This window comes from Tachypleus tridentatus, chromosome 2, assembly GCF_004210375.1.
Source record: "Tachypleus tridentatus isolate NWPU-2018 chromosome 2, ASM421037v1, whole genome shotgun sequence".
In the NCBI taxonomy this organism is placed as follows: domain Eukaryota; kingdom Metazoa; phylum Arthropoda; class Merostomata; order Xiphosura; family Limulidae; genus Tachypleus; species Tachypleus tridentatus.
In genome coordinates, this window is record NC_134826.1 from 34,363,199 (window position 1) to 34,651,556 (window position 288,358).

At 33.0% G+C, this 288,358-nt stretch overlaps 5 protein-coding genes, 1 long non-coding RNA gene and 3 other non-coding genes across 25 annotated transcripts; 3 read left to right on the forward strand and 6 right to left on the reverse strand.

Annotated features, from left to right (window-relative positions):
* The first annotated feature begins 16,161 nt into the window (after positions 1-16,161).
* LOC143240686 (nucleoporin NUP35-like) lies at positions 16,162-65,038 on the forward strand. Of its 7 annotated transcripts, none has more exons than XM_076483587.1 (11): positions 16,162-16,188; positions 20,882-20,994; positions 24,348-24,508; positions 26,563-26,668; positions 32,318-32,351; positions 41,273-41,405; positions 50,328-50,381; positions 52,437-52,506; positions 59,460-59,588; positions 60,520-60,669; positions 64,488-65,038. In XM_076483587.1, exons 2-11 carry the CDS (start codon positions 20,893-20,895, stop codon positions 64,563-64,565), a joined length of 1,017 nt encoding a protein of 338 aa, XP_076339702.1. In that variant the 5' UTR covers positions 16,162-16,188; positions 20,882-20,892; the 3' UTR covers positions 64,566-65,038. The 7 variants fall into 7 exon arrangements, with proteins under 7 accessions (XP_076339702.1, XP_076339676.1, XP_076339666.1 ...); XM_076483561.1 differs by having other exon boundaries at positions 16,175-16,797; positions 41,297-41,405; XM_076483551.1 differs by having other exon boundaries at positions 16,176-16,797.
* Positions 65,039-71,166: 6,128 nt separating this feature from the next.
* Positions 71,167-95,090, forward strand: LOC143240680 (PHD finger protein 13-like). Of its 2 annotated transcripts, XM_076483506.1 has the most exons (5): positions 71,167-71,474; positions 74,301-74,347; positions 78,644-78,742; positions 85,334-85,457; positions 92,242-95,090. In XM_076483506.1, the coding sequence occupies exons 1-5, from the start codon at positions 71,456-71,458 to the stop codon at positions 92,460-92,462; spliced, it is 510 nt and encodes a 169-aa protein (XP_076339621.1). In that variant the 5' UTR covers positions 71,167-71,455; the 3' UTR covers positions 92,463-95,090. The 2 variants fall into 2 exon arrangements, with proteins under 2 accessions (XP_076339621.1, XP_076339631.1); XM_076483516.1 differs by lacking the exon at positions 78,644-78,742 and having other exon boundaries at positions 71,175-71,474.
* An 11,716-nt stretch (positions 95,091-106,806) lies between these two features.
* Positions 106,807-106,994, reverse strand: LOC143245706 (U2 spliceosomal RNA). The gene has a single exon (XR_013025684.1). It is a non-coding gene; the product is annotated as a U2 spliceosomal RNA (small nuclear RNA).
* A 7,490-nt stretch (positions 106,995-114,484) lies between these two features.
* On the reverse strand, positions 114,485-114,676 carry LOC143245671 (U2 spliceosomal RNA). Its single transcript, XR_013025654.1, has one exon. It is a non-coding gene; the product is annotated as a U2 spliceosomal RNA (small nuclear RNA).
* A 13,447-nt stretch (positions 114,677-128,123) lies between these two features.
* On the reverse strand, positions 128,124-128,315 carry LOC143245679 (U2 spliceosomal RNA). The gene has a single exon (XR_013025662.1). It is a non-coding gene; the product is annotated as a U2 spliceosomal RNA (small nuclear RNA).
* A 16,889-nt stretch (positions 128,316-145,204) lies between these two features.
* On the reverse strand, positions 145,205-158,999 carry LOC143240708 (uncharacterized). 2 transcript variants are annotated; one of them, XR_013021895.1, is made up of 4 exons: positions 158,800-158,999; positions 148,863-154,657; positions 148,423-148,745; positions 145,205-146,515 (listed from the first exon to the last, which is right to left on the reverse strand). It is a non-coding gene; the product is annotated as an uncharacterized LOC143240708 (long non-coding RNA). The 2 variants fall into 2 exon arrangements; XR_013021893.1 differs by having other exon boundaries at positions 145,205-148,745.
* A 13,721-nt stretch (positions 159,000-172,720) lies between these two features.
* LOC143240713 (dual specificity testis-specific protein kinase 2-like) lies at positions 172,721-241,319 on the forward strand. Of its 3 annotated transcripts, none has more exons than XM_076483625.1 (12): positions 172,721-173,004; positions 181,461-181,837; positions 198,675-198,796; positions 211,664-211,712; positions 222,254-222,403; positions 224,715-224,800; positions 228,448-228,532; positions 231,058-231,141; positions 233,611-233,697; positions 233,982-234,153; positions 236,931-238,139; positions 238,797-241,319. In XM_076483625.1, exons 2-11 carry the CDS (start codon positions 181,565-181,567, stop codon positions 237,410-237,412), a joined length of 1,590 nt encoding a protein of 529 aa, XP_076339740.1. In that variant the 5' UTR covers positions 172,721-173,004; positions 181,461-181,564; the 3' UTR covers positions 237,413-238,139; positions 238,797-241,319. The 3 variants fall into 3 exon arrangements, with proteins under 3 accessions (XP_076339740.1, XP_076339761.1, XP_076339750.1); XM_076483646.1 differs by lacking the exon at positions 172,721-173,004 and adding an exon at positions 173,106-173,469; XM_076483635.1 differs by lacking the exon at positions 172,721-173,004 and adding an exon at positions 176,406-176,592.
* A 10,762-nt stretch (positions 241,320-252,081) lies between these two features.
* On the reverse strand, positions 252,082-264,140 carry LOC143240723 (molybdate-anion transporter-like). 7 transcript variants are annotated; one of them, XM_076483655.1, is made up of 3 exons: positions 264,022-264,133; positions 258,635-258,728; positions 252,082-255,746 (listed from the first exon to the last, which is right to left on the reverse strand). In XM_076483655.1, exons 2-3 carry the CDS (start codon positions 258,680-258,682, stop codon positions 254,382-254,384), a joined length of 1,413 nt encoding a protein of 470 aa, XP_076339770.1. In that variant the 5' UTR covers positions 258,683-258,728; positions 264,022-264,133; the 3' UTR covers positions 252,082-254,381. The 7 variants fall into 7 exon arrangements, with proteins under 7 accessions (XP_076339770.1, XP_076339777.1, XP_076339786.1 ...); XM_076483662.1 differs by having other exon boundaries at positions 263,841-264,042; XM_076483671.1 differs by lacking the exon at positions 264,022-264,133 and adding an exon at positions 263,497-263,552.
* A 6,009-nt stretch (positions 264,141-270,149) lies between these two features.
* On the reverse strand, positions 270,150-286,237 carry LOC143245470 (uncharacterized). The gene is made up of 5 exons (XM_076491830.1): positions 286,158-286,237; positions 273,867-273,939; positions 272,750-272,905; positions 271,373-271,681; positions 270,150-271,068 (listed from the first exon to the last, which is right to left on the reverse strand). Exons 1-5 carry the CDS (start codon positions 286,235-286,237, stop codon positions 270,583-270,585), a joined length of 1,104 nt encoding a protein of 367 aa, XP_076347945.1. The 3' UTR covers positions 270,150-270,582.
* Between the last annotated feature and the right edge of the window lie 2,121 nt (positions 286,238-288,358).

Sequence of the window (288,358 nt, forward strand, 5' to 3'; positions counted from 1 at the left end):
TAAGTTTTTACATTACTTGCTCAATTAGCACCAAACTAGACACAGTGATACAGCATGACACAGGAAAACTACGAACTCATCACAACTTAACACAGTGATACAAGAAAGATCATAAAGGGGGTTGGGCCCCACCATTTAGTTTCATAGCGATAGAATTCTTGAAATCAGTTCGTCTTTCTTTTTACTATTGGCATTTTTATGCACTTATAATTCACTTTGTTTTTATTTCTTAATTTCCTATTTCTCCAAATCTTTCATCATTGCTACCAATTTAAACTTCAAATATTTATAATGGTACTCATTAATTTTATTATTTATACCCTTAAAAGACAACCTGATTGTTTACTTAAGGACACTTTTTTGCCTATAAAGAATAAACTTATTTTAAGAATTTAATAACTTCTCTTTAAAAATTTTCACGTTTGATCAGTATCTCCATTTAATGTCCCTCGCTGATACAGTAGAAAGTCTACGAATTTGCAACGCTAAAATCAAGGTTTTGATTCCCCTCGCTGGACTCAGCAAATGGTCTGATGTGGCTTTGCTATAAAAAAAGCACACCCACAAATATTTCCATTCAATTCAGTTACCCAATTCACAGAAAATAATTCTTATTCCATAACTTCAAAATCTGCTATTTGGAAATTTGGAACCAAAATATCATTATTCTTTATCTCAAAATGCAACAAAACCTCATTTTTAAAGCATTTGAAAACAACGTAAAAATGCTTCAAAATACTGCAAATGCTTCAATTTGATTTTGATATGTGTCTAATATGGTTTAGTGTTATAAGAAAGGGTAACTGTTACAGCTCAGATTATTGTACATTTTAATAATTTTCAATAAATGAGATTAGAAATCATGACATATTTACTTTATAACGACAGTGAAACTTTATAGGTAAAGATTAATGTAAAACTTATAGATGGGCACACTCGTTGTTTAGAATAGTGTTAATATAAAAATATAAGTTCTATCGTTCGTACAAACTCCCCTCGGTGTCGATTCCTGTACGTGGTAAGAGGACCTCCCAGGGAAGGTTCTGTTCTTTCCTTTAAGGTGATCTTTAACTATCCAAAATGTAAAGAACTGCATTAAGGTTTTCACAATTCCAATTACTGTTATAATTTCACTGGGAATACAGTAAGTACTGTGGTTGAAGAAATTGATCTTGAAGTTGTGATAAAAAATTACTCAAACCATCTAAACGGTGTATTGTAGCTAGTAACAGAGCTAATAGAACTTTAGGAATGATTAATAGAAGTACTGAACACAACACAAGGGATATTATTGTTTCACTGTATAAAACACTCGTAAGGTTTATATATGCAAAAACGGCTCGTTTGGGTTGAGAAAATATTTTACATAGAAGAGCGAACAACGTTTCGACCTTCTTCGGTCATCGTCAGGTTCACATCCATCACAGGTTCTGACGATGACCGAAGAAGGTCGAAACGTTGTTCGCTCTTCTATGTAAAATATTTTCTCAACCCAAACGAGCCGTTTTTGCATATATATTTCTCTTCAAGTGGGTTTTCTCGACATCACTCGTAAGGTTTCTTTTAAATTACTGTGTATTGTTTTTGGCTTCCTTCCTCAAGGACATTGAATATTGGGGAACGTTCAGAAAATAGCCACTAGGATGATATATAAGATGGTGGGATTGTTCTATGAGGAGAGACTGAAATCTCTAAATTTGAATTCTTTAAAAATATAAAGGGTCAGAGCGGATTTGATTGAAGTGGTTAAGATTATTAAATTATTGATAATACAGATCCATCAAACGTTGTTTGTTTTTAACAGTAAAAACAATAGGACAAGGGGGCATAAATTCAAATTTTTGCAACATAAGAGTCATCTGCAGTTTAGACAGTATTACTTTTTAAACAGAGTTTGTTTTGTAATGAGTTGTTTTTAATGGTAGTAGAATAAGAAAATTGAACTGAGTTAAAGAAAAGATTTGATGAATACGTAAATAGTAAATCCTTTTAAAATTTATAGTTTATCTTGCATTTCTGGCCTTTGTATTATTCGGTTGAGCCTAATTAAAATACTTTTTCCCAGTAGATGATCATTATTATTTGCTAGCTTGACCAGTACATATACAATCACATACAGTTATGTGTGTCATAAACCAAAAGTTAGAGTATACAAATGGTTGGATATGTTATACCCAACAATTTATGTTTATATAGTGCATAGAAAGTAAATATTACATTCAATTTTACAAACACCTTTTTCCCTATTATATTAATTTCATCTTTAGTTTTATTTAATATTTGAAAAAGTTGATTTAATCTGAATAAGCTTTCTTTTGTTTTATACCAAACGTTTCACAATATAAATCTAGGAAATATGTAGAAACAACATTTCTTTTTATCTATTTATTAAATATTGAGCAACGTTTACTTTTCTGAAATTTGTATTTGTAGTTTTGTTAAATTTTCTTATGGCTATCTAAAGTTACATAATGTGAGAACATTTAACAATTATGGTTAGAAAAGCGAACTAAAATCAATATGTAAAAAATGAATGTATTTTTTTTCTATATGTCCTCGGTTTCTCATGTCAAATATTTCATATATTTTTAAGAGAAAATAAAAACCTTATTATGATTTACAGATTATTGAATAAAATTAGTCAACTATTAAATTATTTTTGTTTAACCGAATAACATAACAGCTAGAAAAATTAAAGAAATCATAGGAATAATGAAACACAGTCAAAATAATTTCATCTTGAATAAGACTGAAGGATTAGAAAGTCAGAAAGCATAGAGATGAATGATTTTTAAAAATGTAAACTGGGTAGTTACAAAATCAACAGATGTTGTATTCATCGTTTGAATATTTGAAATACTTTAGGAAAAAAAAACTTTTCACAAAATCATCTATACAAAGGCAAATTAAAATCCACACTTATTGAATAAATTTTTGAATTTAATAATTTATCAAAACTTGACAAGAGATAATACATGATTAGGTGATTTTCTTTTATTATTAATATTTTCCTTTTTAAATTTCTCTTTAATAAAGGTTAAAGTCCATGTTTCTTTAAAAACAATAAACAACACTGTTATTATGGATTGTTTTACATCTTTTAGGATCTTTATGTTTTCTATATAGTTACAACAGAGGTTATTGATTGTGAAATTATAACCAGTAATACTGTTTTCTTCTGGTTTTTTTTCTTCAGATCGATATTTTTTTCTTAGAAGTATAGCTATTAAAAAATTAGTTACGAATAAATGTGTTTTCTCGTGATCAGAACACACGTGAAATATTAATTCAAAATGTGCATTTCTTCTTCCTGTTTCAGTGATAAAGAAATGACTTTACAGAATAAAATAGGTGGCTTATCCCCGTTTCAGTCATTAAATAATGACTAAGTGATTCAATGATTAACTGCACATCTATAGATATCCGTAATAACTATAGCTTGAGGCACGACATTCCAGAATGAAAAAATCAGATCGTGTGAACTGCAAAATAAATATATTATAAGCTTCCTTTGTTTCTGTATTCTTCGAAAATACATATGAAATAATCATGTTGTGCCTATCATGAGGATCAAACCCAATTTTTTTATTATTAACAGCTCTTAAAGTTAACACCGAAACACCAGGTGTCAGTTAATATGTTAGTACATATTTCGAAAGCATAAAGCAAGCAACTAAGTTGAGTTAATATGTATATGTAGATCTATATATAAATATACATATAGAGATGTTATCAGTTGAGTTTAAAATTGCAAATCAATTACTCTGAAAGATGAAAAACACGTTAAGGCATTTAAAACATACTGAAAATTCATACAGCGTTTGATTAGCTAGGTTTTAAGAGCAGTCTATATCACCAACTAATGACGAACAGGAAAACAATAGCTTAGTGCAAGTGAGTAGATCGTCAGATTACTCACAGCAACTAATTACTGATAAAGAATAAACATATATGTCAATAGCTTACATTTGAAACAAGTAACAAAGTCCCCGGGTAATAATTATCACTACAAGAACGAGGGAAAATGCAGTTTCTATTCTATGGAAGCACCAATGTTCCGAACTAATAACGCATACAAGATCGCTTAATTCAAAATGTTCTGTCAAATTTATTTAATCACCGTAAAAACTTGCAAACATTAACAAGCGAAAAAGATAAATAATTGCAAAACAAGTGTAGCATAAGAAATGGTTTACATCATTAACAAAGAAATATAGGAGACGTTAAGAGCAAAGTGTTATAAAAATAATTAAAGAACTGGAAGAATATAAGAATTATTAACACAGTTAAAGAACCGGTAAAGTAAATATAATATAAAATTGTATCTCAAGACGGCTGCTATAAGTATTAAAACTTTTATTAATATAAAGCAGAGAACAACGTTTCGAACTTCTTAGGTCATCTTCAGGTTAACAAAGAGAGTTTGCATCTAACCGTTGCCGGGCATATTCTTTAGGGACGAGAGTGTAAATGAGTACGGGAATGGGATTGTAGGGGACGCTGCAGTATATCTTACGTTATTAATTAGTGTCGGTATAAAGGTGTTCCTTTATATTAGTTTAATTTTGGTTTTAGTTGTTGTGTAAGTAGGGCTTCTTTGATTTTGCGTTTGTTTATGTTTGTTTCCCTAATTAGTATATGGGTCTTTTCTATGGTTATGTTGTGTTTATTTGATTTGCAGTGTTCAAAAACGTGTGAAGGCGTTTTTTTTTTTTTTTTTTTGTTCTTTGAATCCAGTTTCCATTTTTCTACTTGTTTCTCCAATATAGAAGTTGTGGCAGTTGTTGCAGTGTATTTTATAAATAATGGTGGTGTTGTGTGTTTCAGTGTAGTTTTTAGAAAATAATATGGACTTTAGTTTTGTACCTGGTTTTTGAATAAATTTGTTGTTTACTGGAATGTTGTGTTTTGTTATTAATAACGTAACATTTTCTGCAGAACTCTCTATAATCCCATTCCCCTACTCGTTTACACTCTCGTCCCTAAGAAATGTGCACGTAACGGTTAGATACAAACTCTTTTTGTTAACCTAAAGAAGGCCTAAGACGTTCGAAACGTTGTTCTCTTCTTTATATTAATAAAAATTTTAATATTCATAGCAGCCGTCTTGAGATACAGTTTTACTTCAAGTGGATTTCTCGTTATCATAAATATAATATAATCAATTAAAAAAGTAACTTAATACAAGAACTATGATCCGTTAGTATACAAGTAACATTATTATATATCTTGAATCCAGAGGTATATTACTAAAATTGTTAGATAATTTGAACCTGATAGTATATAAGTAACGCTGATAGAAAACTTGGATCCAACATTATACAAGTAGTGTTGTCACATAACTCGATCCAGGAGCGTACAAATAACATTGTTACATGAGTGCGGTCAAGCAGTATACAAGTAACATTTGTTGAATAACACGGATCTAGCAGTATACAAGTAACATTTGTTGAATAACACGGATCTAACAGTATACATGTAACATTTGTTAAATAACACGGATCCAGCAGTATACATGTAGCATTGTTAAATAACACGGATCCAGCAGTATACATGTAGCATTGTTAGATAACATCCACTCAGCAGTACACAAGTGACATTGTTATGTAATGTGGATCGAGCAGTATAGAAGTAACATTATTAGTTAATTTGGATCCAAGTAACAATGTGTAAATACTTGCATTCAGCTATATACAAGTAACATTGTCAGATAGCTTTGAACCAGCAGTATACAAAATAAAGTGTTAGATAATCTGAACTCAGTAGTATAAAAGTAAAATTATTAGATATCTTTAATCCAAAAGCATAAAGGTAATATTTTTATATAGCTTAAATCCAGCATCATAAAAAGTACTTACTTAGGAAATTTGGATCGGTAATAATGTAACGAACAGTGGGTCTCTGTTTATATATAAATCAACAGAGAATGTGATATCCCCAGCAAAGTCCATGAAAGATATTTCCTATAAAAGCAACAGGAATACTAAACCCATGAAAGTATAAATATTTTGAAACAAAGCAGTTTTTTTCGTAATTCATAAACGTTACTCTTATATTTCATTTGCAACAAAACTATTTGTTTCGTTATAATGTACTGATTTTGGAACAGGTCACATTGGAGCTTGATGTTAAATGAACTGCTTTATATATGGATTGAAAATGTTATGAAACACAAAAATATTTATACATTATAAACCAAACATTACTGTATACAGAGGGTTATGTAGATACAAACCAAACATTAGTGTATACAGAGGGTTGTGTAGATACAAACCAAACATTAGTGTATACAGAGGGTTGTGTAGATACAAACCAAACATTAGTGTATACAGAGGGTTGTGTAGATACAAACCAAACATTAGTGTATACAGAGGGTTGTGTAGATACAAACCAAACATTAGTGTATGCAGAGGGTGGGGTACGTTATACTCCAGAATTATTGTATACAGAGGGTTGTATAGTTATAAACAGAACATTAATGTATACGGAAGGCTGAGCAAGCTATAAACCAAATATTAGAGTACACAGACGACTGAGTACATTATAAATTAAACATTAGAGTATGCCGAAGATTTTGTATGTTATAAACTAAACGTTAGTGTGTACAGTGGATTATGTACATCCCAAACCACACATTACAGTATACAGAATATTAAATACGTTGTAAAACAGACAATAGAGTATACAAACGGATGAGTACGTTGTGAATGAAGCAATATTCCATCTGGAAAACGACAAAAGTCACGTGAACACTTATTGTTTCCACAATATAACGATTCGCTCACAATAAGTTTCAAGCATCTAGAAAAAGAAATGAGCTTTCCTGCGTTGTCATGAGAAGACATAACAGTTAAGTCATCCATGGATTTCTATCGAATCAGACTGCTGAAACGGCGCTGGAGAGTAACTGTCTTTGTACACTCGACTGAATAAGAGAAGTAAACAAGTAGAAGTGTGTTCTTTACATGACTGCTTTATGATGGAACATTTTACAATGAAAACTATACTGACAAGGTGCACGGCCATCAGATAGCGCATAATGGGACATAGTGGCATGGACTATACTGACGTTGTGAGGCTTCAAAATAGTTTTACTGAAATGTATACTATATTAACCTAATTCTTTTATCATAGTCATTAGAGGTCACCTATCGTAGCTAACGGCTAATATGTAAACTAACAACTACTATTTATATTATATTAAAATTCGTCGGCTGGCCACTCACATTCTTCTATATACACCTCACATTAGAACAAGTTTAGTTTTTTCTACTGTCTCAGATTGTTTAGCTACATTTGTATCTAAAATTTCTCACTATATTATTTAGTTCAATATTTTTTATTGAAAGGGGTCTACATTTACAATACAGTGATGAACACTTTGAAAAAATACATTGGTTAGTAACACTTAACTCACGCCTCATTAAGACTACACAACCATGTTTTCTCTCTCTTGAATTATTTGTTTGCATTCTGTTTGTTGATCTGTACATTATCAATAATCACACGACTTAGGTGTTCTTCAAAAGTTGGGATAGATTTTAAAGGAGCAACGGAAATTTGGTGATTAGGTTTTCAGACCAACTGACAGGTATCAAAAGTCTTACAAAACCGGGAAACATCTTACTTAATTTCTGGCCTAAAACAAAGTCTCATAATTTTGACACACGTTTTGTTTACTCCTAAATTACCTCCCATAGAGAGTCATGGGCTACTTTCAATATTCCAGAACAATACGTTTTGCTGTAACAATTTGATAAACTACAGCCCAGTGCTATAAAACTGGTACAGTTAGTGGTCTCCACTTCCTCATAAGCACACTGTATTTGAAAAAGTAATCATTTGGAACTTGATCCAGTTCATCTTTGTGATCGTATATTTAAATAGTGAAAAGATCTGTAGATATTTTTTTTTATTTATCAATCAGTTTACGTTTAGCAAACGCAACGTCCCCAGCTGAATCAGATCTATCACGTCCATTATTATCACTCGCCAATGAATTGTCAGTAAGAAATTATTCAGAGGATCCCTGTCAGATTTAACGATTATCTGAAACAAATCCGTAATATCATCCTCTGAACATGTTTCAATCATTTATTTCTGGCTTAATTTCTTAGCCTGAACTTTAATCACATTAAACGAGGGAAACAATTCTTGATTCTTCTCAGCAACATCTTCTTTACATGAAACTGAGATCAGCTTGCTAACCTTGGGTTCGGCGACAATTTTTCCCCAGCCAAATCGTTTCCCAAGAATAATGTAGTGTTTCAAATTTCTTTTCATCCAAATAAATTTTAACATCGTCTCTTGTACGGCATTTAAATTTTTTTAATAGGACATAATTGTCTTATTTGTCAAAATTGTTGCCAATATGCACAGAATTATGCCATCCATCAAAATTAATCTATTTTACGTGGGCAAATTCCGTATGATTGTGACTGTCTTGCTTCCGATAACCTCGAAACTCTTGGCGATAAACTCGTATACCAGCTAGCTTGCTTTAAGGATAGCTGCTTTAACTTTATCACAATCCGTACAGTTTTCTAGAGAGAGAGCAGCGTAAGCTTTTTGGGTTTTACCCGTCAAAACACTATGTAATAATAATAACCATTTTTGATGAGCCATTCCATGGTTTGGGCAACATTCTAAGAATGTTAAAAATATTTATCGACTTCATTTTCGTTAACTATTAATACTTTAATACATCGATTGAGATCAAAGTTGAGTCTAATTTTGATTTCTGTCAGCCTAGTTACCTTTTCGGCTTCAACACGGGCTTGTTTGTCTTCGAAATGTCTACTTTTTCTTTCTGCTTCAATACAGACATTCTCTTTCCAGGCTTCGATGTGGGATTGTTCAAGCTCGATTTGTTTGGTTTTGTTTTGAAATTCGCGCAAAGCTACATGAGAGCTATCTGCGCTAGCCATCCTTAATTTAGCAGTGTAACACTAGAGTAAAGGCATCCAGTCATCACCACCCACCGCCAACTGTAGCTGCCTTCCCTCTAGTCTTACACTGCTAAATTAAGGACGGCTAACGCAGATAGCCCTCGTGTAGCTTTGCGCGAAATTCAAAATCAAGCAAACTATTTATTTCGGACAAGTCTCCAATTTAGTGTGTTACGTACATTACGTATCACTATTTCAAATAACCGGAAATATTAATTTTACTTTTGAAGTTAATTAGTATGTATAAAATGTATGATATTTGCAAAACAGATTGATGTATACAGTTTTCTTTTTTAACACAAATATATTTTGGTATACAAACAAAAAATATGATTTACAATAACGGTTATTACTAATAGTCATGACCCCCCTGGTAAAGAGGTAAGTTTACGGATTTGCAACGCTAAAATTGGAGATTCGATTTCCCTCGGTGCACTCATCAGATATGGCTTTGCTATAAAACAAGCAGTTTGTTTGTTGAATTTCGCACAAAGCTACTCGAGGGCTATCTGTGCTAGCCGTCCCTAATTTAGTATTGTAAGAATAGAGGGAAGGCAGCTAGTCATCACCACCCACCGCCAACTCTTGGACTACTTTTTTACCATCGAATAGTCGGAATGACTGTCACATTATAACGCCCCCACGGCTGAAAGGGCGAAATGCTTGGTGCGCTGGGGATGCAAACCCGCGACCCTTAGATTACGAGTCGCACGCTTTAACACGCTTGGCCATGCCAGGCCGTATAAAAATACAGACACACACTAATAGTTATTACAAATGCTGGTTTATATAAACAAGAGTTTCAGAAACTTACAGGGGCCCGGCATTTAAATGAGGGTCCATTTAGTCCTCAGTTTCCTTCTGTGCAATGTCCCCTGTAGATTAGTGATAAGTTTACCGACTCATAAAGCAAAAATTCGAGGTTAAATTCTCCATGGTGAACAGAGCATATATCCAACCAAGTAGCTTTGCGCTTAGAAAAAAAATACACTGTCTCTCTCCAATAGAGGCCTGGCATGGCCAAGCGTGTTAAGGCGTGCTTCTCGTAATCTGAGGGTCGCGGGTTCGCTTTCCCGTCGCGCCAAACATGCGCCATGGGGGCGTTATAATGTGACGGTCAATCCCACTATTCGTTGGTAAAAGAGTAGCCCAAGAGTTGGCGGTGGGTGGTGATGACTAGCTGCCTTCCCTCTATTCTTACACTGCTAAATTAGGAACGGCTAGCACAGATAGCCCTCGAGTAGCTTTGTGCAAAATTCAAAAACAAACAAACAAACTCTCCAATAGCAAAATATTGCTCTGTTAGTCATAAGTACTTACACTTTAGAATTATGTCATTCTAAATATGCATCAGCTGTGAACTGTGCTGAAACCAATAGAAAAGCATTGGCTCACTTATTGAAGTAACTGATAATTACCAGCTCATACAGACTACATCATTCTGTCTCGAGGAGATCAGCTACTTCAATAAACAATATCCTCTGAAAGAGAACCAATAACTTTCTACTGCATTTTGCCATATCTAGGCTGCCTTTTCATCTGAGCAGCAAATAATATTTAGAATTAACACCACCATCAAAAAAAATTGGGACCTGAATACAGCCAGTAAAATCACTATTGCATATCAACAGTGTGTATTTTGTAATGTCTTGGTGTCTCCAATCCTCCAATTAATGTAAGTCAGAAAAATTTCTTGTCTCGAAGCCCTACAGGCCATTAGCTTCAAAAAATAGTAAGAACCACATCTTAATGGTTCATAACAATGGTGCAATATTCTATCCTATACTCGTGACTGCTTGTACAAGCATTACAGACAATGCGAATCTGTACTACATTACTTTCTTTGTGTTTTTTCTGGTAGTTCCTTTGTTCTTTTCGGAGCTTTTGAACATTAATCATGTTATTCTATTACCAGTAAAATCTACTGTTGTATGGCTTAACAGAATTGGCTTTAGCCCCCACTCAGTATCCAACATAAGGACATTCAGTGCATGAACAGGTTATCACCATGCAACAAAATAATCCATAGTTATATCCATGTCATGCGCCTGGATACAGTAGAATGATAGTGTCCAGTATTATTAATACTAAATATACAATCGCTTTCCCTGATTTTTAAAATGTATAAGCCTATTCAATGATGCGTGGCTCACTCAAATGGTGAATTTTCTATACATAGAGATAGTGTAAGTAATGTTTGACTAAACCTTCAGGTACAAGTTGTTTTTAACTTTATCGTGCAGTATCGGCACTTAGAAGTCATGAGCACATAACTAGCATATGCTATCATATGTTCCAGTCCATCCTGCAACAGAGATAACACTGCCCTTATTCCCCTACCTCTGGTACCAGCATTCATCAAGACCTCACAACCCTGTTATAGATGCACCAGTACTGTGGCTATCACAAAAAGATTATTGAGGAACAGAAATGTTTTATACATTTGAAATAAGAATTGGCTTTAGTGAGTGCAGATAATTGTGTAATAATTTTGGAGAAGTTGGGCGTAAAGTATTGATAATACAACATAAGCTAAGGAAACTATGGACTTCTCATTTAGTCACGAGCTGAGGCCAGTCCTTCACCACAGTAATATTTGTAGGATCTACAAAAATTCTCTCTACACATAAGCACACATTTCCAAGGTTTCAATTTTAAAATTATCATTCTTTTGTACTGACGTACCATTATCAGAATTTTAGCATCGTTCTCAAACATGCAGCCAAACACCAAAAGATTGTTGACATAGACCAAGCATATTTTCCGTTGTAGCCATTTCTAAGGAAGTGCTATAAAACAGCAGGAGCATTACGTTAGTTAAAAAGCATCTTGAGTGCTGAAAACCATTTTAATTTTGCTCTTGTCATTTCACTTGGCTTGCCAGAATTAGAATGTGAAATCTAAAGTATTAAACCAATGGCTCCCTCTCAATGGTTCCAAACATTCGTGTGACTATGGGAGTAGAGAAGTATTAATGTGGGTCACTGTAGTCACACCCCTGAAATAAATACAGCATCTTAGCATACCCTCCGTCGTATTGATTATCATCACTGGAGATAATCATGTACTATTTGAACAATATGATAACATCTTTAACATTTACTGTGGTGCAGCACTAGCTACATCCCTAGTGCTCCAGAACAGCCTGCACAGTGGTTATTTTATTGGATACGCATCACCCGTTTATGTGATCACGAGTTGTTTCTCTTAGGTTCAGTTCATTATTTTGTTCCGTACATACAATGATATAGTCAACCAACAGATCACAGAGCTTTTGCCACTGTGCCGAATGAGGATTGATTTTACAATTCTCAATTAGTAACCTAAGACTAGTGAACATTTCAGTGGAAAGTTGGATAATTAAATATTCACAATTATAGTGAAACATTGGGTCCTCATCTATCGTTGGATATGTCGCTTTTCCAGCTAATACTGTCTGTTCTCTGCACAAGAAGCAATGTATTTTGTGCATTGACTATATTACATAGTGCTACTTCTCCATACTTCATCTGTCATAAACCATATCACCTCATTCGTGTACGTGAAGACACTAAGCCCATCCCCGTCACACTCTCATACATTACATTGTCGCTGAGTCTGCTTTCAGGCATTGGATGATTTTCCCGTGGAGACACATCTCAACTATTTCAGAAATAAAACTGGTGGATAATTTCTAGTGTGTATCTATTGCTGGATATCAATGCCAGACACAGGTTACAGATAATTACCTTTTCTCAATGGTTGACTTCAACTAGATGTAATCAGTGTAAACTAGCTAGATTGGTAGTAGTTTCACTCAAAGTGCCTGTTATATTGCTAGATTAACCAGTGATTGGCAGTTTCTGTATCAGCCAAGAACTATATCTCTCACCCTTATATCTACATGAGAATACATCACATCTAACGCAGCCCTGATAGAGCTATGTTAAAATCCAAACTAACAGCAGAAGCTGCCTGCTGAACTCCCAAGTCAATGATAAATCATGAACTGAATTCTATTCATGTTTTTCTGGAGCAGAAGCAACAGGAAACAACACTTGCTGCAACCCTACAGTGTCTGCTGTGCAGTTGATCAATAATGGTAATTTCACCTATCTTTCTGCAAGGCAGGGTACAGGTAGTTCAACTTAGTTCTCCCTTCTGCAGTGATATCCAAGTAGAGACATAATTGGTAATGGCTGTAGCACAAGCAACATGAATGTACCAAGAAAGCTGTCTGTTCACCAGGTACTTTTAAGCTTGTGTCAGAGAACCACTAATTTTCTTAGGTCCTATCACAGCTATATGTGGTTTTGACATAAGCCTTACCAATGAATAAATGGGGTTTCTACTCTAATTTAAGTTCAAAATAAGTTTTAATGCCGCGTGGTATTTATAAACAGCAAAAATAGCTCAGAAACGTCAATATATATCTCAAAATTATTTTAAAAATAGCCAAAACAGCATCACAAACAGCAAAAAATCGTTTAGAGCAGTTCAATATTGCTAAAAAAGTCGAAGATGACAATGATGATTTTCCCATAGATTTACCTTCCAGATCTCTACGAAAAAAAAAAGATACATGGGCTTCAATTAGTAAAACAAACTGTGAAACTGTGAAAGATATCCCATTTATACACTACAAATTGTTCTGTCTCATTCTAACTTTTTGGAGGAACAAAGCTCAGAGTTGTAAAGATATTGTTAAAATTTTAAAAATATTTTAAAATACTGTATATATTAAATTCAAATATCTCTGTCAATTCAACATATCCTTCTCTGTTTAAGCAGACAATAATTATATTTTTTCTGATACCATAAAGTAATTAATAAACATAGTTGAAGATCTGAATATTCCAATGTAACAATACATTGGAATTATTTAATTTTCATCAAGTTTGTTTTTATAAAATCATAAGATATTTTAAAATATTTTGATTCTGTCTTCCATATATATATGAAATCTTTACACACGTAGTACAAATATCTGTTGGTCTGTCTGTTTGTCCGTTATCTAACTACTCCTAGGTCGCTGCGCCAATCTAAAAAAAAATAGTGGGATGATAGTCTAGGAAAGAGGGCAAGTCAATGGGAGTTTACAGCCTCTCCACCTCCATTTATTGCAGTTATTGAGCATTTATTATCTTTGATGTAAGTTAACGTTAACTACCTTCATAGATGGCACTACATTCTTACAAAAATTTATTAAATTTTCTACATCACAAAATACACACCGTGTAGGGGTAGGGCACATATACGTCTTATTTGTCTGAGAAAGTATGTTAGCACTCTCTACTAAAGATGCAATAGAAAAAATGACCGTCACTATTGCAATAGTGCATAAAATTCAAATAAACAAACAGTACATAAACTCAGCTGACGTTCACCAGTCACTATAAGTTTAGTTTGATTTGTTTCTTTTATGATTTCGCGCAAAGCTACACGAGTGCTATCTGCCCTAGTCATCCATAATTTAGCAATGCAAGACTAAAGGGAAAGCAACTATTCATCACCAACTACCAGTAGACTATCTGTGCTCTGCCCACCACTGGTTTTAAAACATGGTTTTTAGCATTGTATGTCCACAGACATGCTGTTGAGATACTGAAGGGTCGCTGGTAAAACAATAGCCCAAGATTTAGCTATTAATAGTGGTGACCAGCTGTTTTCCATCTAGTCTTTCACAGATAGTCCTTGTGTAGCTTTGCGTGAAATTCAAAACAATCAAACAAACCCATTTGCTGAATGCAAATATCCTCGTGTACAATACATTAAATATTATTCAACACAGTCTTTATCATGTATTTTTAAGAAATTCGATATATGAAAAATCTTTTCATAGATTATATTTATTGGATTCAATTTATCAATTGGCTACGATTTCTTAAGATTCGTCCAGATCTTCCTGCTTCAAACTAAATCATCTGTGTCGAAAGCTTGTTAACAGCATGTTTTTAACAATTCCAAATTAGTTAATCAACATCGAAATTAGTTTTGAATATTTCTGTTTCTTCCCATCAAATGGATGAGCATATATATAATTATTAACATTAAATATCAAATAAGTTTTTAAACAGAGCCCTTTTAATATTTTCAAAGTTACTCTTACAGAATATAAAAACAGTTTACTTTCATTTAGATTCCATTGTTCAAAAGACTACTCAAGCTATTTATAATAATATTAAACAATACAACACAGAATGTGTGTTTTCTTAGAGTAAAACCAAACTGGAATATCTGCTATGTCCACCGAGCTCTAAGAAAACACACATTCTGTTTTGTATTGTTTAATATTGTCTTAAATAGCTTGAGCACCAACCGTTGTATTATTTGTTTCCATTAATAGACTTCACTTTGAATTTGTTTCTCAAGCGTGTGAAAATAGTAGCACTTTGTCTTATCGAATTTCTAAGGTTCGCCATTTCAAGCAACATTGTGAAGATTGCTAGATGTTCTCAAGCATTCTTGCCCACACCAAGCTGAGATGTACTAAATATTTTACCTTTGGTAAAGATTACCTATACAGGAACTCCTACATTAAGACGAATGTTAGATCCTTGCTCTTGGATTCCAGAACAACAAGTTGATCTTTTATGGTGGTTACCACTTGGAAAAAAATTGTAATAACTTCCGAATGCGTAATAAAAGAGAGCTTTCACTGTCAGAGGCCCGGCATGGCCAAGCGTGTCGTAATCTGTGGGTCGCGGGTTCGCATCCCCGTCGCGCCAAACATGCTCGCCCTTTCAGCCGTGGAGGTGTTATAATGTTACAGTCAATCCCACTATTCGTTAGTAAAAGAGTAACCCAAGAGTTGGCGGTGGGTGGTGATGACTAGCTGCCTTCCCTCTAGTCTTACACTGCTAAATTAGAGACGACTAGCACAGATAGCCCTCGAGTAGCTTTGTGCGAAATTCAAAAAACAAAACAATTCACTGTCAGTACAAAGGCTGCGTTATAACAAGGTGCAGAATAAGTCTCATGTTTCTTGTACCTTACTATAATAGATATTAAACTAAAGGTCTTCAGTAGCAGAAGAAGCGAAATGATCCTGTTAAAAAATAAATATTTGATAATTGCGTGAAGCTATTCTTTAGACTGAAACTAAAAATATAAATAAATAATTTATAATTTAGATAGCTTTAGAAACGATTTTCAAGTAGAAATAACATTAAACTGTATATTTCAAATAAATCGAAAATAATACTATTTATTCAAATTTGTTTTACTTTCAGAAATTTTATCAAGAGAGGGTAAGACAGAGGTTTGTTTGAAAAAATGTTTCATGTTTGGTTAATCAAACTTATAAGTAGTGAATATTTATTTAAACTCAGAATTGGTTTGTGTTTTAAGTATTTTTATTATTTTCAAATGGCATTATTGAAGGAACTCTAAAATTATTAAATTCTCATAAATGACTATCGTGTTTCACGTTTTCTTATTGAACAGACTATAGCCGGTGAGCGTGAAGGAAGTAGGCTTAGCTCAAAGTTAAATATCGTGGTAGTTTCTCTCATAAATGATTGTTTCTTAGTGTTATAATTGATCTAGAAGTAGTTTAATTTTGAAATATTATGTTTTGTTTTCTTTCGGAATTAGGTTTTCCCTTTGTGGTTGATTTTCCCAATATTGTAAGTTACAAGTGTAAGATAGCTAATTATACTTTTTTGTTTCAGTTTTGTTTACCGTTCATTTATGATAGTTATTTTGTTATTTCTTCTGTCGTTTGGTTCAGTTATGAATTTTTTGTTACTTAAAGTACAACTCATCTTCTACTAGTACTAGGGCATAGGGGGTTTGGGTTATTTTTAAATATGAAAATAACAGTTCATAAACCATTGGACTCCACAGTCGAGAATGAATTATTTGCACTGTAAGTTCAATTATATACTTAATAATTAATTAAAACAATTAAAAATAGTACCTGTTAATTAAAATTTTAACATGCTATCTTGCTATTGGAACAGTTTTAATAAATGCCAGTGATTAATATCAGGTAACCTGAGTCTGTGTAAAACCATTTATTTTTACTGAATTGTATATTATGTATCACATACAGTGACGATAACATTGATTCTAAATTGTTATTCCTGAAGATGTCTCAAATGAAGGCTGGTTAAAAATATCTTTAAAAAAAAAACATTCTTGGATGTAAGAAATTAGTCTCATGAGAGAGTAACTGAGTAACTCAGTGCATTTGGTTAATAAGTAATGATTAATCAGTTAGTAAATTCAACTAATTTATCATTTCTACACATCATTCCTTTGTGCAAAGAGTACCAAGAATTTATAATATGTTAGGAAGATAGTTTTTCTAAATAAAATCTACATTTAGGCTTCTAACCTTAAACCTATTGCATATTTGAAAGAAATTTTGAATTTATAAATATGGTTGAGGGTAAATGCAATAGGAATAGGGGACATAGATTTGGAAGAGTGTATTGTTTTGTTTTTTATTTCATGCAAAGCTACTTGAAAGCTACCTATACTAGCCATTCCTAATTTTGATATGACAGACTAGAGGGAAAGCAAGTAGTCTCACCACTTACCACTAATTCTTGGATTATTTTACCAACAAAAAGTGGGATTGATTGAAACATTATAATGCCCCCATGTCTGCAAGGGGTAGCATGTTCAATGACTAAAGCTGAACTTGTGAGTTGCAGAGGTAAGAGTAGGGACATAGGTTTTGAATGGTAAAACTAGACTTCACCTGTAAATTAAACAATCATATTTTACAAACAGTTTGGTCAGCCTTTTAAGTGAATTAGCTTCAGATGTGTTAAGCATAGTAGGATTGGGATTGTTCAATAGAGAATTGATGAGTACTTGTGCAGTTAAGGTTGTATAATGGTATTTGGTTGTTTGCTGAAATGAATGGAACAACTGCAAGGGGCTATTTGTGCCTCAGAGTTTAGTTTAAATGCTTTCTTACTTTTGTGGATCATCTTTAGAAAGCTTGTTCAAACCCTAAACAGTTTTATACACTTGAATTAAGTAAACTCTAATTTCTGTATCCTCCAAAAAGGAACAGTTGTCCCTACTTAAAGACACTCCTAGTAGTTTCAGTACTTAAATCATGAGTAATTTCAGTTTTCGCATTCTTTTTTAAATGTTGATTACCTGTCTTTAGTAAGGAAACCAAAAGTGCCCAAATCATCCCAGACACTAATTTTTAACTTGAGAGCAAGAGTAATGTATCCTTGCACAAGTGATATAATGCTGAAAGTAGAACTAAGAACTATATGTTGTTTCAGCACAACAAAAGCCCAGCAAAAAGTTCAAGGGTCTTTGAACAATCACATCCATGTCTAATAGATTTATTTAAACATTTATTTGGAACAGTGGTTCTAAACTTTGTTGGAGGTACTGAACCCCAAAAGTTTTGTACTTTCATTCACTGAACCCTTCATAATTGGAAAAATAAAATGATTTTTTTCAAATTCAAAACATAAGTAGATATTTTATTAGTGCACAAAATGAACCATGCAACAGTTTTAAACAGTATCAGTATTCAAAGAACAAAACATGAATTTCACACAAAAACAAAAACATAACCTGATGAATATTTACTGCTTATCAGTGTGGCTTTTGCTGTTGCCTTTCAGAGACAAGTTCAGAAATGTGCAGCTTCACCTTGACAAGTGCCACTCTCATATCATATTTGCAACAAAGTTTGTTCCTTTTCTTCGTTTTTATGTCTACCTCTACCATCCTTGAAAAGGATTGCTCGCAAAGATGCGTTGTAACAAATGGTATGAGTATCTCAAGGGCTTTCTTAGCAATAAGAGGGCATGCTATGATTTGGTGACACCAAAATGTTGAGAGTGTTGTTGTTCTGTAAAGTTGCTGTTGAACCTGGCTCTACTGAAGTTCAATGATTTTGTCGAGGTATTCATCACTGTCGCAAAACTTTAACGTGAACGGCTGTCTCACCCATGCTGGATATGACTCTGGTGGGGAAGTGTTTGTTGAGAGACTTTGCAAGCTCATCTAAGTATATGACAATTGCTTGCTTCAGTTCCCTGGGTACAGAAATGTCTCCGATTTCAGACACATCTTTGATCTTACTTACACAGTCGTCCAGCAGGGGAAAGTTTGCAAGGTTATCATTCTCTGTTCGTTGTTTTCATATTGGTAGCTTTTTTTTGAAAAACCTTTAGGTTTTCTTCCGCTTCGATGATGTTGACTCCACCACCCTGCATCTGTTGATTGAGATGATTGAGAGCATTGAATATATCGGCCAAGTACGCCAAAATGAGAATGAACTCAGATTTTTCGAAGCAATCTGCATGACATTGTTGGTGCTCTCGCAAAAAACAGGGCTAATTACGCATGCATGGCAAAAACACGATTCAGCACCTTTCTCCAGGATAACCACTGAACATTAGAATGGTACAGAAGTACCTCGAATTCAGACCAGTTTCATTGCCCAGCTCTTTGAAGATGCGGTGCTTCAGGGCACTATTTCACACAAAGTTCACACTTCCACTACAAATTTTATTACTTTTGCAAGTGTTGAAGGCAAGGATATTGTTCCCAATGCATGCCTGTGCAGAACACAGTGCATTACAATGATATGTAGTACATCAGCTTTCACCAGTGCACTAAAACCAGAGTTTTGTCCTAGCATGACTGGAGCTCCGTCCAAACAAACTGCAGAAACCATATCCCACAAAAGATCGTTGTCTCTGAAGAAGTCATACACAAGTTTATTCACGTCGACTGCCTTAGTTGTTGTTGTAAGAGGCTTACAAAATAAAAAATCTTTTATCTTGTCGTTCTTTACATCGTGCATGAATACAACAAGCTGGCTTAGATTGGAATCGTTGGTGATCTCATCGAGTTGAAGGCTGAAGTTTGCTAGGCTTGAAATCAGATCTGCAACTACTTGTGCCAAGATGTCATCTATTCTGCTGGTGATGGTATCATTTGAAAGAGGAATTTGGTATAACTTATTTTCAGCAGTTTTTCCCAGCATGATATTTGTCATCTTCAATGCAGCTGGTTTTACCAATGGTGTGTGGTTTGCCCTGCTTTGCGATCGAGTACGCAACTTTGTAGGATGCTGTGAAGATTGGTTTATCAATGGGTACAAAGCCGAGAACAGGCAAAGTAGCCTTTTCATCAAACCTGCCTCTCTTTACCTTGAATTCAGCAAGCGTTGTGTTTTTGTATTTCCCATCTCCATGCAACTTTAATGAGTGTTCTCTTAGTTTTGCTGGTGCTGGACTAGAATTGCTCAACTTGGCATTGCAAATCATGCATTGAGGATGCTGACTCCCATCATGTTCCGTTATACACATGAATCCATATTGTATGTATTTGTCCAACCACTTTCTGTTTTTGCTCAACATAGGGATTGAAAGATTAGGAAAAAAATCACAAATGATGCACGATTACTACAGTCACAAGTTGACTGCTAAGCACACGAAGTTCCCTGGAGCACAGATATGAAGGCCAAGTGATGTGATGTGATCAGCCGCAGCCAATGATGGCCAAGTGGAGCACGACGTCACGAATCATACAAGTGGCGTGAACGGAATGGACACACACAAAGTGTATGTGTCTTGACCTCCATCGAACCCCTGAGACTGACTCACTGAACCCCTGGGGTTTGATTGAACCCAGGTTGAGAACCACTGATTTGGAACTAATTGATTTAAAGTGTCTTGTTGAAGGTCAATTCTTTCACCAGCAAAAAAGAATTAAGTTCAGTTATTAAGCTTCATTAATAAACTTCTCATATTGGTATGCCTTGTGGAAAGTGAGTTTTTGTGTTTAAACACTTTTAAATCATTCTCCAGCTGTCACACTAAGTTTTAGTATTGGCAAATGTCTTCATCAACACGTATAATAATATTGACACCTTACTACATATTCTCCCTTTCTTTCACTTGTATGTTAGAATTGATATATAAAAGAACTAATGTGTATTTTGTTCACTTGTATTCTAGGTGCTAGAACCATGGTTGAGCCAGTGACCTTGGGCTCACCACCATGTAGCCCATCTCCAGGGCAGTCAAATCAGTATTTACCTGCATATTTGATTGGTGATCAGTGTGGAAATGTAAGCCAAGTAAAAAAAATAAATAATTTTCATTGTCTTCACAAAATAAGAGTTTCAAGAAGTTGATCTAAATATTTTTTTCTCTGTGTGATTTGTGGCTAAAGTTTAGGCTGTTTTAGTTATTAAAAATGTGTTTCATCAACAGCAGTCCTAAAATATCATATAATAATGTTATAATATAGTATTACATTTCAAAAAAACTAAATAGTGTTTAACAAATCAGTTTTTGCTATTTTCAAATGGTACCTTCTCAGAGCTTAGCAGCATATCTGATGGGAATAGAGGAATATAATGCTAACAAATTCTGGCTGTAGTACTTGCAATAGGCATAGTACAAGTAGCTTATTTTATGACTTTGTATAACATATCTGTAGAGTTGCCTTGTAAGAAGGAAATAGTAGCTTTTCAAACACATCAGAGACTTCAGGTCAACTGAACCTGGAAAGATAAAGCTTTGGTCAAAATGCTGTTTGTTAGATTTGTTATGTAATCTCAATTCATGTGGTATATAACACCTGTGCTATGGAAATGTAATCTATACATCAATAGTTTGCATGGGAGTACATTATGGTAAGACAGATAATAATTGTAACAAATCTTTCTTTACAAATCCCATACAGTTTTCTAGTGAATATAACATAATAGCATTTTAGTTGCATTTATAGTGTGTACTTCTCTGCTGCAAATGAGACCTTTCACTCAATCCTGAAGCTAGTCGATCAACTTGTCACGCAGCGCATAAAGCTTCAGTTGAAATAAGGTACTACAATAGAATGTTCCAAAATTACTATAATTAAAGTAGCTTTCTAATTAAACTATGCATAAATATATATACCAAATATAAATAATACAGTAGAATGGTCAGAGTTTGAGTTATTGGCATTTCTTGAAATACAGAATGCTATGGAACAAGCATGTCATGTAGGTTTGACATTTGTTTTTATATCTTGGTCAACCATATATGTTGGAGATTTTAAGTTTGTATTCTGGCTTGTTATTAACTATAGTATGATTTTGTAATTAGTTGAACACTTAAACCCATAAAAAAATACAAAGAAGATCAATGGGTTATTTGTAGTGTGAGGGCGTGATGTGGCATAGGCAAGTACAGGTTGAGAATTTATTTAAATATATTCTTTTGAAGATAAGACATTAAAACGTAATTAGTGTAAAAAGTTCAGTTATAAACTACATTTAAAACAATAAAGTTCTTTAATTATATTTTGAATGTAACTAAAAAGTTATGACATGTACACATTGACCAACCTTTTAGCAGCAGGTAAAGATTACACTGTGACAAAATCTTTACTTTGTCTTGTTCCTCGGCAGAACGTGTTATTTCCCAATTGCTTATGCCTAAAGTAAATGGAAAAGACCTATTTTTCTCTTCAAACTTTGCTTTTGTAAAGTGTATTACAAAATCGTGATGGGAGACTAAATTTGGGGGCTGATACATGAAAGTGATTTACATTACAGTCGCAAATCTAAAAGAAAAAATACTCATTTCTGAACATTTTTGTATAACTTTCATATAAATACATGTAAATCTTGATTCTTATGTTTTATTCAAATCTTGTGTAAATGAAAATGTGCAAATTTGCCTGTTTTTTAGGTAGAAAATAGGTTGATTTCTAAATTTCATTATCTAGGTCACAAAATCAAAGTTTGAAGGGAATAATGTCCATTTTCTGTACTTTTACAATATAAGCAATTAAGAAATAACACATACTATTTAGGAACAAAATTTGTGGTACATAGTATAATTGTCTTATTGTGATATAAGTATCACACAAACTACTGATCTATAGATTACAATTTGTATTATAAATGTTATAATTTGTTAAATTCTTAGAGTGGATGAAGAATTGTTGCAAAGAGCCATTACAAATGTCTGTCAGAAGATTGTATATATCTATCTCCTCGTTTACGGTGTTTTGTGAGGCTTTAACTTTGCACAAACACACACATGACTTATGCTATTGACATGTTGAATGCACTGTAGTTTCATTACAATTGTTCATAGTTATGTTGCCAATGTTTATTTTAGTCTTTTATACACAGGTAAAATTTTATTTTCATAGCTGGACTTATTGTAGAAACAACTGTAAGCAGTATTGTTTTGAATTTTGTTTCTTGGTACAAGTTAATAACACTTGTATAGCATTTTTCTTTGTCCCAGGTACATGTCAGAGGAGTTGTTTCTTTAACATGTAATTAGTACCAATACTATCGAGTTCTTACTATGGTGTTATTTAGTGTTTCAGTAATATCTGTGCTTTATTTATTTATTTAGTATGTACTATATTACTGATATTATGTGAAAACATTTTTTGACATTTATGAACACAAGTTACTAAATGTATTTTATTTTTCTCCATTCTTTACAAATGAGAAAATGCTTATGTAGGGAACTATGAAAGTATGCATTAAAATTAAATATGTTCAGATTTTTTTCATTTCATATTTAATCATTGCTAGAGCTGAGTGCTTTAATCAATATAATTGACTATTTTTATGCTGTTTTTTATATCAAGTAATGTCACATAAACTAAGTCATTAACTGAAATTATGATTAAACCAATTGATATAACATGCATTAATCAAAATTTGTTTCTTGTTATCCTAAAGATTGATGAAAATATTTGTCATTTCTCACAAAATTAATCAGCTAATTGAAATTAGTGTTTGTATTTATTACTGTCCTTCATTATTCCAGCAATTTGTTAATCAAAATTTGTTTCTGAATATTGCTCCTTTAGGTTAATTCAAAAACCAGTTATTCAAAGTTAAAATAAGCTACTTAAAGGGCTATTTGTGCTTTGCACAATTGTAGCCTAATAAGTTTTGGGTTTTTTCTACATTTCTTAAGCTTCGGTGATCAGAGTGTTTTAAGGGTCATGGGTTTGATTCCCATTGCAACTAAATTTGCATTTGTTATGGCAAAAATAGTAATGCAATATGCTACTTTCACTAGTTTTGATCTGCTGACTAGAGATAAAGCAACTAGTTGCTAGTTCACCCACAGACTTTTTATGTTTACTTGTATGTACTGAGGTTTGAGGAATGCTGTACTAATCACTTAAGGGGGTTTTCAATAATCAGTTAACAAATACCGCTAACTGCTCAGTCCTAATTATTACAAAATTACTTGTCAATTGATTGTGTTATATTTCAAGCCAGAGTTATTCTGTTTAACTTGAGTGTTTTTCTTCATTTCTGTTTTTTGCATGAAACCATAAAAAGAGTTGTTTGTTTTTTCTTTAGATACTTGTGTCCGTAAAGACAAACATTAGTGTTGATGAAATTGTCTGAGAAAATTTATTTAGTCCTCAATTTATTATATCATATTCTAGACTACACCTAGACTATGGTCAACAGTGGGAACTCCTACAAAAGCACGTGTTAGTACATCATTGTCATCTTCCACACCAGGTATTTACTCTCCTGCCACTGCTAGGACTGGGTTTGGCAAGACTAGCTTATCTATAAGGAACCAGGGAGATATTACAGCAAGGCAAGTTGTGTATAATACATATTAAAACTTTTTATGTCCCGGTCAGTAACCTTAAAATATCACATAATTATTAATGTAGGTCTTGAAAAATATTTTGGAGTCAACTCTAGGCACAAACAAGGTGGGGAAAACATACTATGCACCATGATGAAATTTTTATTTGCCATGTTAACCTGGCTGCTAGGATTTATCGAGGCTTGCAGTGGCTCTAAGTTTACAGGATTGTATCCACGTACCATCTCACACAACCAACAAAAAATATGTGTGAAAACTTTTTTTGAAGTTATAGATTTTTAATTTCACTTGCATAATCCCTAGAACCTCCAAAGTGAATATCAAAAATATATTTTTGTTTTCACTTTTTCCAGTAACTTACTAATTGTAGCTCTTAACATCAACTTATACTGTATAGTATTAGGTTGAGGAATAATTCGTGAGCGTTTTTAAATAATTTCATTCAAGCATTACATGCAAGACTATACAATACTTCAATGCATGAACACATTACACCCAAAACATTTATTATGATACTTTATTTCATGTAATACCTAGGTATATAGTATGCATTGTTTTAAACGAAATTGCAAGAAATTAAATGCGAAAAGCAGATGGTGTCGAAAATGCTCGATTTTGTCCACTTGACATTCCATTTAATGAGCTGAAAATGAAAGCAAAAATTAAAGACATATGAAAATCAAACACATCATCTATTAGAGCAAAAAAATTATCTACCAAATGACATGAAATATTTTTCGAAAGCGTTTTATTTATGAATATATTTTTTTAACTTGAAAAAACGCTCACGAATTATTCCCCAACCCAATATATAGTACACAATGAAATGTTTAAAATTAAGTCACCAGTATAATGTAAATACTTTTTAATATTTGGTGAAATAATCTTAAAACATCTTTTTTCTTGCATATCTTTATGTTTTCACATATATCTTAAATAATTTATTATTCTTTCCTGTCCACTGTTATTTATCACAATGTTAGCAAAGAAACGTCAGCCCTTGGCAAAATGTTGTATCATTCACATATTATTGTACCTTTTGAGAACCAAACATGCATATATAAGAAATTATTAAACATTTGAAATGTGAACTTTAAACAACGACACATAAGTAAAAGATAAAACTAAATACAATGCATTTGTCATGTCTAACTAATGTATTTCTAAGTAAGAAATAATGCTTAAGTGTTCGGGACAAAGCAAGAGCATGTAAAGAGTGGTTTGACTGTTTCTTCATAGAATTCTCTATGTCAATTTTAAAATAACAATTAAAAGAACTTGCTTCAAAAAGTGCACTCTCCATTGGTTAAAAACATCAAACTAAACTAAGTGTAATTGATTGAGAAATCTCCATGTTAGAAAGTATGTGTAGCATCTGTCAAGAGTTTAGGGAAATTTATTTTTCCAAACATGTCTTATGGAGCATGGAGAATGTGTAAACAGAGCATAGTTTCTATATATGGAAGGTCAGTGTGAGTCAAGAACTGTTTAAACATATAAAGACATAAATTTAACATCTTGTGAATTGGCAAATCACAAGAAACTAAAACTTCAAGAATTTTTCTTTAAGGTTTTTTTTAAAATAAGGGAATTAAAACTTAAATAATGTGGAACTTTGATCCTGTGATTGCTTAATTAAATTTTAAATGTGACTAAGTAAAATCTTATGATGTGCAGAAAGGAGATGATATGCTTTCACTTTCAACAATGTAAATGGATTTTTAATTGTTTTATTTTAAGAAGCCCTAGATCATATACTTAGAGAAATATCCCTTTTAACTGTTTGAATGCATTGAGACTTTGTGCAAGCTGTCAACTGTATACAGCATACTTGGATTCAACTGCCAGAGGCAGACCATACACTATACAACAAAATATCAATCATTGGGTTAGAAAAAATTTATTTGCTCTTGACTTGCATAACAATGTCATTAAACTGTAATTTTATATCTGAAACTATTGTATAAATTTTTTATAAATTCTTTGAAAATTTTGTAGTTTTTTAATTGAAAATAGTGTACATATGTCTTTTTTATTAGGAACCTTTTAGGTTGTCAGCCCACTGATAAAGCAGGAGGACCACCTGTCCAGGGCCTTTCTGATACTTTAGGCACTCCTCAGTCACAGATATCTGCCATATCTAGGGTGAGATTAAAATAAAGAAATATGTTTTTTTTTTGGGGGTTAAGAAATGATAAATGTTGATATTGATGAACTCTTGTAATGACTTGCAAGTTCCAAAACGCACAACTTTTTAACTGCTAGCTCTGTAGATTACACATAACCCCAAAGTGACCAATCGATTTTCATGTGATAAATTTTGCTGAAATTTGTCTGAGAATATATGGAATCAAAGTGTTGACTGCTTTGAATTCTGAGCGATTTTCATGTGAAGATTGAAAAAATACTTTTCTTCATCTGAAAATTTTCAGATTTCATTTCCCTAATCTCTTAAACATTTTAATTTTTCAGAAAAACTTTATCTTTTATTTTTTCTACCATCACTCTGCAGAGAACCAATCATTTTAACAACCATAACACTTTAAAGGTTAAAAAATGCAAAATAACATGAATAGTACTGTTCTATTCTCTTTAGTATTCATCACAAAGTTCCAAAATACTTCTCCTGAGAGTTTTTACTTTTAACCTTTTCACATCTCCTTCTTATGTTTATTTTGCTGTTAGTAGCTGAAGCAGAAACCTGCTAAACATAAAGCTATGAATCGCCATGCCTGCTATGAGAGTGTTTACGTGACACAACCAGTAGGAAATAAACTTGTGCAATATGTAATTATCAGAACTTTCCTACAGAATTTGTGATAATCTTGGCTCTGCAAATACAGTGGGGGAATTTATCAGCTTGTTTATAGTATAGTGGTTGCAGTGAGAATTGTCTAAAGCAATAGAAGTGTGGGAAAATATTTGATATGGCTCTGTACTGAACTTGAAAGGTATTTGTACGTACAAAGTGTGTAAGTGCTTATGAATGTGTGTGTGTGTGTGTGTGTGTATCATATATATAGTGAAATTAAATAATTATATCCAAATGAAGCTAAATGAATAAACAAAATTATGAGGAAGAACTGTGTTAAAAACAGCAAGTCTCAACTTCTGATTAATTATAATCATAAATTTTTAAGCCATAAACAAAACACATTAACATGAAACAAAATATGCTGCATATTTCAAAAAAGGATCATAGGGTGCAAGCTACAATGTGGGATTATAAAATATACCTTAGGTTTTGGAGGTGACTGCTGAAGTAGGACACACATAGCAGTGGGGATACACCATCTATTAGTCTTACCCTCCAATTTGTTAATCTCATATAAAAAAATTAGAAATTAGGAGAGCAAGATGTCAGTGCTCCAACCCACAACATCTCACATTTATATTGCCCTTCAATGCCTGCTAATAGTTGTGGGAAGGTGACTGTTCTCCAAAGTTAAAATAATGAAAAGGAAAATATAAATGTACAAAATGTATAATAATAAATAAAAATGAAAATAAGGTACTAACATTTGGGGGTAAGAAAGATAAAACTTGCCTCTTCAAGTTAGTATTCCTGCTCTCAATATGGTAGAGGCACTAATTAACACGACGTCAGTAAAGTGATAGTTTACTGTGATTTTCATGCTTTGATATGCAGCTTAAGGTGTACATCTGCATAAAGTAGTGCCAAGTTCTTAGATGACCTTATTTTTAACTAAATATTTTTCATAATTTTTAATAGAATTTCTCTGATTTTCTTTTCTTTGTATTTATTACAGAATAATTTAATACTTTTATCCATAATTTTTTTTATTAAATCCATTATCTATTAATTTTTGTATCAGTGTATCAACATTATTTATAAAATATTGTAATTTATTACAAATTTTACAATATCTGAAAACTGTGAAGGTAATGTTTAGATCGGTATGGTACATTATTAGGTAAAGAGGGTAAACCATAAATTGGAAAATCAAAATATTTTCTTTTATCAAAAATATTTATATTGATATCCTTTTTATCAATTACCTTAACATCTAAATCTAAATAATGTGCATCTGTATCAGAAATTGAAGTATTTTCAACTTATTATTATCTTAGATTAATGGTGTCAATAACATTGTATATTTCATAATTATTTGTGCTGATTAACTCATCAATATATCTGCAAGCTAAAGTAAAAATATCTGGATATGTATAGTTTTCTATAAGTATATTTCCATAGTAATATAAATATACATTTTCTACACACGTTGAATAGTTAGCTCCCTTTGGTACTCCTATCACTTACTTATAAACCTGTTTATTGAGAAATATAAAATTATAAATACAGAAACATATATCTTTTATGTTTTTGAAACTATATTTTCTTTTTTTGCAGTTCTGTAAAAGGATAACAGTATTGTTCTATTAATAAATTTAAAACAAAGATTAAATCTTTTAATGATATTGTGGTATATAATGTTGTAAAATCAAATGTTTGATTACTATTTACTTGCTCACACTTTTTTTTAGACATGCCAAAATAGATTTGTTATTTTTTATTATCCAAAACGTATGTCTTTTATTGTTAATATGTGCATTTTCTATTTTATCAAGTAAAATATTTAGTAATTTATTGAGTGAAGGGTGATATAGATATGGAACATTGTGGGCTCTCCCAATTTTTAATTTTCTTATGTGAGACTAGCAAATTGAAGATTAAGGCTGATAGATGGTGTATCCCTACCATAATGTGGTCCTATTTCCTCTGCCACCTCCAAAACCTAGGATAAATTTTATAATCCCACATTGTAACTTGTGCCCTAGGATCCTTTTTTTTTAATTTTTAGAGTATTTAAAAAAAACAAACTGATTTCATGTTAATGGCTTGAAAATTATATATATATTATTATTATTATTACTTGTTATTTACAAGTGCATAATTTTTAGTTATTATTCATAAAAGTGTAACACAGTTGATTAAAAAAACTGAAATACAATTTTTAAAAGTTACATTGTTACAAAATTGGTTTCTATTCATACATAGTACTTGCTAAACCTTACTCTAAGGCTATCATCTTAAGTGGAGGGAGAAGACAATGTTTATTGATATCAAAGATACATTAGAAAACCCAAATTTACTTTATTAATACACAAAAGTCATTAATTTACCTGACTTTTTAATTATCTTATCTAACTTTCAAAAAATCTCATTTCTATTCAGGAATATGACCTACTAAACAGACTTTGAAATTTCTGGTCAAATACAAGTTTCCTTTTCATAGGTAATTACAAACAAGTGTCAGGTTTACATAGTTTAGAATGTGCTCTTTTTGTTGGCTATAAATGAAATAGACATGAATAGATAAGAGGTTTCAAAAGAATGGACTACTTTCATAGGTTTGCAAAATATATTGATATCAGCAAATCAAAAAGATGGGAGGTTCTTACTTTGTACTCTAGCTTGTAACTGTCTAAAATTTAAGTTTCTAACCACTATAAACTAATGGTAGGCATAACAAAATTTGAACAGAGCATATTTGGGATTTTTAAATTTTTTCTTTCAAATTGAAACATTTATAATATTCAGATCACAAGGAACAGGCTATCTGAATGAGAATAAATGGACAATTTGTGTGTATAGTTTTATTGGCTTGTCTCTTCCCATGAACCTGAAGATGTTACATTGTATTTAAAAATGAAGTGAGCTATACTTATGTAAAGTTGAATGGTTACCACCCTTTAGCCAGATGTACTAATATGCACTTTATTGACAAGAAGGATTACCCAAATTGTATTTGGTACAATAATGTGTGAGAGTGAGTTAAATATCAGTGTTTGACCAAGAAGTAATAATTCATCATTTCAAGTATAGTGTTGCAGTGATAATGTTGCATCTGATAAAGAAATTTGTTTTAAATACAGAACTAGTTTTTATAACATTTTCTGGATACCTTCTATGAATAATGTTACATTGGGACTGGCAAAATGTGTATATGTTCTGTTTATTAATTTTACTGCTTTGCATGCTTCAGATTATTAACTTTGACATTAGACTGATATTTCTACATTTTTTAATCAAAACAGTTCGTAATAACTGTTTTGAATCATTTAGTTAAGCAGTAGGTATCAGTAGTTTTAGCGATTTTAATCACCTAGAGATTACTTCAATGACACTCAACAATAATAAAAATAAAACTAATAATGAATAAATAAAAGAAATAGTTACTTCTGTAAAGTAACAAATCATGGATTTAAGACTGTTAAAATCATATATAAGCAATGGCTCTTTATTCCACAGTGCTTGATGATACCTAATACAATCACTATTAAAACAAGAGAGGGAGCTAGAAAATTTTTATTTTAAATATTGCCTTTTTATAAAAAGAGTAGTGACAGTCATTTTGCAACCAGTCACATTACTAAATGTATGCATATAACTTAGTTGTATTGGTAAACTTCTAATTTATTTCCTAGTCAGATGTTGGTATGATCATGACATGAAACTGTAAAATCTGTGATTTTTACATATAGTTAAATTTTTTTTAAATACTCATTTTGGAAATACCAAAATTCAAAATAATGCAGTAATGTATGCATATAACTTAGTTATTTTATTGACAATGAGTATTGGTATTCATGCAGGGGTGAATTCAGAGAATGTTGATCATGTAAGGTAGATGCAGAATGCTTATTGGTTTAGGAAGGATAAAGGGCTCCTATCTTCAGGTCTGCCATTTTTGTGAAACATAAACTTCAAAAATACACTTTGAAGTAAAATTTGCAATTTATGATAAAATTATAAGAAAAACTTGAAAATCATGAAAAAAGTCTGGAGAAGTTCAGGAGTTATTCTTGAATTATTTCTGCTGAAAGTGTTGGAACCTTGTTGACTGCATGTGGCTCTCTTCCTAAAACTGTAGCCAACATAGACTGATATAGTGAACCCTTAATTTTCAAGTTTGTGCTACTTATTTTGAATTTTGGTGTTTCCAAAATGAGTATTTAAAAAATTTAACTATATGTAAAAATCACAGGTTTTACAGATTCATGTCATCTGACTAGGAAATAACTTAGAAATTTACCATTAGTTTCCAAATTGATATTTCAACACAGCTTTCACAAACTGTACATGACGTGGTTCTTTAGATGACAGTTTAACACAAGATGGCATTGTTGAGCTTGTATCTAATCATGCTGATTCTTTTTTATATAAGATATTGAGATATTACTTTATGTTTTGTGTTTAACTTTAGAAATAAAGAATACTATTCAAACTAGAACTAGTCTAGGTTTTGCAATTTTTTGCTGTTTAATAGTGTAATTTTTTCATGCTGTAATTACTGAGTACATGTACAAGTAAGCCAATGAAAGCATAAAGTTTTGGTAATAATGCAACACAGTTAAAAGTGTTATGCATCTTTTAGTATGATAGTGAATATAAAGACAGGTTGACTGTCAAGTGTAAAAGCAGGTGCATATTTATCTGTTATATCTTTATCCTAAGCCAGATTTTAAAATGTTTCTATTTAATGATTAATGTAAATTATAATTTTTCCCTGCAACATTAGCATTAATAATGTTTTAGGAATTTTTCTGTAAGTGTTGCATGATGATAACCTAATACAATGGGTGGAATCTTTAAAATCAGAACTTGTCTTCTGTAAGAGTTGTAGTTGATGTACTTTCAATTATTTAGTCTTGCTAACAGATCTCTCATTCGCCATTAATTCAGTATTAATATTTTTGATAGTTGTATGAAATCTTTGGACACATAAAGCTTTGTTATTCAGTGTATTTAGTTTTAATGTATTTTTATAGGTTCCTTGCACTTTATTCAGTTCTTCTCCAGAAGGTAAGTTTCACCATTTTGGTATTTTGGGCTACATAATGTTATTTTGATTCTGTAGTTTAATTTGTAACTTAAACTATTGATTTTACAGAAGAAATGCATATGTATGCATGTATTATAACCATAAATATTTAAGCCATAAACAAAACACATTAAAATTAAACAAACTACACTGCATATTTTTACACACACTCGTGTACATTCATATATACATAATGTATTTCCCTCACAAAACTTTCAAAACCAGACAAAAATGTGATCTTTTGCCATTATTTTCTATAATAATTTGGTAATTTGCAAACATATTTTTCATCATAAAAGAAAGATTTATAAGTTTTCATTGTGTTTTATCTATGTGGGGGTCAAACTGAAGTGAAATGCTTATTAAGCCTAATTTTCAGCCTACTTGTGAGATTGCTGGTTTAAATTGTGTTTTTAATTGTAGTTAAATAATAGTGTAGTTTAAGTTACTATAATTGGAATTAGTATAAGGAATAGGTTATTTAGTGACCAGAAAAATTAGTGGACAGTAAACATCAAATTATAGAGTTGAATTAATATTTATATAATTTATAAATAATGAATCGGTTAGAAATAAAAAAGTTATTGTATTGTAAACAATAATAATAAAAAGTATTTATAATTATACAGTTTAAAGCAGTGAATTATGTTTTGGGCAGAATAATTCAGATAATTTATTTTGTGTGTTTTAAAAAGATTTATCTATGGTTAGTGTAGAAGGTTTCTTAATCCAAACTTGAATTTTGATTGTCTGTAATTTTTTTGTTTTATTTACTTTTAAATTTGTTTATGTACAAAAAAAATTTACATTTAGATGTTTGTATGTAAAATTTTTGCTCACAAACAACTTTATGATATCTACTGTAAAAAAAAAATTGTTTGCTTTTAGATGCTTATGCTTGTAATTTTTACATACAAGTATATCATGTATTGTATAGTGAACCCTTGTTACTCTAGAGATTAAGAATCTGGATTATTCATGTAAACAAATGATAGTAACTGAAATTTTAATCAGTAATCCTTATATTTAGATACCAAACTGGAATGGCTGTTTCGTGTCGGAAACATATAGTTTGTATGAATAGATGATTTTGCTAGAATCAAGTAAAGGTTGATCAAAACAGGCAGGAAATTAGGTGATAATTACTGACCATAAAGTCTTGCACTTACAAGGAATGCTGCTTTATAACACTATTCCTGAGAACATCCTTCACAATAGGGCTGGGCAATTTAACCTTTAATCAGTTGCCCATGAACAGTCACTACAATGATTAATCTCACAAAAATAGCAAACTATTTGAAATTAGCTTTTACAGTTGTTACTGTTTTCAATTGTTTCAACAATAGATTAAACTGCTTTCTTTGGATAGATCAGGGTGCACATCATGTCCTTTTACAGTGTTGCATTGAAAGTATAATTTACCTATTTTATAATCAATGCATCTGAATAAACATGGCATCAAAGTATATTTAAATAAATGCTTAAACTAGACTATATATTGTGATATTTGTTCCCTCTAACTTGAACATCCACTTTTTTTTTCTATCACCACTGTGTTGCTGATGTAAAATTCTCTATCATTTGTTATTGTATCATTTATAACCAATAGACATAGTTTCAATTTAGCAACTGATGTTATCTTGTTCTCTGTAGAAATTTTTACTTATTTCATGTCTAAAATTATAGTTACTATTGCTGAATTTGGATCAAGTAGCTAAGAAAATTATTTTAAGGCACTTATATTTTAGTTGAAAAGCTAATTAAATTATATTACAAAACATTTGCTTTCTGCATATTGTCTTTTTTTAAAAGTACAAAAATTAGGCTTAAGTTTCATCAAAGGGCCAGCAGTTAAAGAGCAAGACCAAATGTAAGTAGTAAATTCTCTATTTTTTATGCATGTTTTTTATTTGTTGATATAAAAGTAAATATAATGTAGAAACTACATGGGCTAAATTAGATAAGATAATGAAATACACTTGAGTAGTTTGTTCATTACATCATTCAGTACTGTAACTTGATCTATGTGTTCCCAAATGATTTATAGCTCGTACTGTGGAAATTTTAGTCAGACATGCTTTTTAAAGAACAATAAAGCTATAAACTTAAGTAGAAATGGACATAGAATGTTACAAGCTTTAAGCTGTTTAGGATAAACAATTGTAGTTTTCCATGAGAATCTTCAGTCCTTCTTGGAAGAAAAAAATAATTGGTCAAGATAGAGCAAATAACAGAGGAAATATAAAATTTTAATGAATTTTAATGATATGGAAGTTATGCAAATGAAATTTGAAAACTGAAATGAGAAAAAGTATTTTTAATCTTAACATGAGAATAACCCTACACTCAAACTAGTCAGCACTGACTCCATATATTCATGAACAGATCTTTACTAAATATACTTAATTCAAAAAAGCTTTTGTCTATAAAAGACTTCTAACATATACTAAACTTTATAATTTTTTTTGCAGATACCTGTATCACACTAAAAGTTATAGTTCATGGTTTGCTAGTGGTTTTTAAGTCAGTCAAAATTACCCCACCCATATGGGAAGAGTTTATCAAATTTACAATTAAATCACTTGTAATAAAAATGAACAAACTAAAACTACTGTTTCCAATTATGACTGTTTTCCATTATTCCAGTGATTTATTAATTAAAATTGTAATTAACCATATCGCCACGGGTATTTTTACTGCACATGGCACAAAGTTTTAGTATCTTGCATACAAAATATTTAAAAGTTTTTTTATGTTGTGCCAAATAGAATAGCACAAAATATTAACTAGTAATCCATATTTTAATAGTATACAAGTTTTAAGTTCTTAATTCTAGATGACAATATTTTTAAAAAATTGTGAATTTCCTCTAATAATTTTTCTCTTAATATGTCGTTTTCCCTATTTTATTCACTACCCCTAAAAAAAGTATGATATTAAATGTAAATTACTCAATAGAATTTTTGTGTTTCAGACAAACCACACTTATTACAGTCTTCAGTTTTATGTGGTTACAGGGCTATTGATTAGAAAATTAGACCCCTCCTGCCACACCTACCTATCACATCCTTTCTTCTATAAATTATAAATAGTTCTCTCTTACATTTAATTCTGTATTATTAATAACCAACAGAAAGTTAATTTTTCATCTGTCAAATGACATATTGTATAACATTGTTTCCTTGTTGGAAAATTAGCAATTTCTCTCAGAGTACCAACAGTGTTCCCATGGAAAGAGTAATAATTAGTTTGGATGAATTGGTAATGACGTTTGTTGCAGAGTGTGAATGACAAAGTTTTAGAGAGGCAAAGGGATTTGTATACTCTTTGCATGTTATTAATCTATATTGTTTGGTTTATTATCTCATTAAATAAAAATTAAGTGCAATACTATGATTAGTATAAAAAAAGGGAGCAAGAAGAATGAACTCTCTTTAACCATCAAGAGCAAGAAGAATGAGGATTGAGTATTTTATTTCTGTTTTTCATGTTTATTCTTTATCTATAATTATAAAAGTAAAATATAAAAATATGGATCTTTTCAGGTTAGGACTAGATCAAGTAAAATAAATAATAATATAATAAAAATATTTCATGAACATGAGCAACTTGTGGGTAGTGTAATTCAATTGTGTGACATGAGTTGCTCATGCCCTGAGTGAGTTACAACTTGTAATGGCAGGGATAGTAGTTAGACATAGTTCAAAGGGTAATAATATAATAAAAATTAAATTATAAATAGACATATGCTGTTTCAAACTTAGAACTTTTATTTTTGGTTAAGAGGTTGGTTAAAATAACCAATTCCATTTTAAGATAGTCTATATAAAATAAAAGATAAATTGTAAAGTTTTACCAATAAAAGACATTTGAAATGCACTTAGGAAATTTCAGGGATTACACAAAGGAAATTTGAGATTTTTGAGATGAAGTATTTTTAATTTCACATAAAAAATTATTCAGAACACATTATTCAGAACATTCTCAAGATATTCACAGAGAAATCTTTACTTATGTTATTAAAAATACTTCACTAAAATGTATTATTTTTTGGTGTGTGAAAGACATGATATTAACTGAAAGAATGTCAAATTTTGTGAAGATATACAACACTATATTGAGTCAGGTATATTAAATCTAAAAAGACTAAATTGAGTACAAAGAAGACACATGATCAGTCATATAGAGAATTGATTGCCAGGGAAATAACCAAATGAAATTTGTTGTAATTATTACTACTTTAGATTAACGATCCAAATAACCAAAATATTGCTATTATATTTGTTTGTTGTCAAATACAAAATTACATAATGGGCTGTCTGTATTGGAGAATATCAAAAACTGAATTTAGTGTTATGAGATTTTTGTTACCTAAAGTTTGTTGAGACTTGGGCCAGCATTGCCTGGTGAACAAGAATCTTTGGTTTCCGTCCCATTGCCAACAAATTTGTTTTGGCAAAGCTACTAAGCATCTTTTTACTGTCATTAAATTTGTACTGCTAGCTGGAGGGAAGACAACTGATTGACAGCACCATCCTCTGACCCTTTGGCTAAACATTAAAGTGTAAAAGTAGTATTTTTCTAACTTGTTATTATTTAAATATATTTTTAATGTTATATAAGTAGGTGCAAATCTAGAGGGATACAGTCAGACTAAATCCTTTCCCATTTTATTTTAGAAATTAATAAAGAAAAAGAGTTGTTATACTACCACATGTCAAAAAAGAAACATTACGTATCCATACTTGCATTTAATATGGCTATTAATTACCATTACAAATTTTTAATATTTTCTAAAATGAAAAAAACTGAAGTCTGCAGTATTACAGTCAAGGCTTTAGCTAATAAATAGTTATTTTTAACACAATACAGCAATATAAACATCACTTAAAGATTGTTATTGTAAAGTTTCAGTGGTGAATTTTTCATCTTAGCTTTCTCCAGACATTTTAACAATATGTCTAGATTTTAGAGATTTGTTTTTATCATCTGCAATTTTTATAACCAGCAGCTGGAAAATGAAAATCATTCCAGCTATTCCATCCAAAAATATGTGAAGTTGACAAATACAGTGAATATAGATTTCTATGTAATGGACCTGTTGAGAAATACTTTAGATATGACATTTTTATATTTGAGCCTTTGGCAATAAAACCTATGCTGAAAACTAATATCAAAATGTATGTCATCAGATAGAGCATGACACCTTGCATTGTGATGTGATGGTATTTTAAAATCATTTTAATATAACAAACTCGACCTCTGTATGTATATTTAGTGTGTGTTATATATAACCATCTATCAGTCTTAACCTCCAATTTGTTAGTTTCACATAAAAAAATTAGAAATTAGGAGAGCAAGATGTCAGTGCTCAAGCCCATAACGTCCAACATCTATATTACCCTTCACTGCCTGCAGACAGTTGTGGGAAGGTGACTGCTCTCCCAAGTTAAAATAAGAAAAAGATAAACAAAAAAGGATGTAAAATAAAAATAAGGTACTACCATATTGGAGTAAGTAAGATAAAACCTTTTGAAGTTAGCATTCCTGCCCCCAGTGTGGTAGAGGCACTAATTAAAACATCAGTAAAGTGATAGTTTACTGTGATTGTTGTGCTTTTATATGCAGCTTAAGGTGCACATCTGTATAAATTAGTGCCAAGTTCTCAGATGACTTTATTTTTAACTAAAAACAGTTTTAGTAGAATTTCTCTGATTTTCCTTTCTTTGTATTTATTTAATATATTTTTGTATTTGTCACAGAATAATTTAATCTAAAATTTCTTTATTAAATCCATTAACTATTAATTTTGTATCAATATATCAACATTATTAATAAATTATTGTAATTTATTACAAATTTTACAATATCTGAAACACTAAGTTATTGTTCAAATTGGTATGGTGCATTGCTATGTAAAGAGGGTAAACCATAAATTGGAAAATCAAAATCTTTTCTTTTATCAAAAATATTTATATTGATATCCTTTTTATCAATTACCTTAACTTCTAAATCTAAATAATGTGCATCTGTTGAATATATGGTGTCGATAACATGTATTTCATAATTATTTATGCTAATTAAATCATCATCATATCTAAATTAAAGTAAAAATATCTGGATTTGTACAGTTTTCAATAAATATATTTTCATAGTAATATAAATTTGCTACATAAGTTGAATAGTTAACTCCCATTGGAACTCCTATCACTTACTTAAAAACCTATTCATTGAAAAATATATAATTTATTATAAATACAGCATCGTGATACATCTTTTAGTTTTTTGAACTATATTTTCTTTTTTCCAGTTCTATAAAAGGATGACAATACTGTTATATTGATGAATTTAAAACAAAGATTAAATCTTTTAATGGTATTGTAGTATATAATGTTGTAAAATCAAATGTTTGAATGCTATTTACCTGCTCACATTTTCTTAGACTTTCTAAAGTAGGTTAGTAATTTTTTATTATCCAAAACATTTGTCTTTTATTGCTAATACTTACATTTTTTATTTTATCAAGTAAAATATTAAGTAATTTATTGAAGTGAAGGGTGATATAGTTGTGGGACATTGTTTGCTTGAGAACCCACATCTCGCTCTCCTAATTTCTAATTTTCTTTTGTGAGACTAGCAAATTGGAGGTTAAGGCTGATAGATGGTGTATCCTCACTGAATGTGGGTCCTATTTCTTCAGCCACCTTCAAAACGTAGATACATTTTATAATCTCACATTGAAACTTGTACCTGTTTAATGGTATTGTGGTAAATAATGGTGTAAAATCAAATGTTTGAATACTATTTACCTGCTCACACTTTCTTAGACATTTAAAAATAGATTGTTTATTTTTTATTTTCCAAAACGTATGTCTTTTATTGTTAATACATACATTTTCTATTTTATCAAGTGAAATATAAAGTAATTTATTTAATAATATAGCTGGTTGTTTGATAATTGTTTTCATTGAATGGGAAATAAATCTAAATTTAATAAGAGATTTATGTAATTTGGAATAGCAAAGAGAAATGGCAAATCTACATAGTAATTATGTTTAGAAGAAAATTTTTGATAAGCTTTAATGAAATTATTAATTACTGTATCTTTGGATTGGTTGACAAGTTTAAAAGTTTTTGTGTTATTAATTTCTTTTATCATAATTAGTGCATAATTGTTTTGCAAATTATATCAATATTACAGTTAGCTTTATGAATAGGAACTATAACACATTTTTCTTGCAGTTCTTTAATCTTATTTTTTCAGCTGATTAAATGATATATCTATATGGTATTCTTTAAATTTAAGTTGGATAATTTTATTTTTATTTTTCAAGTATATACAATTTCCATTCTAAAAACCATCTTGGTGGATAAACTGTAATATAATTAAGTTTGAAAATATATCCATCAATATTTTTTTTCAAGAGATTTTAGAATATTATTTTTATTTCATTTTGTTGGTATTCTGTATTTAGCTCCTTTTATGATTATTTCACATAATATTTTGTCTTTTATAATATCTAAATTACTAGTAATAATATGTTTATGAAAAGTATCAACAAATAAACTATTTTCACATTCACAAGGGAAATTAGTAACATCATCCACATTTAAATTAGCTAAAAACTTTTATGTTAGTGGACCAATTGGAGCTTCAGATTTATAACTGACAGTGGGTCTTAAGTTTTTACAAGAAAAAATATTATTGTTTATAGATTGATGAATAATTTTAGAAATCTGTAAATCATTGAATATTTTGTCTAAAATTAATTATTAAATATGAAGATTTTACTTTCCGTTTCTCTTTTTCAAAACTTGAAACATCATTAACTTTTAATTGATATTTTATAATGTCTACAAGCAAGTGTTTTGCATGATCATTTTGAAAGTTATATTTATTTATTACATTAATTAATACTTTTATTTTGGGAAGATTAAGTTCATATTTGTTTTTTAAAAAGGTTTACGTATACTAATGCTAGTATAAAACTTACCAAAATAACTACACAATTCTGAAAAATTAACCCATTTTACTTTATTATTTCCTTTACCTCCTCATTTTTTATTTTTATTAATAAATGTATATATAAAGAGAAAAGTAGCAATACAATAATCATTGCTCAAACTCAAAGCAGTAGAACTATTGAAATCTTGGTTTAATCCATAAGGATATAATGTTTGTAGTTTTAAAATGTACAAGTTTACTCTTTGAAGTCTATTGGTGTCTTCATTAACTATTTCTAATATAGTTATCTTAACTGATTGTAATACCTTATTTTCATTTTTTATTTTTATTTTTGATCTTTTTATATTTTTCTTGTTATTTTAACTTGGGAGATCAGTCACCTTCCCACAACTGTCTGCAAGCAGTGAAAGGCAATATAGATGTGGGACATTGTAGGCATGAACACCCACATCTCACTCTCCTAATTTCTAATTTTCTCATGTGAGACTAGCAAATTGGAGGTTAAGAGTGATATACAGCATATCCCCACCTCAATGTGTATCATACTTTTTCAGTCACCTTCAAAACCTAGAATACATTTTATAATCCCACATTGTTGCTTGTATCCTGTGATCCTTTTTTAAAATATGCAGTGTATTTTGTTTCATGTTAATGTGTTTTGTTTATGAATTAAAAATTAATGTTTAAAATTAATTAGAGGTTGGGATTTGCTGTTTTTAACACTATCCTTCCTTATGATTTTGTTTATCAGTTAGCTTCATTTGGATGTAATTATTTAATTTCACAGAAATATATGTAATACTTTAAAGATGAGAATCTGGGATAGCATAAAATATTTTATGTATGTTTTATGCAGGCACTAAACTTAACTAACACCAGAGTTTAATGTAAGAGTTTAAAACAATTTTTTTAACAAATGGATACATTTTCTTATAGAAATCTTGATGATTGTTCTTACAGGCCAGATACGAAATGCCAAGATACTGACACCAAATAAAGGTATGAATCAAGCTCAAGCCAGCAAGCTTTTAACATCACCAGCACAGATAGATCCATTTTATACCCAAGGGTAAAGTTTTTATTGTTTTGTTTTTTTCATTTTCTTACTTGTTTATGATTTTTCAAAGATAGTATAATCTTGACTTTTTTCTTTTTTTGTTTTATAATTTCACTTTGTATTAAATTAATAAAGTGTAGTTTTCGTTTTGAGACTGACACAGTAAGGTAAGATTATTTTAGTAATTTTGTACGTACGCTTCTTTTCATTTGAAACGGTATACATTCCTTTTTGTGTTGTGAAATGATCCTCGTTCATTGAACAAACAGTTAGTCAATTACATGAATTATGGACATTTATTAGTGGATTTTGAAACCAGTAAACAGAATAGCAGAAATCAAGTTATGTTTTTTAAACTTGAAATATAAAGAGTAATGTTTTATTTATCACAAATTTCTGTGCTCTTTTGTAAAATCCTTCTATTTGGTGACATTTATTTTTATTAAGCATCAAATGCTAATTGGTAACTTACTGAATTTCAGTTATTAAAAAATTTTAGTTGTATTGGAGGAATATCTGATAACACTTCTTAATCATTACTGTTTTAAGTAAAACTAGTTGATGATCTCACACCACCTACTGTTAATTAAATTCTAAGAACTTGAGAGTGTAATTACAGAAGAATTTATAACAATGTCAACTGCACTATATTATATTTAATGCCATTAACCCTTAAAAGGCAACCATCATCAATTGATGCTACAACCTGCAACATTCCTGCTGTTTAAGGATTAAGGCTTTTTATTCCATAGCAGCAATAATCAAACCAGTTGGGATACACTAGTAAAATGCTTAAAACTATAATAATGCAAATTTTCTTGTTATTTCACAACACTGCATCCAAAATATCTACTCTTTACATCCTTTATGTAACACAAGACATTTCTATTTGCCATAAAATAAACTTTATATCTTGTACTCTTTGTCAAAATGTATGTTTTTTCAAAATTTTAATTTTAAGAAGAAAAGTAGAAAGTAAAATGAAAATTTACAATTTGAATATTTTCTCTTTTAGTTTTAACTCTCTTAGCTTAATTAGCTTTGACTTTCAGGTCTTAGAGTGTTTTCAAATGCATTTATTTCTATCACAGGAGTGTCGTTAGATGATATTGTCACTCCCCTAATTGCATAGCGATCAGTTAGCAGGCTTTTGAAACTAGAATTTCTGACTGTATGCTGCCTTGTTGATTTTCCATCTTTTATTTTTCTTAGCTGGCCATTATGATACTTTCTTTTTTAACAATCTCATTCCACCTGAATATTGGTGATGACCTTTCATAGTTACTGTTTTCACCCTACTAGTACAGGGAAGGTTGATATTCTGCAAAATAAAAAAAAAAGTTCTTCAGTTTGATATGAGGCTTCCCTTGCAGGCTTGTTAGCTTCTTAGATTAGACTTGTACATACACATTGGAGATGGTCTTACTCTGTTGTTACTTTAGTTTCTGTTTCAATCTGCAGACCAACCACTATGCATTTTGAGTTGTATCAATTATAAGCAGGTTGCAAATATTTATTGGTAGCACTGTATATTTACAGTTTATTACTTCCATCAATTCAGGGGAGAGTTTCTGTATAGCTTCCAGCTCTGTAACTGTGCTGCTTGTAGGAAGTTCCAATGTTCCACCAGCTTTATGCTTAATGTTGTTACTCCATGAAATGATGAATGCTCAAACAGCTTTTTCTATATTTTTTCAGTAGGAGCCATTGTGGCAATGATGACAGGTGATTATCCACTAGTCTTTAAATAGGCATTAACAGACATTTTCTGCTTCATCCTTCCTCGGTCTCTACATATTCTGTCTAGACTGATTTCTACAGGTACTAGTGGTGTAAGATTTTTATTCCATATGCAGATATCTGTGATCTGTGGTAATCAGTTATTTAAATAATGGATGTATACCATTTGTTCACTCTTGTCTTCTTCTGATAATACTTATAGGTATTCCTTTACTTTGCTGGCATCTGAATGATTGTTGTGTGCTAGTTGAAAAGTTAGTGACTCAGTGATAAGATGCATGGCTTTAACACTGCAAAACTTTAGTCAGAATTTTGCTTTTAAGCACTCTTGGTGCTCTCTGATGTTGCTGAGGCTTAGGAGGTGAAATGGGGGTGGCTATAGTATATACCTTGTTTTGTAACTTTTCAATCTCATTTAGGTGCATAAATCTAGTAGAACATAAACAGGTGACATTCTTCATCTCTGCTTCCTGTTGCAACTTTTAGTACATTGATGCTTTTGCTAATTTTCATTATAATGATGTTAATGTGGCTGGTGAAATCTGTTAAAGGTTACCCCCAGTTACTTCAATGTTTTTTTCCAAAGAAATGGTACTGCCTGCAAAGGATAATGATGATCTGCCCTCACCAGTGTGTCTGTTGTTGATTGTGAATAATATAGTTTTGGTAGGACTGATAATCATTTATGTGTCACTATCTGACTGTTCTAAGGGACTGTTACCTACATACATATAATCTGGAAGTTTGGAAGCATTGATTTCACTGAAGCAACCACTTATTGATAAGGATAATAGCTAATCAGTTTCATAGACAGGCCCTCTGTCTACAGCTTTCTAGAATCTTGACAGTGATGTTTTGTTGGATGATGGTTTGATGACTAGGATACAAACTGGTAATCAGACATTTCCATGTTGTTTGTACCCTCTAGTAACAGTCTGTCAGCCCACTAAGTATGTACATATAATACTCTCTGGTGCTGCTTGCATAACTAATTTTTCCACTCTGTTACACATAACAAGGCTCCAGGCAGTTTAACATTTGAACTGAAATTACCAACAGATTAGTCTCTGTCTTTTGTGCCTTCTACATGAACTAAACTAAACTTAGGGTACCTCTAACATTAAATTTGTAATTAATGTAATGAAATGTCAGTTATGTACTTTTTACCTCCATATCAGTTTAAAATAACTCTTCACCCTCTGTTCATACAATTGACTCGTATTGTATAATTAATGTTTACTACCAAATGTTTTTATGTGTACCTTCATGAAATTTGGTAAAAGTTTCAAAAACATCACAAGTATGTTATAAACAAAAAATTTTACATCAAGATTTAAGAATTTCCAACCCAAACGATTATATAAATTTCAACAAGTGGTTTCGTCACTGAAAAAAAAATCAGAATTTCCCATGAGGTATTTGTACTAACGATTTATCAATGAATGTAGTGAGTCAGACTCTGGCTGATCTGAATACAAGGTGATTGTTTTATGAGAAGGATAAAAGTACTTTTTTTCATCTTACAGTTTTCATATTTTACTTTAGAACTTCTTAAAATGAATATCTAATTTTTATTAAAACATTTTACTTTATTTCTTATTTTCTCTATCCTAAAACTAACTTTAGTGAAGCAATCTGTAGTGAAAATTGAAAAAATATGAAATGAAACCAGAAAAGTACCTTTTATTTTTTCACAAAATGACTGTAGGTTGTAACTTGAGAGAGTACAAATATCTATCTTAAAAAAAAAAGCTTTGAGATTCTTAACTTGTTACAACTGTTTTCATTTAATTTCTAACTACTGTGTATAGTAGTAAGTTACAGAACATTAATGTGGACAGTTTAGGATAAAAAGAATTTCGAGTTGCATCATGTGACATTGTTTCTCATGTTGCTCAAGATGAAAATTTTATTTTTTCCTTCAAGTTTTTTATCTAACTTAATTTGTTAATTTTTTACATTTCAATTACTTTTGTTAAAAAAGATATATATATTAATACAAAAATGTATTCTAGGATTGAGGTCTTTTGCTTTCTGGAACCAGTATTCATTAAACCTAAATTTTGCTATGTTGGTCATCCAAAAAAATAATCTTTGTAGCTTTCAGATATTTATTTTAACAGTGCATCCATGGGCCAGGCACACAGGAGTTTGTAGAACTAATTTTTCAAGTCATTTCAGATCATTTATTGGCTAATACTTTCACCAAAACTTAATTGGACAAAAACAGGCAAATGCCACACCCTTTGTGAAAACAGGATCCGCAGCTGACCACAGAACAGATACCAATATTCAGTGAGTAAGTGTACTGATCTTATATTCATAAAGCAAAGTTATAACAGGAAAAGAAGAAAATGGCTTGTTAGTGTAAAGTGTGTATTTGCAGTACTTGTGGGAAGTACCCTTGATGTAAGTAGATGCAAAGGTCAAAATAACAAGAAAAAGCAGGTTGGAACAGCTGCAGAGCATATTAAAGGCACAAAGAAATAAGAAAGAAAGGGTTAATTATGCTATTTCATTGGAGAGTGATGGAAGTTAAATGTGTAGCAATACTTCTGAGAATTCCTTGGACTTCACAACACTGAAGAAATAACACAAGCCATCTAAGAACCCAGTTGTGAAAGAAAGGCTTTCAAGATGTTGTAGTACTCCAACAGTGCATGGGAACAATGTCTATTCAATTGAGCAGTTCTTTGGTATTGAATCCACAGCAATAACAAACTTTGCAAGTGAATAATCTGTATGTATTAAGGATTCTGTGCAACATGTTACTCCCAGGAAATCCATGTGGTTTTATGAATGTGATTGGAAACAACATTTGTAAGAAATCTGATGATGTAAAACTATTCTTATCTGCCAACAGTGTGCAACAAGTTGTTCCAAAGAAATATATTCAGAGAAAAGTTATACTTCCACTCCTGTACAAGTCAATGACATTCAAAGTGGAAGAGATTCAAGGTTGGAGAACAAGCTTTTGAAACAGCTAAATGGCACTTTCTCGATTGAAGTCTGGGTTTCAGCTAGAACCTACAGTACAATTTGTCCAGCACTACTGTCAGGTAGCTGCACTGAAAGAGGTAAAGTATTATTAATCAAGATGAGAATTATTCCACGTATGCCAAAGTCAAGGCCTTCATGTCTATTCTGAAAACAAAGAAAAATAATGGTAACAAATAAACAACACTATGTGTACATCTTCTAAGTTTACTACTGTGTATTATGGGTGTCAAGAACTTGTGATAAGTTACTAAGTCTGTGAATTTTTTCATAAAACTTTGTGTAGAGTTTTAGTTCAACCTGAAAATGCTCAAAATAGTTTTAGTTCATTCCAGAATGATGTTATATATTAAGGTCTGCCATACAGCCCAAATCCTGGGTGCTTTGCCTGTGGAAGCACTATTAAAACAAATAATTCAAACAGTAAAAAAGAATTCCCCAAACTGCCATAACTTTTTGACTGATTTATAAAAGTTTCTAACTTACCAGAGCACCCACTTTAGTCTTCACTTAATAAAATCTTTTTCAAATAAGTTTATCATAAAGGCATCATAATCACATCGTTCACAAAATGCCCATTTTATGAATTATGTACATGTACTATTCTAAGTAAATGTGAGTAAATAAGTAACTTCAAAAGAATTGGCCTGGCATGGCCAGATGGGTTAAGGCGCACAACTCATAATCTGAGGGTCGTGGGTTCGCATCCCTGTCATACCAAAGTTGCTCGCCTTTTCAGCTGTGGGGGCATTATAATGTGATGGTCAGTCCCACTATTCATTGGTGAAAGAGTAGCCCAAGAGTTGGTGCTCTCTAGTCTTACAATGCAAATTAGAGACAGCTAGCGCAGATAGCCCTCGGATAGCTTTGCGCAAAATTAAAAAACAAACAAACAAAAAGAATAAAGAATTGGGAGAAGCTTCTGTGGTGCATGTAATAAGTTTATTACTAGCTCAGGAAATAAAGGTGTAAAGTTTTTATTTGAAATTCTGGAATATCAATATGTGTAAGTGGTAGACATTCTGAAACCCATATAAAGACACCCCACGTAACATACAGAATTGAAGGTTGAGAATTTATTTAAATATTTCGTTTTTAAAGTAAGGAATTAAAACTTATGTTTTTCATGTGAAGTTTATAGATATACATTGATTTTAAAAGTTGTTTTGTTAAATCTTGCACTTAACTCTGTAAAAGGTTCTGACATTGTCACTTTAGCTTCCACTTGTGCACATAAAGTTCATTGCAATTAAAATTAAACACATATACATATCAACATGTGGTAGCACTATTTAAGAAGACATAGGCCAACTCTGTGCTTGAGATTGAATAATGATGACAGGTACTAAACCTGCATAGTTGTTAACTCTTCAAATTATCGAAACACATGGCACATTTTTATTTACAGCAGTTGTCAACTGTACAATTAACTTTGTATCCAGTCATGATTATTACTGTAGTGTGCAGATATTGCATATGTTGCTATTCCATAGTATATATTTCTTACTTACAGAATTCATGGTTTTCTCAAGTTTTGATTATGATTGCAGTCATATTATAAATTGCAAACTGAGGTGTTACTTTTTATAGTTTGAGTAGTCAAGAAACATCTGCAGTTTCATGGATTAGGTGATGCTTGTAACATGAAACAGATATTTCTTATACAATATCACCTCACCTTTGCTTACAAAGAAGCTTTCCAAGTTAGTAGTGCTCTTTGTTGGTGCAAATTTTTCACTTACCACAAGCCTTGTAATCCTCACTTCCTTCTGCATATTTAGGTGTAAATGGTCATGCAGCAAACCCTCCACCAATAGGAGTGTAACACTACCCCTATCATAACTAGCACCATTTCTGATATTGCACCTGTTAATCTACTCTCTCTCTTCTAATTTTGTGTTTCTGACTTTATGATTTATGTATTTGTAGTTTTGGTGGTCATGACTACTGCTACTTTTGGTGCTATGGTAGATTGTCAACTATGTTTCATCAGAAATCCTACCATTTTTGGCAACATTCTGTGCAACCTGTTAAATACCCTGTCATACTAGCATCTAGATGTTAATCAACTGGTGGATGTGACTTGTTGCAGTTTTTAACCCTCCTGAATAGACTTTTCCTTCATGTGTCACTTTGGGGGATCTTACCTGAACATCCTTTGGCCTTTTTAGCCATTGTTTTCTCAAGTATGTTTAATTTTTGTCTTTGTCTTCTTTTTCCTTTGATTTTACCCATGCCCTTTTTGGGCTGTCTTCAATTTTTCTTTCTTACCTAGATAATGAAGTTCATGCTCATTGTTGTGAGGTGCCCTTGCTTTTAGACATTGATATGCTTTATCCCTTGTGTATGTTGGCCTATTAAGTTTTTGCTTTTCTCGTTCTACCTACACATTTCTCACCTCACACCTTTTGGATTTTTTCTTCTTCCAGTTCATCAGATCCACATGTTTTAGTTGCATTTACCTACCTTAGAACTTTCCTGTTTATTTATTAAATTATCCATTATTGTCTGTGACATCTTTTTGGTTTGAGGTGATCCAGCCACATAAATCTTCCTGTATGTTTGGCTGGTGCCCTCCTCCTGTCATGGGCTGGATGATAAATTCCAATGCTGCCAGGTTTTGTACTGCATATGCATCCCCAAATTAAGGTCCTTCTTCATTGTCCTACCATCCAATGGAGGTTGATTCCCAGTGAATTTGATGTTAATTGTACACTTTCTAAAGGAGTATTATCTTGTCACTGACCCTTCACTAGCTCAAGGTGGATTCTAGCTTTTTGTGAGAGGAGATAAGATATGATATTGGAAGTTAACATTTTCCTAAACTGAAAATGTATTTCCAAATAGATATCTCCTTTCATGTTTCCTACCCATCTTTTAATTATCAGGGAGGGAGCTAGTTTAACAGTTAAAATTAGCTAACCTTGGCAAACTATGTTTTTATTACCATGATTAAGTAATCAACTGTATTATTGTATTTTCAATACTTTACAGCAAGGGTCAGTATCATAAATTTTGACAAACATGAACTTCATTACTGGTGATTTAATTTTTTTTTTTTTAATGGAATAAGTTTTAAAACATTTAGAAACTTTATTCTACACTCAATTACATAACTGTCTTCAAATATGTAGTCAGCTATCGGTCAATTACCTCTTTCTTTGTGAACCTGACGATGACCAAAGAAGGTTGAAACGTTGTTCGCTCCTCTACGTAGATTTTGATTTAGAGACTTCAATTTCTTTCTGGTTTGATGAAGAAATTTCAGTTTTATTGGAAGCAGTTAGTAGAGTAGTAGTCAACACTTTGTTTTGCTGTTATTATATATATATAAGAGAGAGAGATCTTGAACTTCAGTATTAGTGAAACCACTTTGAATTATATAATGTCACAAATTGTATTTTCCCATTAGTAATGTGTTCATTTGAACTTATAAGAATTTTTGTTAAATTAAATATTTCCAAAAAAATTATTTAGAATTGGTAAACTGTTTCTGGCTGTTACATATTTTTCAAGTAGTAACTGTAGCATAAAGTGCACACACACACACACACACACTATTGTTCCACTTGTTAATTTTTTTGTGTGTATAATACCACTTTTTTTTAGAGATTTTCTTTAAACCATCTTTGTAGACTGCACAAAGCTCAGATTATACTTTTAATGTGTGTATAATACCACACTTATTTACAAAGGTTTTCTTTAACCACCTTTGTAGATTGTACAGAGCTCAGATTCTGTAACCATGTGTGTGTGCTCAATTTATAATATATATCATGTTCTATATGTAATATTTGAATGATTCACTTGCTTATCTCTGTTAAAAATCTAGATAGTTTGTTAAAACAGTTTCAGTGCTGATAACTTGTACTTGTTAAAAAAAAAAAAAACAGAAGCATCCCAGTAAAATCTAAAATATGTAAGTTTTAAAATTACTTAAATTTATCCCTGTTTATCTCTTTTAATGAAGAAAAATGATGAAAATTTATGTTCTTGGGTTTGAATAAGTAACTGAAAAGCAAGTTAGCAAAGTTTCATTAATATTGTACATTAAAATTTAACTTTTATGGCTTTTATTTATTGTTATTAATCAGAACAGTATGTTTTTAAAAGTTACATCTGCTTTTACATAAATTTTTTGGATGAACTTAATCACTGACCAATTAAAAAGTTATTGTGAAATATCTGTAATTGCAGTGACTCCCTGTCTCCAGATGAAGAACTTGATGGGACATGGGTAACAGTTTTTGGGTAAATTTGAATTTTAAATAGAATTATTGCTAAGATAGTGTTCTTATAGTTTCTTTGTGTATCATAAAATAAACCTTCACGGCCTTGTACAAAGTTTTTAACTGAATCATTTCTGTTTCTCATTCCCACATCCCACATTATGCAGCAAAAACAAATTGTGTCAAAAAATTTTAAATTATACACCATCAGTAAAATTACTGATTATGAAATAATTGCACCGATGTTTACAATTATGCAACCCTTACTTAAAACAGCTCACTGACATTTAACCATAAGTTAGACATAATTAATGGTATTTCACCATCATAGTTAGCATCTTAACAAAAACCACTTTTATCTTTTGTAGAGCCATTAATCACTGTCTTGTTAGCAGGCATTAAGTACAAATTATATCTAAGTCAAAAGGTATAAATCCTGCAACACTGGTGCAGGTTTGGCTTTACTAGTTTGGAAATTCGGAATCTAACTTTGTAGTGAGCCACTGATTACATAACATACAAAAATTATACAAAAAAATACTGCATTTTAATAGATCTGGCACATAAAATACAGAGAAAAAGAAAATTTGCATTATCGTAGGGACTTGTAAACAAAAATGAAATTTTTATGGACCAGTACAAGCACCATTGATCTATTTATCCACTGTATTACAGCTTATCAAAAATTCATAAACTGAAGACACCTATATCACCAGTTGTAAACTTTATTCAAAAATGTCTGTAAGGTTGTAAAAGATTTTCATAATGGAATTACTTCTGACTATCACTAGTATTGAATTTACCAATAATGCATTTCACTTTTCTTCCTGACATAAAAACAGTAGCAGATCATATTCAGTATCTAATGCAGTGACAAATACATTGGTGAAACAAAGCAATCCATATTATGGAAATGCAGCAAGTTATAAAGAATTATAATATGGAGATCTCACATTCCAATAGCAAGAGCCACAAAATTAACTAGACCACTGTAAATATCACAGAGCAAGAATCCAACACCACAAAAATATATAAAAAACCGACTGTGATTAAAACCAACTACTGTGAACCCCATAAATTAGTCAATGACAAAGTCAACATAGTGTTTGAACTAATCTCTCTAAAACTAAGATCAATATTGGTTGCAAAAAAAAAAAAAACTGTTACTGAAAGCATTACTTCTATATTATTTTTTTTTAAATTAGTATATTGGCCTGATTATGAGGCAGGGTTTTTTATTAATAATTAGGCTATAGAATTCTTCAGTGCTGTATAATCATGGCTGACTACAGGCACCTTCACCCGACTCTTGTTGCATTCATGGATGTCCAAATACCATCCATCTGTGCTAATTCTTGCGACTAATCCACCTGCAGGCTATTCACTTAAAAGTATTTTGTAAACATAAAAAAGGGCATTTTGATATTCGATCCCCCCCCTCATCTTCTTTTCCATGATTTCTGAAAATTTCATTTTCATTCTGAAAAATGTTCAAGATTCCCATACAGTCAGGCTGATAAAGTAGCTTTGTACCAATATTATTGCCTTAATATGTTTCTATATTGTAATTCCTTATGGAATTTTAAACTTTTTTTTTCCAACTAATAGGTGGTGAAATTTGTTTGGTTCTCTAGTTATGTTCTATAAAAGTACTTATAAAATTTCTAAAAACTGTTTTAATATGTAAGACAAAAAACTAACCATAATTGATATTCTAGCCTGAGAAATGTCTAAAAATGGTCTTAATTTTTTCTATTAATTTTGGGTAATGAGATTAAAGACATAAATCATCTTATGTCCATGTGCTACTAGAGGGAACAATGTATTAGCTAGTGAATCATTGTGCAGTACAGCTGTCTGACAGTTTACTTAGTAATACATTAATCAACTGAATTATTAAAAAGGTAATTACTATGCAATTAACATTGAAAATGTTTACTTATCCATATCAGGGTGGAGTAAGTTTAATGTTAGTCTTGACTCTGTAATGTGTATTTTTTAAAAATAAGATTTTAAGTTATACAGAAATGTTTAAATATAGAGAAAGATTCATGTATATTTTTATACTCTTGATCAGATACCCTTCTGCTTCAGCTTCATATATTCTACAACAGTTTTCACTCTATGGTACAGTTGTTGAACATCAGGTATGTTTAGATATCACATAAGCTTATTATTCAGTTCACTGTAAAATACTAATTTATACTGCAGCACTCCAGCTTACATTAAGAGTTGCATCTAATTTTGGTGATTAGATTAATTTAAAGAGTGTCAGTGAATGTTTTGCTCATTTTGTTTGCTATACATTTCAAAAAACAGTTTTGACAAAGAAGAGAAATGTTTAGAACCCTGCCCACTTGTTAATATGTAAAAAAAGTAGTTATTCTAAAACTTTACCACCAGAAAAGCTACATTTCACAATACTATATATGAAACAAATGTCTGTTATTTTCCAATATAGTAGTTACCTCCTCTCACAACATCAGCTGTTCTTATTCAGGGGGCCTGGCATGGCCAAGCGTGTTAAGGCATGTGACTCGTAATCTGAGGGTCGCGCCAAACATGCTCACCCTTTCAGCCATGGGAGTGTTATAATGTGATGGTCAATCCCGCTATTCGTTGGTAAAAGAGTAGCCCAAGAGTTGTCAGTGGGTGGTGATGACTAGCTGCCTTCCCTCTAGTCTTACACTATTAAATTAGGAACGGCTAGCACAGATAGCCCTCGAGTAGCTTTGTGCGAAATTCAAAAACAATCTTATTCAGTGTTGTCCTCTATATGTGAACTTTTTCTTTATGCGTGCCACAAGCCTTGTGCTCCCCTCTTATTGGAGTTAATATATTTCAACGTGATTTGCAAGAGACACATAGCATGCTCACATGATGAATGTATATCACTCAAAATATCCCTACTAAACCACCACTTCTCACTTAGCAGCTTTCAAGTACAGATGTTTTCTTTTGTGCTTAGTGCTTTCTGTGTGACTTGTAATTTAATTTTCACTTGAAATGGCTCTTTATGTATATATTTTAAAACATTTTCTCGCAGTTCATCATTGTTGCTGTACTTCTGCACTCAATTTTTTACAGATTTCCTGAGTTATAATTCCAAAGTCAACGTGACCACTTTGGGGATCACACTAATGACCAGTGTTTTAATACAGGCCTCAGGTGTTGGTGACCTGTCTGTGGATCTTTCTGCTTTTGTATGCTGGTAGATTGTACATTACATGGGTCAACATTTGTCTTCTGACATTGCCCAGACTCTTCGTGATTTTTCTGAAGTTGTTCAGAATGATGGGAATTTTGATTGTTTGTTTAGTCCTCCTGAGTTTTCTCTCCCTTCTCACTTCCAGCCTGAAGATTCATCTTAGTCATCACAGATTTGTATCAGGTTTCTGATGTTTTGTCTCTTTTCCCTATCTTTTACTCCCCTCGTCTTTTCCTGATATTCAGGTACATGCAGATCACTTTCTTTCCCAATTAAATAAAGAGCCACTGATCAGTATGCTTTTTCTTACCATTATGTGTACTATCCTTTTTTAACAGCAGTTGTTGGGTTCCTCATTACCTCTTTGGGGGCAGTCCCCAAATCTAATGTTAGTCTCATACATGTTCAACATTCTTGCCTTCATCTTACCCTTACTACTTTTCTCAGGTGTCTTCTTTACACATCTCTGCTTTTGGAGACTCGCCACAGAAATCTTGAGGGATTTTTCTACTGATACCCTTCACCTCCTTCATGTTAGCCCATATATCATCCTCAACTCAATTGTTACATGTATGATTTCTTTGTTGTTGGGACATGAAAGGTAAGGATTTAGTTTTTGCTCATGTTGGTGTACCCTTCACTTATCTAAGGGACTTACATCCTTACCTTCATCCTCATATCTATTGTTTGTTCCTTCAATTTTGGGTACTTCCTCTCATTGAGGTCATATACAATGTACCACCAGTTACCAATAGTGGACTGGTTGATCAAGTTGGAGAAGTCAATCCTTCAACCCACCTAATATCTAGTGCATTTGGGGGTTTCTCAGACATTAAGGTTAATTGCATTATACTTTCTTCTTTATGTCTAATTTCCATGGATCTCTTTATTTCACCACGCTATGTCAGCTCAGTCATTTACTGCTCACAAGGTTCTCTCGCTTTTCGGAATGTGGCCCTCCATGACCACATTGGTCCCTCTCGATTGTTCCCATGTGAAATCCTTAAGTGGACACTTCACAATCAGTGAAACCCTTCACAGGTTCTTCTTTTCTTGTTACCTGAGAGACAATCTGCAGTGGTGGCTAGATAAAGCCCATACATCAGTGGGTGTGCTGCATTCTCCCATGAATCTGGTTATGCAACTGTTCCTGGATACTTCTCTTCAAAAAATTCAAGGCTTGGGTTGTCACTATGAATCTTGGGCCATCAGTCTGCAGATGAAACTGTTTTGCACATCAGTGTTCTGAAACTTTTAGCAGTTCCACTAGCATTATATCACTTCTTTCTCTTGCTTTTCACCATCTGATGAGGGATTATTCAGACAGCTTTACAGTCATGGCTTGTATCAACCACCAAAGAAGCACCCTGTCCTTTGGATCTTCTATACTGTGCCCAAGCACATCACATTTATCTTATTACATACCATGTGCCAGGTGCTTTAAATATGATTGTGGGTTGCCTTTCACACTTGCATCTATTCTATCCCATAGATAGGTCATTAGATCTGCTTGTTTTCAGGGGCCTTTATCATCGATGGGGTTCTCCCATAGAATGCTTTAGATGCATTTGCCACAGGCCTCAATACCAAGTTGCCTCCCATTTTCGTCACCTATACTCCATCTACAGGCTCTGCCTGTTGATGCCTTCTGCCAGGATTGGTCTCACAAATACCTTTCTTTGTACCCTCTCATCAGTTACATTGGATGATTTCTCTGGTACACTCTGCTCCTTGTCAGTGCCTCCCAATTGCATCCTAATGGCCAGCACAACTGTAATTTCTGTGATTACAATGCATGCTCCTCTCCCCTTGGTGTGGATTCCTGTACATGGTGAGGGGACCTCCTAGGGAAGATTCTGTTCTTTCAGTTTACTTCCTCTGGGATCTAATCATCCACCCACATGTTTGCCATGCATAGTGCCCATGAAGGGGAGGAGAGGACCCTGGTGGTTGAGGGGTCCAACCCTAACACACCACTTTTGCCTTGAATTCCTGTAGATGGGTAGTCTTGGGGTGGCCCCCTTCGGTCAATCAGCTGATCCACTTGGGCTAGGGTCAACCAAGTACCAGTGTTGGAATTTCTCAACTGGTGTTGTGGACATTGTATCTGATGCTGATGTTTGGGTATAGTGCCCACAAAACCCTGGCATTGCTGCAGTGTCCTTATTTTGGCATTGTAGTGCCTCCCCTTGTAGGGTTCCATGGTGTGTGGGATCAGTGGTCACTGAAATACTAGTTTTTTATTATTAGATCCACCAAATAAAAACTTAATATCGTGAAAAAACAGTCCATAGGTAAACAACCACGCCTTGAAGATTTTGAGCAGCAATCTTCAACATCTGTAACACCTGTTGTACCTCATTTTCTTATACTACATTCTCTTTTAGACAAACCTTTAGGGTAAATGTCTTCCCTTTTCATTCAGAAGGGACTAGAGGGACTTGCTGGCTCTCCAAAGTCAGTAAAGAAGCTTCGATCTGGTGACATACTGGTGGAAACATCCACATCTGAACACAGTGAACTTCTCTTGTATTTAAAGGCAATTGGGGGATATACCTATTGAGGTTTTACACCTCATGCTGCTTTGAATTCATCAAGAGGAATTATTGTTTACAGGGATTTGAAGAATATCCCTGAGTCAGAGATTCTCGCTGGCTTCTCCACCCAAGGAGTTTCTGCAGTGAGGTGTATCTCCACTAACAAAGAAGGAATTATGATGCCAACCAGTGTCCTCATTCTGACATTTACATCACCAGAGTTTGTACATAGTCTCATGAACCTTCTTTGCATCTGTGCCATTTGCAACTGTCTTTACAATATGCTTCAAAACTTTGTTCCTCACCAAAGTATCCCACCTGAGGTTGTGTTTTCCTTCCTTGGTGGGCCATACTTTTTCAGAACAGAAGATCTGCCATTGCTCCTTTTGGCCTTCGTATCTAAGCTCAGTTGGATAAATTGAGTCAGCCCATTCCACCATGGCTTCTTACAGTCCTCAAATGTGACCTATCTTTAAGTCATCTGAGAAAAGCAGACTCCCGATTTAAAATACTGTCTGTTATTTGCTGAACATGTTTCAAACCATTCTTCCATTTCTATTTATACAGATGGTTTGAAATCAGGTGACTTTGTGGGCACTGTCATGGTTTGTTGTGGTTCGGTGGTTGTGTGCAGAATCCCATCTACACCTTCTGCATTCACTGTTGAACTGTACGCCATTTCTCTTGCCCTGGATCACATAGAGTCTAAGCAGTACTCAAACTGCACTATTTATACTGACTCGCTTAGTTCTCTACTGGTCCTGGAATCGCTTCACGTTAGCTTACACCCTGTTCTCGCCAATATTCAAAACCGACTGGCCCAATTCTCCTTAATGTCCACTTCTATCCAGTTCTTTTGGATACTGGACGTGTAGGTATTTGCAGGAACAAGCTTGCTGACACCACAGCAAAATCCATCTGCTCTGGCACTATCACCACTGTGCCTGTTCCATACATGGACTATGGTCCTGTATTCAGTTGGCAGTCAACTTGGAGTGAGCAACATGAAAACAAGCTTTTCCAAATAAACCCCTTTATTGGACTTTGACCATCTTGCTTTACTAAGGATCAGAAAGAGGAAGTTGTTCTAACTAGACTACTCATTGGTCAGTTTTTTAACTCATCGTTTTATTTTATCAGGTGACTGACAGTGGGTTTTGTACTTACCTCTTAGTTTTTCTGGCGTTATGATAATTACAGTTATGCAACTGAAAGTACTCTACAATGTATATTACTGTAGTTTTTCTCTTAATGCTGTAGACTAGATGTAAACATTGGTTTTATGCTTTTTGTTTTTTAAACTTTGTTTTATTTTACCTTAATTTCCTTTTATGAATTTTACTAAATTTCTTTAATTTTGACTTTTTACCTGATGTTGGGTGCAGATAGCCTAGCTGCTTTGTGCCATAAAACACCAAAAAAATCAACCAACCTTTTTAGCTACTTCCAGGGAAGTATACCATCATCAGTGGACAGTCTTCCACTATTGGTCTGTTGGCAAGGGATTTCCTGCTGGTAAGCCTTCTCTGGTTCAGGTGGAAGAATATTTTACCTGGCTTTTGATCATGGGTGTTTAGCCTCCTCACTTTCTTTATTGGTTGGCCCTTTCCCATATCTTCCATTTTTCCAGATACCATACGATTTTACTTACCCTGTTCTCTCTGTGCTCGTGCACTCCTTCCACATTCAGTGTCCTCTTATCATCTTCCCATTCTGGACTGGGGTATTAACATGCTCCTCCATGCCCTAACTTTACCTCTAAATGAAGCTCTTTCTTTGTGCCTCTTATTTTGTCTGTTCCATAAAACCTATTTTGTGGTACATGTAAAGAAATATTTTGCACACAGAGGACAACACTGAATGAGAACAACTAATCTTGTGACAGGAGGTAAGTACATATCAGAAATACGTCTATGTTTGTATTTTTTTATTATGTACAAAATACTAGGATTAAATGAAATCCTACTGGTATGTATCTTATCTCTGTTTCCTGTTTGTAGAACATTATATTTAATGGAAATTTAACATATTTGATCTTGATAAGAACTTTAGAAAATAAATGTTATTAAAACATCAGTAACAGTTGAGTCTAATGTGTAAAATTACCTAAAAATTATTTTCATTTGTATCAGTAAGACTGTAAATTACTGTTATTATGTATATAGTGTAATCAAACTGTAGACAGTAGACAGCTTTATAATAATAATTATGCACTGTTGTTGACAGAAATTGAAATGTTTTTCATTTTTATTGATTGTATAAACATGGTATTTTCAGATTTTATCATGTTAATGTATGTACTATAAAACTGTCATCTTTCAACACTAACTGATTGCAAGATGTCTTTATTTATTATAGTTTTCTTCATTTGCTTGTTTGTGTGCAAGTAAAAACATTTTTGTACATTATTTTTACATTGCAAACACTTAAGACCTGTGAAATCTTATTCAACTAATATGGACTTAATTTTTAATCAAAAATGTAGTATAAGAAATTTTTTAACTTGAAAATCTTAGCCAGAGGTTGGAAATGCATTTCAGCATTAGTTGTCTTCATGCATTATTGCTGTCAAATATCAGTCAGATTTAGACTTACAATATTAATGTGTTTATTATTGCACAGAGGTGTGCAGTTATTTGTAATTATATTATAAAACTCCTGTGAGGTATGGCAGTAAGTTTAAATTGAGATTAATGTTACATTTCCAAAATAAATAAGGATATTAAATGAAATGAAAAGGAGAAAATATACTACAAAATTTAAATATTATAGCTGTTGTCCTTTCATAAAAATGTAATTTTGTAATATTATCATAAATAAACTTTGTATTGTTTGACATACAGAGAAGTGTTGTAGAAGCTGGAGACACCACCACTCAATGCTGTAATGTGGCTCTTGCATGTGTCATTTTCAGTTTGCTCAGTTCCGTTTGTTTTGTTCTAGCTGAGTCTGACTTGTTCACATTCTGTATAAAAATTCTTGAAATATACTGTTTTTTTGGACTTAGTAACTACTTTAACATCTGTTTCATCAACACCTGAGAACCAGATTGAAGTGTTTTCTTTCTGGCTTATGCTGTTGGACATATAAAGCTTTATACAATTAAATACACTGATGGAATTGTACAACACAGAAGCATTTAAGCTTATGTTGTTTGTTTGTCCATGAATAGTTTTAGATTTCCTATTGTTTTGGAAAAGATTGTATGATTTAACTTTATGTGCATGTATTGTTTTAGTTTAAATAAATGAAGTGTTCTATTTTGATATGAGGTAAAGCTAGTTATTTTGTAGAAAACTTATAATAACCAGGTATTTAATGGATTAAAATTTATATGAAATGTTTTTACATTCAGGTCTCAGCCTGTGGCAACTGGATGCACATTCACTACCAGTCAAAACTTCAAGCTAAAAAAGCTCTCAGTAAAAATGGTAAAGTTTTTGGGGGAAGTATCATGGTTGGTGTTAAGCTTTGTATACAAAAAGTAAGTATTATATAACTAAATACAAAGAAATTGTTTTTTATGTTCTATAACTTCTGCTTAATTATTTTAATTGTCAAATTTTACATTGTAAAAACATTTTTTTTAAGTTTGTCTAAAAAAGCAAATTCTAGCTGCTTAGGAAAGTTAATTAAACCATTAAACAATGTTATTCAACCATTGGTCAATCGTGACCATCTTGCTGGTGTATGGGATTTCAAGAAAAAAAGCAAAACTGACAGAGTATTCAAATGTAAATCACAATGTTCTTGTTGTACTTGTAATTTTAGTTGTCCATTACATTTAGGGAGACAGCTGACTGGTCTGATGTTGAAAAGGTTGAGAAACATTAAAGTGAACTATTGAATCAAATAGGTGTAGGTCAGAAAAGAACAGAACATTGAATATTAAATGTATATACCATATATACCACATTATTAGACTGTAACATCCTAATTAATATTTGTGTATGGTTTTTAATAGGCATTGAGCAAGATCTCTGAACTTCTACCTTAAATTTTGTTTTCTCCAACTAATTTTTGTTGTACCTTTTTTGTGTGGCTATAAATAAAGGTACCAACAATGTCAATGTAAGTTGTTCACACAATGAGAAAATCAGGAGCTTTACAAATAAAAGAAAACATTAATCTACTAAAGGTCGTGTTGGAAGGATGTTTAATGTTGTGCCATGTACAAAAAATATAATTTATTGAACTCTTTAAATACATTTTTGGCCCTTTATTTAAAAAACAAAACAGTTTTACAAACCAAATTGTGTTACTAAGTGTTTAGAATATATGTTATACTTTTTGTAGAATCTTTTTTATTATTTGTGTCATCTGGTTAGAGTATATTTCACATACAAAATGTCTCCAGAAAGTTACATTTTGATGAAATTGATATTATACTTTGAAAGTGTTTATTGTATTCTTAGAAACTTATGGATACATCTACAAAAGAAAATTCCATGCTAGAAATGAGCACATCCTCCTTCCAGAAGAACGAGACACTAATTAAAAGTAGTCGAATTGCAAACATCAGGCCTCTCGCTCAGGCTTACAAAACAGCGGTTAGTGATTATGAGGTGAGGTTTGTAGAAGTTTGGTAGATCATGTTGACATAAGCTATTTTTTACTGTAGCAGTTTAATTTTATTGTCATAGAAAAATTGTGAAGTTTGTTTTCCAAAGTAGCTCTGAGATACAATCAAAACAAAAGTCTAATTTTAAACACTTTTAACACACGATGTTTCTTTTAGTCAAAGAGAAAGTATGGTTTTTGGATGGTAGACCAAAAAATAAGAAATTTCTGTAATTTAAAGGTATTACTTACATCTTTGGAAAATCTAGGATCTTCTGTATCCAAATATACAGCATATATAGTGGCAAGTTATTTCAGTCAGGAGTTATGAACAGTCAAAACGACACAGTTTCAGAGCAACTGCACCACCATACCAGCAGTAGTCAAATCATGTAACCTTTCTTCATTGTCTCCTTGAGGTCTGAGACCTTCATCTTCAGAATTGGCAGAAGGGTTATACTTCTATTATTACTGCTGTTTTTTGTCAGGACCAAACCTGTTTTACAGTGCTTCCACAGCATCTTTAGGCTTACTTGACAAGGGCTGTTAAAACATCCATTATTATCACATCCACAATGGCTGCATAGCTTGCAAGTTAATCATCTTGGAACCTTGCATATTCAAATAACTGATGGAATGTGATGGTTGATGATGAAATATCAAAAAGTAGCAAAGTTCCAATCATGGTCAGTGAGACTTGTAGCTGTCTGTTGGGCTCTGGTCTGAAAGACACTTTCAGTGAAGAAGGCAGCTTGAACAGTAAATTTATCAGTTACACAACAACAAGTACTTTCATTACGTATGGGGTTTCTGTTGATGATGTGACCAGTATTAAATAAGTTTTGTCTGAGTTGGAAACTGTAAACCATAATCATCACATTCTTTATAAATTTTGCTAAAATTGGATATATTCTGAATTTCGATCATGTTACTTCTGTCACCTCACAAGATTAATTGTTCCTGTTTTATGTTGCACTCTGTATGCAAACTTTTTAATACAGCATTTGGCACAAGCCTTCTGCACTTCATCACCTGTTGGAATAAAGATTCCAAAATGTCTTGTGCAAATCATCATGTGTCATCTCTTCATCAATAGAAGAACACTACTATTACATGACATGTGTGACTCTCTATATGCACCACTACAAAACTATCACTTCTCATTCGGCAGTGCTTCTGTTTAGCAGTCTTTCTTTTTTGTTTTTTCTTCTCAAAATGGTTTACCTTAATTTAATATCAAGAATTTTTCCCAGTTTATTTTCAAAAGTATTTAATTTACCTGTATTTTGCTACAATTATTTTCATTTGTTTATTTGGTATCAAGCATAAATTCCATAATAAACCTTACCACTTTGGGTGCATTTCATTCGTCTAATACAATAATCCAGATCACAGGTGTGGGCGATGAATCATGGGATTTATTGGTCTTTATTTACAGGGAGATTGAGCATTATATGGGGTAATCTTCATCTTCTACTGTTGTCCCCTCTTCCTCCAGAGCCTTTCAAGCCTGGACAGGCTGACAAGGATTTTGACAGTTTGTCACACACACCCCTGGGTTTTCTCTGTGCCTCCCAAACTACCTGTCATCTTTCTCAGATTTCATTTTTTAGGTATGTGATGCATTTTTTTATTGCTGCTATTTCTTATGACCCACATTCTTCCCTTTTACATGATCCTGCCTCCCAATTATATCTAGTTTTTCCCCTATTTCCTAATATTTAGGCTCACACTGAATGTTTTGTGTACCAGTTATGTGAGGGTATTATATGCCTCATTCCCCACAGGCTTTAGATCAGTCTACCCTTTCTTATCATAGGGCAGACTGTCCATGTCTGGACCAACAACTGTTGAATTCAGTTTTGTCTGTTTAGGAGGTTGGATCAACCCCAATCTCTCATTCATCTTACTAATGCTCAGTATTTCTTTGTCTTACCATAATAACTTGTTTAGTAGTACCTCTCCTCGTTCCATCACCTGTCTGAGACTCAAGGGTTTTCTAGAAATGTCCTCTCCCTCGTCATTTCCACTTTGGCCCACTTGTCATCATTGGCTCTTGCCCTGCAAGTGTGGTTTATTTGTTGTTGGGGCTTTTTGGGTCATGGTGCTATATTGACATGGAACTGACTCTCCTCTACATCAGTTTCATGAACACCACCTTCATCAAACAGAGACTGAATCAGGGCCTCTTTAACCCTCTCCCCCTCTTTGTCAGCAGTAGCTTGTGAGAAATAGTGACAATTTTTCCAACAGCAGTGTTTCTTGCTGTAAAGGCATAATTAATTCTCTAAGAGAATACATCCTATTCAGTAGGTGTGCTAGAAACAGGATGTTTACCATAAAATCTAAAATACAGCAAAAATACAAGTCTTTCAATGATGTAAACAGCAAGAGAAACTATAAGATTCCACACCAAGAATGACATCAACATAGTTTTGTCTAACAAGTTGTCTATTTCTCATAAATTCCTTATATCCATTGCTGATTTGTTATCACTAGGTATTCTTGGTAATAAACTGCTTGTAGTATCATTACTGTTGTTCACTTTTCTGCTTTGGTGAGTAGTTAGTTTTGTTCTTGTTTGTGTCTGTGGTGTTGTACTGTGAGAAAATTCATGTTTGTCATCTGACAACTAAATGCATCTATTTCAGCCCTGTGTTTTATATTCTGAAAAAATAGGTAAATTGTGAGTTTTACCCAAGTAGAATTTGTTGAGAATATCAGTATGAAGTACACTGGAAGATAATCAGAAACTGTTCCTTTCAGTACACAGTGTTATTACGAAATATGTTTTACATCAAGCATGTGCACTACAAGCCGAGCTCAAGAATTAGCCTATTAGCAGTTGGTAGTGAGGCTTTTTATTTTTCATATTTAAGACTCCCATGTTCTATCTATTGTGAACAAAACAATTATCAGGGCTACTAATGGAGCACCAGTTGTTTTTTGTTTTCAGATTTTTTTAATATTTTTTTTAATTTGACATGAAAGCTTTTGCATACCAAGTTTGTGTTCTATTAAATTAAATAGTTGATCCCATAGACATTGTAAGTCAGGTTTTTTTGACAGCTAAGAAAATGATAGTGTTACAGACTGGTTCATGCCATACTTGACCCAAGTACTGTATCTCTTAATGTTGCTACATATCATCATCAGATCTGTTTACAGCATATCAAGGTGCAGTTTACACTAATTGGAGCTGGAAATGCTATATAATAAAGTCGACAAAAGTAATTTACAAAATGGTTAATTTTTAAGACAGATCCACATTAACATTAGGTTTTAATTTTTTCCATATCTCATTTTAGAATATGTTATAAAAATAAAAGTTTGGTTTCCTCTTTATCAGAAACATGCTATTGTTAACTAGATTAACAATTATATTTACTAATAATTGCATTCATTGTTTCATAATAAAATGAGTAATCTTGTATGATGTTTGATTTATAAAAAAAAAAAAAAGAGAGAGAAACCTGTTTGTCCTTCATAATAACAATTTCACATTATAGTAATAATAAAACTAAAATATATGTAGAAAGCCACTGAGATACATATGTACCCCATTACTAATTGTAGAAATAACTACTGCATGCTAAACTTCTTATTTATTCTCTATTTTTAATTTTACTTCTGTTTAAATATACATTCATATTAGCATGATATCTTACATAATGGTGAAGAACTGTGTACCTCTTCATTTTAATTTTTTGTTTAAGTTAATATGAGTATTATTTGAAGTGTAAGTTTACAAGGCTAAACATATAATCACATTTCATTTTAGTATTTTGTTTTAAATACCCTTAACACTTTATCATATTTCCAGGTAGTGACCCAGAGTCAAACACCACAGAAAACAAACAACTTTATATCAAAAGCTATGGAGTATATTTTTGGATGGTAACCTGATGAATGCTTAGTCTGGTTTTGAACTTTGAGGTTTATTGTCTATGTTAGAGAAATAAAAAGTTGAGCAATTTTCTCGACTAGCAAGTGTTGAAATGAGTTACTGAATCTGTAAATAGCAGGCTACAACTCATGCTTCTTTATAATCACATTATGTTTTAGAAAAATAAAACTTTTAGGGTGCTGGTGCTATGTAATAATGCCTATGAGCCATAATTATGTTAAATAATTGTTGAAAAAACAACAACTAAAACATTGTTATCTTCTTTATGTGACAATCATCTAGTACAATTTGAATGTATATATCATGTAGACCACATTGTTGTACCCTTGACTTTTGTTAGATCTTTCAGTGATATTGTACTCCAAAAGGAATTGTTATACTTATTTTTATTACAAAATTCTTGCACAATGATTCTTTTTTATATTGATTTGTACCTAAAATGGAAATAAATAATTTTTATCAGTGGATAATAGATGGTATTCATAATAATTTTGTAGATTATATTGTTAACCCAAAGTAAATAATAAGGACAAAAAAAAATGAAAACGTGTTTCCATTAACCCAACTGAACCAATTTTTGATTCAACTAAAAAAGTTTTTATTGGCTTTTTGTAAAGAACAGGATTTAAGAATGTTATTGAAAATTATACAGAGTTCTAGAAAATATAAATAACTAAACTAAGTTATCAAGAAGAAATTAAGAAACTGCCAATTTAATAATTTGAGTAATTCAGCACTCTTTTTATCTCACTACAATCAGTTTAATAAAGAAACAATTGGAGATTGATGGAAAATAAGGATTGGGTTATTATGGTTAGCTATTTAATTAATTTTTTTTAACCTGTGGTGCCATATCCAAAACCAGATGATATGAGGCATACCCTTTGTGTGCATTATATAATATTCAGTACCTGTGATGTATTATCACTATAACCATTCTCAGGGTTATAGACAATACACATTAATTATTGTAAATCCCAGCCACCCCACATTCTTTTATGAATGACAGTCATTATTAAAACACAAAAATTTATTTTTTCAGACTCATAAAAATGTGTGGCTTGATGAGTAGCATGCTGGACTGTGAACATGATTTGACCTTTTGCCCCCCAAAAAAAATGCAGCAAACTCAAGTGAAATGTACCCATATTTGTATATCTACCTAAGAAGAGTTAAAATAAATTCCATTGCTATCATTGCTAATAATATTACTAATATTGAATTTCCTATTCTAAAAGTTAATATCCTAACTTTCAATTTGATTTCCCATAATGAGAATCAGTAGCAGTTTTAAATACCTGTTGGAAGAGAATAAATCCATTTCTAATCTCATATTATGTTATTGGGCATATTAATATAGTATAGCATACTTGAGGTGTCAAAATTATGAACAGGTATCTTTCTTGTAGTTTTACTTGAACATTGCCCCCGCTAGTACAGCTGTATGTCTACGGATTTACAATGCTAAAATTAGGTTCGATTCCACTCGGTGGGCTCAGCAGATAGTCTGATGTGGCTTTACTATAAGAAAACACACATACTTGGACATCTTAATCTTCCCTATTGTTCCAAATCTTTGTATATACAGGTAATCTGTTTTAAATACAGATGAGTTCATTGTCTTTAAAATAACTTTTATGCTGATTATAACAGTATGGTATTGCACCTACATTGTGAGAGCAAGAGTTGCAAGTAAAAAATAGTTATTGCTGCTGATATAGTTATGCTCACTTAGTGGCTCTCATGTGATTTGTGATAAATTGTTCATCATGAAGTTCCACTCTATAGTTTTGAAAATAGAGACATTAAAATGTCATTCGACTGGCTGGTGAATATTAATGAATGGAATATTAATTTGGAAGTTAATTATGTAATTGAAGCCATGTTTCTAAACAGATTAAGAGCTTTAGTACTTATTTGTGGTTCCCTGAAACATTCTATACAACAAGAGAAGTTAAAATCTTATCTTCAGCCTTCTCAGGGTTATAGACAATACACATTAATTATTGTAAATCCCAGCCACCCCACATTCTTTTATGAATATTCTGGAATATCCACAATCTGAAGATCCTTTTTCAAATGCTAACATATCTGAGAACAGCTAATTGACTGCTGCAAGTTACACCATTATTACATGTGATGAATGATCATTTAAGTTTGATTAGTCCAAATCCAGAAATTATAAAGAAAATATATGATTGAAAGCTATTGCATTAATTTTTGTTATGGTTACTGCTGTCATTGACCAATCACTGTGGCATTTGTACAATTGTGTATTTAGACATCCAGTCTATCTTAAGAGTTGGTTCTTCAAGGAAGCTGTGATGGTTATTTTTTTGAACATACATTACTGGTATCTATATGAAGGACTGTTTTGTTCTTTTCACTGGCTGTAGTAGAAAATTCCTCTTCTCAGAATGTTTATGTAATCTTCAGTCAGTGATCTGAGATATATGCACTTGAATATGGATGCTGTGTAACTTACCTAAAGCTAATTTCACAACTAATGTTTTTACTTTTGTTTCACACATCATACTGTAAACTATTTCAGCAAATTGCTTAATAGGTACCTACTCAAAATTAAAAATTGTAATCACAAAATATCTTACTTTCAGAAATATAATAGCATGAGCTGGCACAGTTTTTTATAATGTGGCAATTCATATTTCACTCCTGTAGATAATACAATTCACACAATTTGTTTTATTTTTGCTTTCAGTGTTTATAATTATATTGTAGTACATGCCAGTATGAAAGCATCCCCAGTTGAGTTCTTCCAGTATGGCAAACAGATGAGTGTCTTGTATCATTATTCTTGCCACAAAGGAACACCACGAAGTGGTGATGGATATGGGACAAATCAACCATTTTTAAAACAGCCCAGATTTGGTAAGGTAAATTGTCTTCAGGCACTCCTTTAAAAAAACAAGTGGTTTGTGTTGAGTGAGATCTTGGAAATTTTAATCCTGTGCCAAATATTTGTGTAAAAATAGATTTAGAAGAACATTATGTTGCAACAATATACTGTAGTCCTACAGTACAACAGTATAGTGTATAGCTTAAGTTAGTGAAAAGAAGGTAGGTAGCCTATGTGATTAACCTGTTATATATTAGGACCTAAACTGTAATTGAAAATGGCTGGAAAACAAAAAGGATTTCTTAAGAGCATTTGAAAATGCCAAAAAGGGCTTGACAAATTATCAAAAATGATTACAAGTCTGGTGTAAGGCTAAAAAACTAGCCCAAGAAGACAAAGTAAATGTGTCCTTGGCCATGATTGGACTAGGTATTTATGAATTTGTTGTACATTTTATGGTACCTGATGATCCAAATAACAAGCAATATGAGGAACCTATCACCATTTTAGATGAATATTATTTAAAGTAAAAATCAAATTGGTTTGTTACTAGCATTTAGAAAGTGTGAGTAGCTGTCAAATGAATTAATTGATAATTATATTCAAGGATTGAAAAAATGTTGCTGCACTTACCCAATAACTTGAGAGACATTTTGTAAGAGCTCTATCCAGTCATACTAGTCAGACCAAATTCCTTCAAAAGAGAAAGAAGCTGGTGTGAAAAGATACATGACAGGAAGCATTGATAATTGTGATAATGGAAAAAGACTGAAAGTAATAAAACCAGTAACAGTATTGAATGCCCCCAGTAGCACAGCAGTATGTCTATGGACTCACACCACTAGAAACAAGGTTTTAACACCTATGGTGGGCAAAGCACAGATAGCCCCTTGTGTAGCTTTGTGCTTAATTCTAAACAAACAAACAAGCCCTCAATAGGGAACAAGCAAATTTGAGGTTAATTATAATTACTCCATATTAAGTTAACTACAGAATATGAGCTAATTATTTCAAGTAAATTAGAATATGATGTACCTAACTTTGAAGGATGATATATTAACATTGAATGACTTTAAAAATAATTATTTACTTGTAAAACATGGAAAGTAAGGATGAATTAGGTACCTAAAAAACAGTATAGTTATTGTACAACACTACGGAAATATGCCAAAACATTAAGTTGGCGGAAGCAAAATCTCTAATTAGATCTTCATAATCTATTTGCCTAATCAACTGCCTTTCTATCGTGAACAAAGAGTGAACATTTAAACGTTCATTTAACATCGAAGTACACAATTCATTTTTTTATTTTAGCCATTTTAGGAAAAGCTCTCTCTTGGCTGCAATTATTGGCGGATAGGAACAAGTGGGACGAGGTATAGCCAGTTCGTTAGGGCTCTTGACTTAATTTAAAAGTCGCGGCTTTGAATCCCCGTCACACCAAATATGCTCTCCATTTCAACTGTGGGAACGTTATAATGTGACGTTCAATCCAACTATTTGTTGGTAAAAGGTGAACTTAAGAGTTGGCGGTGGGTGGTGATGACTATCTGCCTTCCCTCTAGTCTTACACTGCAAAATTATGGACCGCTAGCGCAGATAACCCTCGTGTAGCTTTGCGCAAAATTTAAAAAAAAAACAATGAAAAAAGTGTATTCTTTATGTCACGTCAATATTAATAAAAACAAATTCGAGTTAGTTTTTTTTTTTTCTGATTGCTTTGATGCATTGAGCGGATGATGTTTTGTCATGAAAGAAAATTCGCAATTGTACCATTTCATCAGGAAAATAGCTGTATAAACAAGGGCGGATTTAAGGTCGTGTGGGCTGAAGGGCTAATCATTTTTGTGGGTCCTACATTCCATGTAATTTTACCTGGAATAAAATTATTAATGAACACCCATTAAGAACATGAGGCCTGTGGCTGAGCCTCCTGTAGCCCTATCTAAAAATCTGTGTTTAGATCTGGAGAGCATGTCTCCCAGATTGTTAGCTGCAGCAAATATTTCAGTCTTATTTAAATATTTGAAATTAGATAGAAAACCAAACATTATTTCTGTGAACTTATATGCAACAAGCCGATTTTACAAACACATTTGTAACTTGTCAACTACTGTTATAAAAGCTTCCACACGAAATTTCTGAGTTTCAGATAAATTAATTTCACCTTCAGCAGTCTCATCATTTGTAAAACATAAAAACTTTTAAGCTAGATTTTGTTATATTGAATAATATAAATAAATATAACAATAATAAGAATAGAATATTTAACAAAATATACGCGCTAGGACCAACATCTCACGAGTAACATGAGCTTTATCTAATTTCCTTTAGGACCAACATCTCACGAGTAACATGAGCTTTATCTAATTTCCTTCATGATACCGTATATTTTGACAGTTCTTCCGACGGGAAATTTAAAAATCACGGTCCGAAAGGCAATAAAAATGAGATTTAATTGAAAACAACTGTATAAAGTTAAGAAGTTTTAAATTATTTCGTGTAAAGAAATATCGTTTCCTACTACACTTTGAAGTAATTTTGGAAAGAAAAGATGGTAATTTTGACTTATTTGGTATTTTGTGGTAGTTACAGAGTCGGTCAAATTGACGTAGTCTGCATTGACAAAGAATAGAACATATAATAGATGAAATATGAAGATTTATAGAACTAAAGAGAGTTTTCACCAACGTTCGGATGCCCGGCATGGCCGAGCGCGTTAGGCGTGCGACTCGTAATTTGAGGGTCGCGGGTTCGCATCCTAGTCGCGCTAAACATGCTCGCCCTTTCAGCCGTGGGGGCGTTATAATGTGACGGTCAATCCATTATTCGTTGGTAAAAGAGTAGCCCAAGAGTTGGCGGTGGGTGGTGATGACTAGCTGCCTTTTCTCTGGTCTTACACTGCAAAATTAGAGATGGCTAGCACAGATAGTCCTCGAGTAACTTTGTGCGAAATTCAAAAACAAACAAACCGACGTTCCAATCGTCAGTAGAGATTTTGGTGCAACTTTGGCCACGGTTAATGTGGCCCTGATAGTGACTTTATCTCTGAGCGCCCCCAATAAGGAGCATGCTTTTACAATACTCATTTAATATACTACCCTACCCCGATCTTGTTTACAAATTTTCAGCTTATAGCATTATAAAAATTTATTTCGAAAGATTGATTTTAAAATGCTGCACTCTATTTATAAATGTCTATTTTATAAAAATGTTTGCTCTAATTTTTCTAAAAACTTCTTTTTCACAGTTTTTACTATTTTTGCATAATTAATTTCTCATATATGACGGAGTTCAGCTAAGAAATTTTCAAAATGTTATTAAATTGTCATGTTTTTAATTGGTATTTTTGTCATACTCACTTCAATAATAACAGGGCGTTAAAAATTGTCAGCCAGAATAATTAGCTGTAATAAATCGTACAATTAAATAGTTGCATGTAGCATTAATCTCGTAAAACTTTTTAAATAATGACTTTTCGAAAAATTGTTTATTGTATCAGACTTACTTTCGCTAGATATAGATCTGCAGCTTGTAAATAGAAATGGACCAAAGTTGAAATCAGTCAAAAACAAGATGATATTAGCGATATCTAAAACATATTTTATTAATTTATTGTCGAGAAAATATGAGTTTAAAAATGTAGTATACAATATATCGAAAAACTTTTCATATAAAATTAAACATGTCTGACCCTTACACATTTCTGTCCCTTACGGTGGTACAATGCATGACGGGATGTACGTCATTTCGTGTTAAGTTTTGTACAAAGCAGTGATATTGGAAACAAATGTTACGAAGCAAATTAGTTAACTTTTTCATTACTTAATTTTTATAAATTGCAATAAGTTTCGGTTGTTTTGTAATAATATAATAGTTCATATATATATATATGTAAATATATGCTAGTTTAAGTTAAGTTTGACAGTTTTAAAGAGATCTATCCGTCATTGAACTTGCTGGATTACTTACTAAAATTAGCCGATTGAATGTTTGTTGCTCAGAGCTTGTCAAAAGTGAAAAAGCCATGGATAGAAAAATGAAAGGTGGGTGTCTGCTGTGAATATCAGTTGAATTGAAAGTTGACGTTATTTGTTAATGGTAACCCATTCAGTAATATTTTTGGTAGGACCTATTACGTTTGTTTTGAGTATTCTGCCAGGTAATGTAACACAATAACAACAAAAATAGACTAAGTACATCCTTTATTTAGATTTTCCTTTCAACAACATCGTCAGCAGCGTGTTACTTTTGGTATTTCCTGGTATACAGTATTAATAACGAAAATAATCTATATTCATGAATTGCTAGTGTTAGCAATAACTAATTGTATGCAGGTGTACTGAAATTCTAAATTTAATATTAAAAGTAAGGATTAACGTAACTTTTTGCAGATTAATTAGTGCATTTTGTGTAACATAGAGAAATGTTAGTTTTGATAATAATATCTAATATTGCATTTTACAAATGGCAGCTTCGTAGTTTAAGAATATAAAACTACTTATGTGCTCAGTTCCAACCAACAACATGACTTGTTGTTGTCCAACAACAAGGACAAAAGTTATTTAAGTTTTGACCTAACAATAATGAACAAAAAAACAAGAGACCTATAGGTTTTTCCATTCAAATTAAACTAAAAAAACTTGAACTAGCTGTTACCATTCAGATATTTAGCAGTTACTTCATTAAATCCCTCAGATTTACTGCATTCACTATAACTGAAAGCAACTCATCCCTAAGGCTGACCACCCTGTTAAAGAAATAAAACTGTCCTAGCTGAAGATTACTCCTACCCTGCCAAAAATATTTGTGTTGTAGCCCTACTATTTTCACCATTAAGTACAAAAAAAAGATGATGCATCAACAATATCAGTTAAGATAACAACTCTGTCAAATCCTTTCTTTTCTTTTTTTCTGTCTCAAGATAAGCATTCTGGATATCTTAACATGTTCTTGTATGACAACCCTTTTATTTTGGGTATCATTGTAATAACTCTAACCCTTTCCAACAGTTAGTACCCTTTATAAATTAAGGAACCCAAAACTAAACACAGCACTATGAATGTGTCTAATCAGCAATCTGTGAAATTAACTTGTATTTAGTATTGCATTCAGTATTTCTGAATATAATATAAAGTTCAATTTGCCCTACCTCTTAACAAGAGCAAACTTCATGGATAGCTGAATAACCAGAACACCAAGATCATTTTATTCTGTAAGACTGTTAAGATTATTCCCATTAAAGTTATGATAACCCAACCATTTGCATTAACTTGAATTATGCTAATTAAAAGAATTTTTTTTAATCCTTTTGTAAAGCAACCTCCTCCTCTTTCCCAAATACATCTAAGACCCTAATATGTTTAGCAAATTTAAGTAATTTTTTACCATTTCTTCTTGTATGTTACTGATGCTAATAATCAACAAGAAAAAGCAAAGGTCCAAAGTATCTACCAAACTTGTAACATTAATACAGGTTAACTGACCTTTCTAATAATCCTTTGCTTTCTTCCACTGAACCACATAATTCTGAAGTACTGACCAAAGAGAAGGCAGCCAGTCAGCATAATCCTACTACCCACCATGGGTTGGTTGTCAATATTATACCACCAAATACAGTAATAAAGTTGTACAGTGAAATTATTGTGTTTTTGAGTCTAGTGTTTCTTGGAGACGTAAGATAATGTTTTCTTCCTAAAGTTTTTTAGACTATAACAATTGCTGAATGAGCTGGCATGTCTAAAGCCAAGTAATGTGTTAATTTTATCCAGTGCTAAAATGTAAATATGCTAACATTCTTAATGTAACTGGTTGTTTTAAATCTATTATTATTAGATTTAATATGTAAATCATTTTATTAATTTGAATTATATTTCTCATTAGTTATTTTAATGTGAAATATACTAATAACATTAAGAATATAAATTATTTTTAAATTAATTATATTTACAACATATGTTTTTCATAGAAATTGTTTAACTTATCCTGTATGTCTAAAATGTGTAAGAATTTATAACCTGAATATTGATTTTAACTTTGTTATTGCTTATTCACAGTTTTTTTAATTAGAATGAAATATGGTTTAAATGAGCAACTAAGCAATTGTGTGTTGGATACATTTACATGCAAGTTAGTACTGTCAAGAATGAAAGTTGCCATATTATGATACAGGGTGTTCGGAAAGTCACTGTGTACTTATATATTTACTAATAGACATGTTTCAATACAGAATACAGGAGGTAAATATGAATGACAATTATAAACAATGTTGAAAGTGAACCCCGTTGGCACCAATACAGGCTTGGATCCTTCTTATTTTGTTTATTAACACTGATATCAGTTGCTGGCTTGAAATAGACTGAATGAATGCTGTTATCACTGCTTTTGAAACTGCACAGTGACTTTTCAAACACCCTGTAGTACTGACTTGGTATGAAGTACAGTGTAATTTTAATATAAACAGTATAACAATCTACCCATAGTTTGTTAGACATGTTTCATAACACTTATAGAAATAAATATAAAAAGTGTTTGTTTTCTTGAAAAAGTTACTTAGTGAATGGAAGATTGACATTGATATCATAAAGTGATGGTGGAATACTTCTAATCTAGCACAGGGATTTTGTTTCAGTAGGGAAGGGTGGAAAATCTCCCACTAAATTCATTCCCTTTCCAACTATTTTTCAAAGTTGAGGGATTTATTTCTAGATGAAAACCTTTTGTATTAAAAATCTATGAATTTTTAAAACTGTATTGATTTGACATACTTTTAAAAAATCTTGGGATTATAAATTCCACCCTTGAAAAACAAATTCTGAAAGTTCATGTAAAAGTAGGAATGCATGTGGTATATTTTGTTTTTTATTTGCTAGGAGCTGGAGCAGTTTATGAAGATTTAAAGCCATTTGCAGTGCCTGAGGTAAAATTCAGAATACTTAAATTTTCTCTGATACCTTTTTCATTTAAAAAATTTAGTGATCATACTGCATTTTATTTTGTTTATGGTAAAGATTTTAAGGCTGTTTTTTCTGTCTTTAACTTTGAACTACTAACTGAAGAGAAGGCAGCCACCATTGAAACTAAAGGGGTGATGCATCCTAAGTGTAAAATGTGTTGAATAGCTTGTGGTATTGCATAAGATTGAATCAGTTTGTCAGATCTGAAACAGAGGTCTTTTCCACAGAGCCAATCCATACTCCAGTTGTAATGTAAAGGTTTTTATGATTAACTTTAGAATTAACAAGTAACTAAAATAGTTGGCAGTAGACTTGGAGTGAGTCACGTGAAAACAAGCTTTTCAAAATAAAACCCTCTTTTGGACTTTAGCTGTCTTGCTTTCATAAGGATTGGAAAGAGGAATTTGTCCCAACTGGACAACACATTGGTCACAGTTTTTTTAACTCATTGTTTTCTTTTATCTGGGACTGATGCACCAATGTGTATGTGTGACACTTGGGTCACAATAAGCCACATTTTACTGTCTTGCTGTCGTTACAACTCTTAACGGCGGCACGATTTTAAACATGTTTTATCCCAAGATTTATCTATAACATTAGACAGTATCATTGGCAATGGTGACACTGTTACCTTGGAAATGTTTTTAGCTTTTTAAAGGCCTTTAATCTTTTTAATGCTATTTGAGTTTTTAATTTATAAATTAGACATATTTTTGTTATCCTTTTTAAGAATCAAAGTACAAGTGGTTCAATTTGAAATTAGAAAATGGCCATAACGTCAAATAACTTGAAACCAGGACTGGAAAGCCCAACTTCAGGTGACCTGACGCTGATGTTTGAACTGACCCGTTAATCATCTTGGAGAGTTATGATAATTGAAATTATGCTACAGAAAGTCCTTTACAGCTTGTATTACTGTAGTTTCTCTCTTACTGCCGTAGGCTAGATATAAAAATTGTATTTAACACTTTATGTGTTTAAATCAAAAATTAAACTTTTTGTTTTACCTTAATTCCTTTTTATGAATTTTAATAATTTTACTTTAATTTTAACTGGATGTGTGGTGCAAATAGTTTAGTTGCTTTATGTCATAAAATGCCAAACAACCAACCCATTATCTCTACCATCTGGCAGTATTGCCTTCTTCCAGTTCCCATTCACCAGTTTACTTAACATCTTTAATGGATAATTTTGTCTTTTATGTTCTTAACTGTTTATACTGTTCTCCCATTCACTTCTCAGAATCCATCCTGTGGCCAATGTTCCCTCACAGAGCATGCTTACTTTTTGCAATGAGTCGGAGTAATGAATAACATGAAACCTATCTGTTTTGGCTTTTAAAATCCTCACTGTTGAGATAAGGTTACTTGGATGATCACTCTGATGGTGAACTTGTATGTATTTCATTGTTATTCTAGATAGTACCTTCCATCAGCTATCATGGAAAAAGCTAGCACTTTTAGTATTTATACACATTCTTGGCTTGTGAATGGTGGCTTATCAAGTTAGATTTTGTGCAACTTCTTGCACATTCTCCACTGAAATATCTTTGTGGTTGGTAGGTACAATTGGTTCAAGGCACTTTTCTTTTGTCAGTCCAGTACAGTTCCTAAGTGTAGGGATGGTCAGCTTGGAGAGTTCTTCACTAGTTATGCAGTTCTTTTGGAGAGAGTCTAAGTGAGTATCACAGTGTAATGGAAAGTAGGACATATGTATTCATATCAGTGTAATGTAGGTCACCCCTGTTGAGTCAAATGCCACTTTCCCTATGGTTTTGTTAGCTGGATGAGGTAAAGTGTTCTCTTTATGTAACAGGTAAAGACTTAGACCTTGTTCCATTTATGTAAGGCAAGTAAGTTGTATAACAGAAAACTTTCCAAACTGCAAAGTGTGGTCATTACCCTACCCAAACTGGTCTCATTTGTGCAAATGCTTGGTTGGATGTGTCTCTTTCCATTAATTCCTGTGACACATTGGCTAAATTTGTCCTCCTTTTTTATACTTGCATCTGGGCAAAGAGTATTCCCTGAATGACATGAATGTGGGTTCCCATGAATGTTATTCCTCTTGTAAGTCCCCACTATAGACCTTCCTCTTCAGTTGCCTTCTCAGAAGGACTCTTGTCTGGGTATTTGCAACTGTACATTCCCTTCTATCACATTGTTGTGGGATTCTAGCTACTGTGTGAAGAGAAGTGCATTGTTTCTGAAGTTAACATTTTTCTTACTCGAAAATGTGTTTGCAATTGATACTTCCCTCTCTGTAGTGTACATTATCCTTGCCTATTATAAAATTGAAGGTAACTTTGAATGCTTATAGGGGATCTTCTGTGCATAGAGTGTTAACCCTGCTATTTATGAATGTCTAGTGTCACATGATTACATCAGGTATTAGTACAGTTCACATAACACACGTCTTTGGTGGGAAATAGCTCAAGGCTAATGGCATGCATAAAATCTCAAAAGTAAATACACAAGGAATAGCTAATGTGTGAAGAGAGGTAAAGTATCTGTAGGAAATACATTTACAGGTAAGAAAAATGTTAACACTTGGTAAGATTAGAAATATGTTTTTATTACAATTTACAGCCTTTACAGTGAGATTAGTTTTTAGAACAGATGTTACCTTTTGATCACTTGTGTACTTAATAATGATCACACCAGTGATTAAAACTTTGTACTTTTTCTAAAAACTAATCTTACGTGATGTAAAAGCTGTAAATTATAATAAAATTACTTTATCAGTAAGTAAACTAGTAAAGGAACTATTAGGAAAACATTGTTGAAAGAATTTCTTGTGAAATTCTGTGTTATAAATTATTTTACAATATTATTTATAAAACAGGGGAGAAGTGGTTCTTTGCATCACTGGTGAGCTACAAATTGTTGGGACTGAAAACATAAACTATAGTCTAAGCTAAGCTCACTGTATGTTGGTTATAATCAACAGTTAAAGTGTAGAATGATTTTAATTGACAGTTATTATAAACCATCCAATCACAATTGATTTCAATGAAATTTTAAGTTTAAACATATTGATTGGGATTATATAGATCTAGTAATGAAGAGAGGCTTAAGTGATTGTAGATAATCTGTATCAAGTGGAAGTAGGGCGTGGACAATCTTGAAGAACTAAGTGACCTTTATTCATATCTTATGCATATATGTATGTAAAGCATGTTAATTTTTGACATTCTGTAGATATTTAAATGTTTTATGTAAATGATAACAGAGTTTGAGTTTTGGTGAAGTTTGTCTTATTATGTATAATTGCTTTATTGAAGTGATATAAAGAGGGATATTAAACATTCAAGTATATGACAATGTTAGGTTCCTCTGAATACACATGTAGCAGCTTACATAATTTTAATAAAAATGTGTTGTGGAAGCCTAGTTGCAGAGTAGTTCTTAAACAGAAAGCTTCATTTGGTGTCATTGCTATGAACTGATTTATTAGCAGTGTTGGACAAATCACTGAATAAAAATAACTTGTTACTCATTTCTTTTTGTAAAAGCAATGAAATATCCTTGCATATTAGTTATAAAAAAAAAAGTAACACGTTATGTTACTTATCGTATTTATTTCTCACGTTTCTGTGAAACAGCTGTTGTGACTATTCCTTACATTTTTACTGGAAATCAATTTATTAATTCCTGTTATACTTGTTTGTTTACATTCTTAATGTATCAAGTTAATCTATTTGCACACTATTAGAATTAGCTGAAATAGTAAATTCAAGGGAGTTTAAAAGAGGGCTTGTTGTTGAGATTTTCTTTTTTTTTTTAAATAGCTGAGTGCATGAGACAACCTAGATGGATCAACAGATCTCTTGTCCTTAAATTTTGTTAGATTTTTATTAAGAGTAATAATATTAACATCTTATACTATCTTCTTAATGAAAAAAGCAATATTACCATAATGAGTTACTTAAATAATGCATTGGCCACAACTGGCCTATAATGATTGATGGTTTTGTAATTTTTTTTTCCAAATGCCTTAATTATAAAATTAAAAACTTCCTTATTTTCATCGAGAAACTAGCTCCCACTTGTGAAAAAAAAACTCCTCAAGGATTGAGCATTTTAATTTCTTTGTCTTTGTGTCACATTATGCAGTTATCATATCAGCATTGTATTTTATCAAAATTTAAGATGCAATTAGTAAGTTATCTTTTACTACTCTACTGTATCTCTATGCATTTTATTTCTTTATAGTTTTTGTATTTTATTGAAACATTTGGTATGGCTAATTGTTTTTAGAGTGAACCACCACCAAAGAGAAGAAGAACAGCAGAAGATTTTTTCTCTTTTTGTCAGTTTATCTTGGAATATGAGAATTATGATGCTATTAAACAAGAGGTGAAGTTAATTATTTTACTTGCCAGAATTTTGCTGATGTTTGTGCTATTTTTACATGAAAAATAACATGCTTGGTTATATAGTGTATTTTACTAGGTAACTGTACTATTACAAAATTTTGAAAAATGCACTTCAGAAAGACTATTGAGATATTAGGCTCATAGGTCACTTTAAACAAAGTCACACTGGCTTGCTAATCTGTTATTCATTTCTAATTAGTAATATATAGGGGTTGGATTTGATATAATTAGACTTTAAAACCTTCAAGATATTACAAATAAAATTAGTAAGACAGTTACATTTCTGTAGTTAAAAAAAAAATTTGTTAACCTTTCTTGGACTAAATGGTTGTCATTAATAGCCTTTGATTTTTTTTCTTCCTTCTTAAAGTATAAATATTTAATTAGATTGTATAGAGTTCAGTATAAATTGTTTTCTCCTTTCTGCTTTAAAAAAATTGCAATTTGATTTAGAAATTATGTGTATTAAGTTGTGAAATTTCTACAATAATGTTTTCAGATATTATTATTGTGAAAAAGCATTACAACTATACTTACTACTATCTTATAAATTTTTTGGCTCTGTTATTTTAGTCAGTTTTACTTGTTTGATATTTATTAGCATGTATTTTTTGATACCTTAGTTAAGTGTTGAAGTCATCATTCTAGTTACAAGTTATAAAACACACAGCAGAAACTGACAAAGATTTATCAGTGACCTAGGACCTCACCTTTCAAAATGGTGTTACCATTATGTTTGTCATGCTAAGTATCATAACTTTTTATAACAATATTCTTGGTAGAGATGAATTTATGTGTAGTAAGTGTATTATAATCTCAGTAAATAATAAAAGTTTGAACATTTTTCCATATTACTTTTAAATTTACTGTTAGAAAAAATGTTACTTAGTGACAAAATATTAATTTTAATTTTTTTGTAAGAAGTTTCGAAATTGGATTTCAGTGATATTTTTACTTAAATTTTTAAATTTGAGGTGCATCATTTATGACACTATATATGCATGTTGGGTTTTAGGTGTATTAGAAAGCAATATCCATAAACTGCTGATTACTTATATAAACAAGTAAAATATAAATGCCATTTCAACCTGCATTGGCTCTCACATGATTAATTGATGGTATTGGCTGAAAATAAATGTAGGCGACTTAACACTGCACTGGCTGTGTGTACTTGGTATAGGTTTGAATCCTAATTGGACAACAGTTTCTTTGGCAATTTAGTAGAAAAACAGTAAGTAAAATAAGTAAAATTAACTTTCATTTGCAGTGCTGATTAACTTGTGCATGTAGTTACTTCATTGGCTTATGTTAAGTTTGGCAACCAAATTTATGATGGCACAATTTGTAACCTTCAGCCAAAAATTGAAGGTATTTTGAATTTTACTATTGGAAAACTAAAAAGTGAAGGCAAAACTTTAATGACGATGTTTAAAAACACTTCATCTCATCATGTGACCCTTGGCTATTGCTAATATAATTAAAAAATAAATGATATTTACTATCATAATTATGGGTGTTAGGCTTTATTTGCTACTGTGTCCTTATTACTTATCCCAGTTTCATTATTTATTTTACCACTGGCAATTCCCTATCCCTCTGCACTGTTATTAAAATTTTAGCCTTACTGTGCAGTGCTATTCCAACAGTTAGTTAAAGATGTTTGCCTCTGCTTTTTCCTTTCAGCAAGCTGTTTAGTTAGGTGTAGCTCTTTATTTCAGAAAGTTATGGGTAACTTGTTTCTAATTGCATCTAAGTTTGTGGATTTATCACCATTCTACATTAAAAAAATGCATTGATTTCCCCTTTTTAAAGACCAATATTTTTTTTCCTTATACTGAACACCATGTTTTGAATGCATGACCCATCAAGTCCAAACTTGCCTATGTATTCAAAGTTTTAAAATGTCATTTATGGTTAGTGCTTTGGTGATATGCCCTTTAATGAATTTAAGCAGCTGTACTTGTCCTTAAAATTAACTCTCAAAAAACTTACTGGGTAACTTTCAGGGTTTTAATTGTATTAGTGGCCTAGAATTCTCCTACAGTAGGTGTTTTTGACTTTTTGGTGATAAATTCAAACAATAAACAGACAGCACACAATACACTTATTATAAAATATATTCAAAACAAGTCAGTCGTATGGTAAAAAATTCTTTGCATCATAGGATATTGGTTATATATCAGATTCTAAATAATTCTCTTTTCTTGTCAAAAATCCACTTAGGCTGATTCAGTTACTTCAGAATCCAATTGACAGATTAACTATTTTTCTTTACTTTAACGACAATAGTACCAGGGAATAATCTACTTATGCTACCCTTTGGGTAACTGCAGTTGTATCATGAACTTCAAATAACTGTCTCCTTTTCATCAAAGTCCACACAGACAGACTCAATTACCTTAGAATACCCTTTGACAATACAAGTTATTCACCTTATTTCATTAAACTGTGAAACTCATTTTAAAATATTGTCTGTTGTAGCTGATCATTCACATGCTGTCTAACTTTTCCCTGACTTAACTGCATTTTCAATTCAATGTTTCTTAACTATATTTATATAGTGTGTGTGTGTGTGTAAATATATATTTTTTTAATTTTTAGGTTATTGTTTAAACAACATGGCACTACGTTTATGCAGGTGAACACATTGCACATAAAGGCTTGTTTAAAGACTGAAAATTAGTAGTTATAGTGGAATTCATGGGTGGTGGTTGTGAGTATAGTAGTTTGTTTAAATAACTGGTTGAGCTCCTTCATACTAGTGGGCTACTAATTAGTGCCTTATCATAATGGAGGCTGGAGTGCCAACTTTAGGAAGTAAGTTTATCTTGCACTTCCCAAGTGATAGTACCTTTTTTTTTCTTTACTTTGGAGAGCAGTCACCTTCCCACAACTGTCTGAAAGCGGTGAAGAGTTATATTATTTAATTATTTTTCATGTGAAATTGGCAATTGAAGGTTAAGAATGATAGATGGTGTATCCCCACCACAATGTGGGTCCTACTTTTTCAGTCACTTTCTAAATTTAGAGTGCATTTTATATCCCATGCTATAGCCTGTATCCTGGGGATATTTTTGATTGTTGCAGCATTTTTTAGTTTTGTTTGGGCTTGTTTTTGTTTATAACATATGTTATTATGTACTTTGGTCACTGAATTTTTTTACAAACTACATGACACAGTGATTTAATTATACCCAGTGAAGGTAATGAAAAAAATATTGAAGATTTGAATAACATTAGATCAACAGTATTAGTAAAGTCTAGACAATAGTGTAATTGCAAACATAATGTGAGAATTGTACAGTTACATAATTAAGTCTGTCACAACTAACACATAATCTTTGAACCTCCTGTCATGAAAATGAAACACTCATTAGCTCACAAACTGAACTAAATCATAACACTTACACTAAATAGTATTGTATAACTAACATTAACATTAATAATATTTTTGTGTGAGAACTTTAATCTAGCACCTAACTGAATGTTTTAACAGTTGATATTGTACAAGTATATATTCATATCAGCAATACTTATTTGAGATTGAAAATGCAATTGTTAGCTTTGCATGTAATGTTTTTTCTCTTTATTTTTTGGAAACTGAAAATTTACAATTTACTGGTGGGGAACGTAGTTACACTATGCCATATAGTGTGTGCTGTAATAAATTGTGCCCTAACATAAAGCTGTGCTGAATGTTAAATACCAAAAATGTCATACACAATTTCCATGGAGGAAGTTTTTGCATTTAGGCATATGTTGTTTTTTAATGAAGGTAAAAAAGGAAACAACCATTAATTTTTTGTAATAGCTTTTACTTAAAAACTTGTGTATGTGAGATACTTGTGTTTCTAAATGTGAGGATATTAATTGTGTGATCATTCTATTCTTGCACTTTGCTTTAATTTCTTATGCCCATCAACTTTATGAAGGCTGTACTTATTCCTACAATGAATTGACTCAATGAATGTAATAATTAATAATTTGCTGTTTATTACTGGTAATCAGTAATGCATAGATTTAGAAATAGGCTTTGTTTCTTTTCCTCTCTTTTTCAGTTTATTCATTCTCTCACATATCCTGGTTTTCTCTTTTTGTTTTTGTTCAACTCTTATCTTGTATATTACTTTCTCAAACCTCCATTGAAGTGGTCACTTTCATTCTCACCTTGCATTTATTCCCAGTTTATTGGATTATAACATAACCTCATGGGTTTTTGTAGTCTCCATATCAGCTGATCTTAGAAAGACAGATGTTATACCTGCTCAGTTATTTTTCACATTTTCTCAATTTCAACAAAATTTTCCTGACACCTGACTTCATAACAATTTGCAAATATGCATTTATACAGTTTATGTGGTGTGTACAGTTAAAATAAAAATTATTGTTGGCTTATTTAAAAGTCAAATGTGATTTTAAATTAGGGCTGCAGCATAGGGTAAGAAAATTTTCATTTCAGCCATCCTCCACATTAAATTTCATGCAATTACCTGGGTGCCAATTGTGAAATATGTGAAGTAAATTTGACTTTACAGAGTATTTTCATCAATAGAATGTCTTATTTGAGTTTAAAGCAGTTTTTTTGTCAGGGTGCAGTATTAGTATTCCAAAATTAAACATTAAATTCACTGAGACAGGTGAACTTTGTTTTTATCCATGATTGTAGAGAAGCCATGAGGTGGAAATACATAACCTTACACCAACAACGGAAAATAAGTTTTGGTTTAACTTTTGTTTTTCAGATTTCTTTATTTGGAGTCTGTCCTCCAAAGCTTTAGGACATTTTGTAACCCAGAGTGTACTTCTTATTTAGTAATGCTTTTTCAATCTTACAGATTATAAAGTTTAGATACAGTTATTGATTAAACAGCTGAACTTAAGGTGCAGCATGTAACATGCTGATATAAATAACACTTCAACCACTACTTTTATCATATCTCGGCCAGTCTGAAGAATCCTGATAATGTGCCATATGTGACGTATTGTTGGATACGTAACAGGTGTCGTCTTTGCTTTCAGTAGAAGTTTTTGTTAAGGATATAATTTGTCTTCATTTAATGGTAATGTACCCCATCCTGAAGAGTATAATTTTCTGGTTTTGTTAATTTGGTCATCCTAAGTTTCTTGCAAAAGAAACAATAATAAGTGGAAATCATGCAGATTGGCATAAGTAAGGAAACAAATAAAACATTATTTTACACATTTTCTAAATAAAGGTGCTTTTCAGATGTGACACCCACCCTATAATGATTATTAAATTATCAACTTGGTTTGTACCATGGCTTCACATTTTGCATCGTATTGAGTAATTTTACATTTTGGCACCAACCAAAGAAATTAGGTGTTTAACTGCTTTGTCAACCATTTATTCAAAATTTTTAATCAACAAGTACCTGGATCAAAAAAGCAGTGGGTTATTTTAGCATTGAAAGACTTGCCCAGAATGTTATTTTAAACAATTAATTTTGGTCCATTATAGTTTGTGAACTAGTGTTCCACATAATTTAACAATTAAAAAGGTAATGTAAACACTAAAGAATGTTTAATAGGATAGACCAGGAACACTATGAAGGCACAGTCTATACTTTTAACAAAGGCTGTGTGAATATTCACACAATGGCTATCTATCCACAGCTACTCATAATACTGAATTGGTATACCAGAGCAACTTTTGGACTATTCTTTGCTTGTAAAATAGTGGGATTTGATTGTCTTTCTTATGGCATCCCAGGTCCCAAATTGCAGAATGAATTTTTGCAGCAACTGTACACAAATCATGAATCCTTGAATTCATGGTCTGAGTACATAACACACTAAACCAATAGAATATGCCAGGCTGATATGTGTGGAAATGTATACGAGACTGTCAGATATTATACATTACCAAATTATTTCTTGATTTGCTCTAAGTGGCATAAATATCATTTAGGTTAAATGCTGTGTGATAATATTAAATTGCATTCTTTACATTTTCACTAAAAATGAATATGTGTATCTTTGTATAAATCAGTGTGTAACAGGTTAATCAGAATTTATTGATAGCTAGTATTAGCTTTCATGATACTAAGTTGAATAGTTTGTTAAAAATATGTATTCATTTAGTGTTGTGAGTAAGAAGCTACTTTATCATTTGCACTATGAAACAGGGTGGTTTGGACAAAATATTTCTATAATTTCTATTGTACAGGGTGGCCCGTAAGTTCCTACCCATCCATATGTTATTATGTTCAATTACGAGTGTATTATAAATTTTTTCTTGTTTTTTAGAGAAATATGGCTGATGTAAGCCCATTTACACTTGAGAGTGTATTGTGACATAATATGCAGCGAGAATGAGGGACAGCACACAGATACACTGGATACATAAGATATATGGATGGGGAGGGACTTACGGGCCACCCTGTAGTGTTGGAAATGTGCATTCATTTAACAAAGACTAAACATTGTGTTTGATACTACAACTTGAAAAATCTCAGAAGACTAGAGCTCAAATTGAATAAATTGGTACTTAGTTAGATGTGAAGATTTATTACAATGAAATGTATATATTTTTGTCATTTTTATTTTGTAGGAACTTCGTCTAAAACCTGGTAGCCCTGTAGGAAGCTCAGGAAGCACTGAAGACAATTTTTCTTCTGATAGCAACTGCAGCAACAGTTCCCTGGGGAACAACAAACATACAGATGTGGAATCAGGTATGCATTGTGTAAATGAAACTTCAAAGTTCTCTAACTCTGATTTCAGTTCAGATTCTTATATAGTTTTTTAAGTATTTTTTTCTCCTGAGTTTTTGATGCAATAAAAAAAGCTTTTGATTAATCATTAGAATGTCCTGGTATCTAATAAACTAATTAGTTTTATTGTCATAGTTTGTAATTTTAATTTATATACCCTTTGAGATGACAAAACATTTACACACCAAGGATATATTCATACATATACAATTAGTTTGTAAGTTCTTTGGCTGAAAGACATATCATGGCTTAGCCTTGTAAATATATCATGCTAGGACTTTAGTTATAAAACCATTGACATGTGATCACCCAGTTACCACATCAGTGTGTGAAAGTGTTTCTCATAACAAAACACATTTATTTGAATAAAATATATGTATAATAAGTCACATCCAGCAGTGGGTAATAAATAAGATTGTTCTTTGCACTTGTTCTCAGTAGGCTATTAAATATAACAATGCTTATGTGTGTAATAATTTCCTGTCTGTATTTTAAACTAAACATAATTTATAGGCTAGAAATTTAGAAGTTTTGGCACTCACTTGTTATACCGGTTTGGGAACTCAGTGAATATACTCAACATATGACAAAACTTTGTCATTTGAGGAAATTTTATATATATATGTGTTCTCTAGTTACATATTGAATTCTTAGCATTAGGAAGAAAATTATCATTATATTTAGTATTTGTAAGCATATAAAATAAAACTTGAAAAGCAAGATAGATGTATGCTATCAGACAGTTTGTTCTGGGTATTCAACCATAGTGACAGAAACTTCTCATGCTTTCATAATTTTCTTTAGATGTGGCAAAACAAGGAAGCAACAGAACAAAACATGAATAAATAAACTTTAAAAACTTTTCTATATTTATGTTTGTTCTATTTAAAAAAATGTATCCATCACATTTAAAAGTGGCCTTGGGGTATTCATTTTGAAAATTAAAACTTTCATGTAGGTATAAAAGTTAGATTATGTACAGAAACTGTCTTGGAAGTAATATGGAAGGATATGTCAGACGTACTTGATCTTTGAATGGAATCCAAGTAACTGGAATAAAGCTAAACTTTTATCAGTAGGTTTAATCTGTCATGCACATACCACATTGGAAGCCATAATTTGTGATAAATTATTTCATTGTTAACACAAGAATGCCTACTTTTATTTCTGTCAAGTTTTTCATAATTTATAATGTATAACATGATACTGAATATTTGGGTTCATCTGGTGTATTCTGGCATATCTATGGAAGGTCATTGTCTACATAATGTTTCTTTGCCCCAAATTAATCATTTAACTATTCTTTAATTGCTTAAAACTGTTGTCCTTTGGAAGGTATCATTCTGGCTGGTATGTAAGCAACTCCCTACACATTTGTTGCACATTGTCTACACAACTTAGCTGTGTTTTTGTTGGGTGGGTATTAACTTCCTCCTGTGGCATTTCTCTATGTCATTTGCCTTTGACTAGGTTAGTCAATGTATTTTTTTCTTATTTCATTGATATACATTATAGTTCAGAATCCCAACTGGTGATGGGTGTTGGCTGATCATATATGTTTGTTATATTAGAACTAAATATGTATATTTCTAAAGTGTTCACTGTTTAGACTGGTAGTGCAGGTGTATGTATATATATTTTTATTACTGTTTGATAAATAAAAGACTGTCACAGCTAATGTCATCGGTAAAGCACATGAGGATTTTTACCCATCTGTTCTGACCTACAATTCTAATTATTAGGGTTTTTCTGCTATTGCCAGTATACTTATTGATTATGCACTAATATAATGTTTTTCTGGATCCAAGGTATTTCCCTAGGATGTTTTTCCTCAGGCTGACTGCACTTGTTCATTACAAAACAAATTTCTTTGTAAGGTGCATCCAATGAATATTTTTTCTTCTTTTCAGATAGACCACATTTGATATACTTACTAGTGTCCCAAGGGGTTTCCTCTGGGTTTTGCCCTGGTGCACCTCACGTGGCTATGGTATTATACACTGCTGGCCAAAATCTTAAGGCCAATGAACATAAAGAAAAAATATGCACTTTGCGTTGTTAGACTCAACCACTTATTTGAGTACAGCTTCGAAAGATGAAAATAAGAAAAGGGAAAATAAAAATGAAACTTTTTTAGCATTTAACACTATGAAATTAGCCTAAATACTAACTGGTCAAAAGTTTAAGACCATACCAAAAAGAAGTCCTAAACAGGGTAGAAAATGTCCAACAAGAGGTCTCAGTAGTGAGTTGCACGGCTGTCATTGCGATTAACTTCAAATATTCGCTTTGGCATGGTCCATATAAGCGTTTGCAGAAGGCTAGCTGGAATGTTATTAGAAGTGGGGAAGATGACTTCACGAAGATCATGCACTGTTTGGAATTGACGTCCATTTCTATAGACTTCCCTTGCCATCCACCCCAAATATTTTCAATGGGGTTCAGTTCGGTCGAACACGCTGGATGGTCCAAAGGTATCACGTTATTCGCCATGAAAAAGTCCTTTGTCTTGCGGGCAATATTGGATTGCAACGTTGTCCTGCTGAAAGATCCAGTCATTTCCACATAAGCAAGGGCCTTCAGTCAATAAGGATGCTCTCTCCAACATGCCAATGTAACCAGCTGCTCTTTGATGCCCCTGTATAACGTGAAGCTCCATTGTTTCATGGAAGGAGAAAGTACCCCAGATCATGAAGGAACCTTCTCCACTGTGTCGTGTAGAAAATGTCTTAGGTTGGATATCCTTATTGTGCCAGTAACGTTGGAAGCCATCTCAACCATCCAGGTTAATTTTTTTCTCAGAGAACAAAACCTTCGTCCACTTTTCTATGTCCAATGTTTGGTGCTTCTCAGCAAAGTTTAACCAAGCTGTTTCGTGGAGCGGAAGGGGGCGTGGCATTTGAAGACATTTCCGGTTTTTAAACCCTTTCTCTCGTAGATGCCGTCTTGTTGTCCTTGAGCTGCATTCTGTGTCTGTAAGGGCCTTAATCTGGTTTGACGATCGGCTGGTGTCTTGCCAGGCAACCCATCGAATCCTCCTACTCAATGCCGGCGAAATTTTCTTGGGCTGACCACTTGAAATTCTCCTTCTGTATCCCTTAGGGTCTTTTAAGAAATTTGCAACAGCAGTTTTACTATGCCCAATCTCACCAGAGATGGCATGTTGAGAGAGTCCTTGCTTTTGCAGCTCGACAATTCTGTCACGTTTAAACTCTGTCAACTTTTTAGCCTTTGCCATGTTTTTACCCAATGTAACACAGGAGATGTCAGTGAGAAATGTTGACAATGCTGATGCTTGAACACAAAAGGTTAAATTTCATTACGTGTTTACTGATTAACACTTTGTTTCAGTATGATCTCTAACTTTTGATCAGCTAGTATTTAGGCTAATTTCATAGTGTTCACATTTTCCCAATTAAATGCTAAAAAATATTTTTATATTTATTTTTCCTTTTCTTATTTTCATCTTTTGAAGCTCTACTCAAATAGGTGGTTGGGTCTAACAATGCAAAATGCATATTTTTTTCTTTATGTTCATTGGCCTTAAGATTTTGGCCAGCAGTGTATATCAAAGGCACTTTCCCTGGATGTTTTTCCCAGGTGAACAAATTTTGTTAATCTTGCATACTTATGCAAGGTGCTTCCACTAGATGTTTTTGTGTTTGTGTGAACCATGCTTAGCTTATAGCCTGTTCATGTATAATTTTTTGGTTCTTTAATTTTAGCTACTTGTACTTATATTATGTTATAAGGCATCATACTATGATTAACTATCACTATGTTCCATTCTGCCACTTGCTACATAGGTGGATGAATTATGCACTACTGGTTAACAATGGGCTGATTTGAATGGCCTGACAATGTTTCATCAAACAACTTATTCAAGATTTTTTTTTGATGGAGAGAATCAGTGTTGTTGCTCACAGTTTCCTAGATAACGCTTTTCCATTGGATGTTTTACCAAGTTGGACAACACTTAACATGCTATGGTGTATGTACTCCAAGGCTCTACCCTTGGCACATATTTATTTTGGCCCATTGTTGGCCAAAACATTTTGTTTTCAACATGTTGTGCTGTTTTATGTCATAGTTATAAGCACTTTTCTATAGAACAGTACTGTACATCTCTTTTTTTGATGCTGTTCTGCTATATATGTATTACTGTGTTCATTACCAGTTGAATAACATATCTGTTTTACAAGCACACCTGTTCTTTATAAGTGGTTGCTCTTCACTTAATTAATATTATCGCACCTTCACAGGCCCCTCCACCTTTGTAAATGTGGGATTGTAGCTTTAGGTGAGAAGAGGTAATACAATTTCAGAAGTTAACATTTTCTTACACTGAAAATGTATTTCTAGTTTTTAACTTGCCAACTCTCAAAGGTGAGGATTGTGATAGAATAGTAAAGGGACCTAGCTGTTCTAGTGTAGAGGATGCACTGTGACTGGTTGAGGGTAATCATATGTTCTGAAATGGTGCAAAAATGAAGGGGTATAAAAGATAGGATGTACTGTTAGCAAAAAGATGTTTTAGCAATGCCTAGAGAGCAAACCAGGATCAAGCTAGGTATGGATGAGAGGAGGTAAGTACCTATTGGAAGTATATTGTCAGCATAACAGAATGCTAGAAATATTGAACAAGAAATATTTTGGGAAGGAGGAGGAGAAACATGGAGATTACACTCTTCTGATTTGATTTTTATATCTAGATGTAGCAAAGCATGTTCCAGTGGCAAAATACATATCACTCATCAAACTAAAGATTAAAAACAAAGAAAAGACATACTCCTTATACTGCTGTATGCACCATGACTGTTACGCAATAGAGAAAAAACAAGAACTCTTGACAACCTGACAGACATGCTAAATGAAACTGAGAAGGAAAATGAAGTAATTGTCTTGGCATATTTCAGTGACAAAGATGGGACAAGATCACCATGGGAGGAACATCTAGGACCCTATATAGACAATGTAGTAGAACAGAGCCATATTAGAATGTTTCTTGTGGAACTGTGCAAACAACAAGGGACTTTTATCAACATATTTTTTCAACACCAGTGGTATCAGACAGTTACTTGGTACATGTGGAATGATTTAAGAATAGCTTTATAACAAGACTACATTTTGAATAAATTTCCCAAGAGCATAAGTGATGCAAAAGTTATGCCAATCATAGTAGTACTGGACATGAAGACAGGAGGATGCAGGAAAAGAGATCACCAGTAGAGATTATCAACATTGTGGAGCTTAACAAATAGGATGTAAGGAATAGAGAGAAAAAACAGATGTAACAGAAATTTGAGAATTATTGAAGAGACGTTGCACTGGTCAAGAATGGGTAAAATTCAAATATGTTACTAAAAGAGTGCTATGAGACAAGGAAAATAGGAGAAATGAGATGAAGAGGCAGAGTATTTTGGAACATAGAGGTACAAGAAGCTATAAAGGAGAAAAAAAAGCTTTCAAAAAATAGGGAAGAAAGTTAAGCATAAGATGATTGTGTAATTTACCACAGAGGAAGAAGAACAAATAAAAATATATCAAAAGAAGTTTCATGGAAGAGTTTTGGAGAGGATCTAGTTTAGAAATTTGTGAAAAAATTAGGAGAGTTTTGTATATCTTTAAAGTGAATAAGGTAACTGAAAGAGACTCTTGACTCTTCAGCACTAATTAATGATGAAAGATGAAATTCATTAGTGGATAGTGATAAGAGCAAAATGAAGCTGGACAACCAATAAATGGAGAAGCTAAAAGCATGTGAAGCTGTTGGAGTATTATGGCTAACAGAAATTTTTAACATTACATGTAAGAAAGAAAAATACCATATGACTGGCAAACAGCAACCATTATATCCATGAGGCAAAATAAAGGATGTAAAAGAGACTGTGACAAGTATAGAAGGATCTCTATACTTAATCATCTGCAAAAATCCTGTAAAAGAGAATGAGATCAATAACTGAAAAACAGTTGAGCATAAATGGGGTTTTACAGTGGCACCAATGCCATATCCATTCTAGGACAATTGAGTTAAAAGGTAACAGAACACAGTCATCAACTGAAATTAGTCTTTATTGACTAGGAGAAGGTATTTGTTGCCCAGTGGACAATACTAGAACCAAACAAAGAATAACATCATGTAAATATGTAATTCATGCATTAAGTTGTCAGTAAAATCAGACTAAGTAAAGTAAGAAACAAAAATATTGGACAACCACTTGTAATGAAACCATTACTCAAATGTGTAGAAAAGCAGAGATTGAAATATTGCAGCCAGTTGGTGTGAATGAGTCTAGAGCAACAAAAAGTATAATTTACAGCCAATAGGAAACAAAGTTGGAAAAAAAAGAAAGTGTTAGATTGATGGTTTTATAGAAACAAAAACACATGAGACTAACAACTGCTGGAACTTCTTTGTTGCCCTGAAAAGCACAGGTGGGAGGATAAATGATAAAGAATAATCATAAATAAAGTTATGTAACATTGACTGTTTTGTGACTGTCAGTATGTTTTATTTCCCATCAGTTGTTTACTTTACATAAAAGAATAATTGATTACATTATATAAAATCTCAATTGGTGCTAAAATAACTTATTTTGCTTCTCTTTAATGGATAAATGATCTAGTAATTATAAAAATAAAATATTGTAAAACAACTACTGATACATTTATGTGTATACATTATAAGAGAAAAATATTACATGTACAAGAAGTTATTAAAGGTAAGTTTTTTCTCTATTCACAGAAGAAGATTCTTGGGATATGATAACATGTTTCTGTATGAAGCCATTTGCTGGAAGGCCAATGATAGAATGTTCTCGATGCTTAACGTGGGTGCACTTGTCATGTGCAAAAATTCGTCGAAACAACATCCCAGAAGAGTTCTCTTGCCAGCATTGTAAAGAGTCTAGTAACTCAAAGAGAAGGTCTGAACGAGTACGAGGCACGAGAAGGTTAAGTACTTAACATACGTTGTGTCGTCTCTTGATGTCCAGACACTGCCATTTACTGTAGATAGTGGTGTACAAAGTCATTTAATCATTAGTGTCATGCATCATTTTAATGAGGTTTAGAAATGTCTTGTACTCTCGAACTAACTATTGTACAGCTGCATCAAGAAGTATCTTCTGTTGTTGAACTGCAGTGGGAAGATCTTGGGATTGTTGTTCTTAAAACTTAGTATATGGAGAACAAGTTTAAACACAGACAAATTATTTTCCACTTTAATTTTTGTATAAATAAATGTGCATTTATAAAATGCTTAATTTAAGAAAACCATTGGGGTCATTATTATTAAAACTGAGTATTTGGAGGACAGGCTTAAATGTAACAAATCATATTCCATTTTTACTTTTGTTTATTAAATACTTAATTTAACTGAGCCATTGTGGTGTTTGCCTTTTTTTTTAAAGATGATTTAGTACCATATAACAAATTTTATTAATTGTCATATGAAAATAACAAACTATTTGCTCACTACATTTTAGCTCTAAATTCTTGAAGACTGATAAAAAGCTATGGTATTTTACAGTGAGGAAAAATTTTATCTACAAGACTTTTATGGTAAGTAGACAGATAATGTAAAAAAAAAGTAAGAAATTATCTTTAATGTTGAGATAAATTGACAAAAAGGATTTCTGAACATTTAGTTAGATCAAAAAGAAATGTGTTTTTATTAGTTGTGAATTTACAAGCAGGAGAAGATGTTTCAAAACTCGTCAGTAGGTATTTAGTTGCTATTATAATGTGAAATAACATAGTTTAATTGTATATTAAATCTAAGGACACTAATATCCATTAGTAGCATGTTAGGAAAGGTTATGCAACTGTGTAGAAGTTTCATTAAAAAAGTGTAAAACAATGAATTTTAATTGTGCATAATACTCCCAACAGAAAATAACATTCATATAGGGACAGTATAAAGAATCAAAATACCCCCCACCCTCCAAAAAAAACTTGTCGTTAGATTATCATTATTATTCACAACAGCATTAAATAATTTTACCAATAAAACAGCAAGGTATTAAGAAGTTTCAATGAGATCATAATTTCCCAATAAGAATCAATCTAATTTTCTTGGAAACATGAGAGTAGGGAAATGAGTTAAAGGTTTATTTCAAGAGTACCCAGCAATGGCTCAGTAGCATGGAGATCTAGTTATGTATCATGCTATGGTAGATAACCAAAGATTTCCTCATACGCTGTAGCCTAGTCTGTAACAACTGCAGTGTGGATACATTGTCACCTTTTGAGATAGCTTTATTAGCAGGATAAGAATGCTGCAGCATTAAATAAAACTGTCCTCTTAAAATATTATGGTGACTAGGTAACCTGTTTATAAGCTGATAATGTGGGATTAAGGTATATGTTGAAGTTAGCTTGTGTTTCTATTTTTAAACTAACAAAATCAGAAGTGAGCAGAAATATAGATCACAGTACATTTATGAGAAACTGTTTTCAAAACAGTTGATGAAGAGGTTGCATCAGAACAAGTTAAAACCACTACAATGAATTTTTCCATCCAGAAGAAATGAGTATTGTTACCTGTCACCAAATTTATTTATTTTTTTTAAGAAGGTAATAATACTTTGTGTCTCTTCCTTTTTCTCTGAAGTTGTATCCTGAATCTTGGATGCATGTATAGGAGTATCATCTCAACTCAAAAGATCATAATGTATATGTTCATAAGCACTGTGTTACATAGTTAAAATTGATACTAAATCTTGCAAGGCTACTATCTCAGAGACTCAGATTCTATAGTAACTAGTTATTGGTAATAAGTTAAACCATTGGATTATTATTGTGTTAAATGTGTATATTAATTATGCAGTAGTTTCAGTATTATAAGTTTATTTTTGAAAAGGTTTCATGTTGAAGACAATAAAAGAAGTGTCTACTAAGTTCACTCCACTGAGGTTTCAAATGCATGTGAGAGGATAATGATATAGTGTTTTTAAAATTATTGAGAGTTGGAATTTCTGTGTTGAAGAGGATGGCATGGTCTACTGGCTAATTGTTTAAATTCATAACATAAATATTTGAAGTTCAAATTATAGAATCAGATTCAGTAGTGGCCCAGTATAACAAGATGGTTAAGAATGGTTGACTCATAACCTGAAGGTCGTGGGTTCAAATTCCTGTCTTATCAAACGTGCTTAACCTTTCAGTTGTGGTGGCATATAATGTTATGGCCAATCCTACTATTAATTGGTAAAGCAGTAACCTAAGAGTTGGTGGTGGGTGGCAATGGCTATCTCACTTCCCTCTAGTCTTACATTGTAAAATTAGGGTTGGCTAGTGCCGATAGCCCTCATAGCTTTGCACAAAATCCAAAAACAAACATTAACATACAAGTTTAAGTTATGATTTGTTTTAGGATTTCAGATGTTACAGTATTTAAGTTGGTATTCAGATGTTAACATTTTCATGCCTTTCCATTCAACTTATAATGCTTATGAATAAATCCCTAACCTTCAGTACTGACTCTGTAATAATTCTGATCTTTTTATACATTTTACTTTGTGCAAGGAAATTTGTCTTATTGTAAGAAAGTAAACTTCAAACATTATTAAAGGAAAAGTTAATGCCTATTTACATTTGTTAGTGAGTTTAAATTTAGTTCTCATATGCAAGCATTACAATGTAAAGAATTTTACAACAACATGAATATGAATGATTGTGTAGGCAGTCAAAACCCAGTACTGTAAAAGCAGGTGACCTTTTGGTGAATATACCAATGTCTTTGTGAGACCAGATAGCAAAATTGAATGAACAGTGGTGACTCAGCATCACACAGATACAAGCAATGTACATCCAATAAAGTAACCCCTGTGACAACTTCCTTGGAGCATTAGGAATGCTGCAAACACTGAGACAGTGGATTCTGCATAATGGAATCATAAGATCTTCAGAAGGTGCTCAGTGGATTAGAGATGAAATGGGTTTGGATGTAAGTTTTTACACTGGGCAAGCTATGATTGCCACTAAAGACTAAAATAAAAATGACCTCAAGATATGTTTTAATTTTGTTGAAATGGGAAAGTAAACCCAAAGATTTATGTTACCTGTCTTGTAAGTTAATGAATAATATTAGATCCCTCTTTAATAGGAAAAGTGGTGCTCTAATACCAACAAAATTTTTTTTTTTGAAAAGAAAAAAACAACAACATAAACTCAACAACTTATGAATTCACGTGCACTCAAGTGAACATACCCACATACCTAGATATACTGCTACTTCCAAAGTATACCCATCACTAGTAGCAGATCGTGTCATCTGAACTTGATTAAACAACCGTCTTCCTGGCTGTTTTTTTTTGACAAAGGCATTCATGATCTAACAAGTAATTTTCTATGCACAAAAGTGCCAGCACCTTAAGCCTGCTTTAAAACATTGTTGATTGAAATGTGTATCCTTTTTAGTGTAGAGAATCTTTGTCCCAAGCAATTGCTTTACATAAGGTACAGGTACGTCCTTAAGATTTTAAGGACATTTGGTAAAACTGATTTCAGAGATTGGTTGTATATCATTCTCAGCATACTTTGTTTCTTGGATTCTGACGGTTTTTCATTGAACCCTGCTTTGCAGAGGGTGACAAATTGAACAAATTTTTCCTCTTTGCAACTTTTCAAGTCTTTAGAGATATATACTAATAATCATTTTGGTGAAAGTGCCAAGGTCCTCCATAGGCATCAACCTCTTAAGTTTTATGGAAACCTAAAGTTGCAAATGACGTATTCATCTGTCAGTTATTGTTAAGAAAGTTTGAACTTTATATTAGGTAGATTTTGCAAAATCATAATCTTCAATGCCCCCATTATCCCCTAGCTTATTTCTCTTCCTTTTCTTTGATCTTTTGACCTTATGTGTCTCATATTTTGATAGTTCTTTAATCTTTTCCTTGTATTTGGGTAATGGACCTTGTAATTCCTGGATGAATGTCCATTTGTGATAATGTTCCATAATTCAGTCATTATACCTGTTTCTAGTTCCAATTTTAGCCTAAGGCTTCTTCACTCTAAACTCATGTGAGGCTCTTCAGGGTCATCATCTGTAGTGAAAACAAGAACTAAAGGTTTTGTACCCCTTTTTTTTAAGGATGGCATTGCATTTGAAGGGGTACTCCATTTTTTATTTAACACCTCTTTATCATCAGAAACCAAAGTTTTTCTGATGGGACAGCAGTAAGTATACAGACTGATAACACAATTTTTAAGTGTTGGATGAAATTCATACAGACCAAACAGCCAATTTCAACTGTTTGCTGAGCTGTGTGAAATGTTGGAGTTGATAAAGACTCAAACCTCACCTTATCAACAGTAGTTAGTTTGGCAGAGTGGGTAATGCAGGCCACCAACAGGATGCTTGCAAAATATATGAACCCAGATTGAAGTGACAAGGATAAGCAATAAGAGTAGGGATTAAGTGTTTTCTAAACCTTATGATGTTCAAACAAGAAGTCTTGCTTCTTGTAGACATGTATAGGACCTGTCACTGTAAAATGAAATTCCACAGTGCTTCCAAGAGTATGTAGATGTAGAATGGTTAAGGAGGTTAGAGATGGTGTACCTATACTAGTTCACCCAAAAGCACATTAATGCAGAAAAAGTGTTATGGTTAAACAGCATGTATGCAGATGTTTCATTGTGGAGACTGGTTCTGGTTGTGCTGTGTGTCAGTTGCACAAAACTTTGATTCAGTTGTATTCGTCCACACATGATCCTCTAACATGTTAATTTCCTAATACATGAGCTTCAGCAGATGCAAGACATGTGGAAGCATTCGGAGAGTGTATTGGAGTACAGCAATAACAACACAAGTTTTTAATCATGTTAGAGACTTTTCATCAAAGTTTCAATTCATCAGAATTTTTAGCAGTGATTATTTCTTGAAGCCTGGAATAAAAATGTATTGCTTGTCAGCTCTAAACATTGCTACTGTTGCTATGAAGAGCAACTTTGTCTAAAAACACAAATGTAGAAGCAGAGGTGATCTGTAAAACTACTAGCATATTAAAGAAGTGTAGTGTCAATGTACGCCTATAGTAACAAGTATGTAAATAAAGACGTGGTAACATGCATGCATTCTTAACATTACATGGAGTCGTACCTGTGTTTTAAGTGAATTAAAACAAATAAAGTAACCACACACAAAAAATTATATTACTGAGAAAGACAAGAAGAAAACCGTAAAATAAAAGTTTGTAACAAAGTAGCTTGAGTTCAACATTGAAAATTGACAGATATGAAGTTAACTGTTATATTCATAGCAGTTAACTTCATGTTTGTTAGTTGTTCAGATTTCAGCATTAAAATATTTATCAGGTTTGTGAATTCAACATGGAATATACATTAATAATGAAAAGATTCACTGTAGTTAGCTAAAGAGAGGGAGAGAGAAAAGGTTTCATCTCGGTTTTTTTCAAGTACAGTTTGCATGGTGGTTCTGACTTGCTGATACCTAATGCTTCTCATACACCTAGTGCAAAATTGTTTCTTAATTAAGAGTAATCAAGAGCAAGTGAAACTCAGTAGAACATGTTTTTCATTAGTAATGACTTGGATATTGCAAACAGTATTTATGCACATGATGTATCCAGTGTTTTATTTAGCTGCAGTAGTAATATTTTCAGTCATGCAGGTTGAAATATTAAAACTGAAATATTTGGTTTAACTGAATCGTTATTCTGATGCTACATTACAAAATATAATTGTAAGGGATGAAAATACTGAGTGTAGACACAGTTCATGCCAAAGTTGGCATATATTTTGTAAATAAAGAAAGCCCCTGAGGAAAACAATAAAAGTGTTGGAAAAGACTAATGGTTAAGACCAGGTTAACAAAATTAAAAATCAACCCTACTGTGTAGGTTTCAACAAGTTTCTATCCCCACTCAACTGTACACTGAAAATGGTCTTTGTTGCTTTAGCAAACAGTCAATGAGACTAAGTTAGAGCTATTTAGTGTGCATGCATCTTTGACCCAGCAAGAGCTACTGATTGCAACACAGCTGAAGGTTGTTGGTCAGATGTACATTCACAGGAACTAAGAGCACGAGATTTCCTGGAGCCCAATTTTACAGGTGGCCATGGGTGTGAGAACATGTAGGTTCTGTAGGTATATAGTTTGATCACAACAAAATAATGCATATCTTTAATTCATATTTTACAAATCTAATATGTTTACAGTCCAAATAAACTGTTGTGTTCACTATACTTTAACTCTTGACAATGAAAAACAGGTTTTGTATGTCTGAACCTAACAGTCATTAAAGATACTATCTATTAATACACTTTAAATACCAACAATAAGCTAAATGTACATTTATGAATTTCTCAAAATTTGATAGTACATTAGGAAATACATTTTCTACTCATGTGTTTGTTGTAATTTAAATATAACGTGCCAAGATCTATACATAATCTAACTTCTTGAAAGTGTAATCATTTTGGACAATGCTGTCATTTCTTTATGTGCCCAAGTTTTCGAATCTGGGCTGTTTTCTTCAAATTTATCTGAGGAATAACTTTCTCTAATAACTTGACAGCTCGATAACGCTTATTTAGAAATAACACAAACTAGAATATTTAGGGATTACCAAGGTTAAATTAACTTTCATAAACCTATGGTATAATTAAGTTAGGATTTTTATTGTTACACTTCCTACTCAGATAAGAACTCTTACTAACCTTTTTTCATTAGTATGTTGGTCAACGACAGCTTCTTGAGGAAAATTCAGTTTATATCATGTTATGAAACCAAACACTATTACACTTCATCTGACATACAGAACACTGAATTTGATGTTGTATAATCTAATGAATAGGGAATTTATTTGAAACAATAAGTATCGTTAATATTAAAGCAAACGTTTTTCAATATCGTGATAAACTTTTAAGTTTTGTAACCTCGCTGTAAAAATAGTTTACATATAGTTTACATGAAATAACTTTATAAAGAGACTTTCTATAAGATTCGCATAAAACACCATCCATCAACGTGATTACATTTCTAAAAATCATCATTCGATTGTTTGTTTTTGAATTTAACGCAAAACTTTGAGGGTTACTCCTTTAACAACGAGAAATGTGATTGATCTTTACATTGTAACTCCACCACGGCTGCAAGGAGCAGCACGTTTGATATGACGGGGCTTCGAACCCACGAACCTCGGATGCGAGTCGAGCGCCCTAACCACCTGGTTTTACCGGTCCGAAGACCATGCTTATTATAATTACGTTAGTATTATTCTTACTATATAGCATAAATAATGGAGTTTTTACACTTGAGTATTAATGAAGATAATATAAAATTTACGAAAATTTAATAAAGTTCACTGACTCACTGTAATAACAGAACTAAGTCATTACATTATCACAGTTCCAACTTACCTAAGTCAGAGGTGTTATATAATTTTGGAGTAATATTGAAACCTTCAATAAAAGACATTCTGGTTGACACTGAATTGTCTCGGAATATCCCGATTTTTGATAAAAAGGTAAAAACTCCAAAATGGATAAACGGAAAATGTTAAGTCTGCATAGAGTCTTGACTTGGTGTTGACAAAAAATATTTAAGTTTTCATTTTATTGGTTGAGGGGTAGAGAGAACCATAGTACTGTAACGTGCAAATTTTCAAAGGCATTGCATCAGACGAAATTCACAGACAGTTGATACAGTACTTCTGCAGGCATGATGATTCATCAGTGGGCTGCATTTGGGGAACTCACGTAACGGCAGCTGCACATGCGGCAGCTAATGCAAAGTTTTCTTTAAGCAAGTGTTTGTGCTTTATTTATTACAGTATTTATTATATTAGTTATACGGTATATGCTGAATTATTTTCGTTCTTATATTTTAGAAATTAATCCTAGTCATAATGTCCAAAGCTAGTAAAAGAAAGTGCATATTCAACAGAATTTACGAAAGGAATATCCATTGTTGAAAAACATTTGTGGCAAGGAGGACAGAATCAAATGTTTGCAGTGTTCATCTGAGTTCTCTGTTTCACATGGTGGCCGCTCAGACATGAAAGACCATTTAAAAAGTACTGAACGTGCAGCTAGTCTTTCAGTAGCTGATCTGTTCTTAAAAAAATTGTGCCTGAAGAGAGTGACTTGTTAATAGCTGTCAAAGAAGTAACTTTTGTTTATCACAGTGCTGTCCATAACATAAGCTTTAAAACAGCTGATTGCTCTTCCAAACTGATAGCAAAGTTATTTGAACCAAAGTTCAGTTCTGCCAGAACGAAGAATGAGGCATTATTTTGAATGCAATTGTTCCTTTAGCAGCAGAAGAATTGAAGAGAGACTTAATGGAAGTCCAATTCGTTTCACTTACAACAGATGCTTCAAACCAAAAATATGCCAAAATTATGCCTGTCATGGTGCAATATTTTTTTGCCAGCAGAAGGAATGAAAGTAAAACGTTTAGACTTTCAGTCGGTTCCTGGAGTTACATCAGAAATTTTGACTAATTGCTTGATGTCCACTTTGCAAAAAACATAATTCATCAAAAAAAAGGTTGCTTATTTTGGTAACAACTGAAATACAAATTTTGGAGGTGTAAAGAGAAAGGAAAAAAACGATGTATATAGTCGATTGAAGAAGGTACTTTGCAGAAATATTGTGGGTGTTGGTTGTGGTGCTCATATTGTATATAACTGTCTCCAAACTGCAGTTGATGTCCTCCCAATTGAAGTGGAAAGCTTGGTGGTCAAAAGTTACAAGTACTTGTACATTTACACTGTGCATGTTACACATCTAAAAGAATTCTGCGAATTTGTAGAAACTGAGTACAAGAAGGTTTTCTAATATGGAAATACGCAATTTCCGTCTTTGTTACCAGCTATTGAGAGAATTCTCCAGGCTTATGAAGGACTGAAGCCATATTTTTGTTCACTAGAACAGTACCCATTATTGATAAAAACAGTTTTTGAGAGTAAATGTGGAGAAAAGTATTTATGTTCATGGACAACTAAGTTTGTTCAACAAAGTGATTTTAGCCATAGAGAAAACAAAAGCAACTGTAAGTAACATTGTTGCAGAACTTAATAAGTTGAAAACCAACATGAAAAAGAGACGAGATAATAAGTTTATTCTCCTTCGTGGAAAAAAAAAAAGTGCTAGAGGAAGAGGGAGGATGCTAAGTAGACTTGATTAGGTAGGAATTTACCAGTTTCTATGACTGTTGCTTGTCTTATGGAGTTTTGGGGAAACAGTTTTGGTGGTGGGGAATACTTTGTTTGAATAAAAAACTGTTTTCGTGTGGCCTCATATAGAAGCAGCTGCTGAAAAAATAATGAAACGTTTGGATATGCTGCAGTCAATGTTGATGATCTGTTTGATGAAGTTGTTCTTCCTAAATCCTTCTGGTCATCAAAATATGACGAGTGGAAAGTGAAGAAAAATGGGTAGAACTTTCCAACCACTTCAAAGATCAAAGTATTTCTCTATGTAATCTCAGGCAAGTTATGGAGTACATTTTTTGTTTACCAGGCACTTCTGTCCCTGTTGAAAGAGTATTTTCAATGATAAATTGCATTTGATCTCAAAAAGAGGTCTAATGAATGCATCAACAGTAAAAGGACTTTTACATTGTAAACTCAATATTGACTTGAGTTACAGTGAGTTCCTTGCCTTGCTGAATTTAAATAAATGTTAGATATATAAACTATCAATATTCCTTTTCTTGTGGCAGCATTAAAGCTTAAGGGGAGTTAGGTTATGAAAGCACTTCTTTATTATACCAGTGCCAGTACCTATAATAAAAATTGAAGACTGTACCAGTTTGAGGCTTGGAAATTATGGTAAGCTTATGTATAGTATACGCAAAACAAAATAACACCAATAGTAATATTACGAAAACCTATTCACGTCTCTTAAAAACCCAAAGCTAGTACGTAAGAAACGTAGGAAGTCAAATTTGTAACTGTTTTTGTCTACACGGTAAAATTAGAAGCACATTTTTTCTTGACAATGTAGCCTATTTATTTGCTGGCATGTAGAATATTTAATTTGAATTTATTCAGCAATCTTTAACAAAAGATTGTGCAGGATTTATATTAGGAAGACGAACCTTTACAAAAAATTGAACTAATATATGACATTAACGGAAAACAATTAATGGTGCTATTTTTCATGTATTTAGTTAAACAACTCACAATTGTCCAAATGCCAGCATCGTTATCAGACCAGTTCAAATGCTTTCTGACTTTTTACAGAATACCAATAAAAAGTAACATGAAACAAATTCATAAAGTTTAAAAGCGAACACACCATTACTGTAAAATGGGGAGATTGCGCATGAGCACTCACTGTTACCCTGATTAATTATAATCATATAGAAAAAAATGAGCAAAACTTGGGAAAATAATGAAGAAAAATTGTTCAAAACTGGTAAAGCATTCGTTTGTAACAAAATCTATTGTTATTTGCAACGTTTCGAACTTCTCCGTAAAGCGGTTTAAATCACGATACACAGAAAAAAGGCTTAGACAATAATATTAATTGTAATCATACTTTTTATACTTAGCAAAGGCATTCAAACAACAACAGTTGTTGTGACTGCTGGCCTACATAAATAGTGTTTCAGTCACTACTCTCTTTTTTGTGTTCTAAATGGTCTGGTGACCTCTGTGTTTAGAAAAAGGAATTGAAGACAGTAAGTATGGCGAATATAATGTGGTTAAGATACTGTTATACACTTGTTGATCAACATCTAGGCCTTCTAACGACCGAATAAAGAAATGTGTTCAAAGAGGTTTAACACAAATATCTATGAAAAGTATAATTAATTTTTGTTTTCCTGTGTATTCTTAGAAGCAGATTATGAATTAATTTCTTATTTCTAGAGTTTTGTTTGGTACTTAAGTTAGTTAGTATTTTATAATTTTTATGATTATTTTGAATTTATTTTTTTTCTGTTTCATCAAATGTTTACCTTTTATTCTCTGTTTATACGCATTTCTTTTGTATATCAAAACTGTTAAAATTTTTAATTACTGAGATATTTGTGACATAGATCATAAAAATTAAAATGTAAGGACAAGTTGCCTTTAAAGTTGTAAAATTAATTGTACGTAGTCACTTTGCCGACGTTAAAAGTGACACTAAGAATAGCATATTGTTTTTACCAAATAATCACAAAGAACCCATCCCAAAACACCAGTCATTATAACAGTATTCAAGCTCTATAGAAGGCATGCGCAACTTACTCCTAAATTGGAGCCTGAATAGTAATTTCTGAAAGTACTTGAGGAACACACCACATAAAGCACAAACATTGATAATAATCCATAGTTTAATAATATACAACTTTTAAGTTCTTGAACTCATAAGGCATTATTTAAAAGACACAGGAATTTCCCATAATATGAAAACTGATATTTTCACATTTTTTCTTATCTTCTCTAATTCATTTATTTACTAATCCCTTCACTCAACGTAAAAGTTAACATAAATTGCTCATTATAATATTGTCATTGCTCAAAGAAACCATAATTTTCCAATACTTCGATAATTCTCTTTGGTTACAGATCCATGAAATAGAAAATCAGACCCCTCTTGCCACACCTATGCTTTCAGGATTTGTTAATAGTTCTCTTATGTTTAATACCCTATTATATACTCTTCAAAAAAAGAAACGCAAAAGGGATATTTTTGTTATTTTAAAAAGAAATATATGTAATAACGTTACAAGCTCAGAGTATGTGATGTTACACGTGTTAAGGCACTGATTGTCAGACCAAAATGACAATAAAAGTTGTGCACATTGAAAACGGAGGAAAACATGGGATTTTTCGCCAAAACGCATTCGTGTCCAATAAATTTGTTTGAGAGATCTGCATGTTCTGCAAGTGCAACATGTGCAAAATCCCTATAAAAGTGACGGGTTCTCGGTTTCCATAGCCCAGTGTTAAGCCACCGACACCCAATACAGTTACGCCAAGACTGACTGAAGCACAACGCAGCCACGCCATTGGTCGCTTGGAAGCAGGCGAATCTCGATCAGATGTTGCCAGAGCTGCGAATGTCCACCCAAGCACCATCACAAGGCTATGGAATCGTCACCAACAACATGGATCAACTCCTGACCTTCCACGATCTGGCAGACCTCGTGTGATCACGCCCGCACAGGATCGCTACATCCGGTTACGTCACCTTCGGGATAGGACCACCACTGCGACGTCTACTGTCTCAACCATACCAGGGCTGCGTAGGATTTCCGATCAGACCGTACGCAACCGTCGACGAGATTCTTAGGCCCCACGTGCAACCCATCATGGTAAACGTCAACGACGTTTTTCAACATGACAACGCCCGTCCTCACACAGCCCGACTCACCACTGTCTTCTTGAGACACCACAACTTCAACGTTCTTCCCTGGCCCTCCAGATGACCGGATTTAAATCCCATCGAACATCTTTGGGACGAGTTGGACCGACGTCTGCGACGGCGACAACCTCAACTGCAGACTCTACCTCAGCTTGCAGCAGCTTTGCAGGCTGAGTAGACAGCCATTCCATAGGATGTGATTCCTCATCTCATCGCTTCCATGAGCAGGAGATGCCAAGCAGTTATTGATGCTCACGGGCGGGCATACTCGTTATTGACATTGAGTGACGTTAAACGTCAACTAGTGAGCGTGGACTTCGCCTTTGCAGACTTTGGATGTTCAGCAGTAAATGTGCAAAGTTTCACATATGTCATACAGAACTACCCGAAATAAACTTGTTAACAATATGTCTCAAATTTTGCCTTTTGCGTTTCTTTTTTTGAAGAGTATATATAACCAGAACAAAGCCAAGGTTTTCATCTATTGAATGACATATTATCTCGTTTTCTGTACACAGAACTGTCAGTTTTTCTTTTAGTACAAGCTTTTATACCACAGGAAAGATAAACTAGTCTCACATGTGTGTGTCTTCTTATCAAGTTTGTTCTCTAATGTTAATGATAAGGTACTGTTTAGAAAAAGAACCATAAATGTAATACATTAGTGTCAGATTTGTTTCGTCCGTTTGCACCTTCTCGGTCACTGAAGAAACTTCCTTCTATCTAACTGTACATGCATCTTTTCTTACCTTACTATCATCTACCATTAAAGTACAGGTAAATTTACAAGCACTTTTCCATTTTCTTTCCACTTTCTGTAACACATTTAAAGCCTTCTATGTAAATTCTGGTTCACGTTAATGCTCCATTTACACTCTCAAACAACAGAGGAATGAGGTAGGGCAAGTGCATCTTACAAAACTGTTGGCCTTGATGGAGTAAAACTGCAGAGTGAAAACAAATGTGGCTCTTGTGGATAACTTGAAAGTCTCATAACATTAACATCTGCATTTTACCAAGTGTGGTGGGAACAGCACAGACAGCCTGTTGTGTAGCTTTGGACCTAATAACAATGAAAGATATGCTTTGCAATTCAGTTTCCTATCATTACATAATTTCAAATATACTAAATTGTTTTTTGTAAATTTGTTTCACTAGGCCCATGTGTAATATATTAATTTACTTTGTTCGTTTTATAGAAAAGTTAGGTTGGACTGTCTGCTGAATCCACAGATTGGAATTAGATCTCAAAGTTTTAGCACTGCAACATAACCCAGTCTTCACACTATGCCACGGGGGAACTACGTTTTATAGCGAACTTTATCAAGAAAGATTTCAACCATTAAGAATTTCGTGCAATTAAGTGAAAAAAGAGATTCAAACATCCACATAAATTTTGTCACATCCAGTTTTGACCCATCTAAAACGTATAGTTTAATGATTATAACATTGTCACGATGAAAATATATTTTTGGACAAGCACGAGGTATTATTTCTGAGACTAACATTTTGACATGTTAAATAAAAACAAAACAAAAACTTCAAATATTCAGAACACTAACTGCAGGCTGTTTTGAGATACGACTTCACTTTCTAAAAGCGTACAAACCATTTCTAAACACTTCCGATAGTTTCAGTGGTAACCTGTATGAAATTTGAAAATGCATGAATTCCATTGATATGTGAAATATTATATCTTTTTTATTTGGAATTAAGCAGCAAGGGATATATATGCATGTGCCACCACGGCTATGAAAAACAGGTTTATAGCATTGTAACTCCACAGTTGAGGTAAAAAACGAAAAAGTAATGTTCCAGCTTACAGATATTGCAGTAAGTGACAATTATCTAAGAACATTAATTATATCCTAACTGTTGCAAATAAATCATATTAAACACATGGATGGAACACGTGGTAACGTTTGATTCTCATAAATATTCAATGCACTACTTTACTTTTCTTTAGTTTTTTAAAATGGAGTGGGTCGATCCCAGAAGTACTGCAATACTCCTGCCAACCCGTGGCAGAAGTGGAGCAAGCTCGAAGCACCCTGCCGCCTTACAAAAATAAATGTAATATCATGGTCCCCAAATGGAACAATATCAGATATTAAACTGATAAGAATAGATACTTTTTGAAATTATTTATTTACAATTAAAAAGAAGAAATATAAACTACAAATGATGAAACGTCTAAAAGAATGAAATACAAATGAACTTGAAGTACTAATCCAGATTACACAAAATTACACAAGGAAATTAACAATGAAACAAAAACAAATGTACGAAATGGATTACAAACGAAAACATTACTAGTCCATAATACCAGAATGAAGTTACATAAATACTTTTGACTTTTGTTGCAAAATGGATAAAAAATTACTATCAAGCCATAGAACTAAAAATTAAAAAGTGGCAATAACAACAGATACTTCTTGAAATGATTTATTTGCAATGTTAACAAAAACTAGAAATAATACAGTAACGAAAACAAGGAAATAAAAATGAACTAGAAGTACTGGTCCAGATTACAAAAGAAAGAAACACAAGAAAACAATGAAGCAAAATCAAATTGACCAAATGTAGTCCAAACTAAAAAGTACTAGTCCATACTACTGGAATTAAGTTACGTGAGCAAAACATATTTTGTTTTACTTACAAAATGTATAAACAAAAGAATTACAAGTGAAAGTAATCTACTAACCAGTAGAACTATAAATTAATACATGACAAGGAGTAATCACTCATTGAAAAAAGAGAAAGGCATGAAATAAAGGTAGTAATCCGTAGTACCACATATCACAGGTAATTTAATGTACATATTTACAAGAAAATATAAAAAGAACAGGATACAACCAAATCAGTTGTACGGGAATACAAAATTGAAGTTAATTCATTCACGAGGAAGAATTACTGAATTTTATTCAAAAATGGAAATTAAATCTTTAATGCGTTCACTTTGAATACAAAGTAATGGGTTGCGAGTTCGTTTCCACATTTCCCGAAAAGATGCCCAATTCAAACACATAAAATCAGCTTCCAACCATAAGAGAAGACGATATTTAACCTGACGTACAATGGTGGCAAGTGTCACGAGAGTTTAAAAAAAAAACAAAGTTTTGTTCCGGTTGAGCCACACGTAATATTTGGAGAGGTTTATATAATTAAAAAAAGGAATCGTTAACTCTAGACACTTGAACGGGGTAGTGATATAAAACGGTATAGGGAGCAATGTGAGAGACATGGAACAATTTTGCAACAAAAGCCAATGAGTTACGCGACATGGAGCAGAAAACAAAAGGTTGTATAACAGATTCCACACATGCTGGACACAATGGGCATGCTTTTCTCCGACACATCTGATAGAGATACAAAGTTTCTCGGACAGGTAAAATATACTGTGCAATACACCAATATCAATACTTCAGATCACATTCAAGAACTGGAAGGTTAATATTCTCCCACAGTTTAGTCCATGGAACATGTGATATCGTGTGGGCTACCCGACGTGCAACTGCCAGAAGTAGCTTGGCATATAGTGACCGAGTAAAACCTTCTAACAAAAAGTCTTGACCTTTGGCAAGGTCTCTGACAAATCAGACTTGTTGTTTACACCAGTGTGGACGAATATAACACATAGGTACTAGTAAGGAAATACGATGACCATAATACCTAAAAGCAGTACCCAGAATGTATTGCAGCAAAAGTTTCAGAATGACTGGATAAATTTAAATCTGTATGTTCAAAGCCAAGCTCAAAGCCCTACATTTAGTATCCACACAAGGGATACTTATCCACTCTTAGTGGTTGGCAAAGACTCTCATCTGAAACATGTTGCCGAACGTTCCTACTGCATAAACCTTTCCTTGTGAAAGAAACTTCAGAAGGTCGTAAGTTACGTAAAAATGATAGAGTCTGCAAGATACCCCTTGACCAACCCATGTAAAAGAAAACTTGGATCCATAAAACCACCATCATACATCACGAAATGTAAAATCTAGAAGTATGGTGTCAACGAGCTTCGCCTCTTTTACACCCATTAAAGGATCATACCCATATCATCTAATACAGGGTCCAAAACACAATTGAAATCACCACCCCCAGGATGATATCTGACACTGTAATCAGACAGCAGTCCAACTGAAAGAACTAAACCTGATGGAGGGACTGTTTGTATCGCACATCAACATTAACAAGACGAAGTTTTCTCCCATAAATAAAGACGTCAGTTGTGACTCGTCCTTCAGCATCTTTATTAGATGTTAAGATAATACATGGAAGTGAGGATTAAAATAATTCCAACACCACAACTGTGATTTGCCAAAAGACCAAAATGATTTAACATTAAATTTAGTAACAAAACGAAAATGATAATATGTATTAAAGAAATCTGTCTCTTGCAAGAAAACATCAACATTGAATCTGTTAAATAAGGAAGAGACATGAAACTTTAGAAACTTTATGAAAGCCCAAAACATTAAGAGTTAGACAGCTAAACCCAATGATGTAGAAATGGAGAAAAAATACGTAATTAAAAACGTTGCTGTTTAACATTTACTCTTGTAATCGAACTGGAATGTACCTGTTCTATTCTACATGCCCTATCCTGATTTCCAGTGTCCATAACTATAGGCTGATATTCCCAATATAGTCCAGGTGGGAGAGGAAGAAACTTGATGGGTAAATATGGTTTAGTGAGGCGAGTGGCAAAAAGTAGTTGTGAATCCTCCCTACTATTAGATTAACAGACACCTAATAAGTAAGAAAACACTGGTGATAACTCAACGACTGATTGAGAAGGGGCAACAGTAAGTAGCATAACCTGAAAAAACAAGTAGATCTTGAACTGGCAAAACTTTGCTGGAAGAATTGGCACATGAAGTATCTTCTGGAAAAGCAAAAACATTTAGAGCTGGTCAGAAAAGGAACATTCTTGAATGGCACAGAAGGAAGGGGTGGTATTGTAAGAGGAAAATTCAATTTAGCAGGAACAGGATCGACAGGTAATTTGAATTCATAAATATCTCACACCTGATTAAATTTTCGAAAAATTGCTTGGGTGGGGTTTCTTAAGAAACTGAAGAGGTCCCTTCTATGCCGTGTTATATATATGAAGTAAACTAATATTTCAATTCAGTAAAGGTTAGTGGTTAATACAGCTAGGTTAAAACAGTGAACAAAGTATTTTTTGTGCCTGATCAATATTGAGAAGCTTTTGCAAATATTGAGCTATATATTAAAATTTACAAAGATAAGAAACATTTTATGCAAGTCTTCTCGGGTAAATCACATGTTAAAAAAAAGGCAAAATTTTGTCAGAACAATTATGGCAAATGCAGAAACTGGTCAATAGTTTTTAACCAAAGTTAATTCAAACAAGATATCATAGAACAGGAAATTTTCATACAGTGATTCTATGTTTGGCAATAATATTAGCAAATATACACTGTTAGTCTGTACCGATATCAGTTTTCATAACTTCTAAAATCGATGATACACAAAGGCAACAAAAATAGTAGAAAGTAAGATGAACATTTTTTGTTAGTTCCTTACAACTGTAGCTTGCAAATTTGAATGTGATCTGAGGATCCCGTGCTTCTCATCCCGATGGCTACAGAACGTGATCCACATTTGTGGACCATGCATGTGTAGTGAGAGTGAGAGTCATGTCACACTTCCTGATTCGAGTAGACTCAGAGTTGGCAGTGGGTGCCACACATTAGCTGCCTTTCTGTCAAATTACATATTAGCTAGCACAGATAGCCTTTGTGAAGTTGTCTTTCCATCAAGTTAAATATTTGCAAGCACAGGTAGCTCTTGTGGAGCTCTCATACTGTCAACTTAAATACTAGCTAACATAGATAGCCATTTGGAGCTCTCTTTCTGTCATGTCAAATATTATCTAGCACAGATAGCTCTTTTGGAGCTTTGTGTAGATCTCCAGAATAAATTTTGTGAACATCCTAAAAGTTCTTTGTGAGAAATTCAATGCATGGATAAATAAAATCATGACATTAAACCTGGCAGAGGCTCAGTGACAGTTTTGAAGCTGTTTATTTGTGTACTTTAAGAATCAATAAAAACTGAAGAAACTTTGATGAAGGAATAGCACTCCAACACCAATGCCCTCTATGTCTCTCCATTTCATTGGCCAAAACACTGAATCTTAGCAACACAGTGACCCAAAACACACTGCTTGAATCAGAAACATTAAATGTATCATGAAGTACCTGGAACAAAAGTAATTACATTGTGCCTCCAAAGGTCCAGATCTCAGTTGTTTTTAATGGGTGAAGTCCTATTGGTTAGAGAAATAAAACCACTCTCTAATGTTGAAGCTAGTACAACTACAGATAAAATTCTGGAGAACTTTGTGACATTTATCCCTAAACGTTGTGAGACAATCATAATATTTAGATGAGGGCCAACGAAACAGTACCAAAATTATTTTAGAAACTTCAACTTTTTTGTTGCAAGGATGGATAAATAAAAATAAAATCACAGAAAATCTATTTTATTGACTTTCTGAAATGAAGCATAAAACATAAGTGGACTTACACTTCTGACTAGTGCTGTAGTTTCTATATTATATGCAATTTCAACATTACTGGTTGTTCACTTTACACTTTCATTCATTAAAGTACTAAGGGTTATTCAAACATAATGGTGAAAGTTTAGTTGGATAAGGAAAGTAAATTATGAATTTCAAATAGATGTGTCGACCAGAAATAAAGTCAAAGAATTACAGTTTTGTCAGAGAAAAAAATGTCAAAAACTGTTTAATGCCAAATCACAACTTAAAGTAATAGAACATAAAATAATTTAAAGCGACTTATTACAATAACAGTATGATATCTATCTATATGGAAAGAGGCATATACAAGGTCAATCATCACTAGGATGACAGGATTTCTTCAACAATCTAACTTTGTGAACTTGCTAAATTATAAGCATAAATTTTAGAATTGTGACTTTTTTTCTTACAACCATATATGTATTTATGACTTCCTATATTTTAGAATGATTTAAATATATATAGCCAAATGTGCATTATGGGCATACTCATGAAACTATAATGTTCAAAAAATTTTAATACAAAGGAAGTGTAATAATTATTGTTATGATAATTAAAAATACTTTTCTGAAAGTAGAATATCATGAAGAAAGTGTTGGAGGAAGAGAATCATTAGTTTAAAATAATCATTGATAAACTGCACAAATTTAATGCACATCTGAAACATATATGTAATGTTAACTTCACAATTTAATATGGGGTGAGTTAGATACAAACGAAAGATAAAAGCGTGAGTCACACGTGGTTACATCATTTTCGAATCAGAAGAGTGTCACAATGCATAAGTAACGGAGAACTGACATGCTGAACACTGACTCACTTCTTTTAACTACGAGCACACTTGATACAGATATATCAGCCATCAAAATACTGTACTATGACTTACTTGGAGAAGAGTTCCTAAATGTAATAGCTATGTCAATCGTCTATGGCGAGTATCCATTCTTAACAATTTTATCATAAATTCATGTGACATCCTGAAGACAACCTAGTTTTAAAATTACACTGAGTTATACTGCTGAAGTAATGATGGTTCTGGACAAACTCAACAGTCACGTGTGGTGCGACAGAACCACAAATGTTGTACCATTACAATTTGTGTTAAATGTAAACATCCACAACCCAGTTCATTTAACAAAAGCTGACCACACACTAATGTGACAGAAGCTGCTGTCAACCAATATAACACGAGACAAACCATGGGTATTGGTCTAGAATTCTAAATATTTTTCTATAATTTTTCTAAAACTCTATAAGTTTCCATATGGTTCCTCTTGACATCATGAAATACCCTACTTTTACAAAATGTAAGGAAGAAAGCTGAAACAAGTTACAAACACACCATTATTTCACTGGATTACAAAATAATAAGTATCTGTGAACACATAAATGACTACACAGTCCAGGTGAACTATAGTAACATGCAAAACTGAGGTTTTGTTCTGAGCAGTGTGGTTTTATTTCATGGTCCATCAGCAATACTTAATGTGCAGTCATAGCTGCTAAAAAGTAACTTTCTTATTGCAACTGCCACATGAGTTAAGAGCAGAAAAAAAAAAAAAAGTTCCAAGCAATCCCAGCTTAATTGATACGTTCTAAAATACTTGAAGAATAATGATGGTGATGGCAATTATGTTTCATAAGTCTGCTGTACAGGTTTGGTGTCTTATGTCGACATGAATACGTTGTTTGCTTGGTGATATTTCGTGAAAAATAACATTTTCTACCCCTACTTCTAAAGGTTTAACAAAATGAGATACTGGAACTTGTTATTTGAAACCAATGGGTTTCTTAAGTTTATTTAACAAATCACAGAGTCTATCAAATTTTGTTTTATATATTTAACTGTTGGTTCACTTCACTTAAAATTAGGTACATTCAAATGTTTGTAACATAATTCTGTGGCACTTCCTACATTTAGTTTGTGCTGCAAAATTTACTTTCACCTCTTGCTTCTGCCTTTGAATGTGTATTGATTGCAATTTATTTTCTTGGCGTAAGCCTTTTTCTTCTATCAATCTGTGAAAACTACTATTTAATATATCCACCTTTTAAAGTTTTCTGATGTGTTAAGTATGATTTTAATGAGCTCTAACATATATCCAATATAACACAAGTTTTGTATTTGTTGTTGTTACAGCAGAAAAACAATAAACATTGGCACTCACTTCTTTCACCAAGAAAATGTGAAAGTCATCAGAAACAAGTGCCACAGTTTCAATCTTAACATATGATAATTTCTGCAAATCAACACAGTGAAGATATTACATCTCACTACACTTACATGTTTTCTTACACCCATTTCATCTATAATTAAAATATAGATTTTGCATATCAAAGCAATTTGCTGGAGAGAAAAATTGCAGCAAGCAACATTATTTTTGCAGTAGAAATGTATCTTTAGTAAATTTCAAATATGTTCTCAGTGATTTCATATAAATGTTAAATTTTCAAATCAGACACAGAATAGATTATCTTAAATATACTTTGAAATTTTTGTTGATTCGTTTATTTCATTTACTGGCTATAGGTTTGTTTTACAGTATTTAATAAATTTTGTACTGAAATTCTGATAAAACATTTTCCAAGAAAGCAGCAGGGTTGGATAGCACAGCATCACGAATGTGATGTTTTACTTATTCAGGGTCTTTTGGTTTGTAATAATGGAATTTTGTTTTCAAAAGCCTCAGAGATGACAAGATTAAACAGTACAAACGAGCACTTGATAGGTTCCTCCCCTACCAATATAATTCTGTGGAAATGTTTTGAAGATAACTAACTCATTGTAACAAGCCCGGAACTTCTTGTAGTTGTGGAATAAATAATTCTTGTATCAATACGTAGTTACGAATTAACAGAAACAGTTTGTTCGTCAAAGAAACAAAAATCGATACAAACATATTTTGTCGTTCTCTAAAATGACAATAAATCTGTTCAACTCTTGTGTTTGGTGTATTATTTTTCAAAACCATATCGTAATACAAAGGAATAAAAGAAACCACTTCGTAACAACATGTGGCATGTTATTATTGTACACTTTTACTTCAAACTTCATAATACTCTATTTTTAGAATCATACAGGGAGTGGGCCGATCCCAGAAGTACTGCAATACTGGGCCAACCCGTGGCAGGAGTGGAGCAAGCTCCAAGCACCCCGCCGCCTTACAAAAATAAGTTTAATATCATGGTCCCCAATGGGAACCGTATCAGATATTAAGCTGATAAGAACAGATACTACACTTTGATCTTAGCCAAAAGGCCGAGAAGCGATACTACTTGTGCCTTCGACAAATACTTATGTACAGCTTTTACCTCTTCTATTGCAATGGCGTAAATATAGTTTACTTGCACGTCAACCATACAAAGGCTATCCATCGTGTAGATCCTTTAGGATTTAGAACAAAGATAATTTTCACACATTTGTCTTTTTTTGTTCCTAAGAAACAGAAACTAAATAATGAAACACATCTTAGTAAATATGAACAATGACTCTCATTTCCAACTTTTCATACAGTTGAGTCTACTTGAACAGTCTGTCACCTAGCGGAGAAAGACATTGTAAACAGCAAATATTTAGCGAAAATCGTTTTTCATTTTGCATCTAATCCTTGATCATAGTTCTAAAACGTTTATTTTACTGCTGCCATACTTTAATGACAAAACTGGCGCTTAATAACTGTACAAGTTAAACAGCTTAACTAATGTTTGCTATAAATAGTTGGTCTGTGCAGCGTTACTAAATAAAGGTATACCTCTCTTGGGTTATAAATACACGTTGAATACATAGTTGAAATATAGATCTAAATTTTGTGAATGAGGGTTCAGCTCTAAAGAGCTTATAGTAGCGATTTTGGAAATGACAATAGCACATATTTTATTCTCATAACAGAATAGAGAATAATTTGACTTCTCACTTTTGTTCTAAAGTAATTGAACCAGCATGTATGACTTTAATTATTAAAAGTTCTGGATACAACAGGTAATGAACATTTATATGTACATTTCAATTGTTTTACTACAATATTTTAAAACAAGTGGAATACCTGCTGTTTGTTTCATAATGAAATTTATCGCTAAGAAAACCCGATAAAACACTTGATAAGGAGGTTACCAAACGTGAACCCACTTAATATACTCACAACATGAGATAAAACATAGATTTGACCCTTAGAAATAATACCACCATTACCTACAGCTTTCGTAATAAAAATTGCCGAGGAAAACAATCTCGAACTGTTACTTACGATAATCAGCCGATCCGTCCGTAGCCAATTTGTTCGTGACAAGCTTCTTCACGAATTGTACCAACAGCATGTGTTAAAATAACGCGTTTTTCCGAGTTGATGTCGGCGTTTTGCAGTACAATACACTAACAACGGTAGTTAAATAATTCCAGGCCAAAAAGGAAAAGTCAATCGACGAAAATATTCTTTTATAACATTAGGCATAAAGCGGTAACAAAAACATAAAAATAAAACCCTCACTCCAGATAACTGACACTAAACTCAACATAACCAAATCCTGTATGACTAGTATACTTAAATGAAACTATATCATTAACTGATAACAAAATTCCATGAATAGTGAGATTGTTGTTAAGATATGATAACAAATATCCAGTGGTAAATCTCTGTTCAAGAGATATGCTGACAGATTCTTGTAGCCGTTGTAATGAAGCAAATTACCGAAGAATCTTTTCCAGTATCTATCAAGAAAAGCTTACTACATTTTTCACCGTTTTCGATATGCTGCTTAAGCAAAATGTCAATACGGCTTCTCTTGAGCAGTACCAAGAAACTAATTAGTTTTGGTCTAAATTTTAATCAGTTAGTCAATGTATAGAGAGTTTCATCATGTCTTCAACAAATCTTACAAAATCCTGTCCGTGAATGAAGCTGAACGCCATTCCTGCTCAAGATGATAACCCTTCCAAAAGGAGGTTGTCGGATAATAAAAACATATTAAATTAACATAAAAAGACCAGGTATCACACAGTTCAAAATTAGAAAGTGTATCAATTAATTCTGTCGCTATTAAAATGAAGTGCACAGTTGCAATCACTTCCCGAAATCATATCGGCATTAGCAACAAATACCGGCTCACAATGAAAAGTGACTTTCTTTATTGGTCACCTTTAAGAGAAAGAGCATAAAATCTCCTTTAAATCCTTTCTAATCTTCATCAGCATATGTTTATTTTGAAACAGCTCTTAAGATACTGAAATAAATTTAACTGACATCACCACCAGAATTCAATAGCTTGAGCACTGAAAACCTTTATTTTTCAAATCAATAATACCTCCTTTCACCCAGTTATCTTTACCTTTATTTGCCCTCTAAGCGTTGCTAAACAATTTTTTCTAATAGTGCACTAGTTTACTACATCCCGTTCTTTCTATACCATTGCAGAGCGTGTGAATATCATATGACTACCCTCTACCATTTATTCTAATACACCTATACTATTCACAGTGAAAATAATTTAGACTCCTCTTTCCTGGCCACAACCTTTTTGGGTCAGTCACATGATGCTCGCATTTGCTAACCTCACAATTCATAAAGCTTATTGATCAAGTATATTTAAATGTTTCATCCTCAGTCCTTGATTCCTCTCTCACTTTGTTGGGTGAAGAACCAACATCTAGGTTCATGCTCAATGTTTTGCTGATCAACTGATCTCGGATGTTAGTGTGCCCTGTCTCCTCTGGCTCATGTGCCAATATTATTTGGCTTACCAGCAAGCATCGAACCCTCTTGGATTCCAATCATCTGGATCCTGTCCTACCCCTATGGGGCTCAAATCTAGGGGCTTTGATTCTACTTTAATCAATCTCAGTTTCGAGGATTCGTCTTGCCCCGACCACCCTTTTGTGTCTTATTTCCTCATTACAGTTATATCAAGCCTTTTGCCAGTCATCCATATAATTTTCTGATGAGCTCTAGACCTTCTCGAAGTTGACTTTAGACTGCTTCACAGCATCTGTCTTATTCCTCAGTATCTGGATATTATTTCGTTGGGACTTGCTTGGAAGAGACGCATTAATTGAGGAGTGCACGTCCCTCTGTCTTCTTCGACACCATTTCTAATATGAACACATTTTAGGGGATTGTCCTGAGTCTCTGGAATCTGGAGTTGACGTGACAAGGCTACATTCTTCCTTGTCCTCTCTGATATATCATTTGTCTCGGCCAGCTTTTCTCATCCAACTTTCACAATTTTCAGTGATCCATCCCCCTTCTTCTTCACCCAATCCTTTTCCTCCAATCCAGGCATTCCCATCCTTACCCCCACTTTTCCCATTCCCCAAAGGCTTAGCAGTATGAGAGATGTGATGTACTTTCGAAGGCAGGTGGGGCCAAGTTGCAACAGTGTTCAACCATTTGGTATGTCTTTACGAAGAATCTGTGGATTCTACGAGATTTGTCAGAGGGTCTATGCCGTAAATTAAGGTCCCCTCCCTTCTTATCCTTTTCCCTTGTTTCATTCGCTCATCCTCAAGATCTTGCCTTGTCCAGTCGTCTTGTTGAGTCACTTCAGGACCTTCTATGAAAAGGAGCTATCAAAATGATTATGCTCACTCATGCAGAATTATACTCTTGTCTGTTTGTCCCCAAAAGATGAAAGATTGGAGACCCATCATAGATATATCCCATTTGAATATCTTTCTGGAGATAACCTTGTTCACTATGGAGTTCTATCTTTCCTTTCTGTGGGATTTTTACCCGGGACTCTAGGACAAAGTTCGATGTGACACACTTATTTTCAAAATCCCGTAACTCTAGGATCACGCCTGTTTCTCCAGCCATTTGGTCTGGCTTCAGCTACTTATGTGGAGTGGCTTGCTCAGCGTCTTCAATCATTGGGTATTTGGATTCATAAATCTCTCACACCTGATTACATTTTCGGAAAACTGCTTGGGTGAGATTTTTTTACGAGATTGAAGAACTCCCTTCTAACCCCTATACAATATATTGTTATTTGGGGTTATCTTCAATTCACATGTGAGTCAGGCTCATCCTCATTGATTTTGGCCAAAGGATATAGAGTGTTCGGTCACAAAGGCACTACATTCATTTCTTCTCACTGCACAAGAGATTCTGTTTGTTGGAACCTGTGCTATCGTGGAATCTCTCATTAACTTAGGTTGAGCACACATGCATTCCCTTCAATGGACGCTTACTGACCAGTAAAACTTTTCCCAAGATCCAAGATTCCTTTGATCATCCTCCATCTTGGGGACGGGTCGACCTCCCATTTCTCTGCCCCATCCCAATGCTTTATTAATTGGTTGGAGAGCTTCCCATGAATCCAGGGAGATTTTATGGCAATGGTCAGTTGTGGTAACTATATTCAATATCAACCTACTCGAACTTTCTTCTGCTTGTTGGGCTGTGTCCCATTTTCTCCTGATCTTCCAGAAGTGAGTCTTTATTGTCCATTTTGACAATTGCACTCTTGTAAGATATATATTACTAACCAAGAAGGAACTAGGCCCTGGTCTCTGTGTTTTCAGACACATGGCCTCCTGTACTGGACCAAGAATTAAAAGTTAACCACCTTAGAATGTCTTGTTGTCAGAAGTATGAATCCAGTAGCTAACTGCTTGTCTTGTCCTAACTAATCTATACCTATGCAGTGCTAAGGCCACTTCACCCTCAGGTATTTCAATGAGTGTGTTCTCACCCATGATCTCCACATGTAGATGCATTTCCCACTTACTGGAATGCCAAACTACCTTCATCCCCCAAACCCCAGCTTTGGGGATGGATGTGTTCAGTTAGGATTGGAGGAGCCTTCATCTATACGCCTACATTCCTCTCAGACTAATCTCTTCGGTAGTTTCCATCATTCAGATTACTCTTTGTAATGTGTTGCCTGTTGCTCAATATTGCTCTGACTTTTACTAGATTAGCAACTCTTGCTCATACCTGTGTTGCTTCTCTGATAACTGTAATCAGAAGTATTTCATCCAGAAATGACCAAACTCCATCTTCATGCAACTTTTGTACAGTCCTTTGCCTCGGCTCAGGGACTCGTTCCCCATGTGGCATCTTTCCTTACGTGTACCATTCGGCCTTCCTCATTCTCTGCATACCAAAGATGTTGGCTTACCTTCAGACAGTGGCTTCTGTCCTTCTATTCCTTATCTCTTCCAGTTCTTTACCTGTTTGTTCAATAACACTTTGTCCATGTTCTAAGTTATTGGGATCTTCGTGTTGTTCTTCATGTCCCATCTGGTACTCCCTTTGAACTTACTGATACATGTTCCTTGTGCCATCTTTCCTTAAGACCTATTTCTCTCTTTCCTAGACGTGGTCATGCTCATTCTGATGGATATGCCCTTAATATTTCCTATATCCTTTACTGCTCCTCCTCTGTTATCGATTATCTGGACTGAGTCTTCCAAAGACAGCTGCTACCTATGAATGTTGTTTCACTTTTTCTCTCCATTCCTTCACCTATTTTCTCACATTCAGATCGAGAACGGTCTCTTTAACCTGTGCTTTCCCGCTATCATTGTGTATTTTACCTCTCCTTTTTTGTTTTACTTTTGTGCCTTCCATTCCTGTCTATTTATTCTCTGAAATCTCACTGTTTCCCAGGTCCTACCTCCTATTACCCATCCTGGCTGGGTAAGGCAACTCATGTTCTGAATTGCCCATGGAAGGTCGTCAACTACAACATTTCATCCCACCACATCATCACTTTTCTTCCAATACATTTGTTGCACTCTCTCTGCATGTTTTAGCTTTGCCTTCTTTGACTGGGTGTCAATTTCTTCTTGTATAGAATTATCCAAATGTATGTTCTCCTTAAGTGAGTTATGCTTACCTGTTATTATTTTTTTCAGCTGATATCTATATTTCAGGATCCCACCTAGTAGCAAACATTGTCTGATCATCAGATATGCTGTGTATTAGATCTTTACACTATATCTGCATGTTTCTGAATGCTCACTTTAAAGATGAGGTGATTTTATACAACCAATGGATGCTTCTCAAGTGTGGTATATCTATCTATCTATACATCACTCTTTTGTTATCAGAAAAGAAGGTATTTCTGCCAATCTCAACTGACCCATGATTTTTACAATCCAAGTCTTTCTGGTTTTCAAAACAGTTAATCACAAACACCCATTGCACTGTCTCCAGTGTGTCACTCCTCTAGATTCCCCAATACGTATTCTCTGGAATATTTTTTCTTGTAGTGGAGCACGTGAGTTATTACCACCCAGGTTCCTCTTTGCCAGGTTGGAGGACCATGCAGGTTTCCTCCTGAATGAGGTTTCAGAATGAAAGGAATCAAACTCATAAATACCCACTCAGCGAGAAGAGGATTGCCAGCATTATAATTGCTGAACAGACAATCACATACTATTCTGGACCCATGGCACTTAACATGGACAATTTGGCTGATTGGACTGCAAATTACTCCAAAATAGAATCCCGATGTAACTTCTAAAGATGTTGTTTGCCCAGGTGGACTGCAATTGTTGATCCTCAAAACTTAGGTAAGATGAATCCAATGCTGTTTTTGCTCAGATGGGCTACAAATGGCATACTATGACATATCCCAAGGTGCTTCTGCTGGATATTTTTACAAACGTGTACTGCATTTGGTCTATTCATATAAAGCTTATGGTAGTTTAACCCCAGCAACTTATGCCGAGGTCACATTATCTGGCACCTTGCTGTGACTAATTATTTCTAGATCACATACCATGACATACACCACATGCAGAATACTAATGCACTATCTGTTGATAATGGATTTATTCCAAATTATCAGCAAAAATTTCATCTCACTACTTGCTTATGATGCTTCCCTTCTTTTTTGTTTTGTTTTGAAAAGAAAGATCGTACTTGTTGCTACCAGTGTCCTCAAAAAGACATTGGTGGATTTGCTAAAGCATGCCCTAGGACTCTTCCGTTGGCACATAATTCTTCAGGCCCATTGTTGATTGGACACTAAATGTTTCCACTCTTTGATAATTCCCATCATAGCTATACTGTACTGCTCCAAAACAAAGTGATGTACATCATTTTGTTGAATATATGGTGCCTGCCTCATACATTCTGTCCTATATACATATATCACTGTTTCATTACCAGGTGACGATCATACCTGCTACAGAAGCAGTACTATACCTCACAGGTGTACCACACTTTTTTTTTTTTTCTTCTGGCACACTGGTTCAAGTGATTTTCATCTACGTGTTCAAATACTGGCACTCCCCAGAAGCCTCTCCATCTTTCAAGGTGAGATTCTAGCTTTGAGTTAAAATAATCAGAACCATTTCTGCAGTTAACACGTTCCTCCACTGAAAATGTATTTCCAATAGGTACTTACCTCCTCTAAACAACTTTCCACCATTCCTCACCACTGATGTGCCAATGTTTTAGCTTGTAACTGACAATTATAAAAAGTGTAGCTTGTGCTAGAATAGTAGAGGTTGTGCAGTATGATTGGTGAAGGAAAGTCACATGATGTGCATTTTCTCAAGTAGTGAAAAAAAGAAGGGGTATATAATAGACTGATGCACTGTTAGTGAAAAGTTTTATAGCAATGCTAATAGATTATATCAAGGTTGAGATAGATTCGAGTGAAGAGAGCCAAGAACTTATCAGAAACACATTTTCAGTGTAAGTAAATACTATCATTTTATATTACTGGCTATTTCTTTCTATCAAATATGTAACAATACAGTAACTGATAGGTGTATATGGTTATACTGTGAAAGCTAACTACAAATAATATCCTCACTTATCAGGAACGATGAAGATTTTCATATCAACTTATGTAAATTTTATCAAATAACATTACAGAATGTGTCTGAAATTTTGAATTTTTAAATTTACTGAAGAATACCAACAAAAAAAGTTTCTCCTACAGGGAGAATTATGACATTTTGTTTCTCTAAACAACCCCTCTATGTGATAACAATAAAACAGATGTGTAAGAGTAACTGTAGCTTCACCTTAACAATATCACTGAACTCAACTCTAAATATTTTAATTTGTCCACAGAATTTAATAAAAACATAGATTAGGTATAAGGTAAAAATGAAGTACTTTACACAATGATCTGAACTCCTTATTAATAACTGCATTAAATTTTAAATGCACTTTTAACATGATGTACACGTATATATAAAATAGAGACATAGTTGGACTATCCAGTTTTATCCCAAATAATTTGAGCATTTATTAAGCATTTGGTTCATCACCATGTTTGTTACATTAACATTAGAACAACAGGAAGCAGCAGCTGCTTTAATATTTGACACAAAAATTTTCACTATATGTACAGTGTTGTTAACATGCATAATATGTTCCTTACCATCTTCAATCACTTTGTAAGTCTTGTATTGATTTGTTACACTGAGAATGGCTCTGATTGTTGTACTTAAGGTGCTACATTCCTTTTGTTAGAATTGATTTCAATTGGCTTTCAATAGGAAAGTGTACACATCAATACTTATTTTCTGAACTAGTTTCTCAGATCAGAGGGCTATACCCTTCACTTAAATTACATTTCTTTAAATGAGAACCAGATCTACAGTTGAAATAAATTATAATTTCTTTACTAGCATGCAAAAAAGTTGCTTGAAACTTCTGCGACTATACTAAAATATGTGCAGTTCTCATTTTTGTCTGTTTAATAATTTATTTATCATTAGTATCTGTCAGTGATTGGTATTCTTGCTACTTGTCTTATATCCTGACTCATTGCTGATAGGTTTAAACATCAGTTTTTTTTTTCCCATTCTTTATTGGTGCTTGTTTGTTTTGTTTTTCGTTGTTTTATATAAGGTTGTACTTCTTTTAGCCATGTACAAAGGGCTATATTGTAAGAAACAGCAACTGGTAAAAAAAAAAAAAATTAGTCCTTACTCTCTTTGGAGTAACAGAGATAGCAAAAAGCTGTTTTATTGATAAAATATCATGGATAACATTGCGTAACACGATGCCAAATTACAGATATGAACCACAACCACACTGTCTTACAATTACATACTATTTATAAAATGTATCTCAGTATTATGTGAAACAGAAAGTTACACCACATCATTTCTATTTCTATAGAACTGACTTCAAGCACATAGCAAAGATAAACTAACATTTTCTATGCTGTGTTATGTATATGAAGTAAACTAATATTTCAATTCAGTAATAGTTAGTGGTTAATACAGTTAGGTTAAAACAGTGAACAAAGTAATTTTGTGCCTGATCAATACTGAGAAGCTTTTGCAAACGTTGAGCTATATATTAAAATTTACAAAGATAGGAAACATTTTATGCACATCTTCTTGGGTAAATCACATGTAAAAAAAAAAAAGAAGAAGAAGGAAAAAAACACAAAATTTGTCAGAACAATTATAGCAAATGCAGTTACTGGTCAATTGTGTTTTGACCAATGTTAATTCAAACAAGACATCATAGAACAGCAAATTTTCATATAGTGACTCTGTTTGCAATAACATTAGCAAATATACTGTCAGTCTGTACTGATATCAGTTTTCATTACTTCTAAAATGGATGATACACAAAGGCAGCAAAAATAGTAGAAAGTAGGATGAACATCTTTTGTTAGTTCCTAACAACTGCAGCTTGCAAATTTGAATGTGATCTGAGGATCCCGTGCTTCTCATCCCGATGGCTACAAAACATGATCCACATTTGTGGACCATGCATGTGTAGTGAGAGTGAGAGTCATGTCACACTTCCTGATTCGAGTAGACTCAGAGTTGGCAGTGGGTGCCACACATTAGCTGCCTTTCTGTCAAATTACATATTAGCTAGCACAGATAGCCTTTGTAAAGCTGTCTTTCTGTCAAGTTAAATATTTGCAAGCACAGGTAGCTCTTGTGGAGCTCTCTTACTGTCAACTTAAATACTAGCTAACATAGATAGCCATTTTGGAGCTCTCTTTCTGTCATGTCAAATATTATCTAGCACAGATAGCTCTTTTGGAGCTTTGTGTAGATCTCCAGAATAAATTTTGTGAACATCCTAAAAGTTCTTTGTGAGAAATTCAAGGCATGGATAAATAAAATCATGACATTAAACCTGGCAGAGGCTCAGTGACAGTTTTGAAGCTGTTTATTTGTGTACTTTAAGAATCAATAAAAACTGAAGAAACTTTGATGAAGGAATAGCACTCCAACACCAATGCCCTCTATGTCTCTCCATTTCATTGGCCAAAACACTGAATCTTAGCAACACAGTGACCCAAAACACACTGCTTGAATCAGAAACATTAAATGTATCACGAAGTACCTGGAACAAAAGTAATTACATTGTGCCTCCAAAGGTCCAGATCTCAGTTGTTTTTAATGGGTGAAGTCCTATTGGTTAGAGAAATAAAACCACTCTCTAATGTTGAAGCTAGTACAACTACAGATAAAATTCTGGAGAACTTTGTGACATTTATCCCTAAACGTTGTGAGACAATCATAATATTTAGATGAGGACCAACGAAACAGTACCAAAATTATTTTAGAAACTTCAACTTTTTTGTTGCAAGGATGGATAAATAAAAATAAAATCACAGAAAATCTATTTTATTGACTTTCTGAAATAAAGCATAAAACATAAGTGGACTTACACTTCTGACTAGTGCTGTAGTTTCGATAGTATATGCAATTTCAACATTACTGGTTGTTCACTTTACACTTTCATTCATTAAAGTACTAAGGGTTATTCAAACATAATGGTGAAAGTTTAGTTGGATAAGGAAAGTAAATTATGAATTTCAAATAGATGTGTTGACCAGAAATAAAGTCAAAGAATTACAGTTTTGTCACAGAAAAAATGTCAAAAACTGTTTAATGCCAAATCACAACTTAAAGTAATAGAACATAAAATAATTTAAAGCGACTTATTACAATAACACTTTGATATCTATCTATATGGAAAGAGGCATATACAAGGTCAATCATCACTAGGATGACAGGATTTCTTCAACAATCTAACTTTGTGAACTTGCTAAATTATAAGCATAAATTTTAGAATTGTGACTTTTTTTCTTACAACCATATATGTATTTATGACTTCCTATATTTTAGAATGATTTAAATATATATAGCCAAATGTGCATTATGGGCATACTCATGAAACTATAATGTTCAAAAAATTTTAATACAAAGGAAGTGTAATAATTATTGTTATGATAATTAAAAATACTTTTCTGAAAGTAGAATATCATAAAGAAAGTGTTGGAGGAAGAGAATCATTAGTTTAAAATAATCATTGATAAACTGCACAAATTTAATGCACATCTGAAACATATATGTAATGTTAACTTCACAATTTAATATGGGGTGAGTTAGATACAAACGAAAGATAAAAGCGTGAGTCACACGTGGTTACATCATTTTCGAATCAGAAGAGTGTCACAATGCATAAGTAACGGAGAACTGACATGCTGAACACTGACTCACTTCTTTTAACTACGAGCACACTTGATACAGATATATCAGCCATCAAAATACTGTACTATGACTTACTTGGAGAAGAGTTCCTAAATGTAATAGCTATGTCAGTCGTGTATGGCGAGTATCCATTCTTAAGAATTTTATCATAAATTCATGTGACATCCTGAAGACAACCTAGTTTTAAAATTACACTGAGTTATACTGCTGAAGTAATGATGATTCCGGACAAACTCAACAGTCACGTGTGGTGCGATAGAACCACCCATGTTGTACCATTACAATTTGTGTTAAATGTAAACATCCACAACCCAGTTCATTTAACAAAAGCTGACCACACACTAATGTGACAGAAGCTGCTGTCAACCAATATAACACGAGACAAACCATGGGTATTGGTCTAGAATTTGAAATATTTTTCTATAATTTTTCTAAAACTCTATAAGTTTCCATATGGTTCCTCTTGACATCATGAAATACCCCACTTTTACAAAATGTAAGGAAGAAAGCTGAAACAAGTTACAAACACACCATTATTTCACTGGATTACAAAACAATAAGTATCTGTGAACACATAAATGACTACACAGTCCAGGTGAACTATAGTAACATGCAAAACTGAGGTTTTGTTCTGAGCAGTGTGGTTTTATTTCATGGTCCATCAGCAATACTTAATGTGCAGTCATAGCTGTTAAAAAGTAACTTTCTTATTGCAACTGCCACATGAGTTAAGAGCAGAAAAAAAAAAAAAGTTCCAAGCAATCCCAGCTTAATTGATACGTTCTAAAATACTTGAAGAATAATGATGGTGATGGCAATTATGTTTCATAAGTCTGTTGTACAGGTTTGGTGTCTTATGTTGGCATGCATACATTGTTTGCTTGGTGATATTTTGTGAAAAATAACAACATTTTCTACCCCTACTTCTAAAGGTTTAACAAAATGAGATACTGGAACTTGTTATTTAAAACCAATGGGTTTCTTAAGTTTATTTAACAAATCACAGAGTCTATCAAATTTTGTTTTATATATTTAACTGTTGGTTCACTTCACTTAAAATTAGGTACATTCAAATGTTTGTAACATAATTCTGTGGCACTTCCTACATTTAGTTTGTGCTGCAAAATTTACTTTCACCTCTTGCTTCTGCCTTTGAATGTGTATTGATTGCAATTTATTTTCTTGGCGTAAGCCTTTTTCTTCTATCAATCTGTGAAAACTACTATTTAATATATCCACCTTTTAAAGTTTTCTGATGTGTTAAGTATGATTTTAATGAGCTCTAACACATATATCAAATATAACACAAGTTTTGTATTTGTTGTTGTTACAGCAGAAAAACCATAAACATTGGCACTCACTTCTTTTACCAAGTAAATGTGAAAGTCATCAGAAACAAGTGCCACAGTTTCAATCTTAACATACGATAATTTCTGCAAATCAACACAGTGAAGATATTACATCTCACTACAGGTACATTACATGTTTTCTTACACCCATTTCATCTATAATTAAAATATAGATTTTGCATATCAAAGCAATTTGCTGGAGAGAAAAATTGCAGCAAGCAACATTATTTTTGCAGTAGAAATGTATCTTTAGTAAATTTCAAATATGTTCTCAGTGATTTCATATAAATGTTAAATTTTTAAATCAGACACAGAATAGATTATCTTAAATATACTTTGAAATTTTTGTTGATTCGTTTATTTCATTTACTGGTTATAGGTTTGTTTTACAGTATTTAATAAATTTTGTACTGAAATTCTGATAAAACATTTTCCAAGAAAGCAGCAGGGTTGGATAGCACAGCATCACGAATGTGATGTTTTACTTATTCAGGGTCTTTTGGTTTGTAATAATGGAATTTTGTTTTCAAAAGCCTCAGAGATGACAAGATACAAACAAGATGACAGTACAAACGAGCATTTGATAGGTCCTCCCCTACCAATATAATTCTGTGGAAATGTTTAGAAGATAACTAACTCATTGTAACAAGCCCGGAACTTCTCGTAGTTGTGGAATAAATAATTCTTGTATCAATACGTAGTTACGAATTAACAGAAACAGTTTGTTCGTCAAAGAAACAAAAATCGATACAAACATATTTTGTCGTTCTCTAAAATGACAATAAAACTGTTCAACTCTGTGTTTGGTGTATTATTTTTCAAAACCATATCGTAATACAAAGGAATAGAAGAAACCACTTCGTAACAACGTGTGGCATGTTATTATTGTACACTTTTACTTCAAACTTCATAATACTCTAATTTTAGAATCATACAGGGAGTGGGCCGATCCCAGAAGTACTGCAATACTCGGCCAACCCGTGGCAGGAGTGGAGCAAGCTCCAAGCACCCCGCCGCCTTACAAAAATAAGTTTAATATCATGGTCCCCAATGGGAACCGTATCAGATATTAAGCTGATAAGAACAGATACTACACTTTGATCTTAGCCAAAAGGCCGAGAAGCGATACTACTTCTGCCTTCGACAAATACTTATGTACAGCTTTTACCTCTTCTATTGCAATGGCGTAAATATAGTTTACTTGCACGTCAACCATACAAAGGCTATCCATCGTGTAGATCCTTTAGGATTTAGGACAAAGATAATTTTACACACATTTGTCTTTTTTTGTTCCTAAGAAACAGAAACTAAATAATGAAACACATCTTAGAAAATATGAACAATGACTCTCATTCCCAACTTTTCATACAGTTGAGTCTACTTGAACAGTCTGTCACCTAGCGGAGAAAGACATTGTAAACAGCAAATATTTAGCGAAAATCGTTTTTTCATTTTGCATCTAATCCTTGATCATAGTTCTAAAACGTTTATTTTACTGCTGCCATACTTTAATGACAAAACTGGCGCTTAATAACTGTACAAGTTAAACAGCTTAACTAATGTTTGCTATAAATAGTTGGTCTGTGCAGCGTTACTAAATAAAGGTATACCTCTCTTGGGTTATAAATACACGTTGAATACATAGTTGAAATATAGATCTAAATTTTGTGAATGTGGGTTCAGCTCTAAAGAGCTTATAGTAGCGATTTTGGAAATGACAATAGCACATATTTTATTCTCATAACAGAATAGAGAATAATTTGACTTCTCACTTTTGTTCTAAAGTAATTGAACCAGCATGTATGACTTTAATTATTAAAAGTTCTGGATACAACAGGTAATGAACATTTATATGTACATTTCAATTGTTTTACTACAATATTTTAAAACAAGTGGAATACCTGCTGTTTGTTTCATAATGAAATTTATCGCTAAGAAAACCTGATAAAACACTTGATAAGGAGGTGACCAAACGTGAACCCACTTAATATACTCACAACATGAGATAAAACATAGATTTGACCCTTAGAAATAATACCACCATTACCTACAGCTTTCGTAATAAAAATTGCCGAGGAAAACAATCTCGAACTGTTACTTACGATAATCAGCCGATCCGTCCGTAGCCAATTTGTTCGTGAAAAGCTTCTTTACGAATTGTACCAACAGCATGTGTTAAAATAACGCGTTTTTCCGAGTTGATGTCGGCGTTTTGCAGTACAATACACTAACAACGGTAGTTAAATAATTCCAGGCCAAAAAGGAAAAGTCAATCGACGAAAATATTCTTTTATAACATTAGGCATAAAGCGGTAACAAAAACATAAAAATAAAACCCTCACTCCAGATAACTGACACTAAACTCAACATAACCAAATCCTGTATGACTAGTATACTTAAATGAAACCATATCATTAACTGATAACAAAATTCCATGAATAGTGAGATTGTTGTTAAGATATGATAACAAATATCCAGTGGTAAATCTCTGTTCAAGAGATATGCACATAGCTGACAGATTCTTGTAGCCGTTGTAATGAAGCAAATTACCAAAGAATCTTTTCCAGTATCTATCAAGAAAAGCTTACTACATTTTTCACCGTTTTCGATATGCTGCTTAAGCAAAATGTCAATACGGCTTCTCTTGAGCAGTACCAAGAAACTAATTAGTTTTGGTCTAAATTTTAATCAGTTAGTCAATGTATAGAGAATTTCATCATGTCTTCAACCTATCTTACAAAATCCTGTCCGTGAATGAAGCTGAACGCCATTCCTGCTCAAGATGATAACCCTTCCAAAAGGAGGTTGTCGGATAATAAAAACATATTAAATTAACATAAAAAGACCAGGTATCACACAGTTCAAAATTAGAAAGTGTATCAATTAATTCTGTCGCTATTCAAATGAAGTGCACAGTTGCAATCACTTCCCGAAATCATATCGGCATTAGCAACAAATACCGGCTCACAATGAAAAGTGACTTTCTTTATTGGTCACCTTTAAGAGAAAGAGCATAAAATCTCCTTTAAATCCTTTCTAATCTTCATCAGCATATGTTTATTTTGAAACAGCTCTTAAGATACTGAAATAAATTTAACTGACATCACCACCAGAATTCAATAGCTTGGGCACTGAAAACCTTTATTTTTCAAATCAATAATACCTCCTTTCACCCAGTTATCTTTACCTTTATTTGCCCTCTAAGCGTTGCTAAACAATTTTTGCTAATAGTGCACTAGTTTACTACATCCCGTTCTTTCTATACCATTGCAGAGCGTGTGAATATCATATGACTACCCTCTACCATTTATTCTAATACACCTATACTATTCAAAGTGAAAATAATTTAGACTCCTCTTTCCTGGCCACAACCTTTTTGGGTCAGTCACATGATGCTCGCATTTGCTAACCTCACAATTCATAAAGCTTATTTATCAAGTATATTTAAATGTTTCATCCTTAGTCCTTGATTCCTCTCTCACTTTGTTGGGTGAAGAACCAACATCTAGGTTCATGCTCAATGTTTTGCTGATCAACTGATCTCGGATGTGAGTGTGCACTGTATCCTCTGGCTAATGCGCCAATATTATTTGGCTTACCAGCAAGCATTGAACCCTCTTGGATTCCAAACATCTGGATCCTGTCCTACCCCTATGGGGCTCAAATCTAGGGGCTTTGATTCTACTTTAGTCAATCTCAGTTTCGAGGATTCGTCTTGCCCCGACCACCCTTTTGTGTCTTATTTCCTCATTACAGTTATATCAAGCCTTTTGCCAGTCATCCATATAATTTTCTGATGAGCTCTGAACGTTCACGAAGTTGACTTTAGCCTGTTTATCAGCATCTGTCGTATTCCTCAGTATCTGGATATTATTTTGTTGGGACTTGCTTGGAAGAGACGCATTAATTGAGAAGTGCACGTCCCTCTGTCTTCTTCGACACCATTTCTAATATGAACACATTTTAGGGGATTGTCCTGAGTCTCTGATATCTGGAGTTGACGTGACAAGGCTACATTCTTCCTTGTCCTCTCTGCTATATCATTTGTCTCGACCAGCTTTTCTCATCCAACTTTCACAATTTTCAGTGATCCATCCCCCTTCTTCTTCACCCAATCCTTTTCCTCCAATCCAGGCATTCCCATCCTTACTCCCACTTTTCCCATTCCCCTAAGGCTCGGTAGTATGGGAGATGTCATGTACTTTCGAAGGCAGGTGGGGCCCAGTTGCAACAGTGTTCAACCATTTGGTATGTCTTTACGAAGAATCTGTGGATTCTACGAAATTTGTCAGAGGGTCTATGCCGTAAATTAAGGTCCCCTCCCTTCTTATCCTTTTCCTTTGTTTCATTCGCTCATCCTCAAGATCTTGCCTTGTCCAGTCGTCTTGTTGAGTCACTTCAGGACCTTCTATGAAAAGGAGCTATCAAAATGATTATGCTCACTCATCCAGAATTATACTCTTGTCTATTTGTCCCCAAAAAAGATGAAAGATTGGAGACCCATCATAGATATATGCCATTTGAATATCTTTCTGGAGATACCCTTGTTCACCATGGAGTTCTATCTGTCCCTTCTGTGGGATTTTTACCCGGGACTCTGGGACAAAGTTCGATGTGACACACTTATTTTCAAAATCCCGTAACTCTAGGATCACGCCTATTTCTTCTGTACCTTCACGAGGGGCTGTGTCTTTCAGTTCTGTGAATTGCCATTTGGTCTGGCTTCAGCTACTTATACTGAGTGGTTTGCTCATTTGCTCATCGTCTTCAGTCATTCGGTATTTGAATTCATAAATTTCTCACACCTGATTACATTTTCGAAAAATTGCTTGGGTGAAGTTTCTTAAGAAACTGAAGAAGGCCCTTCTAACCCCTACACTATATGTTTTTTATTTAGGGGTTATTTTCAATTTACATCTGAGTCAGGACCATCCTCCTTGACTTTGGCTAAAGGATATAGTGTTCAGTCACAAAGGCACTACATTCATTTTTTCAGACCAATTATGGCAAATGCAGTTACTGGTCAATAGTTTTTACCATAGTTAATTCAAACAAGACAGAGTACAGCAAATTTTCAAATAGTCACACTATGTGTAGTTGTAAAATTAGGAAGTATACTGTCAGTCTGTACCAATATAAGTTTTCATTACTTACAAAATGGACGATACACAAAGGCAAAAGAAAAAAGTGGAAAGTAAGGTGAACATCTTTTATTAGTTCGTAACAACTATAGCTTGCAAATTTGAATGTGGTCTGAGTGTCCCATGCTTCTCATCCTGGTGTCTTCAAAACGTGATCCACATTTATGGGCCATGCATGTGTAATTAGAGTGAGAGTCAAGTCACACTTCTTGATTCGAGTATACTCGGAGTTGGCGGTGTGTGCCACAGACTAGCTGCCTTTCTGTCAAATTAAAGCAGGTAGCCCCTTGTAGAGCTCGCTTACTGTCACGTTTAATACAACTCTAGAACAAAATTCTTCTTACAAAGCTTTTATTACTTCACTAGTTTAGCTCGAAGAAGGCACAAGAAAGTTAAAAGTTGCAAGGTCGCCATACGTATACACCATGCAAAGAATATGTTTATACTCACTTCATAACTTAACGAAAATTTGAAAAAATAAACTATTCTCACAATAACACTTACGTGGTGGGGTAATTTTACTGTTGATCGTCGGCTGTTCATTATAATCAAGAAGTCCAGAAGCAATACCAGCACCACACACACAATTACGACAGGTGTTTAGGCACAAAATTAATATTTCTAACGAAACATTAATCCCCTGCGGTGCTCGAAGACTAAACAGTACTCCTTCAACCCCGCATTTGGTAGGAATTGAAAAAGGGAAGCTTGACTAAATGAATAGATAATTAGTTTAAACAGATTAATGAGTGTAATTTGATTAGCGTAAATGCTATTCTGGGAGGCGTGGCAGGTGACAAAGCGAACCCCCGACTGAAAAGGAAACGAGAAAAGACGACGAGAAGCAGGTCGGATAAAATACGAACGATACATCAAATCAAACGGGCTAATTCATGGCCGGGCATGGATCGACGGAGGCATTTATTCAATTTTTTTCGGCCATTTTCATACACTTTCGGCAGTCGTTTTCGCTAGTACTCATCACCTGTGTGAAAACGCACCGTAACCAGACCACAGTTCCCGGAAGCGCCGGGTAAATAGGTGAGAGGAGACTGAACACTCAGTGTCTATCTCAGACAGACTATGCCCCCTAAATACCAGCACCGAAAACGAAAACGAACGTGGCAGGGGCTTATTTTAGAGAGAGAGAGAAAACTGAAGAATTCTCTCTCCAGTTAGGGTGGTCAGGAACCTTGTGGTTCCTCTTCGTTCCCTCACGTGAAAAATGTTGAAATTTGCATGAGGTTTTTGCCTTTATTTTATTTGGACTCTTTTAAGGTGAAGGAGTGAGGTTAGTCATAATATTGATGAGCGAGACAAAGGCAGCACTGGAGAGACCAACCCAGTGAGAACCCAAAAAGCAGATGTCAAAGTAATTATGAACGCGAGATAGAAGGAACAAAAGTACAGATATTTATTCCATGCTATATATTAGATATACACAATTGTTTCAGTTTGAGTGTTTTGATTTAGATATAGCACTGGTGTTAAATTTAATTACTTTTAGAAAGGATAGTTTATGATAGGTTTTTTTATATAACTACTTTAGAATCATACCTTGTGTACTTCAATAATTATGACTCATGATAACGAGAAATCCACTTTAAGTAAACATAAATTTTAAAGTGACTTGTATGGGTACTAAAACTGTTCTATACTTTATTTTAATTAGTTTTGTTACCTATACCAACCGTGTTTAGAACACATCAACAGTTATAAATTATGCAATTTTCTGTTACAACACCAATGCTTTTAATAAAATAAAAACAATCCTCTTTAATTAACGTAGACTCAATTAAGAAACTAGCATATACTTTCCAGTTTAGTTGTCTTTACATTTTATTTTACACTTTCAGTACATAGACTAACAACTAAATTATGTTATACATTTGTTGGTAAGCAACGTAAAAAGATAATTCTTGTTGGAACATGGTATTATCAAAATGAACTGGCTTTTCTGTATGTTAAAATTGTTAATCTAAAAAATTATTATCGGTATTAATCCATGAATACACCACGAATTCACTTCACATGTTATATTAATTTTGATTGGGTCAGAAAGTAATTTATTGAAGTTTGACTATCAAATGCACTTTTAAGCCTCTAATATGGTTGAGTTTGATTTCGAAAAAATTATTTATTTCAGTTAGTTGTGAAATGTAAGGTTAGTGTATTCTTGCCCTGTCATTTCTGATGGGCTATAGATAATTTTATCATAACATCTTGTAGCGTGTAAAAAATTCTGTACCTCTCTCACGGTATAAATACACGTCGAAAACAAATTTCAAAGTATAGATCTAAACTCTGTGATCAGCTCTAAAAAAGAGCATATAATGGTAATTTTGGAAATGAAATTATCACAAAGTGTACTGTTATAACAAATCAGAGAATAATTTATCTTGTTGATTTTGTTGTAAAATAACTCAGCCAGTCTGTATAGCTTTGACAAAAAAGAGAATTTAAGTTCTGGGTATAACTGTGATAACAAGCGGTTTAAATACTGCTTGACTTGTTTCCATATAATGTATACCGTTTGTTTGCTGTTGAAATGTATCGCAAACAAGTCACAGACACCTACTGTATAGAATTCGACCCATATATAAAATTTAATACTTACTTCATGAGGAAGTAGTCTAAGGTGAACCCACTTAATATATTGACAACACGAGAAAAAACATGAGTTTAACAATAATAACAACGTTACCTAAAGTCTTCTTGACAAAAACTGCAGAGGTTAAACACATTTTATCACCATCTAAAAGTGTTTCTCAAGGAACTCAATCGATTCGTTAGCGATTTCTTCGTGAAAGGCTTTACAAACGTCATTAGTAATTCTGTCAAAAGGAAACATTAGAACAATGGATGTTTTTAGTGCGTTTTATTGGTTTATGACAATATTTTGCAGTGCAACACACAAACAGATTAACTGAATAATTTCAAGAAGAAAAGGAAACTCAACAGCTAAAAATACTATCTCATAAAATTAGCGGTAATGAAAACATAGGTAAAACTTACACTCTAGATAACCGAAACTGAGCCTAACATAACGAGAACTTACCACTCAAAATATCAAAATCGAACAGTTCACTGAGAGGGTAAGTTTTACCTATGTTTTCGTCGTGGATAAGAACGTTCAACTATTTACCATCCACATTTTGTCCAATATAATGGGTGAAATATTATGTGTAGTTATTAGTTGCACTTGCTTCTACACTAACTGAAATAACGGCAAATTAACTAACTGCCAACAAAAAGTATTCATTACAATGTTTTCCACATATAATTTAGGTTTACTGAAGCCTTGTAAAGACAGTTTACTTCTAATCAGGCTAATGTTACACTATTTCATCAAGAGGACTAATTGTTGGACATAAAACAAAATAAAAGATGGATGGCTTCTTCAGTACATAACATGGAAAGACTATCCGTTGGTTCATATCCGTTAGGGCAGTTGTGAAAATCTTAAACATTTGTTTCAGGTAAAACAATTGTAGGTAGAGCAGGCTACTGTTTAAATGTTCTTAGACTATAAACGTGTTTAATTTTCACTAACAAGTACATTATACGACGATGATATCACACACAAATAACTAAACTGTACAAGACCTACCATGCAATAAATAGGCATAGAGTTTACAAAGCTTGTTTGTTTTTTGTTTGTTTTTTTTTAATTTCGCACAAAGCAACTCGAGGGCTGTCTGTGCTAGCCGTCCCTAATTTAGAAGTATAAGACTAGAGGGAAGGCAGCTAGTCATCACCACCCACCGCCAACTCTTGGGCTACTCTTTTACCAACGAATAATGGGATTGAACGTCACATTATAACGCCCCCACGGCTGAAAGGGCGAGCATGTTTGGCGGGACGGGGATGCGAACCCGCGACCCTCGGATTACGAATCGCACGCCTTAACACGCTTGGCCATGCCGGGCCGTTTACAAAGCACACTAATAATTGTAAGGTATACTACAGCTGGTGAAATGCACAAAATAACGATCATTAAACAATTTAAAGCAGCAAACCCGTATATATGTTTTTAAACGTGTTAATAAATACATATAAAATACATGGTACAAAATTCAACGTTCGAACAAAAGAAAAAATGCATATTCACACAACAAAAACAATAATAAAATGTTAATAACTTAAATACAATGATAAGAAAACTCGAGGAGAAGAAAATTAATTCTAGATTCTAAGGTTACACAGGAAAATAATTATTAATTATACTTGTCATAAGGTCTCTTATAATTTCAACAGTTTTTTCAATATTTTCAAGTTTACCAATAACAAGTCTAAAGCAGTATTTTGACATTATGTTTGCCATACTAACTTGATGCCTTTCTCTGAACAGTCTGGTGACCTCGGTGTTGATTGAAACACTATTCACATAGGCCAGTTGTTACTGTGTGAACACCTTTTGCTATCCTGACAAAGCATAATTATAATAAATCAGGGCCATGTCTATAGAAAATGCAGTTGGTGCTAATGCACCAGGGCCCCTCGTTAATGGTGTGTTCGGTTTTAACGTTGATAATTTGTTTCAAGTAACTATTACTTTTATATATTAGTGTGCAGAAAAAGAACAGAAAACACAACAACAATGCTGACACCTGAACAGTTATTAATTGTTCAAATACATCATAAACAGTACCATTATTGTTTTTAGTTAATGTTATGTGATTTTTCAATTTATTGTAAATGTCTTAAAAAGTTCATCTTTCTAATATAAATGCCGCACAATTTTTTTTGAAGATTTCAGAATGAATACAAATTGTACGTTCCACGCAGCCTGATGTATACGGTACACTGCATTATGATAATAATAGCCAATAATGAAGTTTGGAATTACAAAATGGCAAAAAGCATGTTTTAAATGGTTCTGTTAACAATGAAATACGACGTGAAAAGAAATACAAATTGAAAATCTTCCTAAAACTACTTATTTTCACTAGTAAAGAAATTGTAAAAGTCTTACCTCACACAAACTTTTAGATTTTTGTACCAGAAAATCACAACGTATTCGACATCAACAAATCTCTTTAACCACATTCAGCAAGAACCCTCTACTAATAACGGTAATACGTAAAAAAGTAATAATAATAATAAATATTAAAAATTTAAAACAGATTAATTTCTTTATCAGTGAGTTTGTAAACGATAAATATCCAGCATAATACACAAGCTCTAAAGATAATTTAAATACTGTACAGGTATAATTTGTTTTGAAAATGGGACCATGTACTCCCAAGGCTAATTTCTAGTTCCAAATTTTGACATTCTGAGACCCTAATCGACGTAAATTTAAAAAGGTCCACATGATAACAACTGAGATAAGGAACATGCTTATAATTTGTTTTTTTTACGAAATGAAATCTAAATTATAACATGTTCTCGACATTGAATAAATGTAATTGTGAACTATGTTGATTGTTTGGATATCACAAGAGAGCATTTCTTTCTTGTATTTGGATAATAGGTTTTTCTGATCCACATTCAAAAGCGTGAAACATCTCTTGCGGACACACTGTCTTGTGTTGTTTATGAACAATGGTGATCTCATAGTAATTTGGATGCAAGTTTAGACGTTAAAAAAAATCAAGCACTTTATTGGCATCATGTGTTTTTGATCGCATCGGCAATATAATTTTGTCTCTAGTAATGTCATATCAACTTTTTAGAGGGAACAGAGAGGAGTTTGCAGAGGACTGTGACAATTTTCTTACTATAGTTGAGTTATTGAATAAATAAGATCCAGTATTTAAAGAGCTTCTTAAGAAACCGAAATGTTAAGAAATCTACTTAAACTCTACCCTCAAAATGAAATAATTTAACTAAGGTCTCAATATATTGTGGAATGAAACAGACACCATTCTTCTTAATAATCGTTGACACTCTTTAAAACGCAAGTAAAGATGACACGTTATACCTTATAACTACCCACATAACAGTAATCATCAATAAAGGCCGACAGAAATAAAAATAAGTCAACATGAATTGTTTTGGTTTCCATGATGGATCAAGCCACAGTGCGAGTTAAATGGAGACACAAATTCTACAGGGTTTAGAAGAAAGAGCCTTGACGTAATCAGTATTGAGAAGTTAAGGCGAAATGAATAAACTAATTAAGGTATTTGATTTATAGAAGAGAGCGCTGCGAATTATTTTGAATTTGGACCTCGAAAATTGTAAAGATGGCTCTGACGTTAACTTTTATTTGCAATAAACTTTGTGTAAGATGTATTTTATGTGGCAGCAGAAACTTACAGCAATCGCTAAACATAAAGAAACAATTTCTTTACAATAATTTGTTGAAAAGTCTTCACCATGTTTTGATTGGCAGGGAACTGACCACTTCTTTCTGCAATCATTAAAATCGATCAGGGATTTTCTAATTGCCTCCAACAAGTTTCTGTTTCTCCATATTTAAGTTATATTATAAACAGTTTTCCTCTATGGTTTCTTTGTCAATGTAATCAGGAAAAAGCCTGTGCAGTTGTTTTTTAAAGGAGGAAAGGCTTCTTAATCAATTAAAACTAAAGAAATATCAAATTTAGCCAATAAGGATCTGAACACTATCAAAGAAAATATTAATGAATACCGAATTTAGTGTGTTTAAAAAAATAACTGTTATTATTAACCACGCAATACCATCAGTGATTTTCTTGAGTGTGTTGAAGAAAAACGTACCATGCATTTTATGACTTCTTTTATTGACATACTATTTTTCTAAATTAGTTCATTATTCTGTTGTTGTAGTTTTATGTTATGAGATTAAGGAAGTTCTATTACGTTGCTTTTGTTCTAATATATTTTGTTCCTTGTTATTTCTTTGTAGTAACATTTATTCTGTGTGTGGATGTAATGGTTATAATGATGTAGATCGTGTAAAGATGTAAACAGGAGTGATGAATCAAGTGATGCCATGAGATCATGACCCACACTTAAATTGCATTGAAAATTATCAGTAACGTGGATAATGTTAGTAGTACTAGGTTAATTAGATTTTACCTTTGAAGAAAGTGACATTATTTTAAATTGATAAATAATGTCTGCCACATCAGTCTGATAAAATTTATATCTTATCCAGTAAAAGCAACTGCTTGTAATGAAACAAGCAAATGTCCACACTAGGTTTGTTTGTATTACTGTAAACAGTCAAGGTTATTCATTGATTCTTTATGTTGTATCCACTGTCTTTATTTTATTCACACGAACTCATCTATTTAGAAAAATCAAGAACTATTCAATGATTAATATCCAGACGAATATCCTGTTATTCTGTAGTTCTATTCTTTCATTCCTAAAAGTACAGTTTCACTTTAATATGCCAAAGCAAGTAAAGAGAATGTTAAAGATTTTGTGGTAAAAATGATAGAAGTTTAGTAGACGCGAAATGATATTTTAATAACTAAAATATTATTTAATCAGAAATATTAAAAACGTCGGGCCCCAGTATGGTCAAATGATTGAGGCACTTGGCTCAATATTCGAGGGTCACGGGTTGGAATCCCAGTCACACCAAACATGCTCGCCCTTTCAGCCGTGGGGGCGTCATAATGTGATGGTCAATCCAACTATTCGTTGGTAAAAGAGGAGCCCAAGCGTTGGCGATGGATGGTGATGACTAGCTGCCTTCCCTCTAGTTTTACACTGCCAAATTAGGGACGACTAGCACACATAGCCCTAGTGTGTAAATTTGCGCAAAATTAAAAAAAAAACAAATAAAAACGTTGGATATCTGGTTGTCTAAACATATTAATATCGATAAATAAAATATAACTAAACAGTTTAGAAGTTTATCAGATTTTGATGTCCATCGTTGAAAAATTTTAAGAGTTTGCTTACTGTTCTTCTTGATGACGAGAATATAAAAACGTATCTGGGAACGTTTGTATGGGTATTAAAACTTTTTTTATGAGAAAAGAGCAACGTTTCCACCTTCCTAGGTCATCTTCAGGTTAAGAAAGAGGGAGTTTGAATGTAACTGTTGCTGGACACATGTCTTAGGGACGACAGTATAAACGGGTAAGGGATTGTAGGAGACATTACAGTTAAATCTGTATAAAAGTATAAAAGTGCTCCTTTATATTGGTTTAATTTTGGTTTTAGTTACTGTATAATTCGGAATTCTTTGATTTTGCATTTGTTTATATTTGTTTCCCTACTTAATATCTGGGTGTTTTATATAGCTATGTTTTTTTTATATGATTTGTAGTGTTCAAAAACACGTGAAGGTGTTCTTTGGATTTAGTTTCCATTTTTCTGCTTGTTTCTTCAACATAGAAGTCGTTGCATTGTATTTTATAAATTATGTTGGTGTTGTGTTTGACAGTATAGTTTGTACATAGTATGGAATTCAGTTTTGTACCTGGTTTTTGAATAAATTTGGTGTTTACTGGAATGTTGTATTTTGTTATATGTTTTTCCAAATGTTGGTTGGTTTTTTTTCGCTGATGTCAGGAACATGTGGTATGCAGCAGTGTCAGGTTTTTGAGTTTGTTGTATCTTGAGATTTATTGTTGTTTGTTTGTTGTTGATCTTGGTGTGTGCGTGTAATTTTTTCATGGGTTTGAGGAAATTTGTTGATGTTCATGAAGTGTTGTTTTATTTTTCTGGTTTCATCGTTAATTTTATCGGGTGAGCAAAGTTTTGTGACTGTGTTTATTTGGATTCTTAATATGTTGATTTTTTGTTTCACGTGCTGAGTCCCAGAGAATGTATAATCAAATATGGGTGATATTTCTGTGAATTTCTGTTTTCAAATGTGTATCAGTTCCAGTGATTGTAAGGTTGGGAAATGCTACTCAGTTAGTTTCTTCCTGTTCACAGGTGAGCTTAATGTTGGTGTGTATCGAGTTAACGCGATTAAAAAACTAAGTGTGTGTTCTGTAGATGTGAATCTAGTTATTGTGTCATCAGTATACCTGTACTAGTATAGTGGTGGGTGTAAGGCCTAATTGATGGCTTGTTATTCAATCTGTGTCATGAAAATGTTGGCTTGAACTGGTGACATGGGATTCCCGATACTTGGGTTATTTATTTGTACTGCAATGTGCAGCATTACAGTTAGGAAGAAAAGGTGCTATCACCAATAACAGAGAAATTAGCAAAATATGCCACTGCTTTGGTGAATTACATTTACAATATGTCTGTGGTTTCCAAACTGGTTCACGAACTCCCAGCAGCACCTCGGGATATTTCAAATTTTCGAGGAAAACACAGCAATATCGACATCTGTCGGACACTGCATGAACTACAAGCTCTAGGTAGTTTACAGTTTTAACATTAGATCACGCTACATTCCTTTCGATGATGTTCTCGTATGTTTCAGATGTTTTTTGTTTACTGAAACTTTTGGCTACGCCACTAACATCTCGAACTTTCTCATTTCTTAGATTGTGTCCGTCAGTAATCGAAATAACTGAAGGATGTTGTGATCAAGTGTCTACGAGGTCTAGCGAAGTTCAAATGAATTATTTTGTTGATTTTTAGTCCTTGTGCATACAAATTGAAATATTTTTGAATATCAGTAAGAAGTGTGGGAGTCAAGAAAAGGATGGCGAACCACAGACTAGTGGCTGGTAAATCCCATGATTATTTTACCAGAAAGTTAAAAGAATTGAAGGAACAAAAAGGTGCATTTTTGAAACAAGCATCAATATCAAGCAATTCTTTGCTATCATCCTACAAGGTGGCACATAGAGTTGCAAAATGTAAAAAAGCCTCACACCATTGCAGAAGAATTGATTTTACCGACTTCAGTGGATTTTCTGAACATTACGGATGATGAATCTCCGGGAATACTGCTTCCAAAGGTGCTTTTATCCATCAATACTATCAGTTGTAGAATCTATCAAATGGCGAAGGACCTCAATGATCAGCTAATTAAAAAGTGAAAGGGAAGGAATTCGAGTGAAAGCTAGATGAGGCGACGGATAGCAAAAATATGCTCATTTAATTTGCTACACACGGTTCGTGGATGGTGACAAAATTGTGGAAGACCTTCTCTTTTGTAAAAGTACCACTGCCGGTACAAAGATTCAAGATTTGTGTGAGATCCTTGACACTTTTATGTGTGAAAACAACTTAGACTGGACAAATGCACTGGCGTCTGTACCGATAGTGGTCAATCTATGTCCAGTTATCATAGAGGATTGCAGACACTATGCAAAGTTCTTGATGCACTGTGGAGCCACTGCATAATCCACAGGAAAGCCCTTGCATCAAAGCACCTGAGTCTTCCACTGAACCTTGTCCTGAAAAGTGTGTTGAAAGTGGCTAACTTTATAAAAACTCAGCCAAAGGTGAGGTTTTTAAAAACTGTGTGAGAATATAGGATCTGAGCACACATCTTTGTTGTACTACTGTAGCTCGTGATGGATCTCCATTGGGAATGTACTGTTCTGTATATTCGAATTACGACTGAAACTCTACTATAATCTCGAAGAAGAACACAAATGTGCTAAAATCTTCTTGGATATTGATTTTTTGTCAAAATTAGCATACCTGTGCAATCTCTTGGAAAAACTAAATGCATTGAATCTCTCTCTGCAGAGAAGCAACACACATCTTCTGAAACTCACAGAAAAGGTTTCAGCCTTTAGAGAAAAGTTACTACTATGGAAAAGAAAGGTGAATGAAGATGGTGGCAAAGACTGCTTCCCCCTGTTGCAGCAGTTTGTTACACCCAATGAAGTCGATTTGAACCACGAACTAAAATCTGTTTTTGAGGAACACCTAACACAGCTCAGAGACTGGTTTGAAAACTACTTTCTAGAAGATATGGAGAAATTTGGATGGATTTGAGACCCATTTGAGGCTAAAGCCCCATCTGCATTTACCTCTGAAGAAAAGGAAAATCTTATTAAGCTGTCTTGTGACAAGACTTTAAAAACAAAATTTGGCAGCATGGAACTAAATGAGTTTAGGAATCCAGTAAAAGATGAATATCTGCTACTACGTGCTAAAGCTCAGCGAATCCTTATTACAGTTGCGACGTAATATCCCTGCAAAACTGGATTTTTGGCAGTTGCTGTGATAAAAATTAAGTACCGCACGAAAATCAATGTGGAACAGGAAATGAGGGTGGTGGTATCCAATCTGTTTCCAAGGTTTGAGAAGCTGTTCAGTGACCAAAAGGTGCACACATCACATTAGTAATTATGGTTATTTAAAAGTGAAATAAAAATATTGTTTTTGCTTTCAATTTACGTGTATTATTCTTTCAAGCAGTTACTAAGTTGTTAAGACATAAATACTTATTAAGTTGCTTGGACCTAACTACTTAATAAACGGAACTGTTAGGTTCTCTTTTTATCTAAGGGCACAGTGAAAAAATAATTGCTGAGGCACTAAGAGCGCCATGAACCAAAAAAGATTGGGATATCTGCTATATACGATCATGTTATAACCTTAATCTTGTTTTGTGTGTCTTCATGGAAATATTGTAAGCTTTTATTTAACATGTAGTATATAATACCAATATCAATTTCGGTGAAGATTCACCCAAACCCTGCAAAGTAGTTACAAAGACATAAAACAGAGAGTACTATTGTATTTATACAGATAAGTAGTTACACACATACAACAGACAGTACTATTATATTTATATAGATAAGTAGTTACAGACATACAACAGACAATACTAGTATATTTTTATCGATAAGCAGTTACATGGGCATGCAACAGATAGTACTTGTATATTTATATAGATAAGTACTTACATGGACATACAACAGACAAAACTAGTATATTTATATAGATAAATAGTTAAATGGACATACAACGGACAGTAGTATTATATTTATATAGATAAGTTCTTACATGGACATGCAACAGACAGTACAATTATATTTGTATAGATAAGTAATTACATGAACATGCAATACATTAATACTACATTCATATAGATGAGTAGTTACAAGGGCATAGAAGAAACAGTATTTGACGGATCTGTAACTTAAACAGGATTGAAGGCTACGAAAAGTATGCTCTATCTGAGCAATGAATATATTATGATAAGTAACTTACATTAAATTTCATACTTGAGAGAATGGCTAGAGAAAAATGTCATATTTCTCACACTAAGGGAAATTCAAGATTTGTTTTTTAAATACTGCTTTATAAAAATTACAAACATAAAAGTTGTGTACTATCAACATCTGGATTATTATCTATAATTTTATGTTACACTAACTGGTATAAAATGAATGAACAGTTGTTTAACCACATTTTGAATGCAACTCATTAAAATCTTTGTGACATAAACAGTAAGAGACGTCTGTATCAAGAGGGGTAATTACTATTAAAAAGTCATGACACATTTTCTTCTTTTAAACGTCAACAAGACCACATTATGAAAAGTAACAAGATCATATAAAAAGATGTCTAGACTAATTTGAAAAAGTATTTGTGGCAACCTTTTCAGTTGCAATATTTTCAAGTCACTTCTTTCTCTGGTTAATCATCTGTTGTATTATTTTATGACGTATGAGGTGTTTGGCATTTCTTGCAATTGTGAAGTTTTACTTTACCAGAAAATATTTTGTTCATGAAACGTCATGTATGGTACAGTTAAATATTAGGTTTTGATGCTATATAAAAGTGCTATTATAATAGATTACATCTTTCAGTTGGTGAGTAATGACCTAATAAATTTTCTTATCAAAACCAGGAGTTGCTATCAATTAGAAAGTTAATCCAGAGCTGTTAGGAGACAAGTTAGATCAAATTCATCATCAATGTATGCTTCATGAACTGCTGTGAATAAAAACAAAATTTATTCTTTGTTTATTTATCTCAGTTTTGATAACTATTCCAGGTTGTTGATCCATACACATTGTTAACAGTCAAAGAAAAAAGTGACAGTAGGAATATTCAGTTTGAGAAACGTTCTTTATTGAATAACAAACAAAATATCAAATTTACTCTATGGAAGACAAAAGAAAATAACAAAAAAAAGACGGTTGTTATTAAGTCACTTTGGAATATTACTTAAGTCACAAACAAAGTAAGGTTTTTCAAAACAATACTCAAATGTAACCTTTGTTGAACCTATACAACAACTGTAATAATTAAAATTACTTTAGAATTCTTCAATTTTACTGCATTATATTAACAAAATTCTAATTTGAAGGATGATATGGAAAAAACTCCTAAAACATATTACCAGATTTAAAACTTATTTCCAAGTCTTAATATGGAAGATTTATTTTACAGTTGATCATAGTGTTTAACACAATATATCACAATAATTAACTTTTATTTTTTCATTAATACTGCCATTGATTTGTACCATAAGAAACTATGTCATAATTTCTTTTTCAAGACTATAATTTGACCTTAGCTTGAACTTTTTTCCCAATGTATAATGTATTGAATGTATAGTAGAATACCCATCTTATTTACAGTTGAAGATGTTCTATTTTAATTAATTTGTTTATCCAGTAATGACTAATCTATCCAATTCATTTCATAAGTGAAGTAACATAAGTAAAATATTTATGCTATTTTCTTCTTAAATGAAAAAACTTTTCCTTTAAGTTGAACAAATATTATCTTCAGAATAATCAAAACATTAAAAGTCCAGAGAACACCAGTAAGATAACTAATGGAAAGTTACTTTGAAATTTACACAAGAGATGCAAACAAAACATGGTAAAAACTTTATTGGAGTACATGAATTGTACTTCACACACACACACACACATCAGAAACCTGCACAAAACCTACAATAGTCATTTTAGCAGAATAGGTTTTCACACATACAAGTTCGTGGATCTAATACAGTGGCAATCAACCATTTTCTTACCCTGCAGTCTGTTAAGATCTTTGTGAAAAGCTTACACACCATTAGGAGTATTTGGGCTTATAGTGTCATTTCCTAATTCAGTTTCTTGAAAAAGCTTCAGAGTACAAGTTAATATGTTTACACATTTTACACAGAATCAAGAAGGAAACAAAACATCTCACCTGTTCCTAATGTATCCATAAATTATGAATGTTACTGAAAATTTAGACTTTCTTAAGACGTTTTTCTTCTACCTACAGTTTTTTTCATTATATGCTTCTACAGTCTGGCAAAAAACAAGTCTGTTAATTTTTACCAGAGGACCCAGTAGTTTGGAACCACTTGTTTAAAAGATGCACATAAGTAACTGGTGAAGGTTTTTCTCTTCAGCTAATATCTAGATTTGTTAAAAGAAAATAGAAATGTTTAAGTTACAAACACACTTTCACACTTCAAAGTGCAATTTTAAAATCCTAAACAAATAGCTACTACTTGAAAACAGACATTAGATTAAAATCACATACAGAATAAATTCAAAATCTCATGCATGCAAAAACAAAATTTATTTAGATAAAACAATATTAATACTATTAAAACAATAAAATCTACTGAATTCATATAAACTGATTGTAATCACAGCTTTTTATGCCTTGATAGAATGTGAACAGGTGTTAGAGCCCTGAAGCTAAGTTCAACTTACAATTAATACTGATGAAGTGTGTAACTGTTGAATGAACAATATTGAGTGCTCTTTAAGTTTCATCTATGGTTTTGAAATAGTCATTAATATAACTCAAGTATGCCAAGATGGAACATTTCTCTCCAACGTTTAAGGAGAATTTACATTTACACATCTTTACTTTGACATTCTGTTTATGATAAGGTTGTGGAGATAAATTATGAATCATAATCATGGTTGATAGCCTATATGATCACTGAACACATTTAATGATTGCGAGATGCTAATCACTAACTAGTTTTTATTCTAGGTTTCAGCTACTATTGTCCTGCCATCTTCAGCAAAGTCAGGAAAATAACTGTTTCTGTCACTTAGTAATTAATATGCAGGAATGAATGAAGTTTTAGTAATTAATTTATAATTGTATTTGGATGACCATGCAAACAACTAACCATAACAACGACCCACAGTTAACGTGATGGACAACCACAAAACTGACAAATAAAATCTGTTAAATATCTCAGAATATACATGTTCTATCTTCATCAGATTTCTACTATGTACAAAATACTATAGTTACTAGTAATAACCAGAACATTGAATAGAAATTATTAGTACAATGATAATCACTTGTAATGGGTATGTTTAGATGCAAAGCTTAATTCTTAGATACTAATTTCTAACAGTGTTAGATAAACCCAGAAAATTTATTTAGAATTATCTTTAAATCATCGAATCAAATAAAACTTTTTTGCAAATTCAAAATACCTCATACTAACCCCATGTTATCCACATATCATTAGCTTATAAATGTGTGATAGGTACAAAGAGAGAGGCCTTATACTGACCCCATGTTATAGACACATCATTCACTTGTAAATGTGTGATAGGTACAAAGACGTAGAACTTACTTATTGACAAAACCAAATTCTATTCACACATATTCTATTCAGTAAATATTCACAAACACATTCAAAGTAAAACTCTTCACTATTTATCATATTTTTGTAAATTATAGTTTTAACCATGAGACACACAGATTTAGGTTCTCTCAAATCTCCCTAGCAATAGTCCAAATTCTGTTGACTTAAGCTTGTTTCAATTCTCCTTAATAGAAAAATACATACATTAATTAATAATTATTCATCTGTTATGGGTCTTTACCCAAGTTCATTTATTAGTTTTTAAAGATATGATTCCTTCTCCCTTGACTATCAACTCTGCCCTAAAAGTGTTATTGGTTGTAAAAACAAAAATCTATTCAGTGTGTATTACATTATTTGTAATTAATTTTGTACTTACTGCAGATAATTTCTGTATTTCAAAATGTTATTATTTGTCATTTCTGTAATTACATTTGTAAATCTTTAGAATAAGTTTACTGTTTAATGAATCTGTTGGCTCTGTACTTACTAGATGGCATGACTTTGTACAATCACTCCACACTTAACCTTAACACATAGAACACCTTCTATAGAAATGTAAACTCTGTACAACTGCCCCTAAGATCTCACTATTGAATATTTCAAATTATAGCCTCGACAGAAACCTTACCTTCTTCTCCTGTCAACAACATCTACATAACCACAAATTTCTCTTTAACATTAATAGAAAATTCTCCTTACCAACAGAATAGATTTTTGCTGTTAAATTTGCTGTATCTAGACCTCATTCATTTATCCTTTCTCATCCTCACAGCTTAATACAAAGAGGAATGTCCAATATGAACACATCCATCATATCAAAAAGACTCCATCAATCTTGGTCCTGGTGCTCTGATTACAGTTCTACTTATTTTAGCAGGACATTTAAATGAACTCTTTCTACAGTTCTTATCTTCCAACCAAATTCTTGTAGGTTCATCATTCTGTTTCTTTTCAACAATAGGATGTTCAGGAATTATCCTATTTATAATTTTTCCAACTGTGAGCCTCCAGTTCTTAGGAATCTAATTAACATACATAATTCAAATTTATCCATAATTTATAAGTATAACATCTGCAAACATACACCTTCATTAACTCTCTACTTTCAAAGAACTTATAAGTAATGCTAATATCCCTACTTCCTGTCTTGAATAAGGTAATGGAGTTGTTCCTAAAGATGGAAAATGTGATATATACAACAGGAATTATGTCTTCTCTGACTCCATCAAATTTAGAACACTTAACACAGATGTTTATTTAGCCATACCCTTCAACAAGGCTCAATGCATCCTCAGAAATCTGAAAAAGTCAAATACCATCTCTCAAGTTACTTTTAATCAAATTAAGTTCTGTGGCTTCTCACCCTTGTGAATTTTCTGAGAAAAAATACTTGACCCTCATAAAAACATTAAATACATCTAAATAAAAATCGTGTTTCTATGCTAAACAGAGTTTAAATCTTAAAACATAATTCATGTTATATAATTTCAACTAAGAATTGTCTTTAAACCATTTATTCCACATTAAGTGCTGAATACCCTAGTTTGTTCATGGTTCATTTACTCATCCACATATCATAGTTAAAATCATTGAACAGTAACTATTCATAACAACGTGGATCTCATACATAACTGGTCACTCTATTATCTCCCCATTTCCTTGCTAGCCACACCTAAAATCAAACTACTAGACACATTATCTCAATGATAGATGTCAAAGTTTTAGCTATGGATCAAACAAATTTGAAACTTCTGACCAAAGGAAACCTACAATGTAAATAACATATCCCTAACTTAAGTAACAACACAATCTCTCCTCAGTTAAGCTTGTCTAGGCCTTCTCATTAAGTCAAGCAAGGCATCTATGGTGGGTCTTTATTCAAGCTTATTTAATAATTTGTAAAACCTTTTGGTTTCTATATTAGCTTTACATATATTTAAGTTTGAAAAATAATTTCTATTCAGGTTTTTATTTGCAATTACACTTTTGTATTTACTGTAAGAATTTCCTTCAAACAATAAGTGTATTCCAAAACAGTAGCAATACCACGTATGTCAAGGACAAATCTCTCCCATATCAAGATGGCACTTAGTAGCAAGTTCACATATGTCAAGTTTAAATTTCTCTTATCTCAAGATGACACTCAATAGCAAGATCACGAATGTCAAGGTCCTAAACTAAGATTGATGTTAAATTTCAGTTATAGATGCAAACTTTTACACATTCTCCATTGATAGAATCCCAGTCCATCACAGGTTAACCTCCCAGCTCAAAACTAGTATCCATTGTATAACTGGATGGACTAAAACAACTGAGTAACGTCTCCAAGCTGCCATTAACAAGACTCAAACATACAACCATCCATCCCACGAGTCCAAAGCATGAAGTCAATGAGCAACACTGCCCTTAAGTTCACATTTATATTGAATATTAATAATGAACACAGCACTTCTTTCATGAATAATCCCTCTGCTACTTAACTCTTACATCAAAGACAGCTGTTTTAACATGTTTTAAATATGCCTAAGTAAGCTGTTAAGTTCCAATAATTATTAACAATGATTGTAAAACTCTGGGTTACAAATGAATGAGTAACATCTAATGTCATACTTCAAGTAAAAATGTCAAGTTTCTTCAGTTTTTAAAAGAATAAAGTTTGTTTAATGCTATTTTGTTATTAATAACATGGTTTACTTTCCTTTTTACATCTGACACTTATTATAAAGCAGAACTAATGTATTTTAAAAGTTAAGAAAAAACAGAGGGTAAAGGGAACCAGTGAGATATTTGATGAAAAAATAACTGAGAAAGGTTTTTTTTAATCACAGTACAAGAAATTTTTTCTGACGTACAATTTAAAGGAAAACATAAATATATTAACATAACCTGGTAAAGCTTGTATGTGTTCCTCAAAGAAACAACAAATCAAAACAAAATGATTCAATATACAAAATAAAACTCACTCAATAAATGACATAGAGTTCATATACAGAAAGGTTTAGTGTGTTACATTAAAATTTACATTAGAATAAAAGCTTAGCTAATTATCCATATTTAAATAGTATATAAGTTTTAAGTTCCTAATTAACAATAAATTATTGTAAAAACCTGGAATCTCCCCTAGTAAAACAAAAGTTACGTATTTTCTCTACACATCTCGTTTTCTCTATTTTTCATCACCCCTTGAACTAGTAAGACATCAAACATAAATTGATTGCTACAGAATCATTAATCATTGCTCAGACAAACCATAATTTTTATAGCCTTCAATTCTCTTTGGCTACAGAACTATCAATAGAAGATCAAACCCTTCCTGACACATCTTCCCTTTCAGGATTTCTTCTTATATCTCTCTATAACTATATATCACATATAGCTGAGAGAAAGTAAACATTTTCATTTGTCAAATGCTGTATTCTGAACAGATAACAATCAATTTCACTCAACGTACAAGCGATGTTCCAGTGAGAAATTTAATGACTAGTTTGAATGAATTTGTAACATCTCTTGTCACATGGTTAGAAAGACAGAAAAATTGTAAGATTTGGGGGAAATTGTCTCCATTTTTTGCTGGTTATTAGTCAATATTCTTTAATGCATTATTTAATTAAATAAAAATACAATAGCATCATTACCATTATTATACGAACTGTGGCTCGATTGTCCTCAAGAATTGATGGGAATAAAAAAAAAGAGATTGAGTAACTATTTTATTTCATGTTTATTTTTTTATAATTATAAAAGTAACTTAAATGTATAATAGGAATCTTCATAGATTAGTTAAGATTACATTAGGTGAAATAAATAATGATAATATAATAATGTTTCACAAGGCACAAAGAAGCATGTATGTGGGTAATTTAATTACATTGCTTAATGTAAGCTGCACGTTCCCCAAGTGATTTACAACTTATAATGACATTGACAGTTGTTGGACATGATTCAAAGGGCAATTAAATAAGAAAACTGAATTAGAAACATATTTCTACAGTTACAAACTTAAACTCACTTAAGATAAAGAAATGTAGTTTCATGTTGCATTTTGAAATCATTACAGAAAGAAAAAAGTAATTTAGTTTTATTTCATTTTTTCTGGCCATTAAGAGGTCAGTCAAATTGACAAATTCTGTTTTGAGTTAAAGTAGAGAAAGTAAGAGGTAAAATATAAAGTTTTACTTTAAAAATACATCTGAAATGTATTTAGGATGTTTTAGGGATTACACAAAGTAAATTTAAGATTATCAAAATGAAATAAAGTATTTTTAATGTTAATAGTAAAATTACTTTCGACATGGACTGTTGTAAACAAATAATTAATATTTCAATGGATAAATCTTCCAATAATAGCACAGTATGCTCACATTACATATGTGGCTCCCTCTACAATGCTCCACTGAACCTTCACTTCAAAGTTCAGCAGAAGGTGTGAGTACCGGAAAAGTTGAGAAGAAGGGTGAGCAGATACACACATGTATCATAAATAGGAAAATTATAACTTACCTCTCCTCACAAGATTATCTAGAATTCTACATTAAGAAGGATGGCCACTGCGAGAAAAAACAGAAGCACCTGAAAGTTATGAAGGATGCTCCTGAACATGAAAGAAAGTGGAGGGAAACTGCACCACTTCTGACCCAGGTGTACTCTTTGTCCACGTGTAGAATTCATAAAACATCACAGCAGAAATTTCAAATTGTATGGTGGCTTGGGCACACACACTGTACTCAACAAGTCAACCAAATCCAAAACCTCTTGTATGGGGTATCAAAATCCATAGGGTTTGATGAGGATCGTACCATCTTTACCTCCAATCTAGTAATCGGGGATTAACACCAGCTTTAATTACTGGGTATTACACAAGGATCATCACCTTATGGCAATCCAGAACTAGCCATTCAACATTGAGAAAATGAATTTAACTTGTGCTGATTGGTTGACTTTCTCTTTCCACCAAGTTATGGGCTTGCTCTTTCTCTTTATTGGCTTCGATACAAGCTTTCCCTTTATGGGCTTTGGTATAGGCTTGCTCTTTCTCTTTTTGGGCTTGTTCAAGCTTGATTTATTTGAGGTTTAACGATTTATAACCTATCTTTATTGCTCAACTCTGACTGGACATTATAATATTCCCACAATGCTTCGTCAAACAAGAAATCATTGACCAATATTTAAATAATATGCTGTTTTAGTTCTTTTATTCTCATTGATTTCTTACATCTAATTCTAAAATTTTGGCAATTTCGAACAATTCACTTTTGTTATATTTTTCTAGTTATTAGATGGAGGACAATTCAAGAAAACTTTGATAATCAGACATGATCAAATCTTGTTAGCACTGATAAATATAAACTGAAATAAGATTTGAATTTTAATTTATTTCAGATTTTGTCTTTTATTCTTATCTTGGACATAAGCCCCCAATTTATTATGATTTAAGCAGCCAGACATTTTAATTTAGAACTTGATTAAATGTTGATATGTATTAAGTTTACGATATTTGCTGACAAGATTGATATGCACAATTTTCCTTAACACAAATATACTTTAATATAAAAACAACAATACTATTTATAATAACAGTTATTATAAATAATGATTTATATACAAAAGCTTCACAAACTCACAAACAGTACTGAGTGTTCTAGCTGGTTTATAACTGAATATTTTATCAATGGTTCTTGGAAAGTGAAATAATTTTATTTATATGCAAAGGTTTTATGGACTTATAAATGACATTGAGTTCTCTATCCTGTCTGGAACTGAATAATTTTATCAGTGGTTTATGAGGTGCTGCTACACAGATACACTTCCCTTGATAGGAATGCTAGCTAGCTCTATTCTTCATACACAGGTTTTTCCAACGAAAATATCTGATGTTCTTGTACAAATAATAATGTCCATATTTGATTCACTGAGGTTTGTAATGTTTGAAATCTCTAAACGTTCCTGGACAAGTTTCTGTAGTTTTCCGATTAAAAGGTGTTTATTACTAGCTCTATTCTTCATACGCAGGTTTTTCCAACGAAAATATCTGATGTTTTTGTACAAATAATAATGTCCATATTTGATTCACTGAGGTTTGTAATGTTCGAAATCTCTAAACGTTCCTGGACAAGTTTCTGTAGTTTTCCGATTAAAAGGTGTTTATTACAATTATACCTCTTGTTATTATTAAATTCCAACAATATTCTTTATAACTGTCTCTACACATCTTGGGGCAGCTAGCTTTTATACTTATTAGGCAAATTTTTTGAAAATTCACTTGGCCCAAAAATATTCAAAAATATGTTATAGCTTTTGTAAAATGTATATTTTTGACTCATATTCTCGAGAATCTATTAGAAATTTGGAAAACGGGCAGGACTTGCACAACACACAATTACAGTATATGTTACATGTATTAAACTGAAACAAACATAGATATTAAAATATATGTATACCATTAAATTCCATTACAATTATAGATAGCAGCACTGAAAGCAAACAGCAAAAGTAATGTACTGTGTGAACTTCCCTTACCTAAAATTTTGTTGTATGGTTATAATTTATTCTGTTGCTTCCATATTTTACATACCATGGGCACAATTTACCCCTATTTAAAGTTCTCTAACATTTCTTAATATAATTATTTAGTGAATCTCCTGTGATACAATTTATCATATGGTCTTACTCATTTGAGTAACACTGCACAAACGTATACTTGAGGGTAAAAAAGTTCTAAGCTCTTAATACATGGTGGTCTCTCAACAAACTTTAACTGGTATATTCAGTTAATTATTTCAGTAGAAAAAGAGTCTTATAGTATCCTTACAGTAACCATGTTTTGTCACTGATACTTGATGTTACCTTCCTCGTAATATAATTTCTAAAACCAGTGAAGTCACAGTGCCCTGAATTTTGCTAAGCAAGCTGTGAACTGATTCTTTGCTTCCAGCCCCTGTAAACAAAGATAACATTAATTAATGAACCTACAATTACAAAAATCTGAAGTGCATTTTTTTATATTTGGGTAATATTTGATGTGAAAAAAAACAGTTTAAGAATTTTAATACTTTCTAACTTTCAATACAGTGAACATGTTTCTTGTCACCTGTAACAGCTACATGTGGTTTTGGATTAGATAGCAGATAATGTCCAAGATTTCAAACTGTGTAATATAACAGCTGTTCTACTAACATAATGCCATCTTTAATGAAGCTAATTCTGTAAAATGGAAACAATTTTCAAACAGCCTATGTTGAGAGTGAATGAGATAACACAGATATTGTCCTCACTGTTACATCCTGCTATGATCATTTGTGATTGATCTTCATTTTGAGTTTTATTACATGAGTAAAAGATTTAACAAAGAAGAAATCTTCAGCTAGATTCTGAGCAAACGATTTGATCCCCCCCCACTTCATCAAACACATTTTTCTGCATTAAAGCAGACATACCAGTAGGGCAGTTGATTCTACACAAGTCAGCCGACAAGTATACGCATGCATGAGAAGCATCGAAGAACACCTAAATCATGTAACAACAAAGACACCTTCAACAACTGAACAGTCCCTAGCTTAATCTATTTTATATTCCTTACATTAATCAAGTTCTGTAAATGTAAAAACAAAAAAACAAAACAAGGAATGATGGTCTTATTCTGTATGATACTTGGAACTCTATCAAATAACTGGAGTGTTATATCCCACAACACTTCAGAAATTACTCTTTTAGTGAACAGGTGTTACCTTACACAATTTTAAAATTTATGCTATATTACAGGATGTAGGTGTTATATTATAAAACATTTAATATTTATACTATATTACAGAATACAGGTGTTATATTACACAGTATTTAATATATGTACTATATTACTGGATATAGATGTTAGGTAACAGAACATTTAAGATTTATATTATATTATATCATATAGGTGTTATATTACAAAACATTTAATATTTATACTATATTACAGGATATAAGTATAATATTACACAACATTTAACATGTATACTATACTACAGGACATAGGCATTATATTACACAGCATTTAAGATGTATATTATGCTACAGGACATAGGTGTTACATAATACATTTCAGATGTATAGTACAGGGTGTTTGGAAAGTCACTGTGCAGTTTTGAAAGCAGCGATAACAGCATTAATTTAGTCTATTTCAAGCCAGCAACTGATAGCGGTGTTTAGAAACAAAATAAGAAGGATCCAAACCTATATTGGTGCCAACGTGGGTCACTTTCAACATTGTTTATAATTGTCATTCATATTTACCTCCTGTATTCTATATTGAAACATGTCTGTTAATAAATATATAACTGCACAGTGACTTTCCGAACACCCTGTACGAGGTCTGTTCAAAAAATACGCGGACTGACGTCATAAAACAAAATGTACTTTATTTAGAAGTTACAGGTCTGGGATCCCTTCAAAGTACTCTCCTCCCCAATGCACACACTTATCCCAACGGTGTTTCCACTTGTTGAAACAGTCGTGGTACGCTTCTTTTGTAATGTCCTCCAGCTACTTCGTCGCATTTGTCTTAATCTCGGGAATCGTCTCAAATCTTCTTCCTTTCAAGGGTCTTTTGAGTTTGGGAAACAAGAAAAAATCACAAGGAGCAAGGTCAGGTGAGTAGGGGGGTGGGGAAGAACAGTGATCGAGTGTTTGGCCCTGGGTTGATTTTGTCGACGTGTAGGGTGACGGGGACGTCCAGGACGCTTATCATCTTCAATGACTGTCGACCATCCTTAAAATGTTCATGGCCAAATGCCGTACTCAACATCACCGTTCTGTTAAGGCAAAAGTTTCAGTCGCAGATTTTCCAAGTTTAACACAAAATTTCACAGCAAGTCGTTGCATCTTCAGGTCATTCCTTCTGAAATCAAACGAAAAAATCGCACTTCACTGAAAACCGCGAAGCTAATACACAAATGAAGATATCTGCAATCCGAAATCAAGCGTCAGAATCAGCTGAGCTGTGCGAACCTAGCGACACCAAGCGGATTCCCCTGGAACCAACTGGAGCCACGCAATTCAAACAGTCCGCGTATTTTTTGAACAGCCCTCGTATATTACAGGATATATTACACAACATTTAAGATTTATACTATATTACATGATATAAGTGTTCTTCACATAACATTCAATTTTTGCATTATATTATATGATATAAGTATTATATTGCAGTATTTAGGTGTCACATTATAAGATGCAAGTTTTATGTTATAGTATTTAGGTGTTACATTAGAGGACGTTGGTAGGCATTATATCTCACAACATTCATTGAGCCCTTGTTAAACTCATCACTGAAACTGAAGATCAGTCAATAATAACCCTGGAAGTTTTAACCATCAGACTTCAAATATGCAGCAGGCTTTCCCTTGCTCTTTATATGACCATATTCTATTCTGAATTCAAATGAAACCACATCTACAGATGAGAACAGACTGAATGACAAAGCATTTGTATCTGAGGTCATGTGTCTAATCATCAAATGAGAAATCCATAAAGATTAACTAAAGGGATGATTAAAATATTTAATGATAGTGATTTTTCTCCTGTTGTAACAGAACAAAATTGATTATATTTTGATTTTTTTGAGTAGCATATTTAAATATGTAAAGGGAATATTGTGTGATATAAACATTTTCATTTTTAATTGCTATTACCCTAGATGATAATAATTGGTACAAAAAACAAATTATAAGATAGGTACAAATATATATTGTTACTGATAGGATAAATACGGGATTCAAGTGCAGAATACTGCAATGAACCAATCATACATTTTTGTCAGTTTGTGCAGAAAAACTTCAGTTATTGGGCAATATCCACCATTCATAAAGATTTCTTCTGCATATCATAGGTGCACACTTTGAATCCTGGATTAGTTGTTCTACAAATGATAGCTCTACTAAAAATCAATCTTTGAGAGTATAATTCTACATTTGGCTGCTTCATAACTAGTCTGCTTTTAGTCACAACTTTTACAAAAACTGTAAGCTCACACAGAAGAATATTTCTAGTGAAAACCATAACAGATTACATTGTAAATAACAGCTCTGGAAAGAAACTATACTACAAGCAAGATAGGTAAAAAAAATGTTTTTACTAACCCAAAAAAAAAAGTTTACATGTTTTAAATAAGAATAAACAGTTCATATATAATACAAACAATTTCACTGTTGTACTTATCAACACAACGAGGTAAACACAGGTATCACATCTAGGCAAGGGGTGCAACTGATGTATCAACAAGGTAGACAGCTAACATATCTAGGTAAGGGGTGCAACTGATGAAACAGCAAGGAAACATAACTATAACATCTAGGTAAGAAGTGTAACTGATGTATGAATATATCAATATGAATCATGGTTTCCAATGGGAACCATATCAGATATTAAGCTGACAAGAAAAGATACCTGTTATGAAATTTTATTTACCAATACTTTGTGGAACAATAAAAAAAGAACAAAGTTGAATTAACTACAAGCCATCAATAACAAAAGTAGTTAGAACAACAAACATATACATAGATATACATACACATATGCAGATATACATATATATTTATATAAATACAATAGATGTACACACATATGCAGATATAAATGTAATATTTATAAAAATACAATAGATGTACACACACATATGCAGATGTACCTTGTAATATTTATATAAATACAATAGAAGTTGTGCTATAAAGACGACTATACATTTGATACTGTTAATCAAAGCAGAAATGACCTGAACCCTGTAATAGTTTTAAAATGGTGCAGTAATGGGAACACCAGTTGGTATTAAACTTAAAAGAATGAGCGACACTTATATTCAGCCTCAATCCAAAGAGAGCCAGCATCGTACCAGTCGATAAGAACAGATACTTTTTGAAGTTGTTTATTTGCAATTAAAAAAAAAAAAAAAAACTACAAATGATATAACAACTAAAACAAGGTTGTACAAATGAAATGAAAGTACTAATCTAGATTACAAAACAAAATTACACGAGAAAATTACGAAGAAACAAATAGGAATTTACAAAATGTAGTACAAACGAAAAAAGTACTAGTCCATCGTACCAAAATTAAATTACGTGAGCAAACGTGATGTCGAGAAAACCCACTTGTAGAGAAATATATATGCAAAAACGGCTCGTTTGGGTTGAGAAAATATTTTACATAGAAGAGCGAACAACGTTTCGACCTTTGGTTATCGTCAGGTTCACAAAAAAAGAAAGAGGTAACTGACCGGAAGCTGACCACATGTTTGGAAGGGATTGTGTAACTGAGTGTAGAAATTTAAAGGCGTTGTTAGATGTTTGAATATATAATTTTATTTTATTATATTTAATATAGGTATAAAGGCGTTCCTTTATATTGGTTTATTATGGGTTTAAGTTGTTGTATAAGTAAGGCTTCTTTAATTTTGCGTTTGTTTATGTTTGTTTCTTTATTTAGTATTTGAGTGTTTTCTATGGTTATGTTGTGTTTATTTGACTTGCAGTGTTCGAAAACGTGTGGAGGTGACATTTTATGTTCTTTGAATCTGGTTTCCATTTTTCTACTTGTTTCTCTAATATAGAAGTCGTGGCAGTTATCACCTTGTTTTTTGATAAATAATCTTGGTGTGATGTTTGTCAGTGTAGTTTTTACATAGTATAGACCTCAGTTTTGTGCCTGGTTTTTGAATAAATTTGGTATTAACAGGAATGTCATATTTTGTTACTAGTTTTTACCAAATGTTGGTCATTTGTCTGCTGATGTCGGGAATATATGGTATGCAGCAGTATATGGTTTCGTGATTTTTTGATTCGTGAGATATATTTACTTTTATTGGTTGATTTTGCTTTCTGTCTAGGTGTGTGCGTATAATGTTTTCTACGGTTTGTGGAGGAAACTTATTGATGTTGATGAAGTATTGTTTTATTTTGTCTAATTCATCGTTAATTTTATCTGGTGAACATTGTTTTATGGCTGTGTTTATTTGGTTTTTTAGTATGTTGAGTTTTTGTTTTGTTTCATGTGCTGAGTCCCAAGGAATGTATAGTTTAGTATGAGTGATTTTTCGGTGGATTTCTGTTTTGAATTGTGTGTCGGTTCTTGTACTTTTGAGGTTAAGAAATGATATTTGATTGCTTTCTTCCTGTTCACATGTGAAGTTAAAGTTGGGATGCATAGAGTTAATGTGATTGAAAAAAATAAGTGTGTGTTCTGTAGATCTGAATCCCGCAACCGTGTCATCTACATATCTGTACCAGTATAGTGGTGGATGTAATGCTGTGTTAATTGCTTGTGTTTCAACTTGTGTCATAAAAATATTGGCTAGAACTGGTAATACTGGGTTGCCCATGCTTAGGCCATTTGTTTGTATATAGTTGTGGTTGTTGAACGTGAAGTTTGTCTTTATCGTGGTGAATTCTATGAGGGTTGCTAGGAATGTCTATAGTTGGGTTAGGGTCTCGGATATAGAGTTCTAAGGCTATTTTGCAGGCTTCAGTGGTTGGAACTTCTGTAAAGAGGGTTATAACATCGAAACTGGCCATTAAGGCTTTATGATTAAGTTGATTTATATTAGACTTGAAATTAAAAGAGTCTTTGATGAATGAGCTGGCTGATTTTACATATTTGGAGAATGCCCATGCTATATATTTACCAAGATTGTAATTAAACGATTCATATGTGGACATTATTGGTCGTAATGGACAATCTGGTTTATGAGGTTTGGGGATGCCGTATATTTGTGGTGTGCGTGAGTCGGTTAGGAATAAAGTGTTTGTGAAATTGTGTTGGCTTTTTTCATTTTTAGTAGTAATTTGTTTAGTTGCGTCTCGTGTGTCTTTGTTGGATTTGTGTGTATTGGTTTAAATTTGTTCGTGTCTGATAGGATGCTCTTCATTTTTTGAATGTATTCATTCGTGTTCATTATGACTATAGCGTTACCTTTATCTGCTTTAAAAAATTTTACGTTTTTGTCTTGTTTTAGGTTTTTAATGGAATTAATGTCTCTTCTTGTAAGATTGTTTTTTAGCTTTCTGTTTTAAAAAAATTATGTTGATGGTTTTGTGAAAAAATTCTTTGAAAAAATCGTTTAAGATGTTGTTTTTAGGTGTTTCTGGAAAATATAAAATTTTAATTTTACCTGGGAAGTTTGGCTGGTGGATGTCAATAAAATTATCTAAGTTGTCTTCTTTCTGTTGGTTGTTTTTGGTTGTTTCTTTGTTTTTGTTTTCTGTAGAAAGTATCACAAGTTTCCTGGCTAGATTTTCTAAACATGTTTTGATTTCTATGGTTGGAATGTACCTAAGTGCTATTGCGAAGTTGAGTCCTTTGTTAAGTAGATGTATCTCGTCTGTGTTTAATTGTCGGTCGCATCTGTTAATTATGAGGTTAGTCAACGGTTTGTCGTGATGTCTTTTCTGTTGTTTGCATCTTAGTTTTTCTAGTTTTTTTGTTGTGTCAGATCTTTTTGTTTCTGTCGTTCTTAGTATTGATTTGATTTATGTTTCGTTATATAAGTCCGTAAATCTCTGGTTTAATGCAGCATGCCAGTTGATGGTCTAGGTTCATTTTTTGGTTTTTGTAAGTCGTGTAGTTCTTTGTCTTTTGTGTTCAACATGGCTTTAAGTAGTTTTTCTGTAAATTTTGGATAATGTTTATGTATTTATTAAATTTTTTTGAAAGTTTTACCTTCACAAAATTAGGGGTTACTTGTTCCTTTCTACATTGTTGAATGAAATAGATGTCATTTCTTCTATTGATAATTCTTTGGTTTAAATTTCTTAGTTTCTTAACGATTGTGTGAGCATGTACTGTTCATAGTGGTGTACGGTATGCTAGTTCAGACATAATGGTAACAGGTAAGTACAAATACACTGAGAAAAATAAACCAATATAAAGGAACGCCTTTATACCTATATTAAATAAAATAAAATAAAATTATATATTCAAACATCTAACACCGCCCTCTACATTCCTACACTCAGTTACACAACCCCTTCCAAACATGTGGTCAGCTTCCGGTCAGTTACCTCTTTCTTTCTTTGTGAACCTGACGATAACCAAAGAATGTCGAAACGTTGTTCTCTCTTCTACGTAAAATATTTTCTCAAACCAAACGAGTCGTTTTTGCATATATATTGGCCTGGCATGGCCAAGCGCGTAAGGCGTGCGACTCGTAATCCGAGGGTCGCGGGTTCGCGCCCGCGTCGCGCTAAACATGCTCGCCCTTCCAGCCGTGGGGGGCGTATAATGTGACGGTCAATCCCACTATTCGTTGGTAAAGAGTTTGGCGGTGGGTGGTGATGACTAGCTGCCTTCCCTCTAGTCTTACACAGCTAAATTAGGGACGGCTAGCACAGATAGCCCTCGTGTAGCTTTGTGCGAAATTCCAAAAAAACAAAAACAAAACAAACAAGCATATATATTACGTGAGCAAAAGTTGTTCGGTTTTGCTTACAAAATAAATAAACATTTACTAATGAAAGAAAAGTACTAATCCGTATAACTATAAATTAATACATGGCAATGAATAATCACTCAGTTAAAAAGAATAAATAAATAAAAATCAAAACTTCAATGTTATATGTTCAACTTGACAAAAAATAACTTGGGCCAGGGAAGATGTGGATTTCGTTGTACAGTCCGTGGTTGAGTGGGAGTGGTAAGGGCTTGGTACAATTTGAATACCAAAGAGTTTTTAAGGTCGAATTCTGGATTAGACTGGCTGAGAGAACGATAGGTCTTGATTTCTGTCGTGTACCAGACAGGTGGATCAGAATGTGTAGATTTGGAGATAAAGAGTGAGGCTGGCCAAAGTACTTCATTCCAAACTCTATGAAGTATAACACTAAGAGTGCACATGGGTGATCAGAGTGCACACCTCTCCTGTGAAGGGAAGTTTGCAGTGCCAGACAGACACTGCAGAGGAACAGACGAAATGCCTAAACTTACTAAGGAACTGGGAAGTTGGAGTGTCAATCTAGCCACCAGTTCTGGCTTGTTGTTCCTTATAAACTGGTAGATTGAGCAATCCAAAAGATGTACTACTTCATCAGGTAGGGGTAGATAGCCTCCAGATACCATAAGTAGGGAAGGAGGTATCGACGTAGAATTTCTGCTCTTAGAGAGAAGGACTGCAGAGTCCGTCTGTTACTCTAGAAAGAATCTACAATGTTAGACAAACAGTGTTTCCAATTTGTCCTAGGCTCATGGGGAAATCAGTATCAAAGCAGTGGACTCTCTTTGTTGTCCAATGAAAGTTGAAAGGAGCATCAGGACAAACTTTTCAACCTCCTAGCCACATTGTTTGTGACTTGGCACAATTCAGTTTCGCCCTACTGGATACAGAATATAAGTCAACTACGTTCATCAAACAGTAGACGCAATATTGTGAAGAAAAACAAAGCTGAAATCATCAGCTTGACTTGAAAATGTAGTCATTACTTCCAGGAAACTGTATACCCTGGATATCTGTAGTACAGTGCACAAAAGACGACAAACAGTCAATGACTCTAGTTTATAAAAGTGGAGCCAAAGGGCATTTCTGATGCACTCATTGAGGAAAAGGAATGGAGAAAGTCAAGAAGCCATTGATAAAACTTTATAAGGAGCATCTGTGTATAGTGTTTGGAGAAAGAAATGAAGAAATCAGGAAATCCATAACACCTTAAAATGAACCACAAGAAGCCATAGTGAACCCGATCGAATGCTTTACTTTGGTTCAGTGATAAGAAAATAGCTGGAATATTGTGATTCTCAACATATTCCAAAAGGTCCCTGAGTAACAGCACATTACATTATATTCTTCTTCCTGGAACACCACAGGTCTGAGTGGGTTAAAATAACAAATGTCAGATATTGCTGAATACTTTAGTAATAATTTTATTGTCAGCATCAAGGAGAGAGACCAATTTCTCCAGGCTGATAGGTTTTGTTTGTTATCCTCGTTTTTACAGATTAAGGTGATGAATCCTGCAGATGTGCCAGCAGCTAAGTGTCCCTGTTGTAAGCAGCAGTTAAATACCTCAACAAAGAATATTCTCAAATTATGCCACACTGCATGATAAACTCGGTAGTGAAACCATCAGGACCTGAACACTTGCCTGTAGAGAGAAGTCAAAGGGCCACCCAGCATTCTTCTTCTGTGAGAGGTCCAAGTAAAGGAGGTGTATCCATTGGGTTGAGATGACTAAGATGTTGAGTCACTTTTTCCCACTTGAAAATCTGGATCTCCGACTCCAAGAAAAGTGCCTGAAAGTGAGAGTGACACTCTCTTTAAATGTCTAATATGTCAGAAGTGCCAGTTCCATTGTACTTCTGAACCTGTTCAATATGTCTTTTCTTTACTGCTGAACAGACCTTGCACCATTGGATGTGATTCATTTCATCAGAATCAAAAGAGGCCATTCTACTGCATACAACAGCAGAGTGTAATAAGGCAGCATAGGATTTATCAATATCTAACTTAAGGCGTTCAATGTCTTGAAGTATTAAACTGTCATGGGAATTACTGTAAAGCAAGATCGCAAGTGTTTCTTGCTGAGTACTTACGTTGAGGCAGGAGTCGCATGCCTTTTCCAGACCTTGGTAAAGAGTGCTGACATACTTCCTTAAAGTCTGTCTATCATTTGACATCACATAGAAGCTAAGCAGTACTCAAACTGCACTATTTATACTGACTTGCTTAGTTCTCTACTTGCTCTGGAAACACTTCAAGTTAGTTCACACCCGGTTTTCGCTGATATTCAAAACCGACTAACCAAATTCTTTACTGCTGAACGGACCTTGCACCATTTGATACAATTCATTACATTAGAGTAAAGAGAAGCCATTCTTCTGTGTACAACAGCAGAATGGAACAAAGTAGCATATTATATCTAACTTTAGGCATTCGATGTCTTCATGTATTAATCTGTCATGGGAATTACTGTGAAGCAAGGTCGCAAGTTTTCCTGCTCAATACGTAGGTTGAGGCGGAAGTCGCGTGCCTTTTACAGACTTTGTTGACGAAGAAAGTGCCAACACATTTATTTAAAGGTTTGTGTATCATTGGACATTACAAACAGAGTGTTGACAATGGTCCTTAAGAAGTGCAAAGAGTCTCTCTAGGATTCATGGTTGACTTAACAATGCACTATTCAGTTTCCAGACTCCAGAGCCCCTTGGTTGCAGGCAAAAATCATGAAAATAAATGATTAAAGCTCGATGGTCCTACACATGCTGATAAATGTTGCCCACTGGAAAGACATGGGCCATATACAAACTCGGAAGTAGAGCACTGGACAAGTAAAATCTATCCAGTCTACAGGATACTCCATGACACATCCACGTGACATAAAGGACTGGGCTGTACACCTTGCACATTTAACGTTACAGACATGAGTCCTATGGTAAAAATTATAAAGGAAAGAGAGTACTGTATGATTCTTCATTTTGGGGGACTGCCTCACTGGAACCTGCTGAGAATGATGATAAAGACAATGAAAACTGGTGTCTCCTTTGTATCGGTGACCAGGAATCTGTTCTGGATACTTTAATGGTTTTGAAAGAGTCTTGTTGCGACAAGGCACGAGCAGCCCGTGGAACTGAAAAACAGGAAGATGGACGAGTAAGGAGCACTGAAACTGGGATATTAATTGTTTTTCTTCCCAAAAAATAAATTTCGTTAGTCAGACATATTTAAGATAATATGAACAATGAATTCTTACCTTTTTATAGAGGTCGTCCTCTAGCAAAGAAAGCTTTACAAATTAGGAAATGTTTAGCGAAAATCTGTTTTCATTTTGTATGTAAAACTTGATTCTAGTTTAAAGCCTATACTTTGTTGCTGCCGCACTTTTGTTACAAAACTAGCACTGAATAACTGCACAGATTAAATAATGTTTACTGCAAACAGTTCATCAGGCAATTATACCAATATGATTCTGTGAACACCCCACGAATTCATTTAAGATTAATGAACATTCACCGAGGTTTGACTGCATCGATGATATCAATATTTGTATCGTCTTCTTCTTCTTTGACGGGCTACAGCTGGTTGCATCTTAATATCTAGTAGCTTTAAGAACGTTCTGTATTTCGCTTTGTGTTTAGAGGTATCTCAACAATACGGTAAAAATATTGATCTAAATTGCATAATTGTGAATTTTGCTATACAGAGTAGAAAATACATCGTCTTCTCAGTTTTCTTCTGAAGTATTTCAACCAGTCTTAATGACTATAACAGAAAACAGACAATTACTTGAACCTATGGATACCACTGTCATATCCAACTGTGTAAAGGCCCAGCATGGCCAAGCGTGTTAAGGCTTGCGACTCGTAATCTGATGGTCGTGGGTTCGCATCCCCGTCGCGCCAAACATGCTCGCCCTTTCAGCCGTGGGGGCGTTATAATGTGACGGTCAATCCCAGTATTTTATAACAAGATACGATACGAAGGAGACACCAGTTTTCATCGTTGAGTTGGGGGTGGGTGGTGATGACTAGCTGCTTTCCCTCTTGTCTTACACTACTAAATTAGGGACGGCTAGCACAGATAGCCCTCCAGTAGCTTTGTGCGAAATTCAAAAACAAACAAAACAAACGAACTGTGTAAGGTACGTTGGTATATATATTTGATTTGTTGTAACATAATGTTTCAAAACAAGTGGAAACATTACGTAAACTACCAGCATTCCATTTTTTTTGAGGCAGCATTAAAGCTTAAGAGAAGTTAGGTTATGAAAACACTTCTATATTATACCAGTGCCGGTATCTATAAGCAAAATTGAAAACTGTCCTGATTTGAGGCTTGGAAATTATAGTAAGCCTATATATAATGAACTATTAGACAAACACAAGGTAATTTGTGTCTTGACCACCACTTTATTTCATAACAGTCAAGGGGTAGCTGACACTGAAGATTTTTTCTAAACTCGAAACTCGGCCATATTTGTTTTCTAAAACTAAGTAATTAGCGGTCTTGAATAGGTCAAACTTGGTCAAACTGTTGTTTTATGTATTACACAATCACTGTTTTTGTATGTGTGACCCCGTTACGACCATTTAATTTTTAAAAGTTTGTGTGAGTGGATAGTTCGAAAGTTTTATGCAGTTTGGTATTTTAAATATCAGTAAAGTTAAACAGTAAGTCGTTCATTTATTACACGTAGTTGTAGGATGATAAAAGTAAATTATTGGTTATAATATCCGTCTCCGAATAATATGACTGGTTTACATGTGAAACTGAAACGGTAAGTGTCCTACAGAACATTGTGCAAAAGAAACAATAAATTGTTTCCATATTTTCACAACACTTGTGTACTCGTAGAAGTTTGGAGGTGTGACAGTCTCAAAGCTTTATGCAATGTTAATTTTATATAGAAAATGGATTAATAACCAGTAAGACATTCATTTATTTTGTTGGTTATAGCAAACTAAATTATGTGGAAGTATTGTAACATTATCATAGAATATTTGTTAAAATTTATCAGCTGTTTAAATAATGGTTTCAATATAAAAATTGATCATATGCAGAAGTACAGTGTCCATCGTTGTAAAATTCGTGTAAGATAAAGCTATAAAGTATCTCGTATAAAATTAAAAACATTATCAAATTAGAGCATAAAGTTAAATTAGTGAAAGTATAAGTTTAATTATTACATAATACTTAATGAACGTTTCATTAATGATGCAAATGTTAGTTTGTTTTGGAATTTTGCACAAAGCTACACGAGGGCTATCTGCCCTAGCCGTCCTTAATTTAGCAGTGTAAGACTAGAGGGAAGGCAGCTAGTTATCACCACCCATCGCCATCTCTTGGGCTACTCTTTTACCAACGAATAGTGGAATTGACCGTCACATTATAACGCCCCCAGGGCTGAAAGGGCGAGCATGTTTGGTGCGATAGGGATTCGAACTCGCGACTCTCGGATTACGAGTCGAACGCCTTAATCCACCTGGCCATGCCGGGCCCCGGGTTCAACATTTAACTGTTGTCTCAAATATGAAATTTTAATAACATCATAAATACGGGCTAAAATCAGGGGTTCGATTCTCCTCGGTGGACTCAGCAGATAGCCCGAGGTGGCTTTGCTAAATCAAAACACACACACACACATAAATACGGGAGGAAAAGGTCATGATTGTACCTGACCCTCCCAGATCCACACAAAGAACCTAAATACTGAGAATTAGAAATGGCGAACGAAGTGAAATTCCAAGCGAGTACAAAACAATGCTTCATGGGTGTTAATTTCTGCCTTCTGTCATACATTCATAAACCCACTAACGTATTTTCTAACTCAAAGTTATGTATATATATAAAATATAAGGTGAAAAATATTTAGAGAAAACTATATGCTTATGAAATTTTCGAATCCCATGAATAAACATAATAAATTAAAATTCTTCATGGATTTAGCTTTCGGATATCATTTCAGCTGCTTCTGAATATTCCATTCCACTCCAAATGAAAATGGCCTGGCATGGCTAGGTGAGTTAAGGCGTTCGAGTCGTAATCTGAAGGTGGCGGGTTGGAATCCTCATCGCACCAAACATGCTCACCCTTTCCGCCATGGATGCGTTATAATGTTACGGTGAATTCCACTATTTGTTGGTAAAAGAGTAGCCCAAGTGTTGGAGGTGGGTGGTGATGACTATTTGCCTTCCCTCTAGTCTTACACTGCTATAATTGGGACAGCTAGCGCAGACAGCTCTCGTGTAGCTTTGCGCGATATTAAAAAAATGAAAATATAATTCATTCATATCACCGTAAACATAATTTAAATCCACGTTTTCCGTCAAATATAGTGTGAACTCTTGACTTTTATTTCTCTGATGAAAACCCTATTACCTCCCAAATATCCCAGTGTTGAAACTGAAAATATTTTTTTTTCTCCAGCAATAATGAAAATATTTGGAACACTATATCTTTAAATAATATTTCACAGGTCAATAATCACTGTTTCTCTTCATACTCCAGATGTATACTCAGTGGAATTAATTCATGTTTGTTATGTTACATTCATGAACATCATGCACTCTTCTCATACACGTGGCGCACCACAAATATACAATAATATACACATATATCAACCTAAGTTATCGTAATATATACTTGCGGTGTTCAACAGATTACTTCAGGACATACATATATAAACGTCAAGCCTATCTGTATCGGTTTTTCGTCGCACTGTTGATGCGAAGATTTTTTTGTTTTGTTTTTTCTGACACAATACCGTATCATATTGCCATCTATAAACCAATAATTTCGACACTCTTTCAGCATTTAGAGATAAATAATCACAGGCATAAAAAGATAGGATTGAAAATTTTTTGTTGCCCTAGATGTAGATTTGAAACAATTGTGATTGTTTTAAGTCCCGAGAAATAAAAGATATTTTAGCCATTGCTTGTTTAGTTCAGAACAATACTATGTGTTCTATACTCTCTTAGTTAACGTTTAAATGTTTTTTTAAATTATCGTATTTCTCACCATTTTCAGTTTGGATGCAGTTAAGCACTCAAGTAAGTTACTTAAGGTAACATATAGATTTTTAATGTAAAAAAAAATCACATTTTATTTTGAATTAATTTTCAGAGTTTTTCTTAGTTCAGACTAATTCTTCACATCCCATCAAAGTCTTGAGCCATTTTAAGGAGAGTTCATTCATGTTTGTAAAAGTTATCACGAACACCAGACATTTCTTTTGTATTTCTTTATTTTTATAATATGCAAGTTAGCCACAGTGATAATGTTACATAACATATGCCGGAATATGTCATTATATCAATTTTAATATATTTTCATACAAAAACATAATATGAAGATGTTCTATCTGATAAAAAACCCAAACCAGATAACACTGCGGAAAGGGTTATTGTAACACTAGAAGAGCACTATGTGTATGTTCATAATAAATAGTCATCCGTATTTTCTTATGAAAAATATAACTCATTGTGCAGTTAGAGAAACAGTTTTTTTTTCTTGTTGACAAATAAGGTAATAATTAACATCAACAACACCCATTGCAAACCTAGAGGCTTGGTGTAGATTTGGCTTCGTATGTGGTAGGGCATGTATAAAAATGTTCAGACAAATAAAAGGCAATGGTGCAGCAGAAACTACACGAAACATTCAAAGGGTTTACGGTCTTTCAATGTAATAAAATGTTGAAGGTGGTTTCAGAAGTTCCAATGAGGTGATTACAGCTTAAGTGATGTGCAACGTTCAGGTCGTCCTGTTGAGTTAACTAATGACTTGCTGCTAGCTGCACTTGATGAAGATTGTGCTGTAACAGTTGAAGAACTAGCACAGAAGCTTAATTCAACCTATTCAACAGTTCACCGTCATCTGCAACAGCTTGGAAAGGTGTCAGAACTTGGAAACTGGGTACCCCATGACTTGACAGAAGCGGACCTAAGAGTAAGTGTGAACATTTGCACTCTTGTGAACATAACTCACCATTTTTGGACAGGTTAGTGACTGGAGATGAAAAATTGATATATTATAAAAATGTTAAGCGCCGCAGACAATGGCTCAGTGCAAGTAAACTGGATGAAGCACAGCCTAAAATGGATCTCCACCCTAGGGGAGTCTTGTTGAGCATTTGGTGTGATAGTGTTGGCGTGATCCACTTTGAGTTGCTGCCACTCAATGTAACGGTTACATCAGACGTCTATTGTCAACAGTTAGAGCACTTGAATGCTGCACTGAAAGAAAAGAGACATGCTTTGATCAGTCGTAAAGGTGTTGTATTACATCAGGATAATGCACGGCCCCATACAACAAGGATCACATCTGCAAATATTGAAAAGTTAGAATGGGAAAAATTTCCACATCCTCCTTATTCTCCAGACTTTGCCCCATATGATTATCATCTATTCCGAATTTTGCAGAACTATCTTGATGGAAAAGAGCTCGGAACACATAAAGATGTCAAAACTACCCTTTCCACATTCTTTTCCTCCAAAACCCAAGAATTTTATAGAAGTGACATTCAGAAGCTTGTGAATCGTTGGTAGGAAGTAATTAATAATAATGGAACATACATTATTGATTAAATAACATTACAAGCGTTTGAAACCGTTTCTCTTTTTCTGAACCTACAATCGGACATTACTTAAGGTATGACCTGATACATAAGGATGGGTCTTGCCATATTTTGCGGTATAGTGTATTATTTTGTATTGTTTGCAATTTATTGTGTTTTACCTTTTGAATGTAATAAATATCTGTATATTTATTTCATTTCTGGGTAGAAATAATTTTTAACATTCAGTATAGTAGGACCTCTTGTTAGCAAGCCCAACTACCTATTGATCTCTATTACTGTGTTGACGAACGATTTATCATAAGAACTCATATTCCGGCTCTGTGTGGCTCCAGTGTTTTCCATAATCCACTGTGGTCGTAACAACATCCCTTTCATTTCAGATGGGCTTTTATCTACTTTGCAGCTCACCATATTTACTTTTCAGTGGTTGTTTTCATTCACCAATGTCACCAATAGTCTCCCTTCAAATGGACATGCATAACAATTATTATGAATGTAGTAGGAATTTCCTGATTTGTAACAGTCTTGATGTCATATAGAGAATTTCCTATTTGGTTGTATCCTGTTCATTCTGTTCTGTGAATTAGAAGTAATATTTAGGTCTTGAACTTATGCAACAGCACTGGTCCGAGTATGGAGTTCTTTTTTCCTGCGTTCGTGGCTACATCGAGATTGTAGACATGAACCTTTCAAAAAATGGCAGAACAGTATTCAGAAGCTATTTCTTATTCTCGACCTTGTTTCTCACTTTGTCAATAATATACCGTCAATTTTGAAGTATTTCTAATGGAAAATGCCATTTCCCTCTTTTTAATGAAATATGCAACCTTATAATATAGAAAAGAACTCAAAGAGGTACAGAAAGAATACCCAAATATGAAAAAATTATTTTGCTGCCGTACTTTTAGTATTCTTATGTTTGGTGTTTCCTCTATAGTTATGAGTAACACTAAATATAACGGTGTGTGTTTTCACAGAGCAAAGCCACATCAGGCTATCTGCTGAGTACACAGAGGGGAATCGAACCCTTGATTTTAGGGTTGTAGATTCGTAGACTTACCGCATTACTAGCGGGGGACAAAAATTACAGAAGGTTTAATCGGGAAAGGTATAATGGAGTTAAAACTAAAACCTCACTTGGTTGAATTGAAGAAAAGAAACTGAAGACAATATTAAACAAAGTAAATTAAATATTTATTTACAACAGTAAGAAAAAATAGACGAACCCATTAAAATACAGAAAAAAATTAAATTGTATAAATTAGTCTGTATAAATTATGTTTTAGATTAAGAAAGTATGACATTATATACACAGGAACAATAATGCCATCTCCGTCAGAGTGCAGGCGCAACCTACTTATTGGTAGTTCTTCGTAAAAATAAGGATAGATTAACTTCCAGTCATTTCTGAACTTCAGTGCAATGATGTTACTATGAGACACATATACAAGTTTGTTTGGTTTTGAATTTCGCACAAAACTACTCGAGGGCTATCTATGCTAGCCGTCCCTAATTTAGCAGTGTAAGACTAGAGGGAAGGCCGCTAGTCAGCACCACCCACTGCCAACTCTTGGGCTACTCTTTTACCAACGAATAGTGGAATTGACTTTCACATAATAACGCCCCCACGGTTGAAAGGGCGAGCATGTTTGGCGCAACGGGGATGCGAACCCGCGACCCTCAGATTACGAGTCGCTCGCCTTAACAGGCTTTGCCATGCCGGTCCCCACAGATACAAGATCCAAAAATAAATCTCCACTAAATAAAGTTATCACTGCAAAAGGCTACAAGCACTCTATAAGCGCATAGAAAATTTGAAAATGTAAGTATACTAAAGAATTTACTTTTTAAGTTAATTGAGGGGAGGAATTACTGGCACTTTATAAGTACTACAATGGATGATTATAAAAATAAAAGCCTATATGATTATAACAAAATAGATCTGGACATAACCGATGTGACGGCAGATGCCGCTAGTTGGCACCTTTCTCTTTTGGTCCCTAGGTTACCGTTAGAAAAGTATATAACCTAAATCTTAGAAGTATCTCCGAATAATTTATTATTCTTGTAAATAATGATAAGCACAGCCTTTTACTAACGAAAATATAATACTGTTTTATGCTTTGAACTAAAATATTGACAGTTAGTAGTTGTACAGTGAGAGATTAATGTAATATTCATCAAAAGATTTCTTTTTGTCAGATTTAGTAAATTGTATCTCTAAACATCATCGCAGCCTGGTGGCTTAAAGGTAAGTCTGAGGTCTTTAACTAAAAATTTGGGTTTAGATAATCACGGTGGACAAAGCATAGAGAACCCATGTTATAGCTTTGAGTTGAACAAGAAACAAACATAACGTAAAATATATATATATGGCCAAAAACGATATTTTGTGTTTAAGTTTTTGTAGTAAACAATAACAAACTTCAATTCTTGTTTATAGTATTGATTAAAAATAAAAAGACAAGCACACATGAGCAAACGATCAATAGAACAGCAGAACTGATATAATTAGAAATGGCTCTTTTTTATTTATTTATCCTTTTGATGCTAGCGTTATCTAGTAGTTATAAATAATAATATATAGCTTGAATGTCATATTTAAGTATAAATAAGTATTCGGTTAGTACTAGTGTATTTCTTTATTTTGTATGGTAGTAAATGTAATATTAGGCTACTTTGGATAGTGATTTGTTTATTTTTCGCGTCAGGAAAGGTAAAGTTGTTGCTAATACTATTAATAGCCAAAACTCTAAGACGTGTGCGTGAATTATCTTTAAATATTTAAAGAAATAGTGTATAATAAAAACTGAACATTTGGAACTTGGCTAATGTCTTATCTAAATTTTCTAATTTATCACTAATTATTGTATTAATGATAATATTAATAAAATACTACTACTGTTATGAGTATTATATTAGTAAGATTTCAGAGTTTTTACATATAAATAACGTTACTCAATTATAATTAAAGTTAAAAAATTACAAATGTGTTATTTTACAATTTTATCTTCGCTTTCGATTTCGGTTTAACTAGGAATAGTATTAGTATGACAGTAATATAAAATAGTTGAGGACCAGGTTCTATAGTCTAATTCAGTATCAACTGTTAAATGTAACATTAATTTAAAGTTTGATAAAAATTAATAGAAACGTATACTAATTTAGTATGTCAGTCTCAGATGAGTAGTTTTGTTCTGTGTTTCAAAAATGACCAAATATCCTATAATCTAATAATTTAGAGAGGATCTAATTGAGGCATTAATCTTAAAGATTGTTAAGGGAATTGATAATACTGATGTGTTGTTTATTTTGTGTTTTATGATGAGAATGGTTGAACAAGGGAACTTAAATTTTGTTTGGGCAGTAGTGATCTTCTGCTCAGACTTGCAGGGTATGGGTGAAAGCTAGACTGAGATGCAACTTGTTGATGAGATACAAAAATAGCTCCAACTGGCTTAAAAGTCACTTCAAAGGCTATTTCTCTTTCCATTGTAGGACTTTTCTTATTTTAGGGGTTAAAGGTAAAATCTTCCCTTAAGAGCAACTGAAAGGGACCTGGTAATTTCATATATTACGGTATATTATTAATACCTTTTCCACTGCTTTGATGTAAACAGGAATTATACTTATGGGCATGTGTTATTAATAAGCATATATGTTACCACACCATGACAAAATTTCTCAAATGGGGTATTAAGGGAGCCCAATCATCTCAAATATTACATCACATTATTACAATGATATTCATCATAATCAAGAAGGATCTGTATTGGAAAAGTGATAAAAGTCACATTTACAGAAGCTGCATTCATGACATATTTGTTCAACCGTTGCATATTTCAATCAGTTGGAGAATGAAATGAGTATTCGAGCTATTCTGTAAGAAAGCATATACTCTTATTACCAGTCAGTTTGCTTGCCATGAATTTCTTTGCATTTGAAAAACAGACAATAAGAAATCATTATCACGGTACACTAAACAGCTTACAATAAATGAATAGTGGGAATTGGTGTACTTTGCACATGATAGTCTTGTGACAGAGCCTTTTACAGTGCTGCAGGACTAGTGTCAAAATGCACATTCATCAGATAGAATATGGTCTGGCTTGGCAACATGGACAGCAGTGACTGAGTGAAATTAAAATAACTATAGTATATTGCCTTGAACCTCTATATTTGGTTGATGGGATAAGAAGAATAAAAATGCAGACCTAAAAATGGTGTAATACGTGTAAGTTTAATTAGTACATATGCACATACTTAAAATTCACCATCATTTACTTGTTTACCTGATTATGTAGCAAGTACTGCTAGTTTAAATGTTTAGTTAGATATTTACACATGAAAAGCTGCACTGGTTTTGGTTTTTATACTTTTGTTGGTTGGTTGGCTTTGAAGTAGAAGTAAAGTTAATTAATTCTTTGGGTTCAATGATCTTCTGGCATTCTAATCTTAATTATTAGCTTTTTATGGTAGTGAAAACAAAAGAAAATCACAAATACCATGTGCCTGTTATGTAAAATGGTAATGTTTTTGTTTCAAGCTAATGCGTGTGTAAATATTGCCGAGTTTAGGAACTGTCTGTGTGTTATACACCTGTACATAACATGGTAATAAACTACATGTCTATTATTTAGTTCATTTAGTAAAGCTGACTGATAACTTGTTTTGATCTGTATATCTGAGTTCCTGGAACAAATTTGTTTTCAAAACATGAGCAAGATTATGTTGCTGATAACAGTAACAGGTTTTTCATTTCAGTTATATTTTAAACAGATGACATCAGGAAGCAAGTTACGTGTAATTTGGTAAATTATGTTGTTAGAAATGTGTTTATAGTTGCTGTTTGATATCTTTTACTTATACTGGTCAGTAGGTTTGTATTTTGTTACTGTTGAGAATCACCTTTTGTGAGACTGAAATCTTAAACCAAGATAATTATATTTAGACTTTTTTCTTCAACTTAAGTTTTTGGTATGCTGTTTAGGTAACATAAGAATTTTTTTTTTCAGCAACCTGATGAAAATTTATATCAGTAAATTATTTTCAACTTTATTGAGTATATCACATTAGATATTTTAGTTTAAAAGATGTTAATTCCAATGCATGGTTATAAGTTCAGAAACTTTTAAGAACACATAATAAACACTGGTATTCTCTACATTATGTATGAACAGTCAGTATTAATGTAATAATGTTACCTGCAGGGAAGAGTTTGCTCTGCAGTTGGTGAAATTGGTGAACCATTCATTAATATTTTTTTCTTTGTTTATTATTGAATGATTCAGGTAAATTTCTAAAGATTGAGTGTGACCTTCAGTCATTGATGACAGAGATAGATCTTTAGGATTTCTAAGATAAAAGTAACTAGGAAAAAAATGTATATAAATTTTTTCAAAGAATGATTAAATAGTTGAATTGATACAACACAACAATTGACAAAATTAATCTTTCATCTATTTGGCTTTGGAATATGAAGATCAACCATACTTGTTTAACTTGCATCTGTTTCACTAATGACTATTGGACATTTGAAATGTATCCAAACAAAAAAAAAAGAATAATTTCACATCATTTCACAATATAATGTGAAGTAAGTACGTAAAATTTTCAGCTGTTAGAGATAAGCTTCCTACAGAAGGTACCAAATGGATAAGCTTCCTACAGAAGGTACCAAAGAGATAAGCTTCCTACAGAAGGTACCAAAGAGATAAGCTTCCTACAGAAGGTACCAAATGGATGTCTGAAATCCTTGTAGTAAACAATGTGGGAACATGATTTTGACAGTCAAAATACATGTACCTGATCCAGTAAATGAACTGAAACTATGAACTAGGTCAGTATCTTACAGTTATGGCTGAATAGAATAAGAAACAGTGAATATCATTGAGAGTTTTGATGAGCAGTATTAAACTTATTCAGCTACACAGTATGTAACAACTAGAAGTGTATATTGTAAAATGTAAACCTACTTAAGTAAGATATTCAAAGAAAAATCTAAGCTATATAAAAGTCAGGGTGTATTGCATTATGCTTGATTTCTCTTTATTTCTCAAAGTAGAAGTCATGAAAGTAAAAATGCATTTATTCAGACAAAAGAGCTCAATAACTGTACACCCATTACAATTTTAGTGATGTGGGTCAAAGGGGGCTGTAAGAGAGTGTTGATGGTGCCGTGAAACTGGAAGTATAGCGAGTTTTATACTTTTGTTGCTTAGCAACATGACACAAAAATCATTGTTAGAACATAGTGTTACTAAAATTCACTGGCTATTCTATTAAAAGTTGTTAATCTAACTGATTTGTACAAACAATTATTCTGTAAATATGCCACAAATTCATTTCATGACTGATCTTAATTTTGATTGGCACATAAAGAAATTTACTAACATTTGACTGCCTCAACTGCATTTTTGTTTCTTTGCTGGTACACAGCCACATCTTGAAGATTGAACAGCAGTCTCCACCATGTTCTGCACCTCTATCTCATTTTCTCATGCTGCATTCATTGTCAGGCAAATTTTTAGGGCAAATATCTCCCTTATTTTATTCAGAAGGGATTAGAGGGGTTTGCTGGCTCTCCAAAGTCAGTCAAGAAGCTATGTTCTGGGGATATCTTGGTAGAAATATTTACCCAAAACACAGTGAACTCCTCTTGAATTCAAAGACTATTAGGGATATACCCATTGAGGTTACTCCCCATTCTACTTTGAATTCCTCATGAGAAGTTATTATTAAAAGGAATTTGATTAATATCCCTGAGTTGGAATTTGTGCTGGTTTCTCCAACCAAAGAATACTGCAGTGCTATGTATCTCCATTCGTAAAGGAGTTATGACGTCTGTCAGTGTTCTTATTTTGACATTTACATCACAACGTCCACCTGCTGCTGTCAGGGCAGGTTATCTTGAAGTGTAAGATATATATATTCCCAACTCTCTCTGATTGTTCTAATGTTCGTGATTTTGCCATTCAAAGGCATCCTGTTGTGGTCTACATTTGCTTGTTGTGGTGGAAAAGACCATGATGTTCATGATTGTGAATTGAACCCTCACTGTACTAATTGTAGTAGTTCCCACTACTCTTACTATTGATCTTGCCCTTAATGGGTAGAGAAGAAAGAGTTACAGTGATTAAAAATGGTTAACAACATTTCTTATCTGGAGGCTCAAAAGTTGTTGTCCCAATTCTGTCCCCCTCAGTGTGGATTCCTGTACATGGTAATGGGACCTCCTAGGGAAGGTTCTGTTCTTTCAGTTTACCTCCTCTGGGATCCAAACATCCACCCACATGTTTGCCGTATGTGGTAACCCGTGAAGGGGAGGAGAGGATCCTGGTGGTTGAAGGGTTTAACCCTTACACATTACTTTTGCCTTGAATTCCTGTAGATGGGGAGCCTTGGGGTGGCTCCCTAGGGTCAATTGGCTGGTCCACTTGGGCTAGAGTCAAGTAAGCACCAGTGCTGGATGTTCTCAACAGGTGTTGTAGACATTATATCTGATGCTGGTGTTTGGATATAGTGCTCACAAAACCCTCACATTGTTGCAGTGTCCTTGTTTGGCATTATAGTGCATCCCCTTGTAGGGCTCCATGGTGGTTGGGGTCAGTGTGCACAAAAAAATTCTTTTTTTTATTATGGATCCTTCAAATAAAAACATAAATAAAATAGTCCATAGGTAAATGACCACATCTTGAAGATTCTTCAACATCTGTAACATCTATACCTCATTTTCTTATACTACATTCTCTTTCATACAAACCTTTAGGGCAAATGCCTTCCTTTTTTATTCAGAAGGGACTAGAAAGATTTGCTGGCTCTCCAAAGTTAGCCTGATAGCTTCACTCTGGTGACATATTGGTGAAAACATTCGCATCTAAACACACTGAACTCATCTAGCATTTAAAGGCAATTGGGGATATACCTATTGAGGTTATGCCTCGTGCTACTTTGAAATTGTCATGAAGAGTTATTGTTGAGAGGGATTTGAAAAACATCCCCAAGTTGGAGATTCTTGCTGGTTTTTCCACCTAAGGAGTTTCTGCAGTGAGGCGTACCTCCAATCACAAAGATGTAATTATGATGTCAACCACTGTCTTAATTTTTATATTTACATCACTGCATCCACCTGCCACTACCAAGGAGGGTTATCTTAATTGCAAGGTATGGCCATAATTCCAAACCCTCTCAAATATTTCCAGTGTCATTGGTTCGGTCACTCAAAGACATGTGGTTCCTTGACATGTACTTGTGGTGGTGGCAAGGACCATGATGCCTATGAGTGTAAAATGGACCCTCATTGCATCAATTGCAATGGCTCTCACCCATCCTACTTTCATTCTTGCTCTAAATGCTTGGAAGAAAAAGAGGTGCAGCATTTGAAGACTATTCAAAACATTACTTACCCTAAAGCTCAAAAGTTGCTGTCTACCTCTTCATCTTGGATGTATGCTGCTGCACTTTATTCCACTACTACAGTGGGAGAGCAGATAGATCTCTCTGTGCCTCCAGAAGAATCATTCTCAAACCATATGAAAAGTCTTTTAACTCAGGTTGTGATAGTTCATATTTTATTGTCATGTCGTTGCTATGACTCTCAATGATGGCACCATTTTAGACGTGTTTTGTTCCAAGGTTTACCCCTGATGCTGGACAGTGTCATTGGCAATGGTAACACTGTTCACTTTACAAATATTTTTATTTTTTAAAGGCCATTAATCTTTTCTATGCTATTTCAATTTTTAATTCAAAAATTAGACTTTGTTTTGTTTTAATATGATACCCTTTTAAACATTTTAATATATTTTTTTATTAGTTGTTTGGTGCAGATAGCCTAGTTGTTTTGCACCATAAAATGCCAAACAACCATCCAACCAACTAAACATCCTCCATGTCCTCTATTCCACCTCTTTGGGAGTAGATCTATGCTTTATACCCAGGATTTATCATATCCTCATTTAATCCAAACTGGACTATTGTTCTCTGGTCTGTTGTTCTGTTAGGATCTTGACCTTGATGATGCTGGGCCCCATTTGCATTTGGGGCATTGGCTATGCAGAGGAGCTTTCTGCACATTTCCAGTCCATGGTTTGTACACCTTGTCCCATGAATGTCCTCTTCACTTTTACTGTTTGCAGCTTTCTCTACAGTATGCTATCAAGGTTTGATCCTTACTATAGTAAGCATTTCACCTAGGATTGTCTTTCTTCAATGGGCCAGGTTTATTTCAGAATAGATAGATCCAGGTACAACAGGATGAATTGGATCAGGTATTGGATGACATTGCTACCCTTAGCTTGTTCCACCATAGTTTATTACCATCCCTAGATGTGACCTTTCTTTGAGTATTTTGAAGGTGGATACTCCTGATGAAAAGTATTATCTTCTCTTTACTGAATATCTTTGTAATCCTCCTTCTATTCCTATTTACATGGATGGTTTGAAATCAGGTGACTTTGTAGACTCTGGTATGGTTTACTGTGGATTGTAGTGTCTCACAGGATCCTCTTTACAGTTTTTGTGTTCACTGCTATGTTGTATGCTATTTTGCTTGTCCTGCATCACTGATTGTAATATTTTCACTGACTTTCTTAGCTCTTTATTGGCCATGGAATTTGTTTTGGATCTAGTTCCTACTACTCTTCTTCAATTAATCATGTGAATTTTGTGAGATTTTGGGGCTTTTCTTTGCCCCTATGGGGCTACTCTTCCCTTGTTGTCAGAAAAGGGGGGAGATCTATTTAGTTTTTTCTTATTTCTGAATCTCTTGTTCAGAGTGGGAGACTTACTGTTCTATTACCTGATGGGATAGGTAGACCTCATACCCTCTTTTGTTTGTTTACTTTCCTTGGTTTTCTGCCTCCTAGTGGAAGTATATTTTTGGCTGCTGCCATGTTGATGTCAGAAGTTGGAGTTGTTGGCATGTTTGTAGAACTTTATTTCTCCCCTTAAGTTCTGCTATATCCTGATAGGTCCTTTCTTTCTAAATTTCTGACACCTAGTGAAAGGAATACATCCATATTTGCAATTCTCTTGCCATCTATTTCTTGTTGTTGCAATTAATTGGAATCAGATACTTTGTTTTGACCTGTTAGGCCTTAAAGTGTTATGTGCAAAGTATATATTGCCAAGGGCATTTAAGTGGAAATACTGGAGCATAGAAGACCAATGCTTAGATAGGTAAAGCTGATGTCAAAGAATAGCTATGTTGTCAGCAGAGGTAAGTATTATTGCACATACACTTTCAGTTTAGGAAAATGTTAACTTTAAATAATACATTTTATCACCAGTAGTTTCCCAGGTGAAATTCTTGAATATATTTGATAACTATTATATTACTTGTTTTGCATTCTTTTCAGAATTGTATGTAGTTTATGCATAAAGAAATTTTGTAAATAATGTTACTTTTATTTCATCTTGCAGAAAATTGACAACCTAGTGTTATACAAGTTAAATAATGTTGTTATTATAGTTAATCATGCTTTTAAAAACTTGTGTTCTATTTTTTAGTGATCTGTTAGGTTGTTGTCTTTTACATCAGGTTATTCATATATTGTGGTATTTGCAACAGAACCAATTCATGCAAATTATATAAAACTTCTTTCAAATTTGTACAATATTTTTTTTGTAATTTACATTTCAACAAACAAGTTAGCTTAAAAATACAAACACAGTATGCTAATACATATAACTGTATTTCTATTCAAGAATTTTGCACATGGATGGTGCTAGACATTGGGAATGGGCCAACTGGTGTGGGTACCTGAAACCTTTCTGTCCAGACAGACTTGTGCCTTTGTGATTTTTGCATTATGTCCTTAACTGGTCAAGCTTTAGTGTGTTCTCCCAATTCTTTAGACTCTCATAAGACAACAGAAAGTAACTTTATTCAGGATGACTCTTTATGTGGCAAAAGAAATGTTGACCCTGATAATGTTGGAGATGAATTGCATTTTAAGAGTGTATCATCTCGGATTACTGGATCTTCCTGTGAAGCTCTACGACATGCTGTAGCAGCCTTAAATCGATTGGATGATTTTGCTTGTGAAAAAATTGGTTCAGGATTTTTCTCAGAAGTTTACAAGGTAAGAAAAAGAGTGTTTTTCAAGATTTTAAAATGGAAAACAATTGTTATTTTTGATTTAGGGTTTTTGGATAAAGGAGCATTTTAGACCTGAAAAATACATGTAACCAACTATGGTATTTTGTGTTTCCTGTTATCCTTAGTAATGTGAACTGTCATGTTTTCATAAACTTTGCAGTAAAAAAAAAAAAAGGATGTCTCTACAACCATATATGTAGTTTAACATTAGAGTGTTAGTTTTAGAATACAGATAGATTATTTTGACTACAAGACAAAGAGTTATTATGTTGGGTGCCTGCCAAGAGGAATTGTGCATGCACTACAAGTTTTGTAACAAATACCTTTTTGTTCATATGTGCGGTGTGAAGTTTTATTTCACTTCCATTTTCTTGTTTTCAGAGGAGTGGTCTCTGTGCCAAGTCCTAAAGATAGTGGCTACTTAATGATCTAAGTGTTCTTTTTGTTATGATCCATTCAGCCATTTCTTCCATCTGGTGATAGAGAAGCTTTTATTTATTGGTACATCTATTTTCCTTGCTCTAGGCTTTCTTTTTTGGACATGTGACTACCATGTTCAGGTATCAATCTATTTTTTCTTGGGAACTTGGACCATGAAAGTGGATAGATATCTTGCCCAACTGGATTCTATCCACAAAACAATTTTTGCTTACCACAGGTACAGGTAAATATTAGTCCCTATTTGCTCTTTCCTTTTCAGAATTTAGGTTTCTTGATTGGGTAATCACTTGTTTTTTTGAGTAATAATAATTCTTTTCTTTTCTTCTGTGCAATTATTCAATCCTCATTATTTCTTTTGCTCTGTATTGGTTGTTCATTGTTATCTTGCTCATACTTCCCTCTTTCTAGACAGTTAACTGTTTATTTCATGATATGTTAATGATTGCTATATGGAGATTACATTATGAAAAGGAGGACAGTGATATTTTCTACTGGCAGGTAAGTTGATGCCTTGAGGATGTATCTTCCCTTACTTTTCTATAGAAATGACTGACCTTGGCATGTGTTCTGAGAAAGACAGTGCTCTACTATTTTGTAAATATTAGTTGTAATCTCCCAGTAATATTGAGAGCTATTTTAAAATTTACACTATTTGGATTGTCTTCATGTCTTGGCAAGATCTTTTTTTGTTGATCATAATGCATGCTTGTTTACTTATCTTTGGATTGTTATTTAATTAATATTATTTCTCACTGTGTTTTTACATTGTGTTTGGTCTTCTTCAACTTCTTTGTACTGTTAAGGACCATTTGACAGTTTCATAGTTGTTTTAAAATGGTAGAATAATATTTACTCCTAAATTTATTTTTGCAGTGCTGAACATTATAGTAAAAATACTTTTTTTCAAGTTCTTTAGCATCTCTTATATTTTAACAATACTTCTTGTATTTCTTTCACTAATTGGATGATTGTTTTATACTGTCATGGACAAATAAACCTTCTGGTAGTCTTCATAGGGTTTAACAGTTTGTTATTCAGGACAGTAGCTGGCCATATTATTTATAGAAAATATGTATTTTATCTTAGAAGACATCTTGTGTGTGAGCCCGTGGTCTTCTCAGCATACTCTCATCTTTTTCTTTACATTGTATGAGTAAATTAATGAGCACTTTAGTGTTCTATCTGTCTTCTCTAGTAGTTTCCAGATGATTATGGTTATCACAAACATCTGAAGTACCAGAGCTTACATGTTAAAGCATACTGAGGGTTCCTCCCATTTTATCTTCATTAAGTCAGAGCCAAAGGGAATGAGACATTGGCATCTTTTGCTCTTTATTTCTCCAGGATTTTTGTGCATCCTAAGTATAAATGCATTGAAAAACACATCTAACATAAAGTAGTAGTAAGTAATTATGTATTAATGATAAAATTGAATAGTATACATTTGTCACAGAATTTTTTACAGTGCATTTTTAACAGCAGTTTACATAAATGTTTATACTTGCTGTCAATACCTTGTATGAAAACAAGCAGTGTTATGTTGTCGTAAAATAGTGCAACAATGACAAAGCACTTTGTATTCAGACTACAGTGGTTGTGAAAGTTACATGTATCTTTTAGTTGCATAAGTGTGTAAAAAGTATGAATGATTATATGTAATACCAAACACCAAGTGCTAATGGTCTCTAGAACATAATATTATGCTGTTCAAGTTGCAGATACTTCAACTTTGCATGAAATCTATGTGGACTATTTAGGTAGTACAAGGATTATACGTTAAGCAGAACATCAATTACAGATGCACTGCCAGTCAGGATATAAGCTTCAATGGTCCTCAGAGAGAAGTTGGATACGAGGGAGATTTTCTGCTTCATGCATCACAAACTGACCAGAACTGATAAGACTCACTTTTGTCAGTTGACTTGTATTTAAATTAACTAATTAGACTGTCACATTCATTGTTGTAGTGTTTTACTGCATTAGAGAAGAGTCACATTCATTGTTGTAGTGTTTTACTGCATTAGAGAAGAGTCACATTCATTGTTGTAGTGTTTTACTGCATTAGAGAAGAGTCACATTCATTGTTGTAGTGTTTTACTGCATTAGAGAAGAGTCACATTCATTGTTGTAGTGTTTTACTGCATTAGAGAAGAGTCACATTCATTGTTGTAGTGTTTTACTGCATTAGAGAAGAGTCACATTCATTGTTGTAGTGTTTTACTGCATTAGAGAAGAGTCACATTCATTGTTGTAGTGTTTTACTGCATTAGAGAAGAGTCACATTCATTGTTGTAGTGTTTTACTGCATTAGAGAAGAGTCACATTCATTGTTGTAGTGTTTTACTGCATTAGAGAAGAGTTTGAAATAATGAGTGATTTGACAGATATGATATAGAAAATAAAATTTTATACTGCAATTCAATTTTAATAATTACAAGTATTTTAATAATTTTGAATTTGTGATGCAAACAGAAATTTATTTTAACAGAATGGTGACAAAATAAGAAAATAAGTGTGCTTAATTATATTTAAAAAAAAAATGAAGTTACATTTCTTCAAAGCAAGACTTACAGGATGTGGAAATTGTTACATTTATGCAACTATTTCTTTCTAAGACTGTATACATATTTAAAATGAATTAAAATGTTTCATTAGATAATTTAGTTAGCCAACAGGTTTTAATTTGTTTATTAAGTTATTTGAAACAATAGCAATAAAACACATTTATATATCAAGGATGATAGTAGTTTTGAGTTGATTAGTGATGTATTTACAGTTGATGCAAACTTACTGCTTAATCACAGTGCTCAAGTTAGAGACAGTGCAGGGTTTAATGATATGTAGTAAAAAACTTGTATTACAATATTCATGAACTTTTATTGTGTATATTGTTGAGAGCATTAATACATAGCATTTTTCATTTTTAATGAGACATTTTAATTGTAAAATTGATTTGTAAATTATAGATATTCTCAAAGAATGATTTGAGCATCATTCTCAATTGATTTTTTAATAAATGTAATTTAAAATGAAGTAATTTATTGTGTGAAAACAAGAACAACTTGTGGATGGTATAAAAGTAAATGTCTGAGTGGGTAGCATTTTCTGATGGTATTATTTAATGTATAGTTGCAAGATTTCTTTTAAGATTTAACTTTCCCCAGCAAAACTATGTATGTAGGTATGTCAAATATATTAAAGTACAAGCATGTAACATCTGAGAATGAGAAACCATGTATGTATATCAATGTTTTTATATTTTATTGCTTGATACAATAACTTATCAAAATTGTCAAGGATTTATTGAAATTATATTAGCCTTCTTTTGATAAAGGTTATTGGTCAAGATTGTTTTATGATATACAGATATGTCTTATGTTTTCATTGTATTATTTAAAAAAAAAATAAATATAAGTTAAAAGGAAATTAAAGCAATTTATTGTGTGAAAACAAGAACAGACTTCTGGATGATATAAAATAAATGTCTGATTTGGTAGCATTTTCTGATGGTTTTGTTTTTACCTATAGTTACAAGATTTATTTAATGATTTAACCTCTCCTATGAAAACTATCTGTATAGATATGTCAAATAGATTGAAGTACAAGAATGTAGCATCTGAGAAACTGTATGTTTATCATCATTCTTGTATTTTATTGATTGGTACAATATCTTATCAAAATTGTCAAGGATTTATTGAAATTATATTGACCTTGCTTTGATAAAGGTTATTAGTCAAAATTGTTTTATGATATGCAGACATGCCATATGTTTTCTATTTACTTTATTGGTATATAGACTTTGAAACTTCTTCAGTTATTTATTTTCCAGACCATAATGGTGGTGAAGCATGGTCCAGAAAGGCATTGAGATTACCTTGTTCTGTTTCTTTTGTTCTTTATAATAGGTAACATTTATTCTTCCTGACAGGATATTACAGCAACACATAGCATTCAGACTGAAATATTAAAAACTAGAGTGTTCTTTACTATTATCTCAATGTTACAGCTGATCAGTATTGTGAGAGAACAAATGTCATGATGTGACACTGTCAATTGTACAAAGAGAGTTTCCCTGTTGAATTGCATGCACCTTCCTAGCTCAGTTCTGTTTTCATCATGAGTAGTTCAGCAGATATTCATTTTGAAGGGTGGAAAGCTGACAATTTATTCACTGATCTAATAGTAGTGATTGTCTAGTTGTCTATGCAGGTCTGCACTTTGTATTTTTGTGTGTGTGTTTAAATAAGTCATTTCTATTATCCAACAAATATTTTCAATCTGTATATTTTTCATTCAACTTAAAACTCAGTCAAGTTATCTACTAAATAACAATCCCTTTATTTGCTGATCAAATCTGCTGTTGTAGGCAAGTTTACTTATCTAATATTTCAAGGGAAATCAATTTTACATGTAAATACGATAGTTCCAACATTTGTACCATGCAAAGCTGAATTACAAAACAAAATTGAAGCAATCTAGATACAGTGATGTGTATTACATTATAGTTAATAGTATAAGTTTGTAATTGATTTTAAAGAGATGTTTAAAATATTAAATTGCTGTAACTAACAATTTGATTATATAGTATGTGCGCAGAAAAGGAAAGAGAAAAAATTTAGGGCAAATCAACTTTACAGCAGAGTTGAAATCATAACCTTTTATTATTATTATTATCATATTACATTTTAATATTGACCTATTTATGGTGATAGGTATTACAATTTATCTGAGGCAAGCCCCCAGTTTATTATGTTGTGTAATTAGGTATTACTATTTCAAATAACCAGAAATATGAATTTAAATTTAGAAGGTAATTAAATGCTAATATGCATCAGATTTATGGCATTTGCCAACAAGATTGATATACATAATTTTACTTTTTAACACAAATATATCTTAATGTAGAAAAAAAGCAATACAGTTTATAATAATACTTATTACTGATAGTCATTATAAAGAATGGTTTATATACAAGAGTTTACAAACTAATGGACAATACTGATTGTTAAATCTTGTCTAGAACTGAATATTTTATCAATAATCTAGGTCCATGAGAAGCAGATTAATTCTGAGTTGATATTGTCACACCATGCTAAAGCTAGCTAGCTTGGTTGGTCTTGTATTGGTTACAAGCTGACTTTTTCCAGTGATGAAGAAATTTAATGTCCTTGTAGAAATACTAATGTCTGAAGTTGAACAGTTTGTAATGTTCTAAATCTATGAACATTCCTGGTTCAATTCTGTAGGTTTTGATTAATAGGCATTAATCACAATTATAACTTCTGAGGCCTACAGCACACTGACTGTAGCTGTTTAATAACATTCTTCTTATATTGTTTTTCAGCTACCTGCTTTTATATGAATCATGTGAGTTTCTAGAAGTTTCAAAAATGTTCTAACACTTTTTGTAAAACAAAATTGTTGATTCTTACTCTCAATAATCTTCTACAAATTTCGAGAACAGGTGGATTGAGCAATACACAGTCAAGAATATATGTGACATGCAAAAAAACTATATTGAAATAAGTGTAGATGTTAAAATAAATGTATAATGGTAAATCCATTACAACAGTTTAAAAGGAGCTTTATTATTCTTGAGGAAATGACTTATTGGCAGAGATCAGTAACATAAGAAGTGTAATACTTTTAAAATGGTGTTTCATATTACCTTTGCTGGAAATTTGTTTAGGGCCTATAAAAAGATTTGGTAACAATTATTATACATCTTATTGTTATGTAGTATCAAAACTACTGAAACTTTGTTTGTTGTTTCTCATATATCACATGGGCAACAAATGTGGTATACTTTGTCCATAAGATTTTTTCATGTTATCTGATATTTATGAAACAAACAAACAAACACATACATACATACACACACACACATACATACATACATACATACATACATACATACATATTAGATTCTTTATCCTTTTAGCCTATTATTTCTACAACCTCAGTCACTTTCAGTACATGATTGTATGACCAGTGGCCTATAAAATCAATCATGTGAAGCTGTCTTTACTGGTGGATTCAAGAGTGGTGTGGCCACCCATGTTTTTTTGTTTTGTTTTTTTATATAATTTTATAACTCTGTGCCTTTTGCTCTTACATACTTGACTTTTAAAAATAAATAATTTCAATGAAAGATTTTTTTTTCATGCCTTATCTAGTAGCTATAGGCTACTAATTTGTAATATTATATGTAAGTTTTGATATATAATCTGGCTGTATCAGTATAAATGTTGAAATTATATGGCATTCATCTAGGTGACCACACTTCTCTCTTCAAAATCCTAGATTTGCTATTCACTGTCTTGGTATTATATGAAAACATGAAGGGGTCAAAGTGTATGTAGATATAATTCCTAGATGGTAGTCGGTTATGTGTTAGTTATTTAGGTTAATATAACAATAGGTGTTTGTAGATATTCAGATGTCTTTTTGTCTTGCTGATACTTTACAAAGCACTTGAAATAATGTTTTAAAAAAGAACAAAAAATTGATTGTTGTTATTATTTAGATTGTTTGTTTTCTTATAACAAAGCCACATTGAGCTCTCTGCTCTGTCCACCGAGGTAATTCAACCCTCTAATTTTAGCATTGTAAATCTCAAGACTTACTGCTACATCAGCAGGGGATATATTATTTGGACATGAGTTATTGTTCTCAAAGAGTATGTGGTTGATGCATGTGTGAGGCCTTCTCAGGAAATCCAGAAAAGCTTCAGATGATTTATACATGATTTCCTCTGTTTTAGGCCTGGCATGGCCAGGTGGTTAAGGTGCTTGACTCGTAATCTGAGGGTTGCAGGTTCGAATCCCCGTCACAAATACATACTCGACCTTTCAGCCGTGGGGGCATTATAATGTGACGGTCAATCCCACTATTCATAGGTAAAAGATCAGCCCAAGAGTTGATGGTGGATGGTGATGACTAGCTGCCTTCACTGCTAAATTAGGAACAGCTAATGTAAATAGCCCTCGTGTAACTTTGCGCGAAATTCAAAAACAAACAAACAATCCTCTCTTTTAACATCACCCAGTGATGTTTCTGAGTGTAATTACGATAACTATCAGTTTTTATTTTGTTTTAAAGAAAAAGAGATGACTGTACTTGCATTTCCCAACCAGCACACACTGTGATATAACTAAAACCATTTAAAAATTGTGTTTGTTTTTGTTTCAGTAGTGTTGAATATACAATGTTTAAAGGCCATTTTACGATGCATTTTGTTTTGCGATTACACTATGTAACACAAATTTTGTTCCTGGATAGTATGTGTTATTTCTTAATTGGTTATGTTGTAAAAGTACAAGAAATGGCCATTATTCCCTTCAAACTTTGCTTTTCTGACCTGGAAGATGAAATTTAGAAATTAACTTATTTTCTATGTAAAAATGGGAAAACTTGCACATTTTCAATTACATAAGGTCTGAATAAAACAACATATGAATCAAGATTTACATGTATTTATACTAAAGTTATACAAAAATGAACACAAATGTTTAGAAGTGAATAGTTTTTCAAGATTTGCGACCGTAGTGTAAATCACTTTCACGTATCAGCCCCCAAATATAGTCTCCCATCATGTTTTCCTTATATGCTTCCAGGTCACAAAAGCAAAGTTTGATGTGAAAAATAGGTCTTTTCCATTTACTTTAGGCATAAGCAATTGAGAAATAACACTTTGTGCCCAGGAACAAGAAAAAGTAAATATTTTGTTACATAGTGTTCTTATCCTGAATTCAAAGCAAATTAACCCTTGTTCATTTAAAACTTTTGTCAATTACTAATTACACCTTATGCCTTTAAAAGAAGTTTTATTATTTTTTGAACTATTTAGTCATGTTTAAATATTTAAGTAATTGTTACTTAAAAAATGAATATTTTAAAATAATAGCAGATTTGCAAAAGTATTTCAATATTTAAACTATTTTATTCATAAATGAAAATTCAAAATAATTGTATTTGTTTTGAGCATGATTGCATATTGTTTGTTAATCTATACTTACATGCCAGTGATACTTCATTTAAGGGTGTTAAACATTTTATCCTACCAAGTAGCATGCCCCCCAGTGGCTCAGTGGTATATCTGCAGACTTACAACGTTAAAAACCGGGTTTTGATACCCGTGGTGGGCAGAGCACAGATAGCCCATTGTGTAGCTTTGTGCTTAATTCAAAACAACAGTAAAACAACAATCAAGTGGCATTTTTCAGTTTTAACTGAGTTAAAGTGTTTACTACTCCAATTCTCTTAACTTTTAAAGTCACATTCCTAAAATTTAATAAAGTTTTTTTTGTTTGGCTCCTGAGACAATTTTCAGTAGGGTCAACTTCAATTTACTAAAAAGCAGTAGGTACCAAATTTCATCCACCAAGAGCAGGGGTGGGCAACTTATTTTTCATAGAGGCCACAACTGTGGCTAATGAAAACAACGTTGTCTACACTATTAAAAAAAAATTGAAAGATGTTAGTTTAATCAAGATAATTGCATTTCAACTAACCTTCAATGTGAAAATTTATGGGGTTTTCATCAACAAGTTTTGTGAAATTTGGCTTAATATCTATGCTCAATGAGCATCTTAGCTCTGCCTCTAAATTTATGTCAGTAAGCTGAGATCTGTATCTACACTTCGAGAAAATCTAGCATACAAAATGTTGACTCACACATCCATATGGATCCAAATATGAAGAATAATTTTGAAATTGTTATCTTTAAATTTGGAAGACTCTCATTTATCAGAATAGTGAGCTTAGGAGCAAGAAAAACTAAAACATTTGCTATATAGTGTTATTTTCACCAGTTTCGTATGTTTCTAATTTGTTTCAGAGAAATGATTGTATAAAAACAACAAATCTTTATTGCAAACAAGGTGTCATATGTATGTAGTGTTTATGGAAATCTTTGAACCTCTTTAGCTTATTAATTTAAGTGTGAATGTTTGTTTTTTAATTTTGCTCAAAGCTACACGAGGGCTATCTGCACTAGCCGTCCCTAATTTAGCAGTGTAAGACTAGAGGGAAGGCAGCTAGTCATCACAACCCATCGCCAACTCTTGGGTTACCTCTTTTATCAACGAATGGTAGGATTGACCATCACTTTATAATGCCCCCACGGCTGAAAGGGCGAGCATGTTTGGTGCAACAGGGATTCGAACCCGCGACCCTCAGATTACGAGTCGAACGCCTTAACCCACCTGACCATGCTGGCCCTTATGTGTGAATACTATTATTGTATTGCATCTAAGTTACTATTGGTTATTATATAGCTTTTTTGCTATTTAATTATTACTGCAAATTTATTTTCATAAAAAGAAAATTTAAAATTATGATATGTGATGTAAAAGCCTAATTGCATTCTTCACTCCTCTCTCTACTGTGGACTGCACTTTTGCTTATTCAAGACTCATCTGTGAATGTCCGAGTCAGCAACCCAGAAAAATACATATCATCATCATTTCCAAGTTTACTACACTGGTGTTTTTTGGTTTTATTACATTGCTGTTGTAGCTTGCTGATAAATACAGCAGATTATCAGTCAGTTGGTCTTCCACCTTCTGAGTTATCTCACTTCATAACAAAGATGTTATTTTTAACAGTTGGACTTCGAAGCAGCACAATTAGGGAAGACACCTTCCCTTCTGACTTAGATATCTAGTTATTTTTAAAGATGCACCATGAATTCATATGTGTTTTATAAAATATCGTAGTATTATCAAGCTTTAATCCACCAAAGCTAAACCACGTAGTTGATCTCTAGATTTACATTTGACTATGGATTCTGCTTTAAAAATATTAGGAATTTGTATTGACATAAGCAACTATGCTTATGGTACATTCTAAATAAATACTCAAACTCTTTAAAAGTTTCATATTTGACATTTGGTGTTCGTACTTTGGAGGCTACATGCTTTAATGCAAAAAAGCTGATTTCCTGTTATGTCTTTAAGTTATGTATCCAGGTGATGTTGAGCTGGTTAGATCTGTTCTTCTAAAGCATTTAACATCTGATGAACAATCTATTTGGTACAGTTCGTATGGTGACATTAACAAGGTTCTTGGAAGTCCTTCAGGGCAGCAAGCAGACTTTGTCCCGCAGAAAGTAGTTGAAGGTCAAGAAAACAAGATCATTGCTGTGGATGATTTACATTTGACTATGATGGTACATTCTAAATAAATACTCAAACTCTTTAAAAGTTTCATATTTGACATTTGGTGTTCGTACTTTGGAGGCCATTCCCAGGTGATGTTGAGCTGGTCAGACCTGTTCTTCTAAAGCATTTAACATCTGATGAACAAACTATTTTGCTGTGGATGGTGACCATTCCCATTTACCATATGTCCCAGTGTCTTATAAGTTAAGAAATTGCATACACCAGATGTAATTAAATGATTTATTTAACACCATTTGTACTATCCATTTTTTCGCGTTTTACTGATGGCTAGGATGGTTCAGTCATTGTGGTGACCTTGTAGTTGTTCACAAGATCTTTTGTAAGGGCTTTAGTGCTTACTGCAGAATTATATACAATTTCCTTTGTATTTGAATCACATAAAAAATCAAATGCTTTCACTAACACAACTGTTTTTTGCTGACCCTACAGTCGTTTAATTATACTTTGTCTTTTCCACCTTCGCACAAAACTGCATATCCTTTTTATATATTCACTCACTGTTAATCCAGTTTTACTGGATATCTGGCCATGTTGATATCGGCGGAAATATCCAAACCGTGCGTCGATTTTAAACATTCTACCAGTTAGGATCTCATTGTCATTTAATAGAAGCTTTGGGAAGAATAACAGACCTACAGACTTCTCTAGTGTAATATAGGCCAAATACTTCGCACAGGTTTCATAAGGGAGAATTTGCATAGCGAAGCTCTGGAGTGACTGTTGTTTCTTAAATAATTACTGTGAATTCCTTCGTGTTGACCAGCTAGTCTGTGGACAGTGTGAGATTTATTTGACAATCGTCAGTATTGTATATTCTTGCTGTCGCTTCGTTATTCAGTGATGTAAATATTTTAAACTTATTTATTTACATACTGGAAAGCAACACTGTCCATCATAACATATTTAAAGACCGCTTGAATTCACAGTTACAGATAATTTTTATTGTTATCTCGTACATTTACACGTGTTATGTGTATTGCTTATATGTATTTATACTTACAATTTTCAACTTTGCGTTTCCACTTTGTTTATTTCGTTTAGCGCAAATGACTGGTTGTCTTGCGCCCTCTAACCACGAACCTAAAATTCAGATGGTTAGGGCGTTATATTCACAACCTTCGGGTTGCGGCTTCGGATTGTCGCGTCGCCAAACATGCTCGCTTTGTCAGACGTGGGGAGCGTTATAAAGTGGCGGAAGTATTAATGTTCCTACTATCGCACCCAAATTGAGCTACCACAACGAGTGGTAGGAGGAGGGGGTGATGTCATCAAGGATAACGAAGTGATATTTTTAAAAATTGCTACCAGGAGCGCATCATTAATAATGTGTTACTAGGCCGCCATGACAGATGGTTATTATGTCAGTGTTGAAATTATAGTTCGATATCACAGAGGACCACAACTGATAGTTACGTAATAGTATCACAAAGTAGAAAACGTGTTTCTAGGCAGCAATGATTCATACATGTCTTATCATGTGGGTAATTAATCATTAATTGGATAGTTAATTAATTAAATTGTCATGCGGAAAGAACAGTTAAGACTACTTCATTTATAATTAATTAGTTCTAAAAAGGATACTTAACACTAATTAATTAAACCAATTATAATTAATTCATTAAATCATCATATGAAAGGATGCTTAGCTCTATTTCAATTATTAACTCATCATAAAAAAACGTAACACTAATTCATTAATGCATTTATAATTAATTTATCATAAAAGGATGTTTGTCATTAAATTAATTACATTTCCTTAACACGTGAATAGTCCTAAAAGGATAATATTGTAACACTTATTCATTCACTCAAGTGATTAAAGATTCTTAGTACTAAATTACTACATTCCCTATCCTGAAAGAAGTATATCTTACCCAGTCTAGCGCATACAATAGATAACTGTAGATTTAAATCACCCTAAAAAGGATGATATCATACAATAATTAAAAGTTATGCTTTTATTAATCTAAACTTATACAACAATTTACAACGTTTACTGTGTAATAACACTTTTAGTAATTTGACTTTATAACATGCTGTAATATTTACACATGATACTCTTATGTTTTAGAAGGTAGACTTGTACATATGTATATATTTAATTACTATAATTTCAACAACTGTACATAGGATACTATGATGGCACTTTCACATATGATCAATGCCTAGATTTAATTCAGCTGAAACTGTTATTTTGCATGTTTTTATATCTGTATTAAAACATTTTGCAACAACTAAATGACTTACTGTTAATCCGTCCATATTTATATAGCCGTTTATCACCTCCGAACGTCCACAAATATTGTGAAAATATAGAATTATATAACGTCTTTCTGTGCTCTGTAGGACACTTACTGCTTCACAAATCATACATATCATAACCAATAACTGCCCTACAACTGAATATAATAAACGAAAGACATGCTGATTACTATAATTTAAGTGGTTTTGATATGGTTGATCGTGCATTTTGTTTCTCCATTTTCTATTATATGTTCACAAAACTAACCAGTTCATATTCGATATCGCCACCCTCCTGAGTGACACAGCGGCATGTCTGTAGATTCATACCACTTGAAACTGGGTTTCAATACCCTTGATGATATTCCATTGTGTAGCTTTGGGCTTAATTCCAAACCAACTAACCGTATCTGACATCAAACTAGAATACATATACTGATAGTTGTAAGAAAAATGATGGTTGTAGTACATGATCAAAGAGTAGTCATGTAAAGCTTTCTTTAACTCAACACAGTTTACTAAGTGCTGATTTTGTTGAAATGTAGAAGAACAAAGTTTCATGAAAGCACACCAGTTTGAAGAAATATAAGTAAAGTATAATGAATCACAGATGAAGTACTGGTGGTCACTGTTTGAAGTGTTTAATACTGACAATATTGGTAGAAAAACCAAAGGATTAGAATCACCAAGTCTGTTTCGTATTGATTGGTTAGCTAGTTCAAGGACCACAAATTATAAACCAGGTGATTAATATTCACTTTTGGAGATTGCTAAATGTATTCAGTTAGAGTGTAATTGTAACAATAATCTGTTTATACATAATGTATTTAATAATTAACTCTACGTATGTATTAATTAGTTTTACTGAAATTTAAAAGTCGGCAAACAGTTATTTGCATAATATTTAAATGGTTAATTTTTCACACAACACAAATTATTATATACTGTAGTGGAAAACTATCAGATCGTTTCAATCCACTTAAGATATTTTATTCTACTTAAACGGGTGACAATACACTTGAAACAGATGGTTCAATTTACAAAGATGTAGAGACGAATATCACTTACATACATTTTTTATTTAATTAAAGTGCACATTTCTAAAATAAAATTATCAATAATAAAAACATTGTCGCTATCTATGTAAGTTAATTATTATTTAAGCAATTAATTTACTAATATAGAAAACAGCAAAACATACCATTTTCTATGGATTATTCACTTTAAATCATACCATATAGATAAAACACATACAACTTTGTAGCTATCTTTCTGTGTCGTTGAAAGTATCTTAAAAAGATTAAAATTCAAATTTCTGTTTGATCAATAACATTTCAGTCAAACTTTTACACTATTCTATTGTCAAGTATTTGTCACGTAGTCACTGATGCATAATAATTGAAGGCAAGATTGTCCTTGTGTTTAATTGCCATATAATTGTTTTATCACATTATTAGTCACATAGAAAAATATACAATGATAATCGTAAAAGAACCTTTAGTTATAAATCAAGTGATTATTGGTTGACTTGTTCAGGTATTCAATAAGCACACGAAACATTTGTGACAAAACTAATAAGCTATTTACGAAAGCTTCTTAGCTTACGAAATACTAATATACACCTCATTCTAATAATACCTTCCACATATACTTGTTCTAGCAAATTATTAGTTACCACAAACAGAAGAAGAAGTGATCACAGCTTCTTTATTTTACAAACTGTCCATAACGTTCCATACACCTGACAACTAAACTGTCTGTCCCTCCTTTGTACTGATCTAACCACTCCCGTAAAACTTAAAACTGACACGTTACATACAGTATAAGTATCATATACTCAAACATTGGGTTTACTGTCTGTCATTACAGAATAGACTTTGCAAGCAAAACAAATCGTTTGCCCACTATACATTAATTCTGACAATAATTTTGTATAAAAAAAATTTATATAGTCTCACACTTTACATAACATTGCGGAAAGCTAAATGTATATGTTAAATAATTAATTATCGACATGGTGAAACGTATTGTATTAGTCGTGGTTGCCTCTTGTGGTTTTTAGAAACATGTTTTCTACTTTTTGATAATACTAGGTAAGCATCCATCATGGTCGTCTGTCTGATGAGTTACATTTACAAGAGTGCAGAGAAGTGCAAATGTCCACTCTTACTCTCAGTGACATTATGGCAGTCTGTTATGGCTGCCCAGCAACACGTCCCTAACGACGCGTCCTTGGTGCCATCTTTTGGAACTGACCTCGTCATCTTTGATGACATCACCATTTTGACGCGATAGTGAGAACCCTATTACTGACGGTCAGTCCCACTATTCGTTGTAAGAGAGTGACCTAAGGGTTGGTGGTGGGTTATGACGACTAGCTGTCTTCCCTCTGGTCTTGGCTCAGCATGACCAGATGGCTAGAAAGCATGAATTGTACTCTGATTGTCGCGGATTCGTATCCCTGTCCCACCAACTATGCTTTCACTTTTAGCCGTGGAGCGTTGTAATGTTAGGATCACTCTCGCTATTCGTTGGTAAAACAGAAACACAAGAGTAGGCGACGGTTGATTATGGCTGCTTGCATTTTCTTAAGTCTTTCACTGCTAAATTAAGAATTGCTAGCGCAGATAGCCCTCATTTAGTTTTGCGTGAAATAAAAAAAAACAGACCTAAATTTTATGTTCTAGTCTGTGTTTGATATTTCCTACATTATATTTTGTCTTTTATTTTCATGCGTTTTCTCTGTGTTTGAGCTCAGTGACAGTTGTTCTCGCGAAAACAAAATTCTTACATCATAATGTAATATGTGAGAATTAAAAAAACTATATATTTCAACATTGTATAAATATACGTAAAGCGCTCTTTCTGTTATTGTCATTGAAGTGCAATGTAATGCCCGCAGATGGAGTTTGAATCTTGCTTATAATGCAATGGATGTCTTAGAATACAAGTAGCTTAAAACAAGTTGTTTCCCTGTTTATTTATAGTTTATATGTTTTATAGTTTCACGGCGTGTAATTTTGATCTTAAACGCATCCAACTTTGTTTTGCGTGCATTATCCTGGTCTAACACAACACCTTAACGATTGATCAAAGCAGGCCTCTCTTTTCTTTCAGTGCAACATTCAAGCACTCTAACTGTTGACAATAGAAGTCTGATGTAATCGTTACATTGAGCAGCAGCAACTCAAAGTGGATCACACCAACAATATCCCACGAAATGCTTAACAAGACTTTTCTAGGGTTGAGGACCATTTTGGACTGTGCTTTAGCCAGTTTACCTGCAATGAGCCATTATCTGCGGCGCTTAACATTTTTATGACATACATTTTTCAGCTCCAGTCACTAACATGTCCAAAAATGGTGAGTTACATTTACAAGAGTGCAGAGAAGTGCAAATGTCCACTCTTACTCTCAGGTCCGCTTCTGTCAAGTCACGGGATACCCAGTTTCCAAGTTCTGACACCTTTCCAAACTGTTGCAGATGACGGTGAACTGTTGAATGGGTTGAATTAAGTTTCTGTGCTTGTTCTTCAACTGTTACAGCACAATCTTCATTAAGTGCAGCTAGCAGCAAGTCATTATTAAACTCAACAGGACGACCTGAACGTTGCACATCACTTAAGCTGTAATCACCTCATTGGAACTTCTGAAACCACCTTCAACATTTTATTACATTGGGAGACCGTAAACCCTTTGAATGTTTCGTGTAGTTTCTGCTGGACCATTGCCTTTTATTTATCTGAACATTTTTATACACGCCCTACTACATATTTTAGTCATTAAAGTTTTCTACAAAGACAGAACTTATGATGCACTTTCTGTATTAAATTTTCTGACATTACTTATGTGATGAACTGATATATTTTAGGGAAATTGATTTGCATTTACACACTTATTCAGTTACTTGTATACTTACGTCAGTTATTCTGATACGTTCGTCTGAATTCATAGGTAACTCACAAAATGACTGGACAAATTATGGTTCTCAAGATGAACACGTCTCTTAGCAACCGCCAGAACATGCTTCGAGAGGTGCAGTTGATGAATCGACTATCTCATGCCAACATCCTCAGGTACAGTGGTCATATTTGTTATAAAGACTATCTTATTCCAAAACCCTCGGGTATGGTGTTTAAATTCGTTCGAATCGATTGCCTTGTGCCAAAATCCTCGAATATGGCGATGAAATTCATTAGAATCGACTGTTTTATGCCAAAATTCTTAGGTAATCAAATTTATTAGAACCAACTACCTCATGTCGAAATATTCATGTGCAGTGCTCAAATTTATTAAAATCGATCACCTTGTGGCGAAATCCTCGGGTACAGTGATTAAATTAATCAGAATCGACTGCGTCGTATTAACATCCTCAAATACTGTGATCAAATCTATAACAAGTGGCTGCCTCATATCAAAATCCTCATGTACGGTTGTCATATTTATTAGAATCGACTGTCTCGTGCTAACATCCTCATGTACAGTAACCATAATTATTATTTTTAGGATTTATTTGTGTCTGAAGTATAACATAAACGTGTTTTATATTTTATATGCTTAAAAATACTTTTCCAAAGAAAGTGTTAATTGTTAATGATTAAACATATAAGGAAGAAACAGATGACGTCTGTAAACAAATAAAGAAAATAAACTTTTAGCGATGGAATTTGTTTACACGTCTTTAATATCTTGTTGTCATGTTTATTCCGTGATGACGAGAAAGCCCACTTGCAGAGAAAAATATATATGTAAAAACGGCTGGTATGGGTTGAGAACATTTTTATGTAGAGGAGCGAACAACGTTTCGACCTTCTTCGGTCATCGTCAGGTTCACAGGTTTGTGAAGGTCGAAACGTTGTTCGCTCCTCTACATGAAAAGAAACAACTTGTGAACCTGACGATGACCAAAGAAGATGTGCACCAGCAATACCAAACGTTGGGCGCTTCTATACCCGATTCAATTTTATTACTCATAAGGATTTCTACCAGCCTACCCTAAAACTCAAATTATTTTAGGCTGGATTAGAGTAAATTAATCTATGAGGTAAGATACATCAAACTAAAGAGTTTGATCTCCTGAGTCCAAAATTCTAATTATATCTCAAATTGATCCAAAGATGACGGAGATATGAAATAAGTTTGTACCAGAAAAACAAACAAACAAACTCAGCCATTCTATGAGCTGCTACGTCGCAACTACCAAAAGTACTGGGAAATTAATTACATGAGTAGCGTTTTCAGTATAGCTATAAAAAAATATATGTGAGTAAACTCCAACAGTTACCTTTTAGTCTCTCGTCCCTCAAAACTGGATTGCAAAATAAGGTTTCCGTAATTTTATAATGTAAACAAATTTATTTAATTACTTAGTTCAAGTCAAAAAACCAAAAACTGATGTTTTAAAGATGTTTCAAAAGTCATTTTCCACGTCCAGTAGTTCTATACAGGAACTGTCAAATTATTGTACGTTTAAAAATGGAGCATATGTAAATTCACAACATTTTGACTTCAGATCTAAAATAATAACCGTACTTTGTTTGTTAAATTTCGATCAAAGCTGCTCGGAGGTTATCTGCGTTAACCTAGAGAGAGTGTATTTAGTCAACATCATTCACCGCCAATTCTTTGGCTACTTTTTCATGTTGAACAGTAGGTTTGAGCGTCATTGCAAGTAATGTACCCATAAACACATGCTAATATATAAAAGGCACGTAGGGGAGTCCCCTGCATTCTACAAACATTTTTTGTTATCATATTATGACACACTTCAGACACAGAAATTCCTCCACCCCACTTCTGAACTCATAGTTATGCAACTGTGGGGTGCGAACTAAGGATCTCAAATTCACAGTCCATAATGCTAGTCTCTGGGCCGCGCTAGGCCGAAGATGGTACAGTGAATCTTATTTTGACTTCTGTCGTTTTAAACCATGTTTGTGAATGTGGAATCGTTGTTCGCTCCTCTACATAAAAAAAAAAAAAAATTCAACCCATACCAGCCGTTTCTACATATACACTCACATGTTTATTGTTACAATTGAATTGTTATAAATTCTGATAATAGTTTGTGTAGGTTTGTTTGTTTGTTTGTTTTGGAATTTCGCACAAAGCTACTCGAGGGCTATCTGTGCTAGCCGTCCCTAATTTAGCAGTGTAAGACTAGAGGGAAGGCAGCTAGTCATCACCACCCACCGCCAACTCTTGGGCTACTCTTTTACCAACGAATAGTGGGATTGACCGTCACATTATAACGCCCCCACTGCTGGGAGGGCGAGCATGTTTGGCGCGACTCGGGCGCGAACCCGCGACCCTCGGATTGCGAAGCGCACGCCTTAACGCGCTAGGCCATGCCAGGCCTGTTTGTGTAGGTGTGTAAACTTTAAAGAATTGCCATGACAATTCAACGACTGTGGGTTACGTAGCAAGTACTGTTTTATTAACTTCCGCTCAGCAATAATGTATATTTGTAATATAATACATGTAATCTCCATTTTTTAAACATCGTCGGCATTTTACACCTACCTTTGTTTCCATTATATCTTGAAATACTGGATATTGACCTGTTATAGGGTGTTTTTTCTGTACTTGCAGCAAGAGAACTCACTAGAAAACAAGTTTACAAAACTATAAACCCCCAATTTACATGGTGTAAAACTTTTATTGATAAGGAGAGAACAATGTTTCGACCTTCCTAGGTCATCTTCAGGTTAAGAGAGTTTGAATGTGACCGTTGACGGACACATGTCATAAATACGAGAGTATAAAAGGTTGCGGGATTGTAGGGGGCGTTGCAGGTGAATGTTACATTATTAATTAGTATCGGTATAATAAAGATGTTCCTTTATATTGGTTTTAGTTGCTGTATAAGTAAAGCTTCTTTGATTTTGCGTTTGTTTGTATTTGTTTCTCTACTTAATAACTGTGTGTTTTCTATGGTTATGTTATGTTTATTTACGTCCATTACGTACATTAATTTGACAGTTCCTGTATAGAACTACTGGACGTGGAAAATAACACTTGATACATCTTTAAAACATCATTTTTTTTGGTTTTTGACTTGAACTTATTAATTAATTAAATTTGTTTACATTATAAAATTACGGAAACCTTATTTTGCAATCCAGTTTTGAGGGACGAGAGACTAAAAGGTAACTGTTGGAGTTTACTCACATATATTTTTATTGCTATACTCAAAATGCTACTCGTGTAATTAATTCCCCAGTACTTTTGGTAGTTGCGACGTAGCAGCTCATAGAATGGCTGAGTTTGTTTGTTTGTTTTTCTGGTACAAACTTATTTCATATCTCCGTCATCTTTGGATCAATTTGAGATATAATTAGAATTTTGGACTCAGGAGATCAAACTCTTTAGTTTGATGTATCTTACCTCATAGATTAATTTACTCTAATCCAGCCTAAAATAATTTGAGTTTTAGGGTAGGCTGGTAGAAATCCTCATGAGTAATAAAATTGAATCGGGTATACACACGCCCCACGTTTGGTATTGCTGGTCAGGTGCGTAGATTCTGGGGGGATGGGGTATACACCCCCTTCATTTTAGGTGGGGGGTATGGTGCATACAGTCATCCCCCTACAGTTTGGTCTGTTGAATTGTTTTATTGCATCACAGGCCTACAAATTGTGTGTTTGTTCTCGTGATTCTCACCAATCGAATTACATAATTAGGCCTAGATGTAGGCTTTTTCAGAAGCCGAAATGTACATCTTTAATATAGGCGTGCTTCTAAGCCTTTCGATCTAAGCGATAGTTCGTAAGTATCAGTCAGTAGGCCTAAGTATACATGCAAGTATCGTGGCAACAAGATTACTCTGTGACTGCATGTTTACAGCTTTCAGGTTCGCGTAATCAGAAATTACCAATTTGCAAATTGAACAGTGCACATAAGTGGTTGCAAAAATCATACCCCTATAGAGTGTAAAAAATATACGCCCCTGTTGCTGATGTACAAAAATATAGCTATTAAAAGGGAAACAAAGATATCATAGATTTATTTACTCTAATCGTGCCTAAAGGAATTTCAAGTGCTTCGATTATTGAGGATTCCTTCATGTTTTCGTGAAGAAACTGTTAATATAATGTAGATAGGAGTTAAATTGAGGTGAACGATCCGGAACGGAATTTTGCTACTTGAGGATTAAAGTCGTGAGTGTTACAGGTCTCCTAAATGGAATGTCACAGTTGATTATAAAAGAGAATTCCGTCTCTTTCAAAATTCGAATTAAACCAGTATGCAAACACTGATATTGCTTTATAATAACTCAGTGAGAAATGATCAGAGTTTGATGGTTGTGTCTTTTAATCAGGCGAAACAACTATAACTTTTATCTCAATCACAATTAGCAGCAGAAATGTAGCGAATGTTTTGTCATTTTATTTCAAATTCAGCATGTCTAAAAAGATATGTACTTTAAAATTCGGAATGTCATAAATAGCAACTGTTGAAATTTGGGTTAAAATAGTACAGTTGATACAATTTGCTAAATGTCACATGAGCTGACGCATAAGTTTTTAAAGTTTAAAAATAAACCTTGAGCACCCACTTTATATGTAGTTTATATCCAAAGATGTAACAAAATTCAAACATGGTTTGATTTTACAATGTTTATGCCCTTCAGTGGATCAGGAGTAAGTTTACAGACTCACAAATCTAAATATCCGGGCTTAGAGTTTCCATGATGGACAGAACATAGATAGCCTATTATGTAGATTTGCTCTGTTTTCTTCTGGTATATTTATTATGAATGTGTTATTACATGTAGTTATTAAATTTAATTAATCTCAACCAACTTTTAAGATAACTTGAATATTTATGAATTAGTTGCTGAGTTTACATACAGCCAATAAAGCTCTATATCTGAGTTTGAGTTTTTATTTTTATTAGAACAAAATGCATTAATAAAGAATTGGACAGCAGAATAATACTATATTATACAAAGCTGTAGTCGTAAGTATTCACGCTCTCTATTTGCAACAATGTTTTTGACAATGTATTGTTATAAATATTGCAGATTTGGAACAGAAATAGCTAAAGTTATAGATTTTTTTTCAAACAATAATTTAACCGTAATTACACTATGTAACACAAATTTTGTTCCTGGATAGTAAGTGTTATTTCTCAATTGCTTATGCTGTAAAATTACAGAAGTGGCAGTTATTCCCTTCAAACTTTGGTTTTGTGACCTGGATAATGAAATTTAGAAATTAACCTCTTTTCTGTGTAAAAACGGGCAAAGTTGCACATTTTCATTTGCATAAGGTCTGAATAAAACAGCATATGAATCAAGATTTACTTGTATTCATACAAAAATGAAAAACAAATGTTTAGAAGTGAGTAGTTTTTCGAGATTTGCGACCGTAGTGTAAATCACTTTCACGTATCAGCCCCCAAACAGTTTCCCATTACATTTTCGTTATACGCTCCCAGATCACAAAAGCAAAGTTTGATGTGAAAAATAGGTCTTTTCCATTTACTTTAGGTATAAGCAATTGAGAAATAACATTTTGTGCCCAGGAACAAGAAAAAGTAAATATTTTGTTACATAGTTTTGTTATCCTGTATTCAAAGCAAATTAACCCTTGTTCTTTTAAAACTTTTGTCAATTACTAATTACACCTTATGCCTTTAAAAGTAGTTTTATTATTTTTGAACTATTTACTCATATTTAAATATTTTTAAGTAATGTTACTTAAAAAATGAATATTTTAAAATAATAGCAAGTTTGCAAAAGTATTTCAATATTTAAACTATTTCATTCATAAATGAAAATTCAAAATAATTGTATTTGTTTTGAGCATGATTGCATATTGTTTGTTAATCTGTACTCACATGCCAGTGATACCTCATTTAAGGGTGTTAGACATTTTGTCCAACCAAGTGGCATGCCCCCAGTGGCTCAGTGGTATGTCTGCAGACTTACAACGTTAAAAACCGGGTTTTGATACCCGTGGTGGGCAGAGCACAGATAGCCCATTGTGTAGCTTTGTGCTTAATTCAAAACAACAGTAAAACAACAATCAAGTGGCATTTTTCAGTTTTAACTGAGTTAAAGTGTTTATTACTCCAATTCTCTTAACTTTTAAAGTCACATTCCTAAAATTTAATAAAGTTTTTTTTTGTTTGGCTCCTGAGACAATTTTCAGTAGGGTCAACTTCAGTTTACCAAAAAGCAGTAGGTACCAAATTTCATCCACCAAGAGCAGGGTGGGCAACTTATTTTTCTTAGAGGCCACAACTGTGGCCAATGAAAACAACGTTGGCCACACTATTAAAAAAAATAATTGAAAGATGTTAGTTTAATCAAGATAATTGCATTTCAACTAACCTTCAATGTTAAAATTGATGGGGGTTTTCATCAACACGTTTCATGAGATTTCGCTTAATATCTATGCTCAATGGGCATCTTAGCTCTGCCTCTAAATTCATGTCAGTAAATTGAGATTTGTATCTACACATGAGAAAATCTAGCATACAAATGTTGACTCACGTATCCATGTGGATCCAAACACGGAAAATAATTTTGAAATTGCAATCTTTAAATTTGGAAGACTCATTTATTAGAATTGTGAGCCACATCTCTCTGATAGAAATTTTTGTTTACCTTTTATGTGTTCTACACTTTGCAGGGTAAGCATCTCGTCTTCAAACCCACACTTATCCAAAAATAAAAAAAAGATATAATTTCCTTACTGAAATTTCCTAAGTCAAATTGAATGGGATCATGCAAAAATTCAAGTATCAATTCCAAATTTTTAAATTCGGAGAAACGTGATTGAAATTTTTTAGATAGATTTTTGATCCAATTTACATAAAGATCATCTTTAGTATCAGAGAAATCATTGTTCTTATTATTTTCCAGAAAACTATTCCACTTTGCAAAATGTGTCAAATCATTCCTTTGTAACTGTTCCACAAGGAGGTTTAGCTTTACTTGAAATTCATGAATAGACTGTGATGACTTATTATTTTACCTGTTGCCTGAAGCTTCGTATTCAAATTATTCAAGTCAGCCATCATGTCGCACAAAAAGTGCAAAACACACTGCCATGACAAAGTTTCAGTCTTACCTTTCTCAACAAGATACTCTTTTATTTGAGGAGGAAATAAGGAAGTAAATTGTTCCAAGACTTTTCCTCTACTTAACCATCTTACATTTGCAAAATCAGTAAGATCATCAAAAGTACAGTCACTGCTTTTCTTCAAAGACTCAACAAACTGTCGATGGATGAGAGAGCTTCCACTTCTAATATAATTTACAATTTTTGCATCATTGTCCATCTGAATTTTCAATTCATCACTTTTAGACATCTGAGCAAAAAACATTTTCCTGATACAAAATGTAATGGAAAGATGGCAACGTGGACTTCACATTATTTTCAATTAAATGCTGCTTCAAAAGAGAAACAAATCTTAAATTTGCCCCAGTTATTTCGGAAGCACCAGTTTTTTTAAAATCCAAATTGAATTTTTTTGGCACTTCAAAAAATTTTTCGAAGATATTTATTCCACATGTTCGATCTCGTAATCCACAAAGCCCTAGCATTTCTTCCGTCACTTGAAGATCTGAAGTTACATATCAAACCCAAAATATCAACAGTGCAGTGCCACTAACATCTATTGACTCATCTAGTGCTAAAAAAAATACAAACAGTCTTTTAGTTGTTCAAGCAACTGGTTTTCTATGTCTTTGGCTAACTCTAGCATTCTGCAGACAATCGTTCTTCGACTTAATCGATTTATTTTTGAATCATAATTCTGCGACAGAGTTTCAATTACGATATTCAATATTTCTTTTACTAATTAAGCATCAAAAAATGATTTTTTTAGCTAGAATCCAAGCTACTTTATAACTAGTTAACGTAACTAGTTCCATCGATGATAAAAATCTTTTAGACCTCCCTTTTGTTCATGAAGTTGTGCTTTTAGACAGCTAATTTCATTCATGCGATTTTTGCTATCAACTGGAAATTTTACACGAAATTCGTTGTGAAAAATGTTAAAGTGTTGCTTGAGGTTGTATACTTTATTATTTCTAAAAACGTTGTTACACAAAAGACACACTGGCTTATTATTTGCTTCAATCACTGCAAATTTCAACTCCCAACTTTCATTAAATTCTCATTTCACGTTTTTCCAGTCACGCGCCATTCTATTTTCGGCAGTCATGCCAGCATCAATTAAATTACACCTATTTTCTGAGTGTTCACCATCATCTGGATTCTTTTGTTTTCGAATTATCCACTTATCCATATTATAGGGCTAAAAATAAATATATTTAAACACTTGAAAGTTGCACAATAAAAAATGTTTGCAAGCGCATGCGAACAACACACACTCATAACAAACATCTAAACCAGACTGACGTTATAAAATGGGCGGAGTCTGTGGCAGCGATGAAGCGCGAAACATTAGCAATGACGTGAGGCAGTGCAGTTGCTGATTGCCAAATTTGCAATTGAAAAATAAATTATGGAAAAGTTGATTCGTAAACACGAGCTAGCCATGAGGCCAGTGGATAGCACAATTGTTGCTAGCTCGTGTCTACGAATGGAGTTGCTTACCCCTGAACTAGAGTATTTGTAATTTAACTTTATGTACTAAGTTTTAGCCGAGTAACTTTAAAACTAGTTGCATAAAATATAAGGAAATCACGTTTTGTAGTAAAAGTACGATTTTACGTTTCCATAAAATATTGATTAGGGGGTCCACTGATTTGAAAATTACGGTGAATGTATTCAGCTTAGACGTTTATAACTTTACTATTAGCCCTGGGGACCAAATACATAGTGAGATTATGGACACCAGACATGGCAGGAAGCGCTAAAATATCACTTTTTTTTTTTTTCGTCCTGTCACGTATAGTTTGACTCGTCGGATTTCAGGAAGAACGTTTGACAAAAATTCGGATATGTTTTTGACTATTCAAGACTGTATGAAAAACATAGATCCCTTATAGGTGGAAATAATTTCTTTTTTCTGACCAAAACTTTTAGCCTCACCTGAAATTGCTTCACACTTATTTTAGGATAACTGGCAGTTCAGCTTTTCATTTTCCTTACTCATTTCCTTTTGAAACAAAAGATAATGCTTACATCTTTTAAAACTTTCAGGAAAGAATTGCAATCTTAACGAGAGTCGCTAGTATCAATGTGAGTGGATCTTATTACCTCCACGACCGATAAGGTTATGTTTTCATTCTTGTGCTTGTGTTTGTTAGCAGGATTTCCCGAAAACAGCTTGATGGATCTGGACGAAAGTTGGTTACATTTTGTCTGTGACTCAACTTAGAGGTTTTAGAGGGTCAAGGGTCACAGAAAAAAAATCCTATGTGTTAACATGGAAGAGATTTTTCTCACAATTTTTGCTCTATAATAACTCATTCAAAAATGATTGGAGTTTGATTAAACTTGGAGGACGTATCTAAAATGTTATTTCTCATTATTCTGCCAAAGATGGCCTTTGTCCTTTAATGATAACGAACGTAGAGACAGAGTTTCATATTTTTCAAGGGCTGAATATGATCAACACTGTGTGACAGAAGTGTGGGCTCTACTGAGTGTCCATCTAGTTTGCTTGTTAATTAACGTGTTAATCTGCTGCTTGTTAGACATCTTGTCAGGTTTGCGTTTACTGTCATATGGAAGTATCCTATATGGGTTGAGAAGCCTGGTTATGTTTAAAGGCCATTACTAGAGCGTGAATGAAAAGATCATGTGTGCCATGATTGTTTGAATTATCACTGAAAGAACTCCAGAGAGATATAATACATTTTTAATGCATTTAAACACACTTATACTGTTTTATTTGAAGAGCTGGTTGTTTTTCCTTTTGTGTTTTTTCTATATGTATTGATAATAGCGTATATACGCTTGCATGCATTCGTAAATATAGTGTATAAATATTAAGATTTGTTATTGAAACAAAAAGGTTTGTATGGCTTAAGGCTACTACATATCAAAGTTCAAACTTGTACTGTTTGAAACTAACAAAGGTTTGTAGTTGTATTGTTAACTCATTGTTTTAGTTTACACTAGTGTTGATGTTATGGTTCATCACAAAGTAAAATACAATGTATATATTAAAAAGAGGTGATTCACTCCAAGCATTCTGCCTATCTGACAGTTTAAGCTTATCCTGTGAACATATGTTGTTGTAATGTAGTAAGTGTTGTGTGTTTGTACATAATGATTTTTTAAACTAAAGGCTTCCAGCGATCACATATTTATCACCACTCCCACCCACCCCCAACCTTTGTTGATATAATCTGGCAAGAGCTTCTCTGTAATGACGAAATTCTTCTTACTTAATTAACTATACTCGTAGATATGCTGAGTTTAATTAAAAAAAGTATTTTGGTTTATGGATTGGTGAGAAAGTGCAAGAACGTGGTTTGTGTAGTGTTCATGATATAAACAAAGCAAGGCTTCTATTTAATGTAAATTATAACCTGAGGAATGTTTTTGTTGTTTTTTTTCTGGAGCATGTGTAAAATTTTGGTACTAAACCCTGTATATGTTCGAATCTGGGATAAATTTCATAAACCACAAGAGGGAAGGGATCCTCAGTGTGGAGGATAAGAATAAATTAATCTATCATACCTTGGGCATGGTCAGATACATCAATCGAAAGAATTTGACGCCTGTGAGTATGAATAGAAGATTATTTCAGTTTTTAATTATTGCTTGTGAAGCAGATTTGGAAAGGTGTATATGTGTGTGTGTGCATATAGTTATATATGTATGTGTATATATAACAACTGTGAAGTAACACTTGTGTATGTGTGGGAAGGTGTTTCTTTAAACTATGTAAAATATGAAATTAAAAGTAGGGAAGTAAGGTCGCTGTTACTCTAAGGGAGGAATGGATGTGTTGGTAGTAAGCATTTCAAAGAGAAGGCTTTTTAAGGATTAGATCTGCCACCCATTAGAGCCACATTTCAGACAATGATGTTCATGTGTTAAGATTTTGTGTTTTGTGGCTTTCTTCATTTAAATATAAACACTAAGAATAGCGTTGACTTGTTGACATTTAATATTTGACTTGATTTCTAGGTTTTGAAATCATCACTAGATCTGGTGTCGATCAGTTTATCATTTACTGTCACACCATTTGACTCAGTGTGTCTTGTATTGGTAGGTATTATGCATTGTGGAATAGATTTAACCTGCTTAAGTTTAATCTTGCAGTCATTGAGACGTCCCACACGACCATCAGACTCATTCAAAACTCTATTTGTATCTAACCTTAAATGAAAGTAGTCAAGGCAGTCAATTAACTGCTTTAATTACATTAAATACACAGCACTACTTTAACAGTGTATAAACTTTGTACATTAAAATGCAAAACACCACAACCAAAAAAATGTTTTGTACACAAAGCATGAATTCCTTCCAAAGATATATATCTATATATGCACATGCATGTGGAAAATTGAACCTGTAGTTCATTTACCTTAATGAATAACAATTGACAGTATGTTCATGTCTGTGTTATAAGTATGTGTTCATCATCCACATCATCTAGCTCTCAAGTTTTATTGAATCGAAGATAACTACACCAGTAGTACTGAAAACATGCTTGTTAGGTAGTTAGGTTTTGAGCCAAGTTTCAACTGAAAAATAAAAAGTTAAAAATCAGTTTGGCAATTGCTCATATTTGCTTAATTCTGTGGTTCTTTGGTATGGAATACTTCAATAGTATAATGAACTTTTAATACCCATAGAAAACTTGAAATAAAATAACAGTATTTTCCTCACATTTTTTTTATACTGTATTCATTCAGAGTTATATTTATTATCATTAGGATATTAACTTTGCACTTTCAAATTTGTTGGAGTGGCATTTTTTTTATGAGTGTGTTTATACATGTTTTCTCTTTTGTTATAATGAGATAAAAGCCACAGTTTATATTAATTAACTCGTAATCAAGCATTTCAACTAAATATTACACTATGTTTTTTAGATTTTTATAAGTTATACATTTGGGAATCATTGAGGTTATAGTTGATTGATAATACTGGTAAAATCAAACCCTTAATTAAGTAATGCTTACAAACATATCATTAGTTAATGTGTAATTAGCCACTTGGATATTAATGGAGCTCACCTCACAGCAAGTTACAAATTATAACACTGAAAGTTTGGCTCAATCAGAACTAGAGGTTCTATGAATGTGCTTCAGAAATGTTCAACATAATTCCATCTGGAAGATTAGCAACTTAATATCAAAAGTAAATTTTATACTGCTAAATAATACAGAATTTTTTAAGACGGTTTAGCAGTTTAATGACTTGAATGCATCTGTTGTTACTTTTTTCAGTGGTTTGCATTTCAGACTTTATGTTGAATTGTTTTTTGCTCTTATTGTTGTTGTGGTAGGTCATTTTTTCTGAACCAGAAATGCCATGTTTTTGAAAGACAGAGGGATTACACAAGAACTGCACATTTTGAAATGATTGCATACACTGTCTAGTTACTGATCAGAGAAAGTGTAGAAAGATAATTCATTTATACCTTAGTTCTAGTTTAGTTGCAAAAATGCATATCACACCTTAGGTTTGTGGGGACATTATATGAGTAAAGTTCAAATCCTATCATTAGATCAGACAAGATAATAGTACAAGGTTTAGCAATAGGTGCAAAAGACTAATTGTTTTTCATTTAGTCTGTCACTTTTAGGGATGGCTACATACAATTACCTTTGTGTTGCTTTGATTGAAAATTCTAAATCAATAAACAAACTCAACAAATACTTACTGAATTGTCATAGCTGCTGACAAACTCATTAAGTTTGTGCCTGGATTTGTATTATATGTAATGTTTTCTGTTACTTAAGGTTCATTTGCAACAGTGTGCATTATAATAAAATTATAATTTATATATCTTCATTGAGAAATGATTAATGATTTTCACCTCTGCTTTTCAAGGTTTATGGGTGTCTGTGTCCATGAAGGCCAGCTGCATGCCCTGACTGAAGTAAGCATAGTTTAATATTTTAAAGCCTCTGTTATATTAATATGTACATATAAAGCCATTACTCATGCAGTTCTTAATGGTACAATTTACAATAGTAGACAGAAGTTTCACCACCACATGTCTAACGAGAATAGTAAACTTAAACTTTTTGTATTGGTTAGTTTTATATCCTGATCAACTCTTATGAAAGGGTTTGTTAGTATTATAAATTTATTCAATTTACTTGTTGGCCATTTATTTATTTTTATATGTGTAAATAATCTCCTGTATTCTATTGTCATGCATTGTTGAACTAAAGGGTCGTGAGTGATCCATGCTTATACTAATTTTATTAAAATAACTTAAAATCTCACTGTATTTCAGTAAACATCTTATGATTATAAGTGGTTCTTTGTAAATATGCACTGAATAGAAAACAAACGTTTTTCTTGTTTTTCTTATTATCTTTATGTTTAATATTAGATTCATGTTGCACTCCAGAAAAAAGATTATAGCACCCCCCCCAAAGATATGCATAGGTGGAAGTTAATTTCTCATGAGTTTACATATTTTTAAATTGAAATCATAATACTTTTACATTCTATAAAAAAAAATTAAAAGTGCATTTAATAAGAGTTTAGGCAAAGAAACATGTAATATCAAAGGACATCATAGGTATCTATGAAGTGGAAATAAAAAAATATAAAAGTATCAGAGTGCTTTTCTTCTAGGTGAAACTTGAATTGTGTGTGTATGCTTGGGTAACTATAACCAATCTTGCTTTCACATTGAAATTCTTGGAAACTAAAATATGTCTACCAGGTTTGTTATTAAGAAGAAAGACATAGGAGGTAATTCATAATTACCAGTAATTTTCATTTTCAAACATTTTAATTATTTCCTGCTTACTCAATTAGAACAGTAAGTACCATATAGAATTAATATTTATTGTGTTATTGAACATATTCTATTGCCCACTTACAAAGAAATGACCTGAGGAACATAAACACTGGTTATCAACCAAATATAAACACGTGTATGTGTCATAAAATAATGAAATTTAATACATTTTCAGTTATTTATTTAAAAATTCTTTTCATTTTAAGACATTTTATAGTGAAAGTAACAGTGATAAAATTTTAACCATATAGATATAAACTTGCGTATTGTGTGCCTAAAACAATACAAAGACCAATGATAATAATAATATATACATTCTTGCTCTATGGAGGGTTGAGTACATTAAATTAAAAATGAGAACAACCTTAAATATCTTAATCAGCAAGTCACATGACAACCACAAGTAATATAAAGTTGTGGTGAAGCAGAATGTATCAGAACTGTATTTTGACATTTGTAAGTAGTGTGATAACACCAAAAATATAGTGTTTTTTTGAAAGGCATGAAAAAGATAATTTCTTTGCAAAATATTTATATACACAGATTCTAAAGTGTTTGATGATTAATTTATAACTCTAAAGAAAGGAGTGTATCCCTTGCATTTAATGGATTTGGAAAACAAAGGGACATGGATCATTCATAGAGAGACCTGCAACCAGATGTATCCTAGGCAGACTAAGCAAATTGTGGCATTTAGTAACAGTTGAGACTCCATGGACACAAAGATCAATAGCTAAAGCCATTCATGTGCCCCAGACAATACACAACATAATCAAGATAGAATTCATCTGGACAAAATATACAAGTTGCTTGCATGACATATTCATTCAACCATTATTTATTCCAAGTAGCTGGAGAATAAAGCAGGTATTCATGCTATTCCATTTGAAGACATGCTGGTCAGATTGTACAATGCATTGCGCAATAGATCTCTGTGCAGTTGGACTATTGAAATGTCTGTTTAAAAATTATCATTCTAATATAGATTGCTTATAGAAAGCTTCAGAAAACTAATGTGATTTGGACATCATAGCCTTCTGATGGAGCCTTTTGTAATAGAAACTATACTGCAGGGTGAAAATATATGGGCAATAAATAGGACATAACTAGATCTGACAACATGGGTAGTAATAATGTTGGACAGAATTGATAATTTGGCATATGTTTCTGCAATAGATATTTCATTCTAAAATGACTCATCAGCCAAAAACCAAAGTACATGTTTCAGTCTTCCCTTCCAGAGTGATGCCTGGCTAGAGATGTCATAGACATCTGCTTAAACAAGAACATTATTGGTAAACCTGGGAAACCCTGACCATTCAAAGGTGTTCAGAATAGCCGTGCTACAATACCAGAATGTGTCAACAACTGTCAAATTCTTGGCTGAATATGCATTCACTATAGGAAGGTTGGCTGGATGAAATCCAACCACTGTGGCTGCTGATGCTGTGAGCTTCTTCCTCTCTTGTGACCAGTTTGAAGTTACTACCTCAAATTTCTATCAGGGTGAGAATGTCTCTCATTCCCAGACAATGCTTCATCATCTATTTTGCTGTCTTTTATAAATTTATCACAGTCTACTGACACCACTGTAGAATATGCTTTATCATGTAAATGATGTAGGTTCTCCATGTAAAAAAACAAATTATCTGTGGGACCACACTTTCAAGTCTTGGACTTGACTCCATGGATAGCTCAGTTTTATCTTGGTAGAAAGTTAGTGCATTTCAGCCATGACTATATCCTAGTCATATAAATGCTCTTTGCTTAAGTGCTGAATTGAGTTGAGTACTGGTTGACCATATTTAACATCAGACATTTATGGCAGTTATCTGTTTTGAATTTATCAAAAAATTGTCAAAGTCTCCTTTAGTTGCTCCCTTAATTATCAGATGAGAAACCTGTTTAGCCTTATTCACAAAGACTTGTGGTTGCAGTATCAGTTACTTACTTATGAAGGCTTGTCAAGCACCAGGATGAGATATCCTATGTGTCAGTGGGTATAGATGAAAGTTAAATGCCTGTTTCTGGGCAATAGAATGATGAGTTGCTGTGGACAGCTCATTCATAGGCTTTTTGCAAAACAACCCAAGGTTTATCAATGACTCATGTTTGCAGTGGAATTACACCTTCCATCATAGAGAGGATAGTGACTGCCCCATAGATCAAAATCTCAACCAGTTGTTGCCTGCTGCCTAATCTGTTAACAGAATAGTTTGAAATGACAGATGCTAACTACTAGTTATACTTCCAATCTGTTTTAGCTAGTCTTTGTTAGTATTGACTAGAATTGGAGTTGTATTACCATAGTTGGTAAATGCCTAGGAGTCCTATAGAAATAACCCAGTTTTGTCTCATAGTTGTCAAATAACATCACCATGACGATCCTTATTCGCCCATGTTTCATGCACACTGAAAAAAAAATTCAAGTGGTCGTTTTGAGTCCATCAGATTCTTTAGATGCAGTGAGACTGTGTTCATAGACATTCACAAAAAAATTAAAATCTGACGTTGAGGAGAATACTTCCCAATGACTTTTTTAGATAGTTGAAACAAATCCTGGTCATGACACCAGAATTTTTCCTTACTACCTTACTTTGAGGAAGTTGAAATACACAGGCCTGTAATCTGAGGGTCGCGGGTTCGAATCCACGTCGCACCAAACACGCTTACCCTTTCAGCCGTGGGGAAGTTATAAAACAACGGTCGATCCCACTATTCGTTGGTAAAAGAGTAGCTCAAGAGTTGACAGTGGGTCGTGATTACTAGCTGCCTTTCCTCTAGTTTTACACTGCTAAATTAGAGACGGGTAACGCAGATAGCTTTCATGTAGCTTTGCGCGAAATTCAAAATCATATAATCATATACACTGGTTTGTTATTTCGTTAATATCTGCAAACATCAAGAAAAGCGACAAGGAAATGCATCATGATGTTAAACTGGATTTTGACTTAACTGAATTAAATCATGAAAGAAACTGAACACACTATATAAATAAATTTAGTTCAGTTACAATACGTAAATAAGTACACTGAATAGAAAGCGGTGTTTTTACTGGAGATTAAATGGCTCTAGAGTATATCTTTTCCATAATAAGGCTATTTCTTCAGAAGAACTTGTTGTCGCACTTCAATAAAACATGGCATTATATACAAAAATATATAATGCCATCTCTCATAGTGCGTGTTTACTACCTATGTCAATGTTGGTCATTCCAAAGGAAAAATAAAGAAATTGTCTTTAAGGTATCAATCAATCTTTCAGTGGTAAATATTACTGTCAACGCTTACACAATATATTCTACCTTACAATAATATTTTTCATTAAAGAGCACGTATCATACCAAAGAAAAATGACCCATAACAACAGGTAACTATAGCGAAAGGAAGTTAACTACATTCCTTGACCAGCTTACTGTTGTTAGAATTACCCATGCAGCTAGAAACATCTATTATGATACGTACGAAACCCAGGGAATGGAACGATTTTAAAGTTCTGAACGAACATTTTGCGTTCGCCTAACTGAATAAAACAGGAAGTAACAAAATATTCGTTCCCATACTACATAGCTTGTAGCATACTGTGAAATCTTTCAGTGGATAATTGTTTCCACGTTTTATTAATCATGGAGATAACAAGTAGAAATTGTACAGATGCTGATTCTTCATAGAAAAAACTCCACGGTATAAGCACATGTAAACAAGCATAGTTTATGTTATACTCAAAAACTTTGTTTTTGCACTGTGATGTCATGGCGGTTGTTTTTCCCGTTTAGGAGAATCTTTATTTTAAATCTGTTTTTCTTCTGATCCAAGCCTAAGTAAGGCAGTACACACCAAACATTAAAAATAACTGGTCGTTTGCCAAAAAGTCGTTTCATATGGACTAAAATCCTCGTTTGCTGCATTTAATAACGTGTTGTTGCTCACGTTCACTGTAAGTGTAGCAAGGTGTGTTGTTTACGTTAACGAAGCAGTTTTTTGTTTTAGTAGTGGCAGCTACCTGTGTAGTTATAAAATACTTTTTTAACAAAGAAAGTTGTAAAATTACATATTTTTTTTAATCTTTGTTTATCCAGAATGATGCATTGTATGAATCATACTATACTGATTATATTATGCATTTTGTTCATACAGGGTGTTCGGAAAGTCACTGTGCACTTATATATTTATTAACAGACATGTTTCTATACAGAATACAGGAGGTAAATATGAATGACAATTATAAACAATGTTGAAAGTGACCCCCGTTGATATCAATACAGGCCTGGATCCTTCTTATTTTGTATCTAAACACTGTTATCAATTGCTGACTTGAAATAGACTTAATAAAATATGATTACCAAACTGCACAGTGACTTTCCGAACACCCTGTATAACATTCAGGTGGCACATGAGCTGTAAATAATGCAAGTTTGTTACTTTGTATAAAATACGCAAGCACCTAGTGGTAAAACTTACTATACCAACATGTATGTCATATGCCATTTATAGAGAATAGACGAGTATTACATATTTCTGCTAACTAATATTATTGACCCAAATTATTTTGGAAAGATAATAAAACATGAAGACAAGTATTGTTTGTATATATACTGAGGATAAGATAACCATAAATTGAGAACCACCCTCAACAACTATTAAAAATCGCTACACATCTATTAGTATACGAATGAATGAAACTTCAATAAATCGCGGTATTTTTTCATTAGTTATATTTTTCTAACCCTGTTGCAGACCACGTGGGAAACACTTACATAATATACTTGTCATATTGCAGTTTCCTTACCATACGTAAGCAAGGCTGTATTTACTGTTGTGTTTTTGTACATATATACATAACAATAAATATTGATATTAAACAACAAATGATATTAAATAAATCCATTGTATTCATTTTTACAGCCTTCACACACCTACGTCGGTCGAAGGCCAACGAGTTTAAAACTATTTCGTATTCATGAATAACTGGCATGGTAACTGGAATATTTTGTGGAAAACATTTATCTGGATTTTTTTTGTGACAACAACTCCATTTAAAGAAAACTTTATTTATTACTCAGTATTTCGCTTCATAATTTATTAGTTATACTAAGTCGGAATAAAGATTCGTCACGGTTCAGCATAATACACGAGGAATTTATTAACAAAACACGTACAGTAACTAATACGGTATTGTTATACTGAAGTATTATATAATACATTGTAGGGTGTAAAAGCCGATATGTTAAAACAAAATTATACCTACCTTTAGATTTAATGTATTAATGTGAAAATGATTAACAGCAAAATGTTTCAATATTATTTTATGAAGCAGTTTTGGTCAATTTTTCCAAAAGTAAAACTAAATGTTACTTGTTTTTATTGGATTACTTGTGCTGGTTATCAGTCAGCTATGACAACATTACGTTGTTTCGTAGTATTGTAAACAATTAAAGCTACTTCCTCGCTTTTGTTGTGAATTTCTAAGAATGAGTAAACTGTTAAGTTAAATTAATAATATCAAATCACTTTCTTTTGTTGAATTATTTGACACTTTCCACTGTGTTACTGCTTAGTTTCTAGTGTTTACTCTTGCTAAGACCTACTTGCAATTTCTCTTTCTCCGGTGACTCAGCGGAAATCTTATAGCACTAAAAATGTGGTTTCAATACCCACGGTGGGCAGGGAACTGATATCCCATTGTGTGGCTTTGCGCTTAGCAACAAACAAACAAGCAAAAAGTAGCACCTTCTCTCCGAAGATGGCAGAATATTGTAAGTTGAAACAGAACTGTTGAAAAGTTAGATTAGTTGAAACATTCTTACCTAAAAAAGTTAATTAACAAATTTTACTGTGCTCAGTAATCAGTATTTGAAATTCTCATTACTTAAAGATGTGCATTAACTTTTAATAATGGGATCCGATCTGGTTAGGCGTAATCAGACTGCGAGTATGAGGATTCGTAGTTCGCGACTTGTTGTTCCAAAATACGTGTTCAGTAATGTGAGCCCAGGGATGCACCATAAGATAGTGAGTGTTGATCGTATCTCACTGTTCGACGAACAGAGTAGCGTAAGGGTTGACAGTATGTGCCTTCCGTTCTAATCTATCAGTTCAAATTTAGAACAGCTAAACGAATGTAGTCCCATAACCGAGGAAATTACAATTGTCGGTGACTTGTAATAAACACCCACCCATTAGTTTTCTAAATTGGTTTCTTGATAGATCATGAAATTCAACACAGTATTGTAGGATCTCACTTTATATTCAAGTGAAAAAATGAATTAATTCGTATTTCATAGGCCTATAATGCGTGTTTTGTTTGTCTTTATTTATCGTGAATAGACAAGAAGTTTCTCATTTGCTTTGTAACGCTAACACGCAAACGCTGTTACGTTATATCTCCGTGACTGCACTACATATGTATAAAAAAACGTTAACTAAATCAGAGCTGTAAGAGGCAAATTAGAAGTTGCGGTAATAAAGTTTATTTGACTGAGCAAATCAGGAAATGTGCACAAAGGCGCATCCGTTACGGCATGGTCAAGGACTCGCCTTAGGGCTTTGAAAGCTGTTTGTTTGTCTTTTGAATTTCGCGCAAAGCTACACGAGGGCTAACTGCGCTATCCGCCCCTAATTTAGCAGTATAAGACTAGAGGGAAGGCAAATAGTCATTACCATCCACCGCCAACTCTTGGGCTACTCTTTTATCAACGAATAGTGGGATTGACCGTAACATCATAACGCCCCCACGGCTGAAGAGGCGAGCATGTTTGGCGCGACAGGGATTCGAACCCGCAAACCCTAGGATTACGAGTCGAGTGCCTTAACCACCTGGCCATGCCGGGCCGATTTTAGACTTGCGATAGGCCATTAATCAGATTGTCTGTCCAGCAGCATCAATGACAAAGCGACAAGAATTAAACTAAAACATAAGTTATAAATCTGGTAACAGTGGAACTAACTTGACCTTCAAGCAGTGATTATCCACTCAACAATACTTTGTACAAAAGTATTCGTTACGGGGGCGGGCACATTTGCTCGTTATTTCATCAAAAATAAAAGTTCTAATATAACTTATTGTTGTAAATTCATAAATCATAAAAGTGTTAACTCATTGATGGTGGAATTATGTTAATTATGTCTAACAGATTTTTAGGTTTAGATGAGGGAAGAATAAAGTTAAATTTACCGCATTGTCAGTGAATAATTGTTGTAATTGTATACATAACTACTGCTCAATCAGTAAGTTTATGGTGCATAATTTCTAATTGTTGTTTGCATAAGTTGCTTTGCCACGTAAAATTAGGAGTACTATGACATGAGTAGATTTATTTTTGATAACACTATGTAACAAAATTTTTACTTTTTCTTGTTCCGGGGTAGAAAGTGTTATTTCCAAATTGCTTATGCCTAAAGTAAATGGAAAAGACCTGTTTTTCTCTTCACACTTTACTTTTGTGACCTGGGAGCGTATAACGAAAACATGATGGGAAATTATATTTGAGGGCTGATACTTGAAAGTGATTTACATTACAGTCGCAAATCTCGAAACATTACTTACTCACTTCTAAACATTTTTGTATAACTTTAGTAAAAATACATGTAAATCTTGCTTCATATGTTGTTTTATTCAGATCTTATATAAAGAAAATTTGCCCGTTTTACACAGAAAATAGTTTAATATCTAAATTTCATTATCCAGGTCACAAAAGTAAAGTTTGAAGGGAATAATGTCCATTTTCTGTACTTTTACAACATAAGCAATTAAGAAATAACACATACTATCCAGGAACAAAACTTGTGTTACATAGTGTAATTAAAGATCTTCGAAGTTACTATTATAAACTAATTTGATGCGTAAACGAAAAATGCCTGACAAACAGGACATTCTTATGAATACAATTTGGAATTAGCGACACATTTCCACTAAAATGTATTGGGGACGCTCGATAACATCGTGATCACAATGTGTTCCCTCCACACTTAGCAATTTATCTGTCTAACTTAGTATGCCACGTAGTATTGTTTGAAAATTAGTAAAATGTATTGTATACGGTTAAAAACAAGATTCCGTACGAATTACCTGAATGCTTAATTATTGTATAATCCACAATATATCTATTTCACTACTGTTATAGTACGCCTTTTATTCTGAGCCAGCAATGCTCCGGGTCCCATAGTAAGCTTCTACACGGTTTATTCGCTGCTTTATTTTACAGTGAAGTGGTTCTTTGTTGTACGTATTTTGAATAAATGTGATTTCCAATGTAGCTTTTTTCCTGTCCTCCGCTAGTACAGCGGGAAATCTGTGGATTTACAATGCTAACGTCAGGAGTTCAATTCCCCTCGGTGGACTCAGCAGATAGCCCGATGTGACTTTGCAATAAGAAAACACATACACTTCTATTAAAACAAAAGAAAAACAGAAACTCGGATATTAAACTATTCAGAAGCGTTGGGTTACATTATGTATTTTAATAACTTCTCCGTATTCTGTTGTATTATAAAGAATGAGACTATGCGGTGTTAAATTAAATAATTTGTCAATACCAGAGAGTTCTATGCTCGTGCGATACTGATATTTAAAATTCCTTCGAAACGTAGGAGGTTGTTGAAGTCGGGTAATTGTTTACAAGGACATCTATATAAATAATACGCTTGCGTTCGTGCGTGCAGATTTTGTTTTCACACATTTCTCGGTTAAACGCTACAAATCTCAAATCGTTTGCTCGAGGAGTACAGATTACATATTTGTAAAGTAATTCACACAACCAATTAACCTACGTGTAATTTCCTTTAAAAATGAACATAACATACAATTGCTGTGGACTTTCTACTCTTATTTAGATCTAAAATATGCATACTTATCACTTTGTAAACATGCATTCGGATGTATCTGCATAAATAGCTAAGTTTGGCTTCATTACAACCTTACATATACTTTACTTTGCAATAATTTACCTTCGTCTCGCTTCATAGATTGCCACAAAACACTTTTTAACTATTTTTCTGTATAGTATACGGGTTTTATTTTTTGTTTTTATGACTTCTTTGACTCAACAAAATGCCTCCAAGAAAGGGTAGCGTAAATACCGTGCGTGAAAATGATAGAATACCGAAAATTCAATTTAGGGCAGGAAAACTGCTACAAATGTTTGAGGGTCGCGTCTAGTTGTGAACCAAGCCATGAATCGCTTAATAAGACAATGCACGAGTGGTCGAATGAAGGACTGTAATTTCTGACCCTCACATTTACCAAACTCCACAGCAGTTATTGCTCATTTCTGATTTTTCATCGTGTGTGTATAAGTTAACTAAAATAACTCGTTGAAGTTTTTACGATAGGAGTTTGACCTGTGTGTATTGTGGAAGATATACTGAGGTGCTACAGATATCTGTTCAGTTTGGAGACATACGCCTGTTAACAGGGTAAATCTGATGGCTATCCAAAAGACCAACGTGTTTCATAAAATGTTTAACTTGAGAACACAAACTAAACACATAAGGTAATCACTTTCATGTAATTGAATCATACCGCTATTGTTTGTATAGCCAATTCCATAGTTTATGTAATTATTTTTTGACTGTTCCTCTTACAAGAATATAACACGTGCTCTCAATTAGGACATATTAACTTGTGATATAATTTTGATTACTTGGAATATTAATCTTTTTAAGTACATTAACGGAGGGAGTCTGGAGCAGTTAAACTTGAACAAAAATGAAGTTCTTCCATGGCCAGTGAGGCTTAAGCTTGCGCTTGACATAGCTCGAGGGATGACATATTTACATTCTCGAGGAGTTTTTCATCGTGACCTGACATCTAAGGTATGGTCAGTTAGTGCATTTTTATAGGTTGCGTTAATTTCTTTATTTTGTCTGTCCTGAAAATGCGCAGAAAAATCATGATAACGAATGTAAATATATGTGTAGATATTTTGTACAACATTCTAAAAGCTTATCAAAGTGTTTTTAAAAGGTCTAAGGTTATACTGTAGAATAATACAAGTTTATTTTATTGATACATTAAGTACAGTAAAATTTAGCTCTAACTAAACTAAAAAAAAAAAAAAAACACATACAAGTTACAGTGTTATCTCTTTATCTGATATAGGCCGTACTTAATATAGGCTTCATTAATGTTGGTTCTAAGGCAAATGGACTTGGACATTTCGGTGTCCTCGATTTCCGTTTGTATTATTCTAGAAATCTTGTATTTAAAGAAGTATTTTGCAATAAAGATAAGATACTAACTTGACTGCAAATGTTTTACGGCTATCTGCTAATGTTAAATAATATTGGGAACACATTACGTACTCTTTGAAGAGGACGTATACGTCAGTGTTTTAGTACAAAATAAAAGAATACTGTTGTGAAAAGTGTAAGTGAATGTATGGGCGCCCACAGGAAATGGAGGGCATTTGCCCCACACATTTCAAACAAAATTGAACGTATTATTATGTAAACTTAACTTCGAAGTTAAACTAAATATTTTTAGTGTATTTTGATCTGTAAATTTATGTTTTTGTTTAAGCACGTATTTTTTTAGTCTGTTGATTTACACTGTAAAAACGGATTCCTTAAATACATGTTTCCCACTCCACACCCCTGAAAATATTCCTCTGCACTCCCGTGAACAAATGATGTGTTTTCAGGCCCATAGTTTCTATCATGAAGGATAACTTGGTTTGAGTGAGATTGTACTAGGTTTCACTATTGTTTATGAAAGCAAGTACAGTTTTTTTTTCAAAATAATTAAGTAGTTGTGTAATTTGACTAATTTTTGAGAAGTAAATTGCACACCTAGCTCTGTCGTTACTGAAAGCCTAACAGATTCAGTGAACTGGTCATAGTAATGGTCTCACTTGGAGAACTTTAAAGGTTACAAATCCTGCTAGAGTGCTCACTTATCCTGTGTCTGCCAGGAATTTGATTTCTCACTCCTGCACTGCACCTGGATCAGCACATACCAAGTTACACCCAAATCTGATAGAGTTGGCTTAACCACTAAACTCTGATGCAAGCTATCTACTGTGCTTCCCCCATGCTTTTAGCTAACCACTTGTTTCTGGTCAGCTTGGACCTCCTGTTCTGATGGCTGGTGTCAATACCTATGCCTAATTTGCTGCTCAGGAAAGTGTTAGCAGTAGGGTGGCAAGTGTCTGCTGACCTTTCACATAGATCTGAAAGTTCTGCCATTGTAACTTTGATACAAAACACAGAATTTACAGAAACCCACAAGGTAAACAGATGCTTCACTCTTCCAGTTCTGGTTGAGGTTCAGGTGAAGGCATTGGTCATGGCTGTGATATTTATCACATGTGCAGACAGTGTGGTGACATATACTCCTTGTGATGTCACATACCCTATGTGAATAAATCTTGCTGCAATGTGCATCCAAGGGGAGCAACAGCACAGCCCTGCCTTGCCTGCTCACTTGAGATCAGTGTGGTTGCCTTGCATTTCCATTGTGAGGAGGTTGCTGGTTGTTAATCTTTCAGTTGGAGTAGTCCTATGTTTTGGAGGCACTTGAGTTGCACCATAGTTGGTGGAGTTACCATTACACCTGTCACCACAGACTGCTTTCTGTCTAAAGGCCAGTTTGAATTTACCATCGTCTTCTGATCCTTCAACTTAGCCTAATGGACTGCTTGATTTTCCACTAGGTTGAATAAATGATGTAGCTCATGCATGAAAGTGTCACAGTTGTCTTTCTATTCCTCAGTTGTTTGTTTGACAGTGTCAAGGGTTGAACTTTTGAGCCCGGGTCCAAGCATTGCACATCGTGATTCTGAGTCCATCATTAAATATAATAATGCCCTAAAATGTTTCATAAAGTCATATACTTTTTATCTATCTCCTTGAACACCAAGGGTAAATATACTTAGCCTTACTCATAGGCTCCTGCAGAAGACAGACTAATATTGTGTTGAAGCATGTACATCTTATGCTTTTACATTGACCATGTGAACTAGCAACAATGGCACATTGAATTCAGTTGTAGAAAATAACATACTCTTAGCTAATTAAATATAAGAATAGTCAAAAAAGAGATTTGAGGCATAATATCTAATTTGGTACTTAATCGTAACTCACTTTTCTATAGACAGATTTTATGGTAATAAAACTTTCCTTTTAGAATGTACTGATCAAACGAGAAAACTACAATTTGACTGCTGTTATAGGAGATTTTGGTTTAGCTGAAAGAATACCAGATGATAAGAGGTATGTCTTCTAATTTATTTTCCTGAAATGTATAGCCTTTTTTGTGTGTAATAAAATTAAAGTAATATATACTTCATATAAGCTTATGTTATTCTTATGTTTTTATTGTATGTAATAAACTTGCTTATAATTTTATATCATTATCTTACTGTGTTTTTCTTACTCTTTTTCTTTGCATGCACTATGTTATACATAACAATAGTAATAATTACTTTTTTCACATAACATTTTTTTTAAGTTAAAAAGACTATTACTATAATGCAAAGACTTAAACATTCCTTTCAGAATCCAATTAGATTATATTTGTTTTGATGCAAAGCTACATAACAGCCTGTCTGTGGAATTTAGTGTTCTAATGCCAACCTAATGGGGAAAAAACTAATTAGAAAGAAGTGCTTGGCAGTAGAATCATAATTTTGAAAGTTCTTATCTTTTAGTTTCAATAAAAAGTAACTGATTTGCTGAATTTTCTCCATTAGTTTATGAATGTTGGGCAGTTAAACATGTCTCTCCAGAAGTATATAATAAGAAATGCATTTTCAGTGATGTCGAGAAACCCACTTGTTGAGAAATTTATATGCAAAAACGGCTCGTTTGGGTTGAGAAAATATTTTACATAGAAGAGCGAACAACGTTTCGACCTTCTTCGGTCATCGTCAGGTTCACAAAGAAAGAGGTAACTGACTGGAAGCTGACCACATGTTTGAAAGGGGTTGTGTAACTGTGTGTCGAAATGTAGAGGGCGGTATTAGATGTTTGAATATATAATTTTATTTATATTAATATAGGTATAAAGGCATTCCTTTATATTGGTTTATTTTGGGTTTAAGTTGTTGTATAAGTAAGGCTTCTTTAATTTTGCGTTTGTTTATGTTTGTTTCTTTATTTAGTATTTGAGTGTTTTCTATGGTTATGTTGTGTTTATTTGACTTGCAGTGTTCGAAAACGTGTGAAGGTGACTTTTATGTTCTTTGAATCTGGTTTCCATTTTCTACTTGTTTCTCAATATAGAAGTCGTTGCAGTTATCACATTGTATTTTATAAATAATGTTGGTGTGGTGTTTGTCAGTGTAGTTTTACATGGTATAGACCTTAGTTTTGTGCGGGTTTTGAATAAATTTGGTATTAACTGGAATGTCATATTTTGTTACTAATTTTGCCAAATGTTGGTTATTTGTTTGCTGATGTCAGAATATATGGTATACAGCAGTATATGGTTTCGTGGTTTTTTTGATTCGTGAGCTGTATTTACTTTAGTTGGTTGATTTTGCTTTCTGTCTGGGTGTGTGCGTATAATGTTTTCTACGGTTTGTGGAGGAAACTTATTGATGTTGATGAAGTATTGTTTTATTTTGTCTAATTCATCGTTAATTTTATCTGGTGAGCATAGTTTTATGGCTGTGTTTATTTGGTTTCTTAGTATGTTGAGTTTTTGTTTTGTTTCATGTGCTGAGTCCCAAGGAATGTATAATCCAGTATGGGTGATTTTTCGGTGGATTTCTGTTTTGAATTGTGTGTCAGTTCTTGTAATTTTGAGGTTAAGAAATGATATTTGATTGCTTTCTTCCTGTTCACATGTGAAGTTAATGTTGGGATGTATAGAGTTAATGTGATTGAAAAAATTTTCAAACACCACACCAACATTATTTATAAAATACAATGTGATAACTGCAACGACTTCTATATTGGAGAAACAAGTAGAAAAAATGGAAACCAGATTCAAAGAACATAAAAAGTCACCTTCACACATTTTGAACACTGCAAGTCAAATAAACACAACATAACCATAGAAAACACTCAAATACTAAATAAAGAAACAAACATAAACAAATGCAAAATTAAAGAAGCCTTACTTATACAACAACTTAAACCCAAAATAAACCAATATAAAGGAACGCCTTTATACCTATATTAATATAAATAAAATTATATATTCAAACATCTAATACCGCCCTCTACATTTCGACACACAGTTACACAACCCCTTTCAAACATGTGGTCAGCTTCCAGTCAGTTACCTCTTTCTTTGTGAACCTGACGATGACCGAAGAAGGTCGAAACGTTGTTCGCTCTTCTATGTAAAATATTTTCTCAACCCAAACAAGCCGTTTTTGCATAGAAATGCATTTTATTACTTACATATAAAGTGTAAAAATTTCATTTTCACTTTAAAATTAGTGTAGAAAATGTACACAATTACTGGATGTTTTATAAAATACTATGGATAAATGTTTCTTCATCAGGGGATTAACACTGCTCTTTTCATTAACAGACATTTATTCTGCATGAGATTTTAATGTCAGATGAAAAAGAAAAGAAACTTTTAAAATATGTATACAGATATTTAGTTTATTCCAGATGCAGATGCTCCCCAGTGGCACAGCAGTATGTTTGTGGACTCACCACTAGAAACTGGGTTTTAATACTGATAGTGGACAGAGCACAGATAACCCATTTTGTAGCTTTGTGCTTAATTCCAAACTAACCAACCATAAGACTAACCAGTTGATATTTGATGTTGCCACCCCCCAAGTGACACAGCGGGCATGTCTGTAGATTCATACCACTTGAAACTGGGTTTCAATACCCTTGATGATATTCCATTGTGTAGCTTTGGGCTTAATTCCAAACCAACTAACCGTATCTGATATCAAACTAGAATACATATACTGATAGTTGTAAGAAAAATGATGGTTGTAGTACATGATCAAAGAGTAGACATGTAAAGCTTTCTTTAACTCAACACAGTTTACCAAGTGCTGATTTTGTTGAAATGTAGAAATATTTAGTGAAAATTTACAGAACAAGTACAGTTATGTCTTGATATTGATAGAAGACAGTAAACATTTTAATAGGCTTAAATAATTTGTAGCTTCCCAGTGGCACAGCAGTATGTCTGCAGACTCACACTGCTAGAAATTGTGTTTTAATACCAGTAGTGGACAGAGCACAGATAACTCATTGTGTAGCTTTGTGCTTAATTATAAACAAACAATTAGATGCAGATTGTATACCAATTAATCTTATAACACATAGTAGTTTCAAACATTGTAATTGTGACCTGCCTTTTCTGCTAAATCATATTATTGAGTAAAAGGTTATGGAAACACCAAATGTAGTAGATATGGAGTGGTTGACATATTATTATTTTCTTCTTTACTTTAACTCGTAATTTCATATAATTATGTAGTTTAAAATTTTGTAGTGGTCAGTTCATATAATATTTTACATTTTATCTGTAATGTTCAGAACTCTGACCTTTTTCCCCTTTTTTTTACTGAATGTAACTTTAATATATTCCAATGACCTGGCTTAAGATGCTGTATTATTTATTTTAGTGTTTTATATACCTTGTATATTGAAACACTTGTGTTTCTTCAAGGTACTGCAATGAAATAACAAATTTAAATGTTGAAAATCTTACATTCTTTGAATATTTTGCTTTTGATGCAGATAAAACAACATGTAGTTTTAGTCTACCAAAGAATAATTTTTGTAGTTCTAATTGTTCATTTTTAGTTATTGCATGGATTTTATTTTTTATGAACATTAATTTAAACTTCTGTCTCATAACTGATGATTTCAGACAGATATTTAAAATTAACACTAACTATGAAACATGTAATTAGTTGTTCTGTTTCATTTAGTGATCAGGAACACAGACTTCCAGTTGTTGGTTCTCCGTATTGGATGGCACCAGAGTGTTTGAAAGGAGAATGGTATAATGAAAAGGTAAGATTTGTGGAATAAGAAAATACTAAAATAAAAGATTGTTTGAAAATTCAGATAATTATCTGAACCATTTGTTTATAAAACTACTACAAGTGAGCTGTACTAAAAAGATACATTTTACTTCATATAGGGGGTGAAAATGTGGGTATAAGTTACTGCACATTTTTATAAAAAGATTCCAACATATACATATATTCTTTAAATGTGGAGTTCTCAAGTTTGTCACACGACCCAGATTAATTTTTAATCATGCTGCCACAATAACAGATTATGATTTAAGCCATTTTATGTGTACATACAGTTGAAAATTTAAAGAATTTAATGTGGACATAAAGCTTTACTTCAGTACTTTGCAATAAAAGTTATTAAGATGTAATAGTGAAAATTTGTAAATTAATAAAAATTATATCTTAATAAAAGTTATTAAGATGTAATAGTGAAAATTTGTAAATTAATAAAAATTATATCCAAACCTTTGTGAGTTCTGTATTTTTTAAGTCTAATGAGGTTTACACAATCTAACTACACATCAGTTAAACATTTTTAACTGTAATAGGCAAATGTACTGCTCTCTAAGTGAATAAGGTACAATGGAAAATAGTAGCTGTAAAAAATCTTCTTTTGGAGATTAATTTCTATTGTTTTTAAAAGAATGCATTGAAACTTAATTGAAAAAAAATCTATCTAGTAGGAGACCTGCAAGTGACTAAATTGATTCATTATAATATACAAAATACTGTATTTAAAAAAGATATATGTTTGAGCACTCATACTGTTTCAGATAATCAAGTCTAAGGTTGTACGCATTTTATAGGCTTTTGTAATTTAACAGTTAAAGGGGAGGGTTACTGTAGAAAATAAAATTAGTTTTTTGTGCAATAATTATTAGGTTAGTTATAACTTTTAAACACTTGATACATGTAAAGTTTACCATAATGCATATGATGTCACAGAAACGTAGAATAACAGTAGTAACCATATTAGTGTACAGAGTTTTCAGTGATGGTTATTACATACGGTGTGGAAACAAGGAGTGTAAATATGAAAAAAGGATATAGTTTACAGGAGCAAAGGAGATAAAGATAAATCATTATTTAGACTTCCTGTCATTATCAGGCATTAAGCTTAATAAATTAAGGGCATTTCATCAAATAGGAGAGCCAGGTTGCTTAGCAGTATTTCTAGGACTGACATCAAGAACATGTTTTGGTATGAAGTGATCATTTTGTGTGTATTAGTTTGTTTTAATATTTTAGTTAGTGATTCATGAGAATTGATTAAATATTATAACCTTTAATCTATAATGGTTGCTTTCTCATATTTTGGGATGATTAACATTAAATCAAATAAATATAATAAAATTTGTACAAATGATATCAAGTGCACTGTAAATAGATAACTAGGATTTTAGTTTGAAATAATATGTTACTGTACAAAAAAATTATTCCTCTAATGAGTCAGTGGTTTGTTTACAGACTTACAATGCTTAAATCTGAGGTGTCATTCCCCACAGTGGATAGGGAGGGTGTAGATAACTCTGTATGTGGTTTTGAGCTAAAACAAACTAAAGAAATTAACATTTAATCTCAATAAGAATAAACATCATTTTTAAAATATGCATTATTAATACATTAATCATCAAAGATCATGACAAATTGCAAGGATTTATATGGTGTCAACATAGGTTATCTGTATAAATATAATAATAACTGGACTTGAAATTTCAGTTATACCACCAGTACCATAGAGAAAGATTAATAAAAAAGAAAGCTAATTCTTTAAAATATTCACCAAATGAATGTTAAAGCAGTAACAATTGTTTTCATTGTTATAATGCATATGGCAGTTTCTAATGCTGAAGTAACATTTTAAAACCTAAGATTGTTTAGTACTGTTCAACTGAAATGATATATGGATTCATTGATTTCAGCTAAAATCTGTAGTTTTAAAATATGAACACTGTGTTGGTATTTTACAATTAAGAAAAATGCAGCATGAATGTTAAAGAAATTTTAGATGACATATAAACCTCTCAGTCTGACTTACTTTTCTTGTTGACCTACTTACTTTACCAAAGAAAGGTTTCCAGTAATTCCCTTAACCATTGAGAAACAAATTAATTGTAAATATCTATACTTAGTTTTACTCTCCTTATATGTTATGAAAGTGGTACCCAGAACAAGGTAGTTCACAATATCTGTGTGTTCTTTTGTTAGCCAGTCTGCCACTGAATATTTAACTTGAACTGTTTTAATATAATTTTTGTGCTATGTCATCTAAAGTTATTTAGTAGTCAGCTATACCTACTAGCATTTGTACTCCAAGTCTCTGATATTTTTTCTGTTCATCAGTATGTTGATAGTATCAGTCTTTCAGCAGATATATTTAATGTATGTACTCCAAGTTTCTGATCTTTTCATTTTACATCAGTATGGTAACAATATCAGTTCCCCTATTAATTTGTGGTGTTCTTGCAATCATTGTATAGAAAGTTGTTCAACATATCTTTATTCTGTTCTGTACAGGCTGATATCTTCTCTTATGGTATCATTCTATGTGAATTGATTTCCAGAATTGAAGCAGACCCAGACATCTTGCCAAGGACTGAGGTTATTGAAATATCTTATCATTATTAATATTTAAAATATGGATAAGTTCTTTTTTTACACTCCTTAACTTTTACCCCAAAGTGATATGAATAAACTTTTTGATACAGAATTATGATCTTGTTGCAACAATTTGTCTTTAATTTATTTTTGATAAAAAATAATTCAAGAAAATGTTTTATAGATTATTTAAAATTTGATTTGAAAAACAAGAGCTTACCTCCATCATAACTTATAGTGAAATAGCAACATGTCTATAGGAAGCAGAAGTGACTGTAGCTGGTTGGATTAGCATTATTCTGATAGAGGGCATAAAAGGTGACTAACTACATTATATTGTCATGTAAAGAAGATTGTACAGGTCATATAATGCCAAGCATTAAATGGAAGTAAAGAGTGAACAGAGAGACCGATTAAAAAGTCTAAACCTTGGCAACAGCCAGGATTATAGTCAAAGGTTATAGTAAACATCATATTTTAATTTTATCTCTTGGTGAAAAATATTAATTTTAATATGTGAAAATTGAAGTGTTGGAGATCCCTAAACCTCTGTAGTGCTTTTTTTTTTTATAGTTACTGGATTTAAGAAACTCCTTCTTTTGGTTATAGCTCTATGTTCTTAAAGTTTTATAGAAAAGAAGTAACAGAGGGTGTAAAGAATTATATATGAAAAACTTGTTTTGAAGTTAATATATTTTAATCTGTCAGACCATGCACTACTTGGATGCAACAGTTAAGGTGTCCTTAAGATATTAATTTAGTTTGATAATATAATGAAAATATTACATATTAAAGACTTTTGAAGAACAATATTGTGATGTTGAATTGAATTAATACCAAATTAATTCAAATAATCTTTTTTTTCAAAGATTATTAGTAATCCCCATTTTATTACCTTATTTTCAACTTCCCAAATGTTTTTCCTATATAAATCAAAGGAGGCATAAAGACCATGTACTATAGTTACTTATTTTATCTTATGACTTTTTTTTTATGAGTGAAGCTGTTGATGTGTAACAGTAGAACTGAGTTGTGTTTAAATATTTATTAGAACTAGGTATATAATTATAGATAATACTGTTGTGTATGCTTGTTATTCTGATAGCACATATGTAACATTTTTACTAATTGCTCATAAAAAGAAATTCTAGTTTGTCAAGTTTGAAATAATAATTGTTATGTATGATGATTCACCCCAGACATAATTCATTATGTTACATGCTATAATTTAACTGAGACGAGTCTCTGATTTATTGTTACGTATTTTAAATAGCTGGAAATTTTAATTTTAATTTATCAAATTTATTATATTTGCCAACAAGATTGATACACACAATTTTCTTTCTTAATACAAATATATTTTAACATACAAACAACAGTATGATTTATAATAGCAATTATTACAAATAATGATTTACATACAAATGTTTTCCAAACTTACAAACAATATTGGTCTGGGTGTGAATATTATATTGACAGTTCATGATGAGGGAATGAATTCTGAGTTGATATTGGTATAGTCCACTTAACGGCTAGCTAGCTAACTGCTTCACTGAGCATGTGTAAGTTTTTCACTGATGAAAATACCAAATGTTCTTATAAAAATACTATTGTCCAAAATTAATTCTCTGAAGTTAAATGGTTTATAATGTTTGAAATCTACAAACATTACTGATCAGATATCTGTAGTTTCTCAATTGATAAGTGTTTATCATAGTTATAATTTCCAAGGTCTATAATATACTACTGTAGCAAACCAACAATATATAAAACTGTTTCTTAACATTGTATTGGTTAACTTTTATAAGCTTGAGAGAAGAGTTTTTAGACATGTCAGTTGCCAACAGTACCAGCACTCACTAGTATTACATACTCACATAGTACATTATTGATTCTTATATTTGAGAATCTTCTACAAACTTAGAGAATAGGTGGGATTTTTGCCATATACATTTAATGATATAAGTTACATATATTTCTAAATCTACGTTTAACAAAAACAAATATATAATACTAACTCCATTATGTGTCTGATTAGAAAATATGAAGATGGTACACCTTTAATCAATATTTTGTTATAATAACCATCTTTAGGTGTTTAAATTTTGTAAATAAAAGTAGACTTAATTGACAAGGAGTGTATGAATAATAGTGTCTTCATGTCAAATAAGATATAACTCTGAATGTAGTACAACTTTTGGAAACTGTACAATAATTGTAACTGAAAAATATTAGCCAGAAATTGTGGTATTAAGTTGTAGATGATGTAACATTATCAGAAAACGTGAAGCAGTAATAAATACTGGATATGATGTAAAAGACACTTTCACTTCAAGCATTTTTTATGTAATGAGTCTATAAACAGTTTAACTGCTTAAACATATTCTTGTCTTACAAGTTCATAATTGTAATTGCTGAATGACTGATGAAAAAAACATAACATTACTTAACATCTGATTGACACTCTTCTAGAATTTTGGAGTAGACTACAAAGCTTTCAGCAAGATGTGCCCAGACTGTCCTCCTGGTTTTTTAAAATTAGCTCTGCACTGCTGTAGGGTAGGTCTTCAAAACTTGGATTCTCTATGTATAATTTGTGTATGAAGTGTGATTTTATCTTCCATTGTTATAAGTGTCATCTCCCAGTTTATTGGAAGAAATGGAATTTTTGTGTTAACAGTTTTGAATATCTGGATATTTTTATATATTTAAAAAATAATCTATCTGTACTTTGTTATATATTTTGTCTTTTGTTTTATTAAATTAGCATAATAGATGCAAATCTACATTTATGCACTTTTATTCCTATTTATAGCTAAAGACTGTATACTTTATATATTTAGATTGATCCTAAACATCGTTCATCCTTCAGAGTAATATCTGATGAATTGGAGGCTATGGTTTATCCTGAAAAATCAAAGTTCAATGGAGTAGCACACAGAAATAAACATTCCCCTTCCCCTAAGGAAAGAGATGAAGACGACACGGAAAACTACAAAAGTGTCCAAGCTATCTGTAAGTGTTCTTGAGTTAGAGCTGTATCTTCCATTTTTATGTGCTTCAGCAGAGTTTATCAACCCAGGTAGTTCATGATTGTTGTAGATCTTTAAATATAAAAGTTATAGTTTACATGCCTAAAACTAGTGAATAATTAGAATCTAATAGGCATAAAAAACAGTCTGCAATTCACATGAAAAAAATAAAGGAAAATAGAAACTAGCAGTCAGCTATGTAGAATGATTTAAGTATTTATAATTTTGATCCTCACAGAAGGGTTAAATATTGCACCTTGTTTTCCTGCTTCATAGAATGAACAGGTGCAACTCACGAGTGGCAGGAAATATCAGTGTATAGAATATACAAGGTGGATTAGCCAAGTGGCAGTAAATATATTGTGTACTAAGAGATTAATTTATATTTTTGAAATTAATTACCATTTTTAAAAGAAGATGTGAAATTTGACATGATAATAAAAAAATTCAGAATATTTGTTAAAGTAATTCAAGTTCTGATTTTATTATTATAAAATCAATTTTATGACATTTTTTAGTATTTTAACAATTGTCCATTATATTGTGAAGTTAGCAAATAAGTTTAAATTTTCAAATTAATCTCTGTACTTGGTCAATTGGTGGGAAGTATATCTGAAAAAAAGCAAATCACAGCTGTAAGTATAATCCAGCTGTTACCTGGAGAAAAAATAAAATCATCACTTTAATTTTACCTGTTGTAAGTCACTTTGGTGATTTATACTACTGTAAACAACAGATGAATTTGGACATTTAAACTTCTCTGAAGAATCTCAAATTTGTTACCTTAGCTACTCTCAGCAATAGACGGATTTGGTAATTTGTACAACTGTAAATAACAAATTGCATATGTAGAGTTTTGTGAAGAATTAATTTATTTGATGATTTATCCTACTGTGAGAAACAGATTAACCTGATGACTTATTTATCCCACAGTAAACAATATATTAATTCGGTTATTTAGATTTTCATGAACAACAGGTTAATTTGGTGATTTTAGTCCACCATGGACAAAAAATATTATTGTAGAATGTGCCTAGTACTATATTATAACTTAAATGAAAGTGTTTGAATTTAAAAGTTTTTAAAAATTGTATAATATTTGAGAAGCTATGGATGAAAAGGGTTTATTTGAAATAAAAGTGGCTTTCATTTTATAAATGTTATAATACTTTTGTAAATTTAGCCTTTCATTAGTAAACACAAGTAAATATTTTCACTCCTTTTTTATAGTATCTAGCTTGTGCTTAAGAAGACAAAAAAGAAAAATTCAAAATCAGAACCATCTTTTAAGTATTGGGAAATTTGAGTTAGAAAAGAATGGTGTTTTGTATATTTTTTTGTGTAAAGTGACAGACATACAACTCTATGTTTTATAGTAAAAGTGGTGACTGGGTTCTTATTTTTCATATAGATTTCTTTTGTACAACTAGATAAAAATCTCAGTGAACATACTTGACTCACATCAGGCAACACACATGCTAATTCTTTAATGGGGTATGGCTTTTACAAGCTGTGGCAAAAGTAAAAGAAGAACATAAAAATTAAGTGTTTGAAAGTACTAAACGATATGTGAAACTTAATAAAAGCCTTTAAAAACAAAACAAAAAAATGTCATTATAATGAGTTTCTCATAAAAGCACATAATATATATACAGGACAAAAAAACTTAAGAAATAAGTAACTGGATTTTATAGCTTCCTGTTATTTTTCAGAGAAAAGAGAAATATGTAGGAGAGGATTTTATTATGTTGGTATACATACATGAAGATCAAATGGAACATAACTTACATAAGGCAACAAAATCTGTGCAATGGTAAATATTTAATTAGCTTTTCAATAAGATTAGCTGAAATACCCACCCTCTGGATTGGTATAAGTACTAGTTCCTGTGAAAGACTATTGGGCCTTTTCTGAATCGCCTGACAGTTCTACAAAAATGCACTCATACTTGACATTCAGTAATGTTCATTATCTATGAGAAAAAGGATTTTATTGAAATTTTAGTTTAAAAATTAGCAATCATAATAGATTTACATCACAGAGTGGATTCTACTGAGGTGTCTGTGTGTGGATGCAGTTATCAATGAAAGTGCCTTACTTTTCTATTGCAACATTTATAATATTTTCACTAAAGAAATACCAATTTTTTGTGTGTCTGTTTAATGCTTTATTCTTATTGGCTGTGCTTTAACATTTGTTTATGTTTTAATGACAATCCACTTCAAATTTTTATAAATTAACCCACCGAATGCTGAATTACAGTTCTTTTTTTTAATTTTAGGAGTTTTTTCTGTTGGTTTACCAGTGAACAAGTTTATATCTAACAACCCTCTTTAAAAGTACAAGCTTTTTATTATATGGCTTAAAATAAGCAACGTGTTGTACATTTCAGTACCTTGCTGAAACCTATTTTTGATTTTGTGTTAAAATGTATTGTGATAGAAATCCTTAAGCTGTTTTGTGATAATGAAATAGGTTATTAAAATATGAATGAAACCTTATAACTTTCCATCTCATTTTATATAATACAACAAAGTTCTATGTTTAAAATGTTTGTATTGGGTAAAAACAGTTTCATAATATACAACTTGTACCTTAGAAATTGGTCAAGAAGTAGTTTTACAAGGTTTGTAGCTTTCATACACTCACCCTTCACACATGACTGTGTAGGGAGAGTATGTGGACATTATGTTATTTAAAACATAAAACTTACTTTTATGTAACACATTTTGTTTTAATAGTTTTTGATATTTTGTTTAGTCATTAACCATAGAAATTGGTCTGAAGATAACCAACAGTTGATGCCAGTTGAAACTCCTCGTAAGGTCAGCTCCTCAAGTGCTTCTCCAGCAGTTACTCCAAAAGACATTGGAGATGTAATGTCAGAGGATGACCCCTACTACAAGCCCAACAGCAGCTCTCAGAATCCCTTCAATACCCATTTCCCTTTCAAGGGACAAAAGAAGATTGTAGAACAGTCAACATTTGTGTCACCTAGCTATTCTTATGACCTTCCTTCTCCTTCAGGAGCACCAACTCCTCCTGGCAGTCCTATCAGTCCTGAGGAATCTTTGTCTCTGCTAAAATTAACTCAGTCCATAGGTCTTCAAAGACTTTCTGTACACTCTCAAGCTCCTTCTCCAATGTTACTGCAGCAGAGGTTGACAGAGATTTACAGTTGTGTATCAGATATTTATCTTCCTGAATCCCTAAACTCCCTTTGTTCCGGAACCAACAGTTGAAAACACACTGGTAATACCACGTTCCGTCCAGAATAATTCCTTAAGTTGCATGCCAGGTGAGGAAGGAAAAGAGAATGTTGGTTTAGTATCATCCACTGTAGGTTCCACTTCATTGCCATTTTTGCAGCACAGTCAAATTTTTTCCAGTGCCAAAGTACATAGTTCCTGTAAAAATTTCAAATCAGCTGGAATATGGAACACCAGTAACCAGTTTTCTTGTTGCTTTGAAAAAAAGGAGAAGCTGGAGAATTGCCTTAGTTTTGAGAAATATTCTAGTCGAGGGGCCCTGGGAAGGAAGAGGCCATCATCTTACCACACTGTTGATTCCAGTTGTTACTGTGGTGTCCCCTGCTCACCAAGCGTACCTGAAATAGTGTTGCTAAATGGAAAAAGTAATAGTTACAGTGATGTGGAGTCTAGTTTAGAGGAATTAAGTGTGCATGACCAGTACTCTGTTACAAAAGATAATAGAACCTTTACCACTTGTCAGCCTACAAAGAATCTTTTGTTATGTAAAGAAATTAATCCTTCTGGCTGTGAGCCTATTGTCTGTAATGAATGGGCAAGTGTGTCTTGTCAGAATATAATTTGTAGTGAAGTTACTGAAGGTTCTGAAACAGTGATTCATCAGCCTTGCCCAAGTTCTTTTCATTATAGTAATGGAAAGGTTTTTCAACCCAAAAGGACAGCTAAATTTCCAAAAAACAACTGAGGAGCAAAATAAAAGGTATAGAATAATTCACTTGTTATTCAGTATTCATGGGTACTTTTGTCCATAGCTGTACTGTATATTAAATTATTTTGAACATTTCATGTTTTATTAATGTATACTTGTAAAGTGGGTTATAGCAGCTATTTTTGTTAAATATGCAGAATTTGCAATTAGTTTTGTGTACTATTCACTGGATTAACATAACTTCATACAATTTTAAACTAACATTCTGAATAAATTACAGTGAAAGTAGTGACTTTTCCAGGAAACAGTGGTGCACTAATTATATTTTAAGCTTTTATAATTATCACAACAAGGAGAAATGATAATCATTTACATTATATTATTTTTTATAACCTGTTAATTTGTTAACATGATTTGCTATATCAGTTCTTAAATTTTGAGTTTGTTAATCTGATGTCTTTAGAAAAATGTGTTCTATATGTATTAAATAGTTTTATTTTGTGTATATTTTTACAATCAATAATTTGCACACAATTCATAATTTATTCCAAATTCGAGTTAAGTATGTGAATTTTATGGTTTTATTTTGATATTAAAATAATTTTGTGTGTGTGCTTTGTTTTTTGCTGTAGGAATTAAAAGATAATGAGTGGAGATTTTTTATTCAACTGTAATGTTTATAATAAACTACTGTTTTGTCTTTTACAGGTTAGATTAAAGAAAAAAGAAAGCCACAAAAAAGATTGAAAGAAAAATTATAATTTTATGTAACATAAAAATGATTTTTAGTAATTTTTTGTTAAGTTAAACTCTAAAGAAGTTACTTGTCTTTCGGAGAAAATTTTAAAACATTAGCAAGAGAGATGGTTTATAATAAAACCTTTTATTTTATGTTAATAGAAAATTCTGATTAAAACTTTTAAAACTACTTGATCTTGTAATCTTTGCCAGCCAAATATATGTATCAGTTGCTTGAGTTAAACTTTAGTGTTTTAACTAGTTAACATTTTTTGTTGGCTTACTTGGATGCAACATGTCTTTTTTGACAGGATTTATGCATGTAATATCTTAGGAGCTCTAAAGAACTAAAGAAAATCTTCAGTGTGTTGTAAACATTTGGTTAAGTGTTTGTTGATGTTTAAATTTTGTAACTATTACAGAATGTTTGGGATACTTCAGTAAACTATAGTGAATATAATAAAAACAACTTTATTTTTAGAGCAAATTAAATTTTTGTTCAGAATTTTTTGCTTAAATAAAAAGTAAAGTTACATCAAACTGTTGACTAATAAAACAATTTAAATATAGAGATCTTAAGTTATTTCATGTATAAATTTACTGACCTGTGGGAAGCATAAGATATTTTGGTGATAATAGCTTGAAAAAATAAACAATCATATGAGTAATTTGAACAAAATTCCTTGTGTTGATTGGAAGTCTGTAAATAACTTTAATACCAAGTACTTAATAGTTCTTAAGAAACTTTGAAATAGTAAGTATTATACAGTAGTTTACTTTTTTCAATGTGACAGTAAAGTAGTTTTTTATTTTTAAAAGAAGTATTTATGGTCATTGAACTTTGGTGAATTTTTATAAAGTAAATTTGTTTGGTAAGCCTTAAAGCCCTTGATTCATGCAAGTCTGCTAGAATCCTTTATAGTGAGAAATCTTCACTTTCAAAGAAATGATTTTTTTAGAATTAATTTTTGTGATAGATAGTTGTTTTCTAATTAAAGGCAGCTTTATAGTAGTTTTTCTAATATTTTAAATTGAGTGGCCTTTTGTAAAGTTGCTCATCATGACCCTATGGTCAGTTAATAAAATTAATTTAAGAAAACATTCTGAGATTTTGAAAATATGTATACAAATATGAAGTGTTTTAGTCAAGTAGAGTAATATACTATTCAGATGTTCTTAAGTTATTGAGAGAATCAGTGTTGATGATGATCTTGGTTCATCTAATAATTCTAGTTTACCAGCTTTTTCTTTCTCTATTAGAAGTATCATAATTAAGTCTTTTTATTTTTCCTAAATTGCACATGTAAACATTAAAGTATAAAAACTGTGATTTTAAAGATAAACATTATTATTGAATTACATTCTTTTAATATTCAACAATTAAAGATATTTAAATTTATATTGTATATAAGATTTTGTTTCATTTGGTATGTATACAAACCACATATAGAATCACATTTACTCAACTAAAAAGGAATCAGTTGTTTGCTTATTACATAAAGAGATGAAATTTATATAATTGTGTAAACACAATACTCTCCGTTTCCAAGTTCTCAATTATGAATTATCAGTATTTGTTTTAAGAACCTCAGTTTTTTCTAATATAAAAGTGTCACTCTCTCTATATTCAGACACACACACATATATATATTTTTTCATCTATAATTTAGCAGTCACATGATGAAGACAATATATTTTCCAATAGAAATGTGTTTTCTGCATCTTAACACTAGTGTTATTCAATATTGCAGAAATGTTTGCAAATAATTTTCTGAAAAATATCAACTAATCAAAATTTTTTGTGACATAATTACATACCAAAATATCCATTCAAACTATGTGTGTTCAGTATTTTTAAAGCAAAATTTTGTATTTTTATAGTATTTACTGAAGTTCTAGTCACTTTAAATTTTATAAATACTCAGCATTTTATTTAAATAAGATTCTTTTTGTTGTTGATGCCTCATGTGAAACAAAATAATATACTTCTACAGATGTATGTAGATGTTAAAGAATAATTTGAATATAAAACAGATGATGTAATATATAGTTATTTTTTAAGAGTTGAGATATGTTTATATGAAGCTTTTTCATATATTATTAAAAACAGCAGAACTGGCTGTTCACAGTGATGCATTTTCTCTCTCCAAACAATATAAACCACATTGTTAGAGCTGAAATTATTTCTTCTGACAGTTGGTACAATAAATCTGAGTTCCAAATAATTACTACCATAAGCGAAAATTAGTTTTTAATTATTGGTAATTGATTAAGAGTGTATTATTGTTTGAATAAAGTGTTAAGAATACTACAGAAAAGTTTGAAAGCAAGAAAATGATGTTTCAGTTTTTTATTCGTTTCAAAAGTACAACAAACTGAATTTCTGACCTGAAAGTTAATACACACTAACAGAGAAAGAGATTTTTGGTAAACTAGAAAGTGTATGGTTTCTATATCATATCTTCCAGTAATTTAATAAAATATTTACCAAATGAATTGTATCTTTCTGGTTATTCTAAACATAGATGTAAAAAATAAATCATCAAAGAGGTGTAAAAGTGTACCACAATTCCTTCACAGTAGTGAGAAACTGCTAACTGGAAGTTTAGAGAATACCAGGTTACAGAGTGTGTTTAACTGGATTTATTATGAGGAAAGAGTTAAAACACTAATGATTCACAATATTCTTTACTACAAACATCAAAGTTGCAATACACTATAAAATACAAAACAGGGACAAGTGTTTGTGGGTTCGGGTGTGGAACTGGTAAGAGGTGTGGAGAAATATCTAAAAGATTTCTCTTACCATTTCAGTGTGACTTCCTCCCCTTTGTAAACCAAACTTAAACGAAAATAAAAATACCGAAGAAAGTCGAAACGTTGTTCGCTCCTCTACGTAAAAAAAAATTCTCAACCCAAACGAGCCGTTTTTACATAAATATTTTTCTCTACAAGTGGGTTTTCTCGACATCACTGAAAAATAACCCTGATAAGTTAAGACGAAACACAAGTTAAAGAGAACTAAACGTATTCTCTGACTTTCCTATTTAAAAATTCCAGTTGTGATGGCATGTTCTTATCAGATGACGTGACACATCCTCCTAACCAAACGACGACACAAATTTCAGAGTTAATTTATAACAATATATAAGCCCGAGAAAAACCGAGCCACCCAAAAGGTTATTTTATTGTCTACGGAACATATAAAAAGCATTTGACACGGGAACGAAACGAACGTCTTCCGTGTGGGCGAGGAGACGACGCATTGGTATTTAGGCTAATTACTGATATGGTGACAACCAATAGTGAAGACGAAAAGGGTACCGGCATAGCCGTAATTAAGCACATTTTCCTGTTCCAGGGGTGATTGTTGATCACAATAAGTAAAGTTGTGCTACTAAATGTGATTTAATTGTCGTAATCGTTTGACAGCAACCCTCACATCCAGGGGCGTAGATCCTGGGGGGATGGGTGGGATACATCCCCCCTTCATTTTAGGTGGGGGGTATGGTACATACAATCATCCCCCCCTACAATTTGGTCTGTTGAATTGTTTTATTGCATCACAGGCCTACAAATTGTGTGTTCTCGTGTTCTTACCAATTGAATTACATAATTAGGCCTAGATGTAGGCTTTTTCAGGATCTAAAATGTACATCTTTAATATAGGCATGCTTCTAAGCTTTTCGATCTAAGCGATAGTTCGTAAGTATCAGTCAGTAAGCCTAAGTATACATGCAAGGTTTGCAAGCACTATCACAGAATCTAGCTACGTCTTGTACGTAGTGCAAAATTAAGTAAAATTTTCATCACAACAGATTGAAAAGAGCATAAAATTCGAAATCAGTGATGACGAGAAACCCACAACCCACTTGTTGAGAAATTTATATGCAAAAACGGCTCGTTTGGGCTGAGAAAACACTTTTTTTCTTTGTGAACCTGACGATGACCGAAGAAGGTCGAAACGTTGTTCGCTCTTCTATGTAAAGTGTTTTCTCAGCCCAAACGAGCCGTTTTTGCATATAAATAAAATTCGAAAATATTACTCCCAAGCGTAAACTCCTGTGATCTAGATCTGGCAGGCCATTTGTAGTTTGTAGCTGCATCAATCTTATGTGTATATTGTGCGGTTTTCCTACGCCATTTGTTCTTATGTATGTCTAGCCGGTTTTATTGTCGAACGCCTCATCTCCTTAGCTGCCGAAGCCGCTAGTGTATGTTTAGTGTACAGTTAACGACAGGTTCGGGCCGCTCGGATCCAGACGCGCCCTACATCACGTCCCTCCGCTCCCTTTAGTCTGAGCCTCGATTTTACAACAAGGCTCATTAGACCTATGTTTGTGGCCCTTATCAATCCATGAAATTTCAGATTATCACCGCCCTCTAATAAAGTGCTGGTGCTTTATGGTAAAAGAACAATATATTGTCTTATCATAGATAGTAAAAATATTCTATTTTCTTGTATAATTAGAACACAAAAGGAGCGATTTCAACGACCTGAAGCCTCCACTCGAATTGTATTGCTTGTTTGTTTTTGAATTTCACACAAAGCTACTCGAGGGCTATCTGTGCTAGCCGTCCCTAATTTAGCAGTGTAAGACTAGAGGGAAGGCAGCTAGTCATCACCACCCACCGCCAACTCTTGGGCTACTCTTTTACCAACGAATACTGGGATTGACCGTAACATTATAACGCCCCCACGGCTGAAAGGGCGAGCATGTCTGGCACAACGGGGGATGCGAACCCGCGACCCTCAGATTACGAGTCGCATGCCTTAACGCGCTTGGCCATGCCGGGCCAAATGTATTGCTAGTTTTTGTTTAGGTGTTTTTATTTAATAGACGTGCTTATAGACATTATATCACAACGTGTTTGCCTTTTGATGAGCTTTAACAGGAATATAATATATTTGTGATTGTTTAAGTATTTTTCGAGAAACTTGCAATTACTTGTGTTGTAACTAGCACACATTATTGTACCAGCGATGCCCAGGTGGTCAGTCGGCTCGGTAGTCACTGTGAGGTTCGCGCGTTCGACTTAAATACATTGTACAGTTCAGTCCTACTTCCATTCTGTTCTATTTTCGTTCGTTGTACGTTAGAGTTTTTCAATAACACTGTATTTTAGCCTGTTGAGTCATGTGGGAAACAGATTCTAATTATGACAAGCAAGCGTCTGATATTAGACAGTTCTGCAAGCCAGTTACTGGTACTACAAGTGACAATGCAGATGCAAATAATCCAACAACCTCAAGCAAAGGAATAGAAACTTGCCATACAGAGGAAATACCATGTTCATCAGAGAACGAATCTGAAAATACTTGTGCAACTATTGCACATCATGAACCACCAGATAGTTGTGAAACAAGTTTGTGCAGTAATGAAAAATCTGACACTCCACAGATACAGTGTGGAAAGCCATATCATCCAGACGCACAACTAATACCACGACAGAAAGCAAAATCTCAAAATATCAACTTCCAGGACAAGTGGTTTGATGAGTTCCCATGGCTACACTTCGACAATTAAACTCAAAAAGTCATATGCTTTCATTGTGCCAAGACGAAAAATAGAGGCCTTTTTACAGGGAAATTGGAGAGGCCAGTGGAATATACCTTCATATCCACCGGTTTTTGCAACTGGAAAAAGGCAAAACAGAAATTCAACGAACACCAATCCTCCTATCAGCACAGATTCACTATATCTCCAGAAAGTTCACTTGATGTAACTCCAGTGACTGTTCAGCTACACGATAGAAAAAAAGAAGCAGCAGGAAGAATGCAAAAGAAGTCTAGCCAAAATATTCAGAAGTTTACGTTTCTTACTGCGTCAAGGTTTAGCATTACGTAGACATACTGATACGGAGGGGAACTTCCTGCAGCTAATGAAGCTCCTGAGTTGACGGCCACATTCACATTACCCCAGGCTCAGAATGAAATACTAGAAATGTTCAGCCACCAAATACTGAGTAATGTAGCACAAGAAGTGCAGCAAAGTAAAATATTTGCATTAATGGTTGATGGCACTCATGATGTTACAGGTACTGAACAGGAAGCAATATGTGTACGATACGTAGATGAGAACCATAACGTCTATGAGATATTTCTTGGTTTGTACAGAGTTTCCAATACAACTGGTGAAACAATATCCTCGACTATATGTACTGACTAGACTCAATTTATCACTGTCAGGATTAAGAGCACAAACTTATGATGGAGCCGCTAGCATGAGTGGTGCGTACAGTGGATGCCAGGCAAAAATAAAAGAGAAGCAACCGTCAGCTTTGTTTTTTCACTGCGGAGCACACGAGGCTAATTTAATAATACAACATGCAGTTGAAGATTGTGAATGTGTTCGAGATTCTATCCAGTGGGTACATGAACTTAGTATCTTGCTTCAGAGGTCTGGCAAATACATGACAATCTTTGAAAATATTGTATCGTCAGACAGCCACAATGGTCCAGTTAAATATATCCGCCCTCTGTGTCCAACACGCTGGTTGTGCCGCCTATCTGCAATTACATGTGCTAATGATCACTACAGTGATATTGTTGATTCTTTGTCTGAATTAGCAAATGAAAAATCAGATGTAGCAGTAAAAAGCACGAGGTCTGCTGGAGAGATATGACAAAGGAAAGACAGTTTTAGAATTGTTGATGGGCCAGTATCAATTAGTTGCATTAGAGCAGGGGTTCTTAACCAGGGATGCCCGCACCCCTAGGGGGTGCGAAGATGATTCCCAAGGGGTGCGAGGATGTCCATGAATAATTAAAGCAAATCTATATTTTTACATAAGAGTATGCTTTATATTTCTCCTAAGAAGAAACATTTTTGCTTCCAGGGGGTGCGAGAAATGATTACTGATTTGAAAGGGGTGCAAACACTGAAAAAGGTTAAGAACCACTGCATTAGAGGAACTAAATCGTGCATTCCAAACAAAATCAGCGACAGTATCTGGCATGATTGTAGCATATATAATGACAGTTGAGCAATTGCGGGTATTGTAAACGGAGGAAAATTACAAGAAGATAGATGATGAAGCTGAGAAAAAGGTAACTTCCCTAGATCTGGGAATTTTGAACTACACGCATTCGCAGACTCCCTAGAAGGATCACAGGTGATGGCTCAGCACACCATTCTGCAACAGCTAGAGATTACTACAGAAGCCAATATTTTGAATTTGTGGACACAGTCATAGAACATCTGACTACTAGATTCAATGCAGACAACAATGACTTGACGCAATATCTGGCACTTGAGAACATGATCACATCTGGCAAGATTGACAACTCGGTAATAAACTTCTATCCAGAAATCTCTGCACAACGGTTCGAGTTTCAGTTGCTCAAGTTCAAAGGAACAAGAAAAGCAGTATCTCTGAAAGATGCGAAGGATGCTTACTGTAAAATGCATGAAACAAGCCAGCAGATTTTTAGTGAAGTGTTTCTTCTCATGAAAATTTTGCTTGTATGTCCAGTATCCAGCTGCGAATGTGAACGCAGCTTTTCTGCATTAAGACGTTTGAAGACGTGGTTAAGGTCAACTATGTCTCAGTGTCGCCTCAACCATGTGGCAGTTTGTCACACTCACAAAGATGAGGTCGACAAGATAAATATAGAAGAGCTTATGAAAGAATTTATAAACAGATCATCACAAAAGAGGTCTACGTTTGAGAACGTGTAGACTAGAGGACTAAATGAATCTTACTTCAATGGAAAGTATGAATAATTATGTGCTATATTGTATTGATGTGTAATTTTGAAGAGTTCGCAAAGACATTTTAATTAGTTTTATCAAACAACATGAACAGTTTTTCAGTAGATATAAACTTATCAAGGGTAATTACTAATTTTATTAATATTTGAAAACGTAATTCATGCAATGAAGTTATTAGTAACCTTGTCAAGTATAATGGCCATCTTTTATACTGTGCAGTGTGCAGGAATAAATTCATGTTGTAGTTAATTTGTGACACATTAGTCTTTGTTCTCTTAACATTTTGAAAACTGTTCACAACACCTCACTTATACAAACCTACATGGAAACCTTGAAGTATCGTGGCAACAAGATTACTCTGTGACTGCATGTTTACAGCTTTCAGGTTCACTTAATCAGAGATAACCAATTTGCAAATTGAACAGTCCACATAAGTGGTTGCAAAAAATCTACGCCCCTGCTCACATCACTGTTGCATATGTTGGTAACGTGAAAATGATAACAATAACAACTGGAACGCACTTGCGATTGTAAATACATTTTAGTGTCTACACTCGTTTTCGTGTAGTTTTCTTTTTGTTTGTAACGTATATTCTGGACTGTGTGTTGCGCATGTGCCGCCTATTCTCGAATTTTTTAGGGAATTCTTGAAAGCGTAAAAACCAACAATAGTCTTACAAATTCGCGTGATTCTTATAAAAAGCGCATAGTTGAAGGAAAAGAGAATATTATTGGACAACTACAGTCAGTTTGCTTTAGGTCTAGGTAGCTATAATTTTGATTAATGCCTATTAATCGGAAAACTACATAATTTAACCAGCAACATTATAAATTTCGAACATTACAAACCGTTCAACTGAGTGAATAACTTCGGATATTAGTATTTCTACGGAGACATTAAATATCTTTGCTGGAAGGAGTCAGCTTGTACCCAGCATGACGCCAGCATTTATTATGTGAGGTGGAACAATATCAACTCAATTAATTCGTGCTGACGAAAAACCCACGTGAATTAAAAATATATCTTAGGGCGGCTGGTATGGGTACTAACGATTTTACTAATAAAGCAGAGAACAACTTTTCGACCTTCTTAGGTTAACAAAGAGAGAGTTTGTAACTGACCGTCCTGAAATACATTTTTATTTGAACTGGGTTTCTCGTCATTACGAATTACATCACCACGGCAATTATACAACTCGGAATTATTTTGCTCTTCGTGGACTTAGGACCACCGATAAAATATTCCATTCTAGACGGAATATAAGACTCAGTATATTTTGTAAGATCGTATATAAGTCATCATTTGTAATAAATATTACTAATAACCGTTACTAATTGTATTTTAAAATATATGTTTAAAAAGAAAATTGTGTGTATTAATATTGTTGGCAAATAACATAAATTAGATATATATTAACATTTATTTAACTACTAAGCTCGAATTTAAATTTCTTTATTATGCGAGATTGTAATACGTAACGTATATAATAAATCGGAGACTCGTTCAAAATAAAGTTATACGTAACACAACACAGATTTGCTATGAGTAATAATATAAATTATATTTTTAAAAAAAAAGAGATCACACCAATAGCACGAATTTTCCAGTAGAAACATAGATTGTCAAGGAGCTCATAGTTCCTTCAAATTCACTCCCAAAGAATCATCAAGAATGGCACTGCTGCTGAATTAACTCAAACATTATCTAAGAAGACCTTCTCCCATGATAACAAACGACAAGAGGCCATTCCATTTGAAACTCAAGAGCCTCAGAAAAGAAAAACACAAAAACTAGTACTAAATGGGCTGTTTTATTTTTTGTATTAGGACTGTTTAAAATACTTTACACTCCAGAAAGATGTAGTTTCGTGAACTACATTTTGATGTTTTAATCTGAATGTTAGCTAAGAGTACATTACATTAGTTCAAGAATATACTGATTGAGAAACTCTGCAGTGTCTAGAAGTATGTGCATTAGCGTTAGTTACCACACACATCCAGTTACAGGATCAATCACCTGTGAAATTATACAAGTAATTTGAATTCCTTACATTAGTCAAAGTACCATTAGCAAAATATATCCATATGAATGCCACATATACTTACTAATAGGTACAATTTATAACAATGCAGAAGTGAAGCCAAGTGGTAGAAAAGGACAAAACTAATTTATTATTATTATATGGACTGCACTTGGCATTATTTTCATCAATAAATTTAAAAGAGCCAACTCAAAGATAAGACATTACAATTACATTGGAAAAAGTAATAATTTAAAATTGAAAATACTATTGTTAGAAGTTCTTTGAAGTCCTAGTGCAATGCACATTCTGTTTCACTCCCCCCCCATAACAGTCAAACAAACAAGTCACTAAACTTTTTTGTTGTTCCTTTTTGTTATCAGTTCTCAGACAAGTGTAGTGACTAAAAAATCAACTTTAGTCTTAAGGGGAAGGAAGAGGATGACATGAACCAATGATGTCATTCTGGCTAAACAAAAAGTGTACATCCAGTGCACCCCTCCTCATTACTGTACTATACATTGTGAAATATGATGATAATTTTGAAAAACCTTTTCTCACTGGTTTTAAAATACAATATCATAACCTGAGAGCACAGAAGTCTATGCAGACAAACTAGTTTTCTTCATGTAATCGCCCAGCATGGCTGGGTGGGTGAAGGCATTCAACTTGTAATCTGAGAGCCACGGATTCGAATCCCCATTGCACCAAACATGCTGACCCTTTCAGCTGTGGGGGCATCATAATGTGATGGTCAATACCACTATTCATTGGTAAAAAAGTAGTCCAAGAGTTGGTGGTGATAACTAACTGCTTTCCTTCTAGTCTTACACTGCTAAATTAGGGATGGCTAGCACAGATAGATCTTATGTAGCTTTGCACGAAATTCGAAAACAAACAAACAATCTTCATGTAACTTTGGCACCCCTTAAAACTAAAGTATAATGTATGTTTTTCTTGAACCAACAAAATGAAAAGAGAATGTTGGAAGAGGAATCTTTTATCTCCTCTAGCAAAGATGTAAGAACATTTTTAAGAGTCCAATCAGAATACAGATTTAAAGAAAATAAGTAGTTTGGTTTTGTTACTTTGAGCAACAAAATTGCTTCAGTTTTGGATACGTAAAAATGAGGGAATGTAGCATCAGTGAGATAAATAGAAAATTCTGTTAATATTCAGGGAAAAGCAATATTTAAAAAAAAAATTTTAGTAATGACTGATAGATAAAACCATTTACTTAAGAGGAGAAACCACTTCTGATAAAAGTTTATTTATTTAAAAATGTTTTGCTTTATGCCTTTATCAAGGGTCTATAAATGTCATGGTTACAAAACAGATTTGAATGACAATGACTGAAAATAATGTAAAACAATACAACAATATAATAGAACAGTGCATGGTGAAGTGTATAAAATATATCATCGAACAGGTTAGAGTAACTGATGCTAAAATAAAAAAAATAAAAATAATAGAATAACAAAATAATAAAGAGTATTATTGGAGCCAGGAAATGCATCTGTTAATGAAAGAGATTTTGAACTAATTAAAAGAGATTCTTAAAATTTCTGTCACATAAGTTGTCATAAATTTCTAAACTTTTGATCTGATGAGATGTTCTTAATTATGCTACTTATGTTGATGTAATGTTGAGTAGTGGCTTTTTTGATGTAAAGGCTCACAGTGTTGTTTGAAACAATCATGTATAGGGCAGCTAGATTCACCTACTTATATGGCAGAACACTGTGTACGTGTCATTTTACAGATGATGACGTGTTACTAAGTGTGCAGAATTTCTCTGAGCCTTAGCAAAGGACTTTTTGGATTTGCATGGATTGTTATTGAAGAATGAATGACTAAGTATATCCTTTAGTTTTTACCAGGTTTTTGTTTGATGCATATTTTCAAACTAGATCTTCTAATCACTTGAAAAAGACAAGTAGTTAAATGTTTATTCACAAGGGACATACTCCATGAGACAGTGTTTTGATATGGTGGTTTCTTTTTTGTTGTGTGTTAGACTCTTGTGTGTCAAGTTTGTGGAATGTCTTATTAATGTAACTATATGGATAACCACTTATCAACAGTAGCTTTTGAAGTTTCATCATAGCTTGAGTTTTACCATCCATGGTGTTGCAGGTGTTTTCCAATCATAATAAGCTGACCAATAATGATACTGCATTTGGTAGCTGGCTTGGTGCATATAATAGTAATACATTTGCAGTTTTGAACAATGACCTTGATATCAAGAAAGGGTAGAGACCTCTGCACATTATCAGTATGTGTATGAGTGAGCTTTCTGTCAGGGTGTTGATTATTAAGGAATTTAACAAATTTCAAACCAGAAGAGAATATACAATTCCATATATCTGTATCACCTAGCTGGTTCAAGATTAATTTCAAAATTCCAATGAGTAAGAGTTGATGGTTCAAAGAAATGCATAAAGACAGAGGCCAAAACAATAACAATATTGTTGACCATAGCAATGTCTTTGGTTTAAAGAAAGTTAAACTGTTGGCGAGAAAAAACTAAAGAGAATTTTTGAAGACTTATGTATATGGATATCATTAGTAGTAGAAAGTGTAGGAAGTATAAACTTAATTATGAAACTTGCTACTATCAGAATGGAAGGGTATATATAAATATATAAAGAGATTAAATCAAGTATAAATAGAATATTGTTTGAATTCATTTGTAAACCGTGTTCATATAGCTTGTCAAGAAAGTCAGTGGTGTTATTTAGGTGGTTCAGGAAAGGTGTTTGCATGAAACGTATTTCAATCTTCGAAAAAGTCATGGAAAGGTTCACAATAAGCATACCAGTTGTGGAAGAAGAATGTTGATGTTTTAAAAACAGAAAAAAAAATGGGTATACATCTTCTGAGAAAAGTGTGATTATCACTAGAAACTGCAGACTATGCTTTAATGTACTCAAACTTTGAGATCAAGAGATTATCATCACTATCAGGTTCTGGTTACACATTATTAAAAGTAATAGTTTTGGTCTGCTTATTTAAAAAAGGACAATGAATCTCTTAAAAATGGCACAAATGTAAGTCCTAATAGAATAATTACTGACTAAATAAAAGTTTTAATATATGTCAAAATTCACATAAACCTACTTCAGGGATAACTGCACTTGTCATCCCTAATTTTAAAGTGAGAGACTATGAAAAAGGCAACTAGTCAACACTATATTCTCTTGGATTACTCTTTACCAATGAACAGTGGAATTAACTATCTGATTATAATGCTCTCACAATTGGAAGAGTGAGCATGTTCAGTAACAGAATTTAACCCTTCAACAAGCAGATTGCAGAACTAGTGACCAAACCACCAGGTATCTACATCAAGAGAAAATTAAACAACTGAGTATGTTTTCACTAGAGTCCAGATCTCATATAATAGTGGTGTGATTCCTCTGTTTTTCACTCTACTTTTGCCTAACCACATTAGATAGTTTTGATGACTTAAGTCTTCAGAAAATTTTGTTAAAAATTAGTGCAACAAGATGAAGCAACTTCACTCTAACAAACTTTTTATTAAACATTTAACATATCTGAACATTGGATTATAAAACCAAAAATCCTCATATTTAATATCATCAAATAGTATATTAATAAAAATGTAACTTGAATTATGTTTCCAAATAAAAATATCCTCTCACAAACACAAACTGTAATATGCAACTATATATTCTGGTGCTTTGTTGTGCAAAAATTAGTTATTTTTAAGCTAATAAAATAAACAGAAAAATGCTTTGTATATAATTACTTTCCCTGAAAAATCATACTGTAATAATTCAACAATTATTTAGCTTACATTTAAATATCTAGTTTTGATGAACAATTCATTGGCATTATTACAGAAATACACTGCACATTTTTATCTGGATATCCTGATTTTATTTTACTTTATTTATTGTAAATGAACATCAAGTGACGATGTTTAAATATTTCCTAATATATAATCTAGAGCACAGAGATCATGAAATGTTTTACTTCATAGATAATTATAAAGGAAACCCAGGTTATAAAACAAATTACAAATCAATTTGGCAATGAAGCATAAATATTTGCATGCTTTTTCTAATGTACGTCTTTATATGCATTTATACTAAAAACAATTACATATTTATTCAAGTAGAGTAAAATCTGTTAGAAAAAGCATTATGACATTTAGAAGAAATGCTATTTCCATGCTTTATAGTCTTAATAAGTTTCAAACAGTTTTATGAATTGATAATGAAAGATTTTAAAAACTAAGGAGGAAGAAACAGTGGCTATGTGTGACAAACTATATAGTAACACCTGTCAAAATATACACATACAGACCATCTGGCAGACAAGTGGCATTGCCTTCCCTACATTATAAAAATTACAACTTTTTAATATAACTTCAGAACCACCTTTTATAATGGCTGCCGTTTTGTTCCAAATTAACACTTAAATGTCATACAATACTGACATATGTTTATTACTCTTCAGCATAATGATGCCCTAAATTGTAAGGATCTTGTTCTCCTATTATTTGTTTTCTTTTTTTGTTCACTTATTATATTCTATTGTTTTTTAATGTGTTCTTGTTTTAATAGTTTTGAGCTCTTGTTTTTTTTATCCTGGTTATTAATTTTAATTTTACTGTTTCCAATCCACAAATAAAATCTTGTTAACTTCCCATATGCATTAGAAGATCCATAAAAACTATTTGAAACCTAAATTCTGTTTATAACATCTATTTTCTTTGCAGTTATGCAAGTACCAACACAGTTTGTTGAAAAACTGGTTAATTAAATGTTGAAACTGTAATAAAAAAGTAAATATTCAAGGCAAGCTAAGCATTTCATAGTCAAAGTAATTTTTTTCCCTAGAAAAAGCTATTTATTGTTGGTAAATTAATAAAGCAGTATTAACATATTTTGTAATTAAAAAATAATCTATAGTTTTGAATTTTGAATCAAAATTTGTATATTAAAAATGATGAGCATGTTAAGAAAAAGTCACAAAATCTCAGCCTACTGATTTATGTGTGTACTTCAGGAATTCTAAAATCAACACATACATTCTCATTTAGAGTAAACAAGCATTAGTCAACATTAAGTTCTGCTAACAAAACTGAAAGTCAATAGTAAAATTACAAATAATAAAAAAAAGTTTTCTGTTACTTAAATTCATTACTGTATAAGAAAGGAAGTAACATTATTAGAGTAATAAAAGTACAATATTTCTTGAAACACTGTGCATTTTTATAATGGATGAAGCATCCACTCTTAAATGTACCAAAACAGGTGATATTTACAACATTATTTAAACTTTATATAACCTTGAATATATTCCTGGTATACAGTGATGCACAACATTTATTAAAAATAAACTAACATACACATATCACAGATATCAAAATTACACTAACAAAATCAAATCACAGAGCTTAAACCAAAGGTTAACCTTATTCAAAAAAAAAAGTGAAGTTTCTGATAAAGAAAACAGGAAGTGCCAGGTTATATGATTAAAATGTTGCAATTAACACAAACTTAAATAAATACATATGCAGGCACCTTGTACATTGTCATTCATAATGTTATCAGTACAATACATTTGTTCAAATGAACAAAATTATGCTGAAGTTGATGAAAAGTTCGAATGACAGTTCTACAAAAATGAACTCAAAATGGTAAACCCTATCAAAAAATCTCAAAATTTTGTGTGAAAAGGTAAAACTGAAATACATTGTGAGAAGGAATTGGACTAGATACCAAAGTGTTTGAAAAAATGTGGAAAAACAGATGGGAATTTTACTTGTGTTGGAACAAACTGAAAGGTCAGACCTCTTCTTGAAAACTAGATTTGCCACCTTTTGTCACATCTTCATGAGACAACAAGGCATCTAATCTCCACATTACAAGAGTACCAATAAACATCATAAGGGAACAATCAACAAAGATGATACGATTTCCTGCCTTACTATCTTCTGTATGTAGCCAAAGAAGTACTAGACAAGTAATAATATTCAACGGCACTCTAAACCAGTTCATAATGTTGTCACGATGTGATTCAGGGATCACTTGACTTTTAAGATAACTCATGGATGGAAAGTATAATCCAACGGAAATTTCTATTACCAAAAATGCTATAAAAGAAAGCATAAGTTTTGGATCATGTGGATTTGTTGATATAACACACAAACACAATGAAAAGAAAAACATGAATACAGCTACAGTAAGAATCTTCTCAGAAGACATGTGTTTAGCAGAAAGCAACTGGTACAATGATGACCCAATCATTATACAAATCATAAAAACTGAAAATACCATCCCAAGAGGAGGTTTTCCAGGATCAAGAATGGGTGTCCAAAGAAAGACAAAAATATACATAGCACTTTCAAACACTGACTGAACAATACCTAGCAGCAAAATCTTCTCATTCATGAGAATCAAGCTCAAACCTTCCATACAAGCTTTAAATGAATGTGTAGTTTTGTCACCAAAGTTTTCATTCCACATCTGTGCAACTAGAACCCCACTTAGAAGAAGAAATGGAATGGCAACAATAAAGGGAGAAACAGGACCAAATGCAAGCCACTCAGAAGTCAGGTCAGCCACAACACCAGCATTAATAGCAAGAATGCCATTCCAAAAAGTGGCCTTAGAAAATGTTACTGAAATCCATTCAGTAGGAAAATCATAAGTTTGTGTGTGTTCATAAACATACCAAGATTCAAAGGTTGAAAAGAGTAAAGAAGTTGAAATCCCACCCAAAAAACGACCAAGCATTAATACATAATAATTTGAGGAAAGTTTTGTTAAACAACACAGAGAATACATGACACTAAAACATATACACATTTTCTTCCGTCCAAATCGGTCAGCAAGAGCTCCTGTTCCTGTTCCAAACAAAACACTTGCACCAAACCCCACCACATACAACATTGCAATCTGAGATTCAACAAATCCATAGTGACTGTAGAGCTTGTAGACATAAGGTCCCTGAAGCCAGTCTCCAAATAAAGCTAGAAAATAAACCCAGAAGTACTTTTTTTGGAATTGTAGAAAGTGTTTGTTGTTTCCTGAGGACACTTGGGATTTAGTGCGTTGTGCCAGGTACTGCAAAAACAAACACACAATGGCAAGGGCTATGAAGAGGAGGTATGTCATAGATGCCAACCACCTTTCTCCTTCAGACATTTTCTAAAAAAAATTTAAAAGAATTAAGTATTATATCATATAATTAGCATACCATTGCATTAGTTAGAAATGAATTAACCATAAAAAACCAAATATTTTGAAGAATGTTAGTAACCAAGAGTCTCATATCCCCACCCTCATTTTTTTAAAACATGTTGGAATATATGTGCATTATCCAACTTGCTTTATTTTTTCCTGAATATCTATACAAACATCTAAATAGAAATGATACAGTCACTAAAAAATATACTTAATAAAAATTAAAATTGTATTTCAAAATTCCAACACGTATATTTCAGAAAGTACTAACTTCTCTAGACTACAAAAGTTTCAGAATATTACACATTGACTTAAAATACGCTAAACTGACTTAAGTGTAAAACTCAAAGCCTACTTTACTCACTTGAAAAAACAACAACAGAAAAATTGTTAAAATAATTGGGTAAATTGCAAAAGCCTTTTTTAACCTTTTAAAGGAAAATCAACCCAAACCTATGAGTGTAGGAGGTTTAACAAAAAGAATAAATATCACTGAAGTTATAAATCTAAAAACATGGAATAAGAGAAATGCACTTATAGCATAGAAACACAAAGGCACAGAAATATTTTTATTAGTTTACAGGCTTTCACTTTCAGGATTGAAGTATTTTAGACTTTAATAGTACTAATGGCCTATTATTTTCATGAAATATTTTGATATTATGAAAAATACTCACTTCTACTTAGATTCTGTTTAACCTAATACACTGCCAGCATAAAACTTTCCTGCCACAAAGGTTAGAATTATGCAATCTCTTTGAAAGCAGACATATTTTAAATTAGGTTACTTTAGTGATGAAATTAGTGCTACAGCTTGTACTATTACCATGTGTTTTCAAACTTGTATTAATACAGGAATTTTTTAAAAATTTGTTATTTTTATAGGTGTGTATAGTTTCCACCTAACACATTGATCAAGAATGTACTTAAGTTAATTTTACTCTAGCTAACTCTTGTTCTGCCATTTACTTAGAGTAGCAACTTTGTCCTCCCATGGTAAAAAGAGTTGATATGATCTCCCTTATGTTTCATCAGGAATGATCAGGCATGGAAAGAGCTAGTCACACTGAATAAATGTGATGTGAAGTTGAAATCTTTTCATTCAGAAACAGGATATCAGTAATAAGTCTAGTATAAGACTGTGACCAAGTAAACTAGAAGCAATCCCAAAGCTAACGTTGTAGGAAGTAGAGAAGCATTTTTCACTGTGTTTGTTTGTTTAAATATAGGCTGCTCTTTCTAAATGTATATTTGTGTTTGGACAACTGGGCATGAACTCAGTAAGACATGGTATAAAGAATTACTTCAAAGTAAATATCTCAATAAACATCCCATTATTTTGTAAGCCTATCTTATTCTTACAGGAAATAAGGTTTACCTTAAAATACCACATAAGAGTACCTTACTAATCTTACATAATTTTAAAACAACATTCCTCTCACAAGCTTATTTAAATGATAAATTTGGCACTAAACTTTCTGTACAACATTAAAGAGAACTGGATAAAAAAGCTAGCTAATAAATTCATCTTCTGAATAAGGTTTAAGAAGTTAGGGTTATTTTGTAAGCTTAATAAGGTACTTTTAGTAAAGTAAAGCAAGTACAGGTTGTATCACATTATATAACTTTTTTTTCCATGTTTATTTCTCATTTATTAATGCCTGCAAGTCATGATGGCTATATAATTTTGGATCAACTGCATGATGTAGCATCAACAATGCAACTTCAATGCACACTGGCAGGGGTTGGAAAAAGACTAATTAACTGAGTGGTTAAATGAAAGAAAACAAAAGGTGTTATAAATAACATCCATCACTTCAGTGCTTGGGTCTTTATGCTTTCTACTTTACATAATACTAATAAATCAACTGATTAATGTTGCTGATGCTTAAAGTCCTGGGTATTCCAAGCACCACTGAGCTATTAAAGAATGACTTGGATCAGTTGGTAAGTCAGACAAATAACTGGAAAAATGACTTTTAATTACAGCAAATGTAAAGTAATGAATTTCAGTTATCATAATTTTGACATATGTTTAAATCAATCAAGAATAAAACCATTGCACAGTGACAGACAAGCCACTTGAACTGTCAAAGCAAGAATTTTGTTGCTGGCAATTAAGATAATAAAAGATATTTCTTTCTACAGAAATAAACAGTTAGGTCTCACTTAGAATTAAGTGCAGTTTTAGCTTCCTTATCAAAGAAAAGATACTGACTTAGTAGAAAGGGTTCAAGTGAAAGATATTTAATGGAATGGATATCTCATAATGATAAGTTAAAATTTCTTATTTTCTGCAGAGAAAAGAACTATAATAAAAAGTAATAATGAAGTCTGTCAGTATGTTATGTTTCTTACGAAAATACAAATAAAAAAATAGATTCATTAACCATATTGTTAATAAAAGTAACAATGAAGAAATAAAGGAATACAAGTCACACCACTATTAGTTTTTTTTAGTAGTCTACCTAAAACTATTTGATATCTGGTAAAATGCCACAATTGAGCTTATGACATTAAGTTTTTACATGAAACCTGCAAAACCTGGCTATAAAAAAATATTATACTGACATAAAAACACAGTTCATATAATTATAATATATGCCACTAAACAGCAATACTAATGGGAGTTATGTGTAGCAAACTAGATAGACGAGCATTGAACAATAATTTGAGCATGTGTATCTGATACAATTATGAGTAAATAATACAAATTTGTTTAAAGTATGTTTGTGGATTTCAAATGAATGTTGATCACATATGATATAAATTTTTTTCTACAAATATACCTAAGGTGTATCAAAAAATTCTTAATTACACAAGGATTTAATAAAAAACAAAGAAAGGCCTACCACTGTACTGAAATCTTGAAATGTCAGGTTAAGGCTTGTATCTGTCATCTTCTCTCAAACAATTAGAACCCAGATGTTAGTAAAGATTTAAGATCTGTGATGTTAAAGAAGAAATACCGTTTCAGCCAAGATCAAATTATCATTCAAGGCAATTCTTAAGGAAACAAGAAAAATAAATTTAAAGGCATAAGTTCAGATGCATTAGTACAACAGATTAAGATATTTGTTATAATGACACAGTTGTTTCTGTTATTTTAAGGAAGGTGAAAGGGAAGGAAAATTCAGAGGTTTGTTTATAAAGAAACCAACTAAAAGATTAAAACTTGAGTGTAATACTTGATAATGTATAGAATATTGTAGATAGAAGTTAATTCAGTCACAGATACTAAAAATAATGCTTGTTCTAATGATATTTGTGATGAATCAAAGGAAAGTTTAGCTATGTATGACTATGTAATCAAAATATTTAAAGAAAGCAGCTGCAGAAACCCTGGTGAGTTTTTCATTCATTAACAAACTCTAAAGTAAGGGACATGTAAAGAAATAAAATCACAGGTTTAAAAAGCTTGGAAGAATTATCTATATAATATATACAAAAAGTAGCCAGAACAAAAATAAAAATACTTGATGAAGTTCTCAACTACTGTAGTAGAGTTTATTTAATAATCAATATAAAGGAATCAGTTCACTATATTCCTGTTATTTTGTTTTGTTGGGGAAAAGGGCATAAGGATCAAAGAGTTAGTTAGGGGAGGCAGAAAAATTAACGTTCATGTAAGTTCATAATAAATTGAAAAAAAAAAAGATATATTTTAGACTGCTGCTGCTGATGAATAGGACTCTCTAATAGAGGTCTGCCCCCACACCCCAACAGACATGCTTCTGGTTTGCTATGACTGCAACTTGTCTTTAAAGATGGATGTGCAAAGTCATTGCAACAAAATACTTAAAAACAAGGTTTTTAAAACATTTTGGAAGAAATCTGTATAACTACAAGTTTCTTGGATTGAAAGTATAACATGGTATTTCAGGATTGTGCAATTTTTTCTTAGGGGCTGTGAGAACAAAACAAGGGTAGATATTATTCTGTTTATCAAAGATGAACAAAATGCTTTGAAGAGACATATTATTGCAAATCTAAAAAAAAATATGTTTGGTGATTTGTTTTAATGCTTCTATACATGCTGTTTTTGGCAGTGAAGTGGTAATGTTTTGAGAGGTTAACATTAGCAGATGTTAAAATAACAATACTGACAAAAAAGGATTATAATTAAGAATAATATCTTACTCATTAGAAGATATGAGGTTTCTTAAAACTGTAAAAAATGATTTCGATACTCAAGATGGTAAACAAATTAAGATTTTACTTTTAAATTGGTTCAAAACAGTAAGGAAATAATCATTCTTCAAAATGTTTTGGTAAATAAGGAAAACATTACTGAAAGTTCCTAGATTTCATGATTCCATTTCAAAAACCTTGAAAACAGAATTGTTAAAAGGAAATGGAATATATAACTATTTTCTTTCAAATGGTTATGGTGAATGGAGAAATTTCTGATCACTGTAAAATAAACAATATGATCACTGTTTAAGAAAAGTCAATTGAAGATAGATTTAAAAAATTACACCTTTCAGCTTTACTTCTAATAACAAGATGAGAGTCTACTGTTACAAATAACTTAGAAAAATTACAAAGCATTAATGTTTCTAAAATCATTAGTTTGCTTCAGCAATGTTAATTTTTTAACTGAAGATCTATTTTTATTTACAATAGTACCCTGGCAGATACTTATTTTAGTTTTCATAAAGTTTCTGAAAAGAAGTTGTTGCATAAAATACTTATAATGTGAGATCTTTATATTTTTAATATTTGAAAAATAGAAAACTGAATATGAATTTTTAAATTGGCAATTCTATGGTTTAAGAAATGCAACTAGTACTTCTCCTAGAGGTTTGTTTTGGAACCTTTGTTCCTATCAATACTTATAACAACAGGTCACCAATACTATAGTGTTACTAACTTTAATACATTATCCTTTGATTATTCAACAACAGTTTCAGTGCTTCTTTCAATCTCTGTCAGGAGTAAGGGCCTGAGATAATTAAGTTTTATTGTGGTGTACATTTTGCAGACTCAATGTGAAAATATGAACCATAAAATGTTTATTCACAAAGTGACATGTATTCATATGTAATGATGAAAATGATATGACTAGGGGACATAAATATAAATTTTGGCAAGGTAGGAGTCACCTTCAACTAAGAAAGATTTATTTCTGGGTAGCTGGCCTTTGGAATTGATTGCCTTAAGGTATAGTGGATAAAGTAAACTTCAAGGATTGATAAATAACTGAATGATAATGGCTGGATTTAAATATTTTATTTTAATTTTTAAAGTTTACTTTAGTTAATGGGAGGATCTAGATGCTTCAGCAGGTTCCCTTTCCTCAACTTTTATCTCATATTAGTTATTGTTTGGGATGTTTTTAGTTAGAAAGGGCAGTGGTTTGTAACACCTTATACTTATAAACAGGAGGCCAGTCTGTAAGCTAACAATGAACTCCTCCAGTCAGCACTCAATAGCTATCAACTGTTGACTCACTCAAAATTACTACTTTTGATAATCTATTTTGTTTTTAATATAAGCCACTCTAATTTCCTTTTGTACCACTTTGGAGTGTCAAAGTTACGTCAATAACTGAAAATTTTGACTGAGGATACACAATATAAAAAGACTAGGAACAAATACGATAATGTAATGCTGTAAAATGCTATTTCAGATTTAAAAACTGAGAGTTTTAGGTGATGTAAATCTTGTATTACAGGCTAATTTTAGTGAAGAAGGTTGGACTGTGGGTTAGCCCTTTAGCTTAGCTGGTAGAATACACACTTATAGTCAAACAGTTCTGGATTTAAATCTTACAACTGAGAGAAACAAAATAAATATCAAGTGACAACAACAGACAAGTTTTCTATTGATGAGCATATGAGGAAAATCAAACATGGTAAAGTCATTCTGAAAATCTGTTACAACAAAAACACAAAACTTTTTATAAACTGAAATATAAGTTACAGCTTTATAATATATGGTTTTGTGAATGATATAACATCATTCTCAATATATTTGAAAAATGTCTTTACTTTATAGTATGAGAACACCAATATTTAATTCACATTAGTCAGATTAAAAATTGCCAATTGCTGTCTCTATTGGATAACTATAAACCTTTGAGAATGACAAGTTAGGTAATTATATGCACTATAATTCTTACTGATGTTCTTAACTTTCTGTCTGCACTAATTATTTCTGTAGGAAATTCAAATGTAATTTCTTTTTCTTTATCTCCTTGTACTAAAGTTAGGTTGTTCAATGTACTGCTAGGATGAAATTATTTTTTTTCTCTTTTACATGGCTGTATATAATCATAGGCAGAGAAAAAAAAAAAGTGGGTTACCACTAGTTGTTAGTTCAAAATGCATTTGTGAAAAGTATGTTAAAGATGCAAAATGTTAGTGTAAGTAGGATTATCATTTTGTTTCATATATGATTTGATTACCATTTTTTCGTTTGTTTTCAACTAACCTCACACTGTGTATTTAGTACCTAACAGTTAGTTTGTTTGATTTAGTTATAATTAAAAGAAAATTAGGAAATAATTTTATGACATTTATTGGTTGTTGAACAAATTATTTCATGAATTTCACATCATTTACAATTAGTTAACAAGCACTATGTAGAAGCCATTAATATATGCATAATGGGCAATAACACTCACTTCATCTGCAATGTATTAACTTCAATTCCAAAGAAAAAATGATAACATAAATTTATTACAGTATATCACTTTTTAACTTTTACCTAAGCAAAACTATAATGAGGCATGCATTAGTGCATGCTTGCTACAAGCACACATGTATCACTCTCTTTTATTAATAGAAACTGACAAAAAATGACTCTTCCATACAGCATAATTTTAAATGTGTAACTAAATGTTTTATCCTTATTATTAACATGGTAGCCATTTATGCACAATTGTTTTTTTTTTTTTTTACTAAATATCTCAAATTATAATTAGAAAATGTTTTTCTATCTGACAAATTTGGATGTCCAGACACCAGGAACCTAGCCTGTCTATACACATGTATACAACTTTTATTTTGTAAAAAGGTAAAATAATTATAATGCATGATCACTAGAAAAGGGCATATTAAAATATATTACCAAATAACAGTATCAATGCATCCATCTCTGAACATTCTACACTTAGCCATACATTAAGTTCTGGCAGTGTGTGTTTTGTTTGTGTTTTTAATTTGCACAAAGCTACAGAAGGCTATCTTTGCTAGCCATCCTTAATTTAGCAGTGAAGACTAGAGGGAAGGTAGCTCGTTGTCACCACCCACTGCTAACTCTTAGGCTACTCTTTTACCAATGAATAATGGAATTGACTGTCATATTATAATGCTCCCACAGTTGAAAGGGCAAGCATGTTTGGTGTGACAGCAATTCAAACCAGTGATCCTCAGATTACAAACTGATCTCCTTAACCACTGGGTCACAGTTCTAGCAGACACACTCAGATTAAGCCTTTTCTTTCAGAAAATAAGTCACAGAGGCATCCTAAACAAACTAATATAAATTAATATCTAGGGCGTAACTTTAAAGTAACTATTTAATATACTACATAAAAAAGGAGTTTAAATAACTATATAAGAAATAGTACTTTTCATAATAAATTTGAAGTTTAGTTAATTTTCTTACTAAATAATTTAGCAAAGGTAATCTGTGTGTGTATATATATATATATATATGCACGACGAAACATTGTGCATACATTCTGCGTAATATTTGTATCACTAACCAAAACAAGGCGTCACGAGGCAAGTCCTAACGATAATGCCGCTTTCAAATCTGTATCAACTTTTTTTTTTTTTTTCATTAATCTGATGACATGAAATATGTATATCATACTATTAGCATTGTAACCTAAATATTGGGCTAGCCAAAGATTGCTTATTTGCATATTAATAGTAATAATATTAATATTATTAAGATTTATTAAGAGATTATTTTAATTATATTCAAGACTAAAATCTAGACTTTAAGTTAGTAAACTTATTTAAAGTTTTCGAACTTTCTTATTTAATGTGAGAGGCTGTTTAATGTTAATATGTCAAACAGTTAATCCAAAAACGAATAACTAACTTCGAATTCAATACTTTACTGATTTCATACCCACGGACAACACACATATCTTATTTCAAAGAAATGTGCCAATTTCACTTTCAACTCATTTTCATTAAATTAATAAAACACAAATTGAAACTACGAGGATATTTTTGTTTCAAATAAATAAAAAAATATAAAATCCAGTTCCAACCCCTACTTGTATCTCACTTGCTCTTCTACTTCTAAAATATTTTTCAAGCTCAAGCAAAACGTACACGTCGCAAAATATATTATCGTATGGAAGGTATTTTCATAAATGTGTTTACTTTGTATTCCGACACAATGATTAATTTTATTTTTTGATGACAGAAAATATCTTTTTATGTAGTTCGTTTTTCTTGTTTATTTGTCTAGTTTTTAACCGAGTTTTTTAAGGTAATTTAATGTTGAATATATATTAATATAACAACAAATATTATTCACAGTTCATATAATTTTAGACATTAAGAATAGAAATTGAAGATTTTATTACGTTGCAACCACATATTAAACTTTTAAAGTTAATGTTTCTTTTGTTTTTGATTTTTTGCGCAAAGCTACACGAGAACTATTTGTGCTAGCCGTCCCTAATTTAGCAATGTAAGACTAGAAAGAAACCACCCACCCACCGCCAACTCTTTTACTAACGAATAGTTTGGTCACAATCGCATACGTATGGCAACTTTTTTATGTACTTTGAAATCAAACCTAGAATTACACATATTCAAGCGCTTTTATATCAAAAGAACTTTGGACAACTAGAATGTTCTTGAATGATTTCATGGAATATTCAAGAACAACGATATACTATAAATACGAAAATCAGTGACGCATTGTATGTTTCAAATTCGTTCAGTATTTGATTATTCCACAGGCTTCAGATGGTTTTACTGTTTTGTTTGTTTGTGTTTTATTATAGTAAAGCCACATCGGGCTATCTGCTGAGTCCACCAAGGGGAATGGAACCGCTGATTTTAACGTTGTAAATCCGTAGACTTACCGCTGTACCAGCGGGGGACTTTATTGTCTTGAAATGTTTACATGTACTAAAGTATGTATATATCTGTATGTTGAATTTGAAAATGATATCAACTTTTCATAAAATTTTATGTGTATTTTTACCAGGGGCGTAGATTTTTTACACCCTATGGGGGGGGATGATTTTTGCAAACACTTATGTGAACTGTTCAATTTGCAAATTGGTAATCTCTGATTACGTGAACCTGAAAGCTGTAAACATGCAGTCACAGAGTAATTTCGTTGCCACGATACTTTGATGTATACTTAGGCCTACTGACTGATACTTACGAAGTTACGAACTATAACTTAGATCGAAAAGCTTATAAGCATGCCAATATTAAAGATGTACATTTCGGCTACTGGAAAAGCCTACATCTAGGCCTAATTATGTAATTCGGTTGGTAAGAATACGAGAATCACAAGAACAAACATACAATTTGTAGGCCTGTGATGCAATAAAACAATTCAACAGACCAAACTGTAGGGGTGGATGATTGTATGCACCATACCCCCACCTTAAATGAAAGGGGAGATGTATACCCTCCATCCCCCTTCCAGGATCTACGCCTCTGATTTTAACTTAAGTGAACCATTTTCATTGAAATCGGGTCACATTTTGTTATGCTTAAAATGTTGACAACTACTGGCTGTAGATTTCTGTAGACCAGTCGCGACGTAAGAGTCTTACCGATCATTCTGGAACCTACGAGAAATACACCCTAGTATATAAACAGTTGACAGGCTGCATGACGTGTCATTTCTGGATAGAATTTGTTTGTGCGTGTAATTTGGATTTTTTTTACTTTTTTTCTATATTATTTATTCGTCGATATGGTGACAACCCAGACGTATTCTGTTATACTTATGGTAAATTTGTTGTATAAAAAAGCAATGGCCACATAGAGTCAGCCTGATACCAAAATCGAAAATCACTGAAGGTGAAAGTTTAATTAAAATAATTGTTACCTCCACTTCACATCAGACTGAGTTTGATGAATTTGTTTGTCACCTTAAACAAATATGACGTTAATTTTAAGTACATATGTATGCAATTCCCAGCTCTTTCAGAAGCAAAACGTGGGATGGGTATGTATCAGTTTTTTTCCAATATACAATATTCATCCACTCTAAAGTAATTATTATTTCAGTTATTCTTAATATATTGAGTATCTAAATGCAAAGAAAAGCCAAAATTATGTTTTTATGATTAAATATAGATATAGCCTAAAGATTATTTGCAAGCTATACGGCATAGCCAGGTTTCATTCGCTCAGACCCCTTGACAGTTGCCCCCTTCCCCGGCAGCGGACCTGATTACTCTTTCGGTACACATGCGACATCAAAATGTGGATGTTTTAAATTTGCTTCTTAAAAGTGAACGTCACATGAAAACAATGGTTCATGTTTGATAAAACAACCTTGAAAATGGATTTTTAGAAGATCATATAAATTCGAACATATATTGAAGGGTAGACTAACACAACAACCGTGGAGTGTTTGGTTGTCTTCATTGAAGATTGGCAGACTGAAGGATAGAATATCAAGTTTCAGCACAGACATCAGATGGATACACGTCTGGCTCAATACATAAGATTAGCCTCTAACTACTGACAAGTTGAACTGAATATTCCGTGATGACAAGAAAACTCACTTGTGGAGAAAAATATATATGTAAAAACGCCCTTTAAACATGTGGTCAGCTATCGCTCAGTTACCTCTTTCTTTCTTTGTTAACCTGAAGATGACCTAAGAACGTCGAAACGTTGTTCGCTTCTTCACATAAAAAATTTTCTGAACCCAAACCAGCCGTTTTTACATATATATTTTTCTCTACAAGTGGGTTTTCTCGTCATTACTGAATATACGGTAATCTACGTTTTTGTTATTTAAGCTATGTTACATTTTCAAATATGAATGATAGTATGACTAATTCCTAACAGTTTAGTGTAGAACATGGGTGGGCAACTTATTTTGGGCCACAACTGTGTTTAATGAAAACAACTTTGGCCACACTATTAAAACATAAATAAATTGAAAGATGTTAATTTAATCAAGATAATTTGATTTCAACTAACCTTCAATGTGAAAATTAATGGGGGTTTTCATCAACATGTTTCGTGAAATGTGGCTTGATATTTATGCTCAATGAGCATCTTAGCTCTTCCTCTAAATTTATGTCAGTAAGCCGAGATCTGTATCTACACTTGAGAAAATCTATTGTATAAAATGTTGATTCACACACCCATGTTTATCCAAACATGGAAAATAATTTTAAAATTTCTATCTTCAAATTTGGAAAATTGTCATTTATCAAAATAATGAGCAACATCTCTCTGATAGAAATTTTTGTCTACCTTTCATGTGTTCTACACTTTGCAGGGTAAGCATCTCGTCTTCAAATCCACACTTATCCAAAGATAAAAAAAGATGAAATTTCCTTATTGAAATTTCTTGAGTTAAATTGAAATGGATCATGCAAAAATTCAAATTTCAATTTTAAATTCTTAAATTCAGAAAAACGTGTTTCAAACTTTTGAGATACATTTTTGATCCAGTTTGCATAGAGATCATCTTTATCATCAGAGAAATCACAGTCATTATTATATTTTAGAAAACTATCCAACTTTTCAAAATGTGTCAAATCATTCTTTTGTAATTGTTCTGCAAGGATGTTTAGCTTTAATTGAAATTCATGAATAGACTATGATTGCTTGCTTATTATTTTACCTTTTTCTTGAAGCTTCGTATTCAAATTATTCAAGTAAGCCACCATGTCGCACAAAAAGTACAAATCACACTACCATGACAAAGTTTCAAGTTCAGGGAAATTTTGAATCTTACCTTTTTCAACAAGATACTCTTTCATTTGAGAAAACTAGAAAGTAAATAATACCAAGACTTTTCCTCTATTTAACCATCTTACATTTGCAAAATCAGTAAGATCATCAAAAGTACAGTCACTGTTTTTGTTCAAAGACTCAACAAACTGTCGATGGATGAGAGAGCTTCCACTTCAAACATAATTCACAATTTTTACAACAGTGTCCATCAAATTTTTCAATTTATCACTTTTAGACATCTGAGCACAAAAACATTTTCCTGATACAAAATGTAATGGAAAGGTGGCAGCATGGACTTTACATTATTTTCAATTAAATGCTTCTTCAAAAGAGAAACAAATCCTAATTTCATCCCAGTCATGGCAGGAGCACCATCTGTTGTCACAGAGACCAGTTTTTGAAAATCCAGATTGAAATTTTTTCCAAATGTTTCATCTCATAATCCAGAAAGGACAAGCATTTCTTCCCTCAGTTGAAGATCTGAAGTTACACATCGAACGCAAAATATCAACTGTGCAGTGTCACTAACATCTGTTGACTCATCTAGTGCTAAAGAAAAATACAAACAGTCTTTTAGTTGTTCAAGCAACTGATTTTCTATGTCTTTGGCTAACTATAGCATTCTGCAGACAATTGTTTTCGATTTAATTGCAAATTATTTATCTTTTGAAGAATATCATCTGTTATTTTTTAATCATGATTCTCTGACAGAGTTTCAATGACAGCAATCAATATTTCTTTTACTAGTTCAGCATCAGAAAATGATTTCTTTTTTTGACCTAAAATCCAAGCTACTTTATAGCTAGCTAACGTAACTAGGTCTATCGATGATAAAAATCTTTTAGGCCTCCATTTTGTTCATAAAGTTGTGCTTTTGGACAGCTAATTTCATTCATATGATTTTTGCTATCATCTGGAAATTTCACATGAAATTTGTTGCGAAATTGTTAACGTGTTGCTTAAGGTTACATACTTTATTATACTTAAAAATTTTGTTACTTATTATTTGCTTCAATCAATGCAGTAAGTTTAACTTCCAACTTTCATTAAATTCTCGTTTCACCTTTTTCCGGCTCGTCATGGCCGGGTGGGTTAAGACGTTCGACTCGTAATCTGAGGGTCGCGGGTTCGAATCCCTATCGTACCAAACATGCTCGCCCTTTCAGCCATGGGGTGTTATAATGTCACAGTCAATCCCATTATTCGTTAGCAAAAGAGTAGCCTAAGAGATGGCGGTGGGTGTTGATGACTAGCTGCCTTCCCACTAGTCTTACACTGAAAAATTAGGGACGGCTAGCGCAGATAGCTCTCGTGTAGCTTTGCGCGAAATTCAAAAACAAACACGTTTTTCCAGTCGCGCGCCGTTCTCTTTTCAGCAGTTATGCCAGAATCAATCAAATTGCACGTATTTTCTGAGTGTTCACAATCACCTGGATTCTTTCGTTTTCGAAGTATCCACTTATCCATATTATGGGATTAAAAACAAAATATATTTAAACACTTGGAAGTTGCATAATCAAAATATGTTTGCACATGCATGCAAAACAACGCACACTCAATAACAAACATCTAAACCAGATTGATGTTAGAAAATGGGCGGAGTCTGTGGCAGTGATGAAGCGCGCGACATTAGCAATGACGTGAGGCAGTGCAGTTGCTGATTGCCAAATTTGCGATCAAAAATAAATTATGGAAAAAGTTGATTCCTAAACTCGAGCTGGCCACAATTGTGCTATCCACTGGCCACATGTGACCAGCGGCCATGGAGTTGCCCACCCATGGTGTAGAATATCCTGTTATGAAATAAAAATGTCATCAATATTATTCACGCCTGTTCTCCTGTCATTTTAAAAGTGAATTTCGAGAGAGAGACATCATGATTCACAGTATAAATAAAATAATAACGAGTTTATTTGTAGCTCAATCATTTACGTTTACTGCTTTCGTTAACGTTTTCTTTGCAAAACAATCCCTGAATCGGAAAGAATAAGTCGTATGAGATCTTTGTTTTTATTATATTGTGTGAATAAAATTGTTTTATGTAGTTGAATTTGACTTTCTTATTAGAGGACAACGAGGATAAGCTTATTTGGTATAGTTTGTTTTTAAATTTCGCGCAAAGCTACTCAAGGGCTATCTGCGCTAGCCATCCCTAATTTAACAGTGTAAGACTAAAGGGAAGGAAGCAAGCCATCATCACCCACCGTCAACTGTTGGGCTACTCTTTTACCAACAAATAGTGGGATTGACTGTCACATTATAACACCCCCACGGCTAAAAGGGCGAGCATGTTTGTTGCGACGGGGATTCAAACCCGCGACCCTCAGATTAGGAGTCGAATGCCTTAACCGTTATTATTTGGTATGCACAGAAAACAAATGTTTCCAACAACACTGGTATGATTTTGTTCTAGTAAAATGCGTTTATAGAAAAATATATGTGTGTTTTCCTATAGCAAACCCACATTGTGCTATCTGTGGAGCTCACCAAGGGGAATCGAAGCCCTGATTTTAGCGTTGTAAATCCGTAGACATATCGCTGTACTAGTGGGAGGCGAAATATAGGTATTAAATATATTATTGTATATATATATATATAATACATCATTGGAAATATTAATAACTTAAATCTATCACAAATAAGTGCAACAATAATTTCTGAAAAAGCGAAAGACCATTGAGGATTCATATTTTAGAAAGAATGTGTATTCCTATTTTACATAGAAAATTAAGTTTTTGAAAACACATTAGGAACTGTAAATCAAAAAATTAATTTGAACGTCATATATTACAATTTGCATAAACTTAAGAAAAAGAATTTGTATGGGGATTTGAAGTTGTTGCTTAGTTGTTGGTGATAGAAGATTTTTTTTCTTTTTTTTAGTAATCGTCGTATTTTATTGCACTATACGGTTGAGATGTTATACTACCAGGTGGCGAGCCGTAAGAATTTCTGTTCTGTAGAGCTGTACCAGCAACGGAACCACCAGTTATATCTGGAATCCGTGAAAAGTCCGCAATTGTTTCAGGATAGTTTTGAAACTGGTTTGGTGATGAAGGAGACTTGTAGGTTTCGACTCCTTGAGCTTTTTGTGGTGTTGGGGCTGGTCTAGGAGGAGCTTGAGGAGGCAGTCCATAAGATGGTGGACCTCCAGGAGGTGCATACTCGGCTGCTGGTTGTAGTTGAGGCTGTGAACCGGGAGCAGGGGCACCACCATAATCATAATCTGGATAGCCTTCTGCTTGGGAAATAGAACCTTCTGGTGATATAGGAGGTTTAGGAACTTGGCCTCCATATAAGAAATTTTCAGGGTAATAACGTTTGTAATATCGGAGAGTATTGTTTGGCCCTTTTTCTTCAAGGGTCTGAAAAAAGATAGGTAAATTTTTCAGTTAAATATTAATAACACTTAATTTGAGGAACGTCCTAACTATCAATTACATTTCACTATTCTTTTGGGTTACAACAGAAGTGTTCTGTTAAAATTATAACAACTTAAACATTTATGCCACCTTCTGTGGTCCTCTTTCGATAGATTAACTAACAGTATTTCAAAGAGAGATGAGGAACATAAGGTAAGTTATATTTATATACAAGCTATGCATAACTGAGATGTCTTAAGTAGTACCATGTTGAGAAGACATGATCATATGAATATAAAAACTTTACCTTATAGAGATAATCGTTAACCACATGGTATTTCTCAGATTGAGAGCATATGTCTTGATTTGACGGCACACAGTTTAAGTGCACTTGGTGAAACACGGTACCACCAGGGCACATCCATGAGTGTTTGGCCCCCCCAACACAATAGTGGAATATTCGGCAATTGACGCTGTCATCAGCATAGTAGCCATCACGCTTACTCGAACATGAAAATCTGGAATCACCCAACAACACTGACAGAGGGTCAGGAGTGGAAGGTTCTTTTTCTTGAAGCTCTTCTCTGTTCAAAGGCTGCTGATAAGGTTGTTGTACCTGAAAAAAAACAACAAACAAACTGATATTAAATCACGAGTCAGCTGAAACAATCCACCGATTCAGCAATCTCCCTGTTTTATTATATGGCTTTTGCATGTGATCTCACTTAAAGTAGATCGATTTTATAATAACAACAAATATGAGGTAATAATATTGTTGGTATGTTTTCTTAGTACAAATCTACATGACAGGCAGCTTCATTCTGTCCATTAAGAAGATTAAAATCCCAGAATGTAGCGTAAGTCCGTAAACTTATCACTGACCGACGGAGAAACACGTCCCCGCTAGTACAGCAGTAAGTCTATGGACTTGGAACGCTAAAATTAGGGGTTCGATTCCTCTCAATGGGCTCAGCAGATAACCCGATGTGGCTTTGCTATAAGAAAACACATACACCGCGGTACACAAATGTTTGTATTATGAATAGATTTGAAGAAAACCTATGCTGTACAAAATCTTAATACATTAATTTTGATAATCTTTTCTACCCACTTGTTTTGTAAGTAACATATTCTATATTGGACAGTTGTAGAAACCAATTTGTAAAACTACCTTTCATTATTTTAATATTTTTAAAACAAAGTAATGTGTCTATTTCCCCAAATAAACGTGATATATTCTTCAAAGAAGATTATTACTTAAGTTTTCATGTGTAACATTATGAAGCATAAGCTCGTCGTTTTACACAAGAACCTTTAAAAACTGTTTTCATCCTATTTTTGATTGATACAAGATTCCTGGTTTCTACAGATATCACCTTTTAGTCTTTTGGATTTGGCAAAGCCGAGAAACAAAAACATAGAGTATACCAATTTCTGAGAAAAAGTTAGTTTTGTTTTTTTTATTGATTTTGACTATTACGAGAAAACTTGTGTAAGAATTCTTAGGTAGAGAAATAACTGCAATGTGTGAATGTCTGCGTTGAATGTCAAACTGTGATTTTTGTTATTGTTGTTGGAAGGAGAATTAAACAGAAACTAAGAACATGAACATTATACAATAATACCATGTTCACGCAACTGATAACCTCCTAAACAATAGTAAAAATAAACAGATAAAACATACATTTGCTAGATTAACAGGTGGAGATCTCAGCTCGGCTGGTGCTTTGCCAGGTTGTGTAGCGCCGAACTTTTGAACAATTTGCCCTTGATATCCACTAGCCTTTGAGGAAGATTGTCCAACAAATTCTTGTGAAGAACTATCTATCTGGCGTCTAAACTATAAGGGAGCAGTAATAAATAAATATTTTGTTTGTTTGTTTGGGAATTTCGCACAAAGCTACTCGAGGGCTATCTGTGCTAGCCGTCCCTAATTTAGCAGTGTAAGACTAGAGGGAAGGCAGCTAGTCATCACCACCCACCGCCAACTCTTGGGCTACTCTTTTACCAACGAATAGTGGGATTGACCGTCACATTATACACCCCCACGGCTGGGAGGGCGAGCATGTTTAGCGCGACGCGGGCGCGAACCCGCGACCCTCGGATTACGAGTCGCACGCCTTACGCGCTAGGCCATGCCGGGCCAATAAATAAATAAAATAATAATTAGAAAAAAGCGATTAGTACAGAGTGTGATTTCTAACCATGAGTTGGTATATATATATATATAAAGAAAATCACAATAAAAAACATAATAACCGATTCCTGGAGAAAGACATTTCATCCGGTAAAGCTCGGGTTTCTTAAATAATGAATGATATACTTTCTTTTGAGTTAAGTTACTGCACCATTGAAAATGCATCTTCAAGTGATAAAAAATAAAACTGTTTCGAAAAATTATGTTGATTCATGAACGCTGTATTTATATAAAACACAACACAAAAATAATTATATTCCACTTCTTCTGTTTTCAAATCTATGTCTAATCTTTTCCATTATTAAAATTCGACTTCAATGAAAACGCACATGCGTACATAAATTACAACAAATTGTCATACCACATATATATACAATTCATTCCACGTATAAAAAGAGCCAATAAAATGAATTTTAATAGGTTACACGTTTGAGACACTTTGTTAGGTATTACTGATTTAAATAATGTGTTTTGATGTTGTTTAAACGTTTCACAGATGAAGATAGGGTAGAAAATTTTTTGTTGTAGAATATTCCGTAAAATTATTTCGTAAATCATTCTTAAATCTGTAAATAATTAATAACAGCGATTAAAATGTTCTTACCCTCTCTTCGGCAACTACAGAAGCTCCTGCAAAAGTAAAAATGCTGCGATGTATTTGCCTTAAATTTACAAAAACAACAACAACAAAAAGTTTATTAATCGTATAGAAAATGGAACGTCATAGTTTAACTAAACTTACATAACCACGTTATTATTTAAAAAGTCACACAAACCGATTAATAAAAAATTAGAAGTATAAAGCACTAGTTGAACTAATCTTATATAACTACGTTATGAAGTCTTTAAGAAGTCAAATAAACTAATTAATAAAAAATGGAAGTCTATACATAAACTAAACTAACAAAAAATACTATTGTTTAAGAAGCTTATTTTAAAGTTACACGTTAACAACCGTAACAGTGGGTTAAGTTGTTCTCACTTACAATGTAGTTTGTCAGCAAAATGTGAAACTTGAAGATATTTTGTTGTTCGAAACAACTGTTTAAAACATACCTCATTACAATTTAATCAAAAGCTGATAAATGTTTGATTAATTTTATTTATCAATGCTAATAACTTGTTTGGAACAATAGTTTTAAAAATGAAAGAAAAACATAAAGATTACAACAATGTGTTCAAGCAGTTAATAGTAGTATCACTCCACAAGTAAGCACACCGATACTCTTAGCTGTTACGTAAGAAATCCTACATAAGACATAGTAGCTGACACATACAATAATTCTCATAATATCAAATATGTGAAGAATATAATGCAGTCAAAACAAAAGTAAAATGGACTTCTAAAAAGTCTATGAAATTGAAATAACAATTAAAGGCTGCCTACATCTCATAGAAAACTGATGAAAATTTATCATTGACTTTAGAAACAACTAATATTACAGTCTAAAGCTGACAAACCTCACTGCATACTAGAAGTCATATTCTTCTTAAAAAATAACCCTGTAACAATCAATTCAAGTAACGAACAGATTAGGATGAAAAATTGTACAAGAATTGAAGATATACCATAGCAATACTCATCAAAATGATAAAAAAACCTAAGTTTGCTCTTGTTCACATTAATTGAAACAAGACGGAAAATTACGATTTTTTCAATTTTTTGTGTTTTATTTTTGAGAATCCAAAAATTACTCACAAATTAATACAAAATATGACCGCCTTTATTTTTCAGAAGATCATTAATTCGCATTGGCATCGAGTCCACGAGTTGACTGCAATCTTTACTAATTTTTTGGATCGCACTTAGGTTTCTTTATCATTTTGATGAGTATTGCTATAGTATATCTTCAATTCTTGTATAATTTTTCATCCTAATTATGGCCTCAATTAGCTTATCTTTCGTAGTACAGTCTTTTTCTCAAAGTCTTTCTTTACAAATCGCCCAAAGATTTTCAATAGAATTTAAGTTCTGAGAGTTTCCAGGCCAGTCCAGCACTTTTATTCGCGTTGTAGTTATAAAATTCTTCACAAGTTTCGATGTGTGGCACGAAGCCAGATCCATCTTGAAATCCCTTTTTTAATTCTGGAACGACTCTTCTCTGCAAAATTTTGATGTACTGTGTTCCTCGCATCATACCTTCTACGATATTTAAGCCTCTGACGCCATAGCAGCCAAAAAAGCCCCAAAACATCTTATTCAAGGGATGTTTTACGAACTGATTGATGTGAAATTCTCGAAGTTTATCACCTAGAGATCTGCAAACATGCAGACTTCTTTGACCCTCTACGAAGAAATGAGTCTCGTCACTGAATAACACCTTCCTCCATTGTTCTTGCGTCCAGTTCTTGTATTTCAGACCCCATTGATACCGTTTTTTCTTCATTGAATTGGTAAAAAAGTTGTTTTTTGACTGGTCTCCTTGCCCTTCTAACGCAATTTCGAATGACGTAATATTCCTCAAAATTTCGTCATATATTCCAAAAATAGATCGACTGTACTGCAAAACACAGCTAATGTCGCCGTCTGTGTGAAAAAAGTTACCATTAAAGGAAAACAGCGGGTCCAGCGAGCCTACAAAGGCCGCCCTGCTGAAAATATTGTAAAATGACCATTTGTTTCAATTAATTTGCACAAGGGTGTACATAGTGATTTGAAAAAGCTTATTCTATCACTTCTTATCTCAGCACCTTATCAGTAACAAGAAAGCTACTCTCAGAACTCTGGCTACTTCAATAAAATAAAATAAACAAGAGCAAAACACAATGTATATTTCAATAGCAATACCTTCTCATCAAGACTGTTTAGTAAACGTGCCTTCTTTAGTGTAAAGGCCATCAAAACAATACATAGTATCGCAACTGTAACATTCAGAAAATCAGACGATTGCACTAATAAGCTATTTAGCAAAATGAACATAAATATCTAAAAAACTGGAAAATGTCACACTCGGAAAGTATAACAGCAGAGAGTGAACCAAGATAAACAATGAATATATAAAGAAGAAACAAAATGTCGAACCACATATTCATCACAACAACTTAGATGACTTTTTAGGGTGTCAACGAATCCGCAACGACACAATACATATACCGCAGTAGTTTTTAAGAATTATAATATATTTATATTTAATTGCTAAACATAAATTCCCACCTCAAAATTTTCTCAGTGGAGAAATGCAATTTCCTGTTTTCATTATAATTGCATCAACTAGTACTTCTCTAAAACAAAGAAAACAACTAAAATAAGTATTCTATTCAGATAAAAAACTTCACATAAGACACTGTCTTTCTAACACGGTGGTTCCCAACCAGTGGTGCTCGCACCCCTTGGGGGTGCGAGATAGCGTTCCAGGGGGTGCGAGATAACATTTCAGTTTTTTTTTGTTTATATTAAGGGTACTGTTCTATATATTCAAAAATTACGTTCGATTTTTATTTTTTATTTTTCTTATTACAGACGAAGATTTTTTACTTTGTTATGATAAACTATCGTTTCTACCGTCATCGGCGCAGACCGAAATTTTAATGTACAACTGTAAACAAACAATACACGAAACGTAAACGTGACCTAAATACTCGGAACAACTAATTAGGTTAAGTTTACGTTTCGTGTATTTTGCACGAACACAGAATCAACAATGTGTGCTACCATAGCATCACGCATGGGTTTATATACTTTGCGAAACTTTCTAAAAAATTCTCGAATATACGTTACATGACGTCATCGATTAATTCTGGATAGTTCTGGAAATTTCTCGAGTCATGAACACGTGAATACATAACATAAATAAATAATAGACACTTTAAGACGGCGTTCACGAACTTAACCTAATTAGTTGTTCCGAGTATTTAGGTCACGTTTAAGTTTCGTGTAAAAAAAATTCATTATGTCAAAGAAAAGGAAATGGAATGATGATTATGTGAAGTTTCATTTCACTTCCATCGGAACAACTGAGAATCTGCAAAAACCCCAGTGCATGCTTTGTGATGCTGTCCTTTCTAACGCAAATTTGAAGCTATCTAAACTGCAGGAACACTTCAACGACCGCATGGTGGAACAGCTGTTGCAGGCCATGGTGTTGAATTGTTGAAAGGTAGAAGGGCCCGCTTTGATTCTCGAGCAACCCTTCCAAAATTAGGTTTTATATCTGCTGACAAACCACTGCTGATGGTTTCATACCACGTGACGTATAAAGTAGCCAAATCAAAGAAGCCCCATACAATTGCAGAAGAGGTGATAAAACCGTGTGCATTAGAAATGGCAACAATTGTTCTGGGAAAAGAAGCCTCAAACAAGCTTAAATTAGTGCCGTTATCAAATAATGTTATTCAAAACCGAATTGGTGATTTGAGTTCGGACATTTTGGACCAAGTTATCGCAGATATCAGGGCTAGTCCCTTGAAAATTTCTCTCCAATTGGACAAAACAACTGATGTTGCAAATTGCAGTAAACTCATTGCAATAGTGAGGTATGTCCATGATGGTGCCATATTGGAAGATTTCCTGTTCTATGAAAATCTGAAAACAACCACAAAAGGGAAAGATGTCTTCCAGTGTGTGAAGGACTTTCTTTGCGAAATATGATTTAAATATCCAAATCATTTGTTTTGTGTGTACCGACAGTGGCCCTGCTATGCTAGGAAATAAATCAGAATTTTTTACACTGATGAACCAAGAGATTCTGCACTTGCAATATGCTCGCTATTTTCTTCATCGACATGCTTTGGCATCAAAAACATTGCCTCCAAAGTTGAAAAAAGTCCTTGACACTTCTGTGAAGACCACCAACTGGATTAGGGGTCGCTCTTTAAACCACTGTCTCTTCAAGTTGTTTTGTGAAGATTTTGAAAGTGAGCATTCAGTTTTGCTTTTCCACACAGAAGTCCACTGGCTGTCATGTGGGAGAGCTTTAATGAGCTTCTTTGAACTGCGAGAAAAAGTCAAAACTTTTCTGAAGGAGCATAACTATGATCTACCCAGGGGGAAATAGAATCACAAGAATTCAACCAAATTCTAGTGTATTTGAGTGATATATTCACTCGTATGAATGACCTGAGTGTATCTCTTCAAGGGAAAAACATAAACATATTGAAATGCAGCGAAAAGTTAAATCCTTTCAAAGAAAAATTACATCTTTGGTGTCGACGAGTTAAAAGAAGGAATCTTTCAAATTTTCCATCACTCGAAGAAATGGTAGGTGAGGATGAGTCCCTAAATCCATGTGTGTGTGAAGAAATTGTGTAGCATTTGGAACTACTCTCAAAGTCAATTTATGGATATTTTGGAGAACTCAAAACTTCTGAAGAATAGATTATGAATCCATACTCCTTCAATTTGGATATGTCGGATGATGAAGAACTGAAGGAAGATCTTATTGAACTGCGTACAAATCAAGTTCTTGAAATGCAGTTTGAAAGCAAAACTTTGGGACAATACTAGTGTTCAGCAATGGACATGTTTCCAAGACTGTAAAAAAGCACTAAATGTGCTCATCCCATTCATGACGACATACTTATGCGAGTTTGAATTTAGTGCCCTTTTGTCAATCAAGACAAAATCTAGAAATCGCTTGGGTGCACAGATAGACTTGCGGATTGTTATCAGCAACAAAGTGCTACACTTTGAAAAACTTGTAAGAAATAAACAGGCACAAAAGAGTCATTAAATTTAAATTGGCTTATGAACATTTGAATATTTCAAATTCAAAGAAATTTCATTTCATGCATGGATGAAAAATTATTTTTTTGTAGGCCACGTAGGGTTTATGCAATTTTTAGTTTGTTGTAATATTTTTTCTTTTCCAAATGTTTCGTTTTTGTTTATAGATCATTAAAAGCTAATTATAAAAATTTGTTTTGGCCACCTTCACCTTTATTCTTAAATAAATAATTACTGTGAGAGGTGCGAGAACATATTAAAATATTTTAGGGGTGCATGGCATAAAACAGGTTGGAAACCACTGCTCTAACACTTCAGCAGTTTATTTCATCATAAAAAAAAGATTATTTGTTTTTTTAATTTTGCGCAAATCTACACGAGGGCAATCTGCGCTAGTTGTCCATAATTTAGTAGTGTAAGTCATCACCATCCACTGCCAACTCTTGGGCAACTCTTTTACCAAAGAATAGTGGGACTGACCGTCACATTATAACGCTCTCACAGCTGAAAGGGTGAGCATGTTTGGTGCGACTGAGATTCGAACCCGCTACCCTCAAATTACGAGTCAAGCGTCTTAACCCATCTGGCCATGCCGGGCCCTATGTATAGAAAAACACAAAAAAACACCATAATGTTCTCATAAGCCTGTACACAACAACACGAAAAGAAAAGAAAAAGCAATTGAATATCCACCTTAAAAACAAACAAACCTCATCATATTAGTAAAACATGCCCTAAAAATGTAGTTGCTATCCTGAAATGCAACCAACTATAAGTTATTAAATGACATTTTAGAATTCGAAAATACTGAAAATAATTCTCAATATTCATTTGAGTAACAATTATAGCAACCGAAAAAAAGATAGGTTAGATATACACGCTATTTAAATATAACAAATAATTTGTCACTAACAACATATATAACTTGTTTGTGTAGTTAAGCACAAATCTACACAAAGAGTTATCTGTGCTCTTCCCTTGTGTATCGTAACCTGGTTTTACAGAGTTGTAAGTCCACAAACGTGGCGCTGTGCCAATGGGTTGTGTTGTGGGGGTAACTCACTAAATTCGTATATAATAGAATGTCACATGAAATGTACTTTATGACTTTGTTACTACATTATTTCAATTGTATACACACTTATTAGTAAATTATGAATACATACGTGATGTAGGAAGAGAACGAAATAAAAAACATGGCATTTCAATTTTCTCTCTAATGTCTTCACGTGCATGTAATAATTTGGTACGTATATGTAAGTGAAGTTCTCAACGATAAAAAAACAAAAAAAAATCACGTTTTAAAAATTTGTACTCCTTCAATTACAAAAAATATCTTATAAACAATAGAGGTGAAAAACAGTTCCTTATACTCATAATTTCCACTTGAGAAGTGATCTTCCGATTAGGAATTCCTTTGAAATAAATCACATCCAATAGCTTGCAACAAGCACACCATTAACTGCAAATTCTTAAAAGTTACTAAATTTTTACATTGTATTATATGATAAAAAGAAAAAAAGCATTATTACGTTCCACCTACAAGTTCTACAGCTATATCTTGTAAAAGTTCCACATAATTAAACATGAATCTAACTTCGCCAATAACGCCAAACAACCACTCACTTGTTCATTTCTCTCGTTGCATCGTATCTTTATGATTTGGTTGAAAACACTTAATTTTACACCGCTAAGCTGTCTAACTGGCTGAATTAATAATAAATAATGGAACTCTTGCTTGAATGATACTGGAAAAACGTTTTTATTACGCGATGTGCAACCCCCAACTTCACGAAATGTTTATCCTGTGTGAAGGTAAATATGCATTAGAAGCCACGATTTTCCCGTTTCACCTCCATTACCTGTCAAAGAGAGCTTTATATCATTGGCCATAGCAACCAATACCTTGAGGAGCGGTATAATGTGAGGGTCAATCCCATTATTCGTTGATAAAAGAGTAGCTCAAGAGTTGGCGGTAGGTGGTGACGACTAGATGCCATCTTACACTGCTAAACTAGGGACGGCTAGCGCAGATAGCCCTCGTGTAGCTATGCGTGAAATTTAAAAAAACAAATATACCACCTCTGTATATTATTAAAGACAGGTGTATAAATTAATGTGATCTCCTTTGCTTTTCTACAGCTATATTAGGCTAATATAATAATTATATTGTATTAGTCTACTTCCACAGGTCCAAAACATAACCTTTTATTATAATGCCATTATTTTAAGAAGTACAAAACATATATGAAGAGTTGAATTAAAATGGTGATCTTCTTTACCCGTTCTGTGAACTACTGTATATGCATCTCACCATGCGCCCAGTTATGCTCTATAAATAAATCCCTAATCATCTGTCACAGATTTAGCTTTGTAATTTATCAGTCATTTAAACCTAAAACTATCAGCACTCACATCATTTGAATGTTGCTTCTTCAGCTAATAAGATACACACCTGTTAAGTAATCCCACTTTCAAGGACTTTTCTTGTAGAAAAATGAGTTGATTTGTGATTTATACACTTAGTGGCCACTTTATTAGGTACTTCTATCTAGTAATGGATAGGACCCCCTTTACTGAATTATTCGCGGCATGGATTCAACAAGATGCTGGAAACATTCATTAGAGAATTTGGTCCATGTTGACTCAATAATTTCACGCAGTTCTTGTAAGTTTGTAGGCCACACATTCATGCTTCGAACCTCCCGTTTCACCCCATCCCAAAGGTGCTATATTGGATTGAAATTCGGGGACTGTGCAGACCACTGGAGTACACAGAAGTCATCACCATATTCGTGGGACCAGCTTGAGATGATGTGTACTTTCTGGAATGGCGCGTTATCCTGTTGTAGTAGCCATTGGAAAACAGGTAGACTGTAGCTATAAAGGGATGCACACCGTCAGCAACAATTCTCAGGTACGCTGTAATATTCAACAGATGTTCAATTGCTATTAAAGGGTCTAATGTGTGACAAGAAAGCATTACCCACACCATTATACCACCACCAGCAACCTGTACCATTGACACAAGACAGGAAGGATCAATGAATTCATGTTGTTTATGCCAAATTCCAGCTAATCTTCAATCTTCGTGTTTTCGTGCTTACCGTAGCATCATTTTCCTGTTCTTAGCCGACAAGAGTGGAACCCAACGTGATCTTCTGCTGCTGTAGCCCATCCGGTTCAAGGTTCGACGCGTTGTGCATTATAGATGCCCTTCTGCACACTACTGTCAGCTTGAACGAGTACAGCCATTCTCCTCTGACCACTCTCTTTAACAAGATGTTTTCACTCACAGAAATACCGCTCACTGAATGTTTATTTTCGCACCATTGTCTTTAAGCTCTAGAGACTGTAATGCGTGAAAATCCCAGGAGGTCAGCAGTTTCTGAGATGCTAGAACCACCACGTTTGCCACCAATAATCATATCACGGTCAAAATAACATAGATCACACATCTTTCCCGTTCCAATGTTTGGTCGAACAACTGAACCTCTTGACCATGTCTGTATGCTTTATATATTGAGTTACAGCCATATGATTCGCTGCTTGTTTATTTCCATTAAAGAGAAGATGTACCTAATAAAGTGGCTACTGAGTGTACATTTGAAGTACACCCTACCTAATCATCTGCACATGGTGAATATTAACTATTTCAGAAGAAGCATTAGGCACTATATATTTTCCTCCGAAGCTAAACTGAAGCAGCCCTGCCCCCACTGGCACAGCGCTATGTTTGCGGACTTACATAACCTTTTTGGGCATATAATAATTTCATTTGAGGATAGGGTTGTAGTGATTGATTTGGTTTTTCTGAATTTCGCACAAAGCTACACGAGGGCTATCTGTGCTAGACGTCCCTAATTTAGCAGTGTAATACAAAAAGGAAGTTAGCTAATTATCACCACCCACCGCCATCTTTTGGGCTACTCTTTTACCAACGAATAGTGGGATTGACCGTAACATTATAACGCTCCCACGGCTGAAAGAGCGAGCATGTTTGATGCGACAGGGATTCGAACCCGCGACCCTCAGATTACGAGTCGAACGCCTTTACCCACCTGGCCGTGTACGGACCATTTAAATATAGGATCTCTGGAATAGTACAAAACAATTCTAATCGCAAACACCAAATTATAATTCCACTCGTTTTAGGCTTAAAAGTAGTTTAACCGTTATTGAGTACAGCTTATATTCGATAAAGAAATTAATCAACGCTGTAAGTTTTGTACATTTTTCACTTTGCTTTGGCCCGGCATGGCCTAGCGCGTTAAGGCGTGCACTTCGTAATCTGAGTGTCGCGGGTTCGCGCCCGAGTCGCGCCAAACATGCTCGCTCTCCCAGCCGTGGGGGCGTTATAATGTGACGGTTAATCCCACTATTCGTTGGTAAAAGAGTAGCCCAAGAGTTGGCGGTGGGTGGTGATGACTAGCTGCCTTCCCTCTAGTCTTACACTGCTAAATTAGGGACGGCTAGCACAGATAGCCCTCGAGTAGCTTTGTGCGAAATTCCAAAAAACAAACAAACATTTTACTTTAGTTCGTGCTAAACTTTGCCGTATATATTATTAAAAAAAATGGTATTTTATGACATAAAGTTAGACCTTTTAAATTTTAAAACCTACGAAAAGCTTTTAAAATGTTTGTTTATATCTATTGAACTGATGTGCGCACACATATTGAAGAGTAAGATGTAAGCATATTTTTAGAACAGATAAAACTGAAGATTATTATAATAGATTAAATGTATATATATTACTCAGTAATAGTCATAAATTGTAGAATATCAAAGGAGAAACGATTTTTCTATAACTGGTTTTTGTTTACAGATTTGACAATGATTAGTTATTAACTCAAGTTCATCTTGCAACACCTAATATAATTTTATTGTGACCCGATTTCTTTGTTTATGTACAAACAACGAATTTATAGTACTCAACTAACTGGCTAATTTCTATGGGGTTTTGGTTTGAATTTCGAGCAAAGCTGCCAACAAGACTATTTGTTCTAGCTGTTCTTAATTTAACAGTGAGAGACTAAATGGAAAGTAGCTAATCACCACCATCCACAGCCAACGTTTGGGCTATTCTTTTACCAACGAATAGTGGGATTAATCGTTACATTAAATTGCCGTCACGGGTGAAGGGGCGAGCATTTTTGGTGGGACGGAGATTCGAACCCGCGTCCCTCAGAGTCAAACACTCTTACCACCTGGCCATGTCTATGGGTTTTTTATATTCTCAAGACGACTGGCATGGGTATTAACACTTTAATTAAAATAAAGTACAGAACAACGTTTAGACCTTCTTAGGTGATCTTCAGGTTAATAAAAAGAGTTTTCAAGTGACCGTTGCCGGGCACATGTCTTAAGGATGAGAGTGTAAACGGGCACGGGATTTGTAGGGGCGTTGTAGTTAGATGTTACATTATTAATCTGTATAACTAAAAAGGTGTTCCTTTATATTTGTTTACTTTTGGTTTTAGTTGTTGTATAAGTAGGACTTCTTTAATTTTGTGTTTGTTTATATTTGTTTCCCTACTTAGTATGTGAGTGTTTTCTATGGTTATGTTGCGTTTATTTGATATACAGTGTTCAAAAACATCTGAAGGTGTTTTTTTTTTTTTGTTGTTCTTTGAACCTGGTTCCCATTTTTCTGCTTGTTTCTCCAATATATATGGAAGTTGTGACAGTTGTTACATTGTATTGTATATATAATATTGGTATTGTGTTTGTCAGTGTTGTTTTTACATAGCATGGGCTTTAGTTTTGTACCCGGTTTTTGAATAACTTTTGTGTTTACTGGAATGCTGTGTTTTGTTATAAGTTTTTTCCAACTATTGGTAAATTTGTCGCTGATGTCGGGAATATATGGTATGCAGCAGTGTAAGGTTTTATAGGTTGTTGTTTCTTGGAATTTATTGTTTGGTTGTTGTTGATTGAGGTGTGTGCATATAATTTTTTCAAAGTTTTTGGAGGAAATTTGTTGACGTTGATGAAGTGTTGTTTTATTTTGTTGATTTCATCATTAATTTTATCAGGTGAACATAGTTTTGTGGTTGTGTTTATTTGGTTTTTTAATATGCTGAGTTTTTGTTTTGTTTCGTGTGCTGAGTTCAAGAGAACGTATAGTCCAGTATAGGTGACTTTTATGTGGATTTCTTTTATAAATTGTGTATCGGTTCTTGTGATCTTGAGGTTTAGAAATGGTCTTTGATTAGTTTTTATTGTTCATAGGTGAACTTAATGTTGGGGTGTATGTTAACGTGGCTGAAAAAAACGAAGTGCGTGCTCTGTAGATCTGAATCTAACAATTGTATCGTCAACATATCTGTACCAGTATAGAGGAGGATGTTGGGCTGAATTGATCGCTTGAGATACAATCTGTGGCGTAAAAAGGTTGCCTAGAACTGGTGATTTCGGATTGCCCATACTTAGTTTATTTATTTGTAGGTAGTTTTGATTATTGAACACACCAATCTTTATATCAATACATTTTTACTTCAAGTGGCTTTCTCGTCATCACGACATAATCCATTGTGGGATTTTTATTTTACCATATAGAGTACGTCCAATTAAAGAGTGTGGTTAGGCCTTTACAGCACACAATATATTTTCAATTTTATCTCTGCTAAAAAACAAATGAAATCTCAATTACTCAATTACTTACAATTACTCAAGCACGTAAAGAGGATTGGTCGAACCCTTATTTTTGTGATGTAAACAATTATGCTGACTTGGTTATACAGCAGCTATTTATGGTATTTAATGTTGTTCTTTATTTACATTCGTTTGATGCATCATTAGAATTTTTGGCTTGAAATAGTTGCGAATTCTCAAACTCCCTTAGCATTAAAATGCTTTGCATTTTGATTATTCTTCACAATATGTGTTGGCTTTTGACCTCACAAATTAGAGCCGCCCCTTACAAACACTCTGGGCACAGTTCTAGAAATAACTCACTGAATCAGTTGTCAATCAATAATCTACTTAATCCACATTCGTCTAAGTTGCGTTTTCATTTCCCAAGTTTTCAAAGAAAACTCCACATGTTAAGTCACGCGATTATCATTTAATATAATCACGCCCTTCTACAAAACAGTAATATAAAAAAGAAATAAAATGTGTAGTATTGAAATAGTATAAACTTAAAGAAAACCCAAAGAAAACCTAACCTTCAACAATATCAAACAGTATAAGTACAAAATTAATCTATTTATGTATATATAAACTTACCGATCATTGTAACGATCCACGCTGACAACTTCATGCTTGCCTCTTATCTGGAAGTAAATAGACTTGAAGTCATTTGACATATAGATTATCACGAAATCCTTTCATAAGTTTGGCCAAAGCCGTAAACTAAAGAAACTTTTGAATTCACCCAAAACCTACGGAACGGTTTAGCGCAGTTAAAATACTCGGTCATATTTGGAGCAGTTTGGTACCGATGCTGGTGAAACATTCTTAAAGGAAAAATCTTCTTTTCTCTTCGTTTCAGTTATTGATATGCTTAATAAGGAATTATCGTACTAGTACATTATAAAGTTTACAGAAAAAAATTATTAAGAAGATGAACAAAAATTTTCCGAGTAGGTTTTAAGTTTAAAATACCAAAAGATTTATGTTTGATCCATCACATCCGATAACTTGTGCCTAGTACCTGGAAAATACAGTTTTTAATAAATTTGCTCAAACTGGTAAAAAATGCCAATCTCTTTATTGAAAAGACTTACCGTCTATCCCACACAAACACTTTGGAGGGAGTGTGAGTATCGCAATTTGAAATTGGCTTTTATATGACAACGTTATCCAAATGTAACCTAGTTTTGTTTTGTAACAGTACTTTTATTGGGTGATAAAGCTTATTTTACCATGTTACATTAGTTCATTCTTAATCCCTTCAACCGAAATGTGTCGCATGGTGCGTTCTCGTAACAGAAAGAACAACGCCCCTCTTTCAGTTAGGGCTGATAGGATTGGTGGGAACAATACTTGAAAATTTGAGCTGCAACTTTCTCTTTTGCCCTATTACACTAATAACTTTGCCTGTAACACTTTGTCAGTGGAATATCATTTTTTATCTTCTTTCTCTGAGAAAAAATTGCAGATATCAAACGAGAAATTATGTTTCTAAATTTTATCTATTGATATTTATACGACCAGATTATCTCATGATTTCTTATGATTCACAGCGTGCGATAAACTTGTTACGTGATCGTTTGTGCCTAATCGCAGTAATGTGTTTTATCACTCTAAGTAGTAAATGGAACTGGAAAGTTTACTACATATAAAATATTATAACATTTATCATAAAAAGTTAAAGAGTAGGAAATTAGAATTGTCTCAAACAGTAAATTACGAATATAGTGTGAAGTGATCTAAGTTAGTATAAATGAAACTTATAAAACAAAATTGTCCAAAACATACTGGAATTAAGTGTTCGTTTACATAAAATACCCAACAACAACAAAAACTAAAGATAGTGCATATTTAAATGTTTTAGAATATTTGGATGGTCGCTAGACCTCCCTGCCAACGATCCGACATGTCCAGGTTGTTAAGGCGTTCGTCTCGTAATCTGAGGATCGTAAGTTTGAATCCCCATCACACCAAACATGCTCGCCCTTTCAGCCGTGGGGGCGTTATAATGTTACGGTCAATCTCACTATTCGTTGGTAAAAGAGTAGCCCAAGAGTTGGCGGTGGGTGGTGATGACTAGCTGCCTTCTAGCCCTCGAGTAGCTTTGTGCTAAAAAAACAACAAATAAACAGTCTTACACTGCTAAATTAGGGACGGCTAGCGCAGATAATCCTCAAAATTAAACAAACAACCTCCCTACCTCCGCCACTCATGGTTAAGCCCTATGGTATTTATATACGCAAATGTGCTACAAGCCATTAATGATAAAATTATTACAAAATGTATGGAGCGTTTGAAGGTTTTCGATATTATCATGGGTTAGGATACGTATATATATGATAGTACTGAAGTTCATCACAGCATTAAACAGACGAACGCTATAAACGTAAAATATTCATCGGAAAAATATTTGATTTTTTTCTTGTATATACACGTGTATACGTTACTGGACAATTACAGTATATGTATATTTTTCTTAAGAAACAACTGTGACAAGTTCTCCTGTCATAAAGAATGTAGCTATATATCCCAATCTTAGCGTTAGAGGTGGAGAAACGGGTATTTTCTTTTTGTTAGGATTTGTTCAAAGCCACAATGGGCTACCTACTGTGTTCACCGCAACAAATTGAGCCCCATATTTTAGCTTTGTCCCACTGGGGAATGGGGATACTTAAGTCGAGTATATTTATTTTTTGATATCCCTCCCAAAGTAAATTCTAAAATATATGCATCAAGTATGCTACTGTATTGATCTAATAAATGTTGTATCAATGCGATACCAGTAACTTCAGTGG

Bases quoted from the DNA above. Each gene is read 5' to 3' on its own strand.
- LOC143240713 (XM_076483625.1), top strand. From the start codon at position 181,565: ATGTCCTTAACTGGTCAAGCTTTAGTGTGTTCTCCCAATTCTTTAGAC. The intron at 198,797-211,663 runs GTACAGTGGTCA...CTGCTTTTCAAG, and splicing joins TCTCATGCCAACATCCTCAG to GTTTATGGGTGTCTGTGTCC. The intron at 233,698-233,981 runs GTAGGTCTTCAA...TTATATATTTAG, and splicing joins TAGCTCTGCACTGCTGTAGG to ATTGATCCTAAACATCGTTC.
- LOC143240680 (XM_076483506.1), top strand. The intron at 78,743-85,333 runs GTGAAGTTAATT...TTTATTTTGTAG, and splicing joins ATGATGCTATTAAACAAGAG to GAACTTCGTCTAAAACCTGG. The intron at 85,458-92,241 runs GTATGCATTGTG...CTCTATTCACAG, and splicing joins ACATACAGATGTGGAATCAG to AAGAAGATTCTTGGGATATG.
- LOC143240723 (XM_076483655.1), bottom strand. From the start codon at position 258,682: ATGACAGATACAAGCCTTAACCTGACATTTCAAGATTTCAGTACAGTG. The intron at 255,747-258,634 runs GTAGGCCTTTCT...AATTTTTTTTAG, and splicing joins TTCAAGATTTCAGTACAGTG to AAAATGTCTGAAGGAGAAAG.
- LOC143245470 (XM_076491830.1), bottom strand. From the start codon at position 286,237: ATGTCAAATGACTTCAAGTCTATTTACTTCCAGATAAGAGGCAAGCAT. The intron at 273,940-286,157 runs GTAAGTTTATAT...TGTTGTTGTTGT, and splicing joins GTGGATCGTTACAATGATCG to TTTTGTAAATTTAAGGCAAA. The intron at 272,906-273,866 runs GTAAGAACATTT...GCTCCCTTATAG, and splicing joins CTGTAGTTGCCGAAGAGAGG to TTTAGACGCCAGATAGATAG.
- LOC143240686 (XM_076483531.1), top strand. From the start codon at position 16,499: ATGTTTTGTTTTCTTTCGGAATTAGGTTTTCCCTTTGTGGTTGATTTT. The intron at 32,352-41,272 runs GTAAGTTTCACC...ATTTTCTTATAG, and splicing joins ATTCAGTTCTTCTCCAGAAG to AAATCTTGATGATTGTTCTT. The intron at 52,507-59,459 runs GTATGTTTAGAT...TTTTACATTCAG, and splicing joins GTACAGTTGTTGAACATCAG to GTCTCAGCCTGTGGCAACTG.